Raw genomic sequence first — 288,358 nt, 5'->3', positions numbered from 1 at the left:
AAATGAAACTATTAGAAGGTGGGCATAGTATCAATTGGAAAACTGTATAGAAGTTATTAATGACTTGCTGTCAAACTAGAAAGATGTATCCAGTGGGGTTCTGTGCTGGTCTGCCTCAGGTCTACTACTAGTTTGAATTCTCATCAGCAACAGCATGATAGAAAAAGAGTACACTTATTAAAGCTGCATTTGATACAAAGCTGGAAGGGACTGAAAGAACTCAGAAGGGCAGGATTAGAAGTTTAAATTATTTTAACAAATTAGAGAGATGGCTTGAAACAAATAGGACATAATTCAACAAGTGCAAAGTACTTTGTGCAAGTAGGACTTCTCAACTGCATGAATACAAGGTAAGAGATGACTGGTTAACAGTTATGCAGAAAAGAAACTGAGGGATCTAATAGATCACAAACTGACTCAGCAGGGTCATACTGTTGCAAAAAACTCCATACATGGTTGTATAGATGGATATGTTATACATAAGACATGGGAAGTAATTCTTCCACACCATAGATCACTGGTAAGGCTTTAGCTTAAGTAACATGTTCAGTTTTGGGTAGCACACATTGGTGATGCATAAGGGGTGCATGTGGGTGCACATGCACCCCCTGAGCATGGCAGTGCACCCCCTGAGAAAAGGTGCTGCCGAGACTGCTGGTGGCGCCTCTGGGAGGTTGCCACTCCCCCCCTCCTCCCCATAGGCAGTCCGCTATCACCGCTGGCTGCCACCAGTACTGCTGGCAGTATCTGTGGGTGGTCGCTGACTGCTGGTCAGCACTCACCACCCCACCTCCCCCCACCAACAGTGCTGCGGCCACCTGCGGGAGCTCACCGTGCCCCCCCACCCTCCAGGGGCACACAGCGTTCATGGTAGCACATCTAAAGAAAGATGTGGACCAATTACAGTCCATAGCCAACAACAATAGTAAGAGGCCTAGAAAACACAATTTATGAGGAAGACTTGGAAGAACTGAGTTTGGGGCTAAGAAAAGACTGAATGATATACAACAGTATTCAGATATGTAAAAGATTACTGCAAAGAGGACACTTATAAGCAGGTCCCCAAATCCACTAGGAATAGGATAGGAAGTAAAGGTTTACATTGCAGCAAGGAAGATCTAGGTTAGACTTTAGGAACAACTTTCTGTCTATAGGGATGGTCAAGCACTGGAACAAATTACTTAGGCAGGTAGTGGACTCTCCATCACTGGATGTTTTTAAGGGCAAGTTAAGTTAGACAAATGTGTGTCAGAAATGATTTAGGTCTAATTGATCCCATTTGGGGTGGCAAGATAGACTGGGTCAGCATTTCCCATACTCTTGGCATTTATTGGATGAGGGAGTGAAGTATACTCTGTCCAAGTTTGTGGGAGATACAAAACTGTGGGCAGAAGTGGACACACCGGAGGGCAGGGAACAACTACAGGCAGACCTGGACAGGTTGGACAAATGGGCAGAAAACAACAGACTGTGATTTAACAAGGAGAAATGCAAAGTGCTGCACCTAGGGAGGAAAACTGTCCAGCACACCTACTGCCTAGGAAATGACCTGCTCGGCAGCACAGAAGCGGAAAGGGATCTCGGAGTCCTAGCGCACTCCAAGGTGAACATGAGTCGGCAGTGTGACGAAGTCATCAGGAAACCTAACTGCGCTTTATCGTGCATCAGCAGATGCATGACGAACAGAACCAAGGAGGTGATACTTCCCCTCTATCGGGCACTGGTCAGACTGCAGTTGGAGTACTGCATCCAGTTTTGGGTGCCACACTTCAGGAGGGATCTGGATAACCTGGAGAGGGTCCAGAGAAGAGCCACTCGTATGGTTAAGGGCTTGCAGGCCAAGCCCTACAAGGAGAGACTAGGGCACCTGGACCTCTTCAGCCTCCGCAAGAGAAGGTTGAGAGACGACCTTGTGGCTGCCTACAAATTCATCATGGGGGTGCAGAAAGGAATAGGTGAGGCTCTACTCACCAAGGCGCCCCTGGGGGTCACAAGAAATAATGGCTATAAGCTAGCAGAGAGCAGATTTAGACTGGACATTAGGAGGAACTTCTTCAGAGTTTGAGTGGCCAAGGTCTGGAATGGGCTCCCAAGGGAGGTGGTGCTCTCCCCTACCCTGGGGGTCTTCAAGAGGAGGTTGGATAAGCATCTAGTTGGGGTCATCTAAACCCAGCACTCTTTCCTGCCTATGCAGGGGGTCGGACTTGATGATCTATTGAGGTCCCTTCTGACCCTAACATCTATGAATCTATACCTGTAGCCAGTTTGGGGGGTTGATTAGCTCAAAAGCCTTTAAACGTCACACATTTCTTTATTTTCTGGGCACACTCGTCTCTCGGGAACCATCACCAACATAAATCAGCACTCAACAGCATAACTTAACATAGTCCATACAGGGTGCACTGACAGTCCTGAGTCTCCTCTAGCCCTGAGAAGGCATCTCCAGCTCACTGCTGTTTCCTCTGCACTGCAGTCCTTCTTCTCCATCTGGCTCTGACTCCAGTCCTATGGTGGTGCAGCTACTTCCAACCTCACAGCCTTGGGTCTCTCTCCAGACCCTGAGAAGTAGCTTGGGTTGTTTCTGGTGCTGCTAACCTGGCTCCTCTCTCCTTCCTGTCTTTCCCAGTCTTCTGTCACTCTCTCTCCCTGGGAGTCTCTCCCCTAGGTGCTGACTTTTACTTTTGTGGGGAGGGGAGCAACTGAGATGATGGACATGTGGAAAGTGTTATGCATTTCAGGTGACATCCCTCTTTCCAAGGGGGGGCAGGGCCCTCAGGAACCCATATACTTGGCACCCATGTCCCTAGTTCCCTTCCCTGGTCTTTAACTTCCTGTGGCCAGCCAGTTATCTGTATCAGCTGGCTCAGTCTTCCCTGCCTGCAATCCAGCTAATGCCTGTAGCAGGACGGTAGTCACCACAACCCTGCAGACTCCTACAGTCTGGTGTGTGAAGGCTGCTGCAAGCCTCTGCCAGGCAGCCTGCTACAACACCCCACTGGAATAAAATCAACCAGTCTTGTGCCCTGCTACCTGAGATACAAATTACTATTGATTTCCCCCTCCCACGATTACCCACTAGGACTGATTGCCACTCCCTCCCTCTGGAGCCTTTCACACCCCCTCAAGCAGGTGTGCATCACAATTTGGGAAACGTTGGACTAGATGATTTCTTGAGGTCCCTTCCAGTTCAAATGACTATATTTTTTATATATATTATCTCATACATCCTCCTCAGGTCAGGAAGTCTATACATATACATATACAAAATATGCAGTTATAATAAACACCAATGTCATTTGTCTGAAAAGCCTTCCTTAAAATTATAGGCTTTTAGTCGATGTTGCTACACACACTCCACACAGACAGGCATTTTAGAAGTACATACAATAACAGAACCCCAGTGCTCTGCAGCTCCCTAGTTAAGGGGCCCTGAGAGAGCCCTGTATTTCGTACCCTGAGAGAGCTTTGCTGGATAGAGACACCAGGAACACAGTAGGCCAGTTTGCAAATGGAGTACATCAAGGAATAGGCTTGATCTAGCTTTTAGGGAATGTTGCCACTGATTTGATGGGAAATAGGATTGATCCTCATGCCTGGAGAAGGCCCTAATGTGTTTAAAGTGTTTAGAAAATTACTTAAGTTGCGCACTTTTTTAGTTCAGACCATTAGCCTTTCACATGCATTTGTGTGGACCAGAGTGCTAAGCCAGAATGGCTGCTTGTAAATGTTAAATCAGCATAAATATCCTTGACTCCTTTAAGAAGGTTTGCCTGGGAACTTGCCGTGTGATTAGCATAATGAAGTGAAAAAAAATATTGACATAGCACATATCTGTACCTAGATAATGCTTTGCAAGAAGTGATATCTGAAACACTAATGGAAATGTAATTGATATTACTACAATGCTTACAACCCGCTGGAAGGGTTGTGAGGGAGCCTGTTAGATGGATAAGATTAAAAGGTATTACAATTGCCTGAATTCTGACCATAATTATACTGTCAAGTTGTAAGCCACCTATTTGCTTTAATTGCTGATATAAGCACCACAAATACTTATTGCTTTCTAATTTAAGGGTTTGATTCTGTGAGAGGCTGAGCACCAAGGCAACAGCTTGCAATCAACAAGTGCTGAGGGTGTTTTTGCACTCCCAGGATCAGACCCTATTTTGGGTAGACCAGTAGGATCTGTATAAGTCTGTCTCTTCGCAGGCTGCCTAACATGAATGGCAGGAGTACAGAACTGTGCTACTGGGAGAAAGCAGGGGGAGGAAGCTAACTGCCCACATGTGCCTGCAGAACCAATACCAGGAGATGTTTAACTACAAACTCGGGAGCTCTCCCCAGCTTAGGAAGATGCCCTGTAAAATTCACTAGTCTGGGGATACTTTGCCCTTGTTATTTTCCCAGTTTCTTATTCCCCTCCTCAGTTTTGTTTTAATCCTAATTATATGTCTCTGGGCTTGACCTAAAGTCCATTCAAATCAATAGAAAGGCCACCAAGGTAATACCTGCAAAAGCCTCTATGTAACATTAGAAGCATGTTTCCAAAGTGACTTGGTCAGTGAGGGTCATGAGAGAGCTGTGCGGAGGCAGGCAGCACTTCTCCTACTTCTCTATAAGTTGTGTGGCCATGTTAGCACAGTCCTACATGACAAGGGACATCGGACCACGTGCAGTGTCTCCTTAATGTAGTGACACAACTTCCAGTTTGGCTGCCTATGAGTGTGGATGAGGCACAGCTTTTCTCAGTGCAGTGCCTCAGTACTGCACTGTCGTGTCCATGTAGAGGTTCTGGAAGGGGCAGTGAGAGCAGTAAGGTGTTTGGGGTAATCAAGAAATGCAGGATGTGGCTTTACAACACATCTGTAAAGCTGGCTCATCAAGTACCTCCTGTTGAAGTCCGCCCTTGGGCATTAGTCCCTGGTAATGAACTGAAAGCTAAAGTATTGGGTTTCCTCCTACATTATATTTCTTAACTGGCAGGAGACCAAGGGCTCTAATAGAGTCTTAGAAGGGTCACTGAGCCCCTGTTCTGAGCAGACGTGCATTTGCTTTCCTTGGAATTTGGAAAATACCATACATTATACACCTTCTTGGTTTCTGTGACAGAGGACAGAAACACAGACTGGTGGAGTCAGTGCTTTGCCAGTCCTGAAGAATAGTCTTCCTCAGCTTCATGAGGCCTGAGGGACACTCAGGGTGCTGACAGAAGTGACATTTGTTGTGCAATCGGCCCCCTGAAAGTGCTCTACATCATGTGACAAGTCAAACCTCATCTAATGAGGGTTCAGATGAAGGCACTCCAAAGGGGTGCACCTTAGGTAACTTCTGTCAGTTCCTGCACAAAACAGCCCAGCCCTACCCCTGGTGCTGTCTGCAGGTGGATTGGAGCCCCTTCATTTCATGGCTCTGCCAGCCCCCTCCTCCTGCCAGCAGCACCCTCCCTCCCTTCTCTTCTCTCCTTTCCAGCAGACAGCACAGGAGCTGGGGGGAGTGGCTGCAGGCAGGCAGCTCCTCCACCGGATCAGCTCCAAAGTGGAAGTCAATTTTTTTTTCTCTCCCTCCTCTCCCCAACGCAACAGCGAATATCGTTGCGTCGGGGGGCACTCTAACTTATGGCACTTTCTGTGAGGCGTCACAAATTACATTGGTGAGTTGCACATCTGTCAGCACCCTCCATGCAATCGTGGTCCTTGTTCAGCCAAAGGTAAAGATTCCTTTCCGGAGTGCTTTACCTTTTCACTGCCTCCAGCCTGGGGCTTCCTTCCCTGTTCTTACAAGACTTACCTGTTGTTTTGAGTCTGGTTTTAGAAAGGCTTTTCTCGTAAGATCTTTTATTAGACCACGTGTATAGTTGGAAGAGATGTCAGACAAGCTTTTGGGCATAAAGTGCCTTTCTTCAAGTCTGGGAAAGAAGCAGACACTGAATAAACACAATCCCAGATAAAACAGTGACTTTGATTTAACTCCATTATGTAAATGAAAACATTCCTGTAAGAGTGGAAGAGGGCAGGAAACCTGTGAGGCAAAGAGAAGATATCAGAAGTAGCTACCAAACTGGTAGAGGGCAGTTGAAACAGTGCAGCCAACTCAGGTAAAAAAAAAAAAAAAAAAAGACCATTGAAAAGGGAAGAGGATTGTTACTACCTGTGGAGCACAGAGAAGTTAGCAGAGAGAGCAAGTAAATTATTATGAACCATAAAATCATTGTCAGTTTTGGCCTTCAAATTTAAGATATATGTATATTGCCTAAATATTTTACATAAATAAATATTGTATTTGCCTAAATATCGAAGCCCTAATATGTGCCTTGGTGATGCCCTTCAGAGCTGTGTGTAATTATATATAATTCACAACATTACTTAAAGCTCAACATGGACAATTTAGTAGCTTGTTCTCAAGGGAAGTTCCCTCTGTTGTTATAAGGAATCCTTAAATTAGGGCTTCAGGAATAGTCTGTGATTTGCAAGGCTGGTGTATACTTTATTGAGGGTTGATTCTTCATTACTTGCTCACCTCTGACTCAGGCCCATAGTTGTACAGTATGGTTTTGATTTTTTTTCCCACTGCATTTCAATTTAAATTCATGGAGCTGTTGTCCTTATGTTGAATAACTTAAAGCTAATCCAAGGTTGTTTGTATCCACAGGGATTCAGATAACTTTCTTAAATGATGGCAAAGATCCAGTATGCTATCTTGATCGTGGTCTAGTTCCAGAACAATCAAGCTTAAGTTGGTTAAGAGGGCTGTGTACATTAAAACAGCCATAAATCAACATAATGAATAAAACAGCACATACAGAAATGCATTACATACCTGATACACTGGGGTGTTATTTTATTGTTTGGTGCATGCTTGTTTTGCAGCATGAAATTCGGCCTATGGATGTGAACTTACAAACGGCTGTCATTCCCTCCCTGTAAACGGAACGCATTTTGATAAATAAATAAATGAAATAAACACCTAAATGTTTTATTATAATAAAGTTACTTGAGGCCAAGAGTTCAATAAGGAGAATTTATAAACATATCATTTCAGATCTTGGAAGGATTTCAACATAATTTGCTTGTGGTATGGTAAGTGAGGTGAAATCCATCTACAGTCTCTCTGGAGTAATAAATATATGGAAATGTCTATTTATATTTGCCATGAATTTATACCATCACAGAAATGCTCCAGACCATCCAAATCAAATATGCATGACTCCTGGGCAAGGAAGAAATTATTTATGCCTTTTAAAATAATAAGAGCAATTTTCAATATTGTGTTTCAAACCTACACAAATGTAATTTCTCCACAAAGAGAGGGCTCACTTCTGCAAATTCTTGCTGACAGCTCACGTAGGTCTACTTAGTGAGTAAGAAAGAAGTACTGATATTCTACGTACAGGTTTAAATTAGGCTTCAAGGTCACAACCTTCAGTAATATTTTTGAATGTATTTTAGTTTGAGTTGACAGTGTAAATAAATTATTATAATTGAGACTTCATTTTATGTCCATTTGTAAATGAACATAGATTTTTCAATTTATCTAAGTAATTAACCTTTATCAAAAGTGCTTGCTGTAATGCAATGACAATTTTACTCACAAATATGTGTCAATGATTGTTTGGAGGCATTTCTGGCTTGTAAACTTCACAAAATGCCTCTGCTTTCCCAGGAGGATTGGGACTAAAAGTCCCATGTTCTGAAATGGCCTTTACTTTGGATTGCTTCAGCCTAACTTGAAACAGCATGGTCTGAGCACCCCCATCCCAAGTGGAAAATCAGGCTTTATGGGGATTTTTGTACAGCACAATTTTTGCCCTTTCTTGTGTTCTGGGATTCTAAAGTTGGAGCCCCAAATCTGACAGCACTCAACATTTTAAAACTTATCTAAAAATGTGGACCTGTGTGTTGGTAGTCTGACAGCTGGAAGGTGGCCTCTGTGAAACTGAGTATGAAGTTCTCAGCCCAGGTGCTGGTTTGCAGATATCTTCACTACAAAATCCACCATAAAAAGGTCATGTAGATGTGTGTGGGGCAGTGTACCATATGCTCATCAAAGCTCGAGTAGTTGTGCTTGCAAAAGGTGGACAATGACTTGTTGTGTCAAGTTTTGCCGTTTTGCAATTTGCATCCATTCTTCGTTGGAATGAGAACAAAACCTTTGGGATGTTTTCAAGAGAGAGACGTGTCAGAATATCCGTTTCTGGAGGAAAAATAGCCAGCTTTTTATTCTCCCCCCTCCCTTGAGGTGACTAGGGAAGCTCAACCTGAATCTCAAATTTTGCCTTTGAAAATTTCTCTGAAGTGACTCTCCATGGAATGCATGTTTTACCAAAGTGGCATATTTCAGTGGAAGATTTTTGTTTAAAATCTTCTTATCAGGTCAAATCCTTATATCCTTCTCAATATTGATGCAGAACCGTCGCGGAAAATCATAACTTATTGTGGTCTCGAATGTCAGCAAAAGGTAGATGATACCCAGCTCTGCATGACACTAGTTTCTGATGATAGCATTATCACCAACTGCCTTAGTGGATGGGCACTACACTTGCATCAAGTGTTTGGGAGTGGTTGGATGACAGCTGTTTAGAAAGAAGATAGAAATATAGCATAGTACAGTTAAAAAACACTTTGTCTGTTTAATTCTCTTTGGAGTAGAGCAAGGAAATATTTCTAGTTGGTTAGTAATGAAGTGAAAAGTCTGGGCATTTAGAGTTTATAAAATCTCTAGAACAACTAGAGTTCTGGATAACACAAAACTTTTTAAATTTCACTAAACATTTTCTTTGATTGCTAAATAAACTGAAAAAATAAAATTATTTCTTCCTTCCCACTAAATTGAAGCCTGCAACAAATATAGAACTGTATGTCAAAGTGATTACACAGCTGGAGGAAAGAAAAAAGGAAAGCATTCAGAGGCCAAGAATTCATGTTTTGGCTTAGTCAAGTTAAACTTAAACCTCAAGACCTCTGAGTTCTGGTATAGACCTAGAATCTCTCATTTGCAAATGGGTTCATACGTCTAACCTTCTCAGGAATTTTTCTGTTTCAGACTATGTGAGGTGAGTGGATGGAAGAACCCATCCAGGCATTAAAGCCCCAACCAACACCAGGGGTCAGCAACATATGGCCTGCAGGTAGGATCCAGTCTGCAAAGTACTTGGATTGGGCCTATGGCCACATGGACCTTGCAGCTCCCCCAAGGCATCCTGCATTTCCAATTCTCCCCTCCTGCTGCCATTGGGGACAGGGAGTGGTGATCAGTGGCAGTGGTGGTAGAGGTGGCAGCATACAGCCTGGTGCTGTGGAGGGGAGCAGCACCCTGCAGTGGCAGGGGGGAATAGTGGCCTGTAGCAATGATTGGGTTGTAAGTGGCAGCCGGTCATTCTGGAAGGTTTCCAACCGCTGACCTGAGCAAGTCCTGGGATAGCAAGGCCATCCAAAATAGACGGGTAGGCCAAACTGGCAACAGGCACATGATTCCTTTGTGAGGTTGGACATATAAAATGGTTGGAGGGGGAGAGCGTGAAGAGCATCCTGTGTGTGTCAGAAAATGCCGTGGGTTTGACTTGCTCTGTGGCAAAAATTCTCGCTGGCATTTGACCCTGACACAAAGGAAGTGCTGTCATTAATTGTTTACAATGTGCTCCCAGCATGTAGAGACCTCTCTGTACGGGCAGGTGTGGCATCAGGGAAGCATCACAAGTCTGCCTTCAGCAAGTTGCACCCTGAAATGGATGTAATGTCACTGCCTCAGTGCAGCACTGGGTGCCTGCCAACAAGCACTCCTGAGCAAGTGATCTTACTGGCTTGTGTCCAGTTCCCAAACTAAGGCAGCTACATTACATCTGCTTCCGGCTAGATGTGCTGCATCCAGAGCAGGCAGGCTGTGCAGCGTTGCCTTGGACGGTCCTTTGACAGTGGAGTTGTGTGTTACGTGTTAGTATTCATATGTTGTCTAGACTGATGGCTTGTGGCATAATTAAGAGGGTGAGCAAAACGCCAGCCCCAAGTGCTGACTTATGGGGGTGCAAAAATTGCCCCTGCTGCCACATGTGCTACTGCTGCCCAGGGCTCAGACCTGTCTAGCTATGCTTCTGCTGAGGGCAGTTCTTTTTTCTGTTTTGAGCTCTGGACCAAGCAGACTGTTTTCCGGGGGGCACTGACGCTTGGCTGTGTGTGTAGTTCTTGGCTCTGATCCTGCAAGCTCCACTGTGGCTGGGCCTGCGCAGAGCTCCACTGGCTTCAGGAGACTTCTCTGTGGTGGTAGGAAAGCGTTTGAGCGCTTGCTTCTTATTTTCCAGATGCACGTTAACATTTGTGGGCCTGATCTTGAGATGCTGAGAATTAGAGCCCGAAGGCATTCAGGCATTTGTCACATCCACCTTGAAGCAAGTGTGATGGACACAAGTTGCCCTCCCCCTCCCTCCCTCCCTCCTCTCGGTGCCCCCCGGACGAGCCATGGCTCAGTCCCACACCCCACCCCAGCTGGGCAGGACCTGCCCCAGCCCTACTCCTTCCCTCACCACAGGGGCCTTGATCTACTCCATGCCCCTTCCCTCCCTGAATCTCATCCACACAACAGACTTACCAGCAGCAAGCAGCTGTATCAGAAATCAGATCAGTATTGGGTGATATGCCTCCTTAAAAATCGGCTATCAGTATTGGGCCCCAAAATCTCTATTGGTGCACCCCTACTCCTTACTGATGTCAACTACTGTTGTGGGGAGGGGGCATAATGGGTATTGCACAGGAAGACAGTCTAGACTGAACTCAAAATCTTAAAATAAATATAATTTGGAAGAAGTGAGATCCTCCAGAAGTTACCAGTGTGTTGGTTTTGATCCATTTTACTCTAGTTATCTTGTTCATTTTAATTTTCAATAAAATTATAAAGATGCTGCTTTTCCATAAGAAAGGAAATGTGCAAAGGTACAAGGTGAGAGAGGCTCTGCTGAGTACAGGGGCTGGTGCTCTGTAGGAGAGGTTACAAATACAGTGAGCCCTGCCCATTCACCAAAACTCCTTCAGTGGCCCTCCAGCCCAAATAATTTCCCACCCCTGGACTAAGCATTGGGTCATACAAGACTTGAAAAATAGTTCTTCTTCCTGCCACCTGACTTAAGCATGAGTTTAGTTTCTGTGTTTCTCTTGCAAGGGAATTGAGAGCCTAAGAATAGCTTCTGAAGCTTGTTCCTGGCATTGTGAGCTCTGTATAAAGTCACCTAGCACCCACCTCCTTTCACTATTACTGTACACAAATATTTGTGCTTACTGAGTCAAGCAATTGCATGCTCATGGAAAGCAAACACTAATGAGCTCTGACCGTGATTGAATTTGAAGTCTCTGAGCTTACATTCATATGTGCTTAATTGTATACACAGGAGAACTCCCATTGGCTTCAGTGTAGAGTTAGACATTGTGCATGTGCCTGAAAGATTGGAATGCAATCGTTGCTTTCAAATGTGAATTCATATTAGCAGGGGATGAGTACAGCTGAAGAACAGAAGAGTCGGATAACTTGGAACACGTTTGAGAACTCTTTGCAGGACCAGAGGTATTTGGGTGGGATGCTGTGAATTACTATGAGGATGGAGGAATGTGTCTGCCTCACTTGCACTCTCCTCTGTGGATCTACTTATTGTTCTACACTTATGATTTATTTACATGATAGTATCACACAGAGATTCCAGTCAGGGTTGTGAACCATGTCTAATACCATGGATCCACAGGGCATAGAGCTGAAATCTGGTCTATGTGGATGACTCCTTCCCTTTGACTTCAGTGAGATTCTACATAGCTATGAGTCCATCCAGGTATTGCAGATCACGGGTTCAAGGCCAAATATAGCACAGTCCCTGCTCTGAATGGCCTCAATCTAGATACAAGGTGCAACAGCTGGGGAGCAAGGACACAGAAAGGTTCAAAGGGGCTGGGAATTATCTTATCAGTAAGAAGTGCCCATGCTACAGTCTGTACACTGGTTTCATTAAAGCAAGAAATTGTAACAGATCTGGGAGGTGGTCACCTGCCCAGCCTTTGCTAATGAGTACTCTGCCATAGACATCTCAGAAGAGATGGGGCAGAGATGCAATGAGCTCAGAGCTGTGTCTCTAGTACAGTGGTTTTGACCTCCTAGACTCAAGGGCCCTCTCAGAGAATGTCGGCTCTGAGCTTTCACTTGTTTTTTCACTATGGGAAAATACTAGAGAAATTTTTCTGTTGCAAAGAACTCGGGTCACAACAGCACAGAACATTTTTGGCACTAAATGCCATTGTGACACTCTGGATTCCTATTTGAAATCTCTGCTAACATTGTGTGGCACCTTTAAAAGGCTCTCGTGGCACTCCAGTGTGCCACATTCTCCTGGCTGAGAATCACTGTTCTCTGCATTGGGATTATTGTATGGGAAGTCATGCTGTATGTGAGGGTAACTTGGAAATAAAAGAGGAAAGGGAATGTACATGGATGAAGCCTGAAGAGTCTGAAACCTCAGAATCATTGTAGAGGAATGACCTGAAGGCAGTTCCAACTTGGTCTGCTGAGAATACAAGGTAAAAAACTGCTTGTGTTGTATTATTGACTTTAAAAGTGCAGTGAGGTAACCTGGCCAGTCCAAGAGTAGGAAAAATGTGTCTCCTTATAGAGTCCTCCTGGCATGCAAACACAAGGAGGACAATAAAAGACAGGCCTGTTATAGAATTGTTCTCCCTCTGGTGTGGAAACGAGTGGTTGTTAAAATATTGGCAATCTCCTCTTGCCTGGTTTTGAAGTCCTAAAATCCGCTTTTTAGTGCGCTGTACTCTTTCCATTGTGTGAGGCAGTACTAGCACTTTAATGTTTTTGCCTTTGGCACCAAGTAAGAAAAATCATCCAAAACCTGACCATTAAAATCCTGACAAAGGGAGTAACAAAGTCAGCAGAAAGTTTCCGAAGATTTGTCTTTTCTTATTTTTTTCATTAAACAAGGTAAGTTTTAGTTGTAACCATAAATATGCAAGAAGAAACATCTGGAAGACAACTAAAACCAAGTCCCTAGAGTGGGATTTCATTTTTTCAGTGTGAAACAAGGAACTGAAAAACATTGGCTCTGTGACCGATAGTGCATTAGATGAAGGAGAACATGGTGAGGGCCCAGATCTCTTTAATCTCAGTCCTCTCAACAGCTTCACACAATTTTTATTTCTAAATAAACCCAATAGGAAATATTTTCTCCATTTCTAAATATAGAATTGTCCCTAGAAATATTGGCTTGAATCCCAAGGTGGGTAATATTTGGTCCTGAACCACAGACCAATTTAAAGATCGGTGTCTAATGCGAAGATAGGAGGGCAAATCTTTATCTGGATTTAAATCTAGAGAGCTCCACTGGTTTCAAAGAAGTGATCCTGATTTGCACCTGCTGGAAATCTTGCCTAGGGAGTTAATAGCAGCATAAGCCAGAAAGCCAGGAATCTCTTCTCTTTAACAGGATAAGACAGAGCCGTGGAAGATCTTGCAATAAATGACGTTAACACTGGGTGACCATTATGTACAAAAAAAAAGGTATCTTAAGTAAAATGAAAGGTTTTAAAAATTTAATAGTTATAGTTTTATTTCTTCCTCTGGAGGCTGCACCTTTGGACTCTTAGCAACCTGGCTTTACAGATGCTGTGTGATAAGATGACAAAAGACAGCCAAAAATAGCAATTTGTAGAGCATGTGGCAAATGGAGTAAGGAATGGTGCAGTGTAGAAGCTAAGGTTGGGAGTGATTTGTACCTCAGGTAAAAAAAGGGCTTTGTTTCCCCTTTAATTTTCCCCATGTGCCACATAATTAAGCACCAGTGTGTGTGCAATAAAGCTCCACTGATCACATCAGGAGTGCTTCAGATGAAGATTGAGGGATTTGCTGATGTTCAGTGGAAAGATTACACAGCATATTCCATGCCAAACCTGGTTTTTGTTCTCTGTGCTGTCAGACCGTCATATTTATGAGCACTACAATTCACCGTATTTTAGGAAATGAGGAAATAAATTGATAGCGGCTGAAGATGAAGTTAATAAAACTCCCAATTTCCGTTGGATTAGAATTGAAAAGTCAGAGAGCCAACTGCCCTGTGGTGTAGGTCCAGATCCATTGACTTCAATGGAAACATGCTGATTTGTTCCACCTGAGGATTTTGCCTGTAGCTTGTTCAGTAAAATTCCCTATGGCCCCAAATGACTTTACTAGTGATCATAATAGTGATAAGACATACCTAACACCTACTAGTGCTAAGTTTCTTCTTCCAGCTTGTGATTTTTATGATGCTCATAGGTAAACCTGAAAGATTCATCCATAATTTTATCCCTATTAGAAGTGGTAAATTCCTAGTTTCTACTGCTGGTGAATAGCACAATGTAGGGAAACAATGGTCTTTATTCCAAGAACCTGTTTGATTCAGCTGTGTTCCCATTTGGGATGAGTTTGTAAAATGGCTGATTGTAGCAGGTATCCAGGTTGTAGCCATATTGGTCTAGAGGAAAGGCAATCAGGACTTGTAGTAGAGATGATATTTTGTATTAAACCATCAAGATTTTTGAAAAAATATGTCTTTAATTGCAAGCTTTTGGGCACAAACACCCTTCATTAGGCATTGGAGAAAAGATTGTAAAAGTTTTCCTGGGTCATGGGTGACTGGTGCTACCTTAGTTGGGGGGCATACATGCCCCTCCAGTGACCAGTTGATAACCTGGGGGAGGGGGGCGTCTCCCCACAACTGATCTTGAGATGGTCGATAGCTATGGCCAATTGCTGTGGCCACTTCCAGAAGGGTCTGTGGCCGCTTCTGGGAGCGCCATGGTGCTTCCAGAAGCGGCTGGCGCTTGCAGAGGGGCACCGGCGCTCCTGCCTGCTCCCCTGCCCATTGCCTAAGCGGCAAGTGTGGCCAGTCAGGGTGTACACCGGTGTTCTCAGGGGGTGCACATATACCCCTACGCATTGCCACTGTCCTGGGTAGTAATGAAAGTTTATATTTCATAGGATTTCACAGAGGAGTTGATAAATAGAAAACTCCTCTAGGCAGTCAGCAGGGCACTGTAGTATGCCTTTCACTATAAGAGGCTGCTTCCAGGTGGTATGGGGGCTGACTGGAGGCTCACCTGATGGGAAGAGGTCCAGGCTGGGGACCTGGATAAGCCCAGTGCCTGAGCAGGTCAGGTAGTCTAGTCCTAAGAACCCCAAGGAGAGGAGTTCTCTGTAGTAGAGCAGAAGGACTCCTGAAGGACCAAGGAAGATAGGGGAAGCAGAGCAACTAACTCTGCAGGTGGGGAAACAAGAGAATATTACCTGTGGCAGAGAAGAAAGGGTTTATGGCAAGGGGTCTTTGTTTTATGTTAATACTATTGTTTGAGTTGCAAACCTTGAGCTCTTCTGGAGACAGGCTCAAGGCATATAGAGAACCCCCTAGCCCAGAGCAGGGGCTGAGCGGGGGTACAAAGGGTCCCCCAACCAAGAGAAAGAGGGCAGAGAAAACCAGAGGGTCCAAAAGTCCTAAGAGAGGCTAAGAGAAAGGAACATTTGAAGTGCTAACACCTGTGAGGCTTGCGGTGTGGTGTGCGTGTGTGTTGTGGGGGGAGGAGGGGTGGGAATGGAGTCATGCAATTTTCCCTTAGGGCTATTGGTGTTCTGCAGGGGGACAGACAGGCCTATTGAATGTAACGGCTGGATCAAGACTAGTGGGGTCTGGAAGGAACCCATTTATGGGTTAATTGGACTAAGGCTCATAAGGCTGTGGGCCTGAAGGTAATTAAAGCCTCCTTTAATTACATGCCATGTTTTTTGCCCTTTCTTGTGCTGCAACTGTGTGACTTTTTGCATGAGTGGGTTTTCCAGATGCTTTATAAGTCTTTCTGGTGCATTAAACTAAAACTCCCCGTATGTAATTTAGTTTGGCTTGCTGGGAATTAAAGTGTCACATCCATGGATTCATTGTGTGCAAACACAAAAGCACTCAAAGATGTGTAATGAGCCTCTTTGTCCACCAGATGGCATTGTGACTTTTTTCTAGTTCATCCCTTCTAATTGCTTTAGCTTTTGAATTGCTTCTGCTTTTTTGCCTTCTCCCTGCTTCCACAGCTGTGTAGCAGGGCACGGGCATGGGGTGGAGGGGTGGGGGGCAGTGCTGGACTGTTCCACTCTCCTGTAACACTGGCCAGGGACTGGGCTTAATTCATATGAAAACCTAGTGTGTGCAAACACAGATGTGACGCTCCAAAATAAACAAGTTTACATTTTATAAACGTATTTAATTTAATGAAGATTAAAACCCATGGTGTGTATAGGCACCCAATACCAACAAGGTGTGGTGGGTGAGTAATCAAGGGAGGGCTATCTTAGAACTTGAGCTGGGCAGGAGCCATATGGCCACCAGGGGGCATCACAGCTTCCCCTGGGGCCATGACATGTCACACTAATATCTGTGTCCTTGTGTTAAATCTCTGCACAAGGGTGAATTGCACCCCGTTCAAATACCAATTTAATTTGCCAACAAGAGCCTTTAGCTAACTTAAAGTTTTTAAATGTGAGAACTTTGAATAGTTAATCAAGCAGCAGACATCACCATGCAACTTTGGGTAACAACTACTACTACAACAGAGAGCAAATATTCAATTTTTGAATATATGTTGAAAACTATTCAGCATTTCAGCATGGGCAATTTGTGCTACCTTAGTTAGGTGGGGCATGTGCCCCCACCAGCAACCAGACAGTCTCCTGCAGCCCATCTCACCGATGGGGGGGCAGGTTCCCCCCCCGTGGCTGATCACACCAACTGAGAAGTGGCTGCAGTGCTCCCAGAAGTGGCCATAGTGCTTCATCTGGTGCTCCCACTCCCTGGCCGGCGCTCGCAGGGGGGGCACCAGTGCTCCCACCTGCCCCCCTTCCCGTTGCCTAAGCAGCGAGCACTGGCACTCTCAGGGGGTGCACGTGAACCCCCATGCACCCTCTGCGCATTGCCACTGTTATTCAGTAAGCATTTAAGGATCCTTATTCACTTGTTAAATTACCAAAATAGGAGCCAGATTTGTGGGTTTCATATGAAATAATTTGCTTAATCAAGTACAGAAATTCTTCTTTGTTAGTGAAGTGAATATCATCTCTATGGACGGTTTTATGTGCATTAGCTTGGGAACTTTACTCCCAAGTCCCTCCAGTCCTGCCATGTGCCCCTGTGGCCACTGGAGGAGCTCCAGCCTCTGGCCACATGGCTGCCAGAGAAAAAGGGGAAAAAAGAGAGAAATAGAGAAGAGAAAAAAGGAGAGAATTGAGAGAGGGGAAAAAGCAAAAGAAACAAAGACAAAAAGAGGGAAGAGAGGGAAAAGACAAAAGAGAAGAAAGAAAAAAAGAGAGGAGAGAAAAGAGAAGAAAAGAAAAAATAGAAAAAGGAAAAAGAGAACGAGGGTGTATCCCTCTCTGCCCACATCTCCCACTGCTACCGGCTGCAACTTGGGCCTGACAGCAACACCCCAGCAGCGGTTGCCAGGGCCCGGGCACTCGGGTCTCCCTGACGCTCCTGGAGCCGGGAGAGCCCAGGCTCGAGGCTGGGAGGGAGGGCCTGGCCAAGGCGGGGGCAGCGGTACTCAGGGCAGGGTCTGGGTAACGTGGGGAGAAGCAAGTGTGGGGGGAGGCACCATGGGCAGGTTGGCCCAGCTAGGCCCTTGGGAAGGTGGCAGTCAGAGGAGAGCAGGGGCTGGATGGGAAGCAGGAGCTGTCTCGGGGGCCCCTCAGACTTGGGCCGTGGCAGGCGGGCAGGGGCACCCAGCAGCACCTGATGTGGGGCTTGGCTTGGTGGGGATGGGCTGCAGCTGTCCTGCGTGGGAGGGGACATCACCTGGCTGGAGCAGGATGCTCCAGCTTAGTGGGGGGCTCCCAGCTCCAGCCTCAGCCTCTCTGCATACCAAGCACAGCGTGAGTGGGGTGGAGCCACCCTCAGTGCAAGGGCCTGGCTGTAGGAGCCCCCCCAGGCCCCAGGAACAGCTGCTATGGGCAGCGCTTGGGGCTAAGCTAGCCAGAAGCCTCCAGCGCAGTGGCCCTCTGCAGTGCCTGCCTGAGGTCCAGCCCCTGGAGGGGAGCTGCAGGTGGGCAAGACTGGGGCTGGCCAGGTGCTGTGGAGGGCCACAGTGCTGGAGGCTCCCAGCAGGTGGGTGAGCCCTGGGTCCAGCTGGGGCTTGGGCAGATGGACGCCCCATCCTACCTGGGTGGGGGCGGCACTGGGGCACCAAGCACTGGGACCGGGCACTCACAGCAGGGGCCAGATGGCACGGGGAGAAGCAGGCGCAGGGGGAGGCTCCACAGGTGGGCTGCCCTGGCCAGACCCTTGGGAAGGTGGCAGCCAGAGGAGAGTGGGGGCTGGGCAGGAAGCGGGGGCTGCCTGGGGCTCTGTGGTCTCGGGCTGCGGCATGCAGGTGAGGGTGCCCAGTGGCACCTGAGGTGGGGGCCAGCCCACAAGAGAAGCCTGGAGCAGCAACTTTAAAATAATGCCAAATGCCAGCTGGCACTAGAGTTTCTGCTCCTGCCTCTGCTATCAGAAATCAAATGCCAATGTTGACAGGAAGGAACAAAGCATTTCTCCAAGCCTGCCCTGAAGCTACATCACAGGCCAAAAGATCCTTTCTAACCACCTCCACTGAAAGTGGCAAATCATTCTCCAACAAACTATCCATGGTGGAAAAATGTATCAGTCCTGAATGCCTACAACCTACAACAGAAGGAAACTCTAAGCCCTGTGAAGAAGTATCATTTTTACTTCACTGAAAAGATCACATACATTTGGGAAGCTTTTACAAACTTCATGGGTCTGTTCTGCCTTTCTTGCCCCCCCGCACAACAACCAATCTGTACTCTTTGGCTGTAGCATGTTCACCAGTCAAGGTGTTCCAGACACCCTAAAGAAGCCTTGCTCACTATTTCTGAATTTAGGAAAGGGCTTTCCTGGTATGTGAAAGAATCATGAGCTACTGGTATTATTTTTTTACTGAAATTGCTGAATCTTTGTTTTTTTTTTTTTCAAATATGTAATAGTCCAACCAGCCTTAAAGTCCATCCTGAAAAATGAATTCTAGCCAGCTGCTGCCCAGTATTAAGCCTCTCGTTCCTGAAAAAGTTCATAGAGAAGCTAGCTAGAGGCCAAATATTAGCTCATCAAATTGGAGTTAATAGTCTAGAGCTGGCCCAATCTGGGTGCAGGCCAAGATGTTGAACTGAAATTGTTTAGTAACACTGATGAATTATTTCCTGCTATCAGTGGACAGGAGGTAGACATCCATTCTCATTCTACTGCATCCTTATGGCATTTGCTATTATCAACAAAAACTGGTAGCTTGCTTGAGAGGAGTAGAATAATACATTCAAATGGCTTGACTTTGAGTCTGGCAAATACTGATGTACTACCAGGTCTCTTTCTAACTTGTGGACTCCCACTCGATCGATTCTTTTTCCTCTCCTTTTCAATATCTTCATGCAGTGGTCTTGGCAGCGTGCAGATCAGACACAGCACTATCCTTAGTTGTATACAACCATATTTAACTCCTGCCAGGATGTCTTAGTATGTGGTTGAAGTGTAGATAAGCTGAACTCGAATAATGCTGAGGTGATCCTGGTGGACAAAGGAAAGCATCTGAAGAATTAGTAGCCTTATTGTGATCTTTTGCTTGAAAGTAAACTTCAAACCAGATAGTCCATCCTAAACTTAGCCATTTTCTTCCAAATTAGTACTTTCCTATTTCCCACTTTGATTGCAATGTGAACATATTTTTATAGACGGTCTTTCAACCATCTTTTGTAGCTGTAACAGATTCTCATTTCTGTGGATCAGACAGAGTGATGAAAACACAAAGATTAGTGGGTTACATAAATGGAAACTGGATTTGCTGCTAACCAAATATTTGAGTGTCTACTTTATGGGTTCACATCAGCTTAAGTTGATTGATTTGGATAAAATAATGCAACTTTTTAGTTCGGACAAAGTCTCTGGTAAAGGGACTATTATCTTATTCTGTGTACTGTATTATGTGCAGATTCTGTATTACGTGCAGATCCAGGATTTTGTAAAGGGAGGCGCAGGAGCAGCAACTGGAAGCCCCAGCCACCCCCTCTCTGAGCAAGCAGATCAAGTCCCCTCTCCCACCCTGTGGGGGGAGCAGCTAGGGTCTTTTTTTTTTAATCCCTTTGATCAGGTAAGCATCCTCCCCTCTTCTTTTTGCTTCATGCTCAGTAGGACATCCCTTCCCTTCCCATTTGTTCCCCCTCTCCCCTGTCCACTGCTGACACTATTCCTGCTGGCCCCAGCTGACCTGGGGGCAGGAGTGGGGCTTCAGAGCTGCTCCTGCCCTGCTCCAGCTGGTCTGCCCATAGATTCAGGCTTGGCCAGAGACAGTAGCAATGGTGGCAGTGGCAGCAGGGATTGCCTTCCCCTGAACCTGCTCCTAGGCTAGTACAAAGCATGTGGGGGGATGGGGCAAGGAGCAGGAACCCAGCTGCTGCTCCTGGCTGAGTCTGGCTCAATTCAGATCCCAGCTGGAGTGGACAAGAGTGGCTTTGAAGCCTATCCCTGCCCCCATCCCTGGGGCAACCAGGGGCAGTGGCAGCAATGAGCAAGGGAAGAGGAAAGCCGAGGAGAAAGGACATGCTGCTGAGCCCAGGGCGGTGGGAAGGTGGAATTCTTACCTGATTCATGGCTGCTACTTCTCCAGCATCATTGACTGAAGGGTGGGAGGTGCATGTGTGCCACTGCACCCCCTCTGGATCAGCCCCTGTGTACCCTGACTTGTGCAAGATAATCCCTAGGCACTGTTGTAGAATGAACATAATGCAATACAGATGTCAGGACTCTCTTCCGAATTATACCCATGTCAATCAAGAGGAACACCAACAAAACCCAGTTAAGCTAATCTAAATGAAAAGGCACACAGTTTGCAAAAGTTTTGCTCTGACAGAGAATGTCCATGTAGGATGCTCTTATAAAAAATAATGTATTTGGTTTATTGGTTCTCTCAGCCCTTTGTATTTTCCCTCTTCTTATTGATCTGAATGCAAAATTGCTTGTGTTATTTATGTAGACACTTTTCCTATTGGTTTCAAAGTAGCTTCTGTTTTATTTCTTAGATCATTTGCAATTTAGGCCACAGCCAGTGTGTGTAACAGAAGGGCCTTGTACTGGAAGCATAAAACTTGTCTAGCGTGATTGGGGAAGCCATCAGATTGAATTCTAGGAAATACTCTATAAACTTAAATGGAAAAAAATTAGAGCTTGTCAAAGGTGATGATGTCCAGTAGCTTCTGCATTCTCTTGTAACAAACTGATTAATCACATTCCTTTAGTCCCTTCAGAAGAAGGTAGGGGCAATAGTGGGACTCAGAAAAGGTGCTGAAAACCATGTTCTGAAAACCACGTAAGCAGAAGTAGTATTGTTCTGTTTCTTTAAATATTGGGTGGACATGCTTGGTAACTGCAGTTCCTAAGGGATGATGGAAGCAGTCTACAAGACTCTCCCTCAACCTAGCATGAGCTAAAGGCGGCTATGGTGAAATGAGAGGCCTCTTGGGAAGAAGTGGAGAGGCATTCTGATCATCCAAACATATTGGTGTAAATGCACTTTTACCACTATAATTTGTTCTGTGTGCTAGTTTTAACTGGACTGATACAAAACACAGTTTTTTTGGTTTATAACTATGGCAAGAATAGGAGTAGAATAGACTAGGACTGGAATAGTATAGCAGTAATCCTATGTTAGTGTGCCCTTTGTAGGTAGTTGACTTGAGTGGGTTGACTGTCTGCCTGGCCTCAAAAAACAACAGGATAGCTGACTGTTCCAGTAACAGAGCACTGAGTCATAGTGCTACACGTGGGATCTGATAGTCTGGGACCCCAGCTCAGAGAAGAGCTATAGCTGATGTTCCTAATAACGCCAACCTGAGGCTGCCACAAAACTAATTCACTGTGTTATTTTGGCTTTCCCCTCCTTTCCTCCACCAGGCTTGATTTAAAGAAGTCAAGTGATTCTTGTTCAACCTTGTTCTCAGGTTCTAAGTGGTCGTTTCATTTAGGATATTTGACTAAAAGCCCTTTTCATGGAACCAACTCCTGTAGGAGTGAAGCCAGCAATTAATGAAAGATGATAAAATAATAAAAGAAGAAATACATTAACTATATTATCCTTGCACATTTGGGCAGTTCTTTTCATTATATCCTCTTTATGGACATCCTCCAGCAACATTTGAAGAGCTACTTTATTGCTGTTCTGTGACTGTTTTGGTTTCCAGACATTAACAAGTTACTTAAATGCTAATGCTTTCCTTTTGCTCTTCCATTTTCCAGGGGTATATTTGACGCAAGTGCTCAAGTGTTTTTGGTACATTAATATAGTTTGAGGGATATGTGAATACTATGATCAAAGGGAATTTGGAGCCTTGACTTCATTCTCTGTGACTTGAGGCATGAAGTGAAAATGACAGTGATTGGAAAAAAATTTCTCTTGCTTGTATACATTCAGACCAGATCTTGGTAACAGAGCCATATCTTCAGCAGGGGTAAATCAGCGTAGACATGCTGAAGAACTCCACTCTTCAAACTGAATTCAGTATTTCTTTCCATAGCAGAAGAAGATCTGGCACATAGTTACGATACACCAGGATGGAACTGTTCTGGAGCCAGCCTCGTGGCACTGTCTTACCAAAAACCATGTATGCCCCGTCTTTTCAAATGCCACTAGCTGTGGTGGTTTCTCGGTGCTCTGAGGAAAGTTCTGTTGACATCAATTTGATGTGGAAAAGCAGGTCTGATATCAGGGTGCCCCCTTTCTTTGATGAGCATGGGCTGAGGCAAACCCTACATTTCAAATAAGCTGTCTAGAAAAACAAATGCCGCATGTCCCGAGTCCTAGGAACCAGAATGAGCCTGCTGATCCTGTACATCAGTGATTCTCAACCAGGGGCTTGTGCACTGTTAGCACCATTAGGTGTGCAAACGTGATTCACAAGATCAACCCAGAGATTTTAAATAGAAATCCATGGTGTTAACAACATTCTGCCCTGCTGTAGTCCGAGTTCTTTGCAACAACAGAATCGCTCTATTTATTTTTCTGCACTCAAAAAAAATAAAAATGAATGAGAATGAAGGGCTGGCATGTCCCAAGCGGTGCCTTGAGCCTGTTGAGAAGGTGGTTCTCAACCTAAGAAGGTTGAGAACCACTGCTCTACATGGAGGTCCTTGTCCTTTACCAGGTGTTCTGCTCTACCTGATGTGGCTGGGTAACTGCCATTTGGGCACATGACCTCCATTTGGGGCATTTATGTCTAATTTGCAGTCCTAATCTACATGCAGTATGGATGCATAAGGGTTAACATGGCTCTTGAACATGTGCTCTGACCCAGATTTCTTTACTGAGTTGTGCTGGAATCATGCCTAAGGTACAGGAGCCAATACTGATCTCACGCAGCTTTTACATCTCTCTAACCCCTTTGGGATGGAATCTTCTCAGACTTTCACCAATGTCAATCAAGAGTAAAAGTTGCTTTCCCCCTTAGGGAATTAGGGTTTTTTATCTTTATTTTTTTTAACGAGCTAACAAAAAAAAATAAAATTTAGTTTGGTAGAAATCAAAAACCCATCAGGATCCCTTCTCCACTCAAAGTCACATTCTGCTTTAAAAATCATAAATATGTTTGCTCTTATCTTGAATGAGAACTGACAGGAAATAAAAGGAAACTGTCCTCTAGCCTGCTACCTATGCCCATGAAAACGTAGCTCTTGTTTCTATATAAGAAAGCAACAGATAAAAAAAAACCAAACACATCTCAGGAGATGCTTCTGCTTGATAAATCTAAAGTATAGACTTGCCTTTGCATTACTTCAACTGTGTGCCACATACTCAATTCTGGTGTAAAATTGCAATGACACAATTAAGAATGAGACCCATAAGACATACCAGGCTTTCACATTTCTTTAAGACTCACAATTTCTCTGCTGGTCATGCTTTTCCTAAAGTCAGCTCTGTGCTGAAGATCAAGCGCTTTGGCCTGTTGTATATATGTGCATTAGGCCTTTCTGAAGCAGCTCATATTCGCTTTGGATTCAGATTCGGCCGATTTGAGGGACAGTGATTCGATTCAGTGATTTGAATCACTGTCCTGATTTGATTCAGCCAAATCTGATTCAGAGATTTGGCTGCTGCTGAATCTTTGAATCTCTGAATCAGCCAGGCCCATTCCCCCGAGCCCAGCAATGGCTGCCCCACCCACCCCAGCTCCTGGCTCTTTGGAAAAAAAAATGCCCTGGTGTTCACCAGGTGCTGCTGGGCGGCGGGAGGGGGGGCAATTCCTGCTGTCCCCCACTGCCCCACACTGCATGGGGGGCTCTGCACGAGCCCCCAGGCTCCCCCCATGGGTGCCCCGCCCAGGCCAGCTCCGGCCCTTTAAGAAAAAAAAAAAAGGAAAGCCCCTGGGACTCCACTCCTGTTGTCGGGGGGCAATCCCTGCTGCCCCATGCCATGTGGGGGGCTCTGCATGAGCCCCCAAAATGCCGAGGCCACTGCAGGAGTGGTGAGTCCCGGGGCTTTTCTTAAAGGGCTGGAGCTGGCCTGGGTGGGGCACCTGTGGAGGGGCCGGGGGAGCAGGGGGGGGTTGAGGGGCTTGTGCAGAGTCCCCCATGCAATGTGGGGCAGTGGGGAATAGCGGGGATTGCCCCCCTGCCCAGCAGCACCCAGTGAGCACTGGGGCTTTTTTTTAAAGTACTGAGCTAGGGCGGGTGGGGCCAGCCATGGTGGGGGGGTTCTGGAGGGCTGGCAGGGGTCCCCCCAGGGTCCCCTCCCTCCTCCTCCAGACCCCCCTCTCCTGCCCCTAGTACTTACCAGCTCGAAGTCGGCTGCAGCTCCCTGCTGTAGCCCCAGGGGACTGCCCAAATTATCAAAGCTCTCCGAATCTTTTCTGAAGATTCGGAGAAGTTTGAATCGATTCGGACCTTTACTTTGGTCCCCTGATTCAATTCAGCTTCAGAGATTTGGCCACCGAATCAGGCTGAATCTCCTTTGAATCGAATCGCAACCTGAAGCTTCGCACAACCCTAATGTGAATGTGACTATCCAAAGTGCAAAGCAGAGAAGTATATTTTGTATTGTATGTGATTCTCTGAGGAATACAGACACAGCAGTTTTTATAATCCCAAATGTGTCAGTAGAAGCCTCCACGCTTAGAGCCTAAATCTCTACTGAGAGGCTACAAGAGTCTTTGCAGGTGAAGTTGCAGGTGATTCTGATCTCCTGCATTGGAAGGAAGTAATAGGTAGAAATGAGTGTCCTTGGAGAGAAGATCAAAGGGCAGGACATATAGGACTACCCAAGTCTGAGGAGGAGCGTTTTATCAGTCAGGTTTGTTTTCCCCCTTTATTAGCAAAGCCAGCCTCAGGGAGGGACTGAGTACCTACTATTCCTAGTTTATGGACTATGTTAACAGAGCAAGTCAGAAAGGTGCCTACTTAATAATATCCATACATAGCAGTTTAATGCAGCCTCTAAATTCTCATTTTAAAGTAACTCTGCAGTTAAGAAAGATGGTTGAAAACTGCAAAGCTTTCTCAACAGAGCTTTTACTTTTCCTTACCCTTTGGATTTAAAAATGGCTATTCTCCCATTTAGGAGAGAGAGATTTTAACTTCTCAACCACCAAATGACAAGACTGCCAGACTGCAAGAGAAATGTCAGTTAATTGTCAAATCTTTACACTGAGTAAGTGATTAATTGGCATGATTATAATCTCTAAATCAGCAATAATAAATTATTTCATTTTTAATCTTGACCTAAGGAGTACTAAAACACTTTAAATTGCTGCTTTTGCTGCTGTAAAATGACTGATGAAACTGTATTCTTACTATAATCTTTGTTGCTCCTAAAAATTCTGATTAATTGATAGTCACAGTAGGGATTCAAAGTCAAGAAAGAAGAGCTTTGCTACTGATATCTCTGAAAGACCATATTTGATGGGGACTCTTGGGGAATTGTCCTGATTATGCCAAATACCAGAATCAAATTATATTCATTATTAATATAATAAATGTTATTACTTGCATTGCAGTAGTGTCTAGGACTCCTGTGCTACATATAAGGAAAGGATACAAGATAGTCCCTGCCCCAAAGAATATGCAATCAAAGTATAAGATGAAACAACAGGTGGAGATGGAGACAGGCAGACATGGGAACACAAGGAAACACTGAGATGATGCTGGTCAGCACTGTAGGCAGCAGTCTCAGTGCACTAGCAGTTTAACTGTTGCCAAGTTTTTTTATAGGGATTGTAATAATGGATAGAGATAAAGGAAGTTGGATTTATGTTTTTACATGGACAAAATGGTCAATGTCCTTGCAGCAACATGGTATTGCCAAGCACTTGGAAAAAACCGCTCTTGACTGGCTTTCTCTCCTTGCCCTCACTTCTAATACTGGGCTGAGAATAGCTTGACCAGCTTCCAGAATCTAGCCCAGTCATGCTAACATCAAACACAAAGATCATTTTACTAACTGGTTTTTGCAGAAAGAAATACAAAACATTTTTTTAATGGCTTAAATCCTATGGGGATAAAGTTGGGGCCCAACATCTAAACTCTGGGGAAATAAGCTTGGGACATTGTATAAAAAACAAAGAATGGCTTTTCTCCTTGCTCCTTGGACTCCATTTTGTGTTATGCATCACCAACCCAGATTTTGTTCAAAAACTTGCATGGTGGCTCAGATTCCATTCCAGAGGCCCATAAAGTTCCAATACCTTCCCAAGCTGTGCTCAGTGCTGTAGTGGGGGGGGAAGGGGGGAGCGGGGCAACTGTCCTGGGTGCCAAAGCAAAGCGGGACCAACAGGTGCTGCCCAGCTGGGTCAGAGCATGGCATGGAGGGATGTGGGGATGGGGGAGGGGGGACTCCCACCACTCTGTGCACTCCCAAGCGAGCATGGGGGGGCATGCACCCCTCAGATCTGTGTGCGGGGCAAGGGTGGGCTGCTGCTGTGGGCTTTGTCTCAGGTGCCAAACTTCATTGCTACGGCACTGGCTGTGCTACTGGCAGAGTGGCATTATTCATAACCTTGAAACAAATCTATGTTGTGGCCCCTCCCATGGGCAGATTGTGTGGCACATCATCACATGTAACACAACATGTATTTTCTCCAGTTAAAGAGAAACTAGATGCTTTGCTAATATGCTAGGGATCTGGAACTATATTGTTCAATTGAAGATCCAAACAAAGTACTAGAAGACTTGGCTTAGCTAAGAACTCTTTGGTGAGCTTAAACACAAAAATGGAAGCTTACAAGAAGTGGAAGCCTGGACGGGATGACTAGAGAGGAGTATAAGAGCATTGCTCAGGTATGCAAGCATGAAATCAGGAAGGCCAAAGTGTAAGTTGCAGCTAGCAAAAGGGAAGTGAAAGGTAACAAGAAGGCTTTCTACAAGTATGTTAGCAACAAATGGAAGTTCAGGAGAAGTGTGGGTCCTTACTGAATGGGGGAAGCAATCTAGTGACAGCTGATGAGGAAAAGGCTGAAGCACTCCATGTCTTTTTACCCTTGGTCTTCACAGGCAAAGTCAGCTCCCAGACTACTGCACCGGGCACCACAGTTTGGGGAGGAGGTGAGCAGCCCTCAGTGGTGAAAGAACAGGCTCGAGACCATGAACGACTCATGCCCCCAGAGGCAGGGGCTGGGAGGGGGAGGTATGGCAGCGACGAGCACGGCGACAGAAGCAGGAGCGGCGGGAGCCCAGCGGCGGTAAGCAGGGGAGCTCCCACAGATGATGCCAGCGCTGTGGGTGGTGGGGGAGGTGTGGCGAGTATCAATCAAGGGGCGGCGACCACTCGCAGCTGCCGCTGGCAGCATCAGCAGCAGCCAGCAGGGATTGCGGACCATCCACAGATGCCACCAACAGTATTCACGAAGAGCAAGTCATGCCTGACCAACCTTATTGCCTTCTATGAGATGACTGGCTCTGTGGATGTGGGGAAAGCAGTGGACATGATATACCTTGATTTTAGCAAGTCTTTTGATATGGTCTCTCGCAGCATTCTTGCAAGCAAGCTGAGGAGGTATAGGCTGGATTAATGAACTGTAAAGTGGGTAGAAAGCTGGCTGGATCATCAGGCCCAGTGGGTGGTGTTCAATGTCTCAAGGTCTAGTTGGCAGCCGGTATCAAGTGGAGTGTCCCATGGGTTTGTCCTGGGTCTGGTTGTGTTCAATATATTCATTAATGACCTGGAAGATGGGATGGAGTGCACCCTAAGCAAGTTTGCAGATGACACCAAGGTAGGGGGTGTAGTAGATATGCTGGAGGGTAGGGCTAGGATTCAGAATGACTTAAACAAATTGGAGGGTTGGGCCACAAGAAGTCTCATGAGGTTCAACAAGGACAAGTGCAAAGTCCTGAACTTAGTACAAAAGTATCCAATGCACTGTTGCAGAGTTGGTACCAACTGGCTAAGCAACAGCTCTGCAGAAAAGATGCTAGGCGTTACAGTAGACAATAAGCTTGATATGAGTCCATTGTTTGCCCTTGTTACCAAGAAGGCTAACAGCATACTGGGCTGCAATAGTAGAAGTATTATCAGCAGATGAGGGAAGTGATTATTCCCCTCTATATTGCACTAGTGAGGCCATATCTGGAGTACCGTGTCCAGTTTTGGGCCCCCACTACAGAAAGGATGTGGACAAGTTGGAGCAAATCCAGTGGAGGGCAAGAAAAATGGTTCAGGAGCTGGGGCCCATGACTTCTGAGGAGAGGCTGAGAGAACTGGTCTTATTTAGTCTGGAGAAGAGAAGACTGAGGGGAGATTTGATAGCAGCTTTTAACTACCTGAGTGGTGGAACCAAAGGGGATGGAGCTAGACTATTCTCAGTGGTGGCAGATGACAGAACAAGGAGCAATGGTCTCAAGTTGCAGCAAGGGAAGTTTTGGTTGGATATTAGGAAAAACTTTCTCACTAGGAGGGTGGTAAAGTACTGGAATGAGTTACCTACAGAGGTGGTAGAATCCCCATCCTTGGAGGTTTTTAAGGCCGGGCTCAACAAAGCCCCGTCTGGAATGACCTAGTTGGGGATGGTCCCACTTTGAGCAGTGGGTTGGACTAGATGACCTCCTCAGGTTTCTTTCAACCCTAAATTTCTATGATTCTATGAATATGCACTAATTTGCTAGATAATATACAAAGTATAAAAAACACACAAACTAGGCAAAAATAGTCAAAATAATAGTCTTAAGATATTGTATCAGTAGTCCTGTTGTCATTATAATTAAATGCACAATGAGGAACACAATATCATCCATATTTTAAAGTTCTTTTCTACATCAAATTTAAAGTAGGAAATGAAATACTTGGGTGTTTTGGAAGTATGGAGCCATGCTATGGAAATTAGAGTTAACCCATCATACTATTTAAAAAATTTATACTCCAGAAGAAGCAAGATCTAAGTGACCCAAGCATACAGAAGATCAACTAAAGCTTCTTCCTTCAGTAGTACAAGACTGTAAATGAAGAAACCCCAGGAAAAACCTGGATTTAGATCTATACATCTCCCTTTCTCCTCCAGCGTACCTGATCTGGTGGCTGCTTCAGCTGATCTGGGACCCAAGCTGCATGCAGCATGGACCCTGGAGTGGCTGGCATGGACTGTGCTACACATGACTCCTGCTCTGGGATGTTCCCTGCCCATGGCATGGTCCAGGAACTAAGTTTATAATTCAGCCAGTGAATTGCTGAGTCACTGAACTGGCAATGCTTTAAGTTAGTCCTTTGGCTATCTCTGTTGGCATCCCCTGTGCAACTTGTCCTGCAAAAAAATACATTGTACAGCCCATTCTCCGTCAAAAGTAATTGATACAGAATCAATTATATACTGCAATATTTGCTGTAGAAAACTTTCTATGACCAATTAATTTGAAGAAAAAGTATTATATGGTAGTCATTGCAACATAAATAGAAATGGAGATGACTAATACTCTTAATAAATACAACATTTACTCACAAATAAACCTTAAAATTTTAGATTTGAGAATAACCTACAAGTGGGTCATTTTTCTGCTCTTAAGAGTTTAAGATGTTAACTAGATATATAAAAAGATTAGATATGACAATAACATTTTCCAAATAAATTGTTTTAAAATATTAGAGCACATAATTTAATGAATGATTTGAATTTTATTAGAAAGTTTGTTCAGGACTCGGAGAGTAGCAGCTGAAAGTTAAGCGAAGAAACATCATATTGTTCATATATTAGAAAGTAATTTAATTCCTGCTTCAAATACAAATGTCAATGCAGTTTTAAACACTGTGCTTCTTCTTAGTGTTTGTCATCAAACCCGTTAGTCACAGGCATTTTAATTCCATGTGTGATCAAATCTATTTGTCACATTCATTGGTGTTTTTGCTAAAATAATCAGCTGTGAAACATCAAATGACGTTGGCATTAAAATAACCATTTTCAGCTTGCAAAGTTGCGGCTCAGGGAAAGTTCAATAAAACAACATTGCATCAATTTCTGCTTTTTCACATGTTCTAGAAGGGCTTTTTACAAATATAATTCATCACTTTTTTCTTTTTGCAACTATTATGGCAAACATAATTCTAAAAATAACCTAGCAAACTGTCAGAGGCTGAAAGGAAGAGAAGAAAAGAACACAAGACTCCTGTTTTGATATTGAGCTGGGTTAAGGGAACACTGCTGATGGAAGATAGATATCTGTCTTTATGTATTTTTTAGGGCAGGGGCCAGATTTGAACCATGGGGACTTCTTGCAGACCAGATCCAACCCAAGGCATGAGGGGTGCCACAGTGGTCAACACAGCAGCAGCAGCACTAGCAGCAATGCAGGGTCCAGCAGTGGCAGTGGTGGTGCAGGGTCTGTCAGGGGCAGTGTGGGTCCAGGGGTAGGGTAGGGGTGCAGTATCTGACAGGGGGTGGTGCAGGGGGTGGCAGGGGCAGTTGGTTTGGTGATGGCAAGCCAACCTCACTGTTGATGATTATGCCCAACAGGGCCAAAGAGCCCAACTTCTGATACCCTCCAGTAGCCTTGTGGGCTGGATTGAGAGGCTCCATGGGCCAAATCTGGCCTGTGGGCCATGTTTGACACACCTGTTTTAGGGTATTGGATGTATCTTTAAACGTTAAATTTGTTAGTTGAGAAGATGGATTTGTTTGTGAATAAAGTTTAAAAAAAAAAAGCTAGTAATACGTGCAACTTGCAGAAGGCAACTGCAACTGACACTATTAGTACATAATAAATCAATACTGATATATTCCTAATTATCATTTATTATTATATATTTTATATGTGTCCTTTGATTTTGCTATGATCTAGAAGCTATTTTCTTAATTACCAAACCAGGAATTTATTTGCTTATGGGACCTGACTAAAAGGGGAGAAATGCTAAGCAAACAAACAAAACCATTCTGAAGGGCCATATTGACTTGCATATAACCTATAAGATATTTAAGAGAATTACTTGTAAGTTTTTGAAAGATTTCCATTGTATCATCCCAAAATAAGTGCTGGAAGTGTTGAGGGCAACCTACTAATGTTCACATCAGAAGATGGTTTACTCCCAACTTCATGGGAAATCTCAGTGCAACTTTCACTACGGAGCAATTCTGGTGCCTCCCCAAGAAACAACATCTTGTGGTTTTTGCCTAACTCACTTCTGTAGAGCTAAGTGCACACAGTAAGGCCAGTCTTGAAACCTTTAGCCTCATGTGTTTCTAGTTTCAAAGTGATCTATGAGTAAGGACTTCTAGGCTGGGCCTATTAAGTTTAAACCAGGGTGCTCAACCTCCAGCCTGCAGGGCAAATCTGGTTTGTAGAGCCATGGCATCTGTATGACAGCAGGGGACTGGTGGAGGCTCTGCATAGCTGGATCCAGCCCTGCCTGGACCATTGCTGTACACTGGGATTAGGGCTGGGCCTACCCCCGGCAAGCTCAGATTAAGCTGGGCTACTCCCCAGCCCCACCTTTCCCCCCACACACATCCAGATTGGGGCCAGGATGCTCTGTCGTCCCCGACCTCTCCTGGTGTGTCCTGATCGGGCTGCTCTACCCCCACACTCCCTCTGTGCATCTAGATCTCCCTGTGCTGCTCCCTGCTCCTGTCCTGTATCTGAATCAGGACTGTGTTGCACACTGACTCCTCCCCCACTTCCCTGGCAGAGGGGTCAGGGTAGGGCTGCAATTTGTTGGGTGGGGAGTGGTGGCAGTGTCGATTTGTAACTCTCCTGCTCTCAAATTTCCAGACCTGTAGGGAGTCCCACAGGCCAGACAATGCAGTCCTGCATATCAGATTGTGCCAGCCCATGGCTTGATCTGTGCAATAGGACTGGGCCAATGTGTGGCTGGATTTGGGTGTCCAGGGTTAGGCTGGCATCCTGGATTGTACCCACAAATTGACCCCACATGAGATCTGGCCCATGGACCAACCACATAGGGCTGAAAGGTTGGGTGCCACTGGCATAGGGTAATCTTTAGCATTGGACTTGAGCTTTACCCTACTGCACCCCTACCCCAGGTGGGCCAGTCAACTCAAAAGTACTATCTCATTCAATTTAAGCATTTGTGTGTGTGAATTGGATTGGTCTCAGGCATAGTGTCAACTTTGCAGTGAAGACAAACTGTATCTTAAGTCTATTAATTCTAAGTTGTCTATCATCTTGGCATCTAAACAGTTATAATCAGACCTATTTGTAGGGTCTTATAGCAGTTATTCAAGGCTTAAGGCAACTCTGTTCAGAGATATACAAAACTACCTATGCCTGTGTTAGGTTGTGAACCATAGTAGCACTGGGCTGCACTCAAACTAATATGGCCTGCTTCTCAGTAGAACCGATTACCCTGGACACAGCACTGCACTAACAGGGCTGTACTTATTCCTGTTCCAGAGCAATGTGTGGGTTCTGTAGGCTTTATCATGATGTAAGTAGCAGTTATAACAACTGGAGATTTTCATTCTCCCTCCCCATATCTACTGGTCACATCTTATGTAGCTGAGTGTTGTGTTTCTCGGATTTCATCCTCAACATGAAACACTTCGTGTTTCTAAGATTGCTTGTTAGTGGGGCATCCCAGATCATCTCCCGCACTGTAATCATCTGTTCATCATACTTCATTATCAAATGCAAGGTTAAATACATTATATAGACATTTTAGACACAAGACTTCCAAGGCTAATGCAAGAACAGCAATAACTGCTCTTTTCTCTGCATTCATTGTGCTATAATTTTTTCTACCCACCAAAATTTTATGGAAATGGGTCCTCACTAACAGGCATTATTGTTAGGAGTTTGGCACTGGAAGGTACAACATGAGTATCTTGAAATGAAAATATGGTCTCAAAATATGTCATGTTGTCAGAGAAATCTTCTGTTTCTGGTTATAGGTAATTCATGATTACCAACAACATATCACGAGCATGTAATGCACAATGTGAGACTGCCCTATAAAACTATTATTTTAATCATAAAAGCAGCTTGAAATTTAAGTGAGATAATGTTTAAAGAAGTGGAAAGATGAACATAACTGTAATGTAGTTCCCCTTTTTAATCTTGAGTACTAGGGCAATACTGGACAGTATATGGTCAACAAATACAGCTCATAATTGAGCAAAGGGACTGTAATGTTTTTGGCAAACATCAAGTGATGTTTTTGGCATCACTCAGGGTTCTGCTGGTTTACGTGGATATAAAATGTAGACAGCACATTTCAGTTCCAGACAGATTGAAAGGAAGACAATAGACTTTAGAAGTGGTCTGCCCAGCTTCAAGGAAGAATTTCACCATGTTCATCCCCAAACTAGTTTTTATCCAAGATCTAGTTGTGTAACCTACACATTCAGATAAACAAAATTTACCTATCATTGTGATCTGCTGGCTTGTGATAACATTGAATATGCCACATCCTTGCGGGCAAATAAATTAAGAGGAGGGAGTGAAAGATTAGTTAACTGCATGAGAAACAATAAGGGAGTACCTCTAAAGCAGTTATCTTAGAGAGTGTACATGCAACGCATTTTATGATACAAAGTTATTACATGTTTTGAGGGTAAATTTTACTTTAGATTTCAGAGGTTTACTATACAGTAAGGTGTGCATCGTATATCCACTATGATTTTACCACATAGTAAAATTAGTTTACTATGTAGTAATTGTGTCATATGTTCACAACCACAGTCAAAATTATAATTCACCAGCTGGGTAAGAAATGAGGATATCACGTACATGGGTAGTCTCCTTTTTCTTGAACATTCACCATCCTCTCTTTATTTGAAGATGACCTTAAAATGTACTTCTACAAAGTTTTCCCAAGATAATCTGTCATGAGAGCAAATCTCATTTAAAAGCTCAATAACAAAAAAATAAATGAAAAGTTAACCATAACATTCAAACTATTTGTAAGCTTGATCTTCACTTTCTCTCTCTGATATGTTTTCTGTCTGATGCCTTACATGTTTGTGCTTGTTAGTATCTCTGTTTTAGGCTTTTATTTTTTCGGGACAGTGAGCAAAAACCGAACCAGCCAACCCAACAGGCAATCCCCCCACCAAAACAACAACAACAACTACCAAACAGTGTTCTTTGACAGGCCTGTGTGAAGCAGCAAGTATTTGCTTCGGATTTGGATTTGGCTGATTCAGAGGGACATCGATTTGATTCAATGATTCAGATCACTCTCCCGATTTGATTTGGTCGACTCAGATGTGGAGATTCGGCCATAGACTATACAGGCAGTCCTTGATGATACAGGACACAGCTGGTAAGTCGTTGTAGTGGGTGGAGAGGGGAGGGATGGGGGGCGCAAATCAATGCTCCCACAGCGAGGGAGGGATTGGGGCTGGAGCTGGGACAAGCTGCCCAGCCGGGGCAGGAGGGGCGTGGGACTTGGGAAGGGGGGCTCTTGCCACTGCGTACTGCTGCGCACATTTGCTTTTGACACTCACCTTTGCTTTTATAAGCCTTATGTCCCTCAGTGGGTTGACTGCTTTGTTTTTCTCTCTCTCATATACACCTTGCCTCTCTCAGCAGTGCCCTCTCCTTTTTCTTCCCTCCCTTCCCTACCCTTTGTATTCTAATCAGTGATTTCTATTTAGCAGCTCTGCTTCCTGCAGTCCCTTCACAGACTCTAATGAAGTAAGGCCTCTACTTACGAAACCTTATGTTATACATCTCTGATTTACTTGGTCTATAAAGGTGCAAATCTACTCTGCCTTCTTATGGATCCTTCCAAACTTAAAATGTATTAATCTAAGTTCATTGGTGCTTGGGGTTACTTCAGAAGTACAAAGTAGTCAGAAGCTACTGGTGAATTTTCTCTTTTGTGCTTTTGGGGGGGTTGGTTATAGCCGTGTTGGTCTAAGGACATAGTCAGACAAGGTTCTTTGGATAGATGTGATATCTTTTATTAGATCAACTAAATAGTTGGAAAAATTGTTCTTAGCAAATTTTCCAGCACAAACACCCATTCTTCAGGCATAGGGAGAGTCTGCCAGTGCTTCATGTGCTCTCCTGGGTGGAATAGAAGCCAATATGCAAAATGCAGGTCTGTGAAAATGCAGTGAAGATCAGAGGAGATGGGAGACAATAGGTGTGAGACAGTTTGGCTGGGGGGAAAGGGGAATGTTGACCTGGTGCTAGGATGTAGCTGGTAAAATGTAAATACCCTTATCACTTTAAAGTATTTTTGTTCTTATGAGGACTGATCCTGTACAGCTAAAGTCAAATGGAGTTTTGCTATTGACTTCAATACTTGCAAGATCAGGTTGATAAATCAGAAAAATAGATGTGATGGACTTTTGGCATCCAATTAATTCAGAACCTAGCATAATAGCATTAATTTATTTAATTTAGATGTGTAAAATATATCTCTGCAGCCCAGGGGGCATTAAACCACACAAAAATTCCCAAGCCAGCCAAATGGCTGAATTAAATAAGCCTTCAAAAACCAGGCTTTCTAACCACAGGTAGTAAAAAATTATGAGTCAAGCCTGCCAAAATCAAGAGACTGGCTTAAAAGTTATGAGTTTAAAGTAGTGGATGAGAACTGGACTCCATTGAAGTCAATGGCAATAGCCATTTTGGATTATTTTTTCCATTTGTTTTTTTCCTGAACCTTTACCATTTATTCATTTTATTTTTAAATTTTTCTTTGCTATTGTGAGGGCTAGAGACTTACTTTTCTTTCAAAATGAAAGCTTTTCACATAATCTCATGATTCCAGGAGCTGGACCATGAAGAGAAACCCCAAATAAATATCACAATATTCATGACTGTTGGTAACCCTGTAAATACAGTTTTCAGTCCTTCCACCATAGAAAGCTTAGGCAGATAGACTGAGCTTGTAGTACGCTCTGGGATTTGGAAAACTTAGGTCTTGTTAGATGATGTGTAGGAGGTAAAAATGAATTCTGTGATGCAAAAGATTTCACATTCAGTCTATTTGTGTTTATATTGAGCTTGTATACCACAACTTATATGAATTATTGCAGTGGTGTTTAAGGGTATGTTTTTAATCTTGCTATGAGTTTGACTTAACCAATCATTTTCCTGAGCTATTAATAGGAACTGCTCCACAAAATGATACTGGAATAATAGAATCTTTTTTTGTAGCAGGGAAAAGAGTGGGGAAAATAGCAGGAGATATTTGTTTGAAAGGTGAGAACTTGGGCTGGTGTATGAAGGAGAAAAATAATGGGAAAACTTCAAGGGACCAAAAGTGAAGAGAGAGAACAGAAAGGGCCAGAATATTTTAAAATCAAAATAAATCTCATTCCTCGGGTTTAAATATATATAGCTGTCCATTTTTTAAGAAAGATGTACCAGGTTACATCTTTGCTGTGCCAAATAATTAATGACTTTTAATAACCCTAATAAATTTGGATTTCATCAAAATCTTGTTGCATATCACTGACGGCTTTAAGCAAGGTCTGTGAGCTCTTAGAGCAGACATAGCACCTGTATTAAAATGTACACTGCTGACATCTTTCCCAGGTACATCAATTATAATTAAAGAGTAATAAGAATGCCAAAATGGACTTCTCAAGCACTTTCATCTAGAGGCCCCAGCATTTAAAATTAAATCCATTAATTGTAACTACTGTACGTTTGTGATCCCTCAGGTAGTGTGCACAAACTAATTCATGGCTTTTGCAATCATGCCAGTCTTTGTTAATTAAGGTTCTTGATTTATTTAACTTGAGCAGAGACATATTGGAGTACCCAAAACTAGACTGATAAAAGGTCATTAGTTCATATTATTTAAGATAATTTGAAATCTGATAATGAAAAATGTTTCTAGGAGCCTGACAAAAAAAAGGATTAAAGAAATAGGCCCTAATTGTTTAAAGGAAAGCTCCATATTTTCTTCAACCTAGCAATCTGAAAGTTCATATGTTAAGAAGCTCTTCACACTGTGAATTGGCTATGAAATATAGTTAAAGATAAAAGGTTTGGGTTTTTTTTTTTTAAATTATTGTTTGCATTTCTAAGTTCTCTAAGGAGGCAGTTATATTACTACCATCATTTGTGATGCTGTCTTTCTTTCCTGCTTTCTTTCTGGTTGTTTGACCCCCATCATGGGAGTTTCCAAATGGCTCACGCATATTAATAACCAAATACAATTTTATTATGAGAATATAATGTATTGGTAAACTAGGGATATTATCATCCCCATTTTACAGATAGGAAATTGAGGCACAGTAGGTCAAGTGATCTGCCACTGGGGGAGCTGGACATTTAAACTGAATCTCCAGAATCCCATCCCCTGTCCCTCCAGAATCACCAGACCATCCTTTGGCTAAAGCTAGTTTGACTGTCAGAGATTGTGAGCCTAATTCCATCTGCTTTAGAAGAACTTTCAGACATCCTTTAAAATTATTGTAGAGAAAGTACTAAAGTGCTAGGCCCCTGAAGGGCAACCAGGAGGTCAGCTGGGTGGGGGTGCAGGTTACGGGGGCATTAGGACAGGATCAGTGGAGCAGAGATCCAAGAGTTGTAGTCCGGGGTACAAGCAAATGTCAGAAAGCCAGGCAAATCGGAGATCTGGACACCAAATTCCAGGGAAGATCCAAGAGCGGGGACAGTCCAGTCATATTAGGCAGAGATCAAAGTCAGGTATGGAAGCTCAAGAGCTCGGCCCAGCTGGACCCGACTGGCCAGAGATCCTGACACTTAGGCTGCTTACAGATGTGGAAAAAAAAATCTTTACTTGAAGCTTAGTGCGCCTCTGCACCAAGCGCAGCACATGCCCAGAAGGTGTTAATTTGACGCAGCTCACCCAACATCTGTGTAGATCTCACACTTCAGTGGGGCTTTTGGCACTTTTATTTAATATCTGATTGAATCAGCTATTAGATAAAAGTGCCAAAGAGCCCTGCTGAAGAGCACGAGCTATACAGACACTGGGGAGCTGGGTCAAACTAATGTGCTTCTTCTGGTAAAAAAGCTTTTTTCACCCACATCTGTCAGCAGCCTTAAATGTCTTAGATGCTTTTCCTCAGTGTTGTGCTTGTGATGGGTCATCAAGGTAATAATCATACCAAGCACTTTAATTGCATTTTTGATCTTCAGATCTTTACAAAGCTTTACACTTTACAAAGCTTGGAAGTTTCACTACCTTCATTTTATATATAGGGGAATCTGAAGCATAAGAAAACCATGAGTGTCTTTACATGTGCTCCGGGGTGGGGTGGAAGTGCTTTAATTTGAGTGGCTCTCGGGAGCTGCTCTAATTAAAGCACCCTCATTGCCTCATGTATTCAGGGTCCTGCTTTTCAAAATGGCAACAGAGGTGCTTTAACTAAAGCTTGTTCAATGAGCTTTAGTTAAAGTGCCCCCGCTCCCATTTTGAAGTGCAGGGATGCTGAAACACAAGTTGCTGAGGCAACAGACTCAATTAATCATTTTTAATTAATTAATCAAGTCTGCTCCAACACATGCTAATTACCATGTGTTGGAACAGGTATCTGGCACATGTGTAGATGCCCTATGTGGCTTGCCTACAGGTCCGCAGTGAGATATTGCTAGAAGCAGGAATAAAATCCAGGAACTAGATTCAGAGGTGGTATCAAGTGTCATTGCTCTGTTGATTTCAGTGAGATGATACCAGTTTATGACAGCTGAAGATCTGTGCCTATGTCTTTTCTCTCTATGCATTGGACCATGCTTTCTTCATTTGTTTCCATAATTAAGCAAATTTTTGTTGCAGAGAAAGGCCAGAACCAAATGTGCGTACCTGAGTAACCCAAAATCCAGCCTTATAGAAAGGTCCTATACCATTTAATGGGCATGAAACTAATACAGTTCTGCAGATATTTAACAGTGCTGTTCAGGAATATCATTTATAGGAAATGCCTATAGAATTTAGGTTAGAACGTATGTGAGTTTGTACAGGTTTTATGAAGTTTTCTCTAAATATCTACAGCACAGGTATGCCTCATTCTATAGAATGTTTAAAAAGACTTCTATAGAAAGGTTATTGTTTCTTATTAATTCTCTAAAGGCTTGGACAAATGAATAATTACATCATTTTAGACTGGAGGAGCACTTACATAGTTCAGGAGAATCTGTTGTAACTGTTTTTTGTCTTTCTGTTCCCATCCTTAGGTTTAGAAACAGGGCAGCTGACGTGCTCGTAAGTGGTAAGTTTTCTCTCCTTAAAATGGTGTAATTGTTCATCTCAATTACACATGGTATTAGATGTCTTCAACTTCAGTTGTTCCCAATAGAATTTGAAGGCAGTACCCACCTCATAAGAGATCAGAGTAAGGTATATTTTCATTTGGTAGCATGTCAGGCCCAGTTTGCATATGGCATAAGTGATTATGTCAGTGCTGGGTAATGCAAAGGCAGCCTTTCTAAGTGTTAATTCTGACTGAATGTTGTGGATACCCAAATCTGGAAATGCCATGTATCTACTTTCCAGATCAAGCAGTATTCAACACTTGACAAAACTGGGACTTAATGGATGAATCTACATGTTCAATTAAGGCAATGAAACACACACTGATGCAGTTTGCCCTGGAGTGAACTGCTCTTGGGCACAGCATCTACACGTGTGTCTGGCACAGCAGCACTTTGAGCTGGAGCAGAGCAGCCCCAGTCTGGCAGCAGGGGAATGGGGGTCAGCCAGGCAGCGGCATTGGGGCTGGCTGGGGCAGAAGGGTGCTAAAGTGAGCAGCTGTACGGCAAGTAGCCCCTGCATTTTATCACCTTTGTGCCCCAGCCAGCCCTTGTCACCATCTACAAGTGCATTTCATTGCACTTAATTCCTGCACTGTAAGATAGTACTGTCCCTGTCCCTGACTGTACTATCTTACAGCAGAGTTAATTAATTTACTGTGCCCTAATACCGGTGCATGTACAGATAGTGACGCTTTACTGCAGAGCTAATTAGTCAACTCCACAGTAAAGCACACATGTAGATGCACCTAATTAGTTTAAATTCTGACAGATCTGTGAGAGAGGGCATTTCAAAGCTGCTGCTCCTTCTTTCAAATATGTATAAACAGAAGAATCACTTCCAGCAAGGTAGCTTCTTTGATGCAACTCTTAATCTCTGAAATGCACACCATCCTCCAGACAGGGAAATTCACAGAGTCTAAATTAAAGAAATACAGTTGACCCCTCTTTTTTCAAATCTCTGAAAGAAATTCTGATTAATTTCCAACAGGATCCTTGTTTACATGAGCACAAATGAAGGTGAAAATATTCCAAACAATTCAAATAAAAAAGGAGATAGAACTTGTTTCAGCAACAGCTAGATGTATGTTGGCCCAGAGATTACTGTCAGCATAAAATTAACACGTTGAAATTTGCCTGGAATGGAAATTTCTACAAAGGTAATATGTAGGAAAATCTGCCATCTATCTTCAGTTGTGCTGTAGTTGTGCTTCTTCATAAAACTTAAAGTTAAGACAAGGACAGCAGTGATAAGTATGAAGGTTTTTTGTAAAGAGAATGGGTTTTGTAAAGGGAATTCCTGCCTCACAAATCTGCTGGAGTTCTTTGTGGGTGTTAACAAGCACATGGACAAGGGGGATCCAGCTAGCATAATATATTTGGACTTTCAAAAAGCATTCAACAAGGTCCTTCACCAAAGGCTTTTAAAAATGCTGTGCCATGGGATTAAAGAGAAGGTTCTTTTGTGGATTAAGAACTAGTTAAAAGATAGGAAGCAAAGTGTTGGACTAAATGGTCACTTTTCAGAATGGAAGGAGGTCAAAAGTGGGGTCCCACAGGGATCTGTACTGGGCCCTATTTTGTTTAACATTTTCATCAATTACTTGGAAATGGGGGGTGCACAGTGAGATCTCCAAGTTTGCAGATGATACCAAAATATTCCGGGTAGTCAAGTCCCCAGCTGATAGAAAGGAGCTGCAGAAAGATCTCACCAAGCTAAGTGAGTGGGCAAAAAATTGCAGATGAACTTTAGTGTCAACAAGTGTAAGATAATGCATTTGGGGAAAAATAACCTCAAGTATATGTACATAATGCTGGGTTCTGAACCAGCTATTACAACTCAGGAAAGAGGGTGTGTTCAGCCAGGCAGATGGGATAGGTCTGCAGGAGGGTGGGGAGTGGTGTCTAGGAGTTCCCCGCCATGTACCCAGAGATGGCGAGATCAGCTGCATGCGCCATGGCCCAGGCTGCCCTCATGCCTGGGCTGAGAGACCCACTGCAGGTTGGATCCCTTGGCAGGCCATATTTTGCCCACCCCTGCTGTAGATAGTTCTCTAAAAACATCAGCTGACTATACAGTGGCAATCAAAAAAGCCGGTAAAATGTTGGGCATCATTAAGAAGGGAATGGAAAACAAAATGGAGAACATCATCATGCCACTATTCAAATCCATGGTGCACCTATATCTTGAATACTGTGTACTGTTCTGGTTCCCACATTTAAAAAAGATGTAGTATAAATAGAAAAGGCACCAAAAAGAGCAACCAAAGGTCACCAAAAGGGCAACCGAAGGGCAAACAGAATGAACAGGGACCTGGAGCAGTTGCCATACCAGGAGAGACTAAAAAAGCCTAGGACACTTCAGTTTGGAAAGGAGAAGGCTGAGGGGGGATACAATAGAAGTCTATAAAGTCATGAATGGTGTGGACCACGTGAACAGGGAACTGCTGGTTCACTGCGTCCCAGAATACTAGAACTAGGGGGCACACACTGAAAGCAGTAGGTAACAAGTTTAAAAATAGAGAAAGTACCTTTTTATGCAACACATAGTTAATTCATGAAATTCATTGCCACAAGAGGTGGTGGAGGTAAATAGCACAGGCAGTTTCAAAAAGGAACTGGATAAATTCATGAATGATAGGTCTATTAATGGCTATTGAGCAAAATGGTTAGAGTTGTTTCCTCTGGCATCTCTAAACTAATAATGGGGGATACGGGGTAGGATATTGAATAGGGGTTAGGGAAAATATTGAATAGGGGATAGATCACTTTAGAGACAACCAGGTCAATTATATTCCTGTATAGGATCCTTTCCTGTTACTGTCAGAGACAGAATACTGGGCTAGATGGACCATTGATCTGACCCAGTATGGGACTTCTCATGTTCTTATGTCCATACGGTGTGTTTGTGTTGATTTGGTAGTATCTGTATTTTGTGGCTGGGTTTCTCAAAGCTACATCAGGGAATTGAATACTCCATTCCTATTAAAATTAATGGAAATTGTTGTCTAAATCTCCTATGTGGTTTTGAAAATAACATCTTGAATTGTTATTTTAATTTATTTTGGTTTCTGGGAGTCATTAATATCTAGGCCTTGATCATTTTACAGATTTAAAATCTAGAATACAAAATAAAATTCACAATAACAAATGGACTGTCCACCAAATAACGCAATAATGCTGCCCTATTCTAGCAAATAAAAGTACAAGAAACCCTTACCCATTCCATCCCCAAGTGGCAGTAAAACAAATGGACTTTGTAATGCCTTAAATCATTTGCACTTTGGAGGAACAAACCAATTTAGCAGACTGAGATGGAATAGTTTGAAAGTTGAGGCTATACAAAGTCAGTTGAGAAATAAGGATCAAATTTTTAACAGTGAGGATAAGTAACCATGGGAACAACTTACCTAGGATTGTGATGAATTCCTGTCATTTGAAATCTTTAAATCTGGACTGGATGTCTTTGTAAAATATATGTAATATGACTGGGTGAAATCTGTGGCCTGTTTAACATAGATCAGGTTAGTGATCATAATGTTTATTTTTTCCTTGAAAATGTGAATGTATAAATATAAGGTGCTTTGATCTCCTTGGCTAAAAGGAGCTGTAGAAGAACAAAGTATTGTTTTCATTCAAGATGCTTCTTACTTGTTGTTTTTAAAGCCTTAGAGGGGTGGATTGAAGATAATGCAGCAATATGTTCAAAGAGCTCCACTAACAGTACTATTTGCTTTCAGTTAGACCCCATCTCACCCAGACAATATAATATGTAGTGGCCATGTTAGGAAGGGACTGATTGAGCACTGCTGTTCAGTGATCTCATTACAACTCAGTTCTGTCTGAGCAGTGTAGGAGAGACCTTGTTCATGTTTCATTAGGGTTAAAGCCTTGGACAGTTGTATTTGTAAGGTAGATGGGGCCTTAGATCTTAATAGTTCCTACAATTACTGCTGCATCTGGCCTTGGCTCTGGAATAAACTCCTTGTATCAAAAAGATTTACTACCCTAACTATATCTGTATCTCAATTTAATGAAAATGTTAAGGATAATTTGATGGTCTCTTGCCAGTGTAATTTTAAATAAAATGTCTTCATTCCTTGGCAATGTATGCTGGCACTCATGTTTAACTAAAGGAAAGTGCTTAAGTGAAGTGCTCTTTACATTATTGTCTTGCCAGTGTCTCATCTTATAGGAGAGGCCTAATTTTCTGTTTTATTCAGAGTAAATAAATTAAAAAACAAAAAGCCCGGCAGTCTATACTGGTAGCAAACCATAATGAGTATTACTAGAAATCAGATGATGGCCTAACATAGTACTTGGACAGATCTCAGCCCTTGTTTTGTAAGTATTTCTGACTTATTTAACATTCATTTATTAGGTACCATTATAGAAAAATGATGGTGCGTATCAGGAAATACATTGTAAGAATAGTATGAAAGATTGGCTGTGCACACATCTTGGTTTTCCACATGAGTTCAGTAACTCTGCATAACCAAATGTTCTAACCTTTTATAGCTGTATTCAGGGATGGGAAATTCATGGTGAATTGGTGATAATTGACCTCCAGCTTCCAGCTTACTGTGTGGTTGCCAACTGCGCTCATGACTGGCCCTTCTTTTTAAATGCCGAATGCAGAGACTTGGGATGAATGCAAAAACAGGGTTACTGCACTAACAATGTATTGCAAATAAATTGTTTTTGGACTTGTTTAGGGTTAACTCTTATTTTTTATTGCAAACTCAAAAATGCTTATTCAAAGGATATTATCAATTGTAAAATTGCTAACATGTACAATATTCTTTGCTTATTAAAATATATTTAGTTTTTTTAATGTGTTGATTGATAATTTATGAAACATTTTAATTTGGTCACTGACAGGGCAGACAGTGCCTCTAAAAGAAAGCCACTAACATAAGTAGCTGCCATATTATAAAAGTTAACATGTTATTTTCAGTGTTCCATTTATAGCCATAAATTAGCACTTGGCACTCCATTAACTTAAAGTCCTCATCATGCCTTAGAAGGATGTTTCTTTTGTTTCCATTACTGCCACAGCTGAGGTGCAGAACTGCTATAGTGCTCCAGCTGTTTGCAGTTTTTATTTCAGAGGATGCCACTTCTTTGAACAGCTGCAGGGGACCACTGATGAGCTCCAATTGAGGGTAGGGGTGGTACCCTTTGAAATAAAAGCCTCATTAAAAAAACCCTGAGGGTCATCTTTAATTAGGCAATCAGCTGCAAATTCAGTTGCAAACCACCCAGATATGAAAGATCTGGGATCTGCTGTGTATTCATGTAAACCCTCTCTCTGTGCTCTGAGGCATATTATTATAACCCCACAGTCAGCAGAGGGTGATTGTAACAGGGCACCTTCTCCGGGCCGACTTCCCTGTGGCCCGCCCACCTGTTTCTGGGCTAACCGCCCACATTTTCGCCCGCCACGCCTTGCTGGAAGTAATTAGTTAATGATGTAATTAAGCGGGAGGCTGCCCATTTCTTGCCCTGATGCCAGGGGGCACTATCCCCCATGCCAGGTGGTTTCATTCCTCCCCTACACCGCAGCCCAAGCCTCGCAGATGGCATCTAGCTGTTATCATCATCTCTGGCCCCCACACTGGGCCCCAGAATCCTCCTAATTGAACCCTGCCTGGATTCCTCTCCTCAGGCGGTCTCATCTGCCTTCATACTAGGCAGCATCGCTCCTTGAGCCGCTTCCCCTTCGGGTGTAGTCCCCCCTGGACCTTTGGCTCACTAGCCCTGGCCAACCTCCAGGCCAGTCAGGCCCCCACGCGCGCAGCTCTTGGGTGTTCCTAATGGTGGGCCCCTGGCCCTTCAACCCTTCCAGTCCTGGCCCCAGCATGGACCAGTCAGGGGAAGTCCAGATAGGCCTGAGTCTATGGCCTTTTCTCTCTCTCAGGGGGTCCACCTTGTGGATTGGTGGTGAGGGAGCCTGAAGTAGTACTTCTGACCCTGGAAAGGGGCAGCTGGGGAGAGAGGATGAGCCCTGAATGAGCCGCGGACCAAATCGAATTGAGTCACTGATGGACGTCGACCGAATTCATAGATTATAAGGTGAGAGAAGACCTTGGAAGATCATTGGGTCCAGCCCCGTGCACCAAGCACGAAAGATAACTGTGGGTCAGGTGACCGCAGCAAGGTGACTGTCTAGTCTCCTCTTGAAGATTTCCAGGATAGGCAATTTCACCCGCTCTGGAGGGAGCTTATTCCACAGTCTGGACACCCTGACTGTGAAGAAGTTTTTCTTAATGTTGAGCCTGAATTGATCTTCCAGGAGTTTGTGGCCATTACTCCTGATTTTCCCCAAGGGTGCCCTGGTGAACAGTTGCTCACCGAGCCCTTGATGTATTCCCTTAGCGTAAGCTGCTACCAGGTCCCCTTTCAGCTTTCTTTTCCTCAGGCTGAAGAGTCCCAGATATCTCAGCCTTTCCTTCTATGGCTTGCCTTTTAAGACTCTGATAATATGGACGCCTCATCTTTGAACTCTCTCAAGCTTGTCCATGTCCTTACTAAAGTGTGGTGCCCAGAACTGGATGCAGTACTCCAGCTGCGGTCTCACCAGTGCTGAGTACAGTGGAAGAATCACTTCCTTGGCTTTGCTCAAGATGCATTGATTGATGCATGCCAGATTATTATTTGCCCTACTGGCTACAGCATTTCATTGCCGGCTCATATTCATACTGTGGTCTGTTATTACCTCCAGGTCCCTTTCATTCGTGGTGCTAGTCAGTTTGGTGCCGCAAAACTGTAGGTGTGCTGGGGCTTGCTCATCCCAAGGTGGAAAACTTTATATTTTTCAACATTGAACTTCATCAGGTTTTGATCCACCCAACTTGCTAGCCTGTCTAGGTCCACCTGTAACTGTTGCCTATCTTCAAGTGTGACCATGCTTTCCCATAACTTGGTGTCATCTGTGAACTTGGCCAGTGAGCTCTTCACCCGCACATTCAAATTGTTAATAAAGATGTTGAAAAGTACTGGACCAAGCACCAACCCCTATGGGACACCGCTGCCCACTTCTCACCAGGATGACACAGATCCGTTCACTACCACTCTCTGGGTCCTATCCTGCAGCCGGTTTCTCACCCACCTGACTATCTCAAAGTTAAGCCCACAATTCTCCAATTTTTCTCATGAGGACATTGATTAGAAATACCCAACCAAGATAATGGCAGCGTACAAAGGACTGCCATACTTGTTACTAGGGTTATGATTCAAAAGAAGAAATCAGATAACATCTAGAATATAGTAAGGGTGGGGTGTGAGGAAAAGTGGAACCCCACAAAGAAAATCCTGCAAGGGACAGGCCTGGACCTATCAATCAGCATAACCAGTTCCCGACTTTAAAGATCAAAGACGTGGCAGGCGAGAAAGATAACACCAGAGAGTGGCTGTGATAGCATTGATCCTCATCCTGATGTTGTCCTCTGGTAAGCTGTTGGGCAGTAGAGAGTCTAGGCCATATAGAACCTACCCCCAACATGCTGCTTGTATGGAGTCATTGAGTGACACAGCAAGAAGCTTATATCTGCATGACTTTAAAGGAGAATCTTGAGGTGCTGTAATGGTTCCAGCCTCCAAGTGCTGTCTTTGAGAACCAGTGATATCCAGCACAGAAGAGCTCTTTCATTTTGCTTCTCCTTCAGCAAAAATGGGGCAATTATCTTCCAATCTATGGAACTATTTTGCACTGAAAGTCATTAAAAGGATTTACATTTTGCAAATACTGCGAAATGAAATGCACATTTCCAAATGCTACCAGGATGACCAATATATCCTTGGAGCTATGAAATATCTTGAAGACATTAAAAAAATCTTTCATGGGTGGAAGTTCAAGTCAAGAAAAAGAGCATGAGGTAGATGATGGCTTAATTTACAGACAAGATGATTCCTTGATGTCAACAAAAAATTGACAATACTTGCAATAATTATATGTATATATATGGTGCTTCATTGCCAGTCACTAAAAACAGTTATTGGCAGGCAGCATTTAAATTATTAAGAACATCATTCCACTTACCCAGCAAATATTCCTTGGGGAAGACTCTTTGGATGTAACTTTCTTCTTTTTTTACAAGTCAATGATATTGATGTTTCCCATTTAAAAATTGTAATTCTCCCATATTTTAGAGATATTAATAGACATAATATTAAGCTTAATTATCTTAGTATGCTGTTTTATCTGTATATTTGTCATTATTTAAAAGTATAGAGTTTATTCTTACTTCCTAAAAAGAAAATACTTCTAGGCATATATGCTAACTAAATTAAATATAACATTTGTCATTCTTAAGGTAGCAAATAAAGTTTAGTTTTGATAAGCATAGAACTACTGTACTAAGTACAGACAGTCAAAAAGCCCAAGGCTGAATCAATTCAGTCTTTGCAGTTTAGTCTAAACTGCAGTGATTAAACTGAGTAACAACTGGACAGGTATTCACTGTTGATTCAGAAAATGAAGTCACATACCTGTGGTGGCTCAGGTCAGAAACAGGGGGAGAAGGGTCACTAGAGGGTCACTAGAGGCTCTCTGGCATGTAGCCAGCATGGGCTGCATGTTTGTTTCCTCTTCCTGCTGCCTCCGAGATCTCTGGGATTTGCAGTCCAGAATCACAACAGCAGGACCCTGCAGAGTTGCTCATCACTTCCTTTTCCTGCTTTCATGTGCCTCTGAGATTTGTAGTCCACAGTCGCAGCCAACAGTAAGTTTTTAGCAGGCCAGGGCAGCTCTGTGTTTGGGGGAAGCAAAGTTTAACCCCTCTTCCTGGTCCCAGACCCTAGCCAGGGTTTGCCTGGGTGGGGAGGGCAGTCCTTTCCTCCTCCTCTACTTTCCCCAAACCCTTCTCTGCTAAAGCAGACAGCCCAGCCCAGCCCAGGGCTGGAAAACATGCAGGGATGCTGGGGGACTGTGATTTAACTTGAACCAGGAAGGGGTCTGGGACAGAAGTTTCATAAACTGGTTTGAACCAAATCAGTTAAGTCTGATACTACATTCAACCAGATTTATTTTAAACCAGTTTCAGCCATTGAAACTGGTTTATGTGCACTGAGATTCTGTTCTGTTATAGGTTTAAACTAGTTTCTGATCACTTAAACCAGTTTATGTGTAACTTCTGTCCCTGGCCCTGGAGATATTTCAGTTTTTTCCTCATTTGCCCTCAGGAGCAATACTGGTAGTTAACCACCACTGGCTATAATAAGTTTAGCTACAGTTACTGCCAAGTTCCTATACTCAGACCTTGGGACTCCCCCATGCTCCTTACTGGTATGGACTTAAGTCTGGAAACATGTACAACCCCTCAAGAATACAGCTGCACAGTGGTCCTGAAGCGCTGCTCCAAAATATATATGAGAGATAATATAACCATTTGTTTGCACATTTTTCCCAAGATCTTTTTTGAGGAAAAATGTTTACAGAATGTGTTTGTTTCTCTGACTAGTAAATCTAAGCGACTCCCTGCCTTCATCTTTTCTTCACTCCAGATATGGGGTCTCGTATACTGTGAGCTCCATACCTGCTGAAAGGCTGATCTAGGTTAGAAAGTGAAAGAAACACATATAGAAGGATCAATTCTCAGAGCTTCTCCAGTCTATACAGGGTGCTGTGACAGACACAGCTGCCCAAAGAATAGGGGATGGATGGCTTCATGACTAACCCGGGAGAGGAAAACATGCATCAGGAGGAAGAAGAACAAGGAGCTGAAGAAAGGTCATACACGCTTTCCTCCACTGGCCTACAAGGTACAGGCCTACCTAAAATCCTTATTTTCTCATCTGCGGAAAACAAAGAGCACTATGACTATCTGCACAAACTTTTGGTTAATAAAGGATCAACAAGCTGGCCCCAGCAGTATAAAAAGCTGCCCTACCAAGCAGCTCAGGGCTATTCTCTCTCAGGAGCTTCTGGGGCCCAGCCAATTGGTATCTGGGGACACTACCCCTTGTGCCAGCTAGACTGCTGCAGCAGCATCCCAAATCCATTTTTTAAAATACCCCAAAATCCATGTTCTTCCACAATTAGAACAAAAGACCACTCCACCCAGCCACACACACACACACACACACACACAGAAAGAGAGACAGAAAGGGATTGATCAGTTGAGCAATGCTTTATTGGTATATTTACAATGTTAAAGCAATTTGGAAGCCTACCAGTGTCTCTATCATCATAATAAAATTAATTCTAAATATCTGTATGTGTGAATGTTTGCTTTTGGTTTTCTCTGCACATGATGGGTGCGTGATGGGGAGATGTGGGGTTTGCAGGAAGGGGCTGGGAAGAGGTATGAGGGAAGGTGAGTGGGTGTGTGGTGGGTGTGGGGCAATTACGGGGGGACAGTGGGTGTGGGGGGACCTTGTGGGGGGGCTGCTTAGGAGGTGTGGGTCCCCTGGCCCCCACAGGGTACAGCCCACCCCCCCCAGACAGCACAGGGACTGCACTCCCCTGCAGAGCCTCAGCTCCCCCATGCAGGATCCTAGGCACCCTGCAGGGCCATAGCCCCCTCGTGTGGGGTCCCAGGCACCATGCAGAGCCACAGCCCACCCCCGCGCAGGGCCCATAACTTACCTTCTGCAGCATGGGCTGCAGGCTGGCAAGCGCCGAGCCGGGCTGGGTCCCACTGGCACTGGGCCACGCCGGGTCCTGTGTGCCATGGGACTGGCCTGGCCTGGCCAGGCAGCACAAGCGGCCCCAGGGCCAGCTGGACCCGGCTGGGCTCAGTGCACGGTCCCTGTGCATCCCAACGGATCCTGCCACCATGGGACCGGTCGGCCTGGCTGCATGAGAGGCCACGCTGGGACCGTGTACTGAGCCCAGCCATGTCCTGCCAGCCCTGGGGCCACATGTGCTGCCTGGCTGGCCTGGTTCTGTGGTGGCAGGACCTGGCTGGGCTCAGCACACGATCCCTGTGCACCACGCCAGGTCCTGCATGTGGCGGGACCAGCCTGGTCCCAAGCTGGGCTGCACACATGGCCCCAGGGCTGGCAGGACCTGGCTGGGCTTGGCATGTGGTTCCTGCACACTGTGCCAGGTCCTACCTCCATAGGACCAGACTGGCTGGGCAACATGCATGGTCCTAGGGCTGGCAGTACCCAGCTGGGCTTGGTGCATTGTCCCTGCATGCTGCGTTGGGTCCTACTGTCACAGGACCAGGCTGGCTGGGCAGCGCACATGGCCCGGCCTGGCCCGGCTGGGCTTGGTGTGCTGTCCCTCCATGCTGTGCTGGGTCTTGCCTCCAGTGGCAGTGCTGCCCGCCCTGCTGTGCCTGCGGGGAGGTGGCGCACAGTGGGGCCCAGTTCAGCCCTGTGAGGCTCACTAGTCTGGCTTTGCACTGGAGTGGGTGACATGGCTCCAGAAGCACGGCTCCTGTGCGTGCCTCCCGGAGCCGTGCGACCCACTCCAGTGCAAAGCCGGATTAGCGAGCCACAACAGGTTGGGCCAGGTCCTGCTGCATGCCCACAGCTTCACCATGGCTGCTCTGGCCACTCACCCCCTGCAGCCCTGGGAACATCCCCTCCTGCCACTTCCCACACCCCCTTGACTTCCCCCTCCACTCCCCATAGCCCCTGACACCCCCTGACATCCCCCGCCACTTCCCATAGTCCCTGACAATCCCCTCCACTCCCAACACTCCCCCAACATCCCCTCTGCCACTCCTCACACACTCACACCCACCCACACCCATAAACCCCCCTACCCCTTTCCCTAACTTACCTTGGACAGCACCGGGGGTAGCAGGAGCACCAAAGAGACGCTCTGGCTGAAACCAGAGCATCTCTTCTGGAGGATTGAGTCCTGTGTTTCCTCCAGGCACAGGCTGTGACTGTGCCTTGCCTCACTGTTCTCCGGAGCATACCCCTGGATATCCATTTTTTTGTTCCCGCCCATGCCTCTTGGTGCATCTCAAAGAGGTTTGAGACATGGTAAGAGGCATGTGTGCACTCATCTGGACACACCCAGGGAAGCTTATAATAAATGACAAAATAACTTGTAAAACAGAATAAAATAATAAACGTGTGTATATATATATATATATATATATATATATATATATATATATATATATATATATATATATAATTTTTTTTTAACTCCTCTAAATATCGGTCAGGTATTTTTTGCATCTTTCATAAAAGTTCTGAGCTCTGAAAGATATAGTTATGCACCTTCACTGAGCAGCCAATGTTAATGTCCATATTCTATGAGAATATGTCTACTGATTTTATTAATCTTATTTAATTAGAATCTTATGTAATTAGAATATTAGATTAGATTAGAATATTTAATTAGAATATTAGTATTTTGAAAGAACCTAACTTGTAAGTTTACAGAATATTAAACTAATAAAGCACTTTTTATCATTTAACAAGGAATATATTTGAAAAGTTTTATTGTATACAGTATAGAATTATGTTATTATCCTTAATACAGAAACACATTATATATGTCTCCAAAATAACCTTTTTCCAGGATTCTGTACTATTTTATGCGATCATGGTTTGAAAAGGTAATGTGCCATAAAAGACATAGAATCATAGAAAATTAAGATTGGAAGGGACCTCAGGAGGTCCTGTAGTCCAGTGGTTATCAACCTTTTTTCATTTGTGGACCCCTAAAATTTTTTGAATGGAAGTGTGGATCCCTGTGGAAATTTAAAATGGAGGTATGGATCCCTTTGAATTGTAAGTGTGGGTATTCAAATACTTTTGTTTGATAGTAGTCATTTTTGGGACCCCTCAAACATAGTCTGTGGACTCTAGGGGTTCACGGACTGCAGGTTGAAAACTACTGCTGTAGTCCAACCCCCTGCTCAAAATCTAGTCCCTGACTAGATCATCCCAGCCAGAGTTTTGTCTAGCTGGGTCTCCAAGGATGGAGATTCCACAACCTCTCTAGGTAACTTGTCCCAGTGCTTTACCACCCTTCTAGTAAGCAAGTTTTTCCTAATATCTAACTTGAACTTCCAGTGGAAGTGCCTGTGCCTGTCCCGTGAGGTGCGTCTTAATGTTTCCATGCATAGGCCACACTTAGGGGAGTATGTGGGGGGGCACATACCTCCCCCTCACGGTGAGTGCTCCGGCTGGTAGGAGGGCATGGAGAGCACTTGTGCCCCTCCTAAAATTGGCTGGCACTTCTGCTCTCGTTGTGCCGCATGTGGAAGTGCTGGCACTTCTGCTGCCACTTTGCCACCGGCATGCTCAGTGACTGGTCACTGGGGGACTCATGACTTCATCTTCTGTGAAATTTCGGAGGAAGTTCTTAACCCCTGTGGGTGCTGTCTTTAAGCCACCCCTGGTGCCATCTTCTGGGGCTCCGCCTCCCTTACACCCCACCTTACACCAACCCTTGAGATCTTCAGATAGATGTTCTAGGCACACAGACTACACTTTCATATAGTGCCTTCTGAGATACGTAATATATAAAGTGAACAAAACACTATGTACCTCAAAATAGCTCTCTGGGGCTTAGTCCCTTTTTCCAGTCCTCACACCCAGAGTTGGACCATCCAGACTCTTTTGCACTTTAGGATTCCTAGTAAGCACGGTCCCCTGTGAACCACTTTGGTCCACTGTAGTCACAACCCTTCTCCCTCTCCATTTCCAGGTCCAATGTCTCTGGTCAAGTCCCAATCTTCAGTCCCTGACAACCAAGACTTGCCTGTAGGTAAGTCATTTGCCTCCTCTGAGCCACTTCGGTGGGTTTGCTGCCTGCTGGCTGCCTTCTACCATTTGACCCTCCTGGGGCTCCCGAACATCACTTCCAGTACTTTCATCTCCTCATGTTGGGCTGCTTTTAACCTGGTTGTAGGGTTCCAGCCTTTTAAGCATCGGTGGCAGATGCTTATAAAGTGTGACCATGCCAGCACTGGCATTTCTTCAGTGCTCATCTTTTCCATCTGTGCTGTTTTTTGCCACTGCTCCACTACCTCACATTGACTTGGCAGGTAAGGTCTTTCTTCTGCCCTATCACACTTCCCTTGCTGCAACTTGAGACCACTGGTCCTTGTTCTATCATCTGCCACCACTGAGAACAGTCCAGTTCCATCCTCTTTTGAATCCCCCTTCAGGTAGTTGAAGATTGCTATTAAATCCATTCTCAGTCTTCTCTTCTGCAGACTAAATAGTCCCATTTCCCTCAGCCTCTCCTCATAAGTTATGTCCCACAGCCCCCTAACCATTTCCGTTGCCCTCTACTGGACTCTTTCCAATTTGTCTACATTCTTTATGTAGTGGGGAGCCCAAAACTGGACACAGGACTCCAGATGTGGCCTCATTAGTGCAGAATAGAGCAGAATAATTACTTCCCTTGATCTGCTGGCAATGCTCCTACTAATTAAGCCCCATGTACCGTTAGCCTTCTTGGCAACAAAGGCACACTGTTGGCTCATATTCAGCTTAATTGTCCACTATAACCCCTAGGTCCTATTTTGCAGAGTGCTGCTTATTCAGTCAGTACCAGTGCATGGGATTGTTCCATCCTAAAAGGAGGACTTTGCACTTGTCCTTATCTTCAGAATATTCCTTTTGGCCCAATCCTCCAATTTCTTTAGGACTCTCTGAATCCTAGCCCTACCTTCCAGCCTATCTACTACTCCCCCCAGCTTGGCATCATCTGCAAACTTGCTGAGAGTGCACTACATCGCATCTTCCAGGTCATTGATGAAGATATTGAACAAAACTGGCACCAGACACTGAGCCATTGATTATTACCCTTTGGGCACGTCCACGCAAGTGTGCACGTGCCTCTTGCCCCACCTCAAACCCTTTTGAGGCAGGGCAACAGGCATGTGAGGGAACAAAAAAATGTTCCCTGCGCTGCAAACTTGCAGTGGGGGGAGAAAACTTAAAAAATCAAAGTTAAAAAAAGTGGAGCAGGCAACCAGAGGCTGGGTCCTCCATGGAGATGCTCTGGCTGCCAGAGCATCTCTATGGTTGGCCCTCGTCCTGGTGCTGAAACACGCGGCTGGCCAGGCCACGTGTTTCAGCACCAGGGCTCCAGTGCTGGTGAGTAAGGGGTCGGGGGGGCTGGAGGAGGGGGGAGGGGATCATAGGGGGACCCCTGATGGCCCCGCTTGCTCCCCAACTCCCCAACCTCTGCCCTGGCCAGTCCCTTCCTCCACCAGCCTCCCCCCCCAAGGCCCCCACCCCCTTCTGCGGCTGGCTTTTCCCCCAGCCTCCCTGAGACCCCCCTGACCCCTGCTGCAGTCAGCCCCTCCCCCCGCCAGTCCCCCCAAGGCCCCCGCCCCTTGCCGTGGCAGGCCCCTCCCCCTGCCAGCCCCCCTGAGGCCTCCTCCCCCTGTTGCGGCTGGTCCCTCTCTTCGCCAGCCCCCCCAAGACCCCCAACCCCTGCCCTGGCAGGCCCCATCCCCCCAAGTCCCCCTAATCCCTGCCCCCCACCCCACAGTTTTAAAACACAAAACAAAAAAACCCTGGCACTTACCTGCCATCTGGCTGCCATCTGGCTGACTGGGGCCTCACCTGCACAGTGCTGGGCAGGGTGACAGCCCCAGTGTCCACAGCCCAGGCCCTGCTCCCCCCCCTGCTGTCCTGTGCTGCCCTGGGGGGCTCTGTCAGGAGGCCTTGGAGCCTCCCCCCGCTTCTTCTAAGGTAAGCAGAGGGGTTTTTTTCCATTTAAATTTTTTTTCTGGCATTTTTTTTTTTAAAGCGATGATTCCTGGGGTTGTGGGGGTAGCCATGGGGGCCAGGGGGTTCAAGTTATGGGGTGAGGCTGGGTGGGGCAGCCATTGGGGGGGGCTGCAGCAGCTGGTGGGGGATGGGCCAGTTGGGACAGCAATAGATGGGCTGGGGTGGGGTATGTGGGCCTTGCAGGGGGGGTGATAGCACCTGTGGGGGCCATTTCATCCCCGTTGGGGAGCCATACCCCTTGTGTGGGGGCCAAACACCCTGTTGGGGGGCCAAACCCCTTGTGTGGGGGCTGAACTCCTTGTGTGGGGGCCAAATCCCCTGTTGAACCCCTCGTGTCAGGGGTGAATCCCCTGTTGGGGGTCTGAATTCCCTGTTGGAGGGCTGAGCCTCCTGTTGGGGGGCTGAACCCCTTTTGTGGGGGATGAACCCCCTGTTGGTCAAAACCCTTGTGTGGGGGCTGAATCCCCTGTTGGGGGGCTTAACCCCTTGTGTGGAGAACAAGTCCCTTGTTGGGGGGCTGAACCCTTGTATGGGGGGCTGAATCTCCTGTTACGGGGCTGAACCCCTTGTGTGGGAGCCATTGCCCTGTGGGAGGGCAGTAAAATATGTATTCATGAATTCATGAAACATGTATTTAGAGTTCACTTTATTATTATGATGAGACTTGCTTTAACACTGTAAGATATATCAATAAAACATTGTCCAACTGATCGCTGTCTCTGTCTTGCTCTCTCTCTCTTTATAGTGGTCTTTTGTTTTACTTGTGGAGGAGCATGGATTTGGGGTATTTTACAGAGTGACTTTGGGATTTTTTTATCAGGGATTTTTCAGCTTTCCAATAGGGAACACTAGAATTCCTGCTAGGGAGGCCAGTACCAGGACCCTGCTTGCTCAGAGCTGACCCAGCTGGCTGTGGCTGACCTCCTGGTCAAATGGGGCTGGGAGGACATGCTTTGACAGTTCAAAGCAGGCCACCACACCCGGAACATCTTCCAGGCAATAGCTGCCCAGATGGCCGGCACACATGGCACAGAGGTCAACCCTGCAACTACAGTCCACTGGCAGCTGGCCCAGATGGGCAGATGCCTCTACTGGCTGTGCAGCCCCCATCCGGGGAGCAGCCCCCACTGCCAGACTGCTGCAGTGGGTAGAGGGTGCAAGGAATTCTCAGGGCTGCTTCAGCAGTCCAGCTGGCACAAGGGGTAGTGTCCCCAGGTACCAATTGGCTTGGCCCTAGAAGCTCCTGAGAGCTAGTAGTCCTGAGCTACTTGCCAGGGCGGCTTTTTATATTGCTGGGGACAGCACAGGTGCTAGCCCCGGGCTCTAGCTCCCCCTGGCTGCAGATCCGGGAGGAGCCAGGCCGGGTTATTTTGCCCCAAGTGGCACAATTTGCTCCACACCAAAGTGCATGTCCGAGCACGTGCGCTGAAGCAAAAAGGCCCCAGCTCAAATTTGCACTGCTTCTATTTGAGCTGCTGCAAGTGCACATGCTTGCATGTGTGGACGTGCCCTTTGAGTCCAATGATCCAGCCAATTTTCTATCTACCTTACAGTCCATTCATGCAACCCACATTTTCTTGTCTTGATTGCAAGAATGTTGTGAGAGACCGTATCAAAGGTCTTGCTGAAGTCAAGGTATATCACATCCACTGCTCTTCCCACATGAACAGAACCCGTCATCTCATAGAAGGCAATCAGGTTGGTCAGGCTGACCACACTGACTGTTCCTAATCACCTTTCCTCCTCCAAATGTTTAGAAATAGACTCGTCCTCCGTGATTTTTCCAGGGATTGAGATTAGGCTGACTGGTCTGTAGTTCTATAGATCCCCCTTCTTCCCTTTCTTAAAGATGAGCACTGTATTTGCCCTTTTCCAATTGTCCAGGACCTCTCCCAACCCCCATGAGTTTTCAAAGATAATGGCCAGTGGCTCTGCAATCACATTAGCCAACTTCTCAGCACCCTTGGGTAATGAGGGACTTGTACATGTCCAGCTATTCTAAATAGTCCCTAACCTGTTCTTTTGCCATTCCTGGCTGCTTACCTTCTCTGCAAACTGTACTGTCCAGTGCAATAGTTTGGGACCTGACCATGCCTGTGAAGACTGAGGCAAAAAAGGTATTGAGCACTTCAGCCTTTTCCACATCAACTGTCACTAAGTTGCCTCCCCCCATTCAGTAAGGGACCCACACTTTCCCTGATCTTCCTCTTGTTGCTGAAGTGTTAGGTATTATTTAATATTTGTATTATTTTTATCTGCTAACTGTTGATAATATCAGGGGAACTTTTTTTAATTTCAGTCTTGTCTTGTTTAACATGAGAAACAATGCAGAAACCAGAATTTTTTCTTTGGTTTCCTTCCTTTGTGATCACCTTTCCTTATCTCATTGCCTAGTCTGGGATCAGAATTTGATCACAGTTACACTGGGAGTAAATAAAGAGCAACTCCACTTACTCTATTTACACTCCAGTGTGAGTTTAGAATCTGGAATTTCCTTTTTAAAGATTCAAGGAGGATTCTGCATAACTCATGGATTTTAACTAATAGATAATTTAAAGCAGGGGTGGCCAACCTGTGGCATGCATGCCACAGGTAGCATGGGCAGCCTGTGTGTGGTATGTGGCAAACTGGGAATGGAACCAGCAACACAGTGGCAGATAAAGCAGATCAGACAGGGAACAAAGGGCTGGGAGCAGAAGGCAAAGCAGTGAATTGGGTGGGGGAAGCAGAGAGAAGCAGCACCTTGGAAGAGTGTGGGGCTTCTTTGTAGCATGCGTACCAAAATGTTGTCTCCCAATGACTTAAAGGGTCAGAGACAAATGCTTGGCATTTCCAAAATCAGCCTGAACAAAGAAACAGCAAGATGGTGGTCTTTGTAACAATAGATTGACAGCTTGTCCTGCTTGAATCTGACTGTCTCCCTTGGCATTTTCTTGCTTCTGAAGCAGTTGTCAATAGAACCTCGATAATAAGTAAGGATTGATACAGCTTTATGTGTATTTAGAGAAGAGCTTGAGGTTGAAGCTATGGCCCTTTTCAGGACAGTTTCATTTAAATAATGTGATCTGCATAAGCAAACTAAGGAAATAGGATCTACATGAAATTACTGTGAAGTGAGTTCACAACCATTTTATTCAGTATGTAGTGCTAGAGATGCACACATTTATTTGTTAGTTTCCTCTGTTTTATAAAACTACAACTAGAGTGGCCTCTAGGGGCACGCACAAAAATCATTAAACTTTCTCAAGCATGTATTCATCAGTTAGTTTCACATCGTTTAACCCAAATGGAAGAATCCTCAAATCACAGCTTCAGGAATAGTATGACTAATGGATGAACCTTGCATCATCATAACGTGAAAGTGAATAAAACTGGACCCTGTCAAAAGCATACGTGTTAAAGGCCTGCTCTATGAAAGCCCTACCCTGGGTTTGATCTGAAGCCTGCTAAAGTCAGACTTTTGGGGCAGGCCTTTAAGTTTTTATTCCTAGGGTTTAAATAGTTTACTTTGGTTAAAATTCACCAGAAATGAAATACCTTAATTTCTCTTACAAAGGGTGTTGCTTTTTGGAGTTTGTTAAATAGGATTAAGTTGCATGCCATAATATGATGATATTGTAGCAGCAATGCAGTGGGATGAATCTGTGACTCGGCCTTATGATATTTCACAATATCTAGGAGTAAGGATCACCTCTTGAAATTGTGAAAGCCCAGAAAATAAAGCACTTGTAGTCAACCTTATCTAGTACTACTGCAATTCCCCTCAATGACTAAGCCTATGCCAACTCTGCAGTTTTGAAGTTCAGCCTTCTTTAACACATCCAAGTAAAAAAAACCAAACCAAAAACAAACTTCCCCCCTAAAAAACAAAGATGGACAAACAAACCACCCATCATTCATTCTGATAAATACATCATCACTCACTCATCTTGAACACCTGGGAAACTTTTGAATGACATTTTCCCAAACTTTCTATACAAAAATGTTATATTTTACTATGAGGCACTTCACCTGTTTTTATGTGTTGTGAAGGAATGCTATGAGGATTAACAAGTAAAGAATTAATTACTAAATGGGAAAAGGTTTAGGCTATTAATATTAGTGTAGTACCTTATAAAGTGCTCAATAAATCCTTTATCATTACTGTGTTGTTATTTGACTGTTTTTCTGTAACAGCTCTTTGTGACTGAAAGGATAAAACCCCAAGATTGATTGACAGAGAACAAGCAAATGAAACGATAGAACATGCCACAACTTTGGTTGTGTACATTTCCTAACGGCATACTCTTCCCCTTGCTCTCTCCATTTTCTGTGCAGCCCTCAGTTCCTACACTGCGCAATGTTAATATGAATGTATTTACAATAATAATTATATGATAGGCTCCTCTATCTTTATTGTCAGTTTTATGCGTGCTTATTGTAGCGTCTGAACAAAATTGTGCTACTGTTTTTTGTTTTCATTGAATGGCATAGGTTTGCTTCAGGTGAAAGATCTGATCCTGGGCTCTAAGGAATTTATTCAGTTAAATACAGATTTTATTGATTATGCACAAAGAAAACAGGTTGGACGTACATCTAGTTATTTGGATGCAGGATTGGAATCAACTCTGTATCTTGGATCATTAAGACAGGCCAGAACTGCTAAGTCTGCATCCCGTTCAAACTTCCCCACATTTCAGAGGGCTTCATATTCAGCTGTTAGGTTAGGGCGCTGATTTTAAGCAGGGGATCACAGCACCCTGGGGTGCCTTGAGATCGTTTCAAGGGTGCGGCAGGATGCCATGCAACGTTGGCATCGTTAGATGTGCAAACACGATTTACAAGATAAACACGGAGATTTCAAATGAAAATCCTTAGTGTTAAAAACATCCTGCTCTGTTACAGTCTTTTGGAGTCCTTTGCAACAGAGGAATTGCTCTAGTCCGGTGGTTCTCGACCTTTTTTGTACCAGGACCTGTTTCTAAATGTCGACGGCCATAATCCAAACTCTGTAAAACTACCGCTGCCCCAAGTGTCCTTCTACGAACGCTGGGTTAAAGCTGACCTCCGTTATAGAGAGGTACATTTCAGGTGTCTGACTGACTAGTCGCTAGGGCAATGGTTCTCAACCTTTTTAGACTCGAGGACCCCCTTGAGAGACTCAGGGGAAAGAAACACCGGGTCTGTTTTCACACGTTAGTTGAGAACAGGAAAACACTTGAGCAATTCTTCTGGCGCAAAGAAGTCAGACCCCCGCAGCGCTGGGGACGTGTAGGGGACGCACGCGGGTGCAGGCGCACGGGCACCCTGCGCTTGGCAGCGCGCCCCCTGCAAAAAGCATCGCTGATGGCGCTCGCCACCTCTGGCTGCCAACGCCGCCGGCGGCATCTGCAGGCGGTCCCCAATCGCCGAGGCAGCCGGCAACGCCTGCAGGTGGTCGCCAATCGCTGGTCCACGTTCGCCACCCGCCGACAGTGCCGTGCCACCCAGCCTCCGGGGGCACGTGGCGGCCTTCACGCCCAGCAGTGTCTTTTTGACGCTGAGCAATCCTGTCTGCCGTCTCGGGGTCCACGGGGCGAGTCGTGTTGGCGTCAGGTCTGACGGAGCGCCGGGGCACCCCGGTGTGGCCCAGGCGCGGCGGGGCCGGGCCGGGCCGGGCCGAGCGCCCTGTTCTGGTGACAAGGCCGGTTCCCGGGGACCCCGGCCCGGCCCGGCCCGGCCCGGGCCCGGCGGGGCGCGCTGGACACGGGGCGGCGGCTGCTGTCGCAGGGACCCCGGCAGGGAGGAAGGGGACGGGACAGCGCCAGGAGCCGCCTCAGCCCCGCCCCGGCCCGGCCCGGCCCGGCCCGCCCCACCACGGCGCGGCGCCGGCGGCTGCGCAAGCAGGGAGCTGCAGGCGGCCGCCATCTTGTCTCCGGAGCCGGCCGGGCCGGGCCGAGCCGAGCCGAGGCCCCCGCCCTCGCGGGGTGAGGCGGAGCCGGAGCCTGAGCTGGAGCCGGGCTGGCCGTCGCCGCCGCCGCTCGTTCCCCGAGGCCCCGGGCTCGGCTCCGCTCCGCTCCCCATGGGCTAGGCCGCCGCCATGTTCAGCTTCGAGGGGGATTTCAAAACCCGGCCCAAGGTGTCTCTCGGCGGCGCGAGCAGGAAGGTAAAGACCCGGCGGGCCCGGCCCGGCCCGCCCTGTACACTCCCCGCGCCGGGCAGTGCTGCAGGGGAGCCGTGGGGCCCGGGCTGGGCCTGGCGGCCGGGCAGGGGCCTCTGCGGCCTCGCGATGTGCTGGCCCAGCCCCAGCCGGACCCCCTGGGCGGAGCAGCCGGAGGTGCGGCCCGAGCCCGGCCGGGGGGAAGGACGAGGCCGGAGCCGGGCAGGGAGCTTGGTCACTGAGGTGGGACCTGCTTCACCTCCTCCTAAGGAAGGCATCCCTCGTCCCCGTGCAAGGCCACAGGACCTCCTGGCAGCCTCCCCCTGGACCTGGCCCAACCTGCTTGTCTGCCCGGCCAGGAAGCCCCGGGACCGCAGGGGGGTCCTCCCCGCTCCGCATCTCAGCCGCGCGCGCTGGCTGCGTCCACTCGGCCATGGGGCCCTGTCCAGTGCGCTCTGCCCCGCTACGCTCGCGACCTCGCTCCTTTTCCAGTTTTCTATGATTTGTCCAGAGAAATCAACTGTGATGTCTTCGGTGGTCTCTTTCTTAAGAAAGGCTGATAGCTTTCTGTGGTGGGCCTAGGCCCTTGCCCAGTGGCATAACGAATAGCCCTAAGGCCGGCATCCAGCAGAGCAGTGCCAAGTTTACGTAACTCTTAATTTGTGCCCCCCCAGCTCATCTTCCGCTGGCACTTCCAGCAGGTGAGGGGACGACATTTCTGCTCGTTAGGCATCATGTTTTTGCTCGTGGAAGGTAGAATAAATGTCAGGTGAAAGAGGTGAATGGCAGAGCGTGGCTTGCCTCTTCAGGAATGTATTTCAGGCATTTTACATCCTTTTGGCCTCCAGTTATAACAGCTAATAGCATCACTTCCAGGACAGGTTTCTTTCTCCAGAAACAGAGGAAAAAGTGTCGTAATGTCTTCTGCTATTGTTATTAATTTCTCTGCCTGATGAAAATGGCAGTTGGATTCATGTCTGTGATGAAGGATTAGAACAGGATTTTATAGTACAGAGCGTGGTGCATGAATACGTTGAATTAATGCAGATAAATGACATGAAGCATAAGCTCGTGAAGGTGCTTGCTTAAAAAAGTACGGTAATGTAATGCTAAAGTTTAATAATTGTTGAGCGTTTCATTCTAAGTAAATCTATGCACATCTTGTGTTTTTGTACCGTTGGGCCTATCCCTGCAGACACCACTAGTAATGTTTCATTCCACAAGTAATCCCGCTGACTTCAGTTTGACTGTTTACGTTAGTTATATGTTTGTTTCCCAAATCTGTTACTAATGTTTATTTCACTGAAAGTTAAATAACTACTAGGTTTATGCTTAGTTAGGGTTTTTTTTTTACCTTGGCTTGGGTGTCTACAAAGCCCCTTGGTTTTTGAGATCTTTTGACTATCATTGCTAGTCTCAATTTTCATTCTTAGCTAGGTCTGTACTTTATAGCCTCTAATTGGGTGATAGATTTCAGTGAACAGGATTGGCAGGTTGAAAATTTAAGGAGAAATCTTAATAGCATTTTGGGTTAGTCATGCTTCAGCTCCTACAGCTACCTCTTTTTGGGAGCCCAAAAATCTTCTGACTGCATCATTTCTGGGTTTTTTTTGTTAATGTAAGGATGAATTGAGGGTCCACAGAGTTGTCTTGCAGAATCTTTTAACTGTCTTTGTGGAAAGCTACACACTGACTTGTGGGATTTGTTACAGTCAGACCTAGAGTACTGCTCATTTGTCAAGGCTGCTTCACTTTTGTCCCTAGCAAAGACTTGTGTGTCAGTTCTGTAACTGCATCCATGTGGCCAAACCAGCACCAGTATGGAGCCCTTTTAAAGGTAGCTTTGCTTGATGTTTGGGATCTATCCAGGGGAGCTTCTTGCAGTTTACAGGCTCTGGCATGACATTTTGTAAGTTTTTATCAAGAACATTGGAGTGGAAACAGCTATGTTAAAATAAATACCACCTTGCAGTGGTTGCAACTTGAAATGATTGAGCATTACAGAACTGAAAGTGAAACTGATCTCCTTGATTTTTAGTTGTGTTCCTGTTAGTAGAAATGAGAAAAGTTAAAGCTTATCCAGTGGCAAGTGAATTGGGTTTTTACATTCTTTCAGTTTTAATAATGTAAGGGGTTTCTAATAAGGAGGTAATCATTTTTATAATTTTATTTACAGTGTACTGGTATGATTTTTTTTTTTTTAAATGACACGTCACTTTAAGAAGGAGGGTCCTTGCATTAGGATTTTTTTTAAATAGGATACAGAAGTGGGATCCTAAGGAAGCACTTTGCATACTGTAGTGAACACTTAACTAAACGATGAGCAAGGAACAGTAGGATTTAGAGCAGCAGGCCTTCAGTGAGATCAGCACAGGTGCACAGGAGTCTGACTGCACAGATGTCATTATAGGATTTTTGTGTATAATGATGTGGATCTGTAAGAGAGATAGAATTTCAGGAACTACTGGAATTCATTACAGTGGTATGATTCACATTGCTTTTTTCTGGAGGAAGAACTGTGAATCCTTTTTTCAAAAATAAAGTGTTGATATTTTAGCTGGAGGATTTAATTATTATTTTTTCGTTAGGAATACTTCTTTTACAAATATTTCACATGGAACGATGTGTTGTAATACTTTTCAGACTGTGTGAAATGAAATAGTCTGAGGGCTTTACAATATTTTAAATTTGTGTTTTGGTTTTTAGAACCCTGGGGAAAAATGATATTGCTTTATTGTATAATATGGCCACTTTCCTGCAAAGGGCGTAGCATGGGTAGAGTCCTGACTTTGAAATAGTGGAAACTTTTATCCAGAATTTTAGAACATAAAAGCCTAAATTTTGCAACAGACTTTTTAAAAATCTACATTATGACTGTAGAGAGAGTGTTTAAAAATAATACTGTTAAAAATGGGTTGCAACCTGCTGGAAACTTTCTCAACACAAAATATGCATTACATCTTTTGGATATTTTCTTTTTCCTGCCTGCCTTATTTCAATTGAAACTATGAATTATGGACTCACAATAAAGACAGCAGAACCTGTTCCATTCTAAACTGATGTTTTCAGTCCTTTATTATGTCCTTGGAAGCTAAGCTAACATTTCTAAACTTAAAAATTAACAATTTTTCCTCTGTTTCAGAAAAATTGGGAAAGTTGTTATTGGGCTTTGAAAATATAAATCTTTGCTATCACAGCACAAATAACTATTTTTTTAAACTTATAACCAATTTATTTGTATTTTGGAGGTGCCTACAGTGAAGTCAGGAACCAGTGAACTTGGCCCTATTGCTCTACAAACTGTCCCAGCTCAAAGTGTTCATGGTCCTAGAATCAGATCCTCAAACAGGTCCACAGTGGTGCATACTCCTGTGTCTACATAGACTGTCAGTGAAATTAGTGGAGCTGGACATAGCATCAGAGGTCTTCATCTGTGGATCCACCAGCAGGAAAGTTACATATATAAATATAAAATTGGTGTCTAAGGGAGCCTATGCATGAGCAGTGAGGCTACTCTGATGCACTATAATTACATCACGCTGGAGCAGACTTGAATAATCGAGTCTCCTGGAGCATGGTAGTTACTGCGCTCCGGCAGACTCCAGCATTTCATGTATCGGCGTTCCCATGCTTAAACATGGTGGCGGGGGTGCTTTAACTAAAGCTTGTTCAATGAGCTTCAGTTAAAGCATTCCCACCACCATTTTTAACCATGGGGACACACACACGAGATGTTCTGGGTGCTTTATTTAGGCTCTGAGAGCTGACCTCTCTAATTAAAGCACACCACCCACTCCTGGAGCACGTATATAAACACACTAAGATTATATTTGTAAGCACTGTGTTTTATATATAAATTGTTTCTAAGATCAGATCATAGTGCTGGTAATCTAGGGTAAAATTCTGGCTCCATTTAAGTCAATGGAGTGCTTCCATTTACTTCTTTGGTGCTAGGGTTTCTATCCCTAGAGATCACCTTTTTAATGTAAGTCTGTAGATTTGACATGCTATTTTGTAGAGTGGCCTACTTTTGAACATAATCTTAGCAGTGATATAAGCAGAAAGTCACAAACATTTTTCCCAGTGAAAATTTTGGAGTTTATTTAACATATGGTATTGTGCCTGGGGTAGCTCTTTATACTAAGGATTTCTAAAATCTGTGCTGTACAGGGCTCAATGCAGAAATTTTGTTTCTGATGTAAAGTGATAGTACTTTGCGTTATGTGGTGGCTTTTTTGGAGGAGAATTTTTGGAATAGGAAACTGAGCCAGAGATGGATTTGCCCAAAATGTTTCAGTTTGAAGAAGAAGTGTCATAACTGGGAACTAACTAAAAGGGCAGGAGAAACAAACACACCTAGGAAATGTTAGGTGGCGGAATTTATTGCTGTCCCCGTGTTCCCCACTTGCCTTCATTGTGGTTTGTTGCAGAACTCAATAACACTGATGGCCAATATAGAACAGCCCCACTAAAGATATTGGTGAAAATGATGGTGGAAGGAAGAGCTGAAGGGTGCAGTTTTTCTGTGTAAGCATCCATTTGGCCTGGAGATTTGATATGGGTCAGGGGTTCTTCAGAGATCTTTTGTGCATAAGTTCCAGAGGCTTTCAAGGTCACCAGAGAATCCTGGCTGTATGGCATCCTTCCTTTTCCAGTTTCTTATCTGTTTCCTCTCCTCCCCCCTCCCCCATCATCCTCTCTTCCTGCATGATTTATAACCACCGTGGTGATTCTTTGACTTGGACCTGGGGTTACCAAGACAAGGACAGCAGCTTCATTTCCTGTGCCTCTCTGATGCATTTGCTTCTGCCACTCAAAGTGGCTGACTGTCCAGCAAGGGTGTCAGCAAGTAGCAGCACCTTTTAGATGGTGTGAAAATGAAGTTGAGATGGAGGTAATTCTGGAGGCCATGGCAGTGTGGTAGCCTCTGTGATTTCCCAATGTACCAGTATTTCCAGCCACAGCTGTGTGGCAATGGAGGGAGTCAGAAACATCATCTGGCAGTTGTTAGCAGGGTGGTTGACATCCTAGATGGAAAGAGAAGCCAAATATGACTCAACACCAGTAATGAGATTGCAGATATCCCTAGTTACATTAGTTCCTGTAACAGCCTCTGTGACGGACTGTTATGGCTGTTGTCTGCTGTGATAGATTTTGTAAATGCTGGTGAAATTTGCTGTGCTCTGTTCCTCCCCCTACGTTCTAATTCTAAATGCAGAAACAAAGAAATGTAGCCAGATTTATTTGTAATACAAATAATTACTGAGATTTTCTCTGAAGCTAATTTAATCATAAATCATCAGGCATGCATGTTAGAGATTAACTAGTTGACCTAATAGGTCTCTTAGTCTCCCTCCCAAAGCAGGTTTATTCCCTAATGTACATTTGCCTGTGCTTTGTGTAGTCTAATCTTTATGTGCCTTAAGTGATGGGGCTTCCATTGCTTTCCTTGGGAGGTTGAACAGATTTCACCCTTAAAAAATATTTTTCTGATATCCCATTCTGCTAGCCTGAAGTAATTTAATTCTGTCAAATATATGTAGATTACTGCATCTCACCTGTCCTTTAGTTCTTTTGTAGCCAGTCTGTATACTTTGATTCTTGTACTCATTGTAAATCTGTTCGTACTCCATTCTTTCTAGCTTTTACTCTTAAGAGTAGAAGATTTTGCACGTTGGAACTTTAAGCATTTATATATTGACTCAAAGGTCTACATTGCATTTTTATAAGTGCAACTTGTAACTCTTCGTTCCTGAGTGAGGAAATAGCCTTTTCGTAACCTACTAGTTATTAATCTGTTGAAATTTGTCTCATAAAAGGGGGTAGGATGGGATAAGAAGCAGGCTATAAGATGATATGGTTTTGTAATGGTATGTTCTCTCTCCATTCTTTTTCTCCCTGTTTTTATTTTCTTTGGCTCCTTTTTCACTTAACATTCTAGCATCTTCTTTATCCTCCTCTCTTTACCGCTTACCCACTGCCTTTCATCTTTAGTCAGGCATGCTTTCCTCTCTATATCCCTCCCTTTGATTTTCCCTCCAGCCAGCTCCGAAACGTGAGAAGGGCTAAGTTTAGTAACATGCTTACAAGCAGGAATGTTTTCTTACTGGCTCTGCCTGCAGCCAGACAGTGACTAGGAACAGAGATCACTGGTAAGTGGTCAGAGATTTTGTTTCTAAACAGGAATGTTGTTCTGAGACTGTTCCCTCAAGAGCCAGAGCATCCACACGATGTCAGTTGCTGGAAAATAAAGTTCTGTACTGAAATCATGTTAGCAATTAATTCATACTTGATTCATGCTGTCAATTATCATTTATTTGTAGATACTTAATTTTTGTGACACTATTAATTGTATTAATTTATGATTTGGATGGTGTGGTCAAACTTTACCTTAAACGGGGTGAGAGACTCCTGTCACTTGAGTGATAGAGTGAAGATCAAACAATCTAACTACATTCTTTTCATTATTTGTTTTTATGGAGTTTAACATATGCAGAAGCATTTCTCTTTGAGGACCAATAACTTTCTTTTGTGGTGTCTTTGGACATTAAAGACACTGTATTTAGAGGAATATGCGATTAAACCTCTTTTGCAGGATTGTTTTTTTTCTGCTTGCTGTACTGTACTGTCAAAAATACTAAATCCCATTTAGGCTAGGTGCTTCTCACCTTTTTTTGGTTATTCTCTTTTAGTATTTTGCTCATTTTTTATGTGCTTTGTATTGAATTCTGTTATTTCATAAATTAAAGAGAGGACTATGACCATTTCCTCTATCAGTACAGAATATACCCGGTAGGCACACATTATGATACTAGTCATAATGTGTGCCAGTTTCTTGGTATGTTTTAAAACGTCAGTAGCTGCAGCTATGTATGTTGCATACTTGGAGTTCAAGACACAAAAGATGTTTTTTTTAATAATACATTTAAAACAAGTAAGGATACCCCTCCCCCCCAAATCCTTTCATTTGTCATGGTGTATATTTTCTTGCAAAACTAATGTTTCTCTTAATTTCTGTGAACTGTGTGAGCTTAGGCAAAGAGAGACAGTCCCCATGTGTAGTGGAGGCAAGAGTGGAAATAGACACATAGGTTAATTTAAGGGTCTGTTTTGGCCCAGACCTGGAGAGGTGCCAGGGGCCAGTGGGAGTTGGGTGCTGTGTACCACAGGCAAACAGATACCTGTAGTTTTTCTTTTGAAACATCATACACCTATCTAGTAAGTGGTTTTTACCAACAGTGCATGATTATAGTTTTGTTGTGTTTGTGGAGACTCATTAGTATTGGTCTAAATGTGAATTTTCAGATGATTTTTTTACATCTAATAGTATTTTTTTCTGAAGTCCTCTTGAATATGCCGTCATGCTTTTCAAAAGAGCACTTATGCTGTCATTTTCCTGAAAGGTTCCTTTTGTACCTTTTGATTAAATCTTGGATAATAACAAAAAAGAACTGAAACTTTTTAAAAATATTCTTCATGATTAGAGAACATTTTTTGGCATCTTGCTTTTCATAGCATGCATTGCTGGGGGGGGAGGTTAGGTACAGATATTCAGAAAGCCTGAGGCAGAATTGAACCAAGTTACATGGTTTTCTGTAACGGTGTAGTTTAGATCAGTAGTGAACAGAACGAACATTTCCCTGGGGGCAGTGTGGGGGGGGAAGTGGGGGGGAGCAAATCTTAGACCAGGTTCACGCATAGACAAATTCCACCAGTCTGTGCGTGAACTTCTATTCTGTTATGGGTATAGACTGGTTTCTGATCACTTTATACCGGTAACAGTGTAATAGTTGTACTTGGCCTTTAAGGGTAGTGGACTAAAACTTGGGAAGAAAACTTTATTGTGCTGCAGGCTTGTTATGTAACCATGGGCAAGTTGCTTAGCTGTTAATGCAAACGAATTGAAGGAAAGTACCAAACGTAATTCCAGCTGATCTGGGTCCATAAGAATTAAAGTCTCGGAAATTCACTTTTCTACATTTTGTTGAAAATGGAAAGTATCTTTCATGTTGAGCCATTTAAAAGGTGCATCTTTATTTTATTCAAATACTTGAACTTTTGAATAAACATGTTTGAGTGAAAACACTGCAGCAACATTTTTTTCTTTTTCAGGAAGAAAAAGCTTCTCTACTACATCGTACCCAAGAAGAAAGGCGGAAACGAGAGGTAACATAGAAATTGCATCTTGGGGAAAATAAAAGCTTTCATATGTGCTGGTATCTAGTTCAGAAGTTTATGGTTCACAATTTCTTATTTTGTTGTAGTTGAACTTAACTCAGAAATGCTCTGTGGATTTCATTATTCAGTTTATTGGCTTTATATTTTGTTCTTGTTGGTATTAGAACTCTCAAAATTATTTGAATGCTTGAAGAGGATAATTTACTTCCTTGTCTTATGCCTACTGGGTCAATGGGAATTTTTCCCTTCACTCTGAGTACTAGATCAGGCCTTTAATGACTAGTAATTTTCATCATACATCCCAGTGATCAGAAAAATGGTTACTCTGGATTGGGACCCAGGAGACTTTGGTTTCTTTCCTGGTTCTGCAGTTGGTTTCTTGGGTGACTGATAACAATTTGCTGTGTGACAAGGGGGCCTGCCGGGGCCGAACTCTGTGGCCCGCCTGCCTGTCACCGTGACAGCAGGCCTACTCAGGGCCAAGCTCTCCATGGCCCGCCCACCTGTCTCTGGGCAACCGCCCGCTTATCTCGCCCGCCATGCCTTTGATGATAATGAGTTCAATTAAGATGATAATTAAGCGGGAGGCTGCCCATTGTAATGCCCCGATGCCAAGGGGCGCTCTGCGGCTCCAACCTCCCCTAATACCGCAGCCCAAGCCTCGCAGATGGCATCACGGTGTTCTTCCTCACCGGCCCCCGCACTGGGCCCCAGAATCTTCTATGCAAGACCCCACTATGGTCTTCTTTACTCAGGCGGCCACTCCGCCATCATCTGGGCTACCTCACCCCCCGAAGCCTTGCTCCCCTCTCGGGTGTGGTTCCCCTGGAACCTTCGGCTACCTGGCCCTGGCCCACCTCAAGGCCAGTCGGGACCCCAGGCCCCCGGCTCTTGGGCGTCCCTCGCGGTGGGCCCCCGGCCCTTTTGACCTTCACTGGTCCTGGCCCCCGCATGGGCCAGTCGAGGGGACTCTCCCCTTCGGGCTGGGTCTCTCTAGCCACTCACTAACACTGGGCCTCACCGTGTCGCTACTCCCTTCCTCCTAGGAGCAATCGCAGCACCTTGCCCACATCACTCCCACTCTCGGGGTCCGCCCTCTCTGGGCCCCTCACAAACACTGGCCCTCTCGGCCCTCATTCAACTCAGGGGTCACCCACCCGGTGGTGGTGGGAGCTAGGGGTTAAGGCGCCCCGACCCGCCTTTCACCGGGGTGATAACTGGCCTGGCATTTCCTGGGGGCTCCCGCACCACTGAGAGCCCCACCAGACCACCTACTCCCGGCAGGGTGCAGTTTCAGGTCATGCCCAGGACCAGGAGCCTCCTACCATCCCCTTGCAGCTCCCCCTTACCTCCGGGTCATTCACCCAGCAGCCCTTTGGCCAGGCGATGTTGCTGCCTGACCTCCTGCAGCCCAACTGCTTGGTTTATATAAGCCTCAAAATGGCTGCTGCAATCAGGCACCTGGAGGCTGCCAGCTCCAGGCCCTTGAAGTGGCAGGAGCACCCTGTGCTCCGCCACACTCCTCCCCTCCTTAAATCATAACCGCCCCTCACACTGGGGCTCGCTCATCACCGCCCCCTCACACTGGGGCTCCCCATATTCGAGCCTCCGGTCTTTTAGGCCCCACACACTACCATCCTCCCAACTGGGCTCACCGTCCTGCTCTCTCCCTTCCCGAAGCTATCTTCCCCTCTCGGGTGTGGTTTCCCCGGAACCTTCGGCCTCTTGCCCTGGCCCACCTCAAGGCCAGTCGGGACCCCAGGCCCCTGGCTCTTGGGCGTCCCTCGCGGTGGGCCTCTGGCCCTTTTGACCATCCTGGTCCTGGCCCCAGCATGGGCCAGTCGAGGGTACTCTCCCCTTTGGGTTGCTACCGCAGGACTCTGCCCCCTCGAGGCCTGTCATTGTGCCGGCCTTTTATCAGGCTCGATGTACCGCCCCTCTCAGGCTCCTCACCGCTGGCCCCCTTCCCACCGGGGCCTCTCACTACCGCCCCCTCACACCGGGGCTACGCAACCCACTGGTTGCAAGTGGCAGGCACACACCGTGCACTGTCACATGCTGCTTTGCCTTGTTCCTCAGTTTTCCCATCTATAAAAGCAACATTGTGATTGGCTGCAAGTTGTAACAAGGGAAGTTTAGGTTAGATATTAGGGAAAAACTTTCTGGCTACGAGGGTAGTAAAGCACTGGAACAGGTTACCTAGAGAAGTTGCAGAATCTCCATCCTTGGAAGTTTTTAAGATCCAGCCAGACAAAGCCTTGGCTGGGATAATCTATTTGGGGCTGGTCCTGCTCTGAGCAGGGAGTCAGACTAGATGACCCTCGAGTTTTTTTCCAACTCTAATTTCCTATGATTCTCACTTGTATTGTAAAACATTTGAAGAACTAGATAAGTACATTGATGGTGATTCATTGTGTCCATAGTAAGCTGTAGTTCTGACTTGGAGACGTTAGTCAGCTGCTCTGGATAATTTCTACTTCAGAATTAAATGTGAAAAGAAAATGGACTGAAAGGGAGAAAATACCATTTTACGAACACAGTTGTCTCAAATAAATATAGTACTAAGATGATGTAATATAAAAGGAAAGTAAGTCATCTGACGTAAGTCTCATCTCAAACAATGGCTTAAAATATAAATGTACAGTTCTGATGCTAATCAAAAGTGTGCAACTATTGTCCCATGAACCTGTGCTTGGCCAGTATCATACTGATGGCAGGTTCTGCTGTAGCTCAGTGATTTTACTAATCATAATTACTGAATTTTAGGAACTGCAAGGCTTTGATTTCCCAGTTGAATGTACAGTTGTGTACTGAATCAGAACATTCAGTAATTGGAATTTTACATACAAATATGGTATCTTGTATCTTAAATTCCTCCTCAGTTTTATGATCTGTTAATCTTTACTAACATACAGAAATACCATTTAGGATTTCAGAAATGTTTTGCTGATAACTCTCATTATGTTCCTGGTACTAGTAGAAGAAATAAAACATGGTACCTGATAGACATATGCTTTAAGTGCTTGTATTGCACAACTCTAGATGTATAGTATCTATCCACATATGTTACAGGCTTACAGAATGAAAGAAATTCCCTTATAGGGCAGTTTTCAAAAGAACGAGTCCTTTGAGAATAAAATCAGTTAGCATTAAAAAAAAGTGCATGTGATGAAATCTCAGCATGACCTCAGACTTCAAACACTTGCTATTATGGGTCACTAATTGACAATTATGTATTCTAAGATGAAACATACCTACAGAGAGGGAGAAACTATCTGCCTTTCAATGTAATTTTACTTTGATATTATGAAGAGGCGGTGCCTCTCCCTATTTAAGGTTGAGACATTTTTCCTGTGTTTTGCCCTTTATTCATTTAAAAAGAAGCCCTTATTGTTTCATTTTTTCTTCTTTAGTCTGTGGCTAGCAGGGAAGTCATTTGCTGAAAAAAGATGATTATGATCAGCTCTTTTGAGAATATGGAACTGAACAATATATTGTAGGTATAGAAAGTGTTTCTGAAATTCTTCTAATACTTTTTCTGCCACATCTCAAAAATGACATGTCCTAGAAAATTGGACGGAGGCATGTTTGGTAAGTTACTCAGTAGTAAATTAGAATGACAAGATAATTTATCAGGCTACAGTGATTTTTTTTTTTCCAGTTTTGAGTGTGGATGGAGATGTCAACTAAATCTTTAGCCTTTTTTTGTTTTGCTGGACAAGTCTTAAAAATGTATATTGGGATGAATTGGTCAGACATTTAAAAAAGAAAAAGAAAAAAAACAATTAAAGAAATTCTAATCTATCTCCATTTGCTATTTGCTGAGTTGCCTCTTGTCTAATCTCTATACTTCCCCATCCTCAGTCACTACCGTCAAGAATGCCTTACCTGAAATTTTATTCATGTGCCTTGTTTTCTCTATACTTCCATTGAGAACCTCCAAAGTGTAAGGATGTTAAAAGAAACTTAATTCTGCATGCTTCCCTTGATACTCAGCGCTATCTGAATTACTTGTGCTGGGAGTGCTACCCCTTGTTTACCACTTGAGCCAACTTGGCTTTATACACAATCCTTTCTGAATATAAGTATCTGTGAGGGGATGACACTTGAAGATATTTCTGGGTGCTGATTTGAATTACAAGGAAGAGGAAATGTCGTTCTTTCTCTCCATAGCGTGTTCCTGGGCCCATGGTACCTCATCTTTGTCTCAGTAGCAGCTTTCTCACTGATGTGTCCCCTTGAAGGCAGTGAGTTCACACCAATAATATACCTGATCCCTAGAGCTGATTTCTCATCCAAATGGAAACAACCCTTGCAACTCTGAAACTGGGCAAAGGTGCAAGAGAATTCTCAGGTTTAAATCAGTCATTGAGGAATATGGTGGTAAAATTCTGTGGTTAATAAGATTTTTAAAGCTCATATCAAGTTTTTGCAATTGTAGCAATGTTTCATATAGTTACTGATTATTAAAATTTGCTTATATAGTGCTGTAAACAGACTGTAAACACAAGCTTTCTTTGGGGGATCTAGATTATGTATCTTTGAATTGTGGATCAATTTCACAAACACCTTTTATTTTGATAAAGATTTCTTAATTTTTATAAACACAGAACTATCTGCAGAAGAACAGAATCCATTTGATGAAACAATAGAACTAGCATCAGTTCTTCATCTTTTATTTTAATCCTTTATTTTCTAGGAGGAAAGACGAAGGCTGAAAAATGCAATAATCATCCAGTCCTTTGTACGAGGATACAGGGACAGAAAACACCAAGTAGGTTTTTGTTTTGTTTTGTGTTTCCTCCCCATAAAGAAGGAAAGGGTGAGATGCAACTGTTTAGCTGAAACTAGCATTTTTTAACACTACTGCTAGTCATTTCTACTGATAAACTTTAATTGCTGTAGCTTATTTTAGCAACCAATGAAATTCATGTAAAATAGTGAAATACAGGGTTTTTTTCCCACAAGTTGGTTTTATTTTATTTTTTTGGCCTGATTTTTATAAGGTAAACTTTGATTCAGCAAAGCATATAAGCATTGACTTCAGTGTGAATCTTAATGTTCGTGAAGTTAAGCATATGCATAAGAGTGTTGCTGAATCAGGTCCTTAAGGCTCCCAAATTTAAAGAAGATAAGTTGGGATTATTTAGCACTTCTGAAAAGCAGACCAGATGCATGTCAGATGATTGAAGAGGTGTTCCTTGAGTGTGATACAGAAGAGTGTATTTTTGTATTTCTGAGAGGCTGATTTAGAAGGGGATACTTTTAATTACCACTCTGTCAGAAGGTGATTTCTGTTTATGATATACACAGTGGAGTAGCTCAAAAAGGGTTTATGTTTATCTGGAATTCTGTACTTGGAAACCAATTAAAATTACCATATTTACTAATTTTTAAGATCACGCCCCCCACCATTTAACATAGTGGTGTGGGGGCGGGAAGTCCCTTGCCTTAGAATCATGTATGTGGGGGGAAACAGGCAGCTTCTGTGGCTGTAGCTGCTGCCTTCCTTTCCCCCCTCCACCTCTGCACCCTGCTATCTCCCCCCCAAAGCCTTTTCACCCCATCTTCCTCTATTCTTTCCCCCTCCGTGCAGCCTCTGCTCCCCTGCCTTCCCCTTTCCCCCCTCCCTTTACCTTAGTTCTGTGCTGGCAGGCCTCACGCACATTGCAGCTCGGGACTCTTGAGTATGCCTCAGCCCAGCCCGTTGCAGCAGCTTGCAGCCTGCATATGGGGTCTGGGCTGTGACCATGTGTAATGACTAGAATGGGGATGGAGCGTGCTGGTGAGAAGTGAGGGTAAAGGCTAGGGGGGTGGAAACGGAAGGCAGAGGCTAGCAGGGGAAGTGGGGTCTGAAGCTGGTGGACAGGCAGGATGCAGAGGTGGCAGGGGGGCAGGTACAAGCTGAGGGCAAGCTGCTTCACCTTCCCACACCACCTGCCTTCCTACAGCAGTATGGCGGATGAATTAAAGATGACCCTTGAAAAATTAGATTATATACATCAAAATTTATAACAAATTTTTCACGTATAGAATCTAATTTGGGGGGAGCGGTTGTTTCAAATTCAGGGTCATCTTAGGTTTGAGTAATTATGGTATTTAGCATAGTTCTAATAATTAAAAAGGTGAGCTGGCTATAATTATGAATGCTTTGGATTTTTGCATAATATTTCATTATAATTTTCAGAATAAATTGTGAACAAAGAATCGGGATAATTTAGTGGAGGGGATCTGTACAACATGAACAGTTAAATGCATATGTAAACTCAGAGCACTACATGCATTTCATTATTTTACCTCTCAGTAAAGATGGAGACTTGTTATCAGTATTTTAAAATTTTTGCCCCTCTATTTTGATAGCAATGCATGATTTCAATTTATTTTTAAATTTTTAGCATTCTCTTCAAAGAAGTGAATTTGATCGCTGTGCTAATTTGGCCCAATCTGGAGGAACTTTTTCCACTACCAGGGGAGCTAATCTGACCCTCTTAGTCCGTCAACTTCTGTTTTTCTATAGACAGAATGAAGATTCTAAGCGTTTGGTGAGTACCAGTGCAACTTGCATCTGAAGTAAATAGTTCTACTTTTTGCATTTTCAAGGCACATTGGCTGCTTACAGATGTGGAAAAAAGAGACCTAGTGTTTTACTTTCAGCTTGGTGTACCCCCGTGCTAGAGCACAGTGCATACTCAGAAGAGGCATTGCGTTAGTTTGACCCAGCTCACCCAATGTCTGTATAGATCAGGAGCTTCAGCAGGGCTTCTTGGTGCTTTTATTTAATAGCTGATTGAATCAGCTTTAGATAAAAGTACCAAAAAGCCTTGCTGAAGTGCCTGATCTGTACAGACTTTGGGAGAGCTGGGTCAAACGAATGTGTTTCCTTTTCTGGTAAAGCACTGGTTTGTTTGTTTGTTTTTCCATGTCTGTCAGCACCCTTTACTTTTAATTTGTTCAGTAAAAATAAGGGGGTAGTGGCAAAAGAAGCTTAGTTACTCTTTTGATATATTTGTTAGAATTGTGGCTTTTCTGTAACCATTTTTAAAATCTAGTTTCAGGAAAAACCAAAGTTACTAGATTTTTTTGGTGTCTTACTTTCTTCCATGTACTTCCTTCTCAACCTAATTCAAATGCAACAGTCACAAGATTTTCTTCTGATGCATACGGAAACTATAATTCAGTTTTAAAAATCAAAAGCAAAATTGAGAGAACCTTATGTAAAGTACCCTACATGGCTTGTACAAAAAAATTTGCACTTACAATCTTTGCTAGCTGTGGTGTTTTATTTGTACCTAATTCTCTAGCTGCATACTGACTACGTAATTTTTCAGTGGTTGATAAGAACAGCATATCATTTTCCAGGCCACTGTAAAATTCCAAAACCTGAAATCAAGCAGGGTATAAAAGTGTGAAGATTAAAGTGTTACAACTGTTTAAATTTATAAAGAAAATGCCTTGTAGTGCCTATAAAGCCATTTCTAAATATGTTTCAGCGTAGATTTTATAAATTTAGTATGAATGTTTTGTGTATCTTAAAAGCGTTATCTGAAGAGATTCTCCCCTGTATTATTTCTCAATTTAGAATGACTTATGTCTTAGGCAGCATATTTTAACTATCAGGTTAATTTTTTGTCTCTGCATAGGTATACCTAGTGTATTAATATAACACTGTAAGTATGTATGGCACTTAAACACACAGTTTTAATGCCTGATATGCCTGTTTATTCTACTAGTCTATATCTGAGATTTATAAAATAACAAAGCTATTTTGTGTCACATTGGAATATGTGCATCCCCTGCTAACCCAGTTGTTATAAGTTTTTTCCAGAGGAAATTCCTGCTGACATTGATGACTCAGTTATAGGCAAAGGAAGTAAATAATAACAGGAAGCTATATTTACTTGTTTTCTGTTAGAACGTGGGAACTAAAATGAGTTGACTATAATTCTGCACATGTATATGGGGGTTTTTTTTAAAGCCAGTTTCAGCAGTAAGACCTTTCAACCAGATCAGAAATTGTATGGACTATATACCCTAGCATAACTTTCAGTAATGCTTACATGATGCTTTGTGTTTAATCTTATTTGAGAAAAAATAGCCATTTCTGTTTTCCCAGAATTCACTGTTTTTTTTCAAGGTCAGCTTAATCTTCATAACAGTTAGCCTCAGTCTGTTATATTTTCTTAATAATTTCTTTACCTCTGTCATTTTTTAACTCCTATAGTAATTCTTACACCATATCTTTGACTTAAAATTGACAGTCTTAAAGCCATACCTCCAAGTAATTCACCTTCCTGTAATCTCAGGTTACTTATGTTTATCAGTCACCAGTGGTACCATTTTCCCAAGGGGCCATAGGGAGGTCTAGAATTTTAAAAAGGGGGGTGCAGCAGATGCTACTGATGCTGTAACTTGACTGTGGGGAGGGTAAGGGCAAGGTGTGGATGGAGCCCCCAAGCCAGTGTGGACCACCCTGGGGGTAGGGCGGGCAGCAGATGTAGTAAGGGGGGGACCCACCTACTGCCACCACCCGAGCAGGGGCTGGCATGCTATGCAACTGTTCTCCACATCCCCTGACTGGAGCAGGGTGAGAGGAGCCCTGTGGCCTGTTCTATCCCTGAGTTAGATGGAGGTAATGCTTGCCTCTGCCTGCTTCCAGAAGCTCTATCTGTAGGGAGCTGCTGTGTGGGGTGCTGGGCTTCTCCCTGCTTGTTTCCCTTCTAGCTTTCCCCTGCCAGTCTGAGGACTCCAGCTTCAGGGATCAGCTGCATGGGGTGCCAGGCTCTGCTAGGGACATCAGTGGCAGTAAGCTGGTCCCTGTTCCAGCCCCCCGGGGACTGCAGCTGAGGAGAGTGCTGCAGAGGGTGCTGGGCTCCACTAGGGACTGTAGTGGCAGCACTGTAAAACACAGCAGAAGGGGGTTTTGACCACTCCACAGCACCCCCTGATCTGTCCCTGCCTGTCTGTCACTTGCCACCTGAACAGTGTGCCTGTATAGAAGGCATCCTGTAATGTTTATTTTAGCAGCTAGATATTAGATTCTTGATGAAGTAAGATGTAGTTCCCAGTTCATATTTAAACTAATATTCCAATCTTTCTTCCAGACATTTAGTATTTTCATGGCAACTTCCAAACAGGCATTATTTCATCTTCTGCCCATTGCAGTGATTTCATTGCTGTGCCTTCCTGTTCTGTAGCAATAGAAACAAAAAAGTCAACAACATTTGCCAATCTTTATAAATTATTTTTAAAAAGTCTGTTTAAGAGAGGTGGTACTTAACCCTGACTTGTTCATATGTCATCAGGGTTTTTGGAGGTATTTCTATTGAAAGAATAACATAATTGATAATTACATTAACTTCAGTGGAAATGAGCAATGAATAAAGACATAAAAAATGCATAAAACATTAAAAGAATCATAAAACTTTAGCAGCGAATCCAGGTCAGAGAGAAAGCAAAATTAGAATTTATTATTGCTGAATGCAGGATTTACATTTGTTATATGCTCTTTAGTGCTGCACCCTTTTTTGACTTTATTTATGATGCTAGTCACGGAAAACTTTCACTTTGAGGATTTAGGGAAGAGATAGCGGGCATGAATGATAGAATGCTATATTTACTCGAATATAAGAGAAGCCTGAATATAAAACGAGCCCCCAATAATTAGATTCTATATATGGAAACTTTATACATTTGTTATAATTTTCCTGGTGTAGAATCTGCTTATCAGAGGGTTGTCTTGAATTCATCTCCTCCCGCTGCTACAGCAGGGAAAATAGTGGCTGGGGGGCTCAGGTGGTCCCCTTGCCTTCACCCCCACCTCCCATTTTCTGCTTGCAGCCTTCCTGTTTCCCCTCCCCTTACTGTCAGATTGCTCAGGTTCTGTTCTCTTCCCCAAGCACAATGTGGAAGTAAGTGAGATGTCTGTGACAGTAAGTGGGTTGAAAGGGACAGAGGGGAGGGCAGAAGCTGTAGAGGGTAAGCAGATGGGGACAAGAGGCTGCTGTGGGTCTGACTCTGGCCCTGACCCAGACACAGGATTTGCAGCAGTTTCCTGCCCCCTCTTTCCATCTTGTTTATTTGAAGTGCAAGGGACCAAAAAACCACTGACTTTGTAATAAAAATGGCCATAGTAACTTGCAAAAACAATCAGGACTTGTGATAGAGGTATGATATCTTTTATTAGACCAACTAGATTTTTGCAAAAAAAATTCTTTAATTACAAGCTTTCTGGCACAAACATCCTTCATCAGGCATAGGCAGGTCTAGAATTTTAAAAAGGAAAGATTGTAAGTGTTCTCCTGGGTAGAAATGATAGTTCTTATTTCATAGAAGAGTGAAGGTGTGGTAAAATCTCCTGTTTGGAATAGTTCATTTTATATGCAGATTAGGTTCAGAGAAAAGTTGGAATAGTCTGTTTACCTTGAAGTTGTTTGGTAGTAAGGAGGATGTAGATATTTCCTTCTGGTTATGGTGTTTCATATTTCACCGAGGAGTAAATAGATGGAATGCTTTTCTGGGCAGGCATTTCTGATCTGGTAAGGTGTCTCTGAGCTATGTGATGAGGCTCTGTGATGATGCAAATTACCTTGAACAAAGGCAGGAGCAGGATCTCTGGTTCAGGTGGTCAAACTTGCTTCCTCCTTGTAAAATTATTTAATTTAAAAAATCAGCTAAAATGGGTAAGTTAATCCAGAACTGATGAATTTTAACTTGTTGCAAACTGCTGCAGGTTTCAGCACAGGTACTCCATAAACATACTTTTGAGCAGTACTTTTGTACCTACTTATACACAGGGCCATCCCTAGGGAGGGGGCAAATTGGGGTGACTGCCCCAGGCCCTGCGGAGCTGGACCGGCTTTGCATCTGTCTGCTCCCCTTCCACCCCCCACCGCCTCTGCATCCAGGTCCCACACAGGCTGATTTTCCCCAGGCCCTGCACCCTGCTACAGTCATTTCTGCTTGTACATAATACTAATTATGCATGACTTTAGTCCAGTGCCAAAAGGCTCGATTTAGCTTGTAGACACCATGTGTCTGTATTCCAGATACACCCCCCGTCCCCCCCCCGAAAAGGATCCACATGCTCATTAGCACCCCTCCCCCCCCCCACCAGATGTTCTGGAACCTACCCTGCCCCAGCCTACTCCCTCCCTCATCATGGGGGCCTCAGTCTGCCCCCCCACGCCGCTTCCCTTCCCCCACAGCAGACTTACCAGCTGGACGCTGCTTTCCACACTGCCAAGTTGCACTCCTGGCTGCCTGCATACTGCGCTGCAGCTGCACGCATGCGTGCGACATTTATCAGCAACATTATTGGCCACATCAGCCAAAAAAAAGCCAATTGCCAGTACTGTCAATTTTCCTTTTATTGGTGCTGATACAATATGGGACCGATGTGTTGGTGCGCCTCTAGTTTCTTTTGTGGGAAGTCAGTGCATGTTGTTTGAGGGTTGCATTTATATGTAGTTGTATGTTTTTGGATGTATAGTTGTCTTTGCGCTATAACGTTTTGGTAAAACAAGGTTGCTCAATAGGTGAAGCTTTGTAAGTGTAGGGTGATAGGTGTGTTTTTAATAAAACTTGGAGAAAATAAAAAGGTTCAGCATATCAAATGTAGCATTTTTGGCACCAAGGGGAGGGTGTCAGGGTTGGTTCTGGCCCTCCCAGTGCTGACTATTGTAGTACCTCCAGACCCTGTGGCAGTTCCCTGTGGAGGGAACTCCTTCCCTTTTAATTAATTAATTAATATATTTGTCCCTTAAAAAAAAGGTTCCCATCAGGATTTTTGGCACCAGGAGACAGTGTGGGAGCTTGCTGCAGCCTCTCCAAGTGGTACCTCCAGGTCTGGTGCTCATTTCCTCTTGGAAGAATAGCTGGCTGTTTTTTAAGGGACACAGGAACACAAGCATGTTTCTATCAGTGTGTTTTGCCCATTGTGGGCTTATGGCCATATTCGGTGTTGACTACACTGAATAAGCTTCGTAGGTGGTTTCCTTGAGTGAGCACATGCTGCTTCTAGCAGCAATTTAATGATAGGCAGTGTAGTTCTGGGGGGTGGGGAAGGGGGAAGGTTTGCTGGTATGAGAATATAAGACTGATCGGGGTGGGGGCTCGCCTTATATTTGAGTGCATATTTGGAAATATTCTGGTTAAAAATTTAAAAAATCAAAGAATTTTAAAGGCTATATCTAGTTCAGCAGCAAAGTGCTATAAGCATGAATGATTTGTGCAGCAGTGAGGAACAAAATACTATTTTTTCACAAACTATAAAGTGATATTGTTATTTAAGAGAATCCTAGAGAAAACCTTTTTGCATGTAGGCTTTCCATAGTAGATTTGGGACTAAACTGAAACAGTTGGGGTCCCTTGACATGCCTACATGCTGGAGCCTGTTATGCTTGTGGTCCTGTCTGATGGTGGAGTAGAGGAATCCACTTCTGCTTTCACCAAATCTTACATGAAGCAAGAGTGGCAGAATTTATCGAGGCCAAGTACTTCCGGCAGCTGGGAGATATCTGTTTGGTTGGGTGGGCCTGATTTGTTGCATTTTTCTTCTTTCAGAGTCGTTCCTCTGCTGAGGTGTTAGCATGACACCCCAGTTGGGTCTCAGAGTTAGCTTTTTATTGCACTGTCTAGCACAGCTTACACATTAGAGCTCTTACTTCAGATAGGCACAATTTGTTCATATTCAGATACAATTTGTTCAACTTTTCTTTGGAAGAACTAAGGCTAGAAATTGCATTTTATGAAAAATGAGATTATGCTTTAGTAAAATAATCCAGGAGTTGGAGCCTGAGGCATGGATTATTATCCCAGAGTGTCATCTTCTCATTAGTTAGTTCATAACTATTTTTAGTTATGCATACACCTAATTTTATATACCATAAAATGTAGCAGATGGTACTTTTTCATTTCTTCTTATATAAAACCAAAATGTAATACCTTGACTTGTATTGACTCATACTTATTTGTGTGATTAGTTTCATTGGTTTTATTGGGACTGTTGGTTGAGTCGGGGACTTTTCAGCAAACTGTTCATAATGCATTCCATTTTTCAGTATTTTTGGTCAAACCTGTGCATTTTTCTTTTTCCCAGATATGGATGTGCCAGAACTTAATTAAACAAAATTCTCAGTTTGTGAAGCAACTGGATGGTCCTGATAGACTTACCTGTTTATTTCAAATAAAAAGACTGTTGGGCCTATGTTGCAGGTAAAGCTTTTTCGTTCTCATGCAAATACCTCAGAGTACGCGGACAAAAAAATATATATGTCATTTTATTTGTATAGCAGAGAAGATTTTTAATGTATTTCATTTTTAATTCCAACGAAGTATGTAGGCAAAGCAGAACGATAAGCCTCTGCACAAGCTGCATTGACTTTACAGTTAAAGATATGGTCAAGGCATGCCATGCCTATGGATGGATTTAAGAATGTGATTAAGTGCGTTCCCCATTTGGGATTATTGGCAATAATAATCCAGGACAGAATGTTTCCTGGGAACTAATGACTGCTGGGAAGGAATTATATGAATTGCACTGCTAATCCCAGCTAGTCAGTAAAGGCTCTTGGTGGAGTTCTTTACTGCTGTTTTGAGACTAATAATTATTTAAAACACTTTTTCTTCCTACTTAATTTTGAACTTGGGACATGTCATGCATGCATCTCATTGACTTTAGTATAATGTAGTCATGGTACAGAGCAACCCTTTGAATGCACTTCATCAGGTCACAGCAAGCAAAACTCACAGATTGCTGGCTTCTGATGTCCACTCTCTTCTTTGCAGCCAGAAAGGTGTTTTATCACAGTAGTGTGATAGAAGTAGCCAGCTCCCCTCTCTTGGTTTAAAAGGGTTAGTAAAGAGGCTAATGGTATCTGTTGATATGCAGTGTGAAGCCAACAGTGGAAACAATGAGGAAGACTTGTATTGTTACATGATCTGAGTTTGCTTAGTGTTAACAATGTTTCTAGAGAATTACTGCCTTGCGCATTCTATAACTGCGTGCACAACATACATAGTGATAATTTCCTTTTATGTGGTTTGGCTTAAACCACAAAATACAGTGGAATCTAGTTCTAGCTAGACATTTTGTTTCTTATTGCTGTGCTAGAAGTGAAGATTTACGATAGTTTGAGCTGCAGTTTGTAGTTTCCAAATTGGAAACAATGTCAACTATTTATTCTCCTTGAGAATTTCTTTATTATCTCAGAGCTCAGTATTTTCTTCTATGTATGATACTTTATTCAGAGCAGCTGAACTATTGTATTAATTTATTGACATTGATTTTTCAATGTTTAAATCTCTTCTATATACATGATAAATGCTGTGGAAATTAAACGTTTGTTTTTATATGCTAACATAAGTTTTCAACTATCTATGACAATTTAGTCTACTATAGGGTTAGAACTGAAGCTATGCATCACTGCAGAGTAGGCACCAATAGGATTGTTGAAAAGTACTTTTGATTTCCACATGAAAATATTTCTGAATTTAAACTGTTGTGTAGGTAATGTAGATTTCGTAGAAAATTCAGCTGAAAAAATAGAAATGCATAAAAAATTAATTGATGCACAAAGATGTGTCATTTTTAAGTATAAAAGCTTGACATAGTTTGCATGAGTTTTTTCACTGCATTAAAGTGATGCTACCAACTTAATGTTTTTCTGAATTTGTTCTAACCACTAAGCTTAAGTGATTTTTATCTCTTAGGAGTGTTCATCTTTTTTCCATCTATCTGTCCCATGCCTAGCAATCAATTTGCCTTCCAGCCTTCCCTAGCAGTCTTGTTCTTCCAACCCCTATGCCAGTTTTCGTCCCTGTATCAGTTCTGTCTGGCCTCCAGCTTTGTCTAGTTGTCCTCTTTTGTCCTCTTCCAATCTGCTCAGCCCCAATGTAGCCCACTAATTCTGGTCGCCTTGTCAACACTGATTCCTCACTCTAGCCCCGTTCTTCTCAAAGACTTATTTGCCTCCCCTTTGAAGCAAGGGGAAAAAGGTATCTTGTAACAGGGTCTGCTTCTCCCCACTTCCAGGTCACTTGTAGGTAGAAGGAGGGAACACAGAAGCCATCCTATTACTCATATTGTGGGAGAGGAAGTCCTCTGAGCTGCTGCTCTCTTGCTCCCTCTTATCAGAGCAGTCTCAGGATTATCAGATTTGGGGTGGGGATTGTTGTCTGAGCAACCCTGGAGAGATTCTCTCACATCTACCTAAAATGGGGTTTCTGTTATCTCCTCTAAAGAACCTTGTTCTGGCCACTGGCTACTGTTAGGATATTGCTTAAAGAGACCTGATTTGATCCAGTACGCCAGTTGCAGTGTCCCAAGGTTACTCAACAAGTAAAAAGTAATGAGCAAGTAATTTTTAAGATGGATCTGAAAATGTGCTAACTTATTTTGAAAACAATGCCTGTATCTTTACTTGACTATGAACAATTTTCTCCTATGTTAAATCATTATCAATTATATTTGATTTATAGGTTACTACAAAACTGCAACGATGACAATCTGAATGTTGCACTTCCTATGAGAATGCTTGAGGTATTTTCATCTGAGAATACGTATTTGCCTGTTTTACAAGATGCCAGCTATGTGGCATCGTTAATTGAACAAATTTTGCACTACACAATTCACAAAGGTCAGTAGCTGGGAGTATTAAAAATTATGGGAGAAACTCAGCCTTGAACAAAATGTGTAGCTGCTTAAAGCCATGTTGTTTAATCTCATCTTACTCTTACAGTACACATAATGAATAATATTAAGAGTCTACAGATACTGAACTGTTGTTTGTGAACAGAACATTATAACTCTCACATCCTGAGGCATTCTGTCAGGCAGTTTATGCAGATGTTTAACATGTAGTTTTGCAATTGGTTAATATTAAGTAGTAAATCTATGTTCTTCTATTTCACATTTAAGTAAATAACCTTCTTCCAAAACCTAAACTGTACTTTTACTTTGAGACATGACTATGTAAAAACAATGTCTTCTTTTCCCTTTATCTGCTAAGTGGTCATTATAAAAGTCAGTTTGTGTTAATTTTTAATCCTGTTAACACTGTAGTGCCAACACAGCAAAGAGATAGTGGCCTAGCTTTTATTTCTCTTGTGCCATCATCAACAGTACTGTTTGCTAAGTTACAATCACTTGCACCTGTGCAAACCTATTGAAAGCTAATGGATTGTGTAAGTGTCACTGAGGGCATAATTTGGCTTGTGGAACTTTATTACTTGTGGGGACGTGCAAAAAAAGAAAGAATCCAATTTGGCTTTCTGACCCTGGTTGAGTTTGCAAGACTGTTAATTAGAAGGAATGAAAAACCTTTTACTTGTAAACTGAGTGTCTTGACCTAGCTCTTACTGATAGAAAAGATGTCATTTTTATGTTAACTGCTTAGAATATATCCATGTTTTATTTTAAAACATAGTGAACTAAATCCTGCTCATCACATACTAGTATGGATATAACTGGGACTGCTGCATTCATAAATTACTTTTTACTGGAGGACTTTGTAGGCTGACTGCTGTGCATTAATTTGACTTGGTTAGAAGTTTGTTAAAGCCATACTTGTATTTTTATATAGATACTATTTTTTTAAAATGTTTGGAAGCTCTAGCCTACATACTGTAAAGTTTGTGTTGTTTTTTTTTTAATTTTAACACTCAGTTTTTACAAAACTAACAGTTGATATACTTGTACCAGAGTACTTCCACAGTCTTTTAATGTGTTGTCTTGTACTTAACACAAGGAATGTCCAGTCTTTGGTAAGACTCCATGACTTATTGTAATACAGGTCATTAATGACAAGTTGGTTGAGTTAAGGCAAGTAGAATTTTGTGCAGTGGACACAAGATCTGCTTAATGGAAAAAAAATCAGTAGTAAAAAAAGGGGGCAAAATGGTTTTCAGGATTTGGAATGTGATCAGTTCTACATAGTGGTACGTATAAAAATGACATTCAGAAGGACTGAACCTAAAAGCAAAGAAATCTTTCAAGTATTTATTTACTCATATTTTTTTTCCTTTGAAAAGACCTGTACATTTGATATTTTATAAAGGATTAGTGTTTATTTTTTAATGCTTTTAGGTATTGAAATGCTGGTATATAGTGATTTAAATACTGGTTTTGGTGTATAGAGGAGACTTCTTGTTACCAGTGTTCCTGTGAAGTAGAGGGAAGTAAAGTACCTTATTAGTCTGAGATCCTGACTTCTCTGGGAAAAGAGTTAATATGTATTAGGTGCTGTATTAAAATCCTACCAGAGGGAAAACAAATGATAGTTCATCTTTAGGTGTTTATTCACATTTGTGCTGCTGTCAGTGTGCACGTGCCCTTTTGCACTCATCCAAAGTACCTGTGGCAACATTTTGGCCACCAGTATCTGTGGCCAACCCCAGCTGCCCCTCAGTTTCTTCACTAGGGGAATCTAGGGGCTATCTGACTAAACTGTAGCAGGGAAGAGGGGTCGGTCATGGCCAGTGCCTCTTGAAGAACCATTTTTATGGTTGAACATGGTATGTTCAGTATATATGTCTAAACTTAAAAAGAGGTGCTTCATTTGAGGAAAATATTGTAAATATGAAACGTTTATATCTAGTACTTGAAGCCGAAGAAATTAAATGACCATGTTGACAAATGTACTCTTCCTTTTTCAGAAGTCAGTAGTATTGTTGGGAGGGAATGGGCCCAACAAAGAAGTCTTCCTTAGCATTTCATTCTGGTGTAATTCTCAACTAGCAGATCAATTTTAAGTTCTTCCCAAATTTCAATTTTAACATGTAATAAGAGAGTGAAAAAGATTTTTTTAGTCTTTAAAATGAACCTTCCAAAGATGTTTTCAGCGTATCTCCAGATGCCATGGGTTGGCTTTGGCTCATCAGAGCAAATAATCTTAATTGGATGTATTTATTATTGATAAGCTATTCTCCCAAGATTTCATTGATAAAATATGTGCTCCTGTGTTAATTAAAATATTGATGAAATTTGTGCTCTATGCTTTAAGTTCATTGACCAGGAAACTGAATTAAATAGGATGGACTTGTACAATAACTTCTGAACATTAATGGTATGAAAAAAGATTGACACCTTTGTTGTTCCCTTCTGGCTCAGTCAGGCTATCATGTAGCATTCAGGCTCTGGGATACAATAATTATGCCTGAAATTTCAGAAAGCCAAAATGTGACAGGAGGACACATTTGGAGAAAGGAAAGACAGGGAGTTAGTATCCTATTCCTAGTTGGCAGCAGGAGCAATTACTTTTTGAAAGTCAGTCTAATTCTGCATACATTTCTCTCTCTTTCTATTTTACAACATAACATATATTTCTGAAAATGTTGCTGATCTTTGTGTTTTATGATGGTAACTTTTTGCTTTTAAATTTTTTTTTAGTTTGCCTGCATATTGCTTAAGTAAGACTTAAACTAGGAAATGTAAGATCCACTTATAAATTATTACATAATTGTTCTACAACTAAAGGAGTACACGGGCGCAACATTTAAAAGCTTGTCTATATGTTTGTGTTTCTTGTAGGATACTACAGGTCTCTTTATTTGTTAATTAATAATAAACTTCCATCAAGTATTGAATATTCTGATGTTTCTCGAGTTCCTATTGCAAAAATACTGCTAGAGAATGTTCTGAAACCATTGCACTTTACGTATAGCTCCTGTCCAGAAGGTGCAAGGTAAGCATAGAGGTGTACTCCTTAGTGCTTGTATATCCACTAATTCTTCTGAAATACATACGGTATATGCATATAAATTTTAGCTGATTAATTAATTGTAGTATTACAATTTTTTGTAACATTTGGCACAGAAAAGGATAGCTATTTCAGGCATGGGAAGGAAGCATTTAAAAGGCTGGCAAAGGCTGATATGAGGAGGTGATCAATCGAGCCCGAAGGATAGCACAGTGTGGAAGGGATGAGAGAAAAAACTAAGTGTGAGAGCAGAAATTCAGGCTTGAGGAAAATCTTGAAGAAAGAAAAAGAACAAAGTCATAATGTTGGGAGGTAGATACAAAGTATGACCAAAACCAAAGCTGTTTGTTTTACTGTATGTGGTAGTGGATAGTGCAGTGAAGTAGATTTTTCAGAAAAAACATATCTTTTACTGCATTCTTTCACTTTATACGTCATTGTTCATAATATTGTTTTGGTGGCTGCATTAAGGCTTTAACAATACAGTTAACATGATTAAGGAAAAGGGCATAGTTTCATTTTTGAGTAATCTGATAACCTTGTTTTAGTGGCATAGAATTAGTAGAATGCAACTACACAAAATTTCTCTGATAGATAGAATAATACATTTAAATTTACAAGTTTATGATAAATTGTTTGGGTATAGTAGTGAAAAATTGTTTGCAATTTTATTAAGAAATTTTCCCTCCCCTTCAGGCAACAGGTATTTGCTGCCTTCACTGAGGAGTTTCTGGCAGCACCTTTTACGGATCAGATATTCCATTTCATCATTCCAGCTCTGGCTGATGTGCAGACCATTTTCCCTTATGAACTCTTTCTGAATGCACTATTACTGACAGAAAGCGGACGGTCACGAAAAAGCGATAGAGCTCCCTGGCTTTTTTATTTTGTTTTAATGGTTGGTGAAACATATTTAGGTATGAAAAATATTTTATCTGTTAATACTTTGTATATTATATATTACCATTTTAAATTAGCGTGTTACATATAACATTCTTAAAGAGTTCATTGTTTTGAAAAAAAGATAAGTTTATGAAGGCCGTGATTAAATATATTCCTCTTGCACACTGCTCCAAGGTTTAAGTATCAATATGCAACATATAGGTTTGAGCATGTTGTGAATGGGTAAGGGATTCTTGTTAACCACAGTATTAATCTGTCTTGATAGAGAATGATATGTGTAATACTTTTGTATCAATTTATTTGAAATAGGATCTCTTTCTGAGGAAGGACTGCTTGTGTACTTGAGGGTTCTACAGACCTTTCTTTCTCAGTTGCCTGTGTCTACTACTGGGACAAATTGTCAAGATGCAACTAGTGATTCTGAAGAGGAGGATGAAGCGATCAGTAAGATGATGACTACCCATGTAAGCATTAACGAGTTGCCTGTAAAAAAATATTATAACAGTATAGCTAAGGAACGTCCCTTCATTATAATCCCTCATTTCTCTTGTTATTGGTAGAATGAAATGTGTTTAGCTAATTTTGGTTCTGTTAACAGGTGACTGTTTAATTACAGGTTTTATCATAGTCTTTCTTTTAAAACTATTTCTTGTATATTTAGTATGAAAATGCATGAAAACACCAAAGATAAAATTGGACTGTTAAGTTTCCTTTTAGATATTGGTTTTATGGTAATTTAGAGACAAAGTATAAATTTTCTCTTCCTAGTTCTCTTGTAATTTTCTCACAATGTATTTTATACAGCTAGGTAAGATGATTGTTGCCTGGTAGCCTGTTGTGCAGAAGACCACGTAATCTACCATTTGTAGTGGAAGAGAATGGCACTCTCATAGAGCATAGAACTCTAAGTGACTGTTAAGAAAGATGCTGTGATCAGTTAGATTGGGGTATGTTACAAGCAATAGTATGCTGCAGATATATGAATATAAATAAAACTCTAAACTACAGAGGTAAACAGTTTTTTTTTTTTAATCCTGTATTTTTAAATAGAAACCTAAATATAGTGTGACTAGAAGTTGCTAAAAGTACAGGTTAGGAACATGATCATTGAGAGGCATACATTTTATTTTTAAAAAGTTACCTTTCCTACTACATTTAAAATAAAAGGAAGCCTTTATTCTCATTTATAATGGGAGAGAGAAGAAGAATATTGGATTCTATAGAGACATAATTAGAAACTGCTTATAAAATAGTTTCAAAAATAGTTTTCTACATAAAATTCTTGCTGTTAGCCGAATGTATTACTTTGTTTTTTTTAGAGCTAATATAGTTGTGGTGTGCAAAGAATGCTACAAGATGCATGTATCCTGGGTAACCTGGATGCATGCTATCTTCTTGCAAGAGTTTAAGCATATGGGGCTCTTATAGCACCATGGAGCAGGGAAGTGAGATCAGGGCCCTGCGTATCTTTACTTTGCTTGCACTGTCTGTACACAGCTCAACTTCTCTTCTTCCTTCTTTATATCTAATAATCAATTATCATTCAGTCATTACCAGCATTCCAACTTCCATCCCCAGTTTTGGCATCAGGCCTGGCTTTGGATCCAGCTCCCAAAGCATCACCTGCCATCTAGATAACAGTTCATTGGAATATGTGTCTGGTTTCAACTCTTGAGTATCTTCTACTAGCTGCAGGGATCTATCTCAACAATCCCCAGACTGTTGAAGAAGATTGTCCCAAGGGACTGCTGCCTATGTCGTCTTCTCCAAATGGTTTAGATCCTTCTCAGATTAACTAGTTTCCCTGGACCTTGGTTAAAGACTGAGTGATTTATAACGGTCTAATCTATTATCATTCTTGAAAAAAGATTCTATCTTCTGTCTTTTCATCAGAAGCATGATTTCCAGGATTTTCTGGACTTTTTTAGACCTGGACCCTATCAAGTCCTCAGGCCCTTCAGATTTTGATTGAGAGAGATTTTGACTTAGGAAGATTTTTCACCTAGTATTTAGTCTGGTTGACATATGACAGCAGTCTGGCTTTACTAAAGTTCCCTTGCCTTTCAGTGAGGTGTGAATGGGTTTGGCCAATTTCATGTGAAAGGCTTACTTTTTGCTCTGCAACTGAGACGATTATAGACAAGCTGTTTCTGGTCCTTTCTAGAGGGGGGCTAAGTATTTTTATGCCTCCGTTACTGAGGGTACTGTCAGATGAGTATTTAAGGTTATGACCAAGATGTGGGTAACCATCCCTGGTTCTTGGAGTCCAGACAGGTTCACAGCCAGGGACAGGAGCTGGTGGTCAAGCCAGAGTTGAGTCTGGCGGCCCAAAGTTATGGTGGGAATAAGCCAGGGTCAGAGAGCTAGGAAGGTGGTCAGGGACAAGCAGGATCAGGAAGCCATGAGTCAAGCCACAGCTGAAAGAGGAGCCACAGATCAATCCAGTGCCAAGAAGTTAGAGTCAGGAACTAGAATCAAGGTGAGGGGCCATGGTCAGGATGTTCTGCTAGCTCCTTGGGCAGCTTGTTCATTCCTTGTGCCTGCCTGCTGCCCTTCGATATTCATAGCAGACCAGAGCTAGTTGCCTGAGGGATGACTTACCACAGTTGGGTAGCTGTCCTCCACCTCTAAAGAAAAATAATCAAGCTTACTGATGACTTTGTTTGCAGGTCTGCATGTGGGCAATCCTTTAAGGAGAACGAGAAGTTACCAGCACCTGGAGGTTCTTGAGATGCATTTTCCTTATGCAGATCCTGCTCTCCTTTCTGTTCTTTGGTCGTGGAACTTAAGAATATTTATTTCTTCAGTTTGGAGAACCAGGAAAGGCACAGCTATAGAACTCCCTCCAGACATTGCTAAGGCAAAAAGTCTTCAAATTTAAGTGCTACGGTGCATGCGTGCACACAGGAAAGATGTGTATTTGGACAACATATCTTGAAGAACTCCAGTTACTGTTTTCTTCCTGTTCAGGTCTACCATTGTCCTATTAAAAAATCCCAGTCCCTTTCACAGTCATTTCTTCAACTTTTATTTTCAGCATTTGCTACATTCTTACTCTCTGATCTATGGAAAATACAACTGAAAGTACCATCTCCTTCCTAGGTGTTATGATTTTCTTGTTTCTTTTCTTACAGTAACTAGTCAGTGGATAAAATGCATAAACAGTGTTGGGAGCAGGGGCCAGAACTCAGGACTATTTCCCAGCGGAGTGCCCTTCTTACAGCAGTCAGTCACCCTCTTGATTGCTCTTCTCATGTCCCAGTGAAACTTTCATTCCTTTCTGCTCAAAGGGTTAGATTCAAGAGGAAGTTTGGAGGCTGCACTGTCTTGCTTAGCTTGTAGTGTGGCGGAAAGTGGGACATGTGGTTTAAACCTCCACTTGGGCCTAGAACCACGTGTCCTGATTGAATCAGCTATTAGATAAAAGTGCCAAAAAGCCCTGCTGAAGCACAAGAGATATTCAGATGCTGGGGAGCCAGGTCAATCTAATGTGTTTCTTCTTCTGATAAAGCATTGTTTGTTTGGGGATTTTTTCGCATGTGTTGGCAGCCTGTATGCCAGACTTTGAGCACAGAGGGTATTTTTGTTACAAACTTTTTTTTTGTTAAATCTCCATAATGTAAATGCCAACAGGACATTGAGTAAAGGATCTGTAGGGGTTGGCAATGTCTGAAAGCTGACTAGGAAAAAGAAATCTAGATGTCTATTCAGATTTTGTTTACACACTGATTTATAAATATACTGCTATATTTTGCCTGTCCTGAGACTTCTCTTCTACCACAATATATAGTAGAACAGACATTTTTCATGTGTGTGCAGTTCACAGTCTGCTTGGACCACAGCAGGTTGCCAAGTAAAGAACACTTACTTGCTGCTTACTGCAGCTTTTACTTTGAAGTGTGCTTTCCACTTTGCCATTCAGCTGGAACTCATTGTGGTCCTGATCAGAAGTGGTGCAGATTAGTGGTGTGCGAAACGGGCCGTATTCAATTCAGATTTGGCCCGAATTGGGGGACAGTGATTTGATTCGTTGATTCAGATCGCTATCCTGATTCAATTTGGCTGAATCCGAAGATTCAATGCTGATTCAGAGAATCAGTGATTCGGCCATAGACACAGCTTTAAATGTTTTTTTCTAAATACCTCAAGGTACCAGGCGCAGCTTGTGAGCACTGAGATGGTGGGGCAGATGGAGTGTCCCATAGGAGCGCGTGCTCGGTGGCGGACCTGGAAGTACTTCCAGTCCACTTCTGGATCCGCTGCTGAGCACGTGGCCCCCACCCATGGCCCCCCAGTTTGGCGATTGGCCCTAGGGGGACCCCAGGTGCCCCCCCAGACCCAGGAGGCACCAGTTGCTGAGCTGGGGGATGGGGAGGGGTCCCCTGCGCACTTTGTGGTGGACCTGGAAACGGACCGGAAGTGCTTCTGGTCCACTTCCAGGTTTGCTGCCGAATACATTGGGGATCCTCCCGTGGGACACTTCATTTGCCCCAGCATCTCAGCATTCACGAGCTGCTTGGTACCTTGAGGTATGTAGAAAAAACATTTAAACCTGTGTCTGTCTGAATCATCGAATCTCTCCAAATCGATTCAGAGGGTTCTGATTCGTTTTGGAGAGATTAAAGGGTCTCCTGATTTGATTCAGAGATTTGGCTGCCAAATCTCCGCCGAATCGAATCACCAACTGAAGCTTTGCATAGCCCTAGCGCACACACACACTTTAGATACTGGAATACGTGTATCCAGATGCCTGATTGACACATGCACATGGCTAGATAAGCAGTGAGACAGTTGAGGGCTCACTTGCCTGGGCTCCATTCTGGTCTTGTAAACCGTCATAGCTTGCTTAGTGTCTATATTGGTATTTTATGCCAGTTAAGAATTTTGCCTTGTGTTCACTTACAGTGTAGACACAGTCATCTGCCCAGAACCAAATGAAATCACAGGGAATCTCTTCACTGAATTCTTTGGGCATAGGTCAGATCCAAATTGCACTCAAATACTTGTCTTTCTGGGGACTTAAACCAACTCCTTGTTTGCTGCTACCTTTGAAATGTTTATGCAGTTCTTTTAGCACTATGAGGCTGTTGCTTTACATAACATTCTGAAACATTAAAAAAGAAGAAGCTATAGACGTTGATAAATAAATGTTTAAAAGTTACAAAAAGTGGGGTTTTTCATGTATTTACAGGGAGATGGGAGAATATCAGTGCAGTATATAACAGAGGAGTGTCTAAAGAAACTTGATACGAAACAGCAGACAAACACCCTGTTGAATATGGTCTGGAGAGATTCAGCGAGTGAAGAAGTCTTCACACTGATGGCATCAATTTGCCACATATTAATGGTACAACACCGAATGATGGTGCCGAAAGTCAGGCAAGTATAAATAATATTGACATTGAAATCTGTTAGGCTTAAAACTAGTTTTTCTGTGTTGTAGTTTTAGATGTGCCTGTAAAGATGATCTGCTCTTTGTAGCTTTTTTCTCTGTTTCAGCTGTGAGAGATTGAAATTGTAATGTTACTTTTTAGACTTCATTTGGAATTCAGTATTGTCTTTTCGCTACCTTTTTAATCTGAACAAGATCACTGAATATAACAAATATACACCTCAAGCTTGTTGCTATTGAGTTAAATTATTTTCTGAGTTGCGGGCCTTAGTGTGTGGTGGTGATGATAGGTTCATGGTTGGGAAAACATAGAATTATAATAACATAAGAACTTTTCAGTGTTGATCTTTCCTAGTAGCTATCTATATAACTTGTTATATAGATAAGGATGCCACAATTCTTTTCCAGTATTGAGCTATTTTTAGATGCTTTAATATTTAGAATTTTTAAATAGTTAAACTATATCTTCCTTGTTGCAAATTAAGCCAATTCTTATCCTACTCTCAGTGGATGTAGAAAACGATCGTGTCTGTGCAGGTGTAACGTGGGAACTGGGCTGAAATGTTAAATGTAAATGAAAACTTGGACCTGTTAATCTGTGTAGTGTTTCTTTAAAAAAAGATTGCAAAATAGATGTGTTTGTCTGATATTTCTTATTTTTGTGCGTGTAAAATACCCAATATTTTGTGTATTGCTGATGCATATTGTTTTTAAATGAAGGCTCATCAGTAATAGGTATTAAACTATCCTGGAGTAAGTAGTTTTAGGTAAAGGTATACAGTTATTGATAGTAAAACAGAAAGCTCCAGGTATTTTTGGAATGTGGTAAATATAATCAATTCAAACTGCATTGTAAACAATGATACAGTGAACTAATGAGGTGCTATCTTAGCCCACTGGTGTTTATAGCTGTTAGAGGAAGTAAGATGTCAGTGAAACTGTGATTGCTCGATTAGGGTAATTAGCTCTTTGTAGACTAATTGCATTAGAGCAGGATGTGAGATCTGAAGATCATAGCAGCAGCTGAATAGTATGCCTGCTTTATTGTTGCAAGCAGTCCATTGCCTTGGATAGTAATTACTGGATTTAAATGCATCACTGGTTTGACTTGAGGTTTACTGGTGAACTGTGTGGAAAAAGAGGTGCTTAATGAATAAAGTAGTTGTATACAGCTGTAATTGCATGAGTATGGCATCTATTTCCTCTCAGAGCCATATTTAGAACTTTGTAATTATTTGTGATAATGGAATAGGCATTATGTAACAGTATATATTTCACAGGTTATGAAAGATCAATCAATAATTTAGGAATACGCTAGCAGTTTTCCATAGTAATTTTAGAATAGTTATTGAAAGGCTGAGCGTATAATCTACAGAAGTAAATAGTTGAAATGTTTGGAGTTTTATTTTCCCTTATTTTTTAGGTTATTCGTTAGAATGCTAAAGGACATTATCAGGCAAAAAAGAAAAAGCCCCGTAGTTCTAAGAAACATATCAGGGTTATTTAAAACACCTTCTGGTATTAATACTTGAAAGAAATTTTAATGTTAGAGGTCTTGGTGCTGAACTGACTGAAGTCAAAAAGCTCCTTTTGTCTTCGATGGATAGAGGATCAGGACTTAAATTGCTTTTCACCATTTATACTCTTAGTTTACTTTTACAAGTATAAATTGCAAGAGACCATACATTTATTTCTCATATTATAAATCTGTACTATTTCACAAAAATGTTAGGCAAATGTTAAAATCCAAATGCAGAACTCCACCCAGACATGTCTTGAAATATGTTCATAAATATCTTTGTTTTGACACTGGGTTTAAGTCCTGATCTTGTAGACAAGTAACAACATGTTTCACTTTGAGCATCTGAGGGGTCTCTTTATATTCAGTAGATTTATCCTTATGGTTAAAATGAAGATGTATAATGCAGATGTTGGCAGGATTAAAGCCTATATTTTCATCTCTGCCAAATGAATGAATCTTGCCTCTCTCTAATGATCATTTAAAATTTTGGACTTAGGGAATGCTCCAAAGAACATTTAAAAATCAATATACCTCTTTCCATTTTGTTTACTGGGCTTTGAATCAGGCTTGCATTACTTGCCTATCTTTATAAATATTCACATGCTTTTTTATTGTAAAGAAATTCGCTGGCATTTTAAAATATTACACTTTGTGCAGTTTTAATACGTAGTTCAAAGCTTTTAGCTCATTTTTTTCCATTTATAAACCTCTTGCTTTTTTGTAGCCTGTTGAGAAAATGCCCCCTCCCTGTTTCAGCACGTACGTGACAGAGGTTCAGAAGTGCTGATAATTGTAGTTCTTGTTTAAGTGTCATTTGAAAGAAGTAGTTCCCACCCCAACTGTCAACTGGGATGAAGATGCTTATAATACAAAAGTAATTTTAAGTCTGATTTTTATGTAGTTCTCATCACTACTATAAAATGTGCTTTCTTGAGCCTCATTTATTTTAAATAAGTTGTTTAAAGTAATGTGTATTAGGAAGTCAAAATTTGAAAAATGGGAACAATTAAGGTAGCAACAACAATTCATTCAAAATAAACTTTTCATGTACAATATATTAAATTATTTGGGCATATTAATACCATATATTATTTGTTAATATTATTATATAATAGTTTACTGTTAATATATTACATGATTTGCTCTCACTTTAGTCCTTACTGGTCAAATGGGTTTGAAGTCAGAAAAGGTCAGTGTAAGAAACGTTAGATATTTTTTTGATGGAACTCACAATAATTAAGGCAAGGCATGGCGATTTAAAATAGTGTGGAGAATTTAAAGCATTGCGAAGGGAGACAATGCATATAAGTAGCTAACTGTCACATTTTAAAACAGAAAACATTGTTAGTATAAAATATTAAGATTAAGAGATAAATAGTAGGTGAAGAATAAATGACTAGACTGCAGTTTTTAAAAACTTTTAAAAACTGTCAGGTTTATGAATGTTTTAACTTTTACTCTGAATTAGGCACGGATATGGGAGATTATAGAAGCTTCTGAAGGTTAGGAAGTCAGTTGTACTTTAACTATGATTTCCTACCTTTATAGCTGTTCTTTTTATAATGCATTTAATGAGGCTCAAATTAACTATTTTTAGATTTTTTTTTTTAATTTTTAGTATCTATTCTAATACAACATTACATAACCTATTCTATGTTAGTTAGTATGTGAATATTTTAATTTTATTATGCATCAACGTAGGTCTGCCCTGGTATATTGGCATCCTTTGGTAAATCTCTCTTCTGAAGAATTCATTATTTAACATGAATTGGTGCAAGTAGGCTTAGTGAACATGCTTGTAGTCAATGAAATGGAGATGTGGGATGAAATCCTGGCTCCATTCACATCCTGGCTCCATTCCTGCTTGGAACCAGGATTTCACCTACTGAGCACAGAATTTTTAGATAGTTTGGTACTGAGGTATTGTAAAAGGATTCTGTGCTTGGCAAGATACCCAGGTTGTTTAGCATACCCCTAACTCCTCCTGTAGGAGGGATTTCCAAAGCTCTTGTTGGAAATACATTATCTTGAATATTTTATTTGTATTACTTATGCAGGAGTGTCTTGACTTCAGTAATGAGAAGGATTTAAAAATAAACATCTTTTTAAGTGGTGATTGTATGGAGGCCTTGGTGATTAGCAGACTTCTGGCTGGTTTGTGCAGAGTAATTGCTAACTTCAATATAACTGCTTCATAGTGACAATACATTACTGCTCTTTGGCTTACAGAACACTGCTAATCTTTTCTCACAGATAGATGATAGGTTAGAAAATTGGCATGGTGGTGTAACATTAGCAGTCTTCACTCCAGTATAGGGAAATTATTTTGTAACTGTTTTTCTTTTGAGAGCTTTCTCATTTTAGCAAGCCTATCTAGGATACGTTTCATTTTAGCTTTCTCATTTTAGCAAGCCTATCTCTTACGTTGGCTTTTCTGGCTTTGTTCAAGGACCAGAGCCATTGTATTGAAATCTCCAAAACCTTTTTAACTTATCAGTGTTATGCAAACTTGTTGTGATACATATTCAGAGGAAAGGGAGAAGCATAAAGCATCATTCATCTGTAGTTGAATCCTGGAGGAATTGTGTGGCTCATTTATGGTAGTCATATATTGTATCTTTTACCTGTGACACCTTGCAGATCTAAGGAAGTGTCAAAATATGCTGCCCCTGCTACAGTGACCTTTCCTAGACTGTATGAGCTTGTCTCATTCTATTGTATTCTCTTCATTAACTTAAATGGTCTCAGCGGGAAACTGAGCCCAATTTATGACCTAGACTGAAAATCTTGCCTTTAACTAATTAACTTATAGTGGTGCCTCAGCTAAATAAAGCTTAATGGGTCATTTAATCTATCCTATTGCACAGAAGGAATTTGACACTTTTTTTTAAAACTGAGGTTGCCCAAAATACCTTTTTAGCAAATACATATAAATCATGTGCCCTTTGTGAGCAATTAGATACCTGTAGAGAGAAACTGCAGGGTTAGCTGTCAGTGGTCATTATATACTTAGATATGGCAGAAGAGATCATGTTAAAGCGTGTTTGAAATAGAACAAAAGCCATTAGACTAAATTTAATTTTTATGGTCTTGATAATTAAGGCATTACTTGTGACCAAAATTGAGTTTATTTTTTTTTTACATGTATTTATTAATTTATCAGATTTATCTGTCACCCTTATACTTAAAACAAGATGAGGCAGATTCACTTAGACAAATTCAAAAATATCTCCTCTTAGCACTGGAACTGTTAAAGCTCAGTTAGATTTTGAAGAACAGTGAAAAAGGGAAAATCTGGATGTACAGTCTGGCTGATTTGTATTGTTCTACAGTGGCATACACTGGCCAGGTGGAATAACTGAATCTGACTGAAGAAGAGATATTTAATGACACTTCTTCTACATGCTAATGTTAGTATTCTCTTATGAATGCTAAACAAAAAAATATGATATTTTGGGGGGGGGGGAGGGTTAAGCTGCTTGCTTGGATTCTGTAAATATTTGACTTGCAGCACATTTAGATTTCTTTTTAAAGTTAAGGGTAACTTTTAATTTCCTGGGCATGTAATGTTTGATTTCTGTAGATAATGAAAACATTTGTTAATGGTCTTTTACCCTAAGTTACTGATACGTACTTTTAACTACATCTGCTTTTTAATGTAGTTTTGTCTGGGGATATTGATTTTTGTGACACTTTTTCTCTATCATAGCTTTCTAAACAAGAACAAATAAAATGAATGTTGTCTCTAATTCTTAAAATTTCCCTGGTGAAAACCAGGCAGCAGAAAAATCCAGATTTTTAAAAGAACAGGTGTTTTCCCAATCTCTGAAGAGTGGATTCCCAAAGTCTTATTCACATTAATTACAATGATTCATTGTTGCCCTAGGAGCTTGTTTCAATACGTACTTTTTTTAGTTTTTTATTCATGTCAACCCTTTGTTTATAGTGGATGTCTATGGAATTGCATTAATGTGAAACGAGCATGGTGAATCAAGTTTGGCATTTTTTTGTTTTAATAATTTTTTGGATTAATGGCTATGTTGTGATCAAAGTTGCAAATCTTCAGAGGAGAGCATCATATTTTGTGTTTAGGCAGGATGTGATTGCAAATGGTGGTGAGATACAGTGCCATCTATACTCCTTCCTATTTGAGTTGAAATAAAAAGCCTGGTTTTCAGAGTTACTTGGCATCTACAGCTCTCCACTGACCAATTGCAGCTGTGAATGTTCAGCACTTCTGGACTCAGGCCATAATGCTTAGCAATTGCTATGGTTGAACCCCTGGATGTATAGGATGAAGTCTGCAGACCTCTGAAAGATGGATAAAGCTTACGCAAGGGTTATTACTCTAAGCTCTTAAAGTTTGCCTTTTTTTTTTCAATACTGCTGAACATTGCCAGAATGAAAAAGTGAATTAGATTATGATAGGTCCAGTATCCATAATGTTTGTTCATTTCAGCTAAAACTATTACATAATTTCCAGGGATGATTGTAAAATTAACAAGTTTTTACTTGGATGCCCTGGGAGACCTAAAGGCACTGTGCCAAATAGCTTTTCATTTTGAATATGAAGCAGAGAGCTGAAGGTCATTGCAGAAATTTCTCAGCTTAAAAACCGAGACAACTAAGCTAACATTTTTTTAAAATATATATTTAAATATTGAAATATGAATCCCAGTTCTTAATTGTATTAATTCATATTAAAAAAAACAACTCAGGCAAACAATAATAAATTGATATGAGTTGAAATAATTTGTCTTGAAAAAATATTGTTGCGTTCCAAGGTGGATAAAACGAATGTTTTTTAATTTTAAGATGTTAATATAAATTAAATATAGATTTTTAAAAAATTAAAGGGTTTAAACTTGACAGTATAAACACCAGTGTTAAAATAATTTGAATAGTATAGTTTTGCTGCATTATTGAGCCCTCTTCAAATTCTAATGAATGAAAGGATGGTACTTTTTAAATTTATGTATGGAGTAAGGGAAAGAATATTCAAATTTCTCAGGCTTTATAAATTTGTCTCAATGTTAGTGAGCATTATGAAGCATGAAGTGTTTTATGCAGCCTTCATGATGGAGTATATACTGATATTTACCTTTTCTAGGAAGAATTTTCTTTTCTTTTTTTTTAACAGAAAATCTTTTGTTGTAATTGCATTTGGTTTCAATTTAGCTATCAGATGCAGAGACTATTTCCTTAATTTAAATTCATTCATTCAGAGAGTTCAAAATAGTTATGAACAAAAATGTATCTGTAAAAGAATGAGATCTAGTAATTCTAAAAATATGAAGGGTATAGTGCTAGATTTTTCAAAAGTGTTGTGATATATAACGATGTAGGTCGTTGTCCTAGGTGAGATTTCCAAAAGGAGATTTCCATTTATTTCAAAGTGAGTCAGGCACCTAACCTGTTTGGGCACTTTTGACATTCCCAGCATTTCTGAATGTGAAAATACCTTGAAAATTTGGGCCAAAAATGGACTGCCCTGCCCATGATGAGCAGTGGTGATTGGGCAGAAGCTGCTGCTGGGCACAAGGAAGAAGTGGTCACCTTCTCTTCGGCACTGCCCAGCCCTTATTGATATAGCTGCCCAGAGCCTGTGCGTGGGCTGTCTTGCAGCTCCTCTTCACTGCCACTGCTGTCCCGTCGGGTGGCCCAGAGGCAGTGCTGGCAGCAGTGGTGACCGCAGTGGAGAGGAGCCACAGGGCAGCCTGGGCGCAGGCTCCAGGCAGCTGCAGCAAGAGACAAGTTGGCAAGGGGGAGGTGGCCAATTTCCCTCCACGCCTAGCCACAGCTTCTGCCTAGCCACCATTGCAGCTGCTGCTGCTCATCATGGGCAGGCAGGTCTGGAGTGGGCACGGGATGGCCTAGGGCCCGGGCTGTGTGCGTGGGTCCCAGCAGGTATGGATCCCGTCTGCTCTAGTTGGAGCAGGTGCAGGGTGGCCTGGGCCAGGGCCAGAGCCAGGGCGGTGTGTGGACCTGCCCTTTTCAATGGGGCCGAGGGCCAGCGGCGGCAGCTGCCGGAAAGAGCCACCACCTGGGCTGCCTAGAAATGGAGTCCAGCCGCAAAGCTGCCCCAGCCCCTGTGCGCGCCTGGGGCAGTGGGATGTGCATGGGGACAGATGGCTTCTGGGCCAGGAGAAACTGAGGGACCTGCCATGGGCCAGACAGAGTCCCTCTGCAAGCCATTTCCAGCCTGTGGGCCATATTTTGCCCATCCCCTGCCCTAGCTCTTAGTCTCCTGCCCCTGCTCACCAAGCCTTTGGTAGCAAGTCACAGTTATGCAGGCAAAAGGTAGACAGAGATGGTATTTCACCTTAAGGTGTGACTGCTCTGCTAAGCTGATTAACATTTGTTCAGCTTACAGCATAAGGTGTAACAAGGCTCTTACTCCCTGTGCCATAGCTGTGTGTGGCCTTGAAATGATGGCAGCCTGAATGAGCGTTTTAGCTGTGTGGATGGATCAGAAAGGCTGTGTCTTAGGCAATACATGAAAAAGAATCTGCAAGACGGCCTGGACTTGGAACCTTAGAGAGTCATGCCTTCTCTGCCAGGTTTGCAGTGAAAGCTATTTTTCTTTCTGGTTAAATGTGTATTTTCCTTTTTTCTCTAGAAAAAAACTGAAAATTATTATTTGTGCTCCAAATTCAGTAGGTTCTTCCTACCATCTCCTAGTTCACATTCTTTCCTCCCCTCCACTGTGCTTCTTTGTGCATGGCCCCATATATAGACATTTGGCTAGGGGAAAAGATGCATTTTTGTTACTGTGGGCAGTAATTGGGAAAGTTTGGACGTGGTGTGAAGGACAGGTAATAGAGACACTTTGAGATTCAGAAAAATAAATCAGTTTGGTCCCTGGATTTTATTTGTATTTGTGAAAGGCAAAAAGTGGCTGAACTGGGTTTTTTTTGTATATCCATTTCATGTAAAAACATAGCAAGTTTGTTAGCTGGTGATTTTTAGGAAGCTGGCGTATGTCAATGTCTTGCATGGAACCGCTGATGTTGTCACATTGTAAAGGTGATCGTGGCATGATAAGCTAAAGTGGTGAAAGTGCACACCATTTTCTGTGTTTTAAACATGGGGCTATTGTCTGCCTTCAGACAGGCATGTACATTAATAAGTGGGTGCAATGAAAATGGATGCCAGAGTGTTTGAGGACAAACAGTGCTCCTTCGGTCTCATTGTGCAAGATTCCAAGAAGTCAGTATAATGTGGGGAAAAATAAATGCAGTTGATCCTGCAACACAGAATTGAATCAGATGAAAAAAGTAGTATTTATATATTAAAAAAGAAATAATCATTTCTAAGGTTAGTTTTCTGAAGCATTTCATCTACTTTTAACTAAAATTGTGTACTTTAAAAATCTGTTTTATTTTCTGTGCTGTTAAGGTAAATTTAACCACATCAGTGACCCATACTTACTTAGAGTTGTTTCCCATTTGAGACCTGGAAACCCCTGGGCCAAGTTTTTTCCCTAGTTAACCCAGGGTGTTCCCCTTTCAACTCCATTCCTGGTGCCCTCATGGACAGAGTCCCAGGATGCCCAGCTGGCAGACAAGGTGCTGGGCAGCACAGGGGAAGCACTGAGCGTGTGGAATCAGGCCAAGGGGGTGCAGCAAATGTGTGCACGGAGTGTGTAAAAGGACACATGAGGCCTGAAAGGTGAGTGGGAGCAGACCAACAGGGTGCTGCAGCATGGTTGCTGCCACTGTAGGGTTCAGTTCCAACATACCTCCTGAAAACTGAGTCATGCAGCACAGTTTTGCCCTGCAGTGGCAGTGCAGCCTGAAGATTGATGCCACTGCCCATGTGCCTTGGTTTTCAGGAGTCATGTTGGCTTAGAAGAGCTGCAGTAGAAGCGGCATGCATGCCTACATAATGTGATGCTAGCCTGGCAGGAGTGCCTTTCTGCTGCAGCCACTTGTGAGTTCAGCTCCAATATACCTACTGAAAACCAAGATGCATGGTGCAGTTTCAGTCTACAGCAGCACTCTGCGATGCTCCAGTTGCAAACCTCTGGTTTAAGGTGTGCTGTGCTTGTTTAACATGGGGCTCGGTTCTGTGATAGAGCACAAGCTTGGGTCCCATCCAGTAGTTAGATACAGTGTTTAATGTAGTTTTGGTGCAGGGATTTGTCTGTGTACTTGTCCTTGCAGAATTGAGGTCTTTACAAATCGTGATTTCTGTCATGGGGCACTCTTCTATTCCCTTCTGTAAAAAAGAGTTTAAATTGTTTAATGTAAGAATACAATAAAGAAGTAACTAAAAGTATCTTAAATTTGTATGTACGTCATATATGGAAAGGTTTGACAGAAAAGGAAAGCTAAAATATTGTATTTTGTGGGCAAACTTGATTTGCTGCAATAACCTGTTTCCTTTCTCTCTCAGGCTTCTTTACAGCTTAGCCTTTAATGCCAGGTTCCTAAGGCATCTTTGGTATCTAATCTCTTCAATGACTACACGAATGATTACAGGGTACGTATTATATCATTCAATGAGCTTAAATTAGAATAGAGTATACCTAATGAAAAAGAAAAGAGGACCTTGTGATACACTTGAAAAAATACAGTAGGTATACATAGAAAAAAAGAGTTTAAAGAAAAAATCTCAATAGTTGATTCTTATTTATACTCCAGCAAAATTTCCATTAACGTTAATTGAGGCTTTGATGTAGTAAAAACATTAAAGGGCCTTGGGAATAGAGCTGGTGTTTAATTAGAGGTATGTGCCAAGTGAAGTATCTCAACCTTCCTTTAAAATAACAGTTCACATGTCTTTATGTTAAACATGATAATGATATTTACATTTTCTGAAGATTATGTTGATTCTATTGAACAAGCACTGACAGTACTATCTAAAAATTTGAAGCAGGAATTTAAGAAAAGCACTCTCATCTACATTGGTTCTTCCTGATGTGAGGGACGTCAGATTAGACCAGAGATCAGGAATGTAGGGCACGAGTCATTGAAAAAACCAGCATGTTCCTAGTTCAACACCCTAACCCTTATCATAGCTAATTTTGTATGAAAAGAAAAATATATACCTGAAAGCAGAGAACACAAAGCTTGCAACTGTGGCAAAAAAAAACAAACCCTTTTCCCTTCTTCTCAGTGTCCTGTTCTTATTTTTATGTCTCCCCTCCCCAATCCCTTCATTTAAGGAGTAGATGGCCTAACTTCCCAGAATAAATTACATGTATTTGTGTCAGAACTGGAAAATCACCATTCCCTCCCTCCTAAGATGCAAGGTGGTAAAATCATGTAAATCACGCAGATCAAATGTTTTGCTGTGATAGAAAGGAGAATAATAGTAACACAGGAAAAAGGAAAATGAGAGGAGATGAAAAGAGAGTGAAAGGAAGGGCTCCAAAGAGTTGTAACTGTTCGAAATGTTTTACCTTTCAGCAGTTTGGTTTTATCTTTTTGGCTGTATCTTTTTGTTTAAATTTTCAATAAATTGGTATACTTCAGCGTGAGAAATTGAAGTTGCTTCCTGTTTATCTTTGTGTGGGAGTGAAAAAGGGTATTCATGTTCTGGGTTAATAGGCTTTGGCCTTTGACCTCAGAGTTTATTTGTTAAAAACACCTTTGTCTTCCAACTTTGAGTTTATTCAACCTGAGTTGTAGTGATTGCTTTGCTTTGTAAATACAAAGCATACCTTAAGTTACTTCAGTAATATGTATATGTGCCCACTTGCGCTTTCTCCTAGATATACATGTATACTTACTGGTACAGAATTGTTGGAGTTATATTTTGTTTTGAACCATATTGCTTAAAAATGAAATAAAATCTCTCTGCTAAAAATTGAATTGTTTGAATTTAGCATGTCTGTTTCCAATGCAGTTTTGGTACTTAAGAATCGAAATATTATATAATTTATCCTTGCTTTATATTATTCACATACAATTTAAAGTAATCTGTCATTATGGTCATATTACTTAGAGGTAGAAAAGATCTTTTAAGTATGTGTATACCATCTCAGCAGCACTCCCAAAACCACCATCAAGAAATAAGCCAGGCCTATTTGCTGCTGCTGTATAGAAATGTTGTCCATTTGCTTTTTCAGTGTCTCAGTTTCAAACACGCTCCTGAGAACCCTGTGTCCAGCGCTGTTGTGGTGATCACATAGCATATGATATGTGCAGAGCACCAGTAGGACTTTCTTCTTAGCATCTTGTTTGGGAATGTGGTAGAGATGGTAGTGATGTACTCTTTACTCCGTGAGGTGACTTTTAGATATGAAGGATGATCTTATGGCTAAATCCAATGATCAGCAAAACTTTTTATGTTGGGTCAGAATGACCTAGTTCAAGGGTGGCACTAGGATGCTGCCACTTTTTCCAGCCATGACATGGATGAATCTCCTGCTGAATAGTCATGACTCAGGCAAAGACCCTCTCTGCTGGACTTCTGCTGAAGCCCTCCCAGCTCCATGGGCTGGATCCAGCCAGTGGGATGTAGATTAGCCCCTTCACTAGACTGATATTTAAGAGACCTGAGCTCTGTTCCCAGTTCTGACCTAGTCTTGTTATGGTAGCATCTTTGCTTCAGTTCTCCAGTTGTAAACAAGAATGCTAATAATGCAAGTGCGTTAGAACGTGCTTACTTCTGTGCAATGTTGATAAGAGTTTATAAATAATAATCCCATTTAACAAAAACAGGGTATTGTTCCCCCACGGAGATCCTATCACTCGTTAAAATGAGAATACTCTTTATGCTATTTAATGGAGCACTAATCTGTAGTATTTTGACTAAAATCCTGACGTTTTAAATCTTCCTTAAAAACTAGAAGATCAATTAACTATTTTCTATTTTGTTTTTTTATTTTAAGGTCTATGGTGCCATTACTTCAAGTGATATCAAGAGGGTCTCCAATGTCTTTAGAAGACTCCAGTCGGATCATCCCTCTCTTCTACCTTTTTAGTTCTTTGTTTAGTCATTCACTTATTTCTATTCATGATAATGAATTCTTTGGTGATCCCATAGAAGGTAAGAGCATAAAGCTTGCTGCATAGGATCTGATTTGGCAAGCCTCACTCTCTCAAAATTTATTTTGATCTGAATAAGAGTTCTGTAGAAGGAAGGTTTGTAAAATCAGCCAAGGGATGTTAATTGAACATTAAGTATGTTACAAAAATGAGATAATATATTAACATCCATTATTTTACTGTAGTTTAGACAGTAATGGATGCAGTTGGCATTAATGTCCGTTCCTTTTGGTTTGTGTTTTGTTTCCCTTTTGTCACTTTTTCCCTGTGTGTGTAAATATCAATATTTCTGTTTTCTTAAAAGGAGTAAAAAAACCACCAATTTTGCTATGAAAATAAGACAAATATTAGAAAAGTTGTTTTGAAGATATTTAACCTTTATTTAGCTGTAGGTCAAAGACAATCATCAATGATGCCTTTTACATTAGAAGAATTGGTAATATTATCACGCTGCCTTCGAGATGCCTGTTTGGGAATCATCAAATTGGCTTACCCAGAAACAAAACCAGAAGTGCGTGAGGAATATATTGCAGCATTTCGAAGTGTTGGAGTCACAACAAACACAGAAATGCAGCAGTGTATACAAACAGAACAAAAACGATGGATTCAGCTGTTTAAGGTATTAGATGTCAATTTTTCACACGAATTAAACAGTCAGCCTGTTCAAACATGTTTTACTGGTATCTTCAGAGTATTTGGCTACAATTAATTTCATGCTCATGCTTTTGTTGCAGATATGATCATTTAGGAAACACGGTGTTTGGAAATAACCTTGACTTCAGAAAGAATTCTGGGTTTAAGCAAAATATATTGTAGCTTAGCATAATAGTCTTATTTTTGGTAACTGTAATTTAAAAGTCATTTTGGTTTGACAAGTGTTTTTTTTTGTTTTGTTTTGTTTGGTTGTTTTACATTTCACTGGTTTATGTAGGAGTTGGTATGGAAAATGCATATGAACGTTTAGCCTGCAATTTAGTAAAGTAGCTAATCATGCGACTGACTTCATGAATTGTCCAGACCAGTGGAAAGGCACTTTCTGCCCAAATGTTTGTCTAACATCTCTCCTAATTATATGGTTCATAGAAGGTTAGAGTTGGAAGGGACCTCAGAAGGTCATCTAGTCCAACCCCCTGCTCAAAACAGGACCAATAAAACATATGACTAAAAACTTCTTGCTTCTCTTAGTATGAGTAGTTCTGGTAACATAGGGGAATGACTTATGAACTTAATACTTAGGTACCTTGTTGAATCGGGGCCTTAGATGGTTTGATTCAGTGCTGTCACTCCAGTTTCATGTCAGTCAGCTTCACTGAGTCTTGTAGACACTACATTGGTTGGAAAAAAGGGGTGAATATGGTTTAGTGAATATAAAATTAATTCAGGTTGTTCCTAGCTAACTAGTAATATACTTCTAACCAGTTTTCCTAGCCTAAGGTACGAGTTAAGTGAGGGAAGCTGAGATTGCTGGCAGGAAAAGACCTAAAAATATAACTGTTGCATAAAAAAGAGTGCTTGACTTGCCATGAAATTTCTGCAGCAAACACATCTAGTCAGCTAAAATTGCTCATTAAAGGAGTGGGAGCAGAAGAAATGCATTTTCCAAATTGAATGCTAGATTTACAGTCCGTTTAATACTGGCGACCTCTCGCACACTAATGTTCAGTTCGAGTCATCAGCTGTCCCTTCAGGTCTTTTATCACTGCTTTTGTCAAGCTATCTATTTAATTGAAAGAAGTTAATTGAATGAAAATGATCAACTAAGCTTGTATTAATATTGCTAATGGAACTTTCTTCTTGGCCATGTTTGGAGAAAGATGTCATGCTAGACTTTAGGAAAGGCCCATTAACGCTTGCACTTAACCTGATGGGCTAATTAAGGAATGCTTATTCATTCTACAAGTCTTCCATAGCCTCTATCCAACCCATTCTGCCTGATTTTACAACACATTTCACTTATGAGCATGAGCATTATGAGCATTAGTAGCAGTGAGAGTAACTGATAATGTTTTGATTGCATTGAATACAGTCCTAATGCATCACTGAATTTGAAATTTGTGCAGATTGATCTAATATATGTTTGCACAATTTAATTTAATTACTTGTCTTTAAATTACCAAATAAACTTTCAATTTAAAGGTCACAAATTGAGACCCTGGTATGTCTATTTTTCTAGAATGACAGCATGTTAGGGACACTTTTATGTGTGTGGTTTATGCCATGTCATCTTCTATTTGTGCCCTTTAGTTGATCATATTTAATCATTCTCTTTTCACTAACCTCTAGTAGTTATGATGAAAATTGTTGTAACATTTTGTTTTCCTTCTAGCTTCTCAAATGTCAGCCATTCTCAAAAGATGGGTTTGTATTCCATTATCAGAATAATCTAGAAGATATGTTTAAGGCTCTTTTTTACCAGATATTTGTTTAATTATAAAGCAGTACTACTTTACTTTTTTAGATATATAATTAGCTGGTGGTAAAATTCAGCTGTCAAAGCTGAAGGACACCTTGTTTTGGCAAGAAAATTTCAATGCATAGTATCGAATCTTTCCAAGGGACCTTCTGAAGTTACTAGTGATCCAATAAAATGTGATGTAGGAAATCACATTTTGTCAGATAAAGACAGATATTTCTAAACCTTGAGTTGATCCTGCTAAAGCAGTAGATTAATGACATCTTTTCTGAAGTTTCTGAATACTTGCTTTGCATTACTAGATGGAAATCTCAGTTGTGCGGCTTTTTTGAAAATATGAAAAAGGAATCTTTTGTTTACTGAGGTTCTTTTTTCCAAATAATGCAAAATTTTCTACAGGAAACTCCAGTCTCACCAAATTTATCGCAGCTTGTTTTAAGGTTCCTTTAACTGTCTTTGTGCTATTTTATTAGCACAGTCTTTTACTTTGTGTGGAATATTTCTGTCTGGATTTTGGAAGTGGGGTGCTAATTGGACCATGTAACTTTAATGTTACATGGTCCCCTAACCTGCATTGGATTTTTTAAGGAAAAATGATAAAAATTCCAGTGCAATCAAATAGTTCTAAGGAGACCTTATAACATGCTGCATCTCTAAAAGATCATTTGTTTAATATGTATACACAAAGACCTGTAGAAGGTTCAGTAAGTTCTTTGTTGCTCATAACACCTGTCTTGTTAGCATTCATGTGTGAGCACTCATGTGTGCTTGTGTGTCTTCAGCTCATTTTTGAAAATGCCATAGTTTAAAGTGGCAAAGTACATCCCTAGTTTTGGTAGCAGCAGAAACTGCTTTGTTTACTTCTATACAACTGTAAGGCTTCCAGTTACTTCCATTATAATATTTGGGTGGGGCTACAAGGTTGCTTCTTTCTTACTGGTATTTTTACCCATTTTGGGGATGAAAGAATGGGATAGGGTGATAGTCCTATAGGTAGTAGGTTATTTTTTGATTTGATGTTTTCTGGCTATTTCCTGGTTTTAGTGAAGCTGTTGTTGTATTCTTTTAATTGTCAACCAGCTAAGCAGGATAAATGTTTTCCTCAGCCTCCCAGTTTTGTTGTATAAACAGCTTTGTGTTCACCCATCCTCATATCCCCTGCCTGATATTGAAATGGCCCTGCATCTTTTATTTGAACTGGCTTAAGTCTTGCCAGATATGTATGGATGCAATAATGTACAAGTATTTTTTGATTGTATAGTTGGAGAAGCAGAAATGCAGGACATTATCAATTTTTACCTGAGGCCAATATCAGGGATCTACCAAAATGTTTGTTATGGGAGAACTGTTAAAACTTGTCTAACTTAAAAGTGAAAACAACATTCAGGGAGGCATATAAGTTTATTGAATATGCTGTAGTATCACTATTATATTTTAAAAACTTTTATATTAAAGATATGTAAGATTATGTTTACTTGTTTATATCTTACAAGTCTGGGTGTTCATGTACTGTAATAATTGCAATATAAGTATGCTGGTAGAATATCCTTTTTTGTCTCTAAATCATCCTAATAAATTAGTTATTACTGGCATAGTTACTTTTGGTTTTCATGAGCTACTGTATAGTCATAAAATCATAGAACTGGAAGGGACCTGTAAGATCATCAAGTCCAGTCCCTTGCCATGGGCAGAAAGTTATTGGGCTCAGATGAGCTTGACAAAGTGCCTGTCCAGCACTTTCACCTTCACAGTCACCTTCAACACCTCCAAGGAGGGGTGACTGCACCACCTCTGCTGGGAGTGTGTTCCAGATTCTGGTGACTGTTACAGAGAAAAAGGTTTTCCTTATGTCCAGCCTGAATTTACCCTCTATTAGTTTATGCCCATTGGTCCTCATCCTCCCTTGAGGTGCCATCCTGAAGAGTTGCTCTCCTAGTTCCTGATGCTCCTGCCTAACATATTTGTAGGCAGCTATCAAGTCCCCTTTTAGCCTTCTCTTACACAGACTGAACAGCCCCAGTTCCCAGAGTCTCTCCTCATAGGGCCTACCTTCCAGGCCCTTAACCATATGGGTGGCCCTTCTTTGTACCCTCTTGAGCTTATCCACATCCTTCTTGAAGTGCGGTGCCCAAAACTGGACACAGTACTCTAGCTGAGGCCTCACCAATGCTGAATAGAGAGGGAGGAGCACCTCTCTGGATCTGTTGGCCACACATTGGCTGATACACGCCAGAGTTTTATTTGCCTTGTTGGCTCATATTAGCTCACACTGTTGTTTCATATTCATCTTCCAGTTGATCGTGACCCTCAGGTCTTGTTCAGATGCTGTGCCAGCCAGTGGACTACCGCTGTATAGTTGTGGTGAGGGTTCTTCCTACCCAGGTGAAGGACCTTGCACTTCTCCCTATTAAAACTCATCTGATCTCGTTCCGCCCATAAATCCAGTCTGTCAAGGAAATCTTGAATCTTTGCCCTATCCTCTGGTGTGCCCATGTTTCCCCACGGCTTGGTATTGTCTGTGAACTTAATCATTGAGCTTTCCACCCCCTCATCCAAGTCATTAATGCATATATTGAATAGCACTGGTCCAAGCACCGATCCATGGTGGATACCACTGGAGATGGCCCTCCAGGCCATCCCAATACAGTGCCTTTATGTGTGAGAGATTCCTGTGATCTGCAGAAGGAAGCATTCTTTAGCAAACTAATTATTTTGATGATTTTTGTCCCGTTCTCAGTTACTTAAGACGAAATGTGACTAAGTATTTAGAAAGGAGAATACTGTTGTTTGTAATACAAATAAAGAAGTAACTTTAAACTAACTAATCACTGCAGGATTACTTTAGATTTTTTGCATAGTAGAACCACTTTTCCTTCGTACAGTTTAAAGTGCTAACTTATAGATCTGTTTCTACCATCTAGGTCATCACTAACTTAGTAAAAATGTTGAAATCTAGAGACACAAGGCGAAATTTCTGTCCACCCAACCACTGGTTATCAGAACAAGAAAACATTAAAGCAGATAAGGTAATAATAACATTTCTTACATCTAACTTAACTTTTAAGTGGTTCTCTTTAGTTTGTTTAAGCTTCCTAACGGGAGGAAGTGGGTTTTATGTATGAAAGAAATGACTGGAAGGATGCAGGTAGGTAACATCTAATGCAAGAGTTTAAATTATAAGATGCATTATTATGTAGTCGGGTATTAGTTATGAGATACAATAATTACTTTTGTAGACTATGTCAGTATGTTGTATAGATTAGTTAAACTAGTTTAAAATCTGAAATGATGTTGCAGTTCTCTGAAACACAGAAAAGTCTTTCACCTAATGAGATACCTTTACCTCTAGTTATGTTACTCTTTTGGAGAGTGGAACCCATTTACCAGAACTTTGGATGTAAGAAAACTTGATACAAGCTTGCAGACCAAAAACAAACAGACAAAAAAGCCCTTTATTTTAAACTCAGTGCATTCCTGCACCAAGCTCTGGGCATGCCCAGAAGAGGTGGTGTGTTACATTAACCTGGCTCACCTGACGTCTGTAAAGATCGGGAGCTTTAGTGGGTCTTTGTGGCATTTTGATCTAATAGCTGACTGAATCAGCTTTAGCTAAAAGAGCCAAAGAGTCCTGCTGAAGTGCCCAATTTATAGACACTGCAGAGCCTCTTCCAGTAAAGCATGGTGTTTTTTGGGATTTTTTTAATGTCTGCAAGCAACTACAGTGAGCAAAGTTCCACAGGGTTTTGGTGCATTTCAGTAGGCAGCAAATATTTGTTCTAGGGAATGAGGCTCACTAGAAGGCATATCTTTATAGGAGAAGATTTACTTCATTGGAAGAGGATTTCTCTGAAATATAGTGGAGTCACTCAAACTTTTCTTCTGAAATAAAAATTTCCTTAGGTGACTTCAATAAAGTTAAAGCCAAAACTGCATCAGTTGCTTTTGAAAAATGGGTGTGAATTCATGTGTGTTAGAGAGTGCCAATATATGCCCATCAGAAAATATACACAATCATAACTTCAACAGATAAAAACTAGGATTTAAGCAGCAAGCCAAGTCTGAATTAAACTGGTCTAGCTGTCTCAAAGATATGGTTCCTAACAGCTGGAAAATTTAGTGAGGAGCAGTAAAGATATGCCATTTGTATTAGCTTATCTACATGTTTCAGATCATCTCAAACTGTAGGTGGAATTCCCTGGAATGGTAAGGTTCTTCATTCTTGACTTGTTTCTTGGATGTGGTGCCTAGATGTTTTGGGGACAGCAGAGATGTTAAACAGAAAGATAAATTAAATCTGAAGAGTATATTAAGTGTTGTAGCTCACTGTATATAAGGGGGCTCTCAACCTCTGACTCATGGGCCAGATTCCACGAAGTCTTGGAATCCAGCCTGCAGGGCTCCCCAAGGGTCAGAAAATTGGGTGGTGGGGGAGCAGTGGCAATTAATACTGCCACCCCTCCCCTACTGCCAAAATCTCAAGCTCTGCATGACCCTCCCCCTACATGGCCAGAGCAGATTAGAGCCAGGCCTCCTTCCCCCTGTGTGGCTGACTTGGGGCAAGGCCATGCCCTCTTCCCCTGTGCAGCATATTTGGGCACAGGCCATACCCCCTTCGAACCCCACGTTCTCCCCTCTGTTGATCTAATCCACATCCCCTTTCTCTGACCTGGCCGGGTTGGGACCAGGCCATTCCCCCTCTCCTGTCACCCCTGTCCCTTTCCTCCACTTCCCGCCTCACAGGGTTGGGTTTGGGCTGGGCTAAATCCCCTTCCGCCCACACAGCTGGATCAGGATGAGGCTGCCACCTGCCCCTCTCTGTACATCCAGGCACTGTACATCTGGCCTGCTGGATGAATATGTTGAGCGTCACTGGTATATAATATAGTATAATGACAGTTCATTTGAGTATAAAAGACACTTTTTAAAACAAAGTATTATTTCTTTCAAAAATGGCCTTCATCTTAAATTTAAGTAAAAAAAATATCAAGTAAAAAGAAATTTATTTTATGCACCGTTGAGGTTGTGTTTTTGTAAAAGGATCTTTATTTCCTGCTTCATTTTTTCCTTAAATCGAGTGCCAGAAAATTTAAGACCATTGAAGGAACAGAATGTGAATTATGCTTCATATTATTTCACTAATTATTTACAATCATATTTAAAGGTGTAGCCATGAAGAAGGCAGATTTAGGGCTTACCTTTTTACCTTACCACTTCCTGACTCTTGAGCTCTTGAAATGTTTACACATAAAGCTTATTCACTTGATAGGTTACTCAGCTGTATGTGCCATCTGCCAGACATGTATGGCGAGTCAGAAGAATGGGAAGAATAGGACCCCTACAGTCTACTTTAGATGGTAAGATACTTCTGCATCATTTTTTAACGTTAGGCACTAAAGTCACTTCAGTTTGCCTTGTTTTAGAAGTAGTGGTAAGAATTAATTCATGAAAGCTTTGGTTTCCTCAGACATTTTATTCCAGCCATAATGGTGCCCAGTAGTAGTTTATTTTTTTCAGTTATCATCTGTATTTGTGTATTTGAAATATGAATGTGATTGGTATAAAATTAAATTAACTGGTATACAGTCATATGTACATTATATACATTGTAACATCTTTCTTTCACTTCCTAATTGAAATAGTTTTCCCCAGTTCACCTGATAACATTTCTGCTTATTTCAGTCCTCCTAGGGGCAGAAATGCTGAGGGACATCATACATTGTTGTGTGCATGTGCATGTGTCTGCATATAATTTATATTACATATAAAAACAACATTGTAAAGAATGTGTAAACAACCCATTGAATCTTAGCTTTTATGAATGGTATGTTTTAAAAAGCTCCCTGCTAACTTAACAGAAGAGCTCTAGGTACCATAATTATTATATATGAGGGAGACACATCACTGCATAATCAGCTGCTTCTGAAATCTTTGTTGTTATTCCCACTTCTTTTAAGTTTTTGTGCTGCTGCATTTGGGGCAAAACACTTGTTAAGGCCATAGATTTTCTTAAGTGAATGTATGACTAAAGAATATGAGCTTAGACCCTCAAGCGGAGTAGAACTAGTCTAAAAGGGTGCCTGTACATGAGTGCGGAAGCTACTCTGACGCTCTGTAATTATAGCTCGTCAAAGCAGACTTGATTATTTGAGCCTGCTGGAGCGTGGAACTACCCCCACGCCTCGTATATCAGGATCCGCACACTTCAAAATGGTAGCAGGGGTGCTTGAACTACAGCTCATTGAACTAGCCACTCTCAGAGTCACTATAATGTAAACTGCTGCCTCCTTCCCTCCTCACCCCAGCACATGCATAAATGCCCAAATGGTTCATACTTGTTGCATGATGGATTTTGAATACCAAAGGGAACTTTGTGCTGCATTTGCTGCAGTGGGTTAGGTGTAGAAATGTGTAAAATAAAGGTTTAGGCCATGCAGAAGTTCTGGGCAGAACCTTTCACCTGCACTGATTTAAGTAAGACTTTCAGGGCAGGATCTTTCACAGGATTAGAGTTTATGGGCTCATCTAAGTAGGGAGATGTTATTGGTAAAAGTCACTAGTATGACTTTCATTTTGACTTCCACTGTGGGTGTGAAGTTTCAGAATCTAGTGTGTTTTTTTTCAATTTAGCTTATGTCCCTTTGAAAGCTGCCTGTAGGACTGTGTTCTCGCACTGCCCAAGGTGGCCCAAGCCAAACTTTGTATTGCTTTTCAAGTCCAGTGAGCTGCTTCACCAGTCAGTATTGGTAAGGTTCCTCAAGGTGTTTGTTATGCTGCACGTTTGAGAAACCAGTACTTCAAATTGAGTGGTCCTGTATTTTTGCATGAAGCAAAATTTCCATATGGGAGACCAAGGGACAGGTAGCTTCAAGGCAGAGCAAAAAGCCCACTCAGATAGCTATATCAGTTTTCAACTCCATATAACTCCATACTGTGGCCTTGGAATATTTTCCTTTTGGATGTGCTCAGACTGGAAAAGAATTATTGATTCTGGTTTCAGGATATTTTTGGTGACATGCTTGATTAAAGCCAAGGAGACATTCCTTTTGTACTTCCTCAGGAGGTATTTGTGCCTTCAGCACAGTGGGAGGGTCTTTTGTGGTAAAGCCATCCACAGGCAGTGGGATCTCTCAGCACAGCAGACTTTGGTTTGAAACCTGGCATGTCTTATTCCAAAGTCTCTACTTTCTATGCCACTTGGGAGCCTGTAGATACCACTACGGTTATCCCAGTTACCTGAAGAATCTTATGGCTTCTGGCATCGGACAGTGGATCAGGGTAATGATTTCTCAATTAAAAGGTTACCCCTAAACGAGGTCCAGGATTAGATATACATTTGTATATGGAAACTCATCTTGTAGGTTCCAGTGCAGTTGCTTTTCGGCTAAATAAAGGCCTTCAGCCTTCAGAGATGGTGTCATCTTTTGTGAGTACTAAACACAATGAAAAAAAAAAAGCATTGTGTGAAAACAAGCACATAACAATGTGCGTATGATTTGTTTTAATCCCACTTGCTTTCATATGGGATAGAGCCAATTAGTGTGAAAGTACCTCTGAACACATATGGCTGTGTTTATTTGTGCTTTTTCATTTACTTAAATGGCAGACTCTTGAGTTCTAAATGTCCTCTGTATTGATGACTCCATCCCATATTTCTCTTTAAAGAAGGAAACCTTGATGGAGAAATGCAGATAAAATTGACTAATTGACCAGAATAATTGAACTGTCGAAGTTGGGTAGTGGTTTACCTTTGCTGTACATGCACTTTCTGTTTAAAATGCTTTTAACCCTTAGCTTAATAGGCAGCACACATTGACTTTAATTAAAAATGTTTACTGAGTAAACTAAGGGTAACCTTAAAGAAGTATTTTATCAAAAATTCCAAGGGCTTGCCTTGCTGAAATTTGCCAAAAGTGGGTATTCATCAAGTGTACTAATATGTTGGGTCATGTCACATTAAATCACTTCTTAAAATATGTGTACTTAGAAGTGATTTGGGGAATTAAAAAGTACAATGCTCTTTAATAATGATCATTGATGTGGTGCCCAGCTGCAGAAGGGCGGCCAGGCACCACCACCCTTCAGGCAGATGCCAAAGAAAAGATTGCAAGTGCTGCTGTAATCTCCTTGGCCCCATTAGTCACATGTGCCATTTACTTCAGCTTTATTACCTTGTCTGCAAAGCCTTGCTTTGCTTGTGAGCCAGGTTTTCTCTCAGCTTTGATGATAAATGTGAAAGCAAAAATGTCTGGGGCTTTTGTGTCTGGGTCTTCAGCTTGTATCTGGATAGACCTTTAACCACACCATCAAGTATATGAGCAACGTCAGTAGCATTGTGTGCTCCTGCACGTCGTTTCTTTTCTCTATATCTGTTGTGCCCTGCATGCTCTTTTATTCCATCCAGGAAGAGCACAGACCAGCTGCAGATGCTTCCTCAGCCTGATTAAGCGTGTTTGTACCCTAAAGCTTGCAAAGAAGAACTTTTCCAACTATTTTAGTTGGTTTAATTAAAGATACTGGATTTACCCAAAGAAACTTGTCTGACCTATAAATGTCTTTCTTTGAGACTAGAGTAGGATTGTGAACCTGAATTAGCAAAAGCCTGAGCTGAACTGTTTCTGAAATGCCTCCTTACTGCATAATAGAAAGTTCCAGAGGAGCTGCACCATGGCTTCAGATTTGCTTTTGTGCAACTCTTGTCCTTTGCCTTTTTTGTCTTTGCACATATCATCTTGGTATTTGCTGAAGCTGGTTATGTAACTTCTTGCTATTCTTTTCACTTTTTATAGTGATTGAATGTTTATTCGATCACAAAACCGATGTGATTTTTTTGAGCATCCAAAGCCCATTGAAATAACTGAGTTTTTCCTCTTGATTTCAGTGAGCTCTGACTTGGCTGTTAAGACATTTATACCTAAGTTGGTATGCTGGGTGAAAACAGACTCCCTAAATGAAAACACAATCCAGTAAACTACTCTGAGATACGGAGTCCGTGGTCAATGGAATGGGGCCTTTGGTACCACTTTAATGCAGATACTTGTGACTTAAGTTTCTTGATTAACTTGATTAGTTCATTTTTAAAATGTTGAGTTTAGTGGGGTTGGGGGGGTTTATTGTACTAAGCAACATTTAAAGAATAAGGAATAGAAAGCATGATATTTCTAATGGGGAAAATGCAATGGCAGCTGTGGGGGTGTGTGTGTTTTGCAGTTCGTTTGGAGCAAGTTTACATTGCTCAAATTTCAGTCTAACAGTAGAAACAGTAATACTTTAGAAAGCTAGGATTTCTAAGAAATCAGTGTACTGTGACTTCTGTTTTAGGTATATCAGTTGTCCATACGAGTTTAGTTTATTGATGGATTTATCATTATAAATTGATTTTTGTATAATAAACAATATTCTCTAAGTTTTATTATCAAAAGTGAATCTTTATTTATATTTTTAAGTGGGCCTGGAGCCAGCACCTCTTTCTGTGTCCGAAGAACGACAGCTTGCAATTTTGACAGAGCTACCATTTGTAGTTCCTTTTGAAGAAAGAGTAAAGGTATCTATGTTTTTCCCACTTTTATGTATTTTAGGTTTTTTACAGTAAATGTAATTCAGTGGATTTAGCTAAGTAGGAAATTAGGTCTTGGATCATCCACCTGCGTAATGAAATCAGTTTCTTCCCCTCCTTACCCCCTAGCCTGTTTGTCCCAATAATAGCATTCATAACAAAATTCTTTCTTTTTGCTCTCTGTTTTCTTTTCTTTACAACAAATGTTTGGGAATTGTCTCTCCATATTTAGGAGATAACATATGTAAACAACCTGAGAAAGAGTAATATTTAGACCTGGATTTTACATTTGGCACTCTATTAGTAGATGCCTGCATTGATGTAGCATTCCATTCCTCTAGAGTACGTGTACAAGTATCTGATTTCAGGATCAACACCTTACTTTCTATTGTCCTTTGTACTGATTCACTCAGTATAATGTAACTGAACCAGTTTTAAGGAAGAAATTTCCACAATTAATATTCTGTTTTCAGAACTGAGTAGTTGAACTTAAAGATATATTTAGTATATAAAGGAAGTATAGAAATGTGATGTAAAGTTTCTTGTATTGTTTGTGATTTGTTATAAATGCTTTCCAGATCTTAAAAATATAATTTTCAAGTTCATCTGTGTTTTCAAGTTCCACCACAGATGTTTTTTAAAAACTGTTATTTTGACGTTACCCATGAGAACAATTTCTGAGCAGCTACTGTTGCATTTACAGCATCAGTTAATTAACAGACTACTCCCAGAATTGTGTTGGAATCATTGTGTACCACCACCATCAAGGAAATGAAAAATAGTTGCATGGGGAATATAAATCAATGTTTACTGAAAAGACTGTGACACATTTAGTAAAGAAGACTGTCTTTTTAGGCTCCTCTGAAAGAACTGCAGCGCAGAGAGTACAGATATTTAAAAGATTTAATACAGCTTCATAGTACCATAGTAAAAGTTCTTTTTAGGTATTCTTTTTTAAAACCATTCATCATCATAATTGACAGAAGGTGTAGTCTGAGTATATTAAAATATTGTTCACTGACTTTGGTATTTTGTTGTACCACAATACATTTGTACAAACAGGCTTTGAGTGATGTGGTCTTAGTTTGTCTGGGGAAGAACTCTGGTGAAGGTTCTTTGTGGGCTTTCTACATTCCTTTTTATAGGATTTGTTGCCTCTAGCATGAAGCTACAGAGCTTGTATAATAAAGTTCTGAATGCTGGACTTGAAGAAATGCTTTTGTGTTAGGGTGATGCCCTCGGTTTCACTGTAAAAAGGAGTGAAATTCTTCCAACCTTGTAAAATTCTTCACTGTCAAAGCAGAGATGAACCGAACTACCCTTAGCTAGCTTAGTTAGTGGTCTAGTTAGTCTATTTTCTTATGGTTAGTGACTAACTCCTAGTGTAGTTAGAGCGTCTGAGGATGCTTGTCTTATTCCATCCTAGAGGTTACACCAGCTCCCTTAAGGGATTAAAAAATTTGCATCTTGCTCAGCCATCTTTTCAGAGAGAGAGATTCACATTTGGTGCCTAGGGGTCTTGGGATTGGCTAATGTAATCTCTTAACTTATAGTTTTTTGTGACTTCACTCAGATGGGGAAGGACAGACATTTTAGACTGAAGACATACTTGGCTTCTTTAAACCTTTAAATTAGATCATCCTACAGCAGTTCCTTCAGGAGCTGGATGGTGTAGCTAATCCAAGAGCTCTGATGGCTGTCCTGTTCTCCTAGCTGCTGTGTTGCCCTTGATGTCAGGCCCTGGATCAAGGCAAAGATTTACAGAGTAGAGGCTTTTGTCCAATGTGTCTGGCACTGAAATCTACCATGGTGCCCCAAATTTTGATGTAGATTAATGTTGTGTGAGAGAGGCTTCCAGATTTTTTCATGCCCTTATTTCAGGAAAGAGAAAAGAAAAAGGAGGCATTCAGAGAGAGAGAGATATCTCAACTTGAGGCTGGGTGCCAAATGGCTTGGAAACCTCACCATTACATAACTGATTCCATCAATTTCTTCTTTTTTGACTGGATGTTTTCCATCAGAACCTTTGGTTGGTCTTTGTTTCTTGAGTTTCCACAGCACTATTCAGTAGGGGTGTGTGAAGCGGGCAGTATTTGATTTGGATTTGGCTTGATTTGGGGGACAGTGATTCAGTTTGGATCACTGTCCCGATTCAATTTGACCGAAACTGGAGATTCGATTCTGATTCGGAGAACCAGCGATTTGGCCATAGACGCAGCTTTGTATGTTCTTTCTACATACCTCGAGCTAACAGGTGTGGCTTATGAACATGGAGATGGTGGGGCGGATGGAGCATCCCACGGGAGCACCAGGGGTTCCCCCATGCGCTCGGCAGTGGACCCCGCATCCTCCTGGCTTGGCAATTGGCCCCAGACCCAGGAAGCATGAGCCAGGGGGCGGGAGGTGGGTCCCCCGTGCACTTTGCGGCAGACCCAGAAGTGTACCGGAAGTACTTGTGGTCCACTTCCAGGTCTGCCATCTAGCGTGCGGGGGACACCCCTTCCCTCCACCGTGCTCCCGTGGGACGCTCCATCCGCTCACTGTCTCAGCATTCACGAGCCACACCTGGTACCTCGAGGTACGTAGAAAAAACATATAAGCTGCGTCTGTGGCCAAATCATCAAATCTCTCCAAATCGAATCGGAGGCTTCCACAGAGGGACCAGGGGACTGCCTGTGTGGCCCATTGGATAAAAAGGTTGAGCACCAGAACATGTTTGAGGAGCATGAAGGACACTGCATACCTCTGATTTTCTCTTGGAATCCTCACTAATTTCACTCACTGAAAGTTTCATCTTCCTGGAAAAATCATGTGCAGGGTCCTGGTCAATTATTACAACATTCAGGAATCAATGACTACTGTGTTTAATGCTGTCAGTGCTGCTTCAGCATAGACTTTGCTGGTTATGTCAGCAGTAAATGGCACTGGCCTTACCTTGTGCACTTGAATTTTAGGAGCATCCCTTTAATTCTGTGTAGATAAAATTGGCATTTGTCACTGGTACTGTTGCCTTAAGTGTAACAGCTGGGAATAAATGGAGCATCCTCCCACTGAAGAATGTCCCAATGTGCTCTGAATACCAGATCAGGGCTTCATCTGTGTTAGGGCTTCTTTTCATCTCCTGATGAACAGAAATTGTTTCGGGCACTTTTGGAAAGACAAGCTCTGATAACCCTTTCAAATGGTGGTTTTAGGATGAAATGCATCTCTTCCCTTCTTTACATCATGGAATAGAAGATAAAAGATAAAGTCACATTCCCTATTCTCATGGGACTACTCAGCCCAGCTAAGGTCATCTGGCTCAATCTCATATCCCTACCACAGGTATCAAAACAACTAATATGTAACCTGTGCTCTAGGAGGTTATTAGTTTTTGTTGCAGTGTCTCTGGGCTGATTCACTGCTAGCATCTGCATCCTAGGAATTCTCCATAAAAAAGATATTTTCAAGTGTTACCATCTGTTTCCTTGAATAGAAGTGGGGTATAGGCTGGAAGAAAAGGGCATTCTTCTGCTTCTTTGGGTTTCCAAGTAATGAATTGCTAAGCCCTTGTGTCTATATATAACTGTATATTATACTGTGTGTCAACCCTATTTTTGACTGCAGGTGAACTGATAACTAATAGGAAGTGGCATTAGGCAAGTAGAAAGCATTCTGTGACCCCTCAGATTCTATTGTGGAAATATTTTGGGATTAGATACTCAGGTCTCCACAACTGAAAGAACTTCTCTTTGAGAGTCCAGGTCTTTTAGTCATAAATTGAAGCAGACTTTGGAGAGAATTAAAACAAAAGTTGCAGCTGATCCTTATGGCTTTCCCAATCTTCATTAACGAGGAGATAAAATACTTTGCTTCAGTACCATAGACAGTCCCTCTCTGTATAAACACTACAGAGCATGATCCCAGGAAAGACACCAGTCTTCTGCCACTCCCAGGACTGCCTTTGCCAAAGGACCTCAGAACAGAAGCAGGGCTCCTTATCACACATCATCTCAGCTTCTGGCCCTTAAACAACAGTTTTCATATGACTGAACCACACTCTTCTTCTTTTGCAATATGGGCCATGTCTCTTCCATGTTACTTGGTGTTAGATTGCTGGATATAAGACAGCATCAGAAATAGTGACCTTGCTGTAGTTTCATAGCAGGACACTAATACTGGATGACAGTGGAGGCCAACCTTTTTGACAGGTGTGCCACAAATTAGCCCCACACCCTTCCCTAGTGTCCCTTTCCCTACCTGATCTGCTGTTCTGCTTTTTGCTTCTTGCCCTATCTGCTGCTGTTGTGCTGTTTGTCCTCTCTCCAGTTTGTTGCATGCTTCATACAAAGGATGCCCAGGTTGCAGGTTCTTCCTACCCCTGCCAGAGGACATTATTCTTTTTCTATCCCAGGGAAATAGAATAGTCTGTCACTCAGTCTCAAGCATGTTTGCTTCCATGTGGGAATAACTGATCGATGCCAAGAGCTTTGATTCTCTGTGGGGAGAAATTACTTCCAGTTCCATGTCTTGTCTTTCATTCTTTCCACTAGATTTACTCAGAAAAGCCCCTAAATATCTGTAGTACATTGCAGATGCAAGGCCATATTAGTTAATTCTTAGTTGGTTCAACAGGATATCTTCCACACTTCAAGATTAGGCTGACCTCTTCCAGTACTTTGGGCTATTGATCATCTAGGAGAACAACCCATGAAAAGAATCACCATTATTAGAGGTATTCCAGACTGAAGCCATGATTTTTCTCCTAAAAAGAGTAGATGAGGCTTCCTGATAACTCTCAAGGTTCAACCCAAGTAGAATATGCAGTCTGTAAGATGCTTCTGAGTCTGACTGTTTTGACTTGCATTCTCCTTGTGAATGACTGTTGGGACTTCAGACATCACATCAGTGTCCTAGAACTCAGAGCTGAAAAATGAGTCCTATAGACTTTCAGTTCATTCACAGAACATTGGGTAGTGCAGGTGCTTACAGTATCATTCCCATGTTCTCCGTCAAGAAACTGAGGGAAGCATATGCTGATGCCCTGTCCAAGAAAGTAAGGAAATTGGTTCAGTTCTGTACATCGTTTCACTCACCTACTAGCAGAGCATATAGGCAGATGTAGTGAGTTAGGATTTTTCACTTGGATGGAGAAATGCTTTATCTAGGTGGATGAAGGATAGGCAGATAACTATTGTAGACCCCTTGTGTTGACATGGTTAAAGCTGAACTGTTGCAGATGAGAGAGAACTACCTTGAATTATTACAGACCATAAGAAACACCAGTTGTGTGCTCAGTGTAAAGGGAAGGGTTAACACCCAGGGGTGGTGATGTTCTAGTGTATCTTGTATCCAAAGACAAAGACAGATTCAGTGGTAGATTTTCTGTAAGTACATGTAGCAGCTATTTCTGCCTATCATTATTTTGTAATTTTTACAGGTCTTTTATTCTCTGACCATGTAATCTCTAGGCTTATTAAGGAAAGGACAAGTGACTCTCTTATTAGATACATCCCAGAGAATTATGCACCCATGCAATTTTGCACATAAAAGGCGTGACCATACATAATTGCATAATTTAACCCTGGCAGGCTCTGTGCCTGCATCTCTGTGGGGCTCACAGCACTCCAGCTGGGAGCCCCGTGTGGAAGCACCAATCATGGTGGTGCACTACTTGACATCTGGTAAGTGGGGAGGGGAGCTCCTGCCTGCAGATGCAGGGGTGAGTGTGCGTGGGGGAGGGCCTGAGCGGAGTGTCAGCTGCGTGCCATCATGCTGGCCCAGCTGTCTCCATGCTTCCATGGGGGGCTTCCAGCATTCCAGCTGTAAGCGGAGGCGTGGAGCCCAGCTGGCTCAATGACGCAATTCTGTGCCTCCATATGTGGCTTCCCACTGGAGTGCTGGAAGCTCCACATGGAAGCATGGAGTCAGCCCAGCCCACTGGTGCGCAGCTCCCGCCTGCAGTGCCATGAGGCCCATGCGCTGGCATGGTGTCAGCCTGGTCTGGTCTGAAGGTGTGCGCCAACAGGCCAGACAGGGCTGGTTCCATGCAGCCTCCAGAGTGCAGCTGGAGCTACTTGCTGCTGGGCATCTCCTTGCCATGGCCAAGAGCTCCCTGAGGGCATACCACCTGAGCCGCCAGTGGCGGTGGCTGTGCACTATGGTGAGAATGGGATATGTGGTGGGTAGGGTACATCCACCCACAAACCCCACACACTCCCATAACCACACCCCTTCACAAACCCCCCATGAACTGCCCCTACACACACACCGCCCTTCACAATTCCCCCCTACAAACCCCACACACGCCCACACCTTTATAAACCCCCCCCACTCCCCTTCCCAACCATACAAAGTACCTGCATATATTTCTAAAGGTTAAAATAGTTTTATATTTATGTTAATTTGTAAAAAAATAAAAATAAAAAGAGGGCAGGGAAGAAAAAAAATTAATTTAGCATAATTTTGAGGGGGGTGTTGTGCATAATCTTGCATTTTTCTGTGCACAATTCCCTGGGGTATAACTAGAGGACCTTCTTCAGCTTGGGATTTGAAACTAGTTTTAATGATATTAATAGTGGTTTCATCCTACAAGCACTTATCCTAGAGGCACTGCTATTTCAGTTTCCTATAATTGTGAATGTTACTAGTAACTATTGTTCTTCGATAGCTGACTCTGTGCTTTCACACTACTTATCTGCTTTCCCCTCTGCATCAGACTTGCTTGTGTTCAGGACTCTGCATGATAAGAAGAAAGAACTGAGGAGATGGTTGGGGTGGAGGTGTTCCCTCTTACTGGCAGAACTGAGCAGTAACGTAACTAGGGGTGGTTATCAAACCTGAGTACTGACTTAGAAGGGATACTGAAATGGCCCCCTGAAGAGCCTGTGCTGCAGCATCAGCTCGGCTCTTGAGTCTTAAGAGCAGGTAGGACTGTGACTATCTCCTCTACTCCCATATCTGTTCTTTGCAGGGTTTTGCCTACAGAGTAAACCTGGTTAGTCTTTCTGCAAGTTCAGAATGATGGGGCTTCTCTATGCCACCTCCTTTCAATAGCTATGGCAGTTCTACAGGAGTATTAGAGGTGCCAAGTCTTTTAAGTATGAATGAAGAGGCAAATCTCAAAGAACTGTAGTGACTAGGAAGTAAACACTTATTGAAAATCCTAATGTAGGTATGATTACTTGAGTTCTCTTTTAATTCATTTGACCAGATTTTTCAAAGACTGATCTATGCTGACAAACAGGAAGTTCAAGGAGACGGTCCATTTCTGGATGGAATTAACGTTACTATCCGAAGAAATTATATTTATGAAGATGCTTATGACAAACTTTCCCCTGAAAATGGTAGGCTTATATTATTTAAATCTTGCTATATAATTATTTTTTTGCTTTAACCTTATTGGAAAGGTAGATATTCCTTTCCTGAAATGCTTAATTAGTTTTGAAATTGAGATCACCCCTATACACACACCCCTCATCCCAATTCTTCATTTTCCATTTTGATTATTGCAGTCTAACATTTTTAATGTACCGGTTTCTTCAGTTCAAACTAAATCTTCATTGGATGCCTTTTTCTGTTGTTGTCAGTTTCTCTGACAAACTGCTTTGTGTTTTCACTCATACTGCTCATTAGACACTTTGCACATTGAATTTCATCTGCATTGAAGAAAAAACATTTAATGTTGACAGAAATTGAAAGATGCAATGTGGTTTATGCCAGAGTTGTGTAAGGTACACTAGCATATATCACTGTAGTGAGTTATAAATGGCAGCTATGCAATGAGTTTGTACTAGTGTAGCTGTATCAGTGCTTACATTTCTGTGTCAGCTACATCTAAATTGTGGAGAGCCCTTATTAAATGTATGAAGAGTTTGGATATAACAAAAATATCTTGGGGAAGATACAGGTAGTGAAAAGAAATCCACCTCCCTACTGGGGAATTGGCAGGCATGAAGGAGTCCTCAGTTGATCTAAAGTAGGGTTGGGCAATTATTTGAGCTGCAGAGCCACTTAATGAGTTTTGGTGAACTGTCAAGGGCTGTAATGGTAACACTACCCCTTGACAGGTACCCTGCCCCCTGGTTTCCATCTTAGGACTGGAAGTTCCTCCCCTTGCCCCTGACCTTTGCCACTAGAAGTTCCTCTCCTTGCCCCAGAAGTACTCTGTTGGGAGCGGGGTTGCCATCTTGAAACCGGGGGGGGGGAATATATATACACACTAAAAAAAAATAAAATTTATTGTAATAACTTATTTTAATTTTATTTTTAAAATATTTTTTCTCCTGAGCTATGTGTATTTGCATCATGTTGCAGTCAGGACCCTCCCAATCCCCACATGGCTGTCATAGAATATATGGAATATAGAATCATATATTCATAGTCTGTGTGTGTATAATGTATATACTATGAGTGCTCTTCTGTTTCAGTCCAAACCAAGGAATATGGCAATTAAAGAAAAAATTGTATGGGTATTCTGAATCACAATACAGTTATACCGAGCATTGTTAGTTTGAGGTAGGTCAAATGCAGCATGGGAGCATAGAAAAGAAGAAATTCCTGGAAGCATAATTTCAGGATTATAGACCAAATTGATTAAAATGGACCTAGATGATTGAGTGCTCATAGATGAGGTCTTAGAATTGATTGCACAAGAACAAAGGTCATTGATTTGGAAGAGGCAGCCAGTTTATCCATATGGGTTCAGTTAATACTTCAATGGTACCTTATTTTAGATATTTAAAAACAGAAATGGAGTAGAACTGACAGTTTTTAGATGTAAACTCCTTTCTCCATGTGAAGGGAACTTCTTTAAAATCATAAACAGCAAAATCACAAGTTATTCGGGTAACTCCAAATTACCGTAGGTAAAATCATTATTACTCACCATTTAACACGGGGGTTCTCAAACTTTGTGATATCGTGACCCCGAGAGCTGGATGGCAGCAGTGGGGGACGGGGAACTCGCATGCAGCAGCTGCCGCCGCCACCATCCACCACTCTGCGCTACCACCGTGTGCCGCTTCCCTGCGCTGCCACGTGTAACCCCTGAAGTTTGCAGCCCCCTTTTAAATTGCTTGCAACTCAGTTTGAGAACCCCTGACTTAACAGACACTTTCTGTAGAGACTACCAATATGATTAGAAAAACTATTTTTGAAATGTCCAAGTTAAAAATTTTAATGAAGTATTTTTATCTCTGTCTATATGCTCAGTTGTGCAGGGTTTAGGTAGAGAGAGATTATATATTTAAAAAATCTCTAAAAATGTTATTCAGAACAGCTTGTCCACATGCAAAAACGCTTGGTATCTCAGGAACCACTAGGCGAGAAATTTGTGTGCATCTGCACCAGATAACCCTTGAGAGAGACCTCTTCCAACCTTGTGATACTATGATTCTGTGATAAAGGTTTGTCTGAGTGAGTGCAAGCTATTGGTACCAGACCAAACGGTGTTAATACTGCATCTCAAGGCAGCTTTATTTTTGTGCAGGAGTGTGTTCCACACTGGAGGGAAAGACCTTCTTGTTTTTCTTGGAAGAAAAAAAGAATTATCTCTGGTAGCCATAGTTAGACTTGGGGCACGTAGTGAGTGTGCTTTTAAAGGAAAAGAGCTTCCAGAAATTATGTTAATATTATTACCCTTTCTGAACCACTTCTAGAAATAGCTCTTCTATATGAAAAAAACAAAACACCAAAAAAACTCGACAGGGCACTATGTTGAGAATTCATGTGTCACTTTCCAATTCTGAGTAACATGTCCATCCCCAAATCAGTAATGTTTCTACAATATTACCATTTGAGTTTTTTGTGTGGGTATGGGTGTGTGCATATATCTCTAAATATTTCTAAACATAGTTGTATAGCTTCTTGCGTATGACTTTCCTTGTCACTTTTCCCCCCAGAGCCTGATCTGAAAAAACGAATTCGTGTTCACTTGCTTAATGCACATGGCCTGGATGAAGCTGGCATTGATGGTGGTGGAATTTTCAGAGAATTTCTGAATGAACTGCTTAAATCAGGATTTAATCCTAACCAGGGATTTTTTAAAACCACTAATGAAGGGCTTCTCTACCCCAACCCTGCTGCACATATGCTTGTTGGAGACTCTTATGCTAGACACTATTACTTCCTAGGAAGGATGCTTGGAAAGGTAAAACTTCTTTTTAAGTTGTTGTAAAGAACATAAAATGAAAGGGAGCAGAAAAAAGAATGTAGTGGTAACTTTAAAAAACCCCAAACAAACATGGAATTGAGGGGGGGGGTAGGTTGGCACATTTAACATTTTGGTCAGCTTGGAGCATGGGAACACTTAATGACTCTGTGAATAATACTTCTACATACTCAGTCACTGGTTTTATGACTAAATAAATTCAAGATGCACCATAGTTCTCATCAGCATTAGTGAGAATTGCATACTTGAAGTGAGATGAGAATTTGGGCTCGTCTGCACTGCTGAAGAGGTGAATCCCAGCACTTGATGATGAGATCCCTCTGCATCTGGATCAACAAACATGATTTAAACCCAGAAGACTGTCAGTCAGGTGGGTCTGGGATCTCTAGAACCTGGTCCCAGGTCCAAGGATTTGCGAGAGGGGGCAAATGGACAAACTGGGAGCTGCTTCACCTATATATCTCCTTTTCTGGAACATCCCTACAGTCGTAGGTGGGTGGAGCATGCACATGCTTGAGAACCCAGTTGCACAACCTGCCAGTTCAAGCACGTGACATCAGCTCCAGCTAAACAAAAGACTTAAGCATGTGCTTAAACATGAGGGTAGTCTGATTTAACTTGTCTATTGCTGCCATGGCTGGTCCTAGGGATAACAGAACTGAGGCTCATTTACTCCCTGCCCACACATGTCCGCTGACATGCTTCAGACCAGTAAGTTAAGCCAACGACTGGTCTGAGCTAGTCCCTGGTGGTCACTCTCAGACCTGTTAGAGACTAAGGGTTTGACAGCAGTAGGGTTACCATATGTCCAAGTTTTCCCAAACATGTCCTCTTTTTAGGTCTTCCGTCTGGGTGATTTTTTTTTTTAAATATCAAAAAATGTCCTGGATTTTGCTTTGCTCAGCATTGAAGTTTTGCCTGGCACTTCCTGGCTTGCCCTAGAAAAAGTTGTTTGGGACTGAGGGGAAAGCAGGGGGAGGGCAATTGGAGTCAGGGGCATCACCTAGTGGTAGGACCAGCCTTGGCAGTTGCATGCAGGTAAGTCTGTGGGAGGCAGGGGTTAGAGGGCCAAGGCTTAGGGGCTGTCCGGGGGGCTATGTGTGTGTGTGCATGTACGTGTGGCTGGGGTGCACGGAGGGAATGGGTATGTGAGGGGGAGTGGGTGCCCGGCGGTGCTGGGGCTGCAGCAGGGCAGGGGAAGGGAGCAGGGGAGTCTTTTGGAGCAGCAGGGAGCTGCATGGCCAGGCCAGCAGCACTGGGACCCTTGTGGTCACAGGGGCAGTGCAGGCAGGACACACTGCAGGGCTGGAGGGAGCAGAGGGCTGCAGGTTGGGAGTGAGGGGCACTGACAGGGCTGGGGAGGGCAGAGGGCTGCAGGTCAGGAGTGAGGGGCACCGGGGGGGGCACTGGGTACTGTTGCTCAGGAGTATGGGGCACAGGCAGTGTGCCAGCGTGCTGCAGATCTGGAGTGAGGGGTATCAGCTGGGATGGGGGGGAGGGGCTGTAGGTTAGGAGTGAGGGACACGAGCATGATCTGGTGGATGGGGTACTATGGGTTGGGAATGAGGGGCAGCAGCAGTGCTGGGGTGGCTGTGGCTTGAGAGTGAGGGGCAGGGACAGGGCATGGGTATATCACTGTCTACCCCAATCATATTACCTGCCCTCCTCCCCACAGGTGTCCTCTTTAAAACTGGAAATATGATACCCCTAAAGAGTAGGTACTTGTGGATGAGTGCAGAGAAGCCTTGCTGGCAAACTTCTGGGTCTGGAGCATACTTATAGTTCTGGGTTGGTAGAGTAAACCGCCGTGTCCTCTCCTGGACACCTTAGACAAGCTCAGTGAAGTTCCAGTGAAAGCAGGCTTTCTGGATGGAAAAAACATTGTCTGCAGTGTTTAAGAGTTAGTGTGTGAGAATAAGATGCAAGAATAAGAACATGAAATGGACTAAAATCTGGTTGGGAAAATGCAAAAATTCAGTGAAAAGTAAATTTTGAAGTGTTTTTTTAAATATGAATAGATTAGTGTCTTCAGTAATTCAAGGAAAAATTCTTTCTTTTTTCATGTAGTTTGATTTTAATTTACCAGTGTCTCCACAAAATAAAATAGCACATTGGGATTCTGTTGTCAGGAATTGCCCAGGGAGGTTGTGGAGGCTTCCTCACTGAAGGTGAAATGAATGTCTATCAGGAATGTTTTAAATATAGATCACCTTGCCTCAGTGTGGTGGAGCAGGGGCAGGGAGACAAGATTATCCGCTTTGAGCTCTTCCATGCCCATTTTCTGTTATTGGTTTGGTGCATTCTCTTATCAAATGAATGCTAGGTACAGGTTACAAATCAGCCAGTAGCCTAAGAGCATCTTTGAAAGACAGAGCATAGTCTTGAGTAGAAATTAGTCCAAACACTCTCCCTCCCAACATCCAAGTATGTAAGAACTGTGGAAAGCTTTGCAGATGTATCTCTACATTTGGGAATTAATTGTTTTCCTGGCTTTAGAGTCCAATTGCTGTGGGCCTGTTTGTGAAATGAGTGCAGTTCCTTCAGAAGTTCAACACCTCTTTGGTGACTGGATGCAAATACCCATATAATAGCCTGAGAAGTCACAAAAAAGAAATAATGTTATGCTTCTCTTAAAAAGAGCTCTATCTGAACCAGTTGGGTTGTTTTTCCCTTTGAAATCAAAGAGAATCTATCATTTAACATCTTGAAGGCATAGATTATTTTTGTATTTACGGCATGTTTGCATAAGGTATGAATTGACAGTGTTATTTAATAATTAGCTCCATCCAGGTGCAGAGACACCTTTTGACTGGCATGTTTAGAGAGTTGATGAATTAAGCAGAAAGATAAGGCACGGCCCAACTATTCAATACCTGTCAGTGTCGTGACTTAAGTTAAAGACATTATTGAACGTTCATTCATCCATTTTAAAAAACACTTCCATTTTATGCTTTTGCACACCAATATATAGAGCAGTAGTACATTATTAAAAGCTTTTCTGTAAATAAAATAGATAAACTGTAAAGGAAGCAGTCGGGCATCCACAGCAATTTCTTATTTGTACAAACCAATATGCAAAGAGTACTGCTACCAAAAACTCTCACTTAAAAAGTTTCAGTGCTATCAGAAAACAAATACATTAAAATTTAATCATTTACATAAATTCTCTGTATCCAGGTAACCATTCAGTACTGTTACCCAAATGCATTTTACTTTCAGTAGTGAATAAATGTATTGCCGGAATCAGTTTTCTTCGCTTTCTATCAAGGAGCTGTTTTTACCGCTTCGGCATTTATTCTTGATACATTTGAGAAATTGCCTTCTAAATCATGTATTTTGAGACTCCTTAAATTGAGGTAATTACCTATGGAATGTATTAGTTACTTAGTTTGCAAAGTCAAGGACTTGAAATTTAGGACGTAATGATTTATGGTTGCTCATGCAACATGTGTTCTGCTCTTTGTTCATTGACTCCACACTGAATGAGACAGGGTGTTGTATAGAAAAAGCTGTATGTGATCATGAAAGCGACAGAATTCAGGTTCAAGCAACTGTAGATTCAAAATCTACCAACTTTGCAATGCTAGCATTCTTTTAACATAGTTTTTTATATTATAAATAATTTTATTTTAAGTAAAAACAAAACAAAAATGATCATGGTATACATGTAACAATCTCCTATAATCAGAAGCATTTGAAACTTGGACTTTGAGGCTTCAACCACTGGAGCAACAACTGACTGCAGTATCTGACAGGAGAAGGTTGTTATTCAGTAGAGCATGAATGTCAAGCATACGACCTCCAAGTAGCAGTGGGCCACTGGAAGTTGTAAAGTCATGGCCAGGGAGAGTGGCATACTGCAGCATGTGGGCCCCTTGGGCCTTGGTAAATGTGGCCATTGGCAGTGGGCAGGCAAACAAGGAATGATATATACCTCTGGACTCCCAGAGGTGCTTTATCTATCATCACAGGCTATATCACTTCTGGCACCTTTCTGGGTCTAGAGCTGCTGCCATGGTATAGGGCATGTGGCTTCAATCCAGGTGGTTGATGTGGTGATGATGGCTTCAGCTCCAGCACAGGCCATGTCATTGGAGCCATAGGTGCACCTTGGGCCCCATGCTGGAACTACCCTGGGCTGGATCCAGCTTGCAAGGGAGTCCCACAATCTGGATCTGGCCCATGGCATGAAGTGAATTCAACACTCCTGCCAGAAAGGCAGATGGACTGTTGGTGCCATCTGCTGACCTAATGTTTTAGGCACAGCCTTGTTCCAGCCTAATTTGCATGTGCCCATGTGTGGTCCCCAACAATGAGGTTGGGCTACTATGTATAATCATATGCTCTACCAAGATGAGAGGGAGACATGCCTGGGTTGACTCAGTTTCCCTTTCCCAGACAATAGCCACTTTGTCTTTGCTCTTTAGAATGTGAATGTTCAGTTTGTGTTTTGGCACACTACCACACTTTTCTGAAGAAACACCAGCCAAGGAGGGAAAATGATGAAGAACTATTTTATAATTCAGCTAAACATATAATTTCATGGAATAATGAAAAAGCACTTCCAGAACCCAGGGCCTTTATTTCTGCTGCATTTCGAAGGGTTGTTTTTTTTGTTGTTGTTTTTTTTTTTTGTTGCAAGTGAAGTCTTCAGAACATTTGATTAATCCTTACAGCATCCTTATAAAACAGATACAGTAACTTTCATTGTCCCCAATTTATAATAGAGACAATGGGGCAGAAAAGGAAAGCAGTTCAAAGTAAATCAGTAGCGAAATAAGGAATAGTCAGTCAGGACTTCTTTTCTCCTAAGCACTGTACTCATTCTTTCATGCCATTTTGTGTCTTTTTCCATTGTGGCCTTCATTTAACTTTAATAACTAATATTAGGATAAACACTGTGCAAATCAACAGTTTGGGACTTCATTCTGTGCAAGTCTTTTAAGTGTCTTTTACAGACATTTTGACTGCTTAGCAATTTGCAACTTGGGTACTCATATCTACTTTATCCGCTTTTTGCCTTTGATTATTGCCCCACTGATGAAAACTAGTGAGGCGTGCATCAGTCTTCCTGATGTGTGTGTATATGCTTTAAAATGTAGTTATTCCAATTCTTCTGGTCAGCAGAATTCCAAGTCCTTGATAGACATTGGAGACTTGTGAAAATGGTTACGGATGCCTTATATTGGACCAGCTACAAGACTGAGATTAGACTTAGACAAGCTTTCAAATGCAGTGCATTCTTCAGGTTACATTTATTTTGTTCAGGTTTGTTATGGTTATTAGAAAGGTGACGGGTTTGGCAGTATACAGAATGAGAACAAAGTTTTTTTGTTTGCTTTAAATTGGGAAAGTCCATGCGCTGGGGAACCGCAGTAAAAGCAAATGATCATTTTGGGGTATGACAGAGAAGACAGAATGCAGATGAAGATGCTGCGTTTTAAAAAAAATGGTCAGTGTTGTTTCCATGTTAGTAAACCGGGACACTTAATACTGTAAGTGCTATGGTGCAGTCATAGCAGTTGCAACTGTGTGGGACTGGAATAATTGATAATGTGTTTTCTTAGGAGCATTATGGTGATGCATGTTAAAGAAAACTTTATTTTCTACATTGATTTTACAGGCTTATATTATACAACTTAAGTGTTTTCAGATATGATATGATGGCAGTGAATTATACTGCACAGATCTGACTGATGTTCTATTAAGTCTAGATAAATGATACTATAACTTCTTAGATAAGTGAGAGAGCTTAATCTTTCAATAAGATTAAACAATTACTGATGCAGTGTAGGCATCAGATCAAATGTTAAATCACTTTTTAGGATTATAATAAGTACAGATATGTAATAGCTGTTAATGAATTACTTTAATGAAATTGACTTTCCATAACAAGGAAGGTAAGCTTTGTCATTTTAATTTGCAAATTCACAGTATATACACAATCGCATAAACTTTAATGTTTATAAATAATATAGGAATAATGCATAATATAGAGTCATTCAGTTTATACAATCAATCCAAAATTTGAAGTAAAATTGCTGTAGTTTCTTATTGTAAAACCAAATATTCCTGGTGAGTAATTTTAATTTAAGCTTTTCAGATGTGAATTAAAATGCTTTTTACTTTTCATCGAATGTAGTGGGCATTGGATCAAATGATTAACAGAACAGGCACACAGACTTGAAGGCTTTAAGTAATTGTTTTTAAATAATGTACCTATGCATATTTTCCTGTACTGAAAAGATCTATGGACAAACTAGAGTGGTACTATATCGTTGAAGGTATAGCATCATGCTATATCAGTTACTACGTTTGGTAATCTTTTGCTGCCCTGTTTCTCATACTGCATATGTAATTTTTGATATTCTCTTGCTTGGCTTAAGGAGAGCACCATAGACATCCTTAACTCTTAGGATTAATAACACTAAAAACATAGGAACTTCATAATTTTTATATTCATTTCAATCTTTTTCAGTGGTTTCAGGGAATCAAGTGTTGTTTGAAATCAAGGTACTGTTAAAATTTGACCAAAAACCATGTGAACCTGCCTTCAGGACTTTAAAAAGATGTATAAGCAATCAAAATGATTCATCAAAAATAAGGCTCACTGTTCTCTGATCAGTGCTTTCTTAACTTACCTTATTTTTTTCTTAATATTCAAACTGATAAATCCTCCAAAATAGCAATTTACTGTAGAAAGATGAATGTTCTAATAATTATTTATAGGCATAAAATATGCAAGTCTACTAATGAAACAGGTATTTTAAAGGGGTTGTTCACCTATTTATCTAAAACAGTGTGAATTATTTTCTAGCATGGTTATTCAACCTGACAGTTTCTGAGTACTGGTTTACTTAACATTACCAATTATCTTTTGATTAAAAATTACTAAACTTAGTTCAAACACTGTAAATATGTGTCCAGCACCAAAAGACTACTAAAGTGTAGTATTTTAACACTAAATCTTTAGGAGGGAAAAGAGTGTATTGATTGATTGTGATATTTATTGGGTCATAATGTATTTAAATTTTCTTTAATGCATATGTTAGTGATTGTTTACCGTGATAAAGTGCGTAGAGGTCTTTGCAAGCAATCCTACATGGAAAGAATTACCTCCATGTCACTGGTCACTTCTCAATTAAAAGTTCCATTAGCAGATGATTCTTGCTTCTGGTTTGTGTACTGATTGCATTTTATTGCCTCTAAATCAGGGTCTAAGACAGGGAATAAATAAACAGTTAAAGTATGTGGTAATGGCATCCTGATCTTTTTTGCACAGTTGGAAACACCTCGGTCCATTTAAGTCAATTAAGTTGGGAATATTTACTGAAATTCTTTATTGTATTTGAACTTCCTCTGCAAATGTCTAGTTTGCTGCTATAAAATGTTGATTTATTATGCTAAGTATGTCTAGGAATACATTTATGACAGTTAATTTTGTATTATTTTTAAAAGATTATTCAGGTAACAAAGGTAGGACTTTGTTTTGGGCTTCAATCCAATTTTTTATTTTCATATTTTGTCATAATATGTTTAAACATGAAGCAAGAAGATTCATTGGAACACACTGAAATTTCATTCATAACCACTAAAGTATAGTTTGGCAATGATGACTTCATTGACATTTTTCCAAATTTATAGAAATTGCATTCATGAAAAGCAAAACAAAGAACATTACAAGTGTAGTAGTACAATGCAGGTTAGAATTATATTTACTTCTCTTTGTTATAACAGGCCATGATAGTGCCAGGATTGTCAAATCCCAGGCTTATGCAACCACTAGTAATTTTTAAGTAATATTTAAAAATATGATGAAAATGTTTTTTAAATAAAATTATCTCAATATGAATCTTCATGTATGAATCAAACATTGACTCGAGGTCATAGCTGAAATGTTCAAATAGTTTTATTAGAAGTGTATGTTACGGTGTACAATTAAGAACCACATCCCTTAACTTCTAAAGTTAGATTCATCAGTCGGACACTAGTCCATTCTCTGCTTATCACAACTTCTAATCAATTTCAGATTTTTACACTGACTGCAGCAAATTTGACAAGCAAGCTTCTCACATCTGAAACACTCAGTTACCCCCAAATGGCTGGAGCTTTTATGAACTTGTACTTGCTGACCTTCAAGATTTCCAGCAGGCAAGAAATCAAAGATAATACCAATTTTCAATAACTTTATTTATCTGAAAAAATGAACATCTCCTAACAGCTTTAGGATGCTAGTTGTGCTACAAACCATGTGAGTGGCCATTTCATGATGTTAATAATCATTTGCCAACAGTTAGCAAAGAGTTGCTTTGACAGTTATGATCAGACTTAATTTCAGAGTAGAAGGCAGTGTTTACATACCTAGCACTTCAGAAAATCAAACCACTTGGTGCCTAAATTATGGATTTAAGTCACCAGACCTCAAAACCTTGGATTCATCTTTTATGAAGCAGGAGACCCATTAATATTGAACCAAAAAGTAATGTTTTCAAACACTATTTTAAATAAAAAATACATTGTCATTTAACTCGTATTTCCTTGAGTAAGGTGACGTGAATGGGCCTCACTGTCCTGAAATAACATCACGCTTTGGGTTTATTGAGACAGTCTTAAGGGTTCTGGCTTACAGTAGCCAAAATAATGTGCTTATTACACAGCTGTTGTTTTACATTTTCCATGTTTGCATTATAAGCAGTGACACTTTTTTTGCTCACTTTATGGGCATGTCCCTGAGAAATATTTTTTATCATTTTTAAAGGAATAAGTACTAGTACTGGTAAGAAAATGTGGGTAAGCATCATTTTAATGCATTTTTTAATTAGATATTTTTTCATGAGGCCAGAAAGTTAAAGAGTATTTCATCCTGTTCATAAGTCCCTCTTGGAAATATTACAAAAAAATAAATAAGGTAGAAAGTGCTAATGGTTTTTGCTTTTGTTAATGGTTCTACAGCTTCCAAGATAAATTGCCCTCTGAAAGTGCTAAGTATTATTTAATGGTAACTGCTTGAAAATGACTAGTCCAGAAAGGGTTAAAGGATCGATAAAGGAAATGGGTAAATTCAAGCTCATTCATTGCCATTGGCTGCCTTCTTGGGGATGGCACTTGGATGAGCCTTCCAACCCAAGATGCGTTTCAGTTGATCATTTCGGTGGGTTTTTAAAAGTGATTTTAGATTACAAAAGAGTGAAGGAGAATAAACAAATAATCTTCTAACTTGGGCCCTACTGAATTAATGGTGGAAGTGGGCTGTGCTGTGGCTCCTTTAATCTTGCAGGATTCCCCGCATACCGCCCTGCTGCTGATGGGTGGAGGGGCCCTGCTTGTGGCTTGCTCCCGATTGTCAGGGAAGCAAAAACTGTGGTTTTAAACATAGCACCTTTTTTGCTCCCTGCTGGTCAGCTGCAAGCAGCAGGACCGCCAGGGTTCCTCGGCCAATCAGCAGCAGGTAACTACATTGTTGACTGCCACACCCTGACCTGACAGGGATTAGAAGGGAAGAGAGCCCTAATTGGCTGTTTGGTCACCATGATAGCCCACCTCTTTCCACAGCCTTCCTTTGTGTCCTATATCCAATCTTCTAATCAGGGTAGCATGCTGTTTCTCCCCTGTGGAAAAAGAGTGGGCTTTAGGTTTATCCTCTTGTGGCTGTTCAGGTTTTGGGTTTGTTCCGCACCCCGCCTTTTTTTTTGTAATCACTGTGTTGCAGCCTTTACATCTACAAGAGAAATGCAGATTAGCCTATGCAAGAAAATCAGGTAAAGGGCCAGTTAGTACCAGAAGGCAGGGTACGTGATGCTAGGCTACTAGTGCCATCTTCCCATGGATTCCCAAAGTGACGAACAATAAGGGCTGACTGGGTGTAGTCCAGGCCTCTCATAATAGGAGCAAGAGAGATTACACTTAACTGCCAGGCATGATCAATTATGTACATTAGGGCCATATGCCCCGGGGAATGACCAGGGGAGCTTAGAGTTGTAGTCAGACAGAAAAGTGGTTACAACAGATCTCATCCCAAGGGGGAGGTAATACTGTAATTGAGATTTTTGAGCAAAGTGTAGTTAATTGCAAATTTTTATCAGCGTTCTAGTGCTTTTCTTAAAAAACTTAATTAGGAGAACATTCATTACAGCAACTTGGCTTTCATACTAATTATGATATCATCAGTTTATCTTAGGCTGTTTCCAAAAATACTTTTTTTTATATTTGGAAATGCTTGGCTAAGATAAGTAGTGATAATTAAAGTGAGTATCTAGCTGTACAAGCAAGGTGGCTTCAAAATGCTTTATATAGTTTTTAGATTAAGTTATAAATGTTCACTTTGGAACTACCTAAAGATTGATAGTGATGCATTTGAAAAGCATTATTTTTTTATTGATTCTTAATGTAGTAAATTACTGAAGTTATTTGGCAGCCAACAGAAATGGTCTGTGATGTTGTTCACATTTATTCTCGTGATAGCGTCACAATTTGCATTAATTGCATTGCTGCTGCACTCACTTATATTAAAAGGCTTCTACCATAATTAATCCTTTTTATTTCAAATCATTTTGGCACAATTTCTAGCAATAAACACTCATACAAGACAGACACTTGAAAAATAACATACAAGTTTCTTCAATATACCTATTGCTATTTTTTCTTGACATGGAGTTATTGATAGGCTTCTAGGAGCAAGTGTTGCAAGTGGCTAAGAATTAAGACCAATATGAAAAATGCTAAGTGGATTATTTTGCATAAAAATAGACAGTTTTTGAATTTGTGTAATTAACCTGCATTTAGAAAATACCTTGATTTATGTCTACATTTGTATTTCAGTTGCATACATTATGGAAATTTAATTTATAATCCATTTAGCTGATGCAATCATAGTTTTTAGTGCTATCATTTATTAGTCCTTGTATATTAAATGTCCTAAAGGTTTAAACCTGCCTTGTGTAAAAAATTATACTTCTGCCTTTACATTTTATGAGTCATAGATGGAATTCCATTTTACATTCAGGTAGGTTTGATATATTTAAAGAATTACAATGGTTTTATTGTTACTTATGCAGGAATGGCAAACAGTGACCTTATACATTTCAAATTAATGATTTACATTTCTAGTTTACTTTTAAAGTCAACTACACAAATGAGAGGTTTGACTTCCACACCTTGAATAAATCATATAGTTGTAAATATAATGCACCCATTGGCTTTGAACTCACTATTCCTATGTTTGTAATGCTAGGTCCAAACTACACCTATAGAAATGTTCCTTCAAAAGTTTAAGCAATTTATGTATGTTCTTCTTTAACGTTTTTTTAGGAATTCACTTGGTGATTCATGTTCTGTGTTGCTTTTCTTGTTTATATTTGCTTTTTTAAAATTATGCAGCAAGTTATAGAGGAATTGAGTAACACATATCTGTACAAGCGTTCCCACATTAAAAAAGAGCAAACAGTCATATTATGTTCATTGATGCCCCTTTTTGTCTGGTCTGTTTACTGGGTTTTGGTGCGTGGTGCAATGGGGGTGCGATTGCTAGACTGCAGACGAAAAATTGTCTGTAACATTCAGGACTCCTCTCAGTGTTAATGTATTTTTATGAAAAAGTTTGGATGCTGTCCCTTCTTATCACCCATATATTTTCAAAATATCTTTCCCCTCTCTCTCTTTCTCCCCTTCTCATTGGGGACAGCCCTCATGGTGCATTTTTTCTGACCAACTAGAAGAACTTTATGATATATGTTAGGAACGTGCAAAAATGCTACAGGCCTCACACTTGAAATGGTGGTAATACACAGTTTACTTGTTAAAAATGGGATTGGTAGAGATCCATGTGGTTTCCAAAAGTTCTAGATCAGGCACTTTACAGTAAATATTTTTCCAGCAGAACTACAGTCTACAAATTTTATTCTCATGCAGTTTCATGCATCAATATTAATTTAGCCAGTGGCATGCCACTGACTGCATATCATGCCTGTGGCCACACCAGTGACTTCATTTTAAGGCATAGGTGTAACTAGTAGGCCCTGTAACTGGATATTAGTAAGTCCTTTTGATGCACAAGGAGTGGAATCCAGTTGTCTTCCTCTTCTGTAACTTTTTTAGCTATGTTGATTCTTCTTGTTTACCAGGAGAAAAAAGTAACTTACTTTGTTTGCCAAAATATTCAGCATTGATTTCCTATGTGGACAGGAGACATATTGTAGTTTGATTTAGTATAAGATACATTTTCACAAAGCTACTTTTCAGAATCAATTGACATATATACCCATAAAACAACTGACAAATTAAATGATAAGACTGGAAATCTGGAATTTGCTTATTGGCACCTGAGTGATTTGATTAATAGTGTGGAGCAAATGATACCATTAATCTAATTTGAAAACATTCTGGAGGAATGGCTTTGATAAGCCCCATTTTTCTTATAAATGGATAATGGGGGATATTTAAGATATTCTGCCTGCGGTGTGTTTGATCTTTTAAACTTCTCCGGCATAGCAGGTTAATATTGTGGATATATGTTTGAAGGGGAGAATATGAAAATGTGATGGGGTTTACAGATCTTCTGATAAACTTTTGAAGCATGATGTTTCAATAGGTTTATTCAGTTTTCAGGTTGCAGTTGAATATTTAGGTTGATAGGGCATGTGGAATATCATCACATGAAGAGCTTCTATTCAGGTACACTTAAAGGCAAGTTACAGAAAAACAGATGATACATATTCTACAGGTGTGAACGGTCCTCATCAGGAAAGCTAACGTGGCTTTTTTAACTGTTTTTAATTTTAGGCTCTGTATGAAAATATGCTGGTGGAGCTGCCATTTGCTAGTTTTTTCCTCTCAAAGTTGCTGGGCACAAGTGCAGATGTGGACATTCATCACTTAGCTTCATTAGACCCTGAAATGTACAAAAACTTGCTTTTCCTCAAGAGCTATGAAGGGGATGTGGAAGAACTTGGCCTAAATTTTACTGTGGTGAATAATGACCTCGGGGAGGCACAGGTAAGAGTCGATCATTAATTTCCCTACCATGGTCAAATTTGGATGTAAACGCAATAAGATGCATGTGTAACTAGTGCTTCTTGCAACTTTCAGTATTTGGCAACAATAAGTTAACTTACTGTTTTTAACTTATTAATCATACTTTTTTGTATCAACGAAAAAGCAGTGCTGACAAGAATGAACAAGTGTGATAATTCTAGCAGTAAACTGTTATGTGAAGAATGGCTGTGGTACCCAGACAATCCTAAATTTCCTTATTTGTTTTTTGAACAGTATTTGTATAGTAGTGGAAGTGCTTCTGAAGTGTTGTTATTTAACCCTTTTCTTTTCCAATTTTATGATCTGGAACATAATTTGCATATTTTACGTGTGGGGAAAAAAACACCTTTGAAAGCTTTCTGTAGGCGGGATGAAATATGAATTACAATAGTTATGTTCTTTTCATTTGAAAATGCCCTTAAAAGTGACATGATCCTAAGGTACCTGTAGTTCTTGGTAACACAGTTATAGTTAATATGCCTCTCTGCAGGAGCCAAGGAGAGCAGCTGGGCCTATTAGCTTTAACACCATGACCCTGGTGTGAACTAAATGTATTTTCTTTGAGCAGTGTTAGGGGCCAACACTTTCTGACCTGAATAGGGTTAGAAATGAAATATTTGGGCACCTGAGTAAGTGGCCTGCTTTTTCAGAGTTGCTGAGCTATTAGTGGAAGTCAGTGGGAGTGGTAGGTGTTTGGCACCTCTAGAAAATTGGATGTAGTCATGGGCAGTTCAGACTACCAGATTTGGAAATTCAGAGCAGGGGTTTTCTCTGCCCTAGATCAGGCAGATGTCAATTGTACATGTACACAAATTCACTAGTACAGTATGTTATTAGGGTATAGCATGTCAAGTAGAAATCCAGGACAGAAGTCATATTCTATGGGCTTCTCTATACTATTTTTTCAGTAATTTTTGGGTGCATATGTCACAGATAGAGATGAGAGGATATATTATAACTATCCTCTGGGTGTTTATGGAAGTGCTGTTCCTTATTGCTGCCTTTCACAGATTTTGGGAACTACTCAAAACCTCCCAGCATTTTCTAGGAGCCAGGGGTCTTAATAGAGAATGACTTTACCAACCCCTTAAAAAATGTACCTGAAACATGCTAGTACAGGTGAACTTGCTTGCTGGAGTATGCTGTCATGTCCTCTTCAGTTTAGAGAAGTAAAAATGGTGTCTTCCTTGTTGCTGCTTGCTTATAATATTTTCAGTAATTTGTAAGTTATTTCATTCTAAATTGCCAGCCATATTTTTATTGGCATTAAAAATATATAAAACCATATTGTTCTTCTTTCCCTTCCAGGCTTCCATTTTTTTAATCTAGATATGTATTTGCTTCTACTATCTTCATTCTCTCCTCTCTTCTTTCCTTTTCACATCTTTTATCTTTTATTCTTTTCCTGTCTCTCTTTTCTTCTTTTTTGCCCCTCAGTAGTCTGTTTCTGTTTTCAGACTTACTGCATTAATCTCTCTTGTTCCAGGTCTCAAACATTTTTGCTACTTTTTTCCTGGTTGTACACAAATGGCCCAGAAATATTTTCAGACCAATAAGGGGGACTACACAGTACATGGACAGTGTCCATACAAGACATCTTCCTGTGCAGTTTCTGGGCCCAGAGATAACAGTGATCATGCCAGGTTCTATATTTTTATCAGCCTGTTGACTGATTGAGGGCATTTACAGATGTTACATTTAGATCAATCTAACTAGGGTTAAATGGACCTAAGTGCTGAACTGTACACGGGTTTGTAGGGTTAGAATGAGCAAAAAAATGTCGAATCAAGCTAATTTAGTTCAGTTGCATGCAGATCTTATATTTAGATTATCTTAACTACAGAAAAGTAGGGCTGGAAGGGACATCCAGGAGTTATCTAGTTCAATCCCTTGTCTGAAGCAGGATCGTTTGTATCCAAACCACCTGAGATAAGTCCTTGTGTAATCTGTTACTAAACTTATTCAGGCAACCCTGCCAAAGAGCCACAAAGCAAAACACCTTAACCTGCCCCAGATAAAGCAGGAAGACAGTGATGACCAGTGTCCTGCTGCTACAGGAGTTGTTAAAATACTCTTTAGAGATCCAAACAGGTGGGCCCCTGCTGCAGACGAAGGCATCCTGCCCCCCATAGTAAGCGTGGAGCTCCTGCAGATGCTGCTGGCGAGGGGGGGGCAGGGCGGCAAACGCCGACCATGGGGCGGCAACCACCCATGGGCCACCGGCAGCCAGCAGTGATGGCAGACCGCCCGTAGACACCACCGGTAGTGCGCAGCGACCACCTGCAGGCGTTGCCAACAGTGTCAGCAGAGCCTTTTTGTAGGGCGTGCACTGCCATACTCAGGGAGTGCACATGCGCCCTGTACATGTCGCCCCTGTCCCAGTTCATACCAGTCTGACTATAGGGTAAAATCCCTTCCTGACCCCAGTGTGGTGATTGGTCTGACCCTGGCAGAAGGGCAAGACCTCTGGGGTTTGTGCCAGTAGGAGCGTTGGTATGGCCCAGTCAGAATCCCCAGTATTGGCTGCAGCCAACATCCAGTGCTGCTGAGGAGGACACCCCTCCCCAACACCTGTAGCAACAGGAAGGGGAAAAAAAAATCTTCCTGGCTCCAGGTAGTGATTGGCAAAGCCCAAAAGTATGGGAAATTACCCATACTAGAGCATATGCATAGCTACTGACCCATGCTTATTCGACCTCTTTCTTGAACACCTCCAGTGATGGAGATTCCTCAACTTCCCTAGGCAATCTATTCCACTGCCTCACTGTTCTAGCAGTGAGGAAGTCATTCCTGATATCTAGTCTAATCCTGTTTTGCTGCAGCTTCAAGCCACCAGCCTGTGTTCCATTCTCTGCAGCTAGAGAGAGAAGTCATTCGTTCTCATCTTTCTGGCAGCCCTTCAAATACGTGAAGTCTATCATAACCCCTCTTAATTGCCTTTTCCACAAGCTGAACATTCCTATTTCCTTCAACCTCTCCTCATGTGACTTGCCTTCCAGACCTTTTAACATATTTATCTCCTATCTCTGCACCATCTCTTAACTTCTCCAGTTCTTTTTAAAATGTGGAGCCCAAAACTGCACGTGCTACTCTAATTGAGGCCTTACCAGTGCTGAATAGAGAGACACTATCACCTCCTGTGTCTTGCACCTAATGTTTTTATTGATGCAGACTAAAACTGTGTTTGCCTCTTGCATGGCTTTATCTTGCTGGAGACTATTGAGTCTGTGATCCACCAAGACTTCTAGGTCCTTTTCTGTACTGCTGCTTTCGAGCCGGGTGTCTCATGTTCTGTAGTTATGTTTGTGATTATTCTTCCTGGGGTGTAGTACCTTGCATTCGTCCTGTTTGCTCCGGCTCAGCTTTCCAATCTGTCAAGATATTTCTGAATTGCGTTCCTGTCCTCCAGCCACATTTGTTCTCTGACCCACCAGCTTGGGGCATTACAATAGCCAGCAGCTTGGGTCCTGCCCTTTCAGACCTCATCAGCTCCTCCAGCAGGGGTTGGAGTGTGCCTCCCTTTGCCTCCACTCCTGGGGCTGGGTGGAGGCCTCTGGCCCCAGTGCTGCAGCCACATGGGCAAACTTACCATGCTGAAGCTGGTGAGGCCATGGTGCCTGCAGTGCAGGGATGTAGTTGATTCAGTGCCCCCACCCCCAGTCTGTCACCTCTGCTGCAGGGTCAGTGGCAGGATGGGGTGGTTGGTCTCTGGGTACTCACAATGACTCTTCCCCTGCTCCAAGGTCCTCTTCAGGCTCTAGAAAAGCTGTGAATAACAGCAGAAGTACAAGTGCTGTCAATCTGCAGCTTTAGGTATACAATGCAGCACTGGTTACACTTAGTTAATTCCCTCTGATGCAGAGTTTCCAGTTGCAGGTCCAATATCAATACATCCATTAATTCTACTGGCAGCCTCTCAGGCTTAAGCAAATGAGTTGCTTTGTAAAGCACTTTGAAGTCTATTGATAAAAATGCTATCAAAGAATTAAGTATTTTTATTATTATTTTTACTTGCAGTATGTCCATATTAGAAGTTTCCACAGTCTTGTGAATTTGTAGCAGCACCCCTTTAAGTGTTTGATAAGTAGTTAGTGCCTCTTCTGTAAGCAAGTGTCAAAAGAAAGAGATTGGGATCCTTTGTCCCAAGCAGCAAACCATATAATCTTTTGCCAAAGTGCCCAAGTAGATCCCTGGGTCCTCTTCAATTTCCAAGGTAGAAAGAGAAGGCCTGGGGTGGCTGTGGCAACTGATTGTCAGTCTGGCTGATGCAGGAGAGGTATTGAACCCCTGAATAGCTGCTCTTGGAACTTAGGTTTAATGCTTTGTTCCATTGCTGCTGCCTAAATCGCAACAAATTTGGTTCCTGATACCTGCAACCAATAATCTATGTACTGCTGTCATGTCTCCTGTTCCATCATTCATTTCCCATCATTTTGTGGGGTCTGTGAATTTGCCTGCTCTTGCAGTTTGAAAATAATGTGCTCAAATTTGGGGATCATAAAATTTGACCATAAATGGCTCATGTCAAGTATAAGCAATTGTCCCATTTGTTTCCATTTTTTTCTGTACTGAGACTTGTGAGTTATGCATTTCTATAGAATAGCATCCACAAACATGAAAATAATGAGAAAATGCATTTTCTGTGTTTTTTCTTGATGTTGGTGATATTATAAAGTGTTAAAAAGAACTATATTTCGTTACTGAATTGGTTTCTGTCACCCCATGGATATTTAATTTTAAAGATTGTGAGGTATACAAGGGAACCACTTCTACAGTATCCCTGGGCATTTGTAAGAATCATTTGTTATTTATACTCACAAATCCCCCATTTAAATCCTCTGGATAGGTGAGTTTCATTGCTGAAACACCAGTACCAAGAAAGAAAGCAATTCAGTCCCCAGTCAAAAAACACTTGTTTCCTAGAGGCTGTCTAACCTCAAGACTATAACATAACTAAACCATCTATTCTCAAAGTCAACTTCCAATGGAAAACATAGAGCAATGACCAGGGCAGAGATGGTAATAAATACATGGGAGTGGGAACCTGCTAGGTAGATATGTTCTTGCCAGCCCCAAGTTATGTTACAAAAAATATATTCAGTGCATTCCTTCCAGGAAGTCCGAGTTTAATTCTTTTGTCAGAATCCTCCACCGAGGAGGTAGGGTTAATGGTAACAAGGTTATTGATTATTAATAGTCAAGCATAACTTTAAAAGGAGGGTGGAGCATAAGAGTGCACTTTGGAGTAAATAAATGAAAACCCGTCTGTATAATTGAGTGTCTTTATTCTGTATTACCTTGTTTATACGTGGATAAGGGATGATATAGCCTTGAACCACTAACTTAATGGGACCCTCAGGATTTTAGTTTAATTCAGCAGCACTAATTGGTTGGGGTTTTTTTTAAGCTACTACATTTGTGGATCCATGAGTTGCTTTTTTATTTATTTTTTTTACCTTGGCCTCTTAAACCTCCTATAGATAAATACTTTGTCGTGTATGCAGCCACCAGAACTTAAGCACTGAGCACTAATTAATTGTATTCAGGTAAGGCTAATTTACTTTGTCAGGAAAAGAGCTGAGTACTTAAATTAACACTATATGTTGAGTGTACATTATCTCTCGTTTTCAGCTAAACAACCACTTTAGTGGCTAATAAATTAGTGCACGATAAAGGCATCATAAATCTACCTCTGTAAATAGCCGTCTCCATAACAGTGCCCATCCAGCATTTGTGGCACAAAGGCATTATCTGCAGTGAAAGACACATTCTGTAAGTATTCAGTCACTGCTGTCAGCAATAGAGGGTGGAAATTCTGTCATCAACACATTGGGTCCAATCCTGCAGTCTGAAGCCTGAAGGACTCCAAACGGTCCTGCAGTCTTCCAGTTTCCATTTATTTAAAGTCAAGGTGAAGTCCTGGGAAGCTGAAAGGGTGCTTAGCAATTCACACTTTGGGAAATTAATTAGGATAATAGAATGCCATGACATGAAGCCTAACATGTTGTGGAAAGTAGTAGTATCTCCTAATAAGGAATTCTTTGCTGTAACGACACTGGCCTGATTTTTCCGTGGCTGGTTCAGCTAGACAAAATGGCAGCTAGTGAAAAGTCTCATAGGAAGAGGATTCAGCTAGGGAAGATCCCGTCTATTATGTGTTCCTTCTAGGAAGCTACATATATTGACTTTATCTGCTGGGCTGGCAGGTAAGGAACTGAGGGTCCTGTGCAGTCATAAACCATAAGCATAGTCTTTGTTTTCTAGCGTACCATGTTGGTCTTGAAGCTGCATCTCAGAAAGAAAACTGTCAAAATGGTACAAATAATTATCTGTGGTCTGTAGCTACGTAACAGAAAAAAATGTAAAAGTTTCTATACATATTTGCAAAATTAGCTATACAGTTCTTTAGACATTGTCATTTGAGTACTGCTGAGGACAGCAATGTTTCAGACTAGCTGCATTTGTCTTCCCAAGGGTCTGGACTGGTGTGCAGCATCAGGGTAATAACCCAAATATCCTAGGTTTATCTCTTTGCACCAGTGAACCATTTTAATGATTTTTCTGGGAGTTTCTCTGACTTTATTTTGGAAAAAAATCTGTAAAATATTCCCATATCATTTCTAACACATGTGGAAATTTCTTTCTTGGATACATATCAATACATATCATTACTGTATTGAATTATGCTGACATGAGCTAGTCTGCTGCCAACTGCAAGAACAAGGAAATAATTCTCCACTTTAGATTTTTTTTCTTAAATCTTGAATAGGTGCTTTAAATGCATAAATAGTTATCTTCATAAGAGGAGGAGAAGTTCGAAGTTTTGCATTCTAAAGGTGAATTTAAAAAGCCATCTCTCTTTCCTCAGTGAAAGACCCCACTAACCAAGAAGACTGAATTTACAGGCAAGGGAAGGACTGCTGTTAACAAACTACATACATGCAAATGATAGTTTTAAGGGTATCTAACTTTTCAATCATATAAATGCCTAACATCATTCTTTCTTTTTTCAGTATTTCATAAGAGAATATGGGGTTACATCCAGCCTGGGGCACTAGGAAACTGTGGCAGCAGGTCCTGGAACATATGGCAGCAGTGGCAGCTCTGGCTCTGGCATGGAGCATGTAGCACTGGTGGCAACTTTGGCTCCAAATCAGAGCACCTGGCAGCAGCTCCAGTCCCCACCACATGCTGCATGCCAGAGCCAGGGCTACTGCCCCTACATGCTGCATGCAGGAGCTGGATTTGTCACCGCCATGTGCCCTGTGCTGGAGCTGCTACTGCTGTATACTCCCTGCCATGGGCTGTAGTTCGAGCTCCAGTATGGGACACATGGTGATAGTCAGAGGACAGGGAGTCAGGGCAATGGGTGAAGGGGCTGGAGAGTGACTGTAGCAGTGTCAGTCTTCACTCTCTCTCCTTCCACTGATTGCCATGTCCACTGGGACCCTGGATTCTGTGGCAGGCCACTCCCTCTGCCCACACTGGTAATCCAGTGGGCTGGATAGAGTGACTCTGGGGGCTGGGGCTGGCCCACAGGCTGCACTGCTGTGGCCCTGCCTCCCTGGCTCCTTGGCCCTGCCATATGTTTGACCTCTCTGGACTAATTCAGAGAGGCATAAGCTGTTATAGGCAACAGCTCCCTTTTTAATCTATAAAATAAGCTGAAGTCTATGAAAGATCATACCTCTCTGAATTAGTCTTTAAGATGTCACTCTGTCCTGTCTTCTGGCTGTATTATTTTGGTAACAAACCCATCAAGGTACTTAGAGAAAAAAATGGAAGGTGCTATTTTTTTTTTTTTGTGGAGATACTCAAACTGAAAATGGAAGGCAAGGTCTTTGAGTAGACATGGTATCTTTTATTACACCAACTGAGTAGTTGGATAAAAGTTATTTCAGGCACGAGCACCCTTCTTCAGGCATGGGGAGAGTGTATGCTGTTCTGAGATCTCCAAGGAATGGAAGAAGCTAAAAGTGAGACAGGATGTCAGTGAGAATGTAAATAAGTAGAAATTAGGAAAACAATGGGTAGGGAAGGGGAAGGGGGAATGAGGGGGAAAATGGGTGAAGGAATGGCAGAGGTAAGCAAGGAAGATGATCAAAATGAAAATAAAATGTGATTCTCGAAGTACCTTTTTGAAGAGCTTGCTAGTGTGACCTCAGGCATACTGAAGGAGCCTAAACTGTTATCTTGCACCATCTAGTGGCAAAAGCTTGAGAGAGAAAAGGCAAGAGTAACATGTTTAAAAGATTTATCAGTTTGTCCTATTACTTTTAATGGGCATGTCTGATAGACACCCATAATATTTAAAACTGATGGAAAAATCTACAGTGGTTTCACTGCATGTAAATTCATGAAAACTTTATTGATAGACTTAAACTTTACCCATTTCTGCCACTTGTTTACAATATTTTTGGGCCTCCATAGCACAGATAAGGAACGCATAAGAACAGAAAAATTTGTAAAACCGGAATCTTGCTTTTTAATGTATTTAATTTTTAAACTAGTTCTCTGTGTAGCCAGATGTAGCATAGAGCAGTGGTTCCCAGTCTTTTTTTCTGCAACCCTAAATTGGCCACCAACAGGACCTCCTGATCTGGTACCATGGGGGCTGCTGGAAGTTGAGTGCGGTGGCGGGCCAGGGGCTGGAGACCTGCCATTGCCCCCTTTGTGCATGGCAGTCCCGCCCTGCCCACCCACCTGCCTGCCACTCCTAGGCCATGCGCGTGAGTGTGCATGTGTGTGCAGTCACTTCACGACCCTACTGAGGACCCCCCGCAACCCTGTTTTGGGTTGCACCCCAAGGTTGGGAACCAATGGCATAGGACATCTCTCTCATAAGTTCAAATTACCTTGGAAACGTAGAGAAAAGAGCTGCCCATGAAGTACATAGGACTTGATCCTCTTCAATAGCCTGACCATTGAGAAGGAAAAAGATGGGCTTTATGACCATTCTGGAAAATTGATAAACCTGGGCTGTGGTGGACCTAGTGTAGGGATGACTTTCAAAATCAAGGTGCCTGCACAAAGAAACCCTGACAACAGCTCCTCCTTACTGCCTTTGAGAACACTTCAGCCAAAGTGACTTGACTTGTCAAGTGTGCAAGTGCTTAGTTGTCTTGTTTAGCAAAGATTCAGAGAACTAATAGAAAATATAATACAGAAATAGAATTGTATTCTATGTATTCTTTGTGGAATCTGAAATGTCAGTGTGATCTCTGTGGTTTTTAGAAGAAACTAGGTAAGCTGGGTACAATCAAACATGCATTTAAGGTGGCAGGATGCAATATGGGCCATATTTTTAAGGATCTGGGATTGGGGGTGCACCGATAGAGATTGTTTGGGCCAATACCAATGGCTGATGTTTAAGGAGCAGCATCAGCTGATATCGATCCAATTCCAACGTGCAGCTTGAACAGCTTGGAGACCAGCATTGGGCTTGTAAGTCTGGGGTGGGGGAAGGGGTGAGGGGAGGGAAGGAACATAGGGAGGGCAGATTGAGGCCCCTGTGGTGAAAGAGGGAGTTCAGCTGGAGTAGGTGCTGCCCAGCCAATGCCAGGCTGTGCTCAGAGCAGGTGATGGGGGTGCTGGGAGGGGGCTACGGGCCAGGGCTCCAGCCACCCTAAAATTCTCCATACCCCCCTCCACCTCCCCTGTAGCCCTAGTCCAGTGCCGCCTGGCCCAGCCCCCTCCCGCCCCTGCCCCTCACCAGGAATAGCCTGGCTCCTCCAGCTCACAGCTGCAAGCCACCCTGTGCTGCCCCACATGCAAATGCAAGGTCACAGGTGTGTCTTCCCCCCCCATGCCCTCCTGGGGGGCATGCAGGGCGAGAGCTGCCTCCCAGGCCGTCCCCCCCCCCCGATGAGCCATGGCTCTGTCCCAGCCCCATTGCCTCCCTCACCACAGGGACCTCGATCTGCGCCCCTCCCCTTCCCCCACACCAGATTTACCAGCCTGATGCTGATCTCCATGCTGCCAAGCTGCACTCCTGGCCGTGTGCGTGTTGTAGCTGCGCATGTGCAAAAGGCATTTATTGGCTGCATTATCGGCCACATCAGGCAAAAAAAAGCCAATTTCCGATGCTTATATTTTTCCCTATATCAGTGCTGTCCAATGTGGGAGTGATGCATCAGTGCACCTCTGTCTGGGATGGTATTTGGAAAGCAAGAATTCTAAGAAGCCTGTTCTAGGTTACCAACCATAGGGTTTGTTAGAATTGCCATAGCAAATAGGGCTAACTTAGCACTTAAATATATTAAAACAGGGGTAGGCAACCTTTTTTGGCTATGGGCTAGAATGACCCACCCTGAGTCGCTGGTGGGCAGGCAGGTGCTAGGACCTGGTCTCCACTGCTGCTTGTCTCTGTTATGGCATGGGGGAGAATGCCTGTATGTCAAAGCCCCACATCTGAGAGCCGGATCCAGTGGTTTCATGGGCTGGATTTGATCTGAAAGCCATAGGTTGATTGCCTCTGTATTAAATAGTGGAATTTCAAGTTGAGGATAGGCTGAAGTAGTATTTACTCCTGATTTAATGAGATCAGTATTATACTTGTGTCTAATTCTAGTGGCCACATTTAAAAAAAAGAATATTTTAAAGTTGGACACCGTACAGAGGAGGTGAAAGGCCTAGTTGCATTAGCTAGTTATCAGATAACTATACTGTCCATGGTTGTGAAAAGGCAAATGTATAAGGAGGAGGTATTTATAGGAGAATTAAGAAAATCATAATGCCATTGTAAAAGGAAGTTCTGTGTCTAGGTCTGGTCACCCATGTTCAGGAGAGGTGAATTCAGATTATAACAAGTACAGAAAGTAGCTGGTAGGATGATGATGGGAATGAAGAGAGCTCTGTTATGAAAGGAGATGAAAAGGGTAAAGTTTTGTGCATAGCAAATGAAAAGTGAGAGGGGATAAGATTGCACTTTATAAATACATAATTCGGGTAAATATCAGGGAGGAAAAATTGCTATTTAAAGGACAATATTGCCACAGGAACAAATGGGGATAAACTGGCCATAAATAAAAATTAGGCTGGAGATTAAAATAAGGTTTCTATCCATTAGAGGAATGAGGTTCTGGAACAGCCTCCCATTAGCAGTAGTGGGGGCAATTAAAAACTGAACAGTTTTAAGACAGCACTTGATAGGTTTATGAACAGGATTACATGATGTGGTTGCCCGCAGTAGCAGCGGAGTCAACTGAGTGACTTGGGAAGGTCTTTTACAGTCCTATACAAAAGTGACTTGAGACTAAAAAGGTTTCAGGTAGCTTAATATTTATGAGGCAAGAAGTGACTTGATCACAAGTCAGAATTCTGTCTACAGAGAGGAAAGGTATCTAATACCAGCGATCTCTTTACTCTTGTAGACAAAGCCATAATAAAATCTAATGGCTTGCAGCTGAATTAAGCAAAATTAAAATTGGAAATAAGAGGTGTTTTTAACGATTAAAATAATTAAATATTAGCACTAACTATCAAGGAATGTGGTAAATACTCCATCACTTAGTGTCTTTCTACCAAGATTGGCTGTCTTTCTCAAATATATGCTTTAATTCAATCACAGATTTATGGAACTATATGCAGGAATCACTGAATGGAATTCTGGGGTCTTTGTTATGCAGAAGGTCGAACTAGCATCTCTTAATGGTTCTTTCTGGCCTTCATATCTATGAATCAATAAAAATATTAATGCTGCAACAGCGATGCAGATTATCTTGTTAGCGCTTCATGTTGTACTTAGACCCAGAACAGCGCAGTGCTAGAGTAGCTAATAGAAATGCTTGGCATGTTACATAAGGAAGCTGTTCATAATGCATATTTAGCTCTTTGGAATTTTGTGTCCAAAACTGTAACCACTAGTGCCAGTCCAAAATTAATAGATTAGGGTAATGTCTTAAAAATATCTATTATTGATGCCAGGTGCTAATACATGTATGATATCGAACACTGCTAAAGAATTCAGAAGCATAAATATTTTCTTAACCTCTTTTGTAACTCTAATAATAACCTCTGGTTGTGTTGGTCAGTATAATTATCCTTCTGTGCTGAAAGTTAGCATTAAAAGATTAATGGCCTTACCTTATTCCTATTTCATTTGTAATAAATCCATTGACATGTACCCTATTTTATATCTTATTGATGTTACAATATACCATTCACAAAGCAGCAGTCCTGCATGCCAAGGTCTTTGGATAGCTTATTTACTTGCAGATGTTTTTATTGTAAAAACAAAGCGTTTTCAATATGGCAGTAAATTATGGGCCTGATTTTTAAATATGTAAAGCATTAGGGATGCACCGATAAAGATTTTTTGGGCTGATAACCAATGGCTAATTATTAATGAGCCATATTGGCTGATACCAGTCCGATTGCCATATGCAGCCCAGCAGTTTGGAGAGCAGCGTCCAGCTGGTAAGTCTGTTGGGGGGGTGGGGCAGGAGTGGGAGTGGAAGGGGCAGATCGAGGCCCCTGCAGTAAGTGAGGGAGTGGGGCTGGGTACGGAATGGAGCCAGGAGTGGCTCGTCCGGGGAGCATGGAGGGGGTCACGGCCCCCAGGGGAGCCATGGGGGCACATGCCCCCCAGATCTGTGTGTGGGGCAAGGGTGGGCTGCCACTGCGGGCTGAGTCCAGGGGTGGCACCAGGCACTTGCCGGCTGGGAGACTGGGCTGGAGGTGCGCTCAGGTTGGGCAGTGGTGGTGGCACTGGGGCAGTGGGGTACAGGGTGATAGCCCCCTGTCTCAGCACAGCCATGGCCCAGCTCCCCCTCCAGGAAGAGTCCAACACTGCCCCCGGCCTCAGCTCACAGCAATAGCCTGCTCTTGCCCTGCGCTCAAATCTAGGAGGCTCCCCCATGTATGTGTGCAGTGGTGGGAGCTGCCCCACTCTGCACCTGGCACTCCCCTGGACAAACCGCTCGCTTCTCTGCCCCAGCCCCGCTCCCTTCCCTCATTGCAGAGACCTCAGTCTGCCCTGCACCCCCTTCTCTTCTCTTGCCCCCCCTCAACAGACTTACCAGTTGGGTGCTGCTCTCCAAGCTTCTGGGCTGGTTGTGTGCATGCTGTGGCTGCACATGCATGTGGCACTTATTAGCGACATTATCAGTCACATCAGCCAAAAAAGCCAATTGCCAGTAATGTCAATTTTCCTTTTATTGGTGCTGATGCAACATGGACCAATGTATCGGTGCACCTCTACAAAGCATACATAAGGCCCATTTGCTTCAGTAGGAAGTGTGGATGGTCAGCACTCCTATAAATCATTTTCATTTTCGATGAGGAGTATTTGGGATTCCCTTATAGTAATGTCATATTGGAGAATTCACTAGCATCAGTGTTCTCCGCACCACAAGGTTAAGAACCCAGCCAAAGTGAGATTCTGTAATTCTCCTGGAGAATGAACTCTTTGAGATTCATAACCCCTACACTTGGGATGCTACTCCTCATGCCAAAGAAGAATATGCAGAGTGAAACCTGGCTGCACTGAATTCCCACTGACTTTAACAGGGTCAGGACGCAGCCAACACTTCGTCTGGTTTGCAGTTCTCAAGTTAGTATTTTACATGTATTCCCATCCTAGAAGTGGGGTCTCTGTCATCTCTCGGCCCAGTTAATTTACTGTGAAAGCTGGGCATAGAAGTATGGAATTGGATACACGCAGACATGCTTGGGCCTCTGGAGGCCAAGGTGGGGGCTTATGTTACCTCATTTCTTTATAACATGTTCTGTGCTCTTATATTCATCAGTAAGTAAGTAGTCACAGAGATCTGTAGTGTTCTCTCTGATACAACTGTTAAAACAGTATGCTTCAGTTAATTTCAGCTATGTTAGAACTCATAGAACTAGACTTTGCCAGGATAATGGAAGATGTTTTTATATTTATAGGTGGTTGAGCTGAAGCCAGGTGGAAAGGATATCCCTGTAACCAGTGCTAACAGAATAGCATACATCCACCTTGTAGCAGACTACAGACTGAACAAGCAGATTAGGCAGCACTGTCTAGCATTCCGACAGGGACTGGCCAATGTTGTTAACCTTGAATGGCTTCGAATGTTTGATCAGCAGGAAATACAGGTAAAAGCATTGGGAAATCATTTGCTGAACAATTTCAAAATTGCAACAATTGTTCATTTCTATCTAAAATATAACCATGTTATTTCCTCTACCCGCAGGTTTTGATTTCTGGTGCCCAGGTTCCCATTAATCTGGATGACCTAAAATCCTTCACAAACTATTCAGGTAGGTATTTTGCAGGTGGATAAATGGGTTATAATTGATTCAAGAATAAAGCTATTAATTCAAAACTTGCCTTGTTTAGCCTAAAGCTTACTTTTAGAGTAAGAAATTGACCTATAGTGTACCTCAGTAGCAAAGCTCTCTAGATCAATATTTATGTGTAAAGGAGTCAAGAAGGGACCCTTTCAGCAACCCCTACTCTGAAAAATAGATACAGAATTGGGCTCTTTAAATGTATACTTTGAAAACCAGTTTTATCCATGTTACTTTCTCCCTTCATTCACTTACCTATTACACCTCCTCTCTTACCTTTTTATAAAACTGCTTCTTATGGAATTACAGTTATAAAAAGACCTAAATAAATTTGTCTTAGTATCATAGTATAATTAATGAACTGCTGGATCTTATGCCCATCTCAGAAAGGATGTTTTGACACATTAGCAGAAAGCTGCTAAATGAATTTAATTTCTGAAAAGTACTTTGAATCTCCATTTTACTTATAAAGAAATGTTTTCTTCAGTGTTCTGCACCATGAGAGGTCCTTGCCCATCAAGCTGCAGGAATAAGTTTTGTGCAGTGAAATATTCTTGCTTTATAAAGATAATATCTGTGAGAAAACATGACAGTTCTGTGCACTTTCATTTAATCAGTAATACAAAATGCAGCTAATCTTGCCATCTTCCTACTGAGAAACTTTCTTTAATTGTAATTGTATGAATGCACATCCTAATTCCATAAAAGCCTGCCGTTGAAAATCCTAGCCATAGCAGTTAACAAGAATTTTATCATTTTCACTTTCTTCCCAAATGTTTTTTTACTTTCTTTAAAGGAAGTGCATATTACTGTTAAGATAAAGTACATAAACAATGGTACATATATATGTAACAATAACTTTTGGTTAACTGGTTGAAGGGGAAGCAGTGGGTAATGACAAACAAGGGAAGCAAAGGGCTGTGTGTAATACTCCAGGGATTCATATTAGATTTGCTTTTATTTGACGTTGACATTAATGATCTGCAGAAGTGCATAAACACCACATGAATTAAATTTGCAGATACAGGTCAATGCCCATTTTCAGCAACATCTCCTGGGAACATTTTCGTTACCAGGCATTTAACTAGACATTCCCTGCAACAGCACCGGCCACTTAGGAGCAGTGTAGCACCAGAGCATTGATGAACTAAAACTAAACTTGCTGGGTGCCACAAACCTTAGTGGGGAGGTAAAAGAAAGGACCTATCAACAAAAATTATAAGTCTATTTTTTTATTTTTTTGGTTTTTTAAAGGTTCATCATGGAATAGTATTGGGGAAAGTATGTAGAATACAGGTATGGATTGGGGACAGGAAAGCTAAAGCTGTTAAGTAACTATGTCAAAAGACACCTATAGGAGATAGGAACAACAAACATTGCTTTCCATTTTTTGAGCTGTTAAAACTGATAGGAAGGGCTCTAACACATGATATTAAACACTTCTTTCTACTTCTATTAAAATGTTTCTTTCTTTCTCTTACAATGCCAATCTTCTACTAGGTGGCTACTCGGCAGACCATCCCGTAATCAAAATATTTTGGAGAGTGGTGGAAAGCTTCACTGATGAAGAAAAACGTAAATTGCTCAAGTTTGTAACAAGCTGCTCTCGACCCCCTCTGCTGGGATTTAAGGTACAGGCCTGGCTGAATTTGCTTTGAGTGGTGCTCAGTTTGAACACGAGCAGCAGGGTGGTTTTACACGCAGGAATTCATGTATTTAGGAATGAAGAATATAACCCAGGGAAGGAGTCTGTTTATAACCACAGTTATTACTTAAGTCTTTGCAGGGAGTATAATGCAGTTTAACATCTTATCATGAAAGAGTCATTTACTGTTACTGGAAAATCCTTGTAGCTAAATTCTGGGGCTGCAGAAGAAGGAAGGGCACATCATTTTAAATGCTTGCTCTTTCTGCGGAAGAATGCTTGCAGCATTGTTTTTGTTTGATCTCTTCTCTGTTGTTAACAAACTGATGGCACTGCTGCTGTATGTATCAGGGAACAGACTAATTTCAGTTTTAATGGCTTTAAAAGCTGGCAGAAGAAGATTTAAGATGTATCAGTATTTCCTGAATTGCATCTTATATTTTCTTTTGCATATCGTTCATCTTTTTATAAAATTATATATAGCTACTGCCTTTTTCATCCAGATATTGTGCTAACAAGCAGCTTTTTAAATTGCTAATTAGACCCCAATTATAATATGAAGCAAGTATCTGACATTTGTAGATACTAGAGAGAGAAGCTTATGCAAATTTCAGTTTTGAAATTCAGAGATGTTCAGATGCACCAGGCTGTACAGGCATACCGACCCTCACCTCACCACTCTACTTATATGCTCCCTGCTACACTCTGGGCTGTGCTGGCTTGCCCTACCCACTGGGGTGGGGCAGAAAGCAGAAGCTGGAGGAAGGAGGGGGAGCCTGGAGACCCTGGCTGCTGCAGCTGGAGCGATAAGAGTGGTGGTGGCCAGGTGGAAATATGGGGACTGCCGATTAACCTATTCTCAGCCACCAGTTGAGCAGTGTTGGCTAAGAGCTTTGCATTCAAGTCCTTCTAGAAGGGTGAAGAGAGGTAGTTGGCCATGTTAGTCTGAAGGGAGTGCAGTGTGGCACTCTAGAGACTAACTGGTTCAGAGAGACATAAGCTTGTTTGGGCATCTGATGATATAGGCCAGGGACCAGCAAAGAATTTTGGCCTGAGTATCGAAAACACCCTAACCCTGACCTACGCCTCAACTTGGTGTGTCAGGGGCAGATCCCAGGGAGCCACGAGGAGCCCATTCCTCATTGCTGGTGGCGGTTGTACATGCGCCTTTGGGCAGATGGTGGGGAGTGGGCTGGGGTTGTGTTGCCCTGTGCCCAAGGCATGTGTGTAGTTGCTGCTGGGGCTCTGGAGCCCAGTGCAGCTGTTTGCAGCCTGCCAGCCACCTGCTACAACTGCCCAGAGCCCACACGGGTTGTGGCAGGCATCCAGGAGGCTGCAAACAGCTGCACTGGGCTCTAGTTCCACCTGGGCAGATGCGTACATGCCTTTGGGCAGACAGTGGGGAAGGGGCTTGGGGCATCTGTAGCAGGTGGCCAGCAGGCTGAAAACAGTTTTGCTGGTCTCTGAAATACCAGCTCTGTGGTGGTGATGGCTGCACGTGCGCCTCAGGTGGATGGCAGGGGAGGGGCCAGGGTTCGCATGTGCAGCCATTGCCACGGAGCCCTGCCAGGGCTCTGGAGCCTGGTGCAGCTGTTTACAGCCTCCCGGCTGCAACCAGCTTGGGCTCTGGGCAGCCGCTGTCTGCCATGGAGCCCGGGCTGCTTGCAGCAGGGCTTGCAGCCTCCCAGCCACTTCTGCAATCGGCCTGGGCTTGTAGCTTTCAAGCACTACAGAAATGCTAAGTATTATGTTGTCAGTCATTTGAAACATAACTATTTAGTGAATATCCAGCTACATCCATGGTACCTTAGTAACAAATTCATTCCAGATGGTGGTCGTAAGAACAGCTCTTAGAAACACGAGGGATGAGACCAAGATGCATAGAACAGGATGCAATTAAAATTGGCCATGTACCAAAGAAGGAAGATCCATCAATTGGCATGTGTCTTCTAGAAGAAAGGAAGAAAGAAAAGGAAGAGAAATGCTCCCAACTACTGCTTGTCTTTCTAAAAGTGTGGGGAGTGGGAGGAGAGGAAAGGATTGTTCAGCTAAAAATGCAAATCATACATTAAAGCAGTCTTTGAGATGTTGAGAGAAGATGTGGAAAGCAAATCTGAAATCTGAGGTAGACCTGAAGGAGAGACTGTAGAAGCAAGTGGAATGGGCAAATGTGAAAGTCGGTAAGCTGTAGCATGGCCGTGTTGTACTAAAGGAGAATAGGAAGTGAAATAGCTACATAGTGTGAAGCACGATAACAAAGTGTTGAAGAGGGAAGATATTGCAAGTCCATCCTACAGTGCGTTATGTGTCACACAGCATATAGGAATGGGAAGAAGAGCAAAACGGGCATTGTTTCTACTTTGTGAGCAGCAGTCAGTATCAGGCATTTCTGGCTCTTGACTGATACATGAATCTTGGAGTAACAGCTTCTCTAACACAGTGGTGCTCACCTTTCTGGCCCCAGAGGCCACGAGTGGCATGGGGCTGATCCATGGGCTAGATCCCATTGGTGGGTCTGATCCAGCGTGGGGTCAGTATGCAGGATCAGTCTATGGGTGTGAAACAGTGCTCCAGCCTGGCCCCATGCACTGGATTCAGCCATGCAGCATCCCCACATGTTGGCATGATCTGGCACATGGGGCCATGTCATCCAGCTCATGTGTCTTGAAATTTGGTAGTGGGGAGCAGTGACAGCATAAATTGCTATAGCTCTGGAAGCCATGGCTATTCATGCTGCCACTGCTATATTTCTGGACCTGTAGGAAGCCCCCTGGGTGGAATGATGTAGCCCCACATCTGGAAGAAAGCACCACTGGTCTAACAAGTTGAGCATGCCCTTGGCCTGATGGGACTCAGCAGCCAACCAGGAATAGCTTAGTGTGAGCTGCTGCAGTCCCAGAGAAACTCAAGTTGTAAATGGATACCAGAAAAGGAAGTAGGTAATTGGGTCCTGTTGTGAGTGGTGGTCATAGTAGCCTATGATTAATGTGTATATAGTACTTTGAAGATGAAAAGTGGTTATGTACTGGAAGTGCTAAGTATTATTAGCAGCCAAATAAGTGAATGTTTGTTATATATAAAAAAGCTTGCACTCCGAGTGTGGAAATTAATGCAAAATGTTTTCAGTAATTCATTTTTCTATGGTCATTTAAAAAGAGATATTAACTGTTACTATTAAGAACACAACTTTTAGTATTCATTCTAAAACCTTGTGCAGGCTGCATTGTGGAACCCTCACCTTCAGTAAAGTTAGCTGATATTCATTTAAGAGGAAGAAATATCTCAAAGTTGGTAGCATACAAATAGCACCATCTTCTCCTACACTCTTTAAAAATTATGAAAACCCTGAGTGCCAGATGATCAGATTCAGAATAACATTTACTAAAGCTAATTAAAGTTTAACAAGTTTAATAAATGTGATTGTTACAGACCAAAAAAAAATCATTAAAGTGTGGTTGAAAATTGTTAAATTCTAATCAGGTCACATAATAAATTTGATGATACATCTCTCTTCCATGCTATTATAGATTCCTGTTGTACAGTGTTTAATTATGCAACAAATGGTGCCCTTGGCATGACATTTCAATAGAGTACTTCATTTTTTACATTTTTAAAGCTTAAAGTAGGGAAAATTCAATTAGCATTTTGAAAGGAACACAAAATGCAGCATTTCAGCTGTGGAATACATTTTATGGCCTCCATTTAAACAATAATTTAGTTTAAATTCTTGTTGGCATGTCTCGGGACATGTAGCTTTCCCATTCCTTCCCTACTGCCCACCCATGTGTTTGAAACCAGATGATCTATTTTAGCTCAGGAATTTATTAATTTGATAAAATTAATGTTTCCTTGCCAATGATAGCAGAGGTTTAGGTGTAACAAATAAATATTCTCTGCTTCCCAACTTATCATGGGAAGGGAAACATCATTTTCAGAAGACTAAAAAAGATGCATAAAACCTTAAAGAGAGATTTTGCACCTCAAATAGTTGACAAGTTTATATCCAATAGACTCACAGCCAGATATCTTCAGTGGGGCTCCATGCCCCAGGTTTCAGTGCCAGGGCCTGCCTCCAACAAATGATGATGATGATACAGCAGGAACAGGCAGTTATTTCAGATGGAGGGCCACTTAAGGTTTGGTAAGCTTTCGAGGGCCACATGGGTAGCCCTGCCCCTTGACAGGTGCCCCACCCTCTGGTTACCATCTTGGGTCCTGAAGTCCCACCCCTAACCCCTGACCTTTGCCACTGGATGTCCCTCCCTTTACCCCCCGAAAATGCTCCTTGGGGGAGGAGAGAGGGTTGCCATCTTGGAACCAGAAAAAAACCAAATCATATACTAAAAATACTTACTATAACATATTTTAATGTTATTACAAAAAATATTTTTGTCATGATTAGTGTTTCTGTACTGTATATAGGGATGATTGCATAATAATATTCTTAAGGTGTAGGGTATGTGTGGGGGGGTAAGGGTATATGGGGGTGGATGGGTGGGGTGTGGGTGTATCTGGTGGGTGGGGGTGTATAGTGGGTGGGTGTGTGTGTGTGTGTGTATGGTGGGATGTGGTGGGGCAAAGGGTATGTTGGTGGTTTTATATATGTGGGGGGTTGTGGGGACAGGGTGTGGGTGTGTGGCATTTGTGGAGTGTGAGGGAGGGTGGGAGGGGTGTGTGGACCCCCCCCATGATCTCCCCATGGTGCAACAGCAGACAAAGGCACTCGGGGCACTGGTACCTGGCTCTGGTCAATGCTGCACATCTTAGAGAGGAGCACAGCCCCCCCTGGGCTATCTTGTATCACCGGTGCTCAGTAGTGCAATATGGGTGCTTGGAAATTTCAATGCCCGACAACAAGTTCTGCTTAATTCTGTAATGACAGGAAAATGAGTGGTCTGCAGACCTGTGGGAGTTTTTGTAAGGAGAGCCTCTAATTAATATTAATCTACAATTACTGCAAATCAATATGTTATTGAAAGTAAATAAGTACTACTTCCTGCATGCTGCTGTATTTTTCTATTTCATGCTTCACCGTTTCTATACAAGACGATATTTTGCAAAACATGCTCTGTGAACAATTGGAGTATCTTTTTTTCCTTAAGAGTAGGTGAACCAGCCTTACTTTCTGTGGCTTAATGACCATGAATGTTTTTCTTCTATACAAATGTTGGAGGGAGAGGGTCTTTTGAGGTAACCAAGGAAGAACATGTCTTTTCAAAATGCCACTGATACAGATTTTAATGGCAGTTACTTTTTTTCCTAAAAGTTTTAGGCTGATGGTAGTAGTAACCTGTTTTAACTTGTGTGTACATAGATCTTTTTTCTTTTCTGTTACTATTTTCCAGGAATTATATCCTGCATTTTGCATTCACAATGGAGGATCTGATCTAGACAGGCTTCCCACTGCCAGTACCTGCATGAACTTGCTGAAGCTTCCAGAGTTTTATGATGAAAACCTTATGCGGAGCAAGCTTCTATATGCCATTGAATGTGCTGCTGGATTTGAGCTAAGCTGAGTCGAACTGAGGTGTAATCAGATGCTCTGCAGAGGACCTAACCAGTGCCTACTTCAAAAGCAGCACCCGTACCCAAGCAGATTAAAAGACAACTCCATCTAGGTTTCTGCAGCATTCATTTCTTACCAGTTGCCCCCAAATGGGTTTCATTTTTAAACACACAGTTTGTTTGTTAGCTGTCATTAATTAACCTTACATTGACACTGCTTTATGATTCAAAATAATGAATGCTGTGTGCAGTGTGGCTGTTTTGTGTGTTTATGCCAAGAAAGAGCACATTTAAAGAACAGTGACATCTCCGTGAAATTAACCAAAGATGAAGCTTTGGCTTTGTGCTGTTCAAGTATAAATAAATCCACAAGCTGGCAATAAACTTGTGTACACTGCAGCACGTTGGGATAAAACAGAGCTAACATCCTGTAATAAGTCTTAGAGGGAAAAAGATGTGTGCAAATGTCCTAGAATTCAGAGGTTGAGATTGCTTGTTCCTGATGACCCCACATCTTTTCTCATGTGGTAGAACTGTTTACAAACATTAGTTGTTGCTATTAAGATGGATTAGAATTGTTTAATACTACCTTCGCTTAAGAGGGTAGGCACTGAGATAAAACATTTATAGGCTTTTATTTGGACTCTCTGAAATATCTTCCAGAAATGGGTTTCGCATGCGTATTTTTAAGTTCTACCTTTTGCTACGTCATGATCAGTTGGACACTGTCATAAACAGATGTGACTGTCCATGCTTTCTCTGTTCTGTTTCTCTCTCTCCTTAGTGCCTGTACAGACTTTTTTTTTTTATGTATCAGACTCCTATGACATACCCAATACATACAGTAGTCATGACTTTGGAAAAAATATACTTGTAACAACTATTAAAATTATTTGAACCAAAGTATCAGGCTTTATCTTTTATATCTGAAGCCTGCGGTGTTCACATTCCTTCTGCTCATCATTTATTTCCATTCTAAATGCCATGTTCCATAGAATATAGTCTGATTCATTATTTTTGTCAATAAGCAGCTTTCACATCCATCTGGTCTTAGCGGTTTTGCTCAGGCAAGTAGATGGGAACATGCTGCTTATCATAATTTGATTGCCAGGGGAAAAACTGGTTTCAGATGGAGGGATTTAGTTCTCTAATAATAGGCACATTACTGGGTCAAGATTTGTGTTCACATATAATTTGCATTCAGCTAAAAATAATGATAATTCAAGCCATAAGAAGCATAAACAAGTATATCCCTTCTGATCTTCAAAGAAAAAAAACAATTTGCCATCAGAGTCTTGCTCATCTCTATTGCTAAAATTATTTTGCTATTCCTGGATTTCATATTTAATAAGCAGTAACTAGCAATATCCTTTTAAATGGGGGAAATTCTGTGATTTTAAAATGTTTACTAGTATCAGTATAAAATGTATAATTTCTTAATTTGGGTAAAAAATGAAGTGTTAAAATACTATTTGTAGTCTTGATGTACAGAAATAAAATAATTGGTTTTCTTTTTGGTTTTGCTTTAGGCTTTTTATTTATGTTAAATGTTACGTACTCAGCATATTCTTTATCAAAAAGTTGGGTTTCTTGTATATTTTTCTATATAAATTATGGACCTTATTCAGAAGATGGAAACAAGAGCAGTTATAGTGTGATTGCCTCTTAAAAGCAAAACATGCACATTTCTTTTAGACAGCATTATTTATTTTATAACCCAATGCTTTATTTTGAAATTATTTTTCAATTGAATTCATTTGCTACATTGATAGTGTCATGTTTGTATGTTGTAAAATGCAAATTACATTTTTCTATTAAATATTCACATTTCCAAGACTGTGTTGGAGTCATGCCATGTAACAATGGTTGGTAATGTGTACTTCTGTTGGATAAGGAGACCCAGTGCACACCCCTTAGAAGCTGTTGGGAATACTAATGGAAGAGAGCCAAGGGTAGGCTAGAGAACAATATACTTCATACTTATGTGTATTCAAATACATGCAGAAATTACTTACAATGCAAGAAAAGTGACCAGAACCTTTTAGTCCACTAAGGAATATTCAGTTTCTTTAATAAATTCAGTATTTAATTCTCAGTCACTGTGGGCATGTCTTCACACGTATTAACGTGCTGTAGTTACTGTGCATGAAGTTTAATACCTGTAATAAGAGGTACTAGCTCAATACACAGTAACTGGCGCTACTGCACAATAGTGCCAGCGCATGCCTCCTTAGTGATGCTAATACACAGTAAGTAGAGTAATTCTACTGCACATTAGTGCATTAGAACGCCTTTTGCCATGACATGCAAATGCATGGTAGAATTAGTCTACTGCTCATTTAGCGTTGCATGGAGATGTGCCCAGTATTTCCTATATTTTTCTACCCATAAAGTGTAAAATCCTGACACGTTGAAGACTGTAGGAGTTCTAAATGGTTCTTAGTTATGTTATTTGCCAAGGGCATGGGGGGCCCAGGATTTCATCCCTGCTTATTCAGGTTCTCAGGCCAGTTTTGCAGTCGGTTTAAAGTACCATAATAATGGAGGTAAAAAACCGGAAGCAGTTGTGTAGTTATGTATAAGCTGAGTTTTTCCTCATGGATTCAGCCACTTCCTGTAAAAGAAATGCAGTATAGCCATCCTCAAATTATAACACTTTGAGCATAGACAGAATTTCTGAGATTTTTTTCTAGTTAATAAGTTAATTAGTTGAGCTGAGATTAAATAATTACAAAAGGAGCCCTTTAAGACAGGTAGCAACTTGTCTCAAACCATTTCTTTGCTCCAGTTTAGTAATGCTGGACAAATGTCCTTCACAGTTAAAACTCACTGAAATGGAAGTAAATTTTGTCTCTTGCTCCTTTCATCTTAATGAGAATTTCACCACCAATTTCAGGTAGATCAAGATTTTTACAGATAGCCACTCTTTCAGAAACAAGACTATTCCCATTTGGAATGAATCCATGCTACCACTTGCTGTAACAGCTGGAATTTGATTTCCGTTACAGAACAGTTGCAATAACCCAATTGATTTCAATGAGAGATTAGAGTAAGGTATGCAGTATTTGGTCCTGGTTTCATGAGTTAGACTCACCGTGACAGAAGTCTAATTTGACAGCAGACAGTCTCATGTCAGTTCTATTAGGAGTGCACTATAATTCAAATAAAATATGTTTCCTGATGGTGTTGGCAGCAGTTGGAACAATTTTTGGCATCAGCTGAAGCAAAACTAACATCAGCTTCCTAATCTCAGCCATAAAGGGCTCTGGAATTCACAGTGAACATTTTAGGAAGTGCAATGAGCTAATGCTGAATCTTAGCCTATTTAAACCAAAAACTATTTATGAAATGCTGGTGGGCAGCAGTAAACTTTTCCTATACTGTGAAAATACCAGAGCAGAGACAAAAATGGAAAAATGTACAATGCCACCCACCTCCTGTTTGCCTTGGAATGTTTGGTTGGAAATGAAACAAATGTTCTGTGCTTATTTATAATTATATGCAAATCCTTTGAAACAAATGTTAATGTATACATACTGCTATTTGAATAATAGCTTCTGATATAAACGCTCATTTTGTTATTTTAATGGCAGTTCCACGTCAGTGGAATTGAGAAAAAAATGTCATGGTGTGTGAACTGATTGGAATATCTATATTTTTATTGATTTCTGCTTTTGCGAATAAAACTGTTGGAGTTTTCTTGAAACTTTGTAGAAACGATCCTTTTGCAGGAAGTTTGACCTAAGTAAATTTTTTTGAGCTGAAATTACATGGGACTAAGATAGGACTTCATGATGGAACAATATAGCTAGGCCAGTGGTTCCCAACCTTTTTATACTGTGGACCGGCGGGAGCTGGACAGAGCTCACTGAGCTGGCTGCCTCCCTCCTAGGGCTGCCCTGCCACCCACCTTTAATGGCGGAAACCACTTGCCAGGGCGGACAGACAGGAGTCCAAGCGGGGGGTTCATGTCACGACCCAGCAGCCAACCCTTTGCAGCCCAGTGTTTGGGAGCCTCTGAGCTATGTGAATGACCAATGTAGCTAGGCTCTTTCTTCTTCCTGATCTCAGAGCCTGGGACCAACTTGCCTGTGCCTATCATGAAGCTTGTAACCTTAGTTTTCAACGTCTTAACCTCCCAACCACACCATCCACACAAACTGTCCTTGTCTGGTTTAGCTTTTTTCCAGCATTACTCTTAAAAGCAGGCTTGTCAGTAATAGCCCCTTTCCAGATGATGTCCCCTACGCCATTGGGAAGAACAAGAGATTTCTTCTTTCTATGAATGGAAGCATGAGACGTGCCAGCACTCGCTGAAGAACATTACCCTTTCAGAACACAAGCACAAGAAGTTCTTCCCCTGTGGAAGCTTCAAGATGTTCTATTTTAGTAGATAGATGTGGGTACCTTCTTTGTGTTTCCTTATCTAAGTATCCCTTTAGTCCACTGAATCCTAATATTACACTCGTAGATTCTGTGTTGTGTTTTCGCCGGGGGGGGGTTAACATGCAGAGGCCATCACCTCTCAGCAAAAATGTAGTTATCAGAAACTTTAAGAGTCTATCTTGAAAGGCATTTTAGAATTCAACTAAAATTATAGTGCATGTGGGACGTGGGCCCTGATCTTGCAAACTCTTACGTACTTGGCTAACATGACACAAGTGAGTGTTTATTATGTAGGTGCATGTGAAACTAATGGACATACATATGTAGAGGTAAATATTCCTGTATTTACAGGATCTACTCTCGTGATAGAATCAGCAGTAACTTGACTTTCAGCCCAGGCTTTCAGGGCTTTTTGATGCCTCTCTGATTCTGCCGTCACTTCCTGGACTATCTTATTGATCACTGGGGCAGAAATGGGGAACTGAATCCTAAATGTGATCCATAAGAGTAACAATGAGCAGAATAATGTCATAAACCATCTCTAATCTAGACTGGAAACTTCTTGGGTCATCAGGTATTTATTTGGTTTGAAAAGCATCTTGCACACCTACACAACTGCATATAAAACAGTCTTTTTGAGGAAAGTACAAGACAACTCAGTGCATTTAAGGGAGGAGCAGGTGAAAATATTCAAATCAGATGCCTCATAATCCCATGTAAAGCAGTTTCAGGATTTCTTGCTCTATTGCAGCAAAACACATTTAAGATGCTTTATTATTTTTACCACAGTTCAAAAGCTGTTTCCAGTCTCTCCAGAATAAATCAGTGCTCCCTTCCCACTTGCTGGGAACAAACCTCTGTCTCACTTCATGCCATCCTGGTGCAGTGCATGACACTGGTGCTTCCTCTGGAATAGCTGCACGTACTTTAGGAGTTGTTGATTCTAACCCACATGGAAATCTACTGAGACAATAAATCTGCTGTGCCTGTGAAACGGGAAACAATGGCTCATTTTCATTAAAAGTGGTAGGAGACTGGCTTGCATCTTTTCAGCCAATCTGAATGGGACCTTTTGTTAGGCAGTTGTGTAAGATCTAATCAAACATTATTAACATCATTATTTAGCTCTCTACATAGATTACACATTGTTTTCAATCTCAGTTCCTTTGTAAACAATATATGGAAATGGTTACAAAAGCACTATGTACAACTCCAGACATAGCAGCCCCCTAATCCTTGTTTTAGGCTTCTAGATATTTCTGCAATACAAATAAATACTACTCATTGGTATAGAAATACCATAAAATTGTGTGTGCATGTTCAGGAATACACACAAGGTAAGCTACTGCTTAGGATTTGGATCAAAATCCTTTTTTCTTAACTTCACTATAACAAAAGCACATCTTCAGGCTATTTGGATTTGGGCACAAGGAAACCCTTTTAGTCTTTTAAAACTTGCACCTTCAGGGGTGTATAAAATAAAGAGTCTCATATAGCTTAGACAGGAATTTTCAAAATCCTTCTTACCTTTACCTAAAGCTGACCTGAGCAGGGTGTGGGGCCCAAGGCAAATCAGCCCATGCAGGGCAATGCCCCCACTCCCGCTCCAATCCCATGTGCCACAGACCCCAAGAAGCTGCTGCCACCATCTGTAGTGGGGGGAGAGGGGGGAAAGCGGCTGGACACGAAGCCAGTGGTGGCAGAGTAGAGTTGCCGCGGCCGCTCCACCCAGCTTTGCAGGGCCCCTCAAAGTGCGGGGCTCAGAGCAGTCGTCCTGATTTGCCCTCCCATGCCCGGGATGGCCCTGCCTTTACCTGTGCCTGTTTCATTCCTTGCAATTGTGAATTGTGCTGATACTGCATTGAAAGCTGCTATTTCATATATAATTGGATCGTTAGGGGCTGGAAGGGACCTTGCAGATCATCGGGTCCAGCCTCCCCCACTCTAGGCAGGAAGACAACTGGGGTTAGGTGACCCTAGCAAGGTGACTGTCCAGTGTCCTCTTGAAAACCTCCAGGGTAGGTGACTGCACCACCTCTGGAGGGAGTTTATTCCGCAGTCTGGATACCCTGGCTGTGAAGGAGTTTTTCCTGGTATTAAGCCTGAAGTGGCCTTCCAGGAGTTTGTATCCATTGGTCCTGGTCTTCCCCAGGGGTGCCCTAGTGAACCTAGTCCCCTGATGTAGCGGTAAGCAACTATCAAGTCCCCCTCTCAGCCTTTTCTTTAGGCTAAAGAGGCCCAGGTCTCTTAGCCTTTCTTTGTATGGTTTGCCTTGCAAGTCCCTGATTATACAGGTGGCTCTTTTCTGGACCCTCTCAAGTTTTTCCACATCCTTATTGAAGTGCAGAACTGGATGCAGTACTCCAACTGCAGTCTCACCAGTGCTGAGTACAGCAGGAGTAATACTTACTTAATTTTACACGAGATACATTGGTTGATGCATGCCAGCATGTTGTTTGCCCTGCTGTGACCACCGCCTCACACTGATGGCTCATATTCACGTGATGGTCAGTCACTACCCCTAGGTCCCTTTCAGAAATGGTGCAAGTCAAGCTGTCGCCACTGAGCCTGTGTGTATGTTGAGGGTTGTTTGCCCCCAGATGGAGCACCTTACACTTGGAAGTGTTAAACTTCACCTGGTTCTGGTCTGCCCAACTCTCCAGCCTGTTCAGGTCCTCCTGGTAGCATTTTTCTATTGCTTTCCTGTATAAATCTGGCTGAATGACTGGAAAAGAATTTTGTAGGTTTCTAGAGTGGATTTTTAAAAATAATTCACATGGTTCAAGGGCTAGGGCCTGAAAGCCTGTGTATTTAATACATTGAACTTCTGGCACTGGTTCAGAAATCTAGAAGATGAAGAGAGAGTGGATGTACAATGCATATGCTTGTTTTTTTTTTTTTAATTGAACTGCAGCATATAGAAAATGTGGAAGAAATGCTAATGTTAATTACCCAAAGGTGTATGCCCCCTTGGATATTTGAAAAAGAATAGATTTTTCCTCTTTGAAAAATGCTTTCTTCTAATGTTAATATTTGGAGGAGAAGAATTTCCTGGCTGAAACTCTTTATGATTCTACAGACTTCCTTCAAGAATCGATGCTGCACCATTTCTAGATCTGCAGTTCAATCCAGCAAAGTTGTTAGATACACATTAAGTGTATATACAGATACAGTTGTACCTATATAATTAAGTATATCAACATCCTCAGTAACTACCCAAAAGCAGAGACGCTTGGCTAGTTTGGCTTTATGTGTTCAAGTTGCCAAAACGGCTCCTTGCTGGTTGGGTTATTTTTTTACTACAGTGGTGGTCTGTAGAATGACTAGTGTGCTTTGTTGCACTTCAATTTTGAGTCAAATTATACTTGTCTACAGTCCTGTATATTGTAGGTATATTCTGTTACTAAAACTTGTGAATGCACTTTAGGAAAACTGAATGAAAGGTGACTTAACATTTAAGACTTCAAATTATTTTATTATTTCCTTGTTATAATTAGAATAAGCCTGGATCCCTGCATAGTTGGGGAAGTAGGGAGGCATCCCATAGGGCTATTGCAGATGATCTTGCTTTTTTATCCAAACACATAGTGGTTCCTTAGATCTAGAAGAAATGGCTATAGGCAGCAATTTGTTTTAGATATTGGCCATACTGCCGGTAAAGCCATTTACCTCCATGTTCTCTATGTCACTGACCATAATCATTTAATAGGCTGTATCCCCACAAGCAAATAAAGCTGTAGTGTAGGTGGAAGCTTCGCTTTAGCTCATGAGGAATCAAGATTCTAGTCTTAGTTTTCAGCATCATGAGTTAGCATCAAGTCTCCTACTTACCTGCTCCCAAGGGTGCAAGGTGAAGAGAGTTATCGTGCACAGGTGGGTAAGGAGGATGCATTAGCATGGTCTTCAGCAGGCAGCTAGGCATATAATTGAGCCAGGAATGTCAAACTCGCTCTCGTCACAGGCTGGATCTGGACTCAGCAGCAGCAAGGGTGAACAATGGTAGGGATTAACTGCTATCACTTGCCTCTGGCTGTTGGCTGCTGACAAGTGGAGATCCATGCCCTGGATTTTGGTGGCAAGCCATGGCCCCGCTTGTCTGACCTCTAAATTCCCAGCTACTCTACCAGCCAAATGACAGGCAATACCTCAGTAGCAAAAGTGGCTTGCTAGCTTCCTGGTTGTGCTCTCAGGCTCACAGGACTAGACTTCCTTATGGTTCCCCATCTTCACCTTTGCCTGCACTTTTCATTTGAAGAGGCAGCATGCCTGTGTTTCTCTGCTAGTAAGTGGTACCTGAGCAAGAGTGGAACTCCAGTCTGTTTGGCTTGGCTCCATCCAGCAGTTCTTGCTCTGACCTGACGGGATAGTTAAACATCAGTTCCACCGAAGCAAAAAAACATCCTGGAAAATGGAGTAAACATTGAATATGTAATAAAACTATTGGGCCAGACCCTTAGCTGATGTAGCTGTACATCATCACTAAAGTTAGGCACCGTAGGCACTGAGACCAAATGAAAGGAGGCCACATTGACTTGACAAACCTCATATTACAGGAAACTTGCAGTTATTTCCAAGCCTGGCTCAGAATCAGGATTGATGCAGAAGGCAAACTCCTGTAGGACATTTTGCAAATGCTCCATGTAATACTACCTATCAATCAAAAGCTATATAGAATTAACTAATATCTGGCCTGGGCCTATGGATAAGAAAGCAAATCATAGATCAAATTAATGAAAATGGAATTTTCAGCATAATTGCTGATGAAGCTGTCCATAGCTCGAATAAGGAGCAGTTGCCATAAGATGGTAGTCCCTAGCAGCATCTGTAGAGAGTCCACAGCAGTGATTTCCCAGCTGTGGTCTGTAGGCCAGGCATGATCAGATGAGCCCCTGCCAGTGCTCCATGCTGACTTGGTGCAACACAGGATGTTGCTGGCTGCTGTTAGTTACTTCAGCTGCTTCTATAAGCATCTGTTCGTTCCATCTAGACTCCTAATCACAAAGGGAACTTGGATAGATGCATAAGCACCCGGATGCAAGAGGAGCTGCTGATCTGTCTGAACAAAGATAGCTTTGAAGAAAAATTGTGGAGAGGCTCAGGAGACTGTCAAATAAGAGTTGGTAATTTTGCACTTTACATATTTCTGCTAAGAGTCCATTTGGAGTCTTAAGTGTTCAGGCCATTGCCCATATTTCAGATCTAATTGTTTCTGATAAGCTATCAACAAAAAGTTAATGCTTGTATTTAATTAAATGGTACTTTCCAGAATTACTTTTGCCAGTTGTACTATAATTAAGTGATGTAAGAACTGATATACATACTCTCCTATCCTCTGCTAATTCCAAAAATAACTGCTGTAAATAGAAAAACTAGATGCATTAAGCAGTAGGCGAGAACAGCATGCAAGAAAAGCAATAGTTATTACCATGTCAGAGGTATTATATTAATACTTCTCTAATGTAGCCCCTTACTCCATTTCTTTGATTTTGTTGGGCTTTAGCTATAATTGACCTACATAAATCATAAAAATTAATACACAAAGCTGGGAAATATGTGCACAGCTTTTTTCATTGAACGGTTCCTCACTATTTTCATCATAGGGTAACACCTATTCTGGTTCCAGGTGAGAGCTGAAGGCCCTGAACCAGAAAAGTTTAATCCCACAGTAATAAGGGTTTATGCCTTATGATGAAAGGATGTTTTCACCTGATGCTTAACTAGCTAACCTGCATGGAGGAAGGGCTTCTACAGTCACCTGTGAGCTGCTATCTTCCTGTGACATCATGGATGGCTCTGTTGTCTTTGGCTTCAGCAATAGGAGCCGGACTTGATCATCTAGTTCTCCATTGACTGGACTCAGTCTCCAAGTGGTTGAAGGAAGGTTTTGTACATATCTTGGAAATGGAGGCAACTTCCATCCCCCGAATATCTGTTTGGCCCTCAGGCCCCCAACCAACACAGCAAGCTCAGTCCATTGTAACATGGAAATCTTACAGGCCCTTTTATCTGCTCCTCCCCTTCAAGGGAAGGCTTCCTTACTTGATACAAAGGGGATTTTCCAGGGATTATAATAGGTTAAAAACAACCCTGTTCTATCCTCCCAGAGCTACTGAACCCCGAAGTGAACTGTCCCAAGTGTCTCAGGCTCTCCCAGTTAACAACACATTTGGGGAAGTCATCTTTTCCCAGACTTCAGAACACCCAGCTTATAGCCACTTCCAGCAGAATAGACTGCAGAGACTTGTTAAACTTAGAGATCGGTGCCAAACTATGAAAAGTTAAAAAATTCCAGCATGGGTCCAGTATCTTTTTGAAGACCTTTCCCTCTGGCACAAAGTATAGGCAAGGAAAAGTTATAGATATTTCTTCACTGGCATTGATTCAAAATAAGACGATGCATCAAAATGTTGTCATAGCATATTGGCAGATTGCTGATAATAATAACTAATAATTATATTTATATTCTGCCTTATGTAGAAATGTTCAGGGTGGCTTAATTGCACAACCCTAATGTGAATGTGAAGTTGCCAACTGCTGGTGCAGTAAAAAAGAAAAGGGGATCCTCTTTGTATCCCCACTAACAATGAAGCCCTGATAACAGCCGGTCGCCTTGATTGTCCAGGTGGCAGTTCAGGCCCCCATAGCAATATTGTTCCTGAAAAAGGCAAACGTATAGTCTCACATGCCCTGTTTTCCTAATGCATTAGCATATAATAGGATTTTTGATTCACCTTCCTCATATTGCTCTCTGGTTTGGAATAAAAAACTTGGCAGAGTTTCCAAAATGGCTGCCCTCCAAAGTCAGGTGTACAGTACAATGAAGGGTTAAAGATCAGGTCCCCAGCTGGTAAAAAAGAAAAACTGGCATCAGGATAACTACTGCCTGTTTAATGGGTTTCAGGATGAAGTTATTTTCCTTGCTCCTCCTATACCTGATATGAGCGGTTACTTAACTGTATGTATATCCTCCTGTGTTAATTCAGTGTATATATTCAAACAATTTCCACAATGTAGCAAAGAGCAAAGAACTCCATACCTCGTTCAGTTGTCGCTGGGGCACAGTGGCTGTAAGAAAGAGCAAGAGGAAAAGAAAGGCCATGTGTCTATGGCACAAGGAAACTGGCAGCAGGAAATGGAAAGGCTGCACATAGAAACTCTCTCTCTGAGTTCATGATTGTGAGCAGGCTGGGATAAGGCCCCCACTAATGTCAAGTCCTGCAGGTTGAGCCCCAGTTGACTAGGACCTCTGCTCCTTTCTCATCCTGTGCTGTGTGGCTCAGATACGGGCTAGCTACTACAGAAGGTCACTATGAATTCAGTTCTCCAACTCCATTCCTTTTGAGGCTCTCTGCAAGAATAAACATTTCATCTCCCAGGACCTGACATTCAGCATTTAACAGCATATAACCCCACATCTTTTTTGGTCTTCAAAGAAGGATGTGGCTCCTATATCAGGTTCCTTCTAAAAAGATAATCTGTCACTATTATCCATGCCCAGATAAGACCCTATTTAGAAAAGAACTTCAAGCATATACTTAGGTCTAACTAATTTCAGTAGAAGTTAAGCCTGTGTCTGAGCACTGTCCTGGAGAAGGATACCTTCCTTAACAGAAGCCTAAGACTCTGTTTACAACCTGCATGTAGTCCCTTACTGAGACGCTCTCAAATATACTAGAGACAAAGGCAACACGAGTTAAGCTGTAGGTTCCACAGAAATTATCCTAAAACCTCATATAATTTAAAAGTATTTAATATACATTTTAATACAATGCCTTTTTATACAATACAGTTTTATATGTGTTTGAACCTTCCTATAGAATTGTATATCAGGGATGTAATGATCTATTAAATTCTACAGGAAGGTTTAAACATTATAGCAAGGTTGTCATTTCCCATTAAGTTCTACTGGCCTTTTGTACAAGTAATGAAAATTATTAATTACTTGATCCTGTTAAAATCGCATGCACATGCAAAATTCCTACTGAAGCCAAAGGAAGTTTGACACATGGAAGGACTGGAAGGTCAAACCACCTACCAGAGGATTGCAAGTTGAAGGACTGAGGACCTACCATCAGGTGGAGCTTGAGGCTACAGGTGAGCAGTGTGTAGAGGAGCTGAGAACCTGATCTGTTATGTTTAAAGGGGTGCGCAGCTTTACATTTACAATAATTTAATTTATTCCCAAAAGTGATTGTGAAGTATTACAGTTATTCATTGATATTGTAGTTGTACTTATTAAGTACAAGAATTCAGGAGTCAGGGCTTCAATGTACTAGATGCTGCATAAACAAGAAGCAAAGAGACTTTTTCTTTCTCCCAAGATCTTACGATCTAAAGAAGAATGCTTGTGGGTACTATACCTGTTACTAGGAACCCTGTCAATTTTGTGGTCTTGCAATTACATTGTACAGAGGGAGGAAAAATGTCCAGCACACCTACAGCCTAGGGAATGACCTGCTGGGTGGCACGGAAGTGGAAAGGGATCTTGGAGTCCTAGTGGACTCCAAGATGAACATGAGCCGGCAGTGTGACGAAGCCATCAGAAAAGCCAATGGCACTTTATCGTGCATCAGCAGATGCATGACGAATAAATCCAAGGAGGTGATACTTCCCCTCTATAGGGCGCTGGTCAGACCGCAGTTGGAGTACTGCGTGCAATTCTGGGCACCGCACTTCAAGAGGGATGTGGATAACCTGGAGAGGGTCCAGAGAAGGGCCACTCGTATGGTTAAGGGCCTGCAGACCAAGCCCTACGAGGAGAGACTAGAGAACCTGGACCTTTTCAACCTCCGCAAGAGAAGGTTGAGAGGCGACCTTGTGGCTGCCTATAAGTTCATCACGGGGGCACAGAAGGGAATTGGTGAGTTTTTATTCACCAAGGCACCCCCGGGGGTTACAAGAAATAATGGCCACAAGCTAGCAGAGAGCAGATTTAGACTAGACATTAGGAAGAACTTCTTCACAGTTCGAGTGGCCAGGGTCTGGAACGGGCTCCCAAGGGAGGTGGTGCTCTCCCCTGCCCTGGGGGCCTTCAAGAGGAGGTTAGATAAGCATCTGGCTGGGGTCATCTAGACCCAGCACTCTTTCCTGCCTATGCAGGGGGTCGGACTCGATCTATTGAGGTCCCTTCCAACCCTAACATCTATGAATCTATGAATTGTAAAACCACTCATTTTACAATCACATTTCCCTTCTTTTTCCCCATAGGTTTTACTGCATGAGAGCCATGCACGCTGGGAATGTGACAGGCTGTGCAGGAGTGACTGCTTTTTCCCCAGATCTGAATGAAAATGCATTAGAAAACTTTTCTAAGACTATACCAACCATCTAGTTGGTTCAATAAAAGATATCACCTACAGAAATCCTTACCTACCCCTCATGAAGCAAGTCCTAATTAAGAAAAAAATTAACCATTTTGATGCCATAATCTCAGAAGAACTAAATGGACAGAGACTGAGCTGCAGTTTTGACTGCACAGTTCCATTAGAACAGTGCTGAGATGAAACTTCCTCTCCTGCCCATGGTGTTCCTATTTTGCTGGATAATCAGAAAATTTTATGCTGCAGAGCTCTGAAGCCAATAAATTAATAGAAAATATGATATTCAAGCAATTAAAATAAATACATTAATGGATACTGAGCCTGGGGTTTTCTAAAAGGCTTAAGGAAGTTAGGCGCCCTGGAAATCGAGCACGTCTCCTTCAGGACTCTTAAGAATCCCAGCCTGTCTCTGTAAAACTTTCTGAACATAGGAATAGCTCAGACAGAATAATTTGAGACCAGCAACCACAATAGCCAGAATAATCTATTGGTCTTCCTCTGGACCCAAGTGACTCACCAACAGTTGGGGGCCTGTAACATGTTTCAGTTAGGAGAAATTTGTGATGGAGTTGGGTGATGATGAAGACGGGTATTTTTTGATGGAATCTTGATAGTTTACAAGAAATGCACCTTGTCCTCCTCAGCACATGTTCATGTGATGGCTGATCACTACCCCTAAGTCCGTTTCAGCTGTGGTGCAAGTTAAATTGTCGCCACTGAGCCTGTAGGTATGTTGGGGATTGTTTGCCCCCAGATGGAGCACCCTACATTTCTGAGTGTTGAACTTCATCTGGTTCTGGTCTGCCCAACTCTACAGCCAGGTAGAGTCCAGGTCTGTCCAGGTCCGTTTGTATCTGCAACCTATCTCCTGGCATGGCCAAACTCCTCCATAACTTGGTGTCATCCGCAAAATTGGCCAGCTAACTTTTCACCCCCACATCCAAATCATTGATAAAGATCTTGAAAAGCACCAGTCCAAGCATGGACCCCTGAGGGACACCACTGGCCACTTCTCACCAGGATGACACAGATCCATTCATGAGCACTCTCTGGGTCCTACTATGCAGCCAGTTTTCCACCCACTGAAGTGTTGAGCAGTTAAACCCACAATCTTCCAAATTTTCCACAAGGATGTTGTGGGATACTAGATCAAAAGCCTTTTGAAAGTCTAGTTATATAATGTCGACCTTCTCTCCCATGTCCAGGTGGCGAGAGACCTGCTCATAGAAAGGGATGAGATTGGTAAGATAAGACCTACCTATGATGAAGCCATGCTGGCCATCCTTCAGAATCTTACCCTTAATGAGCGTATTGCACAAAGATTCTTTAATGAATTTTTCCAGGATTTTCCCTGGGATGGAGGTTAGGCTGATTGGCCTATAGTTGCCCAGGTCCTCCCTCTTTCCCTTTTTGAAGATGGGCACAATGTTGAACCTCTTCCAATCCTCAGGGATCTCCCCTGCGTGCCACAAATTCTGGAAGGGGTTCCACAGTGACCTCAGCCAGCTCTATCAGCACTCACGGGTGAAGTCCATCTGGTCCTGCTGACTTATAAATGTCTTTTCTAGTTAGTTTTGCATGAGCTCAGCATCCACAGTGGGAAGGCTATCATTCCCACCATGCCCCTTGTGATCTTTATCTTGTTTGTGTTTCCCCTTGGTCCGGTGAAATACTAAAGCAAAGTGGGCATTCAGGAGTTCAGCTTTTTCCTGAGTGTCCGTTACCAGCTGATCCGAGGTGTTAAGCACGGGCCCCACACTTCCACTTGTTTTCTTTCTGTTCCCTACATACCTAAAGAAGGACTTCTTATTGTCGTCGACTCCCTTGGTTAACTTAAACTCAGTGGCTGGCTTAGCTTTCCTAATCATTTCCCTACAAATGCGGACCACTGTTGTATAGTCCTCCTTGAGGACTGTCCCTAGCTTCCACTGTGTGTACGCCTCTTTTTTCTTTTTCAAGAGGACTGCAACGTCCCCACTGAGCCAGGAGGGCTTGCCAGCCCTTCTGCTACTGTCTCCCAGGTAGCTCTGGGAAGGTCTTTGTGGCCAGCCTTCTCTGTGGCCACCTTCTCCTCCACCTTATTCTTCTCTACTTCTTCTTTTTCCTGGAGTAGGGCCTGGCAGTAGCTGTCGATGTAATCTTCGTGGGCCCTGATGGTGAATAGCTGACGTACCTCCCCCTCAAGCTCCCACATTCGGCCCTCCAGGGCCCCCACCAGGGAGCATACCCCACAAGTCGGGATGCCCCCTTGTACGGTTGCCAGCAGCCACACCCTGCAGTCTGGGGTCACGGGCTCTGTCTGGGTGGAGGTCTCAGCAATGCCAAGACACTTGCAGGTATCGTGAGTGGCCGCCATGCCCGAGAGTGATATCTTTTATATCTGACCAGTGGTCTCCAACCTTTTTATGGTGAAGATCACTTTTTTCAAGCAAATGGCACCCTAGGATCTATGCCCCCTTCCCCCTCCCGTGGCCAGATGAATGTGGTGCCCCTGGATGACCAGATCTTCCCAACCCTGGCTGGGCCAGGCCCGCCCCCACACGAGTCCCTGCTGCTGAGCTGAGTCGCGCCGGCACGTGGACAGCTACAGTGGGACTCGAGGTGTAGCGGCAGCAGCCTCTGCTGCTGCTGCCCCCGCAGAGATGGGGGGAGTCCCTACCCCATGCCCCTGGAGGAGCCCCCCAGGCTACAATCCTGCCACCACCCGGCTGGGCTGGGGCACTACTTATGTTTTCCTGCTCCTGACTGGGCCTCACCACAGGGCCTCGAGCTGGCCCCTGCCTCTTCCCTTCCCTTCCCTTCCCTTCCCTTCCCTTCCCCACAGATTGACCTGCTGGGACTGCAGGGGCGAGGGCGAGGGCGGGTGCGTGCACGTGCTCGCACTCAGCTCTCTCCCAGCCCAGGATTGACCAAAAGAGGATCCGGGATCAATGGGTTGGTGACCACTGTATTAGACCAACAGAGCAGTTGGAAAAAAGTTCTTTGCAAGCTTTTGGGCGCAGGATTACACTGCCTGTGGCTTTTCCAGGTTGTCTTCCCTGTCTTTCTTCTCCGTTGCTGTACGTTTCTCTTCACTTAAATTGTTCTGCCTTTCTTATACACGTGTGCCCACCAAGACCCAGAAGACTACTTTGTAGAGCAAAGCCTTTATTTTGGCAAATGACGTGTTTTTGATTTGGAGGCATCACCTGTGAGCTTATGTAAAGGAGCTCAATGACATCCCATAACATAATGATCTCAGCTGAAGGATAACAGTTATAATGACTAGTTGCAAAGAGGTTCAATCCACTCATTAATGTGTGTGTGTGTGTGTGTGTGAACTTAAAATGTAAGTTGGTCTAATAAAAGATATCAGATTCATTCAAAGCCCTTAGACCCCCCCCTTGAATGACATGATTTAGAAGAGGTAGAACAAAAGCTAAGCGCTGGGGGAGGGGTGCGGAGAGTGGAAATCAACAGGGTTAAAAATGATGAGATTTTAAATAATAAGGGCGATTGCGGTCCTACGCCTTCTGGCTTTGGAAACTCCAGGTTTCGTGGCTCCAAGGTAGACGATTAGATGGAGCTGTTTTAGTTCACATTGCGCTCTTCACATAATCCCGTGACTCCAGGAGCGTGCACGGCGCGGCGGGGACGAGGCCCAGGGTCCCGCCCGAGCTCGTTGCCTCCGCCCGCCGCCAGGGGGCGCCGCCGCGCTCCGCCCGGGGGCCGAGGGAGGGGCATGCGGAGGAAATTCGAGAAGCTTCCGGAAACAGCTGACGCCGCGGAAGTGAGGTCGTGGTGACGTGTTTCCTGTTTGTTTAGGGCGATAGAGTTGCCCCGACATCGCTCCCGCTGCTCTTACGTCGCGGAGCAGAGCCGCCGCTGAGGTGGGTTCGCGCGGGGCGGCCCGATGCCGCCGGTGGGCGGCGGCGCGGGGCCGGGCCCTTAGCAACCGTGTTGGTGGCAACGGGCGGCCGCGGCCTGGCGGGGAGCGGGGGCCGAGGCCTCCGCGGGGCCCAGCTCCGCGCGCGTGTCGCAGGGGCGGGAGCGGCGCCGCCTCGGCCCGCGCGGCTGAGCCCGGAGGCTGAGGGAAGCGGCCGGGCTCCTGCGGGGCCGGAGGAGCAGCGGCCGCCGCCGAAACCCGCGTCTCAGGCAGGCCTGGCTGCGGCGTGGGGCCCGCGGAGCGGGCGGGTCTCCTTGCCGGGAGCCGGCTGCGGTGACTCCAGCCCCTCGGGCAGGGGCCGCGGCGCCCCACGCGCGGGGGCTTCCGGGGGCTGCGAGCGAGGGCGCTTCCCGGGCGAGAGCCGCCTTTGTCTGCAGCGCTCCTAGCTTCTCGTAGCTGAACAGCTGCGCCAGCGCCGCCGCCGCCGTTAGCCCGGTATCTTGGGGCACAATAACAAGCCCCCAAAGTAAAGCGGTGGTGTTCCCTAAAAAAAAACGGGGGAGGGGGGCGTTACTTAAATAAAACCAAAACAACTAAAATAAAATTGACTGAATATTTTTTTCATGGTTTGGTGCAACATGTGAGAGGCAAGGGGTTTCTTAGGGAGATGTTTTTTTCAGAGAGCTGAAAAAGACCTAAAGTATGTTTGGAGGCCTGGGGACGAATTTCTTGGAAGTCTTGTCTGCCTTGAACCTAGGGACGTAGGAGGTTCGATAAAAGATACTGCCTGAAGAAGTGCTTGCCTCTGGCATCACTTCTGGACCAGCGGGGCTACTGTGTCGCTCTGACACTAATGGAATATGTGAACATTAAAAGTCTTATTTTGTAGTAAGGAAAAGGTTCCCACTCCCTGTTTCACTTTTTCTATTTTGTTTTCTGTTTTTTTTTTTTTGCTATAAATAAGGGGAGGAGAGCAACATTAAAGCTTTTTTTTTTTTCCCCCAACAAACTTCACTTTTTAATTTTTGAGGGGGGAAAGGAATTTTTGAACCAAACTGTTTCCCTTCCTTTGAAGTCTTTACTGGAGACTAACCCTAACCCTAACCCCCTACGCTTTCAGCCATCTCTACGCTAAAATATTTCTCTGTAGTTGTTACAGCTCTGCTGTCTAATAAATGCCACTTTTATTTGTTGTGTGTTCCAGTGCTGACTTTCTAGTCCTTTAATCTGTTGCCTCCCTAATTCCCAGTTCATCCTTAAAGACTGCCAGGGGAGCAGCCACCATGCCCTCCCTGTCCTCTGCAGCAGCCTCTCCCCCTAGTACTCTAAGAAGATTTGTCTCTGAGACTGATACAACTTGTCAGACTCTGGACTTCAGTTTTGCAAAATGCCGGTGGCTCAACATGATTTAAGCGATATGTTATGCTTTTTATTTAACCATCTCCTGTCTGAGGGTCCACTAGGAACCATGAAGTATGGCAACAGTAACCAGATCAAACTAGTAACTGTCCTGTCACTCTTCACTATTGTCTAGCTCCCATAGATGTGCTTAAACTGTTTATGAGAAGAAGAGGCACCTCTTTGTCTTCAAGCCTTCCATTTCAGTCAGCAGAGTAACTAGTAGTTAGTGGCTTGTACAGGGAGGGGGAGGAGGGACTTTTTTATTTATTTATTTATTTATTTTTTACTTCGTGCCTGTGAGCTCTTTTCATGAACCAAGATGTAATTGGGTTTGGTGTTATACCAGTAAAACAGAAAGCTGACCTTGCCTTAAAGACCTTCTACTCTAAAGATGCCTGACAAGAGGCAGCATTAGTATCTCCAACAATGGAAATACCTTCTCTTTACTGGCCCGATATAAATTGGTAGAGAATCTGCACTGTAGTGAACTTTACTCTGCTTTGATATGGTTACTTCATGGTTGCTAGTGGACCATCAGGCAGAAGATGGTTATGTGCAGAAAGTGTGGTTGTACAACCTTAACTGTAGGCCAGTGGTTTTGAGGCTTCTCATTTTTGGCTGGGAGAAGAGATTTTCAGTTAAATCGTGTTAGTATAAAAATGTTTTTATCCTCTTCCTGAATTTCTGTATGCTAATGATCTTTATATCATATCCCGCAAAACATCTGTAAAACTGTTTATACAGGTTGTATGGCCAAAATGCTTACACATTTAAAATTCAAATGCTTAATAAAACTACTAGAGAAAGATAATTGCAGAAATGTGGTAAGCTGAAGCACTTGTGCTGCTGACCTACAAAGATTTTTTTTATGGTTAGTTGAAATTATGAAGCTCCCCTATAATTCTTCTGTAACTTTTTTACTTAAAGCAGAATCAATGCATATCTTTCACTTACTGAAAGTGAAACAAACTATAGCAGTTTGTTTGAACTGCTTGTTTGTTGAAACAAACTCCTCTTGCCTGTGGATACCTTTCCCCTCCCTCCCAGCTGCCACATCAGGTATGCTGGGGGCAGGGAAAGATAATGGGTCCTTGGGCTGGATCCGGCTTGCAGATGGGTCTCAATATGGGCATGTGCTGTGTGCCTTGTAGGTCGGATCAGACCCAGGGGCAGCATCAGGGCTGGATCTGTTCCACCCCTGAACTATAGGCTTGTAGGTTTGATTCAACTCTTGCCAACAGTAACTTGCGAAGTTGTAACTTAATGTTTAGTAAGAGAACTGTGGTTTCATCTAACTTTTAGCTTTTTCAGTTTGATAGGGTGCGGCCACATGTGGTGTCTTACAGTATGGTAGGATGCATGCTTGTTGCATTAGCCACTCCATGATAACTGTCCATATGTCCACTCTTGTTTTATGGTAAATGTCCTACCGTCACTGAGGGGCGAGCAACCTCACGTTTCCCATGCGATGAGCATGCACATGGACGGTTGCCATGAAGTAGGTACAAACATGCAGGGAATCTTGTAACTTGTTTGTGTAGCCATAAACTTAGTTTAACTATGCAGTTCTTGTACAGATAATTTTTTCTTTAGTAACTTTCTGCAGTAACTGATAGTCCCTATAAGAAACTTTTAAAATAATTGTAGTAAGGAAATAGATTGTGGTACAGTGACTCATTTGAGCTGTTTTGGTTTCCTATTTAGTTTTCTGGGTTTGCTATGACTCTTGTACCCTGAACCTGTATCCGATGTGTATCATCTACCTTTTAATTACCACAAAAAACTTGTTCCTTCCTGAAAATTTACATGTTTAGACTTGGGTCAGCGGATTTTTTACAATAACATTTAAGGTTGGTATACCACAGTTGAGCTGTGGGATTTGGAATAGCTTTCAAAACTGAGGACTTAAGTCTTTGCAGTCTGAGGCCAGGCTGCTTGTTGAAATGCTTAAGATTTGTGTTTAGTATCTTTAAAAAAAAAAAAAAAAAAAAAGTGTATCTGTTTCCTTTTTCTTTTATGTCTAGCTTGGCTGTTTTTATTAATAGGAGAGCATAGGACATATCTGTAAAACTGCATATTAATCCATGTAGTCCATGTTTTGGACCACAGGATTCTAAATTTTGGGTTAGACCGGAGGTTAGTTAAGCGCATACTACCAACTGTTCAGAGGAAAGTCTAAGAATGATGTGGTTAGCTATCATTTTTATCTCTAATTGTCTTGAACCTTAAAGTTTAATGCTTTGTGTGTCCTTTATAGACTCTTTCTTTTTTAGTGCTGGTTATAGTAAATACTCATATTTTTAATACCTTAAACATCTGTTTCCCTTTTCAGAACTTCTTTTTTTAAGTTCTTAGCCTTGATAACTTTCTATGACAGTTCTGTACTCTAAACATACTTGGGAAAAGTATTTATTTCCATTAGTTCTGAATTTCCAACCTCATTTATTTAATTGTATGTCATGTTCTCATGTTAAGATGGGGGACTACTGAAGCTCTCAAGCTACTTATGATCGCAGTTTACTCTGTCTTCCTATTTGCTTATTTTAAGGCAAACAGGCCATCTAGTCTGGAGAAGACTGAGGGGAGAGTTGATTAAATCTTCAAATAACTGAAGGGTTATTCATAAAGAGGATGGAGATTGGCCTTTTCTCTGTGGCCATAGGGGACAGGACTAAGAACAATGACCTCAAGCTGCAGCAGAGGAAATTTAGGTTGCAGATTAGGAAGAGCTTGCTGAGTATGAGAGTGGTCAGGCATTGGAACAGGCTACCTGGGTTTCAGAATCTTCATCCCTGGACACTTTGCCAGAGCAGGTTAAACAAACATTTGACTGGGATGGTTTAGTCTAAGGTGAATCTGCCTCGAGCGGGGGGCTGGACAAGAAGACTTCATGAGCCTTTTCAGACCTACTTCCCTATGATCCTAATTTTTTCCTCTCTCCTTCCCCTCTCCCCCACCTTTTTAAAGGACTTTTTTTGTCTTGTACCCCTCCTGTGAACCTCCTGTAATCCTACATTTTCCTTTTTTTCTTTTAGATGGCATGGCCATTCAGCCAGCAGTACAAATTATGTTGAATTATTTATTTATATAAATGGAACAGTTCCATACTCTGCTCCATACCATTTCCTGTGCATCTTAACTTCTTGTTTGTTTTTTGACCATGCTGTATATCAAATGATTGTCTGCTGGGGTGCACAGGTCCCTCTCCTGAGATGCTCTGGCTAATTTAGAACACTATGAACTGGATGAGCAGTTGTAAACATTATGGGGAAGAAAAAAAATCTGTTTGTTAGTGTTACAGTTTTTCTTTATGCATTCACCTAGCTTGTGTAGGTCTGTTCAGAGCTCCTCAGAATCTTTACTGGTCTTGACCTGAGCCACCTTGTCATCTGCCATCTTTGCTACTTGGCAGTTTGTACTGTACCATATTTTCTTGCATACCATGTGCCCTTGTATGAAGATACACACTTTTTTGGGGTGGCAGAATGAATAAATTATTTTTTCCAGAATTTTATCTGACTCATGACAGAGGGCAGGAGCGAAGTACACTCTTGTGTCACTTGCCCTCCCTTTGCTGCTCAGCCAGAAACTAGAGGTTTAACCCTCTCACAGCTGCTGCCAAACAGGCAGCAGCTTTTGGCTCAGCAGCAAGGGGAGGGTGAATGATGCTGAAGAGTGGACTCTGCCCTTGCTGCATGCTGCCAAAGGGGAGTATGGCCCCCAGCAGCCATTCTTGTGCCCCAGTGCCTCAATTCCAGTGTGAAACTTGCCTTTCTTGTTTAATACATGTCGTGTGTCGTCTCCCCCCCCCCTCCAATTTTGGATGTCTAATTTTTGGGGAAAGGGTGCTTATGTATGTGGTATGCAAGTGAAGAAATAAGCAGGTAGGTATATTTCAAAGTGATATACATTAGTCCCCTGGTTAGTTTGGAACCTGAAGTTGCCCAGCTGGTAACCTTTTGCCATTATGAAAATTATCTGTTTAATTTTCCCTTTTATGTGCCTGTTAAGCTTTATCCTATGATAATACTTCACCTCTTATTAGTCTCTAATTAATTACTTTATCTAGAAAGCTATCATAGACCATATCCATAGCTTTAAGAAGGTCTAAATTATATTGACAGTTCATCATCCAATATGTCACTGATGTACTCAAATAATTGAGAGATTAATGATATACTTTTCTCCTTTTATAAAACAGAATTGTTGGATCATGTCATATAATGATAATCTAGTTTATTCTGTTTCAGGATGCCTTCATTTAAACACAGCCTTTAAAATGCCTTTTTTTCTTTAATCGTCATTTAAAGTGTGTGTGTGTGTGATTTCCCTTTTCTTGATTTTTGGTCTTGTTTTGCATTCTGTACATTAAATGAAGGTTGCCCCAGGTTGGCTGCAGTGGTGCACAGATCCATTTCCTGTGATACTCTGGCTAATTTGGAGTCCTGTAAACTGGATGAGTAGCTGTAAACTTTATGGAGAAAAGATGTATGATCCAGTAAAAGATCACCCCAAAAGTCCTTGGTCTCAAATTCCAAAATATATTAAGTGTATGCCAATATAGCTCTATACTAAACTTGGTATGTTTGCTAATCAATTGACTATCATTAACTTGTATAAGGATTTGATTTGTTAAATAAATTGTAATTGTTGTGGTTTTATTGAAAAGAAAACAGTGAAAGATATATTTTTTTTATTTACTAGGTTTTTTTGAAGCAACGTTTGGATGGATATTGAAATTTAAAGATATAAAACAGCATTAAAATATTTTATTAATGAAAACATCTTTCATTTCTAGATATGGTTCTTCCTGATTGTTTTGTGTATTCAAATCTCATTCATTAGAGAGATTACTTCCGTTAATAACCTATTTCTAATTGATATTGGCTAGATTTTAAATGATACCCAGGTACCTAACGTTTTAGGTGTTTTAATGGTCCCAGTTGGCATCTAATCTGCATTATTAGATGTGTAAGCTATTTTAGCCCCATGTCTTTCCAGTTTAGAATTAATAGGCACAGCTTTTTTTTTACTCAGACTCGCTTGCAAAGACAAAAAAAGAGGCAATACATGACATTAATATTAGTTAAAAGCTTTGTGTTACAAAAGTTAAAGATTTCTTTCCCTTGATTCTGTATCCCTTTTACTGCCACTGTTCCTTTGGTTTCTATTTCAGTTATTCTCATAATTTTCAAGAAGAAGGATTTCAGTTTTTTCTGTCCCCATCTTTTCTTATCTGTAAGCTGGTTTTCTTTTACATGTCTTGGTTTTTGCCTTTTACGGGTTTGCTCCGTGCTTTCTCATTAATGTTGGCAGGAGCCTGTAGCTGCTGCCTGGTGCACCTTGCCACTCACTTTCTTTTTGGAGCTTGCATCCTCTGTTGAAGCAAAGTAGGCACAGGTGGCATTCTTCAGAAAAGTAGAATTGAAAGGTTAGCAGTCCTTGTGACTTCAGTCTCTGGTGACTTGGACCCTCTTTTGGAATAATGCCTTTACCCAAATTGTTTTTTTTCTCTTCTATTAGGGAAGGGTGTTTTGCATAAATAAAAGATTAAATGAACTTTTAGCATTAACTTTTTTGTTGACAAGTGTTCAACTATTATATAACAGTTGCAGTCTTCATGTGACCCTCCATGCTTTTTACATTTACTTTTTACATATGTTTTATATATATCATTAGTCTAAGTTACTGCATCTCAGTCTGGAACTCTATTTTACTTCTTGGCCTCTTGTGGGCTCAGATTAAGTGTTAGCCTGTGTCTCCTGGCATCTCCATGTTCAATAGCGAGGTGGATTTCAGGTTACGTTGAAAGTTCCCAAGATTTTAAGATGTCCTAGGCTCTATTCTCTGCAGGTAATACCAGTTGTAATAAAGAGTCTTGACATTCTGACAGTGTTTCAATGATACAAATAAGACTTGGATGCCTTAACTAATTTCATGGGTGTTGGCATTCATAACAGACAGATATATTAAAGGGTAAACTGGAAATGGTTTGAACAAGTAGTATGCTTGACTTGTTGCTTGTGAAGTGTCAGACTTGGGTCTCCACACAAGTTATGACTTGTTGGCTATGTCAATATTGCATGAAGAAATTTACAGCCCAGAAACAAGTGATGTTTGTTTATTATCTTTTGAAATAATTAAATTCTCCTGGCTTTAAATTCAGCCTCTTGGTGTTTAGTATTGTGTACTTACTGGTTTGGGAGTAATAAGAAGCATAGCAGATGAAAAGTTAAACTAAGGGAGAGAAGACCTTTTGTGCAAATTGGGGTATATATTACCTGGGCTGTGAGTTGTCCTTAGCAGCCATGACTATAACAGAGGTCTTGAATGTTTTTGCTTTCTCTTGCCTATATTTTAAAAGAAATGAATTTCTTCTAACACTAAATTTGCTAGTATTTTAATTAAACTTGCTTTACTGGGCTAATTGCTAGAAGCTTGACCTTAGACTGAGGCCCCTGGAAGTACTTAAATTCCCAGATCCCTCATTTAAGCACAAGTGACATCTCAGAGCTGGTGCCCAGCTCCACAGAACTATTCAACTTCTCATAGACGGAAGTGAGAATCCTGGAGGCCCTGCAGTATCCTGCAAAGCATCAGGTGTTTTTTGCTATCATTATAGCTGCATCTTCTTAGAGTGCCCTTTCTTCGTTCTTTTCTTGAGGTTGCTTAAATTGATGTAAAACTAGTGGGAAAAGACTAGCACTCATGTGAGCTAGCAGGTCAAGACAAAGTGTTGCAAACGAACTCAATCCACTGCTTCTAAATGTCATTAAAATAATTACAGAGCAAATGACCTTTCAGTTCAGGAAATTGCAGACCCAGCTGGACTGACAGTTGCACCAGGGCCTCTCCTGATGGTATCTTTCTAGTAAAATGTAATTGTATGAAGTTGGGCATGTTATTCCCCAGCCAGTACTAAAGACCTCTTTCATGCCCCCCGATTAACTTCCGTCCGCGTCCCCCTGCCCCCCAAAACACAGTTCCATATGCCAAACAAAATGGTGGCATGTTATGGTTAATCAAAGTTGGCCCAGCATTAACCACAGTACTAGTTTCCCTCTGTTTCCATAGTTTCAGGCAATCCATGGCATTTCTAGTAATGCTCTGTCCCATAAGCCCTTCCTTATGATGTAGAAGGGGTACATTATAGTTTGATCAACTTAGTTACCTTGGCATGACTGCAAAAATCATACTTGTTAGCTGCCCATATTCTAACTTAAAATAGGAGCAGTCAACTTAGAGCATGTTGGTTTCTCTTAAGCAGCCAGTTGAGCTAGCAAGACAGGACATGTACTGTCACTTGCCTAGTATGAGTTTCTTCCCTCCTTTTATTCACAGGTGTAATTCGGGCTTCTAAAAGTTGTATAATGTGCTGCAAAATAAGACCTTTTTTGAGGTCAAGACTAATGGTCTGTATTGCTCGGAGACGTAACTGGATTTAAGCTGGGGTGGGGGTTAAAATAAATAAGTGTTTTATTTTAGAAATTATGTTCTAGAAGGCAATTCTCATCTCACTTTAGTTATAAAATAATGTGACAATAGCTCATGTAATTTTTTCCCTCTTGTTTCCATGATGATTACTTATTCCCAGTTTGCATGGTCTGTCTGCAATGTTCTTTACTAGTGCTGTATATTCATCTCTTCTATCTTATCTCCTTATAGGAAGGTAGTTCATAGTTATATCTAAACTATATGAAGTATTGCTGAGATATCAGCTGTACTTTTACTTTCTTCATGTTGGTTAATATAATCCCTTATTACATTACATTAGCTCTGATTAGCAACATTTCTAGTTCTTCATCTTCCCCGTAGCAGAAGCATTCATGTCATGGCCCTGTCAGATTCTAACGAATCTGTCAATTCTGCTAAATACTGTCATCAGCAGTCTCAGACAGGACACAGAAAGAAGAACCTTTCTCAGATTTGCCTTGTTTCCTTTTTTAATCATGTTAGCTTAAGTTTGTACTTGGAGAGAAGTTTGTACTCTTAATTGTGACAATTAAGAAAACCTGAAGTTGTGTGTAACTTTTGAACTTAAAATAACTTCCTCTGCTACTTTCAACAGCTTTACTAACTTTTTATCTTTTTGCTAACTCTTAAAGACTTGAAATATTTTTCAGACTAAAAATATGAAATTGCAGAAATCACAATAGATTGTTTGATAAGCCTTCTTATCACTTCAAAATCTGTTGCTGGGTAAATAAGTTTTTAAATATCCACTGCTGTTTTAATGATTTCTTCCCTTGGCCAATTTAAATCATACTGCTTTAGAGTACTAGGCACTGTATATGCTTAAAATTAAAATTTCTTTATTCTGCTATGAATCATTTAGTATTAGCACAATGTTGTGCAGATGAAAGAAATAAATTAAAAATCTAATCTATGCTTGGGTTTTCTATTGTGGGAACTATATATTCCATATAGATGCACAGGTTGAGCACAGACAAGCAAATGTTGACATTAATGTTGGGTGGGTAACAGCAACTTTTTTTCTTGCTTGTACATAACACTATCTGCAGGGTTGTTGGTTGTAGCTGTGTTGGTCTAAGGACATAGGCAGGCAAGGTTCTTTGAGTAGATGCGATATCTTTTATTAGACCAACTGAGCAGTTGGAACAAAGTTCTTTGCAAGCTTTTGGGCATAAATGCCCTTCCTCAGGCACAGGGATACTGCTGTTCTGAGCTCTCCAAAGAATGAAAGAAGCTGAAAGTGTGACAGGAGGTCAGTGAGAGAGTGAATAGGTGAAAATTAGGAAAACCAATAGGTGTAGAAGGGAGGGGAGGGGTGGGAATGAGAAGGGAGACTCTGCTGTAGACAAGTTCTCCAAGGTAGAAAAGAGGCAGTCTGTGGAAAAAGTAAATAGCTGGAAATTAGAAAAGCAAAGGGTAGAGAAGGAGGCGAGGGGAGGAAGAGAGAGGTGAAATAATGGTAAGGTCAGGCGGGTACCTGGTGAATCAGACATCAGGCAGGTTGTAATGTGTCATAAACCCAATGTCTATATTGAGTCCATGATTTTGTGTATCTAGTAGATTTATGAAGTGAAGTTCGTAGGCTTGTCTACAAAAGGTGTTTTGTAAATTCTGTTTGAGGCTTAGAACTGAGAGATTGGAGAGAGTGGTTATCTTGTGAGAAATGTGCCCCCACAGGTAATTGGATATTTTTCTATGATGGATTTTCAGTGTGCATTCATTCTGGTGTGCAGTTGTTGCTTGGTTTCTCCTACATACTTTCCATCAGGGCATTTGCTGCATTGAATGAGACGTAACATTTCTGGAGGTGTATGTGTAAGATCCAGGAATGGTGATGGTTCTCTTGTGGAGTGTAGTAATTGTGGGGGTGGTGGCAGGTTTTGCATTTCTTGTCCTGACATGATCTGGATCCATTTATTGTGGTTTGGGTCATAGGGAGTTTGCTTCTGGTAATGAGGTTAGCAAGGTTGAATGCTTGTTTGAAGGCTAGGATGCGTGGTTCTTGAAAGATCTCTTTACAAATTGGGATGCAATTGTTTGAGGACTTTCCAGGTGGATTCCAGGGAAGGGTGGTATGTTATAACTAACGGTGTGCAATTCGTGGGGATTTTCTTGTTGTACTTCTGCAAATCTTCGCATGGTATCTGGGTGACTCCTTCAAAAATCCTATCTCTCTTGAGGAGCGTCCTTGTTGGACGAAGGCCCTTTTGAGATTTGTCAGGTGGTGATCATGGATATTTTCCTCAGTGCAAATTCAGTGGTATTGTAGAATTTGGCTGTAAATTACAGCTTACTTGGTGTGTTCAGGGTGATTGCTAGTTCTGTGTAGATATGAATGTCGGTTCGTGGGTTTCTTGTATGTGGTGGCTTGCATTTTACCATTTTGGATATTGATCATGGTCAGAGCCATCCCTGGAGGTGTGTGGGGCCTAGGGGCATATCATCCTGTGTGGGGCCTGGAGGGGAGGATGAACGGCACCAGTGGAGTTGGGGGGGGGGGGGGGGTGGCAAGTGGCCAGAGCCAGTGGAGCAGCAGGGGTGGCAAGCTGCAGAGCCGGCAGTGCTTGGTAACAGCGGTACGTGGAGGCTGCGATGAGGCCTATATGACACTGACTGTGGGACCTCCTGAAGCACGGGGCCCGGGGCAGTTGCCCTGTTTTGCACCCATCTAGGGACAGCCCTGATCATGATGTCCAAAAAGGAAATGCTGGTGTTTAAGTATTTAAGAGATAGTATGATGGAGGGGTGACGATTGTTGAATTGTTGGTGGAAATCAATCGGAGACTACAGGGCTTCAGTCCAAATGATGAAGATGTCTCTAACTGAAATATGTATGCTTTCATATCATCTACAGCAGTGGTGTCTTACCTTCCGGCCCTGCAAGCCAATTGAGTGGTGTATGGGGTTGGTCCATAGTTGCAACCCCTTCATGCCCAGATCCAGCTGCACACCAGTCTGAACCCACTCATGCCACGTGAGTCTAGAAATTTGGCAGCAAGGCATTGGCAAGTAATACTTCCACCACTCCCTTGTTGTTAAAGTTCCAGACCCTTACGAAGCCCTGTGGGCCAGATGATGCATGTTTCTGTGCCAGGGATGGAACACCCCTTACCTACAACCCTAAATCTATATCTGTAGCGTTTCATAATTATGGGGGGTCCCCTTGAAATTCAGTGGCAGAGAGGGTATAACCCACTTCCTGATAAGGTTTAGAAAGTGAGTATTTAACTTTTAGCACCCATTTACTAAACTTTGTTAAGAACAGTTGGCATGTAATTCTGTAGTCATTTGACTTGCACTCAGTAGTTAGGTTAATTTAGGTGGGACCCACTTGTGCAATCAAACTGCCACTATTGTATGCTTCCTATGTAATAAGCTGTGGATTATTACATAGGATGTATGACTTGTTATATCTACCCACATGACTTCGGTATATAAATAGCAGAACCGTACATGTTGCTACACACCTGAAAGTGATAGTATGGGATCCCACTGGACTACTTGTTTTTTACTTTCTATATGGGGCATACTTAACGAGTCCTCAACCCTCTTCAGTACATCTGAACATTGCCCCCTTGTACATATGACACTAGCATAGCCTTTTTGGGTAGTATCTTGCATCCTTAATGTTAGCATAGCTATTTATGCTGCATTTTCCAAATTAAAGTGATTGGGGGTGGGGGGGGTAGGAGGGGAGCTGAGGGAGAGGAAAAAGGTAGTGTCATAGCAGGGCTTCAGAATACACCACAAATTGGCACTAGCACTTAAACTTCATTATTTTTATCTCTGTGTCAGTACTGCCAGAGTGTGCCCTTCCATTCATATATGAGGTAGAAGCCCAGCTTCTGTACATTTGGTCTCGGAGTGCATCAGATCAGGGCATGTTATGGTAATTTATTGTGCAGTAGAGAGTCTTTCTCCTAGATTATCCCACCCGTACTGCCTGTTTCTTGCTAGTTCCCATCTACTAAATTGTCTTGTAAGATCCTCCCTTCTCTTCTGTAAACTGGCATTGTTGCATATTACTGTCATGATGGTTACGTTGGATTGTATGAATGCTTAGTTAAAAGAACAGCAAATGTATTCAGTATTGTTGGAAGTATTTTGTGGAGTAGGGGTTTAAGTGCAAAAACAACCTACTTTGGAAGAAATTGCTATTCTAAGAAAGCTGAGTTATTCACTTGAGAAGATGATCCCATGATGAATCGCAAGTGAACTGTTGCTGAACATTCTTTAGTTGCAAATGTAGACAAGGCAAGTTTATATTCTGCTGTGTGTTTAGAAACAAAATTTAGCCTGATCTGTGCTAGAATGCTTTCTGAATCTTTTCAGAGAGCAAATGTGGAATTATGTTAAGAGTTAACAGATCCTGGACAGCCTTGCAAAAATTCCATCTTAAGCAAGTAATAACTGTTTTAAAGGGAGCAGATCAGGTTGGAAAGCTACTGCCGTTTTAATACATGAAAGTTGACTTCTGGCTTTGCATCATTTGTTTGCAAAACTTTACTGAAATATATGCAGAAGTCATATTTTGGTCCAGTTTGTTTCTGAAGTTCAATTTATGGACAGAGCCCCAAGAACTTCTTTCTAAGCCATGCTTTCCAACTCCCATGCTAGTTTATATAGTCTTCACTAAGAAGATATTCTGTTGAATCGTTCTTGAAGGGATGCGTAGATGTTTTACTTTGCGTTATGGGGATATAGTTCACAGCAGTTATAGTTTCTAGTAATTATGATCACAGGTAGCATACATTAGGGCTCTAAACTTCATGCTACTGCTGGAGTTGGTGTATCTTGCTCTCCATCATATGATCTCAAAACTGTGCATTAGAGCAGCATTTCTCAACCCATGGGTTGTGACCTAAAAATGGGTTGCAAAAAATATGAAAGGGTATATATGACCAGACTTTAAGAATGGATTCTTCTTTAAAGGAGGAATAAGTGGGAAACCGTGGCTTTTCCCTTGCAGGCTGGCAGAGTTCCAGCATGTGAGAGAGAGGCTGCTTGGATCCCCCCCCTCCCCCCCCCCCCCCCCCCCACACACACACTGTGGGGCTGGGGGTGGGGGGTACTGGGTCAGGAGTGAGGAGTACTGGGTCAGGATTGGCCATGGATGTTTACAAATGGGTCCTGGTACAAACAAAGGTTGAGAATCTCTGTATTAAAGAACTGTTCTGAGACTCTCAAGTTGAATTCTATTTGAGTTGTTTTGCAGGATTGAGTTATTCTCCAGTTAGGACTTCCAATAGCATGGCCCAGCAGCATAGCATATATAACCACATCTGGGCTGCTGTTTTGAGCAGGCAACCTTTAGTCACTGTTTGAAGGAGTATGAAAATGTACTTTATACATGTAGGAAACAAGTATTATTTCTTTTGGCCTGGATTGCATGTCCTGGTTTCATTCATGATGGATTTTAAATGGTCAATTCTTTATCATACTTTTGCACTAAATTCTATACTGTGGCTTCATTTAATTGTCCTTTTCATCTAAAGATTACATAAAAGTTTAACTTTGGAGAAAAAGCCTCAGAGTGAGGTTGCAGTACAGCGTTTCTAAGATTGGGAGAACAGCTTATGTTGCATAAACAAAGTTCAGTAGCTTATTACCACGACGTTTTAAATGAGGTCTCCCACTCGGCTCAAATATAAACAAGTCTCTCATGTTTAAGTGCTGTTCTTTGGAGGAGAAGTTTAGGAGCAATGAGAAAAATTTCACAATCTCTGTTAAGTGTAGTAGGTAATAAATCAGTGGTTCTTATGTAGAAGTCAAAAGTGAAACTAGCTAATATAAGTTTGGACAATGCAAAAATCAAATTGTGAAATAATGAAACTAAAACTAGCTTTATTTAGTGAACTGTTAGGAAACTCGCTTAGTCTTGTTGTTCTATTAACCTGTTGTCTCCAGTGCTTGAATTGCAGTGACTTTACTATTCTTAACAGATGGGCAAGCCAACCTTTATCTGGTCAGGAGCTTGGAAAAAAAATATAGAAATACAGAAGAGCTGAGGTGATTGGAAATATTAATGGAAGAATGCTACTGTCACAGACAGCAAACCAGCTCTAGTAGAAGAGGATGAAGTGGTAGTTGAGATCCATAGCGTGTTTTAGGCATTGCAGATACTATTCCATTTCAGTGGCACCTGATGTGCATGTCCTTTGTCCATCACTTAACACTGACCGAAAGCTTACCTACTTTTTAAATGGGACAAGATTGGTACTTCAGATCAAATACAGTGTCACCTGTAAAGAAATTCCTTTTTTTGGTGGCTTTACGCTTAAGAAAACAATATTTCTTTGTTTGAAAATGGCTTGCTTGCTGATCTAGATTTTCTGAGAGGTGATGAAGTACTCCTTGCCTGGCTGTATATTTAGTATGAAAAGTGATAGAGCTAACCAGCAAATTAGTTCTGCTTTTATAGCATTGTAACGTTATGCACATATTTGAGTCTGTACAGTTTCAAGATATTTAACCTTTTTGGATAAGGCTTTTAAATGAACAGTTTCTTAAATGCATTGTTATGCAGTTTCCTTTGCTTTTTAAGGATCTTAATCATGCATATTACTAGAAATTCTGGAGGTATCTTTCTGAGTTTTTTTTGTAGTAGTTGTGACAAACTAGAATTGTAAGCTCTTGAGGCAATTGTACCTTTTGGATACTCTGCTTGAATGGAGGAGCACAGTAGAAGTGATATCCTGGTGTGAAGGAGGTGCTAGGGAAACACAATGGCCAAGTTTCATAATGGTGAGGCTTTTTATTATGCTTATGTGAAATAGAAAAGTGACTGTAGTGTCAATAAGAGAATTTGAAGTAGTTGTTTTTTTTTGGGGAGGTTCCCATTTGAGGAAAACTATTCCTTTAGTCATTTATTGATATTCTTTCTGCAAAAAATAAATGGTTTGGCAGGCCCATTGTCTGTCTCTAAGTCTCGTTTTGGTTTCAATGCCAATTGAAATGTTTATGAACTCTGTGATGAGAGAACTGAAAGCACCTGAACCCAAAATTACAATTAGTAACTTCTCTTATTTTTCAACATAAGATTGGCCTGTTGGGGTATTCTACAGAAGTGGGTAGTTTAGAGTCCATTAGTGGGAGAATAATCTTTTATTACTTTGTGGTATTGTTTAGTTTAAACTTTCTTTTAATTGCAGGAATTGAATTTGTTGCTGTAAACAAGACGATTCTTAAAAGATGGTGGATTATTATATGGTTCTAGGAGTGCAAAAGCATGCCTCACAAGATGACATTAAAAAAGCGTAAGTACTATTATCTTGGTTTGTAAAATTTTGCTTGTAAATCTTCATGAGTAAACTCGTGCACTTGGTCTCTAGATCTTAATACTCATATCAGTATTTCCAATATTCAATTTTACATCTTGGAAACCTAATTTCTGAGAGATCAGTAATGCTCTGGAAAACTCAAATTTTATTAACTTAACTTAAGGGAAACCATCAGTTATACAAGTGTTTCACACACTAAACTATGGAATGTTTCTCAATACCTCCTTCTATTGAATGTTAATGCTGTGGGTGTAAACCTTTCTCCTGGGAGAGCCTTTTTGTTCTGGGATCCTCCTGCACACTTACTAATCAATTATCCTTCTTTAAGTACCTAGGAGATATGCAAGATAAAATGTAGTAACACTTACTGTGGACAATGCTGTGTATGTCTCAGTTAATTGAGGTTCATTAAAGTTAATTCTCTCTGAAGTTTACTGCCTGTCATACAGATGTACCACGACAAAACATGAAGCACAAGTTGTTGTACTGCATGTTCTAGTTGTTAGCTTGACCACTTTTTCAAGGAATTAATTTACTTTGTTTTAAAAAGCACTATGCTAAGTGCTTTCACTATCACGTAACTCTTTCCAATTTAATTTTTTCTAAGACTATCCTTTTTAGGAGAAAAGGAAAATGTATATAAAGTACCTGCTTTCTTGAAAACTAGCTTTTCATTTTAAATGTGTTCTGGCTTCCACTTAGTGGACTGAACCTCTGGTATTGTAAACGGGTGAATGCAAATTTAAATTTGGAGGGTTTAGAGAACTTTAATATTGCTTGTAATTTAAGCTTGTCTGTTCCTTCCCCCCCTTCCTCCATGTTACAGGCGTGTATGTTGTAGCTGTGTTGGTCTAAGGACATAGGCAGACATGGCTCTTTGGGTGAATCTGATATCTTTTATTAGACTAACTTAAATATTTGGAAAAAAATGTTTGGCAAGCTCTCGGGTTTAAAAACCCTTTGTCGTGAGCATGAGTCACATAAGCAAGCTTGATGAAGGGTTTTTAAACCCGAAAGCTTGCTAAACATTTTTTTTTCCCCCAACTATTTAAGCTGGTCTTAATAAAAGATATCAGAACCCTCCAAAGAACTTGTCTGCCCTTCCCTCCAGCCACTCTGTCCCCAGTTGCTTAAGATGGCCAGTTACAACCAACTTCTCCCCCTCTGCTTGTTGAAGATTGACTGGAATCTTTGAAAAGCTTGCTGTCTGTAGAACAGCTTTCTTGCAAGTTGTGAAAGATTTGGCAGCCCAATTCTTGTTTTCACTGATCTGTAAATATTATTCTCCTGCTCCATCTGGGGCATTGGAGGCTTAGGCTGATCGTACTTTGGTGTATTAAAAAAAATCCATATCACCTTCTCTTGTTTTTCTTCTGGACATGCTTGTAAGGACAGCTACTTGAATAAACATAGCTGCTGCTTGGGATCAGGAATGTAAAACCCAATTTTCTGAGAGCAGAGATTGGAAACCTATGGTGCACAGGCTGATTTTGCCTACAAAACAGTCTGGCTCAGATTGGGTGATTGGTGACATGGAGCTGTGGTCTGCCATCCATCCCCTTTGCTGTGGAGCCCACTGCATCTATGCTTAACTTTTGCTGCAGAGGGGCTGAGGATCAGTGGTAAGGGAGGGAGGGTAAGCACAGGCAATTTAGGGTAAGCATTGGCTGCTCCCTTCATGGGGGCACGAATTTGCAGCCTGTTACTGTGGGGTGGGTCTCAAAGGGTGGTCTGCACTGACAAAATGTTGCTGCCCCTGTTCTAAAGAATTTTCCCAGTGATGGGAATTGTGTATTGCATGTAGCTTCCAAATCGTGTCAGTCCTTTTGAATCTGAGGAAGGAAGAGTACCATTCCACAGAGCAAGCTCGTTGGTGATGCTCTGCTCCCCTTGTTGAATAATATTGCTCCCTCAGGATCCATGCTGTCCCCACAAGTTTGCCATCAAAAAGATGTCTTGCCTCTTTATTAATTTTCCTTATGATGGAGCTCCAAAAATATCCAGGCAAAATTTAATTCTACAAGGGAAGCACCTTCAGCAAGTTTGTGGATGACACCACGCTGGGAGGAGTAGTAGATATGCCAGAAGGTAGGGGTAGAACTCGGAGAAACCTAGACAAATTGGAGGATTGGGCCAAAAGAAATCTCATGAGGTTCAGCAAGGACAAGTGCCAAGTCCTGCACTTAAGATGGAACAGTCCCATGCACCAATACAGACTGGGGGTTGAATAGCTGGGCAACAACTCTGCAGAAAAGGATCTGGGGGTTATAGTGAACAACAAGCTGCATATGAGCCAACAGCATGCCCCTATTGCCAAAAAGGCATACTGGGCTGTATTCGTAGGAGTATTGCGAGCAGATCGAGGGGAAACGATTATTCTATTCAGCATTGGTGAGGCCACATCTGGAGTCCTGTGTCCAGTTTTGGACCCCCCACTACAAAAGGATGTGGACAAATTGGAGGGATTTCAATGGAGGGCAGTAAAAATGGTTAGGGGCTGGAGCACACGACTTCTGAGGAGAGGCTGGGGCTGCTGGGCTTATTTAGTCTGCAGAAGAGAAGATAGGGGATTTAATATTCACCTTCAGCTACCTGAAGGGAGGTTCCAAAGAGGATGGAGCTAAACAGTTCTCAGTGGTGGCAGATGGTGGTCTCAAGTCGCAGCCAGGGAAGTTTTAGATTAGATATTGAGAAAGTTCTTCCTAATAGGAGGGTAGTAAAGTACTGGAACAGGTTATCTCGAGAGGTTGTGGAATGTCTATCCATGGAGGCTTTTAAGACCTGACTAAACAGAGCCTTGGGTGGGATGTTGTAGTTGGAGATGGTCCTTCTTTGAGCAGGGGGCTGGTCTAGATCAGTGTTTCTCAACCCATGGGTCATGCCCCAAAAGGGGGTTGCAAGAATACATGAATGGGTCGTGAACAAACTTTAAAAATGGATTCTCCTTTAAAGGATGACCTCTTGAGGTCCCTTCCAACCCTAATTTTCTATGATTCTCTGAAGCAACTGCCTCCTGACTGGTGGTCTGCCGTCCCTCCCTCCTTCTCCCTTTCCCCATGCATCAGTGTAGTTCTGTGAATTTTTGTGTGGAAAAGGGGTAGGCAGAACAATTTTCTCTTGCTAGATTTCCTTCTGAAGAACTGTTGCTCACTGGCTCATCTAATGAAGGCAACTTACTTAAACAGTTATTGAGGGAATAATGGGATCTGCAGAAGGAGCTTAGTTGCAAGCTGTGTAGGTGGGAGTGCCTATCAGTAATTGATTTCCTGGTAAATTGTCACTTTCTTCTGCCAGCAAAGCTTCCCTTGGCATAGGTCTATAAATGGCATTAAGTATTGTGGAGTTAGTAAACATCATAATCAAGTACTTCCTATTTTTAAGTATTCTTCTTACATATAGCTGCCTAATGCTTATGTATGCATCTAATTAAAATGCAGCATGATTTTTTTTTCCCCTCTCTTCATTTTAGGTACCGTAAATTAGCCTTAAAATGGCACCCTGATAAAAATCCAGAAAACAAAGAAGAAGCTGAGAGGCAATTCAAACAAGTAGCTGAAGCCTATGAGGTTTTGTCAGATGGTAAGTACTTTGAAAGGGATCTGACACTGAAGGTTTGAGGTTTTTTATGGGAGGCACTGAAGAAGCAAGGGTATATTGCTTATGTGTTAAAGGGCTATTTTAAAGCTGGTCCACAGGAAATAAATGTGTTGCTTGGGCACAACTGTTTCCCATTACAAAAAAGCTAAACTCCTATATCACAGGTGTGGGGGATGCAAAGAAACTATGCAACAAGAAATCTAATGTATAGGAATTGTTTAGTATCCCTTTAGTATAGTATTGTGTAGTATCCCTTCCTTGCAACTTTTTGACTTTGAAAGAAGCATCCCTTTTGCCAGACCCTTGGCAACTGCTTATATGAACTATCAAACAAACAGTTTTAAAAGTTTATTCTCTAATTGGTTGCAGCTGTCTCTGCTATTTCTGGTGTGTAGATCAACAAAGACTTAAAGGGACAATATCACCATCTCTTATGTTCAAAATCAATTCACTAGAAAGGTGTTCATCCTTTGACATAGTCTGCCTTTTCTTTCCTCTATTTCCTCAAAAGATAAGTCTCATGCAATTGAATGTTTCTCTCTTTTCTGTCTATATACATCAACAATGCCAGAAATACTTGCCACACTTGGTCTGGTTGTAAGAAGTTAATTCTGCTTGGCAACTTTACTTTATACATCCCATACAAGTAGACACAGAAACTTGTTTAGCATATAGTAATATCTTTCCAGTCTTTTCTTAAATTTACCTACTAAACTCATGCGTCAGGTTAGCAGGAGTGAACACTAGGCCTGTGCGAAGCAGTAAGTATTGACTTTGGATTCAGCCAATTCAGGGGCACAGAGATTTGATTCAGTGCTGGGAGCAGGGGCTATACCTGCTGCCACTTGCCCCCTTCCTTCTGGAGCGAGCTACGCCTGCATCATACCCCCTGTCCCGGCTGGGCAAGTGGCGGCAGAGCAATGCAGGTGTGGCTTGCTCCGGGCAGAAGGGGGCAAGTGGCAGCAGGGCATATCCTCCGCTGCCAATACTATTGTGCCTGCATCCTGCCCCCCTGCCTGCCCCAGCTGAGCAAGTGGCGGCAGCGCCTGCATCCTGCACCCCACTCCCTCTGCTCCAGCTGGGAAAGCGCGGGCTGTTCCCTGCTGCCACTTGTCCCCTTCCACCCGGAGCGAGCCATGCCTGCATCGTGCTTCCCTCCACCTCTCTGCCAGCATAGTCCTGCTGCCACGCCTGCATCCCATGGCTCCTCCCCTCCCACCCCTGTCCTCCCACCCCAGCTGGGCAGCTCACCCCAGACCCAGTCCCTCCCTCTCCAATGCCCCTTTCCTCTGCCCCCACAGCAGCTGTGTCCAGCATGGTGTGAGGACTGCTGTCTGTTTAGTCTATGGACGAATCTCCGAAGCGGTGCCAAATCTTTTCCAAATTGGTTCGGAGGCTTCCAATTTGATTCTGACGTTTTAGTAGGTCTCCCGATTCAATTCTGATTTGGAGATTCAGTCACTGAATCAGGCCGAATCTCCTCTGAATCAGATTGGCTGCCAAAGCTTCGCACAGCCCTAGTGAACACCCCTTTTCACTTTGGAAATGTCTTTGAAAAATCGTACTCTGCCACATTCTCCAGGTATTCTCACTGCCGTGTATTCTCAAAATTTGGGCTGGTTTGGCAGGCAGCAAGCTTATTCACCCTTTCTTGTCTTTTGGTGGCTTCAGTTAAGGTAGAAATTTTATTTATGGGCAGTTTATTCTATAATTGTTCTTGCGCCCGGGCATCTTGCCCTTTCCTTGGAAGCATTATAAATTAGCAACTGGGCGTCGGACTAATGGACTTTTGGTCTATATCGTATGATAGTTGCTGTTTTAGTGTAATGCATCTTCTATGAAACTTTATTCCCACATCCAGATTGTATTGTTATGACACTGGATGGTCAGGTCAAGTAGTTTAATTCAAAGTGGCTAGCTTAGTTCCAGACACTGGCTGGAGATGCAATGCAGGGGTGTCAGATTCAATGCGGTTCTCTTAATGAAAGGGTGTCAGTCTTGCCAGGGGTGAGTGATTGTGGTGCTGTGGGAGTTAACACAGCCATTGCTTATCCCCTGTTGCCAGCACATATCCCCAACAGGGCTCTACAGCTGGGAATTTGGTAACAGGCTGGGTGGATTTTTGGCAGAAGAATAGCTGTGTGGAGCATTATTTGTGTAAAGAATGATTGACTCTTATAGTCATAAGACGCTGTTTCCCTGTAGTTCAAGAACAAATTAAATTCTCAAAATAGGCTTTTCTGTTCTGCTATCTGACCTGCAGGACTCCTCTCCCTTGCCTGCTGTCTTTTTTTTACCAACAGTTCATCATGTTTCATTGGCCCTTAGAAAGGCAATATACTAATTTATGAAGTACTTAAATTGGTGAGGTAACAGACTTGTCAGACAAAACTTTTCTTAATCAGCTGAAGTTTCTGAATGTTGTGTGCACATAGAAAAAACATTCAGCTTCTTTAAATCGGAGTACCTAAATGTTAACTGTTGAAGATGATTGCTCATTTTTTGGGAAAAAGAATAAGCAGTGGTCTTAAGCATGATCTTAGTGTCAGTCCATTTCCTGTTGAGTCTGATGGAAAGATTCCAGTGGACATTGGATCAGACTAGAAAGTGTTTGATGGATCAGATTCTCAAGCCAGAGACTTGCTTGTACTTCCAAAGTGTAATACCTATGAGGTGAGTGAGGAATGAGGCCTCACAGACCTGGTCAGGTTGACTGTCTTAACTACAGTTTTGTCTGAATGTCTGTAATGTGCATTTCTTCTTGTTCCAACCAAACCCTGGCTTGGGTTCAGGAGGGACTACAAACAATGGAGTTGCATGCCCAATATTCATTGATACATAAAATTTGAGGAAACCACTGATTTGGATCAGCTACTTAACACAGAACTAATCTGTTTTTCACTAATTGTCCCACCCCACTGTCACAACCCTACTTCTAGCAATAACTGCTTATCCTATGATAAGGTCTCTTTTTAGTCTGATTATAAAACACTGATACAGTTTTACTTGTTTTGCTATCTTGTTAAAGGTGTAAATGTGAAAACCTTGGCTTCCTTTCTACTTAATTAAAAAACAAAACAAAACTTGCATTTCAACATGAGAATTGCCCTATGAAAAGCAGGATGAACTGGACTGCTGCTTGTTTCTACTACGACTAAATTAGACATTTAACTTGAGATTTAGGAATTCTTGTTGCATTTATTCTGCTTTGGTTCTCCAAAATACTTCATTTTATATAACAAATGCAACTTAAATTAACTTTGGGATGGAATTCAATCGAGAACAACAGTGCTATATTTGGAAGTAGTAGAAATACAATATGTAACTCAACTGTGTAACTTTCTCTTTGTAGCTAAAAAACGTGAGATCTATGACAAGTATGGAAAAGAAGGCTTAATAAATGGAGGTGGAGGTACGTAGGCAAATTCTTTGTATGTAAGCAAACAACTGTTACGTAAGGCAGACTCCTTTAAGGCAAGCATTTGAAATATTTTGCACCAAGAACTAAAATTATTTTAAGATAAAATTTAAAAGTATGTGGGAATAGGGTTATACTAAAAGAATCAACGTGTGCCTTTTATATCCATTATCTCACTATTGGCTTATAAACTGTTATATCCCTAATACATAATGGTCTGGAAACTACTTTAACAGTTCAACTATGGGGACATCTGAGATGATGGAAAGATGTTGAAACTACTTTTCTGCTTGTAGAGTTTGCTTATTGGATAATTGTCGTACAAGAAGGGAAAAATAGAATAATTATAGTTACAATAGTGCATTTATAGATTACAGGATATTTTGTGTCAATTACTTATGTTAAATATATTTAAGTATTTGTCCTGTGAGGCATTTAGAATAGAGATAAAAACAATCCAATTCAAGTTTGTAAAAAACATAGGAGCAATATTACAAGATAGGCATGCAAATTCAGTGCTTAATATGAGATGTTCTGAAATAATCTTACTCTCTTTTTTCCTTCAGGTGGAAGTCATTTTGAAAATCCCTTTGAATTTGGCTTTACATTCCGTAACCCAGAAGATGTCTTTAGGGAGTTTTTTGGTGGAAGGGACCCGTTTTCATTTGATTTTTTTGGTGAGTGGTCAACTGCTTTTTAGCTGTGTGTAAGTACTAAAGTAATTGCTAAAACTGTTTTTATATAACCAGTTAAAAGTATTTGACTTTTTGCCGGGGTGGAGCTCTGTAATAGACTGATAGTAGTCCTGGGTACATTTTAAAATGTATCCACTTTTAACTTGTGCCTCCTTCCCCTTTGCTTTTGCTCTTGTACAATAGGTTTTGTTTGCCAGCTTTTACTCTTCCTTGAAGTCTTTTTTTGTTTTTTTTTAAAACATCAAAGCAAGGTTTGCATTATGTTCTATAAAACAGGGAATGAAAATCAAACTGCAGATATTAAAATTCTATCTCTGCTCTGAACTTAATCTTCTGCTGATTTTTGTCACCTTTAGCGGTGAGTATTTATTAATGGTTTTGATGTCTTCTGAAATAAGGCAGAATATTTTGGAATTGCTTCCACACGGGAAGTTTGTATTGCACAGAGAATTGTTATTGTAGCTAAATATAAGCTACACTGTATGAGGTTTAGACTCTGCTTCTCTAAATCTGATGCCATCTAATTGACAAAAGAAAGAGAAATGAGCTCAAACAATTTTAATTAACTCTCACAGCCTGTGGACATAATGAAGTTAAAGACGACAATTTGTCCAGCAAAACAGTATAAAAAACTTTTGCGCTGGTGTTAATGAGCTGCTGGGTTGTGATTCTGCCTGCTGATTGGCAGTATAGCAAATTGCTGCAAAATTTGTGCTAGTACAGCTGCCTTCAGACCCCATAAGAGGAAAACATCTTATATTCAGGCCTTTTACTTTTTGAGGCTTTCTAAAAGAACTCTAGAAATAGTTGCAACTGAAGAAAAAAAAAAGACAAGAAATAAGAGAAGCTTTCTGTTCAAGTCATAGATCTGAAGAGGTATTTATGCTCTGACCAACTCATAAAAGGCTCTTATGATCTGCAGTGTGTCCTTAGAATGGGCAAGGTATATGAGTTCCTTGTGTCTTTCAAGGTTCTTGTAACATGCTTCGGAGTAAGAGGAAGATGAAAGGGAGAAAGAGGTGGGAGGAACCAGATCCCAAATACTCATATCTCACATAAGAGTAAAAAACCTGCTTTGTTGTAAGGCTGTTCAGAGGTGTGGGAGATTGATTTCATGAATTTACTTCAAGAGCTGGGATGTTTTCTATAGAAAAAAAGTGTGTACCTAACATCTTTCTTTTGCAGCTTTTAACTGCAGCCCATTTTTCTCTCGTACTTCATAGGAAAGTGATTTAAAAGAGGAAGGTGAATGAATCCTAGGAAAAGAGGAAGCTGGGTTTCTGATACTTCCCAAATGTTCATACTGAAAGCACAAATTCTGATTAGTTTGAATATGAGCCTTGCTGACCTGAAGGAGAAAATGAGGGCTTATGAGAGGGAGGAAGAGTCATTGTTCTTAATTTCCTGTTCACAAGTTAGCACCCCTCAGTTGCTCAATAGATTTTTTTTTTTTCCTGTGTCAACTCTAGGTAGAAAAACACTCCCTTCCACTGAAGGGTGTCAAGCTGAAGAGGAGCTGTATAAGGGCTGCCAAACCGATTTATAAATGAGACAGTAAAATAATGCTACCTTTTGACTGAGATATGGATTTGTCTAAACTACTGGGAATATGGAATAAAGTGCCTAAAAACCAGACTGTGTACCACCCCAGCAGTCAGGCTGTTCCATTTCAGTGTAAAAGCATAAAACTTTGGTTTTTATTACTAAACTGCTGGAGTATAAAAATTTTCTGGGTCTCTTTTTTTTTAGGTGGGCATTTGCATTTATAGGAATTAAGTAGTAGAAAGGAAATGTAATCTATATATACTTTTATTTTTTTAAGATCTGTAACACTGTTTCTGATATTACCATGAGGATTCTTCTGATACAGAGTCAGAGGTGGGGTTTGTGGAGGAGCTGGAGGTAGAAGGAGGATCATTAGAGGAGGCATTGGAGGGAGAGTCAGCAGAGGAAATAGAGCAGGAGTTGAAAGAAGAATACAGTGACAAATCAGCAGAATTAGAAGAAGAGCTGGAGGAATACTGTACTGGAGGATTGTTAGAGGATCTGGAGGAAGAATCTCGGGGAATACCAGAAGATGACTTGAGCATGGTATCGTAAGAGTGGATAGTGGAGTCTATTAGAAGATCAGAGGATTTGGAGGAGGAAGGTAGTGGAGAATCTGAGGAAGTGGTGGTTGAGGAAGAGCCTGCATGAGGAGTTTGTGCAGAAGATTTTTTTTGTTAGTTTGGAAAATTAAACTTTTATTTTTAATCATTTAAAGTGTTTAGTTCTCCTTCAAATGTATGAGTGAGAGGGAGAGCACTTTAACTGTATCAGCAAATTAATCTGGCTTGTAAACAGTTAACTTCTTTATGTAAAAGAGGTGAAGATCTTTCAGGTTTTGAAAGGGTGCAGGTTTAAATATCCTTTATTGGGTAGGAAAAGGCATCATTTAGAGAGATTTGTAAGGTTGTGGTTGATATTATGCCACCAGAAAACATTTCAAAGACCATGATAATTCTGTGAGACTTGGCACATTAATCTGTGGAAAATAAAATGGTTAATTCATTATTAATCCAAAAATGAGCTACCAACTTGATTGATCATGTAAGCCAAGAGTGTTCAACTTGGCCTGCAGGCCAGATCTGGCTTGTGGAGCTATACCACCTGGTCTGTGGGGCTCTCCAAGGATCTGGAAATTTGTTGGTGGGGAAGTGGTGGCAGCATAAATTGCCACTCCCTTGCTGCCAAATTTTTGGACCCATAGGGAGCCCTGCAGGCTGATTTATATGGTCCTGTATGTAAGATTGTGCTGGAGCGTAGCAGGGCCAGAAGGTTGGGTGCCACTGGTATACATGACTGGTAGTGTGATAAGTCTGCTGTACTTCAAGATCCAGGGAATCAGTGGAAGAAATGAGGCTGAGCCTTCTGGTGATCTATACTGACAACAAGAGCAAAATGTTAAAATTCCTAAAACAGATGTGGGTTGAGATTTGGTATATTAACTAACAATTTGCAGCTAGTTCTGACAATGTATGTCATGTTGGTGTTGGGATAGCATCCAGAGTTGCTTTCATCACTGAAAACACTTAATACAAATATGACCAGCACAGATTTTATCCCAGGCCTTTTTGAAGGACTGGAGGCACATTAGTCTTGGAGAACTTACTTTTTTAGAATAAGACTCATTTAATTTACCCTTTACCCACATTTTTATGGAGTATATTAATTCCCTTCCTAGAGCCTTCAAAGCCTTTTCCACAAAATACTATAAAATATATTGAAATGTTCTCTGAATCTAAGACTCATGGCTCCTTTATGAACAGAATTTTTTTATGTAGCTATAAAGAGAAATTTATTTTGATGTGGCCTTTCTTCATCTGAAACCTTTTTGCCATTGGCCATAACTCCTGACTCACTGGAAAAGAGGCTGTATGTCCAGTAGGGTTGCTGTAGTGGCAGAGGGGAGGTGGAATGAAAGACGGTCGGTCCAGCAGAAATAGAGGTTTGTCCATGTGTTCACTTCACAGTGAACCCGGTTGGTTGAACTGTGTGGGTGGGTGGCTAAGTGTGCATCCCCAGCACAGAGCTCTGGCCACATAACCACTGTTTCATTATTCAGTACTTGTCTAGGTGTCTGAGGGGATGCTTTCTATGATTCTCTGTGGAGAAGCTAAAGGATTCTTTCCCATTCAGTTGTATCGATTTCAGGAGAATTTAAAGGGGAATTGTATAGAGACTTTTGGTAGATGGGTTATTTGCACATTTACCTGTCCTCACTGCAACGTGTAGGCCTTCCTGCTGGAGTTGAAGTGAAACACTGACTATTGTCCCAACCATAAAGGGTACTTCAGCACTTGAAATTTGGGACAAGGTTTTGTGTGTGTAGGAATGGTGCGGTGTTTGGTTATAAAACTCCTAAAGTCTTTAACTGTGCAATGAAGATCTCATTATTATTGAGCAGTATCATTTGAGAAGTGACTCTGGGAGACTGAATGCTCCTTGAGGGCCTGGGGGCTTCCTGTGCCCCGCTCAATTGAGTGTCTCTAAACTTTGGTTAATGTTGTGGTAGAGGTAGGGGGTTTTGACCCTGGCGCAGGCAATTTGTACTGGCAATTATTGCAGTGGATTATAAGGTCAGAGCTAGGTTATGCATAATTTTTTTTGTTTTATTTTTAACACCAGGTAACTAAAGAAAAAATGGACTATAAATAGAAAGCATAACAGTGGGCAGTAATATAATATAGATTGCTTCTACACATGAGTGAATGACCTTCATAACTCACTCATGAGTCATTCTGTAGCTTGCAGGAATATATTGGACTATCCTGCTAACTGAAATGGCTTTGCTTGCTAGTTCAGTGTGCCAAACTGAAAAGCAGAGTCTCATGCACTACTCTGCGTGTTATGTTTTCTTGGAGAAATTCAGTTCTGGTTGGAAATTCACTTTGTCACTTCCATGACACAAATTGGTGTGTAGATTTGCTAATGTGCCTTCTGCATTAAAGATTTCCTTTAAGGATTTATTTTTGGTAAATTGATTTTGTTGTACCTTTTTTGAGACTTGGTGGAAAATCCTGAAAAGATCTTGATGAAGAAAATCTTATGTGTTTTAAAACAATTAGGAATGCAAGTCTGGTTCTTCCTCACTTTGGAGATGCTGTAAGGTGCACAAGGAATTTTTACTCTGAATGCTTTACATTTTAATTAAGATAAAAGGGTGAGTTTTAGGCTGTTTTAGTTACAGAATTAAAAAAACAAACCCAAAATGAGGGCCATCACAAACATGTTGGAAAACCATGTGTTGAAGAATAAGTCAGTTTTGCAACACAGTACTTTCAGCAGTGCTCAACAGGTCACCACCCCAGCATGTCCAAAATTATTGTCTTTGTGTAACTAACTTGTGTTGTAAAATATTGTCAGTGGTACATAATAGTTCTGTAAAAATCTATTGTACTAGAAATGGTAAATCTGAATTTTCAGAGCCTTTTTTAACATATCAGTATGCTAACAGTATGTTTTGCTGTGGAAAATTACTGCTAGGTACAAATTTTGATGTGATGATCATTTGTCTAGCCCCACAATGACAAGGGGGCTCAACTCTGTGTCAATCCAGCCTCAATTGGATAAGGGGGCATGGCTTGGTCCTGATCTGGCTGTGCTGGGGGATGGCTGTGACCCAGTTCCTACCTGTCCCGCAGGACTTAAGATTTTGGCGGTGGGGAGGGGTGGCAGTATTGTCACTATTCCCCTGCTGCCAAATGTTATGACCTGTGAGGAGCCCTGCAGACTGCATTTCAAGGCTCCACATGCTGCATTTGGCCTGCAAGCTAGCAGTGAGCACCCCTATAATATTTCTTTTACTCCGGTAGGTTTTTTCTGACTGAATCACAACCATATGCTTCACTGGAAAATTCTAGAACCCCTCTCTAAACAGGAAGTTTCTTTAAAGGAAATTTTCATTTTTAAATATAGTTGCTACAGAAATAATGAAGATCCTTAAAAAAAAATCTAAGACTATTTTTTTGTTTGTTTGTTTATAGAAGATCCTTTTGAGGACTTCTTTGGGAACAGAAGAGGTCCACGTGGAAGCAGAAACAGAGGTGGTGGATCATTTTTTTCTACATTTAGTGGTTTTCCTGCATTTGGAAGTGGCTTTCCTTCATTTGATACAGGTAAATATTTGAAGCAGACTTTAAGTTGAAAGTTGTACTGGTGCCAAAGGGGTCTAACTTTTGCTGTAAACGGAGCTGTAATGTTAAAGTAATATTAGATGCATACAAAAATTCATGAAGAGTTAGAGCGCAGTTATGAAAATGAAAAATTGATCTGTGTTAATCTTTACAGAAACTGAGGTACTAAAAATAGTTATTTATCTACCCACCTTAACAGTGTGGTTCATTTTCGCAACATTTGATTTTTAGATGTGTGTATTCTTGGGTGCCTAGCTTAAGCATTACTGCTTAGTTTTGATACTTTAAATTGAATTCAGTGAGTAGCCAGTACTCAGCTTTTCTGGCACCAATGACCCAAATTTTAGAAGAGGAGCTAATTTTATTACAATTAAAACTGCCTCCAGCCAACCAATTTAAGAAAGTATCCTAATAATCTATCAAAGAGGAAATAATTGTCTTATTTGACCCATTGTTGAAAACTACAATATGAAGCTTTTTTGCCTACTGAAAGTAAGTGGGGTCTTTTTAAACTAATTTGGTCAATAACTTTCATGTCAACTTTTATTGCCAACAGGTTTTACTTCATTTGGTTCATTGGGCCATGGGGGCCTTACTTCATTCTCCTCGACGTCATTTGGTGGCAGTGGGATGGGTAACTTCAAATCCGTATCAACTTCTACTAAAATAGTTAATGGAAGAAAAATTACTACAAAGAGGTAATGGCGATTTATAAGTAATACATATGTTCTAATGAATTTGTCGAAGCCAGTAACACCTTTTTTCCCCTTATTTTGATTTCCATACTATATTTTTGGTTGTATCTATAATTTATAGAAACAAAGGATCTTGTTTGGGTTATCTGTCTCTTCCATTACAGGATAGTTCCTGCCATGTATGTATGTAAACAGGCAGGCTTACCCAGATACCTGATGGATAAGGGTTGAGTCAAAGTGAGGAAGCTCCAAACAGGTGTCAGCTGTTTTAATCAGGGCACTAATGTCAGCTGCTAGGAAGGGATCAAGTAATTGGATTACTTCTGGGTTGCTGCTTTTGGAACTTCTTCTGGATGAACCATCTTGTATTTATTTTTTTGGCCTCTGGCTAGTCAGTACTTGAATTTAGAGCCTTGCTTTCTGCAAGAGAAGTACAGTGTCCTCTTCATTTTTCATGAGGCTATTAACTGGAGGTGAGGAGGCTCTTTTCTTAGTTTACTCAACAATGCTAACCTTCTGATTTTAAGGCAGGTGGAATATAATGGGTCATGTTTGCTACTTTCTCCAGTTTCTGTTAGTCATGCACTTTTTCCACCTAGTAGGCTTTCCCAAGCAACTTTGAAGTGAAATTAGCATATTTCAGTTTTGCAGCTGCCCATCTTGATTTAAAGAGCAAATGGTTTTATCTTCTGTTGGGTAAATTCTTAAGAGTAGGTAGGACATTCCACCAAGAAAAGCCCTGGTGGAGTTCTTAATGGAACGTTCTAGCTAAATACCTTTCTCCAGTACCCTTCATCAGCTTGCAGCATTTGACAGGATGGAGATAGACAACCCTTTGTGACCACAGGGAACAGGATAAGGAGCAATAGTCTTAAATTGCAGCCAGGGAAATGGGAGTGGAGATTAGGAAGAACTTTCTCACATGAGGGAGGCTGAGCATTGGAGCAAGCCAACTAAACCAGTTTGTAGAACATCTATCCTTGGGTGCTTTTAAGAGCAAATTAGACAAACACTTGACTGGGATGCTTTAGTCAAAGATGATATTGCCTTTGGCAAGGAGTTGGACTAGATGGTCTTCTGCGGTCACTCCCAGCCCTATTATTCTGTGATTTCTGTGGACTACTAATTGAGAAGCCTCTGCTCTCTTGAAGTCCATCTGTTACATCTTCAGTTGTAGTTTTGTGAGCAATTAAGAGGTATAGTTATCCTAACTTGTTATAACACAGTTTGGGTTCACATAGCAGCGTGGACTCTTTCTGAATAAACATCCAAAACAACAGTACAAGTGCATTCTGGAAAATATCTAGACAGTTAGCTTATTAGGGAATCAAAAGCCCAGACAGAAAAGCAGGGCCAGTGTACCATAATTCTCTATTGCCAAGATATTTGGTTAGGAGAAGTCAAATTAATTAACTGACACAGTTAAGAAAGGCTTGACTGTAGAGTGAAAAAGTGTTACAGGCACACAGCTCTTAACCAAGGAAGAAAAATGCAGTTAGCTGGCAGCCTGGTTAATAAAACTTTTAAATGCCATAGTTCAGCACATGTTTAGAGGTAACCAAGCCATCAACTTATTTAAAAAACTTTACATAGCAAGATAAATAAGGCACTAGGTTTGCTATATCCTTATATATCTAGAAAAAATTGCAGCTTGAATTGCACTGTGAAGTACATAAGAAATCATAGTAATACGGAGCTTGGATGTGCTCTGCAGAGAAGGCATCCACAGAAGAATTAGGGGCAGGCAAAATACAGCTCACGAACTGTATCCATCCCACAGTGCCCACCAACAAATTGTATCACACTGAGCCCTTCTGCCCACAGGGGTGGGAGCAAGGTGCCCATTTATACACCTCCCCCCCCCCCCCCCACATACGTTTTGCACCTCACTCCCACCCTCGTGGGCACAAGGGCCTGGCTCTGCCAGATGGCAGCTTCTATGTAGGGCTGCTGCTGCCACTGCTTCAACCACCAGGGACCTGCTCAGCTTCCCTGGTGTCCCCCTCTCTCTGGGCAGCAGGTAGGGAAGCAGTGGGTGTGGAGTTGCAGCTGGGCGGGAGTGCAGAGGGTGGGGCTGGGGCTGGTCTGTTCAGCAGTGTGAGGGAAGGCGGGGGGGATATGCGCCCTCCCCCCCCATGGCATTCAATCCCAGCAGGCAGCAGCAGCAGGTGGGGTTGCTCAGGGTGCTGTTGCCCAGTAGCATGTGGCTTTGGCCAGTGCTGCACATCACTGTGAAGAGTGCAGCCTCTGCTGGGATGTCTCTATTGCCGGTGCTCCCCACAGCTCACGTTCAACCCCTGCATTTGCGCAGCATAGGAGGGAAGCCCCATGCGCTGGAGCCAGCTGCCTTCTTGCTGCGATGTTTGGCACCAGTCAGAGCTGTGTACCGCCAGGCACCAACACCTGTGCCAGGCACCAATGCCCTGAGTGCCCCTGCCTGCTGCTGCCCCATGGGGTGGGGGTGGGGTCTCCAACCCCCCCTCCGCCCCCCCACACACACCACACAAATGCCACACACCCACACCCTGCCCCCCACACATATCTTGTGTATACAACCCCCCAACATACCCTGCATCCCCCACATACAGCCATACCCCCCACACCCCACCATACACGCATACTTACATGCGCCCACATCCTTAGCCACACCCCACACACGCACTATACATGACTAAGATTTTTTTTTCAGTTATGCAGTCACCTCTACATACAGTATGCAAACACAAACCATGACAAAATATTTTTATATAATAAAATCTAAATAAGCTATAATAGATGTTTAACTTCTAGTTTATGATTTTGTTTTTTCTGGATCTAAGATGGCAACCTCCCCTCCTAAGTGGAGTTTTTCAGGGGGCAAGGAGAGGGACTTCTGGTGGCAGAGGTCAGGAGTTAGAGGTGGGACTTCCAGTTGCAATGTGGCAACCAGGCAGCGGGTCAACTGTCAAGGGGTGGGGCTACCCATGCAGCCCTTAAAAGCTCACCAAACCTTGTTAAGCAGTCCTCCACCTCAAATAATTTCCTGCCTCTGTTTTAGACCCAAATCACAATTCTCATAGACAAAGAACAGTCATATTGTCCTTGGAGCTAGCTGATATAATCTCTGCTAACTCTTGCAAAAAATACTTTTGTCTCAGTAGTTTTGAGTGACTTCCATGTCTGGCCATCAAATTGAAGCTAGCATTGACTTATAAAGTAGGAAGGTGCTTGGTATTTCTGTCCTTCCAATATGTATTGCTTTGGAAATTGGCATCTACAGACTGCCCCTTTTAATTTGGCTTATACCTGCTCTCTGAACAAAGCAGTTAAAATCTAGTGACCAGCAACTGGATAAGTAGACTGTTTCTGAGACCCAACATATACATGTTATGGTTGGACTGGATAAATACTAAATGAGATTGATATTAATTTTTGTTTAGACAAATTTTAACCACTTTTGAACTTCATGGCATGATGCATATATATTGTGTAGCTTTACTACTAAAATATAGTTAAACAAACATATCCCCTTTTACCTAATGGACTTGTTGGTTGCAACTTTAATTTCTGCCTTTCCTGGATGATGTAACTTCTGTGTTTAAATCAAAAATTGAATTATTTGCTTTCAGAGGGCATAGGAATGGGAAAGAAAGAATGTGTTTTGAGTCTGAAAAGGACTACAACCAAATTGTGAAAATATGATTGTGGTGCATGTGGTCATCACTAGCCAATGTGGCCAGTGTCATCACCAGCAACTGTTGTGAAAATATATGGAAGATGATGGCTGTAGCTATCTACAGCATAGCGTAGTATACCAGTGGCTTGGGCCTTAATTAAAGCTAGAAACTTATAAGCACTTCTAGAAAGTGACATTTTGGTAGGGGGAAGCGAATAGTCTAGTTTCTGCCAGGTTGAATAGAAGTCCTACTTGCTGTAATTTAACTGACCACACTTAGTTATGCTAGCAGTATATTTCATTTACTTCATAGCTAAAGGTGCTACTTAAGTTAAAAATGCCTTGAAATGTTTAAATGGTTTTTGTCCTACAGAATTGTTGAGAATGGACAAGAGAGAGTAGAAGTTGAAGAAGATGGCCAGTTAAAGTCATTAACAATAAATGGTAAGGAGCAGCTGCTACGCTTGGATAACAAGTAATTCAACGCACGCATTTAACAGAAATTTTAAGCTATAACAGCACCATTTGAGGATTGACAGGAACATTTTTTTTGAAGATTTCAAACGAACTGTACTTTCAGTATATCTACCTAATCTAAAGTATTTATAAACAGCTCATCGGAGCTCATATTTGTCATAGACTTTTGAGTTAATTGTTGGGACCACATCAGTAGGACCATTTTTTTGTCCTTAAAATTGTTGTAAACTTCTGTATGCACTTTTCTTTTTCTTATATATGATCCGAGGTGAACCGTGATCCTTCAGTAGTGCTAGGGCAAAATGTATGCTAACACTAGCATGACTCTTGCTTTTCCATTTTTGTTTGAATTGTGAGCCAACTAGTAAAGTCTGCTGTGAAGTTAACATTTCCAGGACAAACTTTTTAATAATTTCAACATTTTTTTAATATTTAGTAGTGCAAGATGTTAAACATTACTGGTAATGCATTTCTGGTTTAAATAAATTAAGGATGTTTTCTAGTTGTGCATGAATGCCAACAACTTAGTCAGTTTTGACAAATGTTTATGTAATGTAAGTCTAGGTAAACAAAAGTAAAGCCAGTGAGCTGGGTCTTTTGTCATTTGCAAAAAAAATTTCAAAAATGAATAAATGCTGATGTTTGTGGTGCATTCTTTCATGAATGGCATTTGAAGCCTTCTTGTGTCTGTGTGTGATTTGGGCAACTGGGGAAAACTACTCTGCTTTTCCACTGTTCCTTCAATCTTAAGGATGAGGGTTTTTTTCTCTTTCGCAGATGTTTTCTTCAGTGTGACTGAAAACGTAGTTTATTTCACTTCCAAATCTAAATGCGAATCTAAAATGAGAGTATCTACAGGGTTGACTGGCCAGCTCCTTTTTTTTTTTCTTTTTTTGCCCCTCTGTATAAACTTGAGCTTGTCCAAAAGTAACTTCCTGCATTATTGGATGCTGCTTAACTTCAGTCTTATGACTGTGTCAGACATCTAACGTGGGCATAAATAAGAAAAATCTACACTAACTGTTGCTGAATGAAAGGGCTTTCCTTCAGATAAAAGACAGACGTGCCCCTTTTTAGATAGGGTTTTTCATAAAAATGACCTTTGGAGGCCAAACCAAAACATTTAACTTGGCAAGAATTTCATGATCTTGCAGAGAGATAAAAAGAGTAATTCTGATAAGTTTCAGCATCTTCAAAATATGTCACCTAGCGTGGTTGTCGACTACATAGATTCTCAACTATCATTAATTTATACAAAAAACAAAATAAAATGTGCCTAATGTCAGTAAAGGGGGGTGTATGAGACAGTGTTAATTATGAATAGCTAGTATATAATATTGGTCCAGATTTTCAAAGTTAAACACAAGAAGTTGCTCTTGTTTCTTTATGCTGCTTTAGGCAGAAGATACATGATGAATGCACACAAATAAGCATTTGTGCATGAAAATACTTGCCAGGCGCTGTGCACAAGTCATGCATGTGTGATATTTTATGCCTTTCACCTAGCTTTGAATATCTGGCCTTCAGTGACCTCTTGACGCCTGCTTAACATCTAAAGTTTATATGAAATGTGTGGGGATTTTTTAATGTACGTGGTTTGAAATGATGGTTTGATTCTGCTGAATGTCACCTACATTGTTGCACTAACAAATACATTGATTTAAAGCTTATTAAGTGGAGAATAATTCACCATGTTTTTTGTTCAGATAACTGATTCAACTTAAACCAAGAACAAATAATCTAATGAGCTGCTTCAATAGATTAAACATGTGGTAAGGTTATCAAATCAAATTCCCTCCTCCCTGTTACTTCAGTTCCCTAGAACCAAGCAGTCAGGGTGGGGAAGAAATAAATTATTAAAATTGTATTTCAAGGTTGGGAGAAACAAAAGGTATGTACTGATTTTAGTCGACAACTTTATTGTAATTGACATCTTTTATGTTTTGGTATAGACTTTTGTAAAATTAATCTTGAAACCCTATTCTTTTCTTGTCGGTGTCTGTCATGTCAAAATTTTGATTAGAGTCAAAGGCCCTCCCTTTCGTAGTATATGACTGCATTGCAAAAAGTGTTGGCCACCTCAAGTAAAAATAGTAGTGACAGTAAGGCAACATGGAGTTGAACTTAAGTTGTTGATTCAGTCTCAACAGTTTAGTAGCATTGGCTTAGCTCATGTTAATCTGCCTTCTCTTTTTCTGTGGGTTTAACTTTAAAAGTTACCTCTAACCAGTGGAAGAATACACCTCTTCTGGCAGAGCAGCAATACAGAAATGTGTCTACCCAAACATATGCTTTTAAAGTTTCTAACTCTACTTTATGGTGAATAGTTCATTTATTTTTTTGGTGCAGAGCATTCATTCGGAGGTCATGTAATAAGAGTTTTTATGTGGCGACTTTGCTAAAAGAAGATCCAGTAATGTGGACAAATGCTTTCTTTACCTTCAGAGTCTTATAGTTACTTTAATCAGTGCTGAAGCCCACTGTACCTCTTGCTTGTGGGCAGCATTACATTTTTCACATAGAAACAGGCAAGGGATTAGCAGCCACAAGGAATTATTCAACTATTCGGACTGCAAACTAATCCATTAGTTTGAAAAGACTTCCACAGTATTAAAGAAAAACTAACATACACATTAAAACTTGTATAGCCCCTAGAGCTGGGAATTAACTTGATTTGGTCTCAGTATCCAAGACTGGGAATGCAGATGCCAGTTCCAAATGTAATTGTCATAAGGTGAAGGTTTTATGCTTCAGACATTCAGAATGAGGTTATTTGAGAATGAGTTCATACCTGCTACTCATCTTACTCTATTTGCTGTTTAATTTTTGGATGTGAAACTTATTTTTGCAAATACATGGTAGTTACAGAGATGCCATAGATCAGAGTTAGACATTTCTGATTTGGGTTACCCTTGATATCCTTAGTTTGTTGGAAGTCTTACTAATTATAATGCAGAAATGTATTTTTTCTACTATGTTGGGGAGGGGGAGTAGGGTGACCTCTTATGTTGCTTTCAAGACCTTTGTATTGCTTCTTACTAATACATTTTTTCCATGTAAATGGAGAACTGACAAAGGTATAAAGGCTGATGTGAGATACCATTTTAAAGCTTTTCTTATGGTTTTCATTTATGCCCAGTTAATAGAAAAATACCTGTTAACTGACAGAAGTTTACAATTTGAACCAATAATGGTACATCTTACAGGTATCAAATATACAATATAAAAGGATGAATGGAAACGTTCTCCTAAAGTTTTGAGAAACTTTATGTAGGCAGGAAATAAATTGCATGTTCAGGTGGAGACGGAGCTTAGCTACTTCCTTCCTGTGGTTTGGAAGAATAAGGTGCGGTTTGCAACCAGCATCTTTGTAATGTTTCATATTCTTTAGTTTTCAAAAATGTAGTGATTATTGTACAATAAAATTTTTTTGTAATACTTTTGCTTGGTACAACCTGATCTTGACCGTTTCCTACAATTGCATGCCATAATATGCTTTCTTAGGCTTATTCAGTTTCTCCCTCCCTCAGTAAGTCAGTTACAGAAGTTCTTTAAGTGTGTGTGTTATTTGCATTAAAACAATCAAGTTAAAACCCATTGTTTTATCTTGTTCATGCTTGAAATGTTGGTTAATGGAATATTTGGTTTTAAAATATATAATTCATAGTGAATCACAAGCAGAACAGCCTTTGTGGTACCTAATGACAGCTGCTCTGCATACGACAATGCAAGTACTAGTATTAACAGGTACACTGCATTTAATTTGTCTCCATGTCTAGTTGACTTACTGCTGCCATGTTGGGATTGATTTCATGCATGTTTCAAATTTCTCTGCTGCAGCTTGTCAAAGATTAATATATTGAGAGTTACTTGTCATTTATTTAAAAAAAATTATTGTAAAACAAGCCCAAATGCTTTCAAAATGAAGGTCAGAAGTTTGGTGCTTCCCCATCTAGTCATAATCATATTGTGTTTTCCTGTTGTCTGTCTGCCTGGCCAAGCATGTTTTTATGTAAAAGTGGCATTTGTCTGCAGTGTGTATAGCTGTGCTTCTGTGTTTGAGATTGTCTGCAAAAAAAAAAAAAAAGGATTTGCCTAGTGGTTAGAGGGGGTGGAAGTTTGGAGACCTGGGTTCTGTACCTGAATCTGCTTGGATTTGCCTGAATCTGCTTGGATTTGTTGGGGCTCTTGAGTTTTTCACAACTTTGCCTCAGTTCCTTCATCTGTAACAGGATGAGTAATACCTCCTTTTAACATTGCAACAATGTAAAGTGGATATACTATGATTTATATCATGGCTGTAATTAAGTATTATTTTAAGGAAACTACATTAATTATCTCCTTTGCCACTATGTTTGAAATGGTGTTTCAGGACTGAATAGGGTTAAAAGCACGCAACCCATCTTTACATATGTTTTAACTTGGGTTTCTTAAAGGATTGGTAACAAATATAGAGTTATTATGTTTCTAGTAAAGCAAAGGAAAACTATGGCTGCACTGTGACTTGTGATAGTGAAGATCCTATATAAACTCTTCATGCTTCCTTTTCTGGTGGGATCTTCTGTTTAGTTAGAAATCTGATTAAATAAAAAGTGGACTGATGGTTCAGATTGCTTCAGTGAACTGTCTCCACTCCGCTTGTGAAATTTTATATAATACTATTCAGGAGGAACAGTCTCCTATCCCAGGGGACCTACCAAATTCACAATGTCCTAATTTTTGCAGAAAATTAATTTGGAAGGTCTCCCGTGAAAAAGTGCAAGATCAGCAGCAAGCATGAGAGGGAAGAGCCGCAAAAACAAGCGAGAGGAAAGCCCTGGCGTCCTGAAGCACCAGGGAGGGCAGGGACGGGATTGTAATGGCGGTGTGGCAGGCCTTCCAACGCCTCGGGCCAATGGACCTCGGAAGTCCTGCCCCTCCTCAGAGACTGATAAATGGCCACGTGTCAATCTGGGGATGGGAGGGATATCCAGGGCCTCTTGGCCAGTAAGTGTGGGGGCCCACCATACTCTGCCACAAAAAGGGTGACCAGTGCCACACTCAAGCCATGAAAGGGGGGGGGAGGGGAGCTGCTCTGTGTATGTAGGGGCCTACCTAATATCCCCTTTCATGCTGCGATGTTCATTGTATTTGGATCTCTTCCAAACACAAGAAGTTCTAGTGTTTTAAATCCTGAAGTGATAACCGTTCCAAAAGGCAAAAGCTGGGGAAAAGAACATAACTGTTCAGAAGATGCATAAAACTGCTAAAGAAAAAACAAGACTCATCTAAATCAAGGGTGTCAAAACTCATCTGGCCTCTGAGGTGTGGGTCTGCAGCCCAGCTTGGACCCACAGACCAGCCCTAAACGTGGGATCCTTTGCATGTCCAGGAGCATGTGTCTCCAGGGCCATGGCAACTGTTCTGGGGCCAAGACACTAGGTCTGGCATGGAGCCAATGTGCTAGAGTTGGCATGTGCAAGGTGCATGGGGCCGTCCAGTGCACCCTGCACGTTGCCTTTTAACTGAGACTCACAGGCAGCCCTGGGGGCTAGATGGTAGGTTTCTGCAAACTGGATCCACTGTGGACATCCCTGAGCTAAATGATGTGGGTGGGATGGGCTCTTCAGGTGAAATCTAAATGAGATTAGGAGCTTTGTAGGAAGATAGTTTGATTTAATTTATAATTGATTTAAAATCTTTACTTTTTAAATCAGGAAGTGATTTTAAAACTGTTTTGTGTTTATCCTTTCTAGTTACTTTACAACCAAAAATAAGCCTGTAGAAATTGCTAGGCTACCATAGCTTTGCTGACAAATACAGCCTTCATGCTAACCGTGATATTTCCATTGCTAACCATAGAATGTCTAGCACAATGGCTTAAGTATATATGAACTCACTTTTTTTTTGTTTAAAAAATTACCTAGATACTTATCAGGTCTTTTTAGTCTGATTTTTGTATTGTGCTGCATTTGGATGAAACTTGGAAACCCATTACATGTATAAAATTCTGGCGCTTCGTCAACTGAAAAATAACAGATTTAGATGCCTAATACAAGTTGTTTTCCTAAGAACTAATAAAAAAATCTGTATCCATGTGTCTTCACATTTTTAGACCTAGTAAATGTCATTCTTCCCATCTTGTTCTAGACATAGCTTAGAAATGGGAAGCAAACTTTCAGCTGTTTTATTTTTTTTTTTCCAAATCCAAGTTGGCTTATCAACTTTAAATGAGTTAGTTCAAATGGCAATATTACATCTGTAGCTGCTGTGCAAATTGATACCAAAAGTAACTAAGGCAAATTGAAACCAAAATTTTTCATCTTTTTGCACAACAGATTGAAAACTCTTGAGCTTTGGAAACAAGAAATTCTAATGCTGTCCCCAAATGCAGCACTTGCGTGACATTTCGTAACCTACAAAACTCTTATCTGGTATTAATCTGAGAGATGCTGCAACCATGAACCCACTTCAAAATTAAAGGAAGCATCTTTTAAATAATATGGGAAAAATCAAAGGAAAGAGATCCTATTTTTCAAGGTCAACTCAAGCTGTGTCATTTAAAACTAAGTTTAGAATAATGTGGTTTCATTGTTTTAAATTATATTTTTATTTCGTTGTTTTAAAATCAGTTTTTTTCTCTATCCCACTTTGTGAACCGTCTCATGAAAAGCAATCCAAGAATGGTAGGGTCAGTAAAGAAGGGAGGGGAAAATCAAACAGGTGAAGCAACTACCTATCTGACTTCTAATCTAATCCTGGTGTGCATTCACTTTGGATATGTGCAATTTTGAATTCTTCTGAATAGTTTTTCAGGGCTCTGTGTGTGTGCGCCCAAGTTGAAACTCCTTCTTCCATTTTGAGGACATAATGAACTGCAAGTATGATGGGGAGACAGAACCTTTTCAATTGTGTACTTGTATCTCTTGAATGCAGTGACATTATTAAATAGGAGATGGTTAACTCTTGTCTTGCTCTAGTTTAAAGAATGATCTCTTAGTAATCTCTTTCATGCTTGGAGGCCTCTGACCCCTCCCCCAAGAATGAGACATAAGCTATAATTGTGAGAAGCTAAATGTCTTTCCTTCAGGATTTGGATTTCCTGATCTTTGTCACTTAGCAACCAGTACTAACTACACTTTCCTTCTTTAGAAAAAAGGTATATCCTGACTATAGGTCCATCTGCCCCTCTTGTTCCATGCTGACTTGGAATGCTAGGGATGCCTGCCTACAACTTTCTTTCCTCCATGAAAGAAGTGTCTTGAAACGTAGAGAAGAGGGCTTGGCTATGGCTCAGTCTTCCCTCCAGTCCCTTTCAAAGTACCTCCTAAGGGTTGCTTTGGTGCCAGGTTCCCCTGTAGACATTTTTCAGCTCAAAAAGTAATGAAGTTGTCTACTTGTTAAAGGACTCTAGGCTTCTTTGTGTTACTTAGGTTTGAACACCTCCTGCCTGAAGAAAAAATGAGCCAAATCTCAAACCAGCTTTGATCTTCTTTTCCTTGCTCCATACTACCATAGGAAGAATACCATTGCCATGGAGGGAGAAACAGAGGCCCACCACAGATGCTTCATTATCTCTTCCATTGCTCTGATGCACTTGACAACATCTTTTCACAGTTGAGAAGTAGAGAGTGAAGTAGCTTCTGCAAAGGCAGTCGGGTTCTTTGGCAGCTACTATATGTAGTTGTTGGCGACATAATTGACCTATTCATATGGACTTGTTCCATCTCTCACCAGGCAACCTTCTTACGAGATGTTGTTGAAGCAAGAAGTTAAATGCCTCCATCTCAGAACAGTGGACAGAGGCTTAACACTGATGTTCCCTATTCTAACGAAAAAGAGTGATATTGAGCAAAATCTAGTGGCTGCAAACTGAAACTGAATTCAGAGCAGAAATTAGAGACACACTTAGCATTTCAGGTGGCTGTCAGAATAACCTACAAATGGGAGTGCTGGATTTCTCAGTCGCAGATTAAGACTGATACATTTCTAAAAAGTTGTCTAACCAAATGAGAATTATTGGATCAGTATAGGTGGAAATGATTAGTATTTAATAACCTCCAATATGCAAGAGCCTAGATGATTTCTTCTGGCCTTAAAAGCCGTGCATTTGTGGTAAGTTTGATTTGCAGTTTGTACCACTATTGCTTTAAAATGTGGATATGTTAGTATAAGCACTAAAGTCTGCTTTAGTAAATGTTGGAAGGTGATGTGCATCAGTAGTTACCTTAATTTTGAGCTGATAAATGGCAGCCGGGTGCTTTGAACTAAAGCTCATTTGAACCTTTTTTTCAGTGTGGGGATGCCAATAATGTGATGCTCTGAGCACTTTTAATTAGTGTGGCTCTTGGAGCTGTGCTAATTACACCCCCCCCACACACACTTCCTGGAGCATGTCTATAAACACCCATGATGTGCATCTTTTTCCAGGGCATGGTATATGTGAGAGAACATGGTAATCAAGAAATCACTGAAGCCTAAATATCATCCTGTTTCAGTTGAAGTTGGAACTAGTTACTATGAATAACACTTTTTATGATCTCTATGAAACATTTTTCATATTTCTTCTTTCCTACAAAAATTACTTTTTCACACAGCAGCAGAAAGGGAGGCAAAACTTACTAAATGTTTTCTCCAGACATTGTTTACCTAGTGCACCTTTATGGTTATTTTTAGTATTGTTCGAAATAAAAGATTAAATTTAGGGCTGGCATTGTTTTTTTCTAAACGTGACAGTATTGGTCTACCCTTTTTTCTTAAATAACAAAATAAAGGATTACACATGTTTCCTTCTCAATGAAAAGTTATTCTGTTTCCACATCTTCGTCCATGGAAAGTTTACGTAAGATGACAACTCTATTGAGAGTAACTTTTGTTATAAATCACTATAGCTGGGTACACAAATGTGTAATTTATCGTGTGCCTGTTCTGCTCTGAACAAAATAGTTTCCTACTGTAGAGGGCTGTGTCAGGTATTGTTGGTCTTGTCTCCTAGCTACAGACAGTTGAAGCCTACCATTTAACTTGCTATTAGTATTTGGCTACAGGAAGGAAAATTCCCCAAATTGTTGCTGTCTTGGGTGTCAGGTATGGACCTGCTCATGGCAGATATCCATATCGAGTGACTCAAAATATTACTTTTATATAAGGTAGGTGATGGACATCTGGTGAAAGCCTCTTTTGGCTTATATTAATTGTTTCAATTGTTCTGGCTAGTTTCCCAACACCAGAGGGTCTAAGATATCTTACTGAGGTTGAGATGGAAGTATTTGTTATCAACTCTTCTGTTTTTAGAGTTTTAATTACCAATATATTCAATTCATAAACATTCTTGATAGAATTTGACTGTCTATTTGGGTTTGAAAATACTTACTATGTAAGTAAACTCTAGGCTAATTGTCATCTAACTAGAAATTAAAAGCTATGGGATCATCTACTGAGCAAGTTGTGGTGTACAACTTAGATATCATGCATTATATTTTGTGGATTATAATATATATATTTTGTTACATATAATGCATTATATGATGCATAGCATATAATCCATTATATGATACATAGCACATAGTGCAGTTTCATGTATAATAAGAGCTTGTGTAAATACATTTTTATCACAGTCATTGTTTAACTCTGCTTATAATTAAAGGCCACTATATAGCTTGGTGATTTGCTTTTAAAGAAGTCATCTTTATAGAAATCACATTGGTATGAATACCCAAATTATAGAGAATTATAAGGCAGGGTAGATTTGTACTTCATAGACTAATCAAATAGTGTTCATGTGTACACTATTTATAGCATAAGTTCTCATGGGCTGAAGCTCACTTCATCAGATGCTGGAGAATCATGTCAGACTTGAATAGAAAGCTACCTTGATTAGGTTTCATTATATGACAAGGGATTTGGCATTTTCAGTGTAGTAAAACCATTGGCATGCATCTCTGTTATCATTGAGGGGAATTTGCAGATTATTCTGGAATCTATCAGTGCTACTTTTTTTCTAGAAAATATTAGTCTTTGGCTCTTATACACAGATGAAGCTTCATTAGAAACTATTTCACTGAATTGTTCTGCACTTTCCCCCTCAAACACTGGTCCTAGTTTTATTATCTATTAACAAATACTTATTTGAGTAAGAGGGTTTAGGACAGGGGTAGGCCACCCCCCAGCACGTGTGCCAGAGCATGACACGTGAAGGCATTTTGCTTGGCACTTATGCCTTGGGGAAGGGGCTGGGGCTGCACTGCCATAGCAAGGATCAGGCCCCTTGCAGTTCTCTTGCTGTCCACCCCTGGCATGCCAACATGTTACAAGTCGGTTGCTGGTGTTTTTGGCATTGCCCAAAAACTTTACCAAACCTTGGTTTAGAAAGTAATTCTAGTGTTTATTACTTAAACTTTGCAAATATGATTGTCCCTATCTGTAGATACCGCCTGTAGTTGTTTCATTTTGCCATGCTTGTGTGTTATCAGAGCCTGCGCTGAAACAGGAATTTAAATGAAATGTTTATTTAGGTGCCTAAGTATGGATTTAGGAGTCCAACTTCAGGTATCCTTTCCTGGAAATGTCTTAACTTATATTATAGGCTGCATCATTTTCATTTAATTTCCTCACTTGATTGCTGTGAATAGATATTTGGAGTATGTCCTTTTCACCTAGTGTCACTCAGGTAAAGTAAATGTTACAGTCTCATGGTGCTCTGCTAGTAATTATATTGTAGTCACTAAGATTGGTTTGATGAGAATAATGAGGAAATCCTAACACTTGTCCATCAGAAGAGAACCATGTTCTGCAGTTGGCAAAATGAGCCCTCCAACCAGCAAAAATGAGAGGCTTACCAGCAGCTTAAAGCTGTTGTCCTGTAGCCTCCTCTGAACTACAAGAACCAGTGGTGGCAAGTGAAGGCCAGGGAGGTCCAGAATTTCACTGATCAACGCTATATGAGAAACTTCTTTCAAGCAATAAAAGCCATCTACGTGCCACGTTCCAATGGCCCAACCTCCTTGCGATCCCAGGGTGGCTCCACCCTTCTTACGGGTAGGCTATCCATCAAACAATGCTGGAAGGAGCACTTCAAGATTCTACTCCACTGTGAATCTGAGGTCTCAGCTGCTGCCATTGAGTCTATCCCTCAACACCCAGTAATACAATCTCTTTCTGATCCCCCATCCTTCAAGGAAGTCTAGCATGCCATCACTCAGACCAAGAACAATAAGGTGCCATGCCCAGATGGTATTCCTGCAGAAGTCTGCAAAGCTGGTGAAACAGCACTAGTGCAAAAACTTCACCAACTTCTCATCAAAATACAGGTTAATGAGGAAGTCCCACCTGACTTAAAGAATGCCAACATTGTGACCATCTTCAAAAAAGGAAACAAGTCAGTGTGTGGGAACTACCAAGGCATTGCCCTCCTCTCCTTTGCCGGGAATATTTTTACTTGCATCTTTTTGAATCGCCCCCTCTCCTTTGCTGACAATGTCCTTCAAGAATCTCAGTGTGGCTTTAGACCATCACGGGGTACCACCAACATGATTTTTGCTGCACGACAGATCAAGGCAAAGTGTGGTGACCAACACCAGGAGCTCTTTATGGCACTCAAAGGCCTTGGTTAGGTCATTGACTCCATCAATCTTGAGGCTTTATGGAAGGTACTGGCTAGTTTTGGTTGTCCGCTGAAGTTCATCAGTGTCCTCGGGCTGCTCCACGATGGCATGACTGCCACAGTCCTTTGCAGTGGATCAGAGACAGACCCGTTTACCATCCATACTGGTGTCAAGCAAAGCTGTGTCATTTCCCCAACCCCTTCTTTTCCCCGTCTATCTTGCTGTGATTTTGATTTTTATCCATGACCACCTTCCACACAAATTTGGGTTTGAATATCAAAAGGACAGTCAGCTTTTTTAACCTGTGGCACCTTTGCAGCAAAGCAAAAGTTACCAAGAGTGGCATCACCAATCTTCAGTACTCTGACTGTGTTTATCTTGTGCACACTAGGACTGATCTGCAGTCCACACTTGACCTTTTTTCAGGTGCCTGTCATAGCTTGGGACTCTCCGTTAATTTTGGCAAAAACAAGGTGCTCCATCAGCCTGCCCCAGCAGAAGGTGCCTTCTTCCCCCCCAACTTAATCATTGGTGGAGAACCCCTGGGAAGTGTCGAGCATTTCCCATACCTTGCCAGACACCTCTTCCAGTCAGTGCTGGCTGATAACAGGTCTCTGCACCATATATGAAGCTTACAGCCCACTTCAAAGAGAACAGTTTTGCTCAGGAAGCTGAGAAATGGCAGAGGAGAAAGGAAAGTGCACAACATCCTGGTCAATAGCTGTGCCTTTCCTCCTCCTTCCCCCCCCTCCTCCTGGCACCGCCTGTCATATCTGTGGAAAAACCTGCAGAGCATGGATTGGACTCTTCAATTATCTTAAAACTCACCAGTCCTGCCCCTCTTCCCCTAGCAGACATCATCCTCGTATCAAAGGATAGCCAAAGATATTGCAATGTATCCCCAAGAGATTGATTGTGATCATGTCTCTTGTGCTAGATGCTAAAATGTGGTTACTGGCTGGTAAGAAGAGAAGGTGGTTAAAAGGCAAGGAAGTGTACAGTCCAGTTGCCACTACTTTGACCTAGAATCCAAGTGTACTGGCTACCGTCAATCCTGTGTGGGAGCAGGGAATATTTGTTCTTGCTTGTTTCTCCCTGGCCTGGCAATACATGCTTCAAAGGGTGCAAGAGTAGTTTAGGAGAGATGATGTAGACCAGTGCTCTAATTTCATCTTCATAAATTATTGACCTGGAAGGAATTGGGATGAAATATTTGTCCATATTTGAAGACATGTAATAGAGCTTCTGGATCTGTTGCTAGACCATGGAAAATGTCCAAGAACTTGTTTTGCTTGGATTACAGTAGTTGATTGCAAGAACAGAATATTTCTGTTGGAAGGAAGACTGAAGGATATTGATAATATTATTGAACATTGATACCTGTAGGCTGCTATGGGCAGAGCCTGGGCAGATCACAGCAGGGCATGTTCGGTCATGCTAGTTCAGCTGACCAGTTTTGCTTTTGCTGCTGGCTTTGGCCAAGGACCCACTGTTCAGTGCCTTTGCCTCTGCTGCAGCCAGGCTAGTAGATGAGGCCACCCAGGCTTGGTAGCAATGCAAAAAAACAAAAGAAGTTAAACAAATAAGCTAACTATCTTCCAGTGGTTTGTCCAGGCTTCACTTCCTGATTTGCCTCTTACCTTTCAGAGGTTTTGCAGAGCCTGCAGGCTTGTTCAACAAAACAAATGATCAAGCAGACAAACAGAAGAGCCCTGCTCCAGGCTCCCCTGGTGGCTGCTTAACCCCTGGTAACTCCAGGCTCCAGGCAGCCTGCTCCCTGGCCAGGTGCAGCCTCTTGAGGCTGCTTTCAGTGTCTTTTATCCTTCCCACTCTGGGCTCACATAACTAACCCTCTCTCACTCCCCATGCCTGTGTCAGCTCGCTTGCTGAGGAACTCACTATGTCCCAGGACCTGGTTCCCCAGCCCCCAGTGAGTTCTTCCAGGTCTGGGGTGGGTGTACAGAGATGCTTCTGGGGTGTGGGGCTGTTCAGACTCCCCCGAACCCCTAGTAACAGGGCAGGGCCCTGTTACAATATTAAGTGCTGGAGGAGGTTCTATCAACTTGAAAGGTTTGGAGACAGCTGAAAAAAGTAAACTCCTTTAGAAAAGATGGAATGTGGGAGGCCTGGATAACCTTTCTGGACGTTATGACTAAATAGACTGTTCAGTCTGGACTGAACTGTTAAGTCAGCTTGAAAGAGGTCTGTGGGCTGTTTATGTTCAGTTATGCTGCTTTCCTTCATATCAGCACTGTCAGATTAAAAAAAACAACCAAGAATTGCTTGGTTTATTGCAATAGTGTCCCTGGTTGACACAGAGTAGGAGCCAAAGTTATATCAGTATTGTAAGTCATAAACTTATAAACCTTTGACCAGAGAAGTGCAGAGCCAAAAGACTTCCCACATATGGAAAGAACAAATGTATAATGATATTTCCAGTTTTCTCTTGAGAATGCTGTGGCATTCTTTTAATTTGCTGTGCTGTAGATCAAGGAGATAGGTACTGCTTTATCTACTGACTTGGATGTTTCTGAGGCTTGAATGGTTCTGCATAAATTTTGATTTGGGTTGGATCAAGATCATCATACCTAACTAACTTTCTTGTAAGGCAGGGGTCAGCAACTCCCTGGCACACGTGCCGAGCATGGTACGCAAAGCCATTTTGCTTGGCATGCCACGCCACAGCTCTGGATAGCTGCTGGAGCCTAGGCTGCTCCCAGCAGGGCTTACAGCATCCCAGCTGCCTGCTGTCTTGTCTGCCCTGAGGTGCACGCAGTCACTGCCAGCATGGAGCTGATGCCAGAGCTGTGGAGCCCAGCATAGCTGTTTACAGTCTGCCTGCTGCAGCTGCCCAGAGCCTAGGCTGGCTGCAAACAGTTGTGCTGGGCTCTGGAGCCCAGTCACCAGCTCTGTGTCGAGAGCAGGGGAGAGACTGGGGCTGCACTGCCTCAGGCCCCTCCCCCACCACCTGCTCTGATGCATGGGTGCATGTGCTGGTATGGAGCTGATGCCAGGAGCTAATGCCAGGGCTCCAGAGCCCAGCACAACTGTTTGGAGCCTCCTGGCTGCAGCCGGCCCCAGCTCTTGGTGGCTGCAGCCGGCCCCAGAGCCTGAGCTGGGGGGCACAGGGCAGCAGGGCTGGGGGACAAGGGGGACACACAGGGCATCCTGCCATGTATTCCCTGCCCTCATTTTGTTGTGCTGGCATGCCAGCATCTTCCAAGGTGGGCATTTCATAGATTTCATAGACACTAGGGCTGGAAGGGACCTCGGAAGATTGAGTCCAGCCCCCTGCCCGAAGGGCAGGAAGTCAGCTGGGGTCATAGGATCCCAGCAAGATAAACATCCAATTTACTCTTGAAGGTGTTCAATGTAGGCGCTTGAACCATCTCCGATGGCAGGCTGTTCCAGACCTTGGGGGCTCGGACAGAAAAGAAATTCTTCCTTATGTCCGGCCTGAATCGGTCTTGTAGTAGTTTGTAACTGTACGACCTCGTCATCCCTTGGCGTGCTCTGATGAACAAACGTTCCCCCAGATACTGGTGGTCACCTCTGATAAACTTATAGGTGGCCATCAGATCACCCCTGAGCCTGCGCTTTCCCAGGCTAGAGTCCCATGGCTCTCAGCCTGTCATTGTAAGGTCTGTTTTCCTGACCTCTGATCATGTGCGTGGCTCTTCTCTGCACCCTCTCAAGCTTCTCCACATCCTTTTTGAATTGTGGGGCCCAAAACTGGATGCAGTACTCCAGCTGTGGCCTCCCCAAGGCCGAGTACAAGAGGAGAATGACGTCCTGGGATTTGCTTGAGAAGCATGTGTGGATGCAAGCCAGCGTTTTGGTCGCTTTACTAGCTGCAGCATCGCATTGCAGGCTCATGTTCATCTTGTGGTTAATGATGATCCCCAAGTCTCTTTCTTCTGTAGTGCTAGCCAGTGTAGCACTGCCGAGCCTATAAGGATGCTGCAGGTTTTTCCTCCCACGGTGGAGAACCTTGCATTTTTCAGTATTAAACGCCATCAGGTTCTCGTCCGCCCATTTGCTGAGCCTGTCCAGGTCAGCCTGGATCGCTCTCCTGTTTTCTGGTGTGGATGCTTTGCCCCAAAGTTTGGTGTCATCAGCAAACTTGGCCAGTCTGCTTCTGACCCCAATGTCCACATCATTAATGAAGATGTTGAACAATATGGGTGCGAGGATGGAGCCTTGGGGGACCCCACTAGTCACAGGGCACCATGACGATTGACTTCCGTCAATTACCACCCTCTGGGTCAGACCACGGAGCCAATTTCCCAGCCAGCAGATCGTGGTGGACCCAAAGCCACAATTGGCCAGCTTTGCCAAGAGGTGATCACGGGATACCAGATCGAAGGCTTTTTTGAAGTCAAGATATATGATATCAATCTCTTCCCCCTTGTCCAGGTGATAGGTCACCTGATTGTAGAAGGAAATGAGACTGGTCAAGCAAGGCCTACCCGCAACAAACCTGTGCTGGCTATCCCTCAGGATGTTGGCATTGGCCAGTCCATTAAGGATGGCCTCTTTAATAAACTTTTCTAAGATCTTCCCCGGGATAGAAGTCAGGCTGATGGGCCTATAATTTGCCAGATCCACTTTCCTCCCTTTCTTAAAGATAGGCAACACATTGGCCTTCTTCCAGTCTTCGGGCACTACACCAGAGCGCCATGAGTTTTCAAAGATCCGTGCCAGTGGCTGGGTTATGATGCTCGCTAGCTCCTTGTGTACCCTGGGGTGTAGATTGTCAGGGCCGGCTGACTTGAAGGTATCCAGCCTCTCAATGTGTTCCTTCACGAGGTCAGTATTGGTGGAGGGCAGGGGATCTCCCTCACCCCCACCTCCCTGTCCTGTAGCGGGCATGGGCATCCCATGTGACTGATGGAAGAACGACGCAAAGTACCCATTTTAATAGGTTGGCTTTTTCCTGGACATCAGTTGTCAGCTGTCCCATCTGGTTCAGCAGGGGTCCAGAGTTGCCCTTGATTTCCCTCCGGCTCCCCACATATCTGAAAAAAGACTTTATTGTCCTTGATGCTTGAAGCTAGTTGGAGTTCAGTTGCAGCCTTGGCTTTCCTGGTTTGCTCCCTGCAGGACCGGACCAGTGCAGAATATTTCTCCTTGGAGAAGCCAGGGGGGCTGCTGTGCCCTCTTGCTGCCTTTCCTCCAAGATGGAATAGAATTAGCGTGTGCATTGAGGATCGTTCCCTTGAGGAGCAAGCACTCTTCCTGAGCTCCCCTCCCCTTGGGGTCATGGTCCCTTAGGGCCTCACTGACAAGCCTCCTGAGCTTGTCAAAGTCAGCTTTCCTGAAGTCAAGGACTTGCGTGTTGCTGACTGACTTGCCAGCTTTACAGCGGATGATGGTGATCAGCTCGTGGTCGCTGTCACCCAGCTTCCCATCAATTGCTAGGTTGCCGATTTAGATCATCGCCAGTAGCCAGTACAAGGTCGAGCAGCGCTTTACCTTTTGTTGGCCTGTAGACTTCTTGAGTCAGATAGAGGTCATCCACGCACAATAGGAATCTTTGCAACTACTCGGATTTTGCTGAGTGATCCTCCCACGAGATGTCTGGGTAACTGAAGTCACCCATGACAACCATGGTCCTGGAGCATGCGGCCTCAGCCAGTTCCCGGGAGAACTCCTGGTCAAGCTCTTGACTTTGGGTGGGAGGTCTGTAGTAGACATTGTGGGGGGTTTTCAGCACGCTGACCAAAAATCATTGCCTACCCTTGTTGTAAGGTGAGAATACTACTTTTCTACATACAGTTTTTTCCATTGAAGATGTTCAGGTATAAACCTTTTCACGGCTATGCTCAGAATTTTGTGAAAACTAATGTTGATGTGAATCATGAAAGCAAATATAAAGGCAGGATTTTCCAACTATATTTTTCTTTGTCTGACCACTATTATGTTAATAGTTTTGTTATCTAGGAATAAAAACATCTCAACATACACTAAACAGCAGACAGTCAAATGTGCATAACTTTTATACTAAATTAAAATACACGTCCAAGTTAACTGCACTGCTGCTTTGACTCTTCAACATCGGAAAAGGTTTTGAAAAGGTTGTTTTAAATTTAATGATGTATGCCACTCCTTTTTTGGTGTCATACAAACAATTTTGTCATATACAGCAATTTGAAAGTCATGCTGAACTCTTAGCTGAAAATTGTGACAAATAGCACCTGTTTATGGAAAGATTAGAGGATTTGTTACCCTCTGTGATACAAATTTTTACACTATTATATTTTCTCACAGAATAGCCAGGGAAGACTACCATATTTCCTTGTATACAATTTGCCCCTGAATATAATACATGCCTTTAAAGGCAGAATGAAAGTGTGGAGGGGTGTGGGGACAGTTCCAAAGTTATGGCTGCATAGATCAGAGATGGTGGATGTTCAGCAGACTCATCCTCCCTTTTCTGCTTAACTAAGGATGAAACCCTAGCTCTTTCTGGAGACTGGTCTCCATGGGTGGACCTGTGATTTTTTTTTTTTTTTTTTTAAAGTCTCCAGGCTCTGAAATCAGAGTAGAGGAATTGGGAGAAGATAGCAGACAGCAAAATGGCCCTAGGAAATGCTAGCTTGATTAGTGGAACATCAAGACCATTAAAAAGGAGACACAGTTATTACTACATCAGGTGTGAGGACAATTAGCCATTAAATCAATTGGTTCTGTCAGCTGCTGCACTGTGGAACAGGAATCAAATTGGGGTCCTTCTATCCTGGTCATTGAATTGGCTTCCCTGCTTAATTACCCCCCACCCTCAAAGAAGGGTATTTTGAGGGCTGATTTTTCCTTTTTTGGAAAGAGGTGCATCTTTATGTGAGAAAATATGATATTTTCCTTAATGTATGTGACTTCCAAACTACAAAGGATCAGATGTAGTACCTAGCAGGAATGTCACAGAGGGTAGCAATGGGTAAGAGCTTGTCGTCACCCCCTTGGGACCTTTCCTTTGGAGTCCCCCACAGCTTTATTTTGTTGCACTCTGCACAGGGCTGCTTTTGAAAACAGTCTGGAAGCTGAAGTTGGTGCAGAATGCGGCAGCCCATCTTCTAACAGAAGGGTTTGGGGGGGAGGGGGGTAGTCACTGGGAGCACATAACTCCAGTTCTCCAGCATTTGCAGTGGCTCCTAATAGCTTTTTGGGTGCAATTCATTGTGCTGATTTTGATCTTTTAAGGCCCTAAAACGGGTTTTCAACTGTTTTTAAGGAGTGTACACCTTCTGGTGGGTACCCCTCCTGGACTGTACCCCTTGGATGAGCAAGGAGGGGGGGTCCCCCAGCATCTGGTTGACAAGCAGGGGGAGGAGGGTCCCCCAGCAGCTGGTCAACGAGGGGTGCTGGCGTTGGCTTCAGGTGGTGGCAGCGTATGGCACGCTTCCCAAGTACCCCCCCCTTCTCCGTGCTATCGCCGCATGCCCCCTCGAGTTTTCCCAAATACCCCTATGGGTAAGTGTACCCCCGGTTGACAACCCCTGCCCTAAAAGGTCTGGATCCTACATACCTAAGGGCCCACCTTTGCCCTTATGCCCTATTGCAATCCCTAAGATGCCTAAGAGAACAGCATTCTGTAAGTACTATCAGTATGTCATGTCTAATTGGCAAAAATAAGTGGGAGGTCATTCTTGGCAGCTGCTCCTCAGTTCTGGAACACCCCCCACCCCCCTTGAAGCCCACCAGAACCTGACTCTAGACATTTTTCAGAAGCACTTTGAAGACCTTCCTAATTGGTCAGGCATCTAGCAAGCAAAAGCTTGTCTGAGATCTTGTTTAGTGAGTCCCTGTTTTATGTTGGTATTCTAGTTCCCCTTTTAAGTTTTTTGCTTTCATTGCTCATTTCTCTCTTGTGCCTCTCCTGTTTTTAAAAACTACTCTGTTTTCTTACTGTAAGCTACCCTGAACCTTTATTGGGAAGGGTAGCATACAAATCTCATAGCTTGTAATTACAACAGTTTTAACTATGTTGACTACCGTATTTACTTAAATATAAAGTGATCCTGAATATAAGACTACTTTCCAATAATTAGATTCTGTATATGGACCCTGGAAAATTTGATATAATTTTCCATGTAGAATCTAATCATTGGAGGCTTGCCTTGAATTTATCCCCCTCACACTGCAATAGCAGGGAAAATAAATCGGGATGTCAGGTGATCCCCTTGTTCTCTGCTTCTTACCTCAACTTTTCCCCCCTGCAGCCCCTTTTCCCCCTCCCCTTACTGTCAGACCCTGCTTTCTGAGCACATGGAACTGAGGAAAATTTGGAAGTGTTGACTTGGAAATAAATATGCCTAAAGTAATTTGTATATTAGCAAATTACTATGGGTATCCATAGACTTAGTTCACCCAGAATTGATGCATTTTACCCTTTTTTTTAAACTGCTGCAAGCTTTAGAACAGGCACTCCATAAACACACTTTTTAAGGAGTATTTTTGCACCTACTTGTATGTAGTATGAACTATGCATGATATTAGTTTAAATCCAAAAGGCTCTTGATTTGGCACATAGTTCATTGGACTGGGCCCCAGCAGAGTAAACAGAGTTTCATGCTATGGTGACCCCATTGCTCAGTATGTATGTGTACTCCAGATTACCCTCCCCCTCAAAGGATGCATGTACTAATTAGCCTCCCCCACTCATGACTAGAAACAAGTGTTCTTCTCATGAATCCTGGGGTCCTTCAACAATTTATACGCAGATGATGTGCAGGTCAACCTCGTTCAGCTCCACTTTGTGAAAAGCAGGGCCACACTGATCATATGCGATTGTAAGGTAGATAGCCAGGTGGCTGGATTGTCAGGCTCAACAGGTAAGTGTGATCAATGACTCAATATCTAGTTGGCAGTTGGTATTCCATGGCGTGCCCCAGGGGTTGGTTTTGGGGCCAGTTTTGTTCAATATTTTCATTAATGACCTGGAAGATGAGATGGAGTGCACTCTCAGCAAATTTGTTGATGACAACAAGCTGGGGGAGGGAGGTGTAGTAGATACACTAGAGGGTAGGGCTAGGATTTGGAGAGACCTAGACAAATTGGAGGTTTGGGCCAAAAGAGATTTCATGAAGTTCAGCAAGGACTGAACTTAAGTCTGAATGCAAAGTCCTGCACTTAAGATGAAAGAATCCTATGAATTGCTACAGCCTGGGGACTGACTGGCTAAGGAACAGCTCTGCAGAAAAGGACTTGGGGGTTACAGTGGACAATAAGCTGGATATGAGTCAGCAGTGTGCCCTTGTTGCAAAGAAGGCTAACGGCATGCTGGGCTGCATTAGTAGGAACATTGCCAGCAGATCAAGGGAAGTAATTATTTCTCACTATTTGGCACTGGTGAGGTGACATCTGGAGTACTGTCTGGTTTTGGGCCCCCAACTACAGAAAAGATGTGGACTAATTGGAGAGTCCAGCGGAGAGCAACAAAAATGGTTGGGGGCTGGGGGACATGACTTCTTAGGAGAGGCTGAAGGAACTGGGTTTACTTAGTTTGGAGAAGAGAAGGCTGAGGGGGGATTTGATAGCAGCCTTTAACTACGTGAATGGGGGTTTGAAAGAGGATGCAGCTAACTGTTCTTAGTGGTGACAGATGACAGAACAAAGAACAATGTTCTCAAGCTGCAGCAAGGGAAGTTTAGGTTGGATATTAGGAAAAACTTTCTCACTAGGAGGGTGGTGAAGCACTGGAGCAAGTTACTTAGAGAGGTGGTGGGATCTTCATTGTTGGAGGTTTTTAAGGGCCATCTTAATAAAGCCCTGGCTGGGATGATCTAGTTGGGGATGGTCCTGCTATGAAAAGGGAGTTGGACTAGATGACCTCCTGAGGTCCCTTTGAGCCCTAATTGTCTATAATTCTATGATGGGCAGCAGAGGGATTCTGGGTGAACTGTTTGATGCACCATGTCGTGATATTTGCCTGACATTTAAGGCTGGTGAAGAAACAGGAATCATTGGAAATGGGGAAAGGCACAGTTCAGCTGGGAGTGAAGAAGTAAAAAATATATATGCAATGTAGTAGCTCACCATGACCTGAAAATGAGTACGCACTGAGGGGGACTGAGTGTAAAGGGCATTACCATATATCTTATTCAGACGGGCCGTACTAATTTATCCTTGTGGTCAGTTTTCATCAGTGTGGTTGCTTGATATGGGCCATATGTTTTATAGTCATGTTCAGTGTTGGCTGCATTTCATCAACCTCATAGTTGGTTCCATTACTGAGGACATGCTTTTGGCAGTAGTTTAATGATGAACAATGTATTTAATGAGGTTTCCTTGTATGTGAATGTATGACAAGGGACTTATTTCCCCATACTGACTGGGGGTGAAATCTCATCTTATTTTTAAGTAAATACAGTATAGTAAGAATTTCTGCACTAGCCTAGTTAGGCTAGTGTAGCTGTGTTGATGCAAACGCCGGCCAACTTTATCTGTGCAAATATTACTAATGATAAAGTCTGTACCATCCCTTTACTTTTGCATTTCTGCTTCACTCAGTCTCTACTCCGCAAGCGATCTCTGCCTCTGCAGACAGTTCCAGCATTGTGGTTATGAGGGGTGGCTTCTGTCTAGTATGCTTATTCTTTTTGAACTTCACTTTGAGCTGATCTTAAGACTAAATTCATCATACTTAATTTTCTTCCCATCTAGCATGATCTATGTTTATTAAGTGGTGGTGCAAATTTACTTGCATGATCTTTTTCCATTCCTAGCATTTGAAAAACCAGTTGTAGAATTCATTTTTTGGTTTAGAAGAAAAATATTCCATCTTGCTAAAAGTTTGAGTGAGTGGAGTAGTCAAACCAAGAAACTTATGACCAGAATTTTACCTCCGTTAGCTTAGTAATTCAAGTTCCAGGAAGGAAACTTTCCTTGTAAAAATTGTATCAGTGCATAGGCTCCTGCAGGTTTAATCTTCCTGTTCATATAGTAAACTGCCTTGGTATCCATAGTCTTGCATTAAAATAAGTTGGCTGAAAGAACTGTTGCAGGTGATTTGGGGCCTAATTAAGAACAAAAAATTGTAATCCCCCCACTATATCGTTGGAAAAAATGCCAGATGGAGTGGAAACCTAGAGATCAATTTTGTATTTGAGGCAAAAAGACTATTCAGGAATCAGAGGGTCTGTCTGCTTGGCTGATTAGCGATATTGGGGCTAGCTTCCTGCCCCTAGTTTAAGTAGTTTGAAATGGAGATTGAAGGAACTGAATGTAGGTGACCCTTGAGGGAGGAGAGATCTCTTCATACTTGATAATGAGCAAAAACTTTAAGTTTAATCTTCTATTTATTATGTAAGCTATTAATGCACAGTTATGGTTAAGATTTGAATGAACAGAGGAAGAAAATGCGAAATTATGTTTAGCTGTTACCTTGACAGTGATGGCTTATAAACTTAGCAGGGCCAAATTTGAAAACATGAAGTTATAATTTTCTTTGCTTTTCTGAGCTCTCTAGGAGGGATCAGCAGCTCAAACAGCCATCTGATCAAAATAAAAACGTCATATGCTTTGCCAAATTATTATTGCAGTGTTGGCAAAACAGATGACTATAAACAACATTATTCATTTATGTAAGGCTAATAATAGTTCTCATCTAAATTAACTACCACTGGATGAATGTCTTTTTACCTATGGTCCTAACCTGAAAATAATGGTGCTCTAAAATGAACCTTTGTAAGATTGCTTTTGATCTGAAAACAAGCAAATAAGTAAAAAAAACTTTAACGTTCTCCATAGCACATTGTTACTTACATGAAACTGCCTTGGAACCAGAGTATAGCAGCTCTTGTAGATAGTCTGTTTTTACATTTTAAAACAAACGAGTTGGTATGAAGGCATGCACTGAAAAGAAGTAGAACACTATTTATTTTTTTTTGTGCTGAGCGGGAGGTCTGGAAATAATTGGGAGATCACAGATTTTTAAGCTAGGTCTAGAAATGATGGAACTAGCATTCAGAACAACAACAACAAAAAAAGGTACCATATCAACAGATGTATGAAAGGACCTCTGTTCCAGTGTTTGATGTTCCAGCTTGTATAATGCTGGAAAGACCTTTAAAAGTAGGCAAACGAGCAGGAATACAGGGATACCTTTCTAAGTTCTGTCTTTCAAATGGATTTATAGAATTTGACTAGTTTTGAAGTTGTTCTTATGCATATTTTTTATTAATAGCTACTGGGACACAACCTGATATATGTGGAAGAGATCGGGGTAAGTTGGAGCAAAATGGGAAGTGAGAGCTTGTATAGTCCCTCTGTCCTGTCACTTGAGCTACTTGTTCTGAAGGGCGTCTGAATGGCTGGTCAGTTAATGGACTTCAGATCTCGGCAGATGCAATTCTACCTTTTAACTGCATTCCATTTCCTGTGAAATGTCCGTCAGCTTGTCTCCGAAAAAAACAATGTCTAATGGAAAACGTTGCCCCCATTTCATGTAAATAACGTAATGCATAAATTGTCAGTAGAAGGGTCTGTCTACTAGTAACATTAGGATTATTTATATTTCTTCTTCCTTCTTTGTGATATGTGTTGGGAATCTTCTTTTTGGAAAATAACAACTAATACAGTGTCTTTGCAGAAGCTGTCTTGATGGGCTTTAGGTGCGACAAAGCGGCACGAGCTTCTGGAGGATCTATTGGTATTAATCATCACTAACCCCTTACTTTCAGTGATGGTAAAAGTTAGTGATTTTCTGTGTTTAAGATGGTATGCTTGAGAACTGCTTGAGGCCAGCAGACTCCTAAATGCTTCCTTTATGAAAGGTTCAGTAGAAACTTTACTTCCTGATCAGTAAATTTTGGCAATGAAAGGATAAATTTAGAAGAGTCTGCTGTTCACCTGATTGCATCTCTGTACCTTAAGTTGCAATAATTCAATTTTACCAGATGCAGTAAAATAAGCATTGACCATCAGTGCCTGACCTACCGAACATGAACCAAATAGGCAGTTTTCATCCTAGGATTCTCATTGCTCACTGTGAGCTTGTTCAAGGGACAGTGAATCTGTGTGTGTGTGTGTGTGTGTGTGTGTGTGTGTGTGTGTGTGTGTGTGTGCCAGTACTTAAATTTAAGTCGAGGCTCTCTACCCCCCTCCCCCCATCCCATTTGGCTGGGGGGGAACCTCATCTTGGATTCAAGTAAATTGTGTGAGAGAGAGAGAAAATGTACACAGAAGTAAGTTAAAAATCACTTGCTTGTCCTACAAGTATTTGCTTGTCCAACAGATGCTCAGCCTGCTTTTGTAATGCAAAGGTTTAAAACCTTTAGCAAGTTCCCTGTACATTTTTTTTTTTTTCATACATTTTTTTTCAAGAGGAGACTGGACAGTCACCTTGCTGGGGTCACTTGACCCCAGTTGTCTTCCTACCTAGAGTGGGGCAGGGGGCTGGACCCAATGACCTGCAAGATCCATTCCAGCCCCTGACAATCTATGAATCTATGTTCTGAGTATGAAACTGGTGTTCGTGTTAATACAAGTTTTATGTTAAGGTCCTGAGCCAGCATTGTCGTTTAAGAAGCATTTGTTTTAAGTGCAGAAAAGTGTGTGTGTGTGTGTGTGTGTGTGTGTGTGTGTGTGTGTGTGTGTTTAAAGTGAACCCAGTATCTCAAAATGCCTTCTGCATCTATGGTGTCATCTATTCTGTTCCATTTGTAGAGTTTGTCACCATAGTATCCAGGAGCTGAATATTGTGAAGCGAAGAAGAATGGGTTTACATTCTCTGCCTAAGAGTAGGGCAGCAAAAGCGAAAATGGAAATTTTACTGCCCCTCCCTTCCGCTTATGACAGTCTGAACTGTGTAGGAACAGAGTGAGCTGGCATGGGAATAGCTTTGAGGTCAGAGATAAAGCCAATTTACTGCCAGCTATACAAGCCAGAATGGCAAAATACTGCCACATTCCTGTTGAGTAGAAAATATACTGACCCCTACTCTTCCCAGCTACAAAACCCTACTGAGGTCATGGCCCTTCCATGACATATTAACTGTACACCTCCCATTTTCTGAAATTTTTAATCCCGTCCCCTAGTTGTTTTCTTCCTTTATCTCTCCCATGTTCTGTCCTGTCACTTGTACTTTTTTGCTTTTTCTTTCTCTATCTTAGCTTCTACTTAGTTGCTAAAGACTTGTTCCAGCATCCGGCATAGCTGTTATGCATGCACAGCAGAATTTGGGAAGCACTGAGTAAGCAGGTGGTAATATTGGGAGTTGTCTGGGCAACATTTTTGCAACACAGGTGAAGACTTGGTGTGATGACTCCTTGCCTAGGGCTCCCAGATCAAAGCCTTTAGTGTTGTAATCTTGGAGAAGTTTTGAACTAGATTTAGAAGTTCTCTTTGTGCAATAGTTCTCTTTGTGCATCAAGAGTGGCATAGATAGGAATAGTTTGCCATAGCAGCAGGATGGCATGGGCCAAATTGACTTCAGTATTACTAAAAAGGATGGTGTGAATTGTCAGGGAAAGCTTCCTGAGAAAATATTGACTGGAAAATGAGTATGTTCCACTTCTTTGATGGCTTTCCCAGACAAATGTGCTACCAAATGCCTTTAAATACAATATCTGATGTACATGAAATATTTCAGTGGTGATACTTGTGTTATACAAAATATCCTCCAGATTCAGGATTGAGTGAGCTGCCAATCTGTGGAGCTAAGGAAAGTTTATTCTACTGCTCTTGCAAACAAGTTTTTGTTGTTTTTTTTTAATTCTCTATATTCTTGAATATAGTGGTAAAAAATAAATGCAGTTGAGCATTAACTGTTACCAAAGGAAAAACAACAGTCGTGAAGTTGATCGAAGTGACAGCTGAAACCACTCAGGAGTTCATGGTTTCAGTGTATATTTATTAGCTGAACGGGTTGAAATATAGTCCCCTTATGTGTTGTGAGAACTCTACCATTAGAAACCATGGTGCAGAGCTGGCAGCTGCTCTGACATTCCATGGATAGCTTTTGGATTATTTCAGTCTCTTTTGGCAAAGGAGGTAATTACACTTTTATCAGTAGATTTTAAAATGTCTGTTGATTTCACATAAACATCGTATTACATACCAAGAGTCATGATTATAGACTTTTGTTGCCAGCCTAACACAGCAATGTTTTTTTTTTTCCTAAAAAAAGACTTCATTTAAACGTAGTTACCAGCCAAGTGTGGTTAAAAACATAGATATTATAATGATGCTTGGCAGAATTCAATTTTTATTTTTAATAATGTCAATGGATAACATTATTTAGTTTTAGGTGTTTATTTTGATTTGTATTGATTTTAAAATTTTCAGGATTGCTTGAAATTAGGGGTGTGGGGGATGGACAATTTTTATTAATGACGGTGTACCGTTATTATAGTGCAGTTTAACTGCGTGCTGCACAATACGGGAGTTGCAGTCCAAACTAGTCAACACGGTTCTATAAGTGCTCCCTCTGTCTCTCACTCCATCAGCCATCATTTTTCTTATGTCCCCTTTCTGTTACTTTCAATCATTAACAATGGAAATATTTTTCCATCTGTCTGAGAGTGTGGAGGTGAAATTACTTTTATCAACATTTAGGCTTGGCAGGATTCAATTTTTATCCATAATTATAACTCATCCTGTTGAACTTCCCGGTAGTTGTTCTGAGATTTAAAAAACCAAAAAAGCCAATAAGCTTATCAGTTATTAATCAAAAGAACTTGCACAAGATGGCCTGCAGAAATTGATGGAGCAAGGTATTTCCCGTGTTATGCCTAGAACTTCAAAACTGGTTTCGAACTTAAGGAGCTCCGCCCTTGGAGTACCCAGTTTGTCCTGGTATGGTATGGTATTAAGCACCTACTGTTCCGGAGCGTTGACTTAAAGCTGATTGCTTTGCAGCTTGCAAAAATAAGGTTCAAAATCAGTAATCACTATATGCTTGGGTTTCTAATGTTTTCAGCAACTGCACTTTCCTCCTGGTTTTTCTACTTGTATTGCAACCTGATGCATGGTTTCTCAAGTAGTTTTTGGAGAGCAAAGTAAACAACTAATTCATCTGCTGTAAAATCTCTGTATAGGACTGCATTTTGGGTGTCTTTAAATTTAATGATCTGGTTTTAACTTAAATTTACTCAAACTAGTTCAGCTTTTTAAAATAGTCACTTAAGATTTCTCGGAAGGGATTTGTGCAAACAATTCATGGTCCATCCAGAAACGCTGTTCTGTGAACAACTAATGGGAAAAGATGCAATTGTCTATGCCATTCTTATTAATGACTGTATAAAAAAAGTACAAATGGTTTATTTGGGAAGTAAGTGAATGAAAATGTAATGCTTGTTGGGCAAAACTGAAGGCCCCACATTTCAAGTTGGTGTTTCCTAGAACAGATTTTTTTTCATTGGGCAGTATTTTGGTGTCTAAACTTCATAGAGCTGAGTTCTGCAATAGCCTGAAAAACCAGGAGTTGGTCAGTCAGGGTCTGAAGATTTTTATTTGGGGCAGGCAGTCTGGTCCATGGGCTGGATCTGGCCAGCAGTGGACTGCCCCTGTGGCTGGGGCTTATTTCCATGGAGACCCCAGCAGCAGCCATGCATGCTATGATAGTATGGGGCCAGGGTTTCCGTGGAGACTGACCCCAGCAGTGCTTGCAGGGTGGGGAGCTGCTCCTGGGCCAGGCTGAGATTTTGCAGCAGTGACAGCATGGTCCAGAGCCGGGGCAGAGCCACAATCTGATGCCTGCTGACCCCTGGCTGGAGCCCGCAGGCTGAAGATCATGGTTCTGCCCTGGCTTTGAACCACTGTCATCACTGCCAGATCCCAGCCCAGTCCCAGGAACAGCTCCCTACCCTGCCGCATGCCCTGTTAGCGCTGCTGGGGCTGATCTCCACTGAAACCATGGCCCTGTGCCATCACAGTACAGCTGCTGCTGGGGTCTCCATGGAAGCTGGCCCCAGCTGTATGGGTAGAGGCTGCTGGGAAATGGGGTCTGACCTCTGGCCAGATCTGCCATTTTGCCCACCCCTGTTTTAGACACTTCATGCTATTTGTCATTCTGACCATAGGCTGGGGGGGGGGGGGGGGAGAAGCGGGGGTCAGTTCTGTTGACTTAAATCTCAGCAGTGTGATTAACAAAAAAGTCATTAAAAGTGATTGATTAACAAAGAGGTTAGTTACTAAACATCCTCCTCCCCCCCACTCCTCCCCTCTTCACCACTGTGACCTACATATAAAGATCCTCAGCACATCAGAAAGCTTTGAATTGGACGTTGTGTTTTAGTGAGGCATTTTGCTTGCTCCATTATTTGCAGCCCCTGCGTTAGCAGGAGCTGCTTTGTGTTGTCTCACTCTGCTGGAACATGGGAAGTCTTAAATCCCAGCCCTAAGAAGGGAGGAAAAATATATATAGATAAGCACAACTAAACCTTTGGTCACTCGACCAAGGGTCATCTGCATTGAGGTTTCTTTGGGCAGTATCTAATGCCCAATGATGTAAGCTTTGGTCCATGTATAAAAACAGTTCTAGGGGCAGAGTTGGTCTCACACAACTTAAAGCTTATCTTGTTACCTTGTGTCAAGAATCCTTGAACACTTGTACACTCTGAGCTAACAAAAAAGCTTAGCTACCACAGAAGCATTCAGACATTGTGGTGACGAGCACTAGTGAACGTAAAGTACACGTATGTGTGGAGAGGAATCTTTAATCTTTTGGTTTGAGAGGTGCTTTTATGACAGTTCATGTGGTGTAATTTCAGAACAATCTTAGATAAGAATTTACTGCAGTGTGCTCCCACATACTGTAAATGGCAGCTATACCAGATATTACTCTCAATTAGGGCATGATCTTTCAGTATGTTCAGAAAGTATTTTCCTTCCTGGAAGGCTATCTTGTATCCTAGTGTTACTCAATACAGGGTGAAACAGCGCTGTCTAACTAGTAACAAAAAATAATATGCGTGCTGTACCTGTGCTATACTGGTACAGTAATTTTTTTCCCAACTTGCACAATTTCCCCACACTTTCTATGGAACAGGAAACAGCGCAGTATTTTCAAGATGGTTTCCCCCCCTAGCATTTGGTCTTGCATCTTTGCGTCACTTAATACACCCAGCAGGTAAAGTAGTGCTGCTTCATTCCATGACTCAGGTTAACTTCTGCTTAGCCAGTGCCTGTATTAACCATGCCTCTTTTAAATATTGGGAAATACCAGAGAATTTAATCTTCCTGTTTTAAGAGAATCGTTTTGACACTCCTTGAAGTGGATCGGAATGACACTCAGGGTGGGTACTGGGCTTAATTTGTGGCATGCCTCCCAAGAAGATTGGCCCTCGCTGATTTAAGTGTGTTATCCAAGAGGAAGAAAGACACCTCGATCAGATATAGGCCCAAATCTCCTGGCTCCCTGTCATATGGTAGAATAATCTAGTGATTGGAGGCACATAATACTAAGCCATGGCTCCTAAATAATGATTCATTAAAGTGTGGACAAACATGCAATATTCTAGTCTCCTTCATTATCACTCATTTGTCAATGAAGCACTTGGTAACATATGCTTATTTGTCAAGGCTTTTTTCTAGATCATATAAATTGATTTATTTACTTTTTCAATTACTTAAAATGACATTGCCAATGCGTAGTGCCTCAGCTCATGTAACATGGTACCTAATGTATAACTTTCTTTCCCTTTCCCAAGAGCAAATGAGGCTTGTGGCTTGTTGTAACTTCCACTTAAAGAGTCTGTCTAACCAAAGAATCAGATTGTACTCTTTAGGTATTAAACACTTAAAATAGACTTGCTTTTAATAAAGGCTTGACAGTGACTTTGACAAATGACTTTTCTTCTTGATAGGCAATAATGCCCTCTGCTGGTTAACAGGAGCTTATAGGAACATAAGGCTTTTTCTTCCTAGATCACAGAAACTTGGCACAACAAAATATAGGGCAGTTTTCTCTACAATGCGTTTGTAGAATGTCGTCTTTTAGTACCTTACTATGGTTCAGATATTTTTAAGAAATACTAAGCAACAGGAGTTTTGAGTTGTGAACATTTGGCACTTATGAAAATCAGTCTATTGGTATTTTAAAATACTAGTTAAGCAGCTGGACGGGAGAAGAATAAATACCCAATCTAACCCTTCGTACTGACAAGAAAATACATCTCTATCTTGGTCCCTCTCTCAGCCTCAGTCCCAGTCCCTCTTGCTTAATGTAAGCCTGACAATAAATATTTAAGATTTTGATTACATGTTATATTTAACTTTGAGCAGGTATTCCAGTTTTCAGCAGGTAAGTATGAGTATTTTTTCCTCATTCCCCACAAACACTCTTCCTAATGCTATATCTTTTTATTTAGTACAAATGCTATAGTTGACAAAGTGTCTCTCTCTTTATTTTTCTTAATATCAGCTTTTCTAGTAATGTCCTCCAGTAGTGGTTTCACACAGCATACTGTTTGAAAATAGATTTTGAAGTATATATGTCAGTGTGTATTTATTTTGATATTTGCTGTTTTGTCTGAATTTTCCAGAAAAATATCAAAGTAGGTATGTATATTAGGTGTACATGTATATATGCACACATATAGTTATAGTAAGTTTTAATCTCTGTTGTTTTTCCATGGTATAACAAAGATAAGTATTGGTAATCTAGTACACTATAGTGTAGAAGCATAATTCATTACTCGAAGTTCTGCAGAGATGGTATTGCATATAACTAATTGTGAGGGAACTAATTGTTAATTGGATTCAAGTATCTTATTTTAGAACCAAGGAAGGAAAATGTCTATGGGTTGACTTCTCATGAAACTTGAGGTAATTTTGCTGCAGGGGAAGGCAAGGAGTGCTGGAGTTTCCCAGAAATAGGACAGAAGTAAAGGCATAGATTGTGTAAGTCCACTTGCATACCTTTGGTATGACCAGGTAGCCAGAGGCTCACCTCCAAATGTTAATTCCACATTTAAAAAAAAAAAATTGCAGTAGAAGTAAGCTTTTACTGGTCTAAATCTGGTGATGGAAGAATCGCCTATTTGCTTTCCTGTCAGAGTAACACCTTTGATGAATCAATCAAAATATGGACTCCTTGTCTAGGTAGGGTATTTTTTTTTAATAAGTCAGCCTTTGCCCTAACTTGTTTGGTTGAAACAGCTGAAGAGTGAGAAGAATATTATTTTCATTTTACAGATGAAAAATGGTAATACAGAGAAAATGTTTTGTGTGACGAAAGTCTGTGACAGCCAGGAATTAAACCCAGGTGTGATTAGAAACTGATCTAAACCTGTAACAGGACAGAAGTTCACTATGCATTAGACCAGTTTAAAAATGGCAGAACCTGGTTTAAATTAGGCCTGGATGGATGTAGTATCAGACTTAATTGGCTTAGGTTAATCCGATTTATTGAATTTCTGCTCCCCTGCCCTGCTGCTGCTGACAGCTGACTGCTGGGGAGGGGGGGAGTGGCTAGGGAGAGGCCGAGTCGTCATGTGGGAGCACCCTCCTCCCTCCGCACCTGCCCCTTTTGGCTTTGGCCAGTGGAGACATCTGTGTTTCCCACCCCCTCCCAAAAGTGCAAACATGCTCCATTCACTCCTGATCCAATATATGCAGCTTAGAGAAGCCCGCATAGATTGGATCCATTCCTCCTTGGACTATTTGAATACTTGGACCTACTCAAAAGCAGTTTTACCTATATGAATGTCTGCTTACAGGGGTTGGCTGGGGTTAGGTACAAGAGGACATCTATAGTAAGGGCAGTGCCAATGTATGGTGCCAGCTTAGTGATACAGTTTCTCTGAATTCCTTGCATTTGAAACTGCTCTGTTCCTGTTGACTGAATAAAGAAGGGTTCTGCATCTGACATAGATGGAAATAACTTAGTTGAAATCTGTGTGTATTTGTGTGGAGTATAGGTAGGTTCAGCTTTCTGCAGGGCATACATAGAAAATCTCAATGTTTCAGTAATAGGTAAGGTTTCCAATATGTGCATTTGCTTGCCAATATGAATTAAAGTGTGCTTGGGGAAGATGGAACTTGTACATTCAAAGGAGAGCTGTGCTTCCTGTGTCCTAGAGGAGAAGAATCTCCTCCTACCCTTGCAAATTAACTTGTAGGGAAATAAGCCCCCCTCCCATGACTGCTTAATTGGCACACTTCACTTCCTTCCTGAGTGATTTTTGTTCTTACTATTTTAAAGGGGGGCTCATAATAGGCTTGGTATAATTAGTCCTGTAATAAGCACCCCTTGTGCTATTTGTTCTGTGCTCACAGCATCTTGAATGATAATGAGTATATTTAATCCTTAAGGACTTGAGTCACTTGCAGCAAGTTGAGATTTAAATGATGTTCATTGGTCCCAATCCTGCAGTGTGCTCAGCTCCTCCTTGTGGTGCCTTTGGTATTAGTAGCAGCTGAACATGCTCTCCTCATCAGATCAAGGTTATTGAGTTTGTCAGATGCAGCCATGCTGCAGGCTCTCTGCTGTGGACAGCATACTAATGCTTAGCTCACCCATTGCTTTCTCAGAGTCGATATAATTATCACATAGGCAGGTTGCACCTAATGCAGAAATTGTCTTTGATATTTTTTTCGTGGATTTTTTTTTTTTTTCCCTCTGCCTGTTTCTCCCTTGTTGCTTGTGCTTTTGGAATGGACTGAAAAAACATATGCCGGTTGCATAGGCCAAATAACATCTTAGTTCGGCATGTACACTGCTTCTTTCACTTCTGTAACGTGCCTGCCAGTGATCTGTGGTCAGAATTGCTTTTCAAGCTGAATTCACTTAAATGTAAGCAGGATAAACAGGTATGCCATTTGTATTTGATTATTAGTTACTTTACATGACTGTGGAATTGCTCAGTAAAACAACACATTTTGGGGACTTCAGGGAAATGCTTACTACCCAGCAACAAGTAAAAATCTTTGTATGATAACATCAAGGGACTTGAAACCACATGAGACTTCCTTAGGTAACTGGATAACAATTGGCCTTCTGTTGCTTCTGTCACTACTTCATACACGCGTAGTGCTCTTCTATCTTCAAGGGACTTTCCAGACATTAGCTAGTGTAACACACCCATCCCAACTCAGCTGATGCCTGATGTACTGTGGAAAAAAATTCCAACATGTGACGTACCAACTTTTGATGCATATAAAACGATGCCATGTGTCATGAGCTCAATTAAAAGTGGTTAAGTAATTGCATTAATAAGACTCTTTGAAAAGCACCTTTTGTGACCTGTCTTTCTCTTCCTTTTCCTTCAACATTTTCCTAATGAGTAGCTGCTTTTTTACTTTCTAGATATTGGCTCCTATGCCTTCCTCCCCTACTTGTCCCTTGTTCAAGTTCGTTCTTCTTCCTAAAACTATTTCCCTTTCAGTGCGCTTTGCCATGTTTTGGTACCTGTGTTCTCCCCGTTAGCACCTTGCTATTGCTACAGCTAGGCAATTTCTCTGAATGTGCATAGAGATTGTACTGTTTAATACAACTTTTCCCAACACTTAATTTGATTTTTCACACTCTTCTTCTCTTGTGTGCTGCATATTTCATTTTTTGGCCTCACAAATCTTGCTTTCTCCTGTCACCTGTTTCCTTTTAAATCTCCCCCCACACCGGCATGCCCCATTTTAGGCTTCTCCAGTTTCTGCTTTGCCTCCTTAAAGCCATGTTCATGATCTCCAAACCTCCTTCAGCTTTCAAGGGACTTTCATTTTTGCCACTAGGCATTTTCCCCCTTACAGCAGGAGTGACTTTTTGGCAAGTGACTTCAGCAAGAAATCTTCAGCCATCTCACCATTGCTCTGGTTGTCAGCAGCAGCTGGGGAAATTGGGAAATACTTGATCAGCTGTGCAGAGCTGAGCCCTCTCACTGTGCCCGTTGGGAAGATGAAACTGGGCACCGGTAGCTTTACCATCATGGTGGAATCTGGAGGAGTTGTAGTCAGGATAGATTCGGTTTTCTTCTACACGCAAACTTCTGCTAGTGGAACTCCTGTTCTGACGAATCTGGGATGTGTGTGTGGACATTCAAACCTCTCTGGTGGCAGAACCCTTTCTTCTGCTGACAGCTACTCCATTTCTGCCAAGTAGGAATGCACTTCAGGATCTTGCAGCTCAGCTGCTGCAATGGAGTAGTGAGAAGCTGCTAAAAGCACCTGCCTGTGCATGTGTTTTAACAGTTGGTGTTATTCCCAGCTCTCATGTGAAGGCAGAAGTATGCGTGTCTGGTTGGTAGTTTAATGGGCTTACAAATGGAGAAACTGAGGCACAATTTTTAAGTGATTTGTTTAAGGTAATGGATATAAACAAAAAAACCTGCTACTATTATTAGGGGCTGTAACTTGGTGGTTCCCAACTTCCAGCCCAGGCTCCAGTTGTTGCAGGTTAAACAAAAGCATTTTGTGTCCTGCTTACTTTTTTTCTTTTGAATTGTCTGCTTTTTCAGGTGTTGCAGATGAAGAAGCATTTGCTGAGGAGTGCAGACGTAGAGGACAACATGCCCTACCTTCCCAGCCTACCAATCCCCGCCTTCCGAAGTCCCACAGGCCTGCCAGTTCCCCCAAATATGCCTATCATTATAATAGTGATGAGGTGGAAGATCAAGATAGAACTCGGGTTACAAGCAGCTTGGAGACCCCTTTTCATTCATCAGGTGTGCACAAAAATATTAACGAGCCATATGCCAAAGCTGACTCTCCAGATAGTCCCCCAAAGAAACCCAAATCCCGAGCAGGAAAACATTGTTGTATACTGACTTAATGCTAGCATACAAGCAATAATTCAACTTGTGTGCTTTGTCTTAATTAGTTGTGCTGTGCAACTTAGTCTTGATTCGCAGATGTCCTGGGCATGTACTCAAAAGTTGTGTGAGACCCAGTAAGACTAAAAACAGGAATGCAGTTGAAGTGTCTTGCATCTAAAATTTGAAGGCCTTTTAAAGAATTCCAAGTCCTTAACTAATAATGATGCATTTATCAAAACAGGGCTTGGCTTTCCTGTCCCAAGTGAGCATAAGCCCAATCTCCAGAACTGTTAATACTGTTTTCTGGAAGTTGGAATTTCTTGAGCACTATTGTGCTTTGCATGGATTTTGCATGACCATTTGGTATGGTTTTCTTTAGTCTATTTAAAAGCCTAGAGGTAAACAAAGAAGTTCAACCGTTATTATGGTTACTTGATGACTGTCAAATGGTCAAAATCATTTCAAGCTCAGTGACTAGTTCCCCTTATGTTCTCCCTGCCTGCAATGTACCTGGATAACAAACTTCTTAGGACTGCTTCAATTATTTTGAATCCAGTATCTATGGTCATTCAGAAACCCCAGTCCAGCAGTCCTGAAATGTGCCAAACCACCTTATAAGCCAACTGGAGTCTTATCCAAGACAGCTGGCAGAGCTAGTGTTCAGAATAAAGGGCCCTTCACAGCAATGCTGAAGCTAGCCAACTGCCAGAGAAAAGAGGAAGAGAACTAGAATAGGGCACAAGAGGGAGAAGTTTTGCCTGAATTGGGACTGTAGGATTAAGCCTTTACTAAGAAAAATAGGATGTAGCAATAATTTCTCTAGAGAGCCCCTTATAGCAATAAAGAATAAACTGTAGATGGATATAAGGAGAAGCTATCCCTGTCATCACTACATGTCCATGGGCCACCAGTAGTATATGTGTGCTATTTTGAGGTCCTCTTCTAGCCAAACACCTAAAATGGAATCGGTGAAGTAAACTATCTAATTATTTTACCCATTGTAAAATAGACTGTTCTAAATATTTACATCATAGACATGTAAATATTAAAACTTTTTAATATTTATATTAAAAAGTTAGCGTAAATGTGTGGTTATTGTGCAAGATTGTCTACAAGAAATGTTGTAAATTCTGGATTAAGTGCGGGTTTCCTGTTCAGTGAGGGAAAATTTGTTACACAAACCATATACAATTCAGTATAGATACAGGTGTTCATTTCAACATCTTCAGTTTTTTGTTGCCTTCCCATAGAAATTGTATAGAGTCCCTGTTACTTATATTTTAGTGGCTTTTTTTTACTGATAATTTTAGTAGCCTTAATGGTCTTCAAGAATATTTAAGATCCCTTTGTGTGTTCTGAAACCACACTTAACCTCAAGCAGTTTTGTAACCAGCCCAAGATCACTTGTTACATGGGCTGTAGACAGACTGTAGGTTTGTCAGAAGTTTGAACTACAAGGTTTGTTTTCCCCTTTGAATGATATGGAGTATTACCCTGTATTAACCTGTAACTTAATACTAATAATTGATTTGTTACTTGGTACATTTTCATTTGCTGGCATCATTGAAAAAGGAAATCATCTGAAGATCTAGTTTAACTAATCTTGATCTGTTTCTGGCATGGACTACTCCATTAGGAAGTTCATGATACTAGAGTTGTATCATCTCTGTGATGCAGTCTTTTCTTGACAAATACATGGCTTCACGAGTTGTACATTTACTAACCTTAGTAAAATCAGTGTTGCTTATCTTAATTTATTACCCTATACCTTACACACGAGCTTCTATTTATATTTGGTTGGCAAAATCTAAAGAAGTGCTGGATTTTTTCTAATGTAGATTAATAGGCAAGAAACAGTGTAGGTAGGAATGGACATGAATAAATCCTAACTCTACTCTAGATCACAGTATAGCTTCCTGGCCACAGGCCTGGCCTGGCCTGGGTGGGATATGGTAGAAGCTGCATCACTTTCTGGGCAGAGGGTGGGAGTTAGTCTGGCTTGCTGCCTCCTAGCGTAGCCTCTCATGAGGGTGGCATCCCCTTGCATAAGATTGTTCTCCCATGAACGGCAACAGTGATGGCTTAGTTACACTGGCAGGGCTTTCTGAACTGCACAGATTTATGAGCTTTTGCTTGACCAACGAGCCTAAAAAACTTGCTAATTGTTATGTTTAAGGGCAGGTAAGTAGATTGTTTGGGTCTACTTTTTTAGCACCTCTGCTAGGTTGTCAAAGCAGGTGCCTATAGAAATAGCATGGTGAGCAAGCTAAAGGGGAAAGCTTGCTAAAGTTATTCTGTCCCATAAAAATCTGTTCTAAGTTAATTGAAGTGAAGGTGTTTTTATATAGGGTAGGCAAGTGGAGCTGATAAAATTCTGCTCCTTTTATCTAATCTGAATTTAACAGTGAGGCCAGTTAACAATGGAAACAACCTGCCTAGAAGGGAGGTGGATTTTTCATAGTTTGAGGTTTTTAAATCCAAGGCTGGTTGGCCTTGTGGTGCATGTTAGAGCTCAGACAGAAGGTATGGGCTTGATACAGGGATTGCTGCAGGAATCATGGCATGCTACAAATCAGGCTATGTTATCAGACTGTATAACTCCTTCTGATCTCAAAGTGTATGACTGAATAAAACTTATTGTGAAATAGTTACTTCAGTGTAGGATTTAGGAAGCTATGAATGATCTTAGTTATATAACTGCATATATTATTTAGAAGGGAGCTGGTCACCTTCTTTAATTTCAAGTTTCACATAGCTGTTAATGTTTGGACATAATATAATCAGATGCATGTTAAACCAGACAGGGTAGCGCACACCATTTTCTGCAGGACAAACTCCTGCCTTCCCACTGTTGCTGGGAAGCCCTGTGTGCAGAACTGAACTGTTGTTTCTGCTTTTTAAGGAATATTGTGCAAGGAATAGCTACAGTCTAGACAGTCAGCAAATGGTGCTTAAACACAGCCTTCTCTGAGATGAGACCAGAAGGCAATGTGCCAATGATCATGAATCTGTTGCCAGTTCCAATGCTCCCACCATGTTTAAAGTGCACCTGCTGCCCATACCACATGAAGGCTGTAGTAGCAGCCAAAGAGCAAAGCTTTCTGACCTGGGGTGGAAAGAAGATGCATCCATTTCTTCCCTACTTCTCTGCAGTTATCTGAGTTAAAAGATCAGCATCTGGCCTCTGCTACTGACTCTTTTGGGTTGGAAAGCAGGTCCGGAGGGGAGCAGAGAAGGATGCTGTGTGCTAATTAAAAGCAGTGAAACCAGTCTGTTGAACTGGTTCATTTGTTCCCCACTCGTGTCTGCTCGCCTGCTTCTTCCTACTCTTCTCTGCCAGTCAAAAGAAGAGGTGAGGGAACAAGACTGTTCTCAGCATCCTGGCAGCATGGGGAGTTTAGTAACTCCAACTTCAAGCAAAGGAGAAAGCCCTGTCAAGAGGATGAAGGGGATGGAGAGTAGCGTTTCCTGCAGAGTGCTACTATCTTTGCATACATACTCCTTCAGTTGCTTCCAGAGGCATTGGTTTGCACTGAAGCTCTAGGCGGAATACATCTCTCATCTCTGAAGACTCAAGAACATGCAAAATATTTTGAAACTCAGTTATGGATTATCAGGAGCATTGTAAGGACTAAATTGAAGATGGCTTAATCCTAGGAGGGAGGTTTCCAGACTTGTTCTTGCTGAACTGATGAGTGCTGTTTGATGGTGTTTGCTTCAGTGTTAAAATTACTTTAAGGAGAGAATGGTTTTTTAGGTTTCCTATGAGCTAGAAGCCAAGGGCTGGTGGGAAGCTAGTGGCATGTAATATATACAAAGCTTACCTTGGTTCTAGGAATGGTGAATTACTACAGATGGCTGTTTTTCTGTACCACTTCACCCATTCCTGTTCATGATAGTTGACCAAAGCAAGAAACCTGCAAGTTAAGTTGCAATATCCAACACAGAAAAGTGTCGCAGTCTGATGAATGTGAAGATTTGAATAACCCTTCCCACAAGCAAACCCAGAGCCAGTTTCACCAAAACTTGACTGTGATTTCTCAGCTAGCTGCCTCATGTTGTTGGCCATGGACTGCACCACTGACTCTCCAGAGAAGAGCTATTGCAAATTCATTTAATGTTAATACTCATGGAGCCAGCTGCTTGGTAATTCAGATCTGGTTCTCCAGTGACCTTGGAGAAAATGTTGGAGACAGATTGTACACTTCCAATTTAAGCAGCTGCTCATAAAGAAAGAGCTGGAGGACTAGGCACCTTTTAAGAAGTCATGCAACTCGATTGACTCTGTGACAGGGGGCCATCCTAGGGCCAGACGCAGTATCAGCCTGCCCATCTGTCTAGGGCGGTCCTCCTTGATTCACCCACCATGCTATGATATATTAAAACTGGATGTAAAAATGCAGGAGGCTGCAAATTTAATGCCCCGGTGCCTAGGGCATTATACATGGCTCTAACCTTCCCTTGACTGTGTCCCATGCCTTGCAGATAGCATCCAAATCACTTCCAACTCCCCCAGCCCTGTTGCTGGGCCACACTAAGCCACTGGTCCAAAATATCCACTGTTACTCCCCCAGCCCCATTGCTGGGATATACTCAGCCTCTGGCTCAAATTTGGCCTCAGGCATCTGGAGACTTACCTTGGTCACATGTCTCCTCACTCAGGCTTCTTCCCATGCCCCCTCACTGGAGCTTCCTGCTTCTCATTAGGCTTCTAGTCCATCTCACTCTACCCCTTTACTGGGGTCACTACTCCGCCCCTTCCCTGGGGCTATGGGGCCCTATGCCTCAGGTGTCTGTTGTCATGCCTGGACCCCACTCTTGGCCTACAGCCCGCTCAGGCCTCAGGTGTTTGTCAACACTCTCCCTCGGGCCTCCCACTCTCATTTAGGCCTCAGATCCTTCTGGCCCCTGCACTGTCGCCCAAGTCTTTCTCTAAAGGCCTTGGACAACAGGCCTTCTGGGCCTCCATGTTGTTGCCCTAGCCTTTCCCTTCCACAGGGTCACCCACAAGGCAGTCAGGGCTAAGGCTTTCCAGTACCACATTTTTGCTGTTTGCTACAGAAGCACTGGTGTGGCACTTCCTGAGGACTGCCCTGCCACCAGCAGCCCCACCACACCATCCTTCCCAGCAGGGTGTAGTTTTAGGTCATTCCCTAGGACTAGCACAGGCCTACCTGCCCCAGTCCTTCTCCCTACTGAGCTACTCACTCCTGGGCACTCTGTCGCAGCCTCCATCTCAACACTTATAGTCAGTCACTGGCCCAACTCACTCGAGAGGTTTCCGAGTCAAGTATGCCTCCCATCCAGAGGCTGAGCTTCAACCTCCTTCATAGCAGCCTGCAAGTTGGCTGACCCCTATCCCTTTTTTGGCTGTGATGATACTTCCCAAAGAGGGGAACTTCAGCCTCTTCTAGGCTCTGGCCTTGCCTCCAGGCCAGTCAGGGTATCAGTTAGCTCTACGCAGCTCTGGCCTGTCCTGTGTGGTAGGCTCAATTGCCCTTCAGCCTTTCAGTCCTGGCCACCTTGCAGCGACCAGTTGAGGGTTCAGAAAGTCAGCCTGGCAACTGCTGACCTCCCTACTCCAGAGGGGTCCCCCTGGGTCCTAATGCCATCGTCTCAAGCTGGGCTGGCCTAGAGCCTCTGAGATCTTATGAGAGGCAGCCCTTCACATAACTGGGCTCACCCAAGCCCCTGGCCTCGCCCCTGCCAGTTCTAATAAGGGGCTTGCCTAGCCCCTGTGTAGGTCTACAACTCTAAGCCCCTTTTGCAAGGCTGGCCTCACTTGCTCTTCCCTAGGCCCAAAGTCTTCTCCTCAGGGCTTGGGACCCCCCCCCCCCCATGTCCCTAAAAACTTCCACCCCCATAATTCCTATCCTAGACCTCCAGACTGTTCCTGGGAGAAGCACTACTCCTGCCAGGAGATGCTGCTCTGGCCTCTTGGGGGGCGTGGGGGAGGGGGGACCCCCATGGCTGATCTCACTCACCAAAAAGTGGATGCAGTGCTTCCAGAAACGGCCACGGCCACTTCTGCTGGTGGCCCCAGTCCCCAGCCGGCACTCGTGCACCACCTGGGAGCGTAGCTGCTTTACCTGGCAGCCCTGCTCCCCAGCCGGCGCTCGCAGGGGAAGCACCGGTGCTCCTGCCTGCCCCCCCACCTGTCGCCTACGTGGTGACCATGGCCATTGGGGGTGCACAGGGGTTGCCACCGTGTCCCAGCAACCTCTGTCGGCTCTGCTCCTCAGGGCCTGCTCTTATGCTGAGGTTGTGCAGCCCTGCTCCAATCAGGTGGCCTGCTGGCAGTCATGTGACTGCCTGATCAGCTCTGCAGTCACCTGCAGGCTGTCTCTCAGCCTGCTTAGGCCCTGAAAGTGGCAAGCACCCACAGGTGTGCTGCCACACACCTTCCCCCTTAAAATCCTTCCAGGGGAGGGGGGTGTCTCTCTGCTATTCCCCTTGCAGGCTCCTCTGCAGCCTGCACAAACACTCCAAGTGGCAAGCACCGCAGTGGTGCTGCCAGTCAGGCTCCCTGCTAGGGCCAGTCAACATAATGTAACCAATGTCAGTGGATTATACAGGAATGTTCATAATTGTATATTCACTCATGTTTTGGCCAGTCTCCCTATTGCTGGGTTTCCATTTTGTCCCTTGATCATTCTAGAGGCTAGAAAGGAATCTTGCTGTCAGATGTCTCTACCTTAGTCCCTCCTTATTAAAATATTTTGTGTTATTTGTGCAATGAGATATGGTGGGTTCACATTCATGTTAGTTTATTTTAGACTTTTTAAGGCCCTTTTAAATGGTATAGAGTTCTTTTTGATATTTGATTTAAAAAGCGCTATGCCATCCGTTTCAAAAGCCCTTCAGAACTCGGTGTTTTAAGAAGACAAATTTAGGTAATTACAGAGGTGCAAATTGGTGGCCTCAACTAGTTCCTTTAGGAACATCCTTATTAATGTTTTATATCATCATTAAATTGACCCATTTTGTCTGTTTTTGTTTTTCTTTCTTGCTAAAAGGGGCGAATCCTTCAAATTTAGAGAATTTCTAGCTTTGATATCTTATTTCTAGGTGAGGTTTCACCCAGCCTTCTTCTGGGGAATGTTTTTGCTCTGCTTTTTCAAGGGACCCATATGCTATACATGTGGAGACAGTAGCTTGCTTGCCTATTTTCTTTCAAGTGAAGACAAATAATTGCTAGAGTTTAAAGTATCTTAGCTCTGTAAAAATGTGTGTAGCACAAGACTACAATAAAAAGTTAAATTGCCTTTGCTAGTTTTCTCCAGCCTCTGTTGGGTACAAGGCAGACCAAGGGGCATTTCCCTGTGTTGGTTAAGTGTAAGTGGCCCAGAGGGTTCCCCTTCAAGGTGAACTCCTCAGATATATGGAGCAAAACCTTATGTTAGGGAAATACTTCAATCCTGGTAGGAAGTGCATCTCTGAATCCCAGGATAGTATGAAGTGTTGAGGAGGAAAAGCTCTGTCAGCAGTTCTACAAATTAGTGTCAGAATAACACCAGATATTTTTCCTTAAGCATTATAAGCTAATTTCCAAGCTAACTTTTTAGATACTAATAGCACATGGCAGAACTAATAAGTAGTCCAATATCTTAAATCCTGTGGTAACTCATTATATAGTATGAATTCATGCTGTTAATCCAGCTGAATAGCTGGCAGGCATCCAGGAACAAATTCATTGCTGGCACAAATGGAAGCATTCGGACAAGTACAAAAGTTGTTTGCTTATGCAGAAGTGAATTTATTTCTCGAATCTTATGGTTCTTCTGACCTCAGAGAGAAAGTTAAATACTGTAATTCCAATGTAGGTAAAACTCCCAATGTTTTAGATAGGTATCCAGGTTGTAGCCATACTGTTCTAGAGGAAAAAGCAATCCGGGACCATGGTAGAGGTGATTATCTTTTATTAGACCAACAAGATTTCTGCAAAACATTTTCTTTAATTAATGTTTTAGATAGGAATTCAGCTTGTTGGAGGACAGCATTATGACACCATGGTGAATATTTAGCTCTTAAATAATTATTTACTACATAGATTTCAAAGCATGTAAAGATAGGGAAGTACCACTATGGACATTGCATGGAAGGAGGAACAGGTACTAAGCTAACCTGCCCAAGTTCATATAGGCGGTTACTGATAGAATTGGAAACAGAATCAGTTTCGAGCCTCTGAGGTCAGCGCTGTCCTCAACCGAGAACTTGAGAGATGCTGTATAAAACTATTAGCTTTGGTTCTGCCATGTCTTCTGACCAAGTATTGCTGAGCTTAAGAGCATGTCCTGTTTTTTAAAGCCTTGTGTGACTAGTCTTTGAGGATACAGTATAGATTATTGAGATCTTAATTTTTTTCTGGCTTTATTTCAGATTTAAACTCTGAGCAGAGTTTTTGGTTTTGCATGGCTGATTTTTTTTTTTACAATACAAAGCCTACTGGCATGTTCCATTTTCCTCAAAGTTTGTAAGAGAGGGGATGGATATGTTATCAGGCTTTCACTTGTGCCTGGTGGTCAATGCATGGGACAGTCTGCTAAGGGGATTGCATGCTCTTTAGAAAAACCAAGGGGAAAGGATATGAGATGCGGAGGCAGTAGCTTATTTGCCTATTTTCTTTCAAGTGAAGACAAATAATTGCTAGAGTTTAAAGTAGCTTAGCTCTGTAAAAATGTGTGCAGCACAAGACTACAATAAAACGTTAAATCACCTTTGCTAGTTGAGCTAGTTGAACAGGCTTATGTTCTATTTATGTTCTATTCTATTATTTAAGAACAAAATGGACACCATTAAATGTCACTATTTAGCTGCTTTATTTACTCAGGAATCGTAATATGCCTTATCCTTAGAATGGGAATACAAACTGTAAATACTGTGGTAACTTCAACTACTGTAAGCAGTATTTAAATGGCACTTGCTGTATATGTTATGGACTTATTTATTACTTCCATTTTTATAAGCTGTTTTGATGCTGTCCTTGAATGGCTTTGAAGTGCTTGGAAAGGTTCAAGACATCCAAAACTTCAAAGATGTCTCATTCCCCCCACCCCACCCCCATTTGAGGAACACATTCATTTTTATAAAGGAAAAGTCAGTTTAATAATATGAATAGTGTTTTACAAGCCATGTCTCCTCAGGATACAAAGAAGGCAGCAAGAGGAGGAAGCAGAAGCAGAGAGATGAGCAGAAGAAGAAGAAGTCAACCAAAGGGAATTTTTAAAACGGACTCCTCCAACAGTCTCATACCTTTATAATGATGGCAACATATTCTTTTTTGAGCACACATTTGTGAATACATTTTGATTGTGCACACTTTGTGAAGGTGTCTCATGTTTTAAACTATACTAAAATTGCACTATGTTACTTTTCATCATCACAGGATGGCTTTCTTGCTAGTCGGGTTAAAGACTTCAAAGTAGGCTGATGTGGTTAGAAGTGCATTTTATTTGGAGATTGGGAAAATGTTACAGAATCTCTTACCTCTACCTTCCTTGGGACTAAAACTACTGTAGTAGTCTAGTGTGTTCTTCTAGGATTTAAGGGGTTGTAACAATGTCTGTTTATGTTCTAGAATAATCGGGCATGTTGAAATAAGAGGTTAAACCTTGCTTCTATTCCCCTTTGATTTCACTGGGAGTAGGATATGGAAACTCTTGGATATAGCAGTTTATGCAAACTTGTAATTCCCTTCTGCGCTCTTTCTTTTTTCCAAACTTGGGAAGAAAAGGTCTGTTCCTAATACCATGATGAGGTAATCTAGATTATGTCATGAAGGAGTAACTTTCTTTCATTTTTAAGAAAGTCTGTAAGATTCTGGTCTCCTGTGTGCATTCATACAGATTCATCATAGACTCCCTATGAATCATTTGGTGAAATCATTCCTTGTGTTTTTATCTTTTTATAGCCTAGAGACAAATTATCTAAGTGCTACTTTGAAATTTTGGCAGTTTCTGCTGAGTGGATTATAGATCCATTATAGATTTTGTTTCAATATCCATAAAAGATTCTGCTAAGACTTTTTTTTTTCTTCTGCAGAGCATTTACATAAAGGATGTCACTTCTACGTGAGGAAAGTATATTTACACCAGTTTTATTTCAGGACACATTTTTTTAGCTTGAAAAGAAGTGTCTTTACTTTAAAAGAAATATTTTTTGAATCTGGCAAGATTACTTCCTTGCTTCCCATAATAGTTTAATTTGCATGATAAATTGCTTCTCTTAACCTCTTAATTGGTATTGAGTACTAAATAGAATCTCTCTATCCCTGTAACTACTTCCTGCATGTTCCTTGTCGGTATGTTGCTTTTTCTCTTTAACCTACATATAGGAATAATCAGCTGTGTTTTGTTTTTGTTCTTTTGTTTTTCCTTTTGCCAACATGTTGATATAACAGGACTTAAACCTGGCAATGTTGGAAACCCAAGTTTCCTGGAGAATTTCACTCCTCTTTGAAATGCAAAAATGTAGCAATGAACACAATGACATGAAGAAGCTAAACCGAAAAATAAAACTTGCTGTTGTAGAATACTCTGAGAATTGTGGTGTCTACAGTATTTGGATTGGTTTAGTTTCTAATGCTTACTCTATGAAAATGTAACCTTACGCAAGCATAACATAATGCAATGTATGTTAAGGTATTTAAATGATGGTTTATCTCAAATAAAACCAAGTATTTTTTCTGTCATTCAAGTACTATTTAATTGCGCAGTGTTGTTAATTAAAAATAAAGAGAGTTCTCCTGTATACTTTGTCATTTTTGACTGTAAAACAGACTAATTGCCAGCATTAGTTGTTCCTGCCTAAATTGGACTAAAGCAAATACAGGTTCTGTGTTCATAATGCAGTCACAAATACTTTTGAATTATCCTTTTAACTAAGTAAATTAGTCAGAAAATGTGGCTCCTTGTACAAGCAAACTGTAAAGGTGTTTGACATTTTTTAAGGAGAATTAAGGCTGAGAGGTACCAGATTTCTTGAAAAACCAGTGCCTGTGCATAGAAGCAAGAAGCTTTTGCATTCAATCTTAAACATTGTTTAGAGAAAAGGAGCTGTTTTGCAGCAGTTGAACCTGGCATGTCTTGCATTAGAGTTGTGTCCTAGCTTCAGGTGCATAATCATGCAGAACATGGTCTAAACAGGCTATAAAACTGTCCCAATCCATGCTGGCCATCTTACAATAGCAAACTAGAACTAGTGAGTAATATAGGGGCACTTTTTTTCATCTGTCCTCCAGTCGGACTAAACTTACTCATTTTTTAGATACCAGTTCAAGTATTAATTTGTGTTCTAAACTGAGCATAATTGTAGTGTCTGAATATTTTCACTTTTGCCTCAATATTAGCTTGCATCAGAGATGCTGCTGCTTAGTTGGCTAAAGTTACTCATTGTTTTATAATCTTCATGGAAGCATCACACTTTGAGGGTTTCTTCCCTGTATTCCCTTCCTATTGATATCCTGGAATTTTACTGAAGTCTATACCATGAAAGGTGAATGTACAGGTATCCCATCTCTTACAAATACTACGGTTTCAGTTTGCCAGTAGTATAAACTTCCATGTTACCATTTTTACCACTTAAACTATATTAATATTTATTTTTTCAATAAAGGTCATTCTTGCTTAACCCCTTTCAGGATGGAATTGTGGAATATTTCCAGGAAACATTTCTTTCCATTATATCCACATTTCTGTCATGACTTTAATACTGTAGTAATTACTGCCTAGTTGCACGTATGATGCTGCTGAGTGGAGTGGGATGATCACCCATATTAAATAAAAATGAATGAAAAGGCAACAAGTGCAGAAAAGGGCTTAGGTCGGTGATGGATTCTTCATCCAATCTTAGAAGAGGACCGTAAAGGAGCTCAGACTATGGATATATAATGAAGGCTAGGAGAAGGTATGTCATTTAGCTCTGTTAATAAATTAGGGAAGCAAACACTAGCAGAGAGTTATTCAACTAAAGGGCAATACTGGTACCACAACAATGTGTTGCTTTATAAAGTTAGGCTGGGAGTTAGAAAGTTTCTGTCAGAACAGTGAAGGTCTGGAACACCTTCCCCTAAGAGAAGTATGGGTCAAAAAACAACCTACCATTATGATGGCACTGTGGTTGGTTACTGAAAGGGATTATATTAAGTGGTTGCTTCCAATACTCCAGAACTATCACTACACAGCCTTCATAGCAAGCCCTGGAGCATTGCCGAGAGGCAAATCCTGTCCTCTGGTACCCCAAAATGTAGCTGGTTAGTACACCCCTGAGCAGGTGTCCAGAGCTCCTCTTAGGCTCTCTGCCTTGGTGTGACATCAAGGCTTCTTGAAGCCAAGCCACACAGTCTGTTTTTGAGGCTTTGGTGCTAGTGGGCAGGATGTGCTTCTTACTGCTTCTGGGCTAGCCTGGGGCAGGGATAGTAACCCAGGAGGCTTCTTCCAGCACTTTTCTTTTTTGGTTCTCTCCCTTTTGTTAAAGGGAGGCCACTTTAAAATCTCCTATTCACAGCCATTGTCTTTTCTTTCCATACTGCAGACTTTCCTCTGTGTGGATTTCCTTCATCTCCTAGGATTTAACTTTCCAAGTTTTGCCCAATTGAGTTTCCCTTCAATTTTAAACTTTTCTCTTTTGGGAAAATTTGTGCTGAATGTGGTGTTCACCCTCAGTAGGAGTTGCCACCTCCTTCCTCTGCAGCTGTGTTCTGGTCCGAGCATGTGTCTTGCCACACCTGGGTTCCACTATTTTGGGCTGGCCAAAATTAGCTTACCTCCATAATGCCTCAGAAGAATAAGGGTAGTCGTACTTCTCACGGCCTTAGTGCAAACACTACAGATGTAGAGAGCTTTTATAATATTACAGCTTCCACCACTGCACACAGTCACTACTGTTCTTTTGTTTGAAGTCAGATATACACTTTGCTTTCAACTAAAGACTACTGGTAAATCTTCTTGGATCTGATATAGCCATGCTTGAAGTCAGTCCTAATAGTGGGACAGAAAACATGTTGCAGTCTGAATAAGTGCAAAATGGTAACACTGCAGCTAATCTACTGGGGTGGTTTAATTCAATACCTGTGTGAAATTTAGTTATAGATCACCTGAGCACCAGGTCACATCTGAGATGGAAACTTATGGTGAGTATTGTAGAAGAAACTCACTGCAACCACAGCCCTTTGAAAACCTCCACCAGCTGGGGTGGAGTTGGGTTGAGGGAGGACATATTTCCCAAATTAACTTCCAGTGTTCTGTGATCAGTGCTGCTGTCTGGAGCTCAGCACTGAGCTCTGTTTGAAGTGGCTCAGCAGTCACAGACTTGTGCTGAAGTTGAAAGTCAATAGTATTTTGTCACCTTTAAAACCCTTGCAGAGGCTTTCCTCTTGCGGTAAGTGTTTCAGCATGTACTGTGTGTATTTGTAGAAATGCCGCTTGCAGTTCTTTTCATCTGAAAGACCGTCTTTGGGAAATAATCAAATACCTGGAAAGCATGCAACAAAGCTGTTCTGACTGGTTACTCACCTTACTGGTTGAAACTGAGGATTGTTCTAAACTGTCTGTTTTACAAGCTGTCTTAAATCCATCACTTCTGAGACTCACCTGCCTTCCAGCATGGATTTTAGGATACCTGGTGGTTAGACTTACATTATTTATTTCAGTGTTTTACTGTCCCTCAATATTTTTTGCATGTCTAATGCCACACTCATTCCCCAGTATGATGCTGTTCCTATCTATTCCATTGCTGCATTTCAAATCTTGGTTCCTTTCCTTTGTTATTTTTGGGATCACTGTTGAAAATTTCCTTTCCTTTCCTTACCTAGGTTTTGTATTTGATTGCCTTACAAACAGGCACCCAAATTGGAAAGTGTAGTAAATGCAGTTGTCCTGTGTGAACCCTTTTTATTTTCTTACCTGCTCTAACCTTTGCTCCATGGCACGTCTGTTTTGGTTCTAAATAGCAAATTTGTAAGGCACCCCTTGGTCCTCAGTTTCTTTTATGATGCTCTCTACACTTAATATTGACAGCCTAAAAGTATTTGTGAATTGCCTTGAGTGGAGCTTGGTTAATCACAAGATTTGCTGTTTTCACTGATGATCCTTAAGTAGAGTCCCCTAGCCGTTATGCTCATCCCAAACTGCCTCTTACATCTTTCCTGCCAAGAGCTTCAGCTGTCCTAAGCAGCTACCAACCTTTGACCTGTTCCACTTCCCTTAAGCTAACTTCTACGCCAGGGGTGCAGCCAGTCCATACAAAAATCAGACTGTGCACAAAACTGAAAATGTGGCTAAAATAAAACAAACAAATCTGTGGGCTCCTATTCTGAGTGTTTATTCTGTTTAGTTCAAAAACGGCCTTAATCCTTAAATGAAGATACTGCTGATACTACTGCTTTCCAGGCTGCCATAGCAATGGAAATGAGGACCTTGCTGCATAGTCTAAGCAGGGGTGGGCAATTATTTCAGCTGGAAGGCCGCTTAATGACTTTTGGTGAGTTGTCTACGGCTGCAAGAGTAGAAGTGATTCCCTAATAGCTCAAAATAAATCTTACTTTTGTCTTTTGCATGCGGGGGACGTGGCTGGGAGGGGGGCGGTGTGGGAGGAGGGTTTGTGAAGGAGTGTGGGGTCTGGAGGGATTTGTAAAGGAGCGTGTGGGGCTGTGGGGAGGGTCTTTGGGTGGGTGTAGGGTGTGGGTTGGGTTTGGGCCCCTCCACTCCACCCCTTCCCATGGTACACAGCCCCTGCCACTGGTGACAGGAGCAGGCCCTCAGGATGTCATGGCCCATGACAGGCAGAGTCTCCTGGGGGTGCGGAGCTCCTGGAAGCTGCATGTGGCAGTATAGAGCCTGCCTGGGCCAGCCCACTGGCACCCACCCTCACCTCAAACCAGGCTGGCTCCATGCCAGCATGTGGGGCTCCTGGCACTCCAGCAGAAAGCTGCACTTGGTGGTATGCACTCTGCCTGGCCTGATAGTGCATGACACGTGGTCCATGCACCATTGGACTGGCCAGGCTTCATGCCCTGACATGTGACTCCTGGTATTATAGCCAGGAGTGCATGCCAGCAGACCAACCAGACTGGCTCTGTGCCAGCACGTGGGGCTGTCAGCACTGCAGCCGGGAATGTGCATCACTGAGCTGAGCCAGACTGGATCCATGCCTCCACATTCATCTCCCCGCTGGAGTGCTGGAAGCCTCATGTGGAGGCACGAATCTGGCCTTGCCTGGCCTGTTGACGCACAGCTCCTGTCTGCAGTGCCCAGAGTCCTACATGCTGGCACAGAGCCAGACCAATTTGTTTTGAAGGTGTGTGCCAGTGGGCTGGGCCAAGCCAACTCTGCCATGTGCAGCTCCTGGGACTCAGCCGGAGTCACGCACTGTTGGGGTGCTCTACCTGCTGCAGACCATGAGTGCCCCAAGAGCATGGCCGCCTGCTGCTGTTGCTGGCAGCAGGGGCTGTGTACCATGGGGAGGGTGGGTGGGGGCATGCCACAAACATCAGTCACCCACACATACTATGCACCGACAAATACTCCCACCCCCCACCCACATACGTGCCAGCGGGCTGGGTGAGTTCTTTGCCACCATGTGTGGCTTCAGTGCTGCAGGCAGGAGCTCCCCTCCCCACTCACCAGCTGTCCAGTTGCATGCCTTTATGCTCCATACCTCCACATGGGGCTCCCAGCTAGAGTACCAGGAGCCCCACAGAAGTGGAGGTAGTGTGGCCACCTGGTCCAAAGGCAAGCAACTTCTGAAAGCCTGCCTCCCACTGGTTTTCGGAGGGGCACCTGCAGTTTGGTAGTAATTGTTTTTTGGAGGGGCCCCATGGGCCAGATAGAATGGCCTGGCAGGCTGTATTTTGCCCACCCCAGTCTAGGGGGAGTATATAGGACTAGTGTAAGAAGCTGTTCTTCACATGGTACTTTTCAACAAGGTGTAGACCTTTAATTTAGCAGTTCTTGATAAGCAGCTAGTTTTTATCAGATGTTTGGTATGGTTCAATATAGTGAGGACATAGGTCTCTGATATGAGGAAGGACTGGATTCAGCTCAGTCTGGATAAGATCTGCATAAATACTCTTCCCTTTAACATTCCCCCTGTCACTGTGCATGACAGGATACTTGGCTAGGTGGACCAGAGGTCTGACCCAGGATGGCACTTGTGTACTTACTCTGCCAGAATCTGGAGGGTTGCACGTGTGTGTAAAGCAGATTATTTGTACGTGTGTATATGACTTGTGCACCAGCCTGCAAGAGAGCCCTGCCTAGACAGCAGTGCTTTGAATCTTTTGTTGCCTTAAAACATGCCATTTCTACAAGAACAGCCCTATGGCATGAATCCCTTATGCCCCATTTTGATTAACTTTCACACTTTAGTTACAGCACCAGCCACTTTTGAAGTTGTTCTGGGTTGAAGTTTAAGGTAGCATAGTATTGACAATTACTGCAGGTTTTGTTGAAAGTCATCTGTGGGGGAGATGTCGCTCCTGCTCCTAGGGGCATGGTTTATATGAATCTCAAATTTATTGAATTAAAACTTAAGTGGAGTGGGGGGTCTGGTTTTAAATAATCTAATGAGCACTGAGGGTCTTGACACCTATTTCTTGAATGCTTTAAGGTTGGCATTGCTGGCAGCGTATCAAAATGTATCACATAGTTAAGTTTATAGCTCCTTTCTTGGTCAGCTCATGTAGCTCAGAAAGGGTGGAAATCACAGTGTAGTAGAGGACTGTCTGAGAGATCTGGTAGTCACTGGGCAATGAACTCCAGAACTTATTGCACCAGAGTTTGTTTCTGGGAGCGGTGTTTGAACCGCAGCATGTTGAGCCAGGTTGGAGCAGCCCTGGCTGGCAGGGAGCCCCAGGGGTCAGCCTGTCAGTCTGGGGGCTGCTACGACCCAGCTCCATGTGCAGCAGGAGGGCTGGCTGGGGCACAAGGGTGGCAGGAAACCTCCGCCCTGAAGCATCCTTGTGCCCCAGCCAGCCGGGTCAGCATCTACACATGTTGATGCACACAAAAAAACTCTGAAGCAGGATAGTACTAGTATTTTCAAATACTAACTTGCTGCGGAGTCTAGGAGTTTACTGTGGCTTAATAGGGCTACATGTGTAGACACCGAGACATTTACTGTACGGCTAATTAGGCAACTAATTTACTGTAAATGTCTCATGTAGGTGCTCCAAAATGTGCAAATACCTGGATCTGGCTGTGAGCCAGGTATAGGGATCTGGATATCTGGCAGTAAAGTCAGGCTTGATGGAATCTTGTATTGTCCGTGTTAGCTGTCAGCAGGTCCAGCGCCAAACCAGGAATGTTACCAGCACCAAACCATTCCTTGCAAGTTATTTGTGCCATTTTGGTATGCTTGTTGCATAGTATTCATCACTCCAATAGCTGACATTTAAGAGGCTGTCCAAGTGACCACAAGCAACCTTTTTAACAGCACACAAATATTACATATCAATTTAGGATGGGAAAAGGCGACTGCTGTGTCTAACTGAAATAGTAAGGCTCAGGAGAAAAAGAATGAAGCTACAAAATGGGGCCTTGAGTCCTGTGGTACCCTGGGTTCTGCAAAGACTATATACAAAAGGACACCCTATTGCATAGATCACCCCATGGCTCCCCTACTCCCCAAAATCACTTGTAGGATATTTCCTGTGGAATGATTCAGAGTCAATCTGACTCGCCATTTCCTTGTGTGTGTAATGGACCTTAAATATCTCCCATCCAAATCATGATCTGGCATCTCCTTGTTTACCTTGAGTGCTGACACAGACGCAGGAGGCACTTAGCAAAGTCTGCTAGTCGGCCTTCCATTGCTGTCCACATTTCTGCTGAACTAAGGCCAGTGTCATCTTTTCAAGGAATATCAAAGCAACTTAGCTTCTTTTATCAGGTGCACACATGGCAGTTGGTAACTCTAGTTACTTTTTAGACTTTGCCTGTCCTTGCTCCACTAGTTTGAGAGTTTTTGATTGAAAGGGAGGTTTTGTGTTTGCTGTTACCTTGCTGATTTGTCAATATGGCCAGCTTAGCCTGGCAGCTCCTGAACAGCCTGTGGTTGGAGTAGCGATATGGCAGAGCTAGTCTCTTAGCCTAGGGACAGACATTACATACAAACCAGTTTAAGTGATCAGAAACTGGTTTAAACCTGTAACTGAACAGATGTTCAGTGCCCATAATCCAGTTTGAAATTGGCTGAAACAGGTTTGAGATGAACCTGGTTGAATGTAGTATCTGACTTAACTGAATTGGCTTAAACCAGTTTGTGCAATGTCTGTCCCAGACCCTTTGCTGGTTTAAGATAAACCACCCCCAGCATCCTGTCATGCTGTCTGGCATGGATGAGCTGTCTGCTCCACAGCAGGGCTGGCCCCTCCTCTCTGATCTCTGGCTGCAGCTCGGCAGAGACTTGCAGGCACAGCATTTGGAGCTAATCAACAGGTAGCTTAATGTCCTTCCCTGGAAGAGCTGTTTGCTCCCCACACTCCCTGCTAAGATGGAATTCCTCCCCTCCCCTCTGCTGTGCTGAGAGGTGTCTGCTATTAGCTAACAGACTATGTGCTGTGCTGAATCAACAGGTACAATCAACAGGTAACTGGTAATGTCCCTCTGCTTTTTTAATGGGGTGATAAACACTATTATTAATTCCCTGCTGGGATAATCAGAGCATCTTGCCAGGGCCTGCCCCCCCCCCCGCTCAGTGCTGTGCAAGGGAAGAAGGGCTGTTTTAGTGCCCCAAAGCTTCTAGCCTGAGCCACTGCAGGCATGTGCCTGCATGTCTGGGATGTCTGTGCTGTTACAAAGTGATTTAACCTAGCCAGAGTAAACTAACATGAAAAGATTGAATCAATTCAGGCTTTTTGAATGTCTGTCCTTAGCCTTAGAAATGAGAAGAATCTTCAAGAGGGAAAGGGACGTACCCCAGCCCTGAATCTGACATCCATTCTTGAATCACAGAATCAAGCTTGGCCTGCTTGGTTTTGATTCTGGATACAAAATGATTCCAGGGTTCAGCAAAGTTCAGAGGACGTTTGACTCTGACGTGATTCAGCTCTATCTCTAGCTCATCCATAGTTTTGGCTAATGGGCTTCAATTCTGGTGTAGGCTGATGCGGCAGGGTTCTTTTTATAACGCATCTTCTATTGTAAATACTGTTTTACAATATGTAGCATGGTGAAATTGAGCATCTGGGATGAAGATTTTATTAATTTTTACGTAAACCCAAGCTCTCTCTCTAAATGATCTCAAGATTATTTGTTCATTTTTAAATCAACAAAATGATTTTCTTAAAACAATGGCTCCCTTGAATAGGACTATTTAGGAAAATATTATTCAGCTGAAGTAGAATGTGCCTGTCATGTTGCATTAAAGGGTGGGATGGGATGGAACATGATTCTAATGAGTCATTTGGTATCATGTTTTATTATGGTGCATTAGCTGAGAAAGTTGGATAAATACCAGTATTTCTGCCAACTGGAGTTAGGAACCAAATGCTGGTTTATGTCAAGATTACTTGGTATTTCCTATGTTGTTGAGACAATCTATTTGTTTTCTGCTTAAGCAATCTTTTGAATAAACTGTGAGCAAGGTTCCACCATGTATCCTTTTCCCAGATGTGTAAGTCTAAAACAGGGGCAGGCAAGATCTGGCCCATGGGCCAGATTGGACCCATGGTGGACTCCATCTCCCAGCAGTCCCTGCCCATGTGGCTGCAGCTGGTTTCCATGGAGATCCCAGGAGCTGTGGGACCATAACAGTGCGTGGCCAGGGTTTCCATGGAGACCAGCCTCAGCAGCACTGGCAGGGCATGTGGCTGGTGGGGGGGGTCTGCTCCAGGGCTGGGATCTTGCAGCAGTGACAGCATGGTCTGGGGCCGGGGCAGGGCTATGATCTGCTACCCTCGTGCCTCCGGCAGAGGCATGCAGGCAGTAGATTGTGGCTCTTCCTGGTTCTGGACCACGCTGTCGCCACTTCAAGGTCCCGGTCCTGGTCCCAGCCCCGGAGCAGCTCCTCACCCTGCCAGTGCTGCTAGGGCTGGTCTCCATGGAAACCCTGGCCTCGCACTGTCATGGTGCCACTGCTCCTGAGGTCTCCATTGGAACTGGCCACAGTGATGCAGGCAGGGGATGCTGGGAAGTGGAGTCTGGCCAGCAGCTGGATCTGCCATTTTACATATCGCTGGTCTAAGGCGACTAGCCAGCAAGAATTCATCTTTCCTTGGATATGAGTTAAAACTGTGTCCATTTGCAGTTGGTAAGCTTACCTCAGTTTTACCTGGTGCCAGTGGAAGTGGCAGAAAGCAATCCTGCTATAGTAATCTATTAAAACAAGCAGAATTTGTCCCTAAGAAAAAATGCACATTCTTACTGTTCTGCTCCAAATGTCATGTCCTATACACAACTCCACACACGCATGTCTTTCTGTGCCTACATTTTTAAAGACCTTTGAAATATTTGGTTAAATTCATGGAATCAAAGGAGCTACACAAAAACTGAAGCTGGGCCGGTATCTTGTGCTCTGGTTCAGAAAGCAGTAGGAGCTCAAGCAAAAGAACAACTTCGTAAGTATGTTTTGCATTTTATTGCTGCTGGCTGTAGTGCTCAGAGGGACGGCAGTGAAAAAGAAGGCTGCAGGCACACTGTTGCATTGAATATATGGGGATTAATGTCAGATATTAAGCTGAGTTTCCAGCAACTGATTTAGGAAGGTGGTGAAATTCAGCAGACAGGTCCTTGTTCCCATCTCGTATTGTTCTGAACGGTGGGCGAATCCCGTAAAAGAATCAGAAATGCCTCAAGATGGATGAAATGCAAGTACCTATAATGTGAGCTTCTCCTTCCTCAGCACTATCACAAACCTTACAGGAGATTTTCTTCACTTCCCTGCTTCTTTACAGCTGAGCTTCTTGAAGCAGGAACTGCCAGTTGAGCCAAATGCTCTAGTGTCAATATATAAAGATCAGGATGGGACCTTGTAGGTGACTTTCATGCTATAGTTTCAACTTCCCTCCTCAAAAATGAAAAGTTCAGTCCATTAACTCTTTGTAGCCCTGTGCAAGGAGAGGGTTTACAGCAAGGTATAAATCCCTGTACAAGCTACTAAGAGGAGGCTGAATAATGGAAATGTTGACATTGTATACATTGTTGCTTAATTCCTTTTGCTTTGGCTCTTGCTTTTACAGGTTTTTCCATTGATTGATAACATTAATCCCACTCAGTGAACAAACTTGGTTCTGCTTTTATGATACAAAAATTTCTGTTGCTTTGACTGGCTCCTTTTACCCGTTGACACTGAAAGCAGTGAACCTTCCTATTATTCAGAAAGTAAACCTGATTGATGAGAGCCGTGATCAGTGGCCATCTGGGTCTCAGTCACAGTACAGGCTTCCCTGAAATGAGGGTTTTACCTTTGAAGATAGAGACATGGTTGTTGAGCACAGTTGGAAAATAACATTTTTGTATCATGGCTGGTTTTGATTAACCAGTTTTTAAATGATCGAAATAAAAACATACATCTGTAGAGTTAAGGGCTTGTCCTGAATGGAGTGTGGTTATTGCTGTGGTGAAGCAAAGTGCAAGAAAGAGCACAAGACACAATGGTTTAATATAAAGGCAGGAGACTCTTAACAGCCATGAGGCTTCTCTGGCCTAATAGCCGGAGTTAAGCCTGAGGTGTGGGAGATGTGTCCATATGCTCTTAAATTAACCTGCCTGAATTGGTATGGATCTTCCCAATTCTTGGGGTAGAAGTTGTAGCAGGAATGACATCCTTTCCAAGAGATTATAGACCAGTGTCTGACAGATGTGAAGATAAAGGACCCCATGAGTTTTGTGTGAGAACGAAATTCCAGTCCTGTGGCAGGAAGGGGTCATGCCCATTGGCGAACAAAGAAAGCCAGTTCTTCAAACAAATCCATCCGCTCGCAGCACCTGCTGCACAAGCCACTTCTCTAAAACTTGTGGGTGCGTACACACGAGTGCAGAGGCTGCTCCAACGTGCTGCAAATCCAGCGTGTTGGAGCAGACTTGATTAATCGACTCTGCTGGAGTGTGGCAATTACTGCGCTCCAGCAGCCTCCGCTATCTCGTGTATCAGTGGCCCCACACTTAAAAATGGCAGCAGGGTCACTTGAACTGAAGCTCATCAAATGAGCTTTAGTTTAAGCACACCCACTGACGTTTGTTAAGCGTGGAGATGGCTGATACACAAGACACGGTAGTGCTTTACTTAGAGCAGCTCTCAGAACTGCTCTAATTAAAGCGCTCGCCCCCGGAGTACCTGTAAAAGCTGCTGTAAATCAGCATAACTCCCTTGGCGTCAGTGGAGTATTGCTAATTCACACCAGCTGTGGATTTGGTCCACAAGCTTTTAAAATCCCTGGTGAGAGGATGCAGGTGCCAAAAATCTGAATTTTCCCAATCAAAAAACAAAAAACCAAAGCTGAGGCATTGCTAACTCTCTCTATTTTTATCTTAAAGCTGTTGTAAGTGATTTTTGATGAGATTCCCAGCTTTCATTTAAAGCAAATTTCTAGCCCTCCTGGTTAAAGTAAAAAAGTTAGAACACATGAACTGTAACAACTCAAAACCCAGTGGGCAAATAAAACTGAAGTGTCATGACATTTATACACTAATTTTATGATGCTTTGATCCCTGACTTACGACTTTTTGAATGCTCAGGGTAGAAAATCCTGGAGCCCATATATTATATACTGTACTCTGTAGGGTTGAGGACTAATGTAAAACAATGATTTCAATGAAGGTTAAAAAAAAAAAAGACGACAGGGCTCAAAAGGCACTGTTTGGGTCTGCCTTTGAGAAGTCTCTTACAGGTCTTCCCTGGCCTGTGGAATAATGCTCAGATTTGGCCCTGAATACTGCTGAGGTAATCATTGCCCTAGGACTTGTGATATGAATTCTTTTTCCAGCTCTGTTGAGGTCCTCCTGATGACCTTGGGGGTAGGTCAGTTCACCTGTAAAATGGGGACAATGATATCTTGACTTCTTTTGCAAAGAGCTTTGGGATGTATCTGTGTTATTTTGCAGCTACTTTCCCAGAGCTCCTTGATCCATTTTTGAATTCTCAACACTCCTGTGAGGATGGTGCTGTCTTTCCCCCATTTCATGGATAGGAAACGGAGGCCTAAAGAATGGCCAGAATCAGGCCAGAGGTCTATGACTGATCAGGGAATTAAATCTAGTTCTTCTCTGCAGAACTGAGCAAACAGTGTGGGGCCTGTCCCTTCTATGCCAAAATGGGGTTGGCTGAAATTTGCACATCTGGCCAAATTTGGCAAAAAGCTTTGACCAAAACAAAAATGAAAATGTCAGATGGTTCATTTCTTTGGTTGCAAAATAAAAGGGTATGATTTTTGTGAATGGCATCCCCCATCACAGGGGGACTTGCGTTGAAATGGAGAAGGTGGTACTGGTACTATGAGTAGGCTTCTTGAATGCTGCCCACCTGGGTATGACCGTAAACTGCAACAGCCTGGAGGGCTTGGTGGTAATGTGGTGGGGCTACTCATGGTGGGGTAACTCCTATAAATAAGGGTCTACTAAAGCTGAGATGGCTCCTGAGCATACCATTTGAAAGTGCACCTGGGAGCAATTAAATCCAGAGCAATCATGTCTGGAGTTTATTCCTGTGCAGCACAAGGAGCCCAGTCGGAGCAGCCCTGAGAGTCAGCCTGCTGTGTAGGGCTGCTCTGACCAGGCTCAATGTGCTGCGGAGGGGTTGGCTGGGGCATAAGGATACTTTAGCATAGGACTAGCCAGCAGGCAGCCCCCACACTGAAGCACCCTCGTGTCCCAGCCAACCAGCTCAGTGTCAACATGTGCACTACTGCATGTGAAAAAACTCCATGGCAGGGCAGTACTTGTATTTATGCTGAGATGTTTACTGTGGAGCTAATTAGTTAGATCTGCAGTAGATGTCTTTTGTAGATGCATCCACCATGCTCCAGAAAATTGATGGTTGCCAAGAAGCATTTACAGGGCTCACCTAGGAAATGGAAGACCCAGGTTCAAACTACTCCTTGGCCTATTTTGGAGGAAGGACTTGATCCCAAGGCTGTTGTGTTAATGGTGATAAAATAAATGGACCTTGAGAGTTATTCAAATCCTTTATTTGGAAAGAAGATATATGTTCAAGTCTCATTTTCTGCTAAACAATCTTTTTTATCCTTATCTTCTTCCATTTTCCTAGTGTGGAGAAAAGAATCATTCTTCTCAGTTGCAAATGATAGTCCTTTCCCCTGTCTTGGTCAGAAAAGAGACACAAGGTGGTGAAAAGCAAGCATGGTAGTGGTGGAAAAAATATACTTCTCACCCGGGGTGCCGAGGAACAATGGCCAGAATCTGCTGGAGAATAGGTTAAGGTTAGAGATTAGGAGGCACTATTTCACGGTCAGGGTAGCTAGGATCTGGAACCAACTTGCTAGGGAAGTGGTCCTCGCTCCTACCTTGGGTAAATTAAAAAAGAGGTTGGATGAACACCTGTCTGGGGTCACGCGATCCCAGCGTGTGCTCCAACCCGTGGCGGGGGTTAGACTAGATGATCTATTCAGGTCCCTTCTGACCCCTAACTTCTATGAAACTATTATGTTCTCAGGAAGCAAGCTGGCTAGTCAGTTATCAGGGCTGTGCAAAGCTTTGGGCGGTGATTCAATTTGAAGGAGATTCAGCCAAATTTGGTGGCTGAATTTCTGAATCTGAATTGAATCAGGGGACCAATAAAAAGGTCTGAATCGATTTGAAGCTGTCCGAATCTTTGGAAAAGATTTGGAGAGCTTCAGTGATTTGGACAGTCCCCACTCACTGCAGCAGAGAGCTGGAGCCAGACTTGGAGCAGGTAAATAGGGGTGGGGGAGGGAGGGCTGGAAAGGACCATGGGGGGACCCCTGCCAGGCCCCATCCCCTGCCTGCTCCCCCAGCCCCCCCCAATGGCTGCCCTGCCCACCCCAGCTCCTGGTGCTTTAAGAAAAGCCCCCCAACTGCCCCCCCTCGTTCCACCAGCCCCCCATGGCTGCCCTGCCCACCCTAGCTCTGGCCCTTTAAGAAAAAAAAAGAGAGAAACCCTGGGACTCACTGCTCCTACAGTGGCCTTGGGGCTTCGAGTGGCTTGTGAAAGAGCCCTCCATGCAGCGCGGGGCAGCGCGGGGCCCTGGCAGGATCTGTGAGTCAAGAGATATGCTCGGGTTTTTTTCCTTTTCTTAAAGGGCCGGAGCTGGGGTGAGCAGGGCAGCCATGGAAGGGGCTGGGGGAGCAGAGAGGGGGGTTGGGGTGCTGATGTAGAGTCCCCCATGCAGCAGGGGGCAGCACGGGGCAGTGGGGGACACCTGGCAGTACTTGGTGAGTCAGGGCTTTTTTTCCCAAGTGCTGGGAGTTGGGGCGGGCAGGGCAGCCATTACCACGTTGGGAGAGCGGGCAGGGGAGGGGCCTGGCCTGGGTGATTTGGAGATATGACCTAATCAATTCGGGACAGTGAATCACGGAATTGAATCCCTGCCCCTCAAATCGCCTGAATCTGAAGCGTGTGCGAAGCAGCTATCAGTGATGCACAGGGCTAGCGGGTTGGCCACAACTGTTGTTGCTCAGACTTAACTCACTTCCCCAGTCATGTTAGATGTTGTCGTCAGATCCCTCTCCTTTCCTGCTCTCTTGGGCAGAGAGAAGTTGCATGGGCTGCCTCGTCGTATCTTTCTAGTGCTGAATGGTTGGCCTCAGGTTAGAGGAAAATACAAAAAAAAGGGGGTGGGAGGGGAAGGTAGTAGAGCACAGAAAGGACTGCATATGAGAAAAGAGAGACTAAGCAGGGTCTTGTATGTCTTGGGCTGGTGTCCTTGCTGGTTTAGGTATGATAGACATTCCCAGTGGAGGGCTGAGGTTAGTGCAATGAAGAAGGGGGATCGTTGAGGCTTGCGACTAGAAGAGAAAATCCTTGGTATGAGGTAGAGGCTGATGGCCTTTTTCTTCTTTTCAAGCTTTCTCTAGCTTGGAATTTCTCACCTACGGTGTCTCTCTCTTTAGAGATGAGCAATGGACAGAACAACATATCCTCTCAATTCATTCATCAGTTGGACTTAATTCCCAGTGCATCAATTTTTGGTCTGTTGATTATTATTATTTTTTTTAGTCCTATATTATTTCTTGTTTACTTGACAGAGTCTTGCCATTGCCCTACAACTACATTAGTAGGTCTTTTATTTGGGTTGATTTAAACTTTGACACTCTTTGGGACCCTCTCAATGTTTGTTTGTACAAGTGACCAGAACATCTAAGTTTTAATTTGCTTGTGTTTACAACTGAAGTAGCCTTGTTAGGCCCCAGTTTTTACAGTAGGTCCCCCTGGGTTATAAACTATTCTGGGGTGTGTCAAAGGTAAAGCTTTTCCACTTCTCTGATTACAGACATAACCTCCTCCTCCCCCCCCCCCCCCCCGAAAAAGGCACCTTACTTTAAACTTGACATGCTCCTGTGCCAAACCCAGTGCATGCCCAGAAGAGGCATTGTATTAGTTTTGACCTATATAGGTTGATCTGTATAGATCAGGTGCTTCAGTAGGGCTTTTTTGGCACTTTTATCTAATAGCTGATTGAATCAGTTATTAGATAGAAGCACCAAAAAAACCCCATTGAAGCGCCCAATCTATACAGGCACTGTGGATCTGGGTCAAACTGATGCATTACCTCTTCTGGTAAAGCATGCCTCTCCCCCTGCATCATCAGCATAAATTATAGGTTTGTGCTCATGTGAGTGAGACTGACTGATTCTTTAGCTTGGTAGTTTGGGCACTTATGTGGGAGGTGAGACCCCAGAGTACAGTCCAGCTTCCACTGAGTATTTTACTTCATGCAAAATGGGGGGGGGGGGGAAAATCAGGAGAACGAGAAACCCAACCCAGAACAGTCAGTAACCCTCCAGTCAGGGTCAAATCCTTAGGGTTGTGAGACCTAGTTTAAATTCTGTGTTCCAAAATGGGCAGAAAGGGATTTTGAACCCTGAATTCTCAGTTTTTGAATGAAGGCCTTACTTCTGTAGAGTGCAAGAATTAAGTGTATCATGAAAACATTTCTTCCTTCTGTGCCTGTATTAACTAAGTGCAAAGAAACCTTTTTAATCGTACCTTTTCTAATTTTATTTTTCAGTTCCCCCATTAAATGAAAAAATCAACTATTCTCATTGTTCTTCTAATTCAAGACTAGTGTCCTAACCATCAGATCAGCCATTCTCTCTACAGTGAAAATCCCTTCTAGGGCTAGGTGGTGTGTCTGTGTGTATTAGGGCTGTGCAAAATTTCACCAGCCATTTTGTTCTGACACTGTTTCAACCAATTTTGAGATGGAAACAGCAAAATCAGAATGGAACAAAGGCCATCAAAATAGCCTCAAAACAAAATGAGGCTGGTCAAAATGTTTCAAAAATCGAAATGTTTTGACCATAGTCTGGAGATGGGAACTCATTCAAGCTGGGCAAGATCATTCCCCTGCGCAAGATCTGGAAGGGGCCAGCAAGGTAGCCCAGCTGGGCTACTTCCCTGTCCCCCGTGCTGCTTTGCGCTGGGGATGGGAAGCAGCCCAGGTGGGCTGCCTTCTACCCCTGGTGCGATATAGCGTGGGGGATGGGGAAGCAGCCTAGCTGGGATGCCTTCCGCCCCCCGGTGTGATCTAGCACTGGGGATGGGAAGTTTCTTGTGGCCAATCTGGCTAGCTAGCCTTTATAGTCTCTGTTCTTTTTCACATTAAGAGCAGGGTCAGCATGCAGGAGGCTGGTGAAGTAGTCTCTGTTCTGGCCTACACATAGTTACATTGGTATGAAAACTATATCTGTTAGTGTGATTTTGTTGTAACCAATGTAGATCAATTGGTGCAACTCTGTTGATGCAGTTATGCCATAATGAAGGGGATGGTACTAATATAATTTATTCCCCTTAATTTACAGGAATAGGCTATACTGTTGTGTAAGCAGGAATTTAATGCTGCCAAAGGGTCCTGGAGTGTTTCTCCCTCACTTGAAATCCAGGATGGGGCTGCACTCTGGCATGAAATAGAAATAATAATAATTCAGAAATATAAATACTAATAAAAATATTCTATATCAGGCATTTGTCTTGCATGCAGGATTTTACATTGCATGCACAATGCATTTCCATTAAGGGTGGTGTTCACAGCTAGGTTGCTTAGGTAACATCACTGACATATTTCTGTGTGCTCAGTCTGCTGCTGGTACAGTGCCCTGCTGTTTTAAAATTCAGCTTTATACTCCTGAGTATAAGCTTATTTATAGTGTAACCCTTGTATAGATGCAGCTGTAATGCTTTAACTATACCAGCAGTAGCACAACTGAGGGTAGGTGACTGGGGCAGCATCTCCAGATGCCTCCTTTGGGCAGGGGACAGGACAAAAAAATTAGCTGCCAACACAGCTGGTGGCATGGCTGCCAGCACTGCCCTTTGCACAGCCACTGTCCAGGGCACGGAGCTGCCCTGGTAGCCACTATCTAGTTCATTAGAGGTACAATTGTTTATATTCAAGACCTCACGTGTAATGTGAACAGATGACATAGGTGGTGATGGTGTTTTCACCTGACAGAGTAAACAGTACTCCTAGATATTGTATTACTGTACCAAGATCATGTCAAAGCCTCTGAGCATGCCCTGGTTATGTTATGGATACAGCCCACATGAAAGATCTTACTAAAATCTTCCATTTTAAATAACAGTGCTTTTTGGCAGTGAAAGTAGCCAGATCCTAATTCCAATCTGACAGTTCCTGTGCTCCTTCTGCCATTATGTAGTCGTATCCAGTAAATTAAATCATGAACTTCCTCCAAAGTGCAGTGGTTAAGAAATCCTGTCAGCCCACATTAAGTTAAACCAGGCTTCTCAAACCAATTTGTATTGCCTCAAAATGTAGATCTTTTTACCGTGTTTAGTTAACTAAAACACTGACTTAGTAAAAGCAAAAGTCCTGCTGTCATGAGCCCGGAAAGAGCTTTGTTTGCTCCACTGAGTTTAATGTACTTCTATTAGGATTTTTGAGATCATAAATAAAGCAGCACTCTGCTCTGCTTTCAGGAAGATGGCACCATATTCCATTACATTGTTACGGAGGCTGAAACTTTCTTCTTGGCACCAGCCAAGAACTTGTCAGGTTCATTGATACCTGGGACTCTAATTGTGATACGGGTGCATAATACAATTGTTGCTTTAGCCCTCACATATCAGCCTTGCTAATAGAATAGAGTGCGTTTTGCTTGAGGGATCAGCCCTTCATAGATCTGAAGTTCAAAGTAAGACACGTATTGAACTTTGGGCAGTTTGGAGGCATTAAGTGGTTTCCTGTGATGGCTTTGTGAGCTTTAGTGCCACGTTATGGAATGCATTCTTAAACAGAAGTTTACAATTTACAAGGATCATCTTGTTGCTTAAAGATTGGATCAGGACATGGAAGAATTTGGTTTCATTTCCAGCTCTACCCCTGACCTTGTGAGCGTTAGGTCACTTGGGAGATGTCTCTGTTGTATCCTAAACGCTCCTAAATGCACCCCTGAGAAGCACGGCCCTTTCCACCTGTGCTTCCTCAGAAATTAGGCAGTGAAGCTGCTAAGGGGACAGCTTAATTAGTGTATAGGATGAACTATTCAACTTAGCTTTAAAGCCTGAAATGAACCTTTCTTTGCTCTGCACTTCTGCACAACATGGCCAAAGACTTCACTCAACAATTTCTACACCAAGGCCACTTTTGGGAGGAAATAGCATTGGTTTTTGGGAGGATATCCAGTCTGCATCTAGTTATGGAGAATTCTCCTCGACATGGGCGACTGGTGTTTCCTGAGTCTGCAGGGGCACTCGCAGAAGCCGCCGGCAGCAGGGATGGGGCTGGTAAGCACCCGCAGAAGCTGCCGGTGGTGTTGGTGGCAGGGATGGCCCTGTCGGGGGGTGGGGAGGGCACGTGCCCCCCCCCCCCCCCCCAGTCACCTTTGCTCCACAACCCTTGCAAGGAATGAAGCCCAGCTCCTGTGAAAGTCGTGTTGCCTGCGCTCATAAGCTTGCCCTTGTTCATTGACAATTTTGTTTCTAATTTTGGTTCAGTAGCTGTTCTAAGAAGTTATGATTTTAAAGGGAGAGCTGATATTCAAGCTACATCAGAAAGCTACCAGTTGGAGCTTTTTAAAACTGTGTTGCCTCATTCCTGTGTTTTAATAATTCAGTCTGGAGGTCATGGCCATGGGATTTTGTCCTATAGGATGGTGCTGAGTCTTTTGTTCACCCATGACAGAAACAGAATTTTCCCCCCTCTTGACTATGGGAACACTCAGTGGTGCTGTAACCTACTTAAGATGAGTACAGATGCCTTTAAAAGCACAGCATGTATAAAGAGAAGAAAGACTTCTGAAATGCTTCCATCTTTCCACCAATACCTCTTCAGTCTCTCCTTGATTGTCTCTCTCCATCGTTCAGTCAACAGAAGCTGAAACATGTTGTATGTGTATGTCGCATGTGTTGGGCTAGATTCACTCCTATGATGCAGTGGCAGAGAAGATGACTGTAAAGCTGGTGGAACCAAGCAGCTGGTGATATCCCCACGTGTGCTAAATGCTGTGCTTGGCACAGATCATTCCCCTTCAGTCAGTTCGTGGCGGAAGAGTCCTGGTGCTGGGGTACTGATGTCTTTCAAGAATTCTTAGCCCCTAGCATGAAGATTTGATATAGGTTTGAAGCTGAACTTCTTCAGGAGCTAGCCTGGGGCGCTATAAATAGCATTGTTATAGGTCTTTCTAGCTGCACTGAATAAACACTGTATGTTGCTGGGACTCCCACATAAGATCAGTTTACTTTACCTGTTTAGGTTAGAACCTAATACAGCCCAAGCTGATCAAGCCAACTTGTGTTGTAAAGATGATAAAAGAAATCCTGAATAGAAGGAACCTAACAGGAGCAACGTTTAATGGAATTACTTAGCTTATCTAAATAAGTAAGAAAAAGTTATTTCTTGTGGAAAAGGCTGATCTTGGTGATTTCCCTTGAGAAGAAATCAGTAAAGCAAAAAAACTCTCCATGAAACCAAAGGGACTTGTCAGCTATACAGCAGAAATTGGAGAGACCACTCAAGCAAGAAGAGGATTAGGTGATCTCCTATTGGAACATATGTGTACCAGTTTGTTACAGTGAGTTGCACAGAAAGTGTTTTTCATTTCCAGCTGCAATAAAGATTGGAAGAAAAAAAAAGATATATGTATGTGCAATCCCTAAGGTACGAGCTTCCAGATGGGACCATGCTCTGTTTTGGGACCACCAGCTTCGTCGGTTATAGGTCTGCTCTCCTTAATATGATAACCTAAATGGAAGTCTGCACTGGATGCATTGTGGGTATGTCTGTAAAGACAGACATAGAAGACAGCACCTCTGAATTTGGAAGCACAACAGAGCAACTACTGCATATAGTACCACTTAATTTAGGGGTTATACCTTATTTTATACTTTCTGCATATTCTTTGCCCTTTAAAATGGAGCATTGGATGCTGATGCATGTCATCTCTTCCATACTAAGCAGAACAGCTGCAAATTTCCTCTATTTCATGCAACTTACTGAAAATCTAACAGTTACTGGATTTAATTGGCCAAGGGCAGATGCTCGGCACGGCAACCACTGTCACTGAAGACAGTGGTTCAGTGGTTTATCATGATAAAAGCTTTTGCTAGGAGCACCCCAAGCAGAACAGAAAACTGACCTCAGAAACCCATGGCCTTGGTTCCACTCCAGAGAACTCTAGGGCCTGCATTTGATCTGAGAGTCAACTAGAGAGAGCCTATATTTTTTCTCCTTGATGGCCACCTTTACTTATCAAGGCTATCACTAGGCTTGGGAATGCCATATAGGAGATGCCTGATACTGAATTCAGGCATAACTCAAATAAAACTTAATGTGATGCCTTGTATTGAGGCTAATCTTCCTCAAAAGAAAGGCAACAGAATTGCAAGGAGGTGCAGGCTGCAGCCTGTTATTCTGCTTCATTGTGCGCTCCACCTTCATTGCCTCTGACCAAAGATTCTCTTTTAAAAATAGTTGAGGACTGTTTTTTGAACTTCCAGAAGCTTTAGGGCATGATAAGTGTATCTAAGTATAGCCATGAGAGCATAGCCACATGTATGTCATGTAAATCTATGTACATACATTACATAAACATAGTTGTATGCTAGGAAAGTACATCCATCCATAGATTCCTTCTCCCATTCCAGCAATTTTCCTGCTTTAATCCTACTCAGAGCAAGATTCTGTTTCAAAAGGCCAATTAATAAATTGCAGCAGGTCAATTAATAATTGGTTTGGGGTAGATAAATCTTAATCAAATTCAAATTAGCACCACAGAGCATTTCCAGGCTGTGTCTGTGAATTCCCAATCCTGCATCAGGACCTTTCTCCCTGTATAGCTAGCGTTATTTCAATGTAGGTCTCATTCTACATCTTTTTGCAGCCACCCTTGTAAAATTCTTAATTTCAGTCTATTAAAATAAGCCCTCCCTGTGCTACAGTTTCAGATTCTGCTGATTTTAAAGTAATACAATCTGTCCATCTTTGATCACCAAGCTATAATTGCCTCTCTATTTTTAGGGACTTATTCTTGCATGTCTTTTATGAGTAAGGACATATTTTATTCCTATTTTATAAGTGTGGCATAAATTACAGGCCAGATCCACAATGGAAATCTGGCACCCATTGTGCCACATTAGGTCCATAAATTGAAAACCTAGCTCTTCCAACCACTCCTAACATAGCCTCCCCATGATGAAGGTGCCTAAATTCCCTAGGCTACTAAGTTTCTGCCACCTAGAGTGCATAAGGTAGAAAAACTGAAGTGAGCATACTCAACAAAGTACAGAGCAACCTCACTCACGGTTAAGCCTTTTTGAGATTCGCCATAGTCACCTCTTAAATGATGCCCTAATTTCCAGGTTATAAAGTATCTATGGAGTGTGGCATTCAATGTCTCCAGTGAAAATGGCCTACTTTCCATGGAATGATGATATATTAATTTATCCAAAGAGATGCAAGAAAAGCATTTGAGAAGGTCCTGGGCACTCACTCACTTGAAGAAAGATTTCAGTTCTTGTCCCTGCTCAGGTGAATCGCAACATGGCACGACTTCAATAGATGTGATTGAAAAAATGTGCCTCAGAATTCCTGGGGGAGGATTCGAGGAACCTGAACTCCTTGCTGAGGTCTCTGATGATTTGGCTAATGGGTAAAAGTTGGGCTTGAGGGAGAACTAACCAGAAGAGAGTTCACCCCTGCTAATCTGAAGCCCTGGTGGGAGGGGTACTTTGGGCCCTCTCCTTGCCATTTCCTACTGGCTGAGCAAGGACCCACTTAGGATCACTTTCTGGCTTTTTCATTTTTTAGGTGTCTGCCTCTCCCCTTGTCCTATATTGTGACTCTCGGTTCCTGAGTTGGGCCTGTGGCTTCCTTTAGGTAGCAGGGTACCAATGGTCTCTGTACATCTAACTCTAAGTAACACACAGATAATAGGTACCAGAACCAGCAATTTACCCAGCTTCTTAGGGTGCTGGGCCAGTGCTTTAACCTCAAGACTGGCCTTCTACCTAAATGAATTGGCTTCAGCATGTACAGTTCATATTCTTAGGTGTTATGCAAAGGCCGTGCTGATCTACTTTGTGCAATGGAGGATGACTGTAAGGTGTAGTACCATATTTAGTTTATTTTCCACATTTAGTCATAGCTTGTCAGATTTGGTTTTGTATGTTTGATTCTGGCTGATACTGAAGACAAGTTTTGAAATGAACTTTCAAGTGGTTTGTAATCATTTTGTAAATATATATGTGTGTTTTCTTCTTAATAATGCAGGTAAGAGTAACCTCTCTATTCAAGTTGCCTAACACTAGCTGTTATAATATTTTTTCCCCAGCTATGGCTTCGAAGAGAGGTTGTAACTCCCTGGTTTGCAGCCTAACATGAGATTTAGCAGAACATTCCTGAGGTCAGGAACATTGGCTTCATTAAAATCCATTCATAGTTTTGGGGATTACAAGCTACTGAAAACTGCCATTTCCCAGTTGTTCTATGTGGCTGGTTCCTTGGATGCTACCCCAAACTGTCAGCAGTCTGTCAGTGCTGCGTGTACGGTTTGTATCAACCTGTCATATCAGTCTCAATAAGACACAAACAAAATGTGTGGTGAACAGAAAAATATAGACCAAGGTTGCCCAACCTGTAGCATGGGCAGCCTCTGTGTTGGGGATGTGGCAGACTGGGGAAAGAGCAAGGAAAACATTTGCAGATATTGCAGGGGGCAGAAGGCAGAAGATTAGATCAGGCAGGGAGCACAGGATAGGGAGCAGAAAGCAGAACAGAAGATCAGGGAGCAGAAAGCAGATGGGAGAGAGGGAGAGCATTGGACTAGCACTCAATGTGGGGGGGGGGGAGGTTCAGGGCTTAATTTGTGGCATGCCTGCCAAAAAGGTTGGCCCCCACTGCCATAGACCATGAGTTCAAGTCTTATGCGTGGCTGTTATTGATCTAGACTTCATGCTTCATTGAGTAGTTACAACAGATGAGGTTGCTAATATTCCTGACTCGAATGCCATCCTTTGAGCTACGCCGCTTCTTGGAAGCTTCCAAATCTCCTACACTTTCTTCCACTCCCATAAGAGTTCTTCCATCGCTACTTGAAGTATTTCAGGAGCAGAACTGATTGCAAATGACATTCATTTAAACCATTGGTTTACTGCAACTTTTATTTGAAGTTCCTGGCTCAGTCCAAGTCATATGGCTTCACTTTCCAAAATGTGTCCTTGTGATAGAGAAAAAAAGTTGCTTATGTGGGGAATTTAGCTTTTGTGCTCTTAATTGTACTGGAGAATATTGTTTTATAGCTCAATTTAATTAACCTGGAACAATGCATGCCCATACTCTGATCTCTCATTAAAAGCTATAGACTTAATTAACCCAGTTGCAAAGGACGTGGGGCTTACTGTGTTGTTTTATGAATATTATGTGTTCCATCTATTAGTTGTTCTACTTACTATATATGCACAAGGGCTTAATTCAGCAGGGGTAAGGAGGAGACAAAGGATCCTGACAACAGCTGCTCTGTAGACAGAGAGGCAGTATAGAAAACCAGTTCCTTTGAAATCTGCCTCTGAGTCTGTGGTGAGTCACCTACATCAGGGAATAGCCTAGACTAGTTTTTGTGAATAACCACTGCCCATTAATGGCCCATGTGGATGTGCTTAGTCTTCACTAAGAGTGCCTTCGTGCATTTTATCTATAACATTACCCACTATGATTGATTAATCTAGATTAGGATTAAGATTAACCACAAACATGTCTAACAGGTGCATTTAGTTCTTTACATTCACACTTTAGCTTGTTTTGCAATAATTTTCTCAAAGGGACAAACCCAAAATTGGTTTATCCAGGCTCTTGAAACACAGGCCAAAACAAAGATTTTAGCTAGATTTATAAAGAAGTGTTCCTGAAATAGTGGGACAGGGGGTTTTGGCTAAAGGGAAAACTGACTCCAGAGACTGGAATATTTGGGATGGCATGATTGATTTAGGTCTATGGGTAAAATATTGATTTTATGGGTAAAATAGGTGTGTATGTCGCCCTTCTATTGTGGGAAGATCCTTTTCAGTGCTGTGTTCCAGCTGTTAAGATTACGCAGTGATTTATTTTGAAACCACAGATTTGGGTCACTTGGTTGCACCACTATTGAACAGAACACTTGAAGCCTAACCCAGCTGGGGCTTGCCAAGTGATAATGGTTCAAATATAGGGAGATGTACCCATTGGGGTCTGGCTTAAAAACTAGAGACTTGGGGGAAGTCTAACTCAGGACAGACAGAGGAAGATGCCCTAATGCCTGAAGGAGATGCACTGACTGAAACCACAAGAGGGTAGATAAGTCAATGCCCATCTTTTGGATTTAGGTTCTCCTTGGGTGAGTCTAAATGTTTATTAATGCGCATTAAGTTTAGTACTTGGTTAACAAAGTACTGAATCAATGGGTAGCAACTCGCACTACTGCGCGGTAGCACCAGCGCACAGGTTTTTAGTGACGCTTACTGTGCAGTAGCCTAATACTACTGTACAGTAGTGTATTCGTGCGGTTTTTGCTTGGCACGCTACTCTGCTGTGCTATTAGGCAGTTAGTGCCTCATGTCAACATGCCCCTTTTGTAATAACTCCCAAATTTAATTTTTCAGAACTTAAAAAAAATGGACTTTAAGGAAAATAGGATATTTAATGGTGGAATTACCATTGAGGTTGACCAGTAGTAGATGCACGTCAAGGTAGGGGTGCCAGAATTGCCCCCCACTCCTGTGGAGTCTGCACCCTGGCAGGATTGCCATGCTAGAAACTGTCCAACAGCTCCCAGCTGCTGCTGCTTTTAAAGCAGCAACAGCCAGGATGGGCAGAGCATGCACAGTGGCAGCAGCAGCTCAGGCGGGACTGTGTAGGAATCCCAGCATCAGTCAGGCTGTGGGCTCCCTGCTGCCTTCTGGGCCCTGCTGTCAGAGCTGCGTGCCAATCCTCCTCTCTCCCTGCTCTCCTGTAAGGTTTGCCCCAGGTGCCAGCTCTGTTATGCCACTGGTGTTGATTAATTACTGTCTTAATATGGTATTCTCCTAACAGATACCCTAGGTGTTGGAGCATATCTAAGATTTTTTTCTGCTTTATCTGTTATCACCATATGAGGATTTTGAGGCATTTACAGCAACCCTATTTTAGCCATAGTCTTGGCAATTCAGGTTTTTGTCCTAATATAGACATATCTGCACTTCCCATTTGGAAACTTATTAAGTGATGCTTGATTTTGGGGGGTGAGGGGGAGAGGATTTTTTTTGAATGAGGGTGTAATGCTTATTTGTTTTTGTGTGGATATTTGAATAAATATGCTTTTGGCTTAAATTTGTGCCAATTTCTCCTTAGTTATGCTTTTATATTGTATCATGCAGTGATAACCAGTGTTAAAATATACAGCCTTGCCAATCATTTTTACCCATGTTTGCCATCATTAAGCTCCTTGCTATGCTGTTACTGCATCGGGAGAGAGAATTGTGTTGTGCCTATTTTTAGCAAACTCTTTTGGGAAAAAAGACTCTCTCAATACTTTTAATGGCATATTTGACCCAATGTAAAGCAATTCTTGGATTATGTTTTGGATTGTATCTAATACACAAAATGTTTTGTCTAGCTAAAAATGTTTGAATTCCTTCTTTTTAAATGCGTTCATATTTTGATGTGATGCCAAGTCATCTGGTTGCTTATTTTTGCTTGGGTTTTTCAGTGCAAAGTCCCATGTCCAGGGAAATGGCTGGAAGGGGGGAAGCTCTCTATCGTGTTCGGTGTTCTACAGTTCACTGGCTCTACAAGTGCCAAGGCTTATGTTGAGCTTTAAATC

General features: G+C 42.1%; 2 protein-coding genes across 3 annotated transcripts; both read left to right on the top strand.

Moving 5' to 3' along the window:
• Positions 1-61,234: 61,234 nt before the first annotated feature.
• Positions 61,235-165,562, top strand: UBE3C (ubiquitin protein ligase E3C). 2 transcript variants are annotated; one of them, XM_006264384.4, is made up of 23 exons: positions 61,239-61,481; positions 69,588-69,641; positions 74,353-74,427; positions 76,049-76,195; positions 82,750-82,865; positions 85,131-85,288; positions 88,180-88,333; positions 89,045-89,265; positions 89,561-89,715; positions 94,443-94,630; positions 104,563-104,649; positions 107,006-107,163; positions 107,549-107,781; positions 112,497-112,601; positions 114,842-114,929; positions 119,019-119,116; positions 126,321-126,453; positions 129,010-129,257; positions 142,056-142,268; positions 156,195-156,383; positions 156,482-156,548; positions 158,079-158,209; positions 163,569-165,562. In XM_006264384.4, exons 1-23 carry the CDS (start codon positions 61,416-61,418, stop codon positions 163,737-163,739), a joined length of 3,255 nt encoding a protein of 1,084 aa, XP_006264446.1. In that variant the 5' UTR covers positions 61,239-61,415; the 3' UTR covers positions 163,740-165,562. The 2 variants fall into 2 exon arrangements, 1 of the variants encoding a protein (XP_006264446.1); XR_009462713.1 differs by lacking the exons at positions 156,195-156,383; positions 156,482-156,548; positions 158,079-158,209; positions 163,569-165,562 and adding an exon at positions 137,308-137,529 and having other exon boundaries at positions 61,235-61,481; positions 142,056-142,146.
• Positions 165,563-181,193: 15,631 nt separating this feature from the next.
• DNAJB6 (DnaJ heat shock protein family (Hsp40) member B6) lies at positions 181,194-261,686 on the top strand. Its single transcript, XM_006264383.3, has 10 exons — positions 181,194-181,303; positions 197,325-197,429; positions 200,923-201,032; positions 204,403-204,462; positions 205,035-205,145; positions 210,689-210,820; positions 211,395-211,536; positions 215,562-215,632; positions 250,641-250,847; positions 260,081-261,686. Exons 2-10 carry the CDS (start codon positions 197,365-197,367, stop codon positions 260,161-260,163), a joined length of 981 nt encoding a protein of 326 aa, XP_006264445.1. The 5' UTR covers positions 181,194-181,303; positions 197,325-197,364; the 3' UTR covers positions 260,164-261,686.
• The last annotated feature ends 26,672 nt before the right edge of the window (positions 261,687-288,358 follow it).

This window comes from Alligator mississippiensis, chromosome 5, assembly GCF_030867095.1.
Source record: "Alligator mississippiensis isolate rAllMis1 chromosome 5, rAllMis1, whole genome shotgun sequence".
NCBI lineage: Eukaryota > Metazoa > Chordata > Crocodylia > Alligatoridae > Alligator > Alligator mississippiensis.
The sequence above is the reverse complement of the archived record's forward strand: the minus strand, read 5'-3'. Positions and strand labels throughout refer to the sequence as shown.

Coding starts and splice junctions, on each gene's coding strand:
- UBE3C (XM_006264384.4), top strand. CDS start 61,416: ATGTTCAGCTTCGAGGGGGATTTCAAAACCCGGCCCAAGGTGTCTCTC. Junction 82,866..85,130: donor CTGTTGGGCCTATGTTGCAG/GTAAAGCTTTTT, acceptor TTTGATTTATAG/GTTACTACAAAACTGCAACG. Junction 114,930..119,018: donor CCTACAGTCTACTTTAGATG/GTAAGATACTTC, acceptor TATATTTTTAAG/TGGGCCTGGAGCCAGCACCT.
- DNAJB6 (XM_006264383.3), top strand. CDS start 197,365: ATGGTGGATTATTATATGGTTCTAGGAGTGCAAAAGCATGCCTCACAA. Junction 201,033..204,402: donor CTATGAGGTTTTGTCAGATG/GTAAGTACTTTG, acceptor TTCTCTTTGTAG/CTAAAAAACGTGAGATCTAT. Junction 215,633..250,640: donor AAAGTCATTAACAATAAATG/GTAAGGAGCAGC, acceptor CTGCTTTTTCAG/GTGTTGCAGATGAAGAAGCA.